Source organism: Sesamum indicum, linkage group LG6 (genome assembly GCF_026168435.1).
Source record: "Sesamum indicum cultivar Baizhima isolate 11 linkage group LG6, ASM2616843v1, whole genome shotgun sequence".
Taxonomy (NCBI): domain Eukaryota; kingdom Viridiplantae; phylum Streptophyta; class Magnoliopsida; order Lamiales; family Pedaliaceae; genus Sesamum; species Sesamum indicum.
Window position 1 is genome coordinate 7,012,473 of NC_142662.1, and position 273,183 is coordinate 7,285,655.

The 273,183-nt window shown below is 35.7% G+C and overlaps 41 protein-coding genes, 1 long non-coding RNA gene, 1 other non-coding gene and 1 pseudogene across 83 annotated transcripts in view; 19 read left to right on the plus strand and 25 right to left on the minus strand.

The window, feature by feature from the left end:
• Positions 1–225: 225 nt before the first annotated feature.
• On the plus strand, positions 226–5,689 carry LOC105164739 (elongation factor Ts (DUF810)). Its single transcript, XM_011083481.3, has 5 exons — positions 226–896; positions 1,831–2,700; positions 3,044–3,499; positions 3,967–4,156; positions 4,236–5,689. Exons 1-5 carry the CDS (start codon positions 336–338, stop codon positions 5,162–5,164), a joined length of 3,006 nt encoding a protein of 1,001 aa, XP_011081783.1. The 5' UTR covers positions 226–335; the 3' UTR covers positions 5,165–5,689.
• A 135-nt stretch (positions 5,690–5,824) lies between these two features.
• LOC105164738 (uncharacterized) lies at positions 5,825–8,014 on the plus strand (annotated as a pseudogene). The gene is made up of 2 exons (XR_016066234.1): positions 5,825–6,827; positions 7,635–8,014. The product of XR_016066234.1 is annotated as an uncharacterized LOC105164738 (transcript).
• A 1,281-nt stretch (positions 8,015–9,295) lies between these two features.
• LOC105165055 (uncharacterized) lies at positions 9,296–11,233 on the plus strand. Its single transcript, XM_011083931.3, has 2 exons — positions 9,296–10,185; positions 10,298–11,233. The coding sequence occupies exons 1-2, from the start codon at positions 9,561–9,563 to the stop codon at positions 11,065–11,067; spliced, it is 1,395 nt and encodes a 464-aa protein (XP_011082233.2). The 5' UTR covers positions 9,296–9,560; the 3' UTR covers positions 11,068–11,233.
• Positions 11,234–11,326: 93 nt separating this feature from the next.
• LOC105164737 (Regulator of chromosome condensation (RCC1) family protein) lies at positions 11,327–14,404 on the minus strand. The gene is made up of 5 exons (XM_011083478.3): positions 14,181–14,404; positions 13,871–14,047; positions 13,181–13,216; positions 12,912–13,036; positions 11,327–12,833 (listed from the first exon to the last, which is right to left on the minus strand). Exons 1-5 carry the CDS (start codon positions 14,278–14,280, stop codon positions 11,529–11,531), a joined length of 1,743 nt encoding a protein of 580 aa, XP_011081780.1. The 5' UTR covers positions 14,281–14,404; the 3' UTR covers positions 11,327–11,528.
• Positions 14,405–15,010: 606 nt separating this feature from the next.
• LOC105164736 (SWIM zinc finger family protein / mitogen-activated protein kinase kinase kinase (MAPKKK)-like protein) lies at positions 15,011–16,001 on the minus strand. The gene has a single exon (XM_011083477.3). It carries the CDS (start codon positions 15,868–15,870, stop codon positions 15,130–15,132), a length of 741 nt encoding a protein of 246 aa, XP_011081779.2. The 5' UTR covers positions 15,871–16,001; the 3' UTR covers positions 15,011–15,129.
• A 4,303-nt stretch (positions 16,002–20,304) lies between these two features.
• LOC105164735 (GATA transcription factor 12) lies at positions 20,305–22,413 on the minus strand. The gene is made up of 2 exons (XM_011083476.3): positions 21,895–22,413; positions 20,305–21,348 (listed from the first exon to the last, which is right to left on the minus strand). Exons 1-2 carry the CDS (start codon positions 22,213–22,215, stop codon positions 20,590–20,592), a joined length of 1,080 nt encoding a protein of 359 aa, XP_011081778.1. The 5' UTR covers positions 22,216–22,413; the 3' UTR covers positions 20,305–20,589.
• A 4,841-nt stretch (positions 22,414–27,254) lies between these two features.
• Positions 27,255–32,066, plus strand: LOC105164734 (Thioredoxin superfamily protein). The gene is made up of 11 exons (XM_011083475.3): positions 27,255–27,455; positions 27,597–27,641; positions 27,976–28,032; positions 28,612–28,681; positions 29,314–29,355; positions 29,552–29,625; positions 30,398–30,468; positions 30,617–30,699; positions 30,854–30,963; positions 31,478–31,540; positions 31,668–32,066. Exons 1-10 carry the CDS (start codon positions 27,291–27,293, stop codon positions 31,538–31,540), a joined length of 780 nt encoding a protein of 259 aa, XP_011081777.2. The 5' UTR covers positions 27,255–27,290; the 3' UTR covers positions 31,668–32,066.
• A 3,483-nt stretch (positions 32,067–35,549) lies between these two features.
• Positions 35,550–41,535, plus strand: LOC105164733 (homeobox-leucine zipper protein ATHB-15). The gene is made up of 19 exons (XM_011083474.3): positions 35,550–35,977; positions 36,674–36,893; positions 37,016–37,175; positions 37,253–37,353; positions 37,451–37,541; positions 37,810–37,905; positions 37,988–38,101; positions 38,181–38,264; positions 38,366–38,521; positions 38,610–38,684; positions 38,830–38,936; positions 39,020–39,212; positions 39,483–39,668; positions 39,813–39,893; positions 40,038–40,172; positions 40,256–40,581; positions 40,686–40,791; positions 40,943–41,092; positions 41,173–41,535. Exons 2-19 carry the CDS (start codon positions 36,676–36,678, stop codon positions 41,317–41,319), a joined length of 2,526 nt encoding a protein of 841 aa, XP_011081776.1. The 5' UTR covers positions 35,550–35,977; positions 36,674–36,675; the 3' UTR covers positions 41,320–41,535.
• A 6,108-nt stretch (positions 41,536–47,643) lies between these two features.
• LOC105164732 (Leucine-rich receptor-like protein kinase family protein) lies at positions 47,644–52,056 on the minus strand. The gene is made up of 3 exons (XM_011083471.3): positions 51,657–52,056; positions 48,559–51,218; positions 47,644–48,253 (listed from the first exon to the last, which is right to left on the minus strand). Exons 2-3 carry the CDS (start codon positions 51,113–51,115, stop codon positions 47,871–47,873), a joined length of 2,940 nt encoding a protein of 979 aa, XP_011081773.1. The 5' UTR covers positions 51,116–51,218; positions 51,657–52,056; the 3' UTR covers positions 47,644–47,870.
• Positions 52,057–62,549: 10,493 nt separating this feature from the next.
• LOC105164731 (uncharacterized) lies at positions 62,550–63,458 on the minus strand. The gene has a single exon (XM_011083470.3). The coding sequence runs from the start codon at positions 63,331–63,333 to the stop codon at positions 62,743–62,745; it is 591 nt and encodes a 196-aa protein (XP_011081772.1). The 5' UTR covers positions 63,334–63,458; the 3' UTR covers positions 62,550–62,742.
• A 6,680-nt stretch (positions 63,459–70,138) lies between these two features.
• Positions 70,139–74,140, plus strand: LOC105164730 (alpha/beta-Hydrolases superfamily protein). Its single transcript, XM_011083469.3, has 7 exons — positions 70,139–70,713; positions 71,908–71,946; positions 72,051–72,121; positions 72,657–72,721; positions 72,844–72,933; positions 73,056–73,148; positions 73,362–74,140. The coding sequence occupies exons 1-7, from the start codon at positions 70,295–70,297 to the stop codon at positions 73,797–73,799; spliced, it is 1,215 nt and encodes a 404-aa protein (XP_011081771.1). The 5' UTR covers positions 70,139–70,294; the 3' UTR covers positions 73,800–74,140.
• Positions 74,141–74,495: 355 nt separating this feature from the next.
• Positions 74,496–85,761, minus strand: LOC105164729 (P-loop containing nucleoside triphosphate hydrolases superfamily protein). 2 transcript variants are annotated; one of them, XR_848051.3, is made up of 19 exons: positions 85,415–85,761; positions 84,633–84,779; positions 84,447–84,537; positions 84,106–84,224; positions 83,403–83,593; positions 83,113–83,323; positions 82,318–82,558; positions 81,461–81,927; positions 80,068–80,182; positions 79,680–79,870; positions 79,227–79,576; positions 78,786–78,873; positions 78,493–78,711; positions 78,147–78,386; positions 77,244–77,453; positions 75,863–76,132; positions 75,521–75,724; positions 74,950–75,179; positions 74,496–74,806 (listed from the first exon to the last, which is right to left on the minus strand). XR_848051.3 is itself a non-coding variant. In XM_011083468.3 (18 exons), exons 1-18 carry the CDS (start codon positions 85,595–85,597, stop codon positions 75,018–75,020), a joined length of 3,699 nt encoding a protein of 1,232 aa, XP_011081770.1. In that variant the 5' UTR covers positions 85,598–85,761; the 3' UTR covers positions 74,496–75,017. The 2 variants fall into 2 exon arrangements, 1 of the variants encoding a protein (XP_011081770.1); XM_011083468.3 differs by having other exon boundaries at positions 74,496–75,179.
• Positions 85,762–86,640: 879 nt separating this feature from the next.
• LOC105164727 (uncharacterized) lies at positions 86,641–87,325 on the minus strand. Its single transcript, XM_011083467.3, has one exon. The coding sequence runs from the start codon at positions 87,237–87,239 to the stop codon at positions 86,751–86,753; it is 489 nt and encodes a 162-aa protein (XP_011081769.1). The 5' UTR covers positions 87,240–87,325; the 3' UTR covers positions 86,641–86,750.
• Positions 87,326–88,849: 1,524 nt separating this feature from the next.
• On the minus strand, positions 88,850–89,811 carry LOC105164725 (lachrymatory-factor synthase). Its single transcript, XM_011083460.3, has one exon. It carries the CDS (start codon positions 89,531–89,533, stop codon positions 89,033–89,035), a length of 501 nt encoding a protein of 166 aa, XP_011081762.1. The 5' UTR covers positions 89,534–89,811; the 3' UTR covers positions 88,850–89,032.
• Positions 89,812–89,944: 133 nt separating this feature from the next.
• LOC105164726 (casein kinase 1-like protein HD16) lies at positions 89,945–97,214 on the minus strand. Of its 17 annotated transcripts, none has more exons than XM_088881724.1 (20): positions 96,539–97,214; positions 95,535–95,666; positions 95,380–95,453; positions 95,215–95,284; positions 95,071–95,126; positions 94,904–94,975; positions 94,107–94,201; positions 93,937–94,003; positions 93,707–93,836; positions 93,412–93,630; positions 93,161–93,303; positions 92,908–93,082; positions 92,714–92,804; positions 92,478–92,635; positions 92,198–92,386; positions 91,905–92,120; positions 91,503–91,578; positions 90,607–90,667; positions 90,408–90,501; positions 89,945–90,254 (listed from the first exon to the last, which is right to left on the minus strand). In XM_088881724.1, exons 1-16 carry the CDS (start codon positions 96,623–96,625, stop codon positions 92,061–92,063), a joined length of 1,818 nt encoding a protein of 605 aa, XP_088737850.1. In that variant the 5' UTR covers positions 96,626–97,214; the 3' UTR covers positions 89,945–90,254; positions 90,408–90,501; positions 90,607–90,667; positions 91,503–91,578; positions 91,905–92,060. The 17 variants fall into 17 exon arrangements, with proteins under 17 accessions (XP_088737850.1, XP_088737849.1, XP_011081768.1 ...); XM_088881723.1 differs by having other exon boundaries at positions 91,657–92,120; XM_011083466.2 differs by lacking the exon at positions 91,503–91,578.
• Positions 97,215–98,979: 1,765 nt separating this feature from the next.
• LOC105164724 (protein SAWADEE HOMEODOMAIN HOMOLOG 1) lies at positions 98,980–102,696 on the minus strand. 3 transcript variants are annotated; one of them, XM_011083459.3, is made up of 9 exons: positions 102,411–102,696; positions 101,507–101,592; positions 101,371–101,416; positions 101,171–101,273; positions 100,606–100,669; positions 100,189–100,240; positions 99,818–99,961; positions 99,444–99,563; positions 98,980–99,362 (listed from the first exon to the last, which is right to left on the minus strand). In XM_011083459.3, the coding sequence occupies exons 1-9, from the start codon at positions 102,462–102,464 to the stop codon at positions 99,297–99,299; spliced, it is 735 nt and encodes a 244-aa protein (XP_011081761.1). In that variant the 5' UTR covers positions 102,465–102,696; the 3' UTR covers positions 98,980–99,296. The 3 variants fall into 3 exon arrangements, with proteins under 3 accessions (XP_011081761.1, XP_011081760.1, XP_088737853.1); XM_011083458.3 differs by having other exon boundaries at positions 101,138–101,273; positions 102,411–102,694; XM_088881727.1 differs by lacking the exon at positions 102,411–102,696 and adding an exon at positions 100,922–100,983 and having other exon boundaries at positions 101,103–101,273.
• A 1,689-nt stretch (positions 102,697–104,385) lies between these two features.
• On the plus strand, positions 104,386–109,976 carry LOC105164723 (NADP-dependent malic enzyme). Its single transcript, XM_088881726.1, has 19 exons — positions 104,386–104,977; positions 105,487–105,607; positions 105,704–105,778; positions 105,998–106,149; positions 106,224–106,329; positions 106,445–106,510; positions 106,594–106,689; positions 106,807–106,878; positions 106,949–107,032; positions 107,123–107,221; positions 107,302–107,349; positions 107,431–107,484; positions 107,582–107,680; positions 107,777–107,866; positions 107,947–108,024; positions 108,156–108,230; positions 108,308–108,398; positions 109,080–109,208; positions 109,283–109,976. Exons 1-19 carry the CDS (start codon positions 104,829–104,831, stop codon positions 109,369–109,371), a joined length of 1,773 nt encoding a protein of 590 aa, XP_088737852.1. The 5' UTR covers positions 104,386–104,828; the 3' UTR covers positions 109,372–109,976.
• Positions 109,977–112,305: 2,329 nt separating this feature from the next.
• On the plus strand, positions 112,306–118,850 carry LOC105164722 (histidine-containing phosphotransfer protein 4). 6 transcript variants are annotated; one of them, XM_088881523.1, is made up of 10 exons: positions 112,306–112,485; positions 112,582–112,742; positions 112,849–114,055; positions 115,345–115,818; positions 116,598–116,667; positions 117,262–117,392; positions 117,480–117,548; positions 118,390–118,461; positions 118,551–118,623; positions 118,719–118,850. In XM_088881523.1, the coding sequence occupies exons 4-10, from the start codon at positions 115,805–115,807 to the stop codon at positions 118,737–118,739; spliced, it is 450 nt and encodes a 149-aa protein (XP_088737649.1). In that variant the 5' UTR covers positions 112,306–112,485; positions 112,582–112,742; positions 112,849–114,055; positions 115,345–115,804; the 3' UTR covers positions 118,740–118,850. The 6 variants fall into 6 exon arrangements, with proteins under 6 accessions (XP_088737649.1, XP_088737650.1, XP_088737651.1 ...); XM_088881524.1 differs by having other exon boundaries at positions 113,694–114,055; XM_088881525.1 differs by having other exon boundaries at positions 113,933–114,055.
• A 1,135-nt stretch (positions 118,851–119,985) lies between these two features.
• Positions 119,986–123,879, minus strand: LOC105164721 (cell division control protein 2 homolog A). Of its 3 annotated transcripts, XM_011083453.3 has the most exons (9): positions 123,763–123,836; positions 122,947–122,979; positions 122,686–122,870; positions 122,282–122,402; positions 121,679–121,852; positions 121,149–121,312; positions 120,932–121,019; positions 120,796–120,849; positions 119,986–120,381 (listed from the first exon to the last, which is right to left on the minus strand). In XM_011083453.3, exons 2-9 carry the CDS (start codon positions 122,953–122,955, stop codon positions 120,292–120,294), a joined length of 885 nt encoding a protein of 294 aa, XP_011081755.1. In that variant the 5' UTR covers positions 122,956–122,979; positions 123,763–123,836; the 3' UTR covers positions 119,986–120,291. The 3 variants fall into 3 exon arrangements, with proteins under 3 accessions (XP_011081755.1, XP_088737646.1, XP_088737647.1); XM_088881520.1 differs by lacking the exon at positions 122,947–122,979 and having other exon boundaries at positions 123,763–123,879; XM_088881521.1 differs by lacking the exon at positions 123,763–123,836 and having other exon boundaries at positions 122,947–122,988.
• A 1,693-nt stretch (positions 123,880–125,572) lies between these two features.
• LOC105164720 (early nodulin-93) lies at positions 125,573–126,635 on the plus strand. Its single transcript, XM_011083449.3, has 4 exons — positions 125,573–125,653; positions 125,760–125,821; positions 125,904–125,979; positions 126,376–126,635. The coding sequence occupies exons 1-4, from the start codon at positions 125,599–125,601 to the stop codon at positions 126,465–126,467; spliced, it is 285 nt and encodes a 94-aa protein (XP_011081751.1). The 5' UTR covers positions 125,573–125,598; the 3' UTR covers positions 126,468–126,635.
• Positions 126,636–127,724: 1,089 nt separating this feature from the next.
• Positions 127,725–131,060, plus strand: LOC105164719 (mitochondrial import inner membrane translocase subunit TIM17-2). 4 transcript variants are annotated; one of them, XM_011083447.3, is made up of 3 exons: positions 127,725–127,827; positions 128,097–128,989; positions 130,679–131,060. In XM_011083447.3, exon 2 carries the CDS (start codon positions 128,261–128,263, stop codon positions 128,966–128,968), a length of 708 nt encoding a protein of 235 aa, XP_011081749.1. In that variant the 5' UTR covers positions 127,725–127,827; positions 128,097–128,260; the 3' UTR covers positions 128,969–128,989; positions 130,679–131,060. The 4 variants fall into 4 exon arrangements, with proteins under 4 accessions (XP_011081749.1, XP_020550436.1, XP_011081747.1 ...); XM_020694777.2 differs by having other exon boundaries at positions 130,725–131,060; XM_011083445.3 differs by having other exon boundaries at positions 127,758–127,827; positions 128,147–128,989.
• Positions 131,061–132,410: 1,350 nt separating this feature from the next.
• LOC105164716 (amino acid permease 8) lies at positions 132,411–135,961 on the plus strand. 2 transcript variants are annotated; one of them, XM_011083441.3, is made up of 8 exons: positions 132,411–132,613; positions 132,930–133,199; positions 133,767–133,994; positions 134,083–134,176; positions 134,284–134,501; positions 134,705–134,844; positions 135,021–135,248; positions 135,339–135,961. In XM_011083441.3, exons 2-8 carry the CDS (start codon positions 133,088–133,090, stop codon positions 135,762–135,764), a joined length of 1,446 nt encoding a protein of 481 aa, XP_011081743.1. In that variant the 5' UTR covers positions 132,411–132,613; positions 132,930–133,087; the 3' UTR covers positions 135,765–135,961. The 2 variants fall into 2 exon arrangements, with proteins under 2 accessions (XP_011081743.1, XP_020550016.1); XM_020694357.2 differs by lacking the exon at positions 132,411–132,613 and having other exon boundaries at positions 132,641–133,199.
• A 350-nt stretch (positions 135,962–136,311) lies between these two features.
• LOC105164718 (Pentatricopeptide repeat (PPR-like) superfamily protein) lies at positions 136,312–141,521 on the minus strand. Of its 2 annotated transcripts, XM_088881022.1 has the most exons (6): positions 140,568–141,521; positions 139,479–140,431; positions 139,199–139,317; positions 137,229–138,134; positions 136,782–136,967; positions 136,312–136,672 (listed from the first exon to the last, which is right to left on the minus strand). In XM_088881022.1, the coding sequence occupies exons 1-3, from the start codon at positions 141,518–141,520 to the stop codon at positions 139,295–139,297; spliced, it is 1,929 nt and encodes a 642-aa protein (XP_088737148.1). In that variant the 5' UTR covers position 141,521; the 3' UTR covers positions 136,312–136,672; positions 136,782–136,967; positions 137,229–138,134; positions 139,199–139,294. The 2 variants fall into 2 exon arrangements, with proteins under 2 accessions (XP_088737148.1, XP_020550096.2); XM_020694437.2 differs by having other exon boundaries at positions 136,782–138,134.
• Positions 136,466–138,797, plus strand: LOC105164717 (receptor protein-tyrosine kinase CEPR1). Its single transcript, XM_011083442.3, has 2 exons — positions 136,466–138,290; positions 138,370–138,797. The coding sequence occupies exons 1-2, from the start codon at positions 136,466–136,468 to the stop codon at positions 138,735–138,737; spliced, it is 2,193 nt and encodes a 730-aa protein (XP_011081744.1). The 3' UTR covers positions 138,738–138,797.
• Positions 141,522–143,043: 1,522 nt separating the features above from the next.
• Positions 143,044–149,929, plus strand: LOC105164715 (endoribonuclease YBEY, chloroplastic). Its single transcript, XM_011083439.3, has 12 exons — positions 143,044–143,571; positions 144,368–144,619; positions 144,696–144,791; positions 145,605–145,782; positions 145,919–145,987; positions 146,118–146,218; positions 146,324–146,416; positions 146,943–147,014; positions 147,488–147,607; positions 147,703–147,753; positions 148,644–148,832; positions 149,345–149,929. The coding sequence occupies exons 1-12, from the start codon at positions 143,176–143,178 to the stop codon at positions 149,510–149,512; spliced, it is 1,785 nt and encodes a 594-aa protein (XP_011081741.1). The 5' UTR covers positions 143,044–143,175; the 3' UTR covers positions 149,513–149,929.
• A 1,457-nt stretch (positions 149,930–151,386) lies between these two features.
• Positions 151,387–153,098, minus strand: LOC105164714 (N-alpha-acetyltransferase MAK3-like). Its single transcript, XM_011083438.3, has 4 exons — positions 152,739–153,098; positions 152,537–152,657; positions 152,291–152,346; positions 151,387–151,824 (listed from the first exon to the last, which is right to left on the minus strand). The coding sequence occupies exons 1-4, from the start codon at positions 152,913–152,915 to the stop codon at positions 151,600–151,602; spliced, it is 579 nt and encodes a 192-aa protein (XP_011081740.1). The 5' UTR covers positions 152,916–153,098; the 3' UTR covers positions 151,387–151,599.
• A 1,009-nt stretch (positions 153,099–154,107) lies between these two features.
• On the minus strand, positions 154,108–156,106 carry LOC105164713 (early nodulin-93). 4 transcript variants are annotated; one of them, XM_088881242.1, is made up of 4 exons: positions 155,850–156,089; positions 155,185–155,285; positions 154,731–154,806; positions 154,108–154,308 (listed from the first exon to the last, which is right to left on the minus strand). In XM_088881242.1, the coding sequence occupies exons 1-4, from the start codon at positions 156,076–156,078 to the stop codon at positions 154,226–154,228; spliced, it is 489 nt and encodes a 162-aa protein (XP_088737368.1). In that variant the 5' UTR covers positions 156,079–156,089; the 3' UTR covers positions 154,108–154,225. The 4 variants fall into 4 exon arrangements, with proteins under 4 accessions (XP_088737368.1, XP_011081738.1, XP_088737369.1 ...); XM_011083436.3 differs by having other exon boundaries at positions 155,224–155,285; positions 155,850–156,079; XM_088881243.1 differs by having other exon boundaries at positions 154,285–154,425; positions 155,850–156,106.
• A 1,050-nt stretch (positions 156,107–157,156) lies between these two features.
• Positions 157,157–158,628, minus strand: LOC105164712 (profilin). Its single transcript, XM_011083434.3, has 3 exons — positions 158,399–158,628; positions 158,008–158,145; positions 157,157–157,518 (listed from the first exon to the last, which is right to left on the minus strand). The coding sequence occupies exons 1-3, from the start codon at positions 158,519–158,521 to the stop codon at positions 157,384–157,386; spliced, it is 396 nt and encodes a 131-aa protein (XP_011081736.1). The 5' UTR covers positions 158,522–158,628; the 3' UTR covers positions 157,157–157,383.
• A 908-nt stretch (positions 158,629–159,536) lies between these two features.
• LOC105164711 (uncharacterized) lies at positions 159,537–162,653 on the minus strand. 2 transcript variants are annotated; one of them, XM_011083433.3, is made up of 4 exons: positions 162,495–162,653; positions 161,553–161,780; positions 161,378–161,479; positions 159,537–160,488 (listed from the first exon to the last, which is right to left on the minus strand). In XM_011083433.3, exons 2-4 carry the CDS (start codon positions 161,767–161,769, stop codon positions 159,743–159,745), a joined length of 1,065 nt encoding a protein of 354 aa, XP_011081735.1. In that variant the 5' UTR covers positions 161,770–161,780; positions 162,495–162,653; the 3' UTR covers positions 159,537–159,742. The 2 variants fall into 2 exon arrangements, with proteins under 2 accessions (XP_011081735.1, XP_011081734.1); XM_011083432.3 differs by having other exon boundaries at positions 162,371–162,647.
• Positions 162,654–163,786: 1,133 nt separating this feature from the next.
• Positions 163,787–167,149, minus strand: LOC105164710 (uncharacterized). 3 transcript variants are annotated; one of them, XM_011083430.3, is made up of 6 exons: positions 167,011–167,149; positions 165,843–165,963; positions 165,191–165,329; positions 164,985–165,113; positions 164,808–164,898; positions 163,787–164,329 (listed from the first exon to the last, which is right to left on the minus strand). In XM_011083430.3, exons 2-6 carry the CDS (start codon positions 165,917–165,919, stop codon positions 164,160–164,162), a joined length of 606 nt encoding a protein of 201 aa, XP_011081732.1. In that variant the 5' UTR covers positions 165,920–165,963; positions 167,011–167,149; the 3' UTR covers positions 163,787–164,159. The 3 variants fall into 3 exon arrangements, with proteins under 3 accessions (XP_011081732.1, XP_020550079.1, XP_020550080.1); XM_020694420.2 differs by lacking the exon at positions 167,011–167,149 and adding an exon at positions 166,869–167,004 and having other exon boundaries at positions 165,847–165,963; XM_020694421.2 differs by lacking the exon at positions 167,011–167,149 and adding an exon at positions 166,869–167,003.
• A 403-nt stretch (positions 167,150–167,552) lies between these two features.
• Positions 167,553–172,668, plus strand: LOC105164709 (ATP-dependent 6-phosphofructokinase 6). 2 transcript variants are annotated; one of them, XM_011083428.3, is made up of 13 exons: positions 167,553–167,796; positions 168,508–168,554; positions 168,664–168,703; positions 168,809–168,871; positions 168,978–169,115; positions 169,443–169,601; positions 169,741–169,794; positions 170,305–170,373; positions 170,747–170,876; positions 171,225–171,478; positions 171,717–171,765; positions 171,836–171,990; positions 172,221–172,668. In XM_011083428.3, the coding sequence occupies exons 1-13, from the start codon at positions 167,695–167,697 to the stop codon at positions 172,449–172,451; spliced, it is 1,491 nt and encodes a 496-aa protein (XP_011081730.1). In that variant the 5' UTR covers positions 167,553–167,694; the 3' UTR covers positions 172,452–172,668. The 2 variants fall into 2 exon arrangements, with proteins under 2 accessions (XP_011081730.1, XP_088737848.1); XM_088881722.1 differs by lacking the exon at positions 167,553–167,796 and adding an exon at positions 167,855–168,274.
• Positions 172,669–173,099: 431 nt separating this feature from the next.
• On the minus strand, positions 173,100–177,061 carry LOC105164708 (serine/threonine-protein kinase Aurora-1). Its single transcript, XM_011083427.3, has 9 exons — positions 176,908–177,061; positions 175,966–176,082; positions 174,949–175,095; positions 174,776–174,871; positions 174,550–174,645; positions 174,382–174,478; positions 174,042–174,159; positions 173,597–173,669; positions 173,100–173,502 (listed from the first exon to the last, which is right to left on the minus strand). Exons 1-9 carry the CDS (start codon positions 176,941–176,943, stop codon positions 173,401–173,403), a joined length of 882 nt encoding a protein of 293 aa, XP_011081729.1. The 5' UTR covers positions 176,944–177,061; the 3' UTR covers positions 173,100–173,400.
• Positions 177,062–179,575: 2,514 nt separating this feature from the next.
• Positions 179,576–190,370, plus strand: LOC105164707 (Tetratricopeptide repeat (TPR)-like superfamily protein). The gene is made up of 19 exons (XM_011083426.3): positions 179,576–179,801; positions 179,918–179,992; positions 180,185–180,304; positions 180,420–180,460; positions 181,122–181,333; positions 181,519–183,365; positions 183,533–183,742; positions 183,859–184,557; positions 184,710–184,945; positions 185,038–185,248; positions 185,360–185,515; positions 185,878–186,035; positions 186,123–186,315; positions 186,613–186,998; positions 187,359–187,539; positions 188,016–188,245; positions 188,397–189,060; positions 189,485–189,563; positions 189,666–190,370. The coding sequence occupies exons 1-19, from the start codon at positions 179,799–179,801 to the stop codon at positions 190,088–190,090; spliced, it is 6,126 nt and encodes a 2,041-aa protein (XP_011081728.1). The 5' UTR covers positions 179,576–179,798; the 3' UTR covers positions 190,091–190,370.
• Positions 190,371–194,406: 4,036 nt separating this feature from the next.
• On the plus strand, positions 194,407–195,746 carry LOC105164706 (uncharacterized). The gene is made up of 3 exons (XR_848049.3): positions 194,407–194,640; positions 194,734–195,077; positions 195,250–195,746. It is a non-coding gene; the product is annotated as an uncharacterized LOC105164706 (long non-coding RNA).
• A 501-nt stretch (positions 195,747–196,247) lies between these two features.
• Positions 196,248–210,073, minus strand: LOC105164705 (uncharacterized). Its single transcript, XM_011083424.3, has 22 exons — positions 208,874–210,073; positions 207,427–207,542; positions 206,379–206,584; positions 206,050–206,169; positions 205,685–205,813; positions 205,483–205,608; positions 204,736–204,791; positions 204,554–204,653; positions 204,325–204,442; positions 203,896–204,105; positions 202,859–203,192; positions 201,778–201,871; positions 201,000–201,108; positions 200,459–200,730; positions 200,217–200,344; positions 199,756–199,990; positions 198,824–199,012; positions 198,413–198,702; positions 197,682–197,883; positions 197,245–197,487; positions 196,808–196,887; positions 196,248–196,711 (listed from the first exon to the last, which is right to left on the minus strand). The coding sequence occupies exons 1-22, from the start codon at positions 209,719–209,721 to the stop codon at positions 196,564–196,566; spliced, it is 4,353 nt and encodes a 1,450-aa protein (XP_011081726.3). The 5' UTR covers positions 209,722–210,073; the 3' UTR covers positions 196,248–196,563.
• Positions 210,074–219,268: 9,195 nt separating this feature from the next.
• On the minus strand, positions 219,269–223,012 carry SIGC (RNApolymerase sigma-subunit C). The gene is made up of 7 exons (XM_011083422.3): positions 222,755–223,012; positions 221,580–221,737; positions 220,846–221,409; positions 220,530–220,760; positions 220,127–220,267; positions 219,790–219,990; positions 219,269–219,660 (listed from the first exon to the last, which is right to left on the minus strand). Exons 1-7 carry the CDS (start codon positions 222,843–222,845, stop codon positions 219,376–219,378), a joined length of 1,671 nt encoding a protein of 556 aa, XP_011081724.1. The 5' UTR covers positions 222,846–223,012; the 3' UTR covers positions 219,269–219,375.
• A 527-nt stretch (positions 223,013–223,539) lies between these two features.
• ALA2 (aminophospholipid ATPase 2) lies at positions 223,540–239,816 on the minus strand. The gene is made up of 25 exons (XM_011083421.3): positions 239,524–239,816; positions 238,722–238,954; positions 237,952–238,165; positions 237,011–237,127; positions 236,004–236,096; positions 235,751–235,925; positions 234,597–234,763; positions 234,031–234,135; positions 233,703–233,800; positions 233,468–233,610; positions 232,177–232,273; positions 231,907–232,016; positions 231,667–231,831; positions 231,024–231,178; positions 230,812–230,892; positions 230,576–230,696; positions 229,460–229,566; positions 228,345–228,476; positions 227,400–227,553; positions 226,681–226,798; positions 226,388–226,561; positions 226,209–226,260; positions 225,416–225,543; positions 224,623–224,773; positions 223,540–224,218 (listed from the first exon to the last, which is right to left on the minus strand). Exons 2-25 carry the CDS (start codon positions 238,844–238,846, stop codon positions 223,883–223,885), a joined length of 3,318 nt encoding a protein of 1,105 aa, XP_011081723.1. The 5' UTR covers positions 238,847–238,954; positions 239,524–239,816; the 3' UTR covers positions 223,540–223,882.
• A 4,763-nt stretch (positions 239,817–244,579) lies between these two features.
• LOC105164701 (zinc finger CCCH domain-containing protein 23) lies at positions 244,580–246,073 on the plus strand. The gene has a single exon (XM_011083420.3). It carries the CDS (start codon positions 244,710–244,712, stop codon positions 245,808–245,810), a length of 1,101 nt encoding a protein of 366 aa, XP_011081722.1. The 5' UTR covers positions 244,580–244,709; the 3' UTR covers positions 245,811–246,073.
• Positions 246,074–251,927: 5,854 nt separating this feature from the next.
• LOC105165053 (uncharacterized) lies at positions 251,928–253,671 on the plus strand. The gene is made up of 3 exons (XM_088882009.1): positions 251,928–252,218; positions 252,509–252,638; positions 252,757–253,671. The coding sequence occupies exons 1-3, from the start codon at positions 252,083–252,085 to the stop codon at positions 253,358–253,360; spliced, it is 870 nt and encodes a 289-aa protein (XP_088738135.1). The 5' UTR covers positions 251,928–252,082; the 3' UTR covers positions 253,361–253,671.
• Positions 253,672–254,352: 681 nt separating this feature from the next.
• LOC105164700 (vacuolar protein sorting-associated protein 32 homolog 1) lies at positions 254,353–259,407 on the minus strand. Its single transcript, XM_011083419.3, has 8 exons — positions 259,247–259,407; positions 258,952–259,093; positions 258,207–258,306; positions 256,271–256,356; positions 256,080–256,171; positions 255,480–255,594; positions 255,216–255,399; positions 254,353–254,620 (listed from the first exon to the last, which is right to left on the minus strand). The coding sequence occupies exons 2-7, from the start codon at positions 259,021–259,023 to the stop codon at positions 255,220–255,222; spliced, it is 645 nt and encodes a 214-aa protein (XP_011081721.1). The 5' UTR covers positions 259,024–259,093; positions 259,247–259,407; the 3' UTR covers positions 254,353–254,620; positions 255,216–255,219.
• Positions 259,408–260,657: 1,250 nt separating this feature from the next.
• Positions 260,658–260,738, minus strand: TRNAL-AAG (transfer RNA leucine (anticodon AAG)). Its single transcript has one exon. It is a non-coding gene; the product is annotated as a tRNA-Leu (tRNA).
• A 288-nt stretch (positions 260,739–261,026) lies between these two features.
• LOC105164699 (plant/protein) lies at positions 261,027–263,941 on the minus strand. The gene is made up of 7 exons (XM_011083418.3): positions 263,674–263,941; positions 263,560–263,600; positions 263,228–263,285; positions 262,725–262,818; positions 262,179–262,263; positions 262,043–262,108; positions 261,027–261,372 (listed from the first exon to the last, which is right to left on the minus strand). Exons 1-7 carry the CDS (start codon positions 263,756–263,758, stop codon positions 261,259–261,261), a joined length of 543 nt encoding a protein of 180 aa, XP_011081720.1. The 5' UTR covers positions 263,759–263,941; the 3' UTR covers positions 261,027–261,258.
• A 1,369-nt stretch (positions 263,942–265,310) lies between these two features.
• LOC105164698 (clathrin interactor EPSIN 1) lies at positions 265,311–270,494 on the plus strand. 2 transcript variants are annotated; one of them, XM_011083416.3, is made up of 12 exons: positions 265,311–265,409; positions 265,516–265,564; positions 265,663–265,714; positions 266,083–266,162; positions 266,290–266,368; positions 266,546–266,629; positions 266,777–266,922; positions 267,011–267,223; positions 267,819–267,973; positions 268,647–268,840; positions 269,384–269,765; positions 270,046–270,494. In XM_011083416.3, exons 2-12 carry the CDS (start codon positions 265,524–265,526, stop codon positions 270,258–270,260), a joined length of 1,641 nt encoding a protein of 546 aa, XP_011081718.1. In that variant the 5' UTR covers positions 265,311–265,409; positions 265,516–265,523; the 3' UTR covers positions 270,261–270,494. The 2 variants fall into 2 exon arrangements, with proteins under 2 accessions (XP_011081718.1, XP_088737663.1); XM_088881537.1 differs by lacking the exons at positions 265,311–265,409; positions 265,516–265,564 and having other exon boundaries at positions 266,279–266,368.
• Positions 270,495–270,733: 239 nt separating this feature from the next.
• Positions 270,734–273,183, minus strand: part of LOC105164697 (3'-5' exonuclease domain-containing protein / K homology domain-containing protein / KH domain-containing protein) — a 6,060-nt gene continuing 3,610 nt past the window's right edge. The window contains exons 7-10 of the mRNA XM_011083415.3: positions 272,808–273,024; positions 272,174–272,303; positions 271,545–271,587; positions 270,734–270,997 (exon numbers count right to left, since the gene is read on the minus strand). Coding sequence (XP_011081717.1) covers positions 270,920–270,997; positions 271,545–271,587; positions 272,174–272,303; positions 272,808–273,024 — 468 coding nt within the window. The 3' untranslated portion in view covers positions 270,734–270,919. The remainder of the gene's footprint in view (positions 270,998–271,544; positions 271,588–272,173; positions 272,304–272,807; positions 273,025–273,183) is intronic.

Sequence of the window (273,183 nt, forward strand, 5' to 3'; positions counted from 1 at the left end):
ATAATTTAAATTGAGTTTGAATATAATTTAAAAAAAATGATTATGTAATTAATTGAATTCGATCAAATTTCATTTGCATCAAAATCTGGAATGTTTTCAATAAATTATACATTTCTAATTTCTGACACTGTTTGTTTGTTGTGTTTTTGGTTTTTGTTTATTTATTTTCTAACAACGTAATAGTAATTTGTATTGTTTCTTGAAAAAAGAGAAATAAATCTATCATAGAACTCTGTCTCCTCTCTCTCTCTCTCCCCTTCTTTTACTTTTTTCTGACTCATCTTCTCTTCACTCTCTCCTCTCTCTCTCTCTCTCTCTCTACACACGGAGTGTCAATGGCGTCTCTCTTCCGAGACCGGACCCTCGGCCACTCCAAGAGAGACTCATTCTCTTCCTCATCCTCCACCACCACCACTGCCGCCACCACTGCCTCTCCTTCCTCCGCCACCTCCCGCTTCACCCCTACCATCACCCCCACCGCTTTATCCCCAGTCCCCTCCCCCTTCGGCGACCTCACCCCCACTCTCTCCGACACCGATCTCCGCTCCTCTGCCTACGAGATCTTCCTATCCGCCAACCGTTCTTCCTCCTCCAGACCCCTCACCTACATTTCCAACACCAATCATAACAGTTCACCTACCAACACTAGTACTAATGGCAATTCTACTGCTACTCTCCAGAAGTCATTGACCTCGGCAGCGGCGTCCAAGATGAAGAAGGCGTTGGGGCTGAGATCCAGTAGTTCTAGACGGAGTTCCGATTCGAATAATCCGGTTGCCGGTGGGAAAACGAAGAGGCCGGTGACCATAGGGGAGCTTATGAGAGTGCAGATGAGGGTCTCGGAGGCCTCAGATTCGAGGATTCGTAGGGGTTTATTGAGGATTTCTGCTGGCCAGGTTACAGAAACTGCTTTAACGAGGGGGAAAAAAGACTTAATTTGTTATGCATTTGGTTGAGTGGATTTATTTCTAGTGGCTGGGTTGTGTTTGAGTTTCTACATTTTTCTGTTTTAACCGACTCTGGGATTTTGATTTGGGTTCTAGGCATTGGAGTTGATGGGGATGAGCTGAGAATATATTTTCTTCGGAGTGAAATTGGGGATTTGAGTTTGTTTAATGTACAGGAAAGTACAACTGTCTGATCTGAAGCTTGAGGTGCTAGTCTAATGAAAGAGGGGATCTTGGTGATGTCTGATTTTGTGTTGCTAAATTCTGTTTTTCAATTTCTTTTTCATTATTATTACTTTCATATGTATTTCATAGTTTGCCATTTTTATCCCTTTTGTTTCCTGGTTTCTTTATTAGTCTTTGTTTAACGTCTCTGGTAGGAAGGAACACCGAATTATATTTTCTGGCGAGCTTACCGTTTTGTTCTTGAAGGACCAATTTTCTTTATTAGAAAATTAAGGTTAACTTTGCTGAATTCAGGATGAGTTTAAGTAGATAAGTTAAAAAGCCAACACTTTGATTTGGGGAACATGTGCGAATGTGTGTTTTTGGGGTTTTCTCGAGTTTGAATTACATGGTGAATGATCCCTTTGGGTTGTGTTTGATTATGCAGCAGGATATTCCTGTGTTTTTGACTTTTTCGCTAGTTAGAAAACTTCTTGCTCTTAACAACAGTAAAGAAAATATTAGAAGATACTTCTGATTGCTTTCTGACGGTGACGTATTTTTTTAATATTCATTCCGGTGAACTGCAGACTTTCCAGTTCTGGGGGCTATTGTTGCTGCGTCGGTATAGATAAAGTGATAGAATGATACTGTTATGCTACTTAGATTATAGATTTATGATATTTTGTGTTTGATCTAATACTTTGACTTGGTGTAGGTTGGCAGAAGAACGGAGTCAATGATTCTTCCGCTAGAGCTATTGCAACAATTCAAAGCTTCAGATTTTACTGATCAAGAAGAATATGAAGCATGGCAGAAGAGAAACCTTAGAATGCTTGAGGCTGGTCTCCTTCTGCACCCTCACATGCCACTGGAAAAGGCTAATACTGCTGCTCAACGATTGCGCCAAATTATTCATGCAGCCTTGGACCGACCAATAGAGACTGGGAGGAATAACGAGTCAATGCAAGTCCTTCGTACTACAGTGATGGCACTTGCAAGCAGGACATCTGATGGAGCTGTGCTTGAATCCTGCCATTGGGCAGATGGTTTTCCGTTGAATCTCCGTCTCTATGAAATGCTTCTGGAAGCATGCTTCGATATTAATGACGAGACATCCATTGTAGAGGAAGTTGATGAGCTTATGGAACTCATAAAGAAAACATGGGGAATCCTTGGACTGAATCAAATGTTACATAATCTATGCTTTACATGGGTTCTGTTCAACCGTTATGTTGCTACGGGGCAAGTTGAGATTGATCTATTATATGCTGCTGACAGTCAACTCTCTGAAGTAGCCAAAGATGTGAAAATGACAAAAGATCCAGCTTATTCCAAGATTTTGAGTTCTACATTGACTGCCATGTTGGGTTGGGCTGAGAAAAGACTCCTGGCTTATCATGAAACATTCGACAGTGGAAATATTGATTCCATGCAAAGCATTGTGTCTGTCGGGGTATTGGCTGCTAAGATCTTAGTCGAAGATATATCAAATGAGTACCGCCGGAGAAGAAAAACTGAAGTTGATGTGGCTCTTAGCAGGATCGACACTTATATTAGGTCATCGCTCCGCACTGCATTTGCTCAGGCAAGTTGAAGATGTGATTAGTAATGAGGTGTAGTTGACATCGAAATAACTAGGACTTCCAATTTTTCTAGTTGAAGAGGTGACTTGCATAGAGTTAATCTATAAAGTAATCATCAGACAAAGTCATCCGACATTTTATCCATGAAATTCTTTTATGTTATAGATCTACCCGTTTCCTTGGCCTAACTGAAATATAAAACCATTTTGGGTACACATGAGGGGAGTTCTCTCGGGTACTTCTTCTCCAACCTATCTATCCATGGAATATGCAGCATGCAAAATTAAAATTTTCATGACACTTAGGAAATGGATTAGTAACATCTTTTTGTACCCTGACTTGCAGAGAATGGAAAAGGCTGATTCAAGCAGAAGAGCATCAAGAAACCAGCCAAATCCCCTTCCCGTCCTTGCCATCCTTGCCAAGGATGTTGGTGAGCTTGCAATCAAGGAGAAGGACATGTTTAGTCCTATCTTGAAGAGATGGCACCCCTTTGCCGCAGGTGTTGCTGTTGCCACTCTACATGCATGCTACGGGAATGAGCTGAAGCAATTTATTTCAGGCATTACAGAGTTGACACCAGATGCTGTGCAAATATTAAGAGCCGCAGATAAGTTGGAAAAAGACCTTGTCCAAATTGCTGTTGAAGATTCAGTGGATAGTGATGATGGTGGGAAGGCCATAATTCGCGAGATGCCTCCTTATGAAGCTGAAGGTGCGATAGCCAACTTGGTAAAAGTATGGATAAAGACAAGACTAGACAGGCTAAAGGAATGGGTTGACAGAAATCTTCAACAAGAGGTACTCTCTATAATTCTTTACTTTCACAACCCAGTAGCCATGTAACTCAAATTTCATATCAAGTGCTTCATGCACACTAAATTAGATGCATGTACTCGTATAAAGATGCATGTGCATTGTGCTTGACCAATTATGTATGTGTAACATATTTAAGTTGTAGCACTTCAATGTTTCTACTCTTAGAAGCTTTATGCAGCATATTTCAGGGGTATGCTGTGCCGTGCTGTAAACATTGTAAATAATCAAGTTTTCAGTTCTTGGTATTCTCCCAAACCAATTTGCATATAGTATATATAGGAATTAATTCTCCTAGGTCTTATCGGGACACGAATTCTTATTAATGATTTTCACTGGTATGGCATTCATATCTTGGTGTTGATTCCAATGAAATATCTTTTACTCCACAAATATCTGTATTTGGATTTCAGTTTTTAGTTTCACATTCTCATCTTTTTTACAATTTATAGGTCTGGAATCCAAGAGCTAATCAAGAGGGATGTGCTCCTTCAGCTGTAGAGGTTTTGCGAATAGTTGATGAGACCTTGGAGGCATTCTTTCTGCTGCCAATACCAATGCATCCCGCGTTGCTTCCGGACTTGGTCGTCGGCCTTGATAAATGTCTCCAATATTATATAACTAAAGCAAAATCTGGCTGTGGTAGTATTGCTTATCTAATAGCTCGTGGCTAAAATTTTCAGTATTTGTAGCAATCAGTTAATGGGTTCTCCTTATGCAGGATCAAGAAACATGTATATTCCCACAATGCCAGCATTAACAAGATGCACCACTGGGACAAAATTTCAGTGGAAGAAGAAAGAGAAGTTGATAACTTCTCAGAGAAGGAACCCTCAGGTTGCAACCGTCAATGGAGATAGCTCTTTTGGGTTGCCACAGCTATGTGTACGTATAAACTCATTGCATAAAATACGGATGGAGTTAGAAGTTCTTGAGAAAAGAATAATTACCCTGCTGCGGAACTCGGAATCTGCCCATGTAGAAGACTTTTCAAATGTTTTGGGGAAAAAGTTCGAACTCACACCAGCTTCCTGCATTGAAGCAGTTCAACAATTGTCCGAAGGGGCTGCGTATAAAATTGTCTTCCATGATCTAAGCCATGTTTTATGGGATTCGCTGTATGTTGGCGATCCTTCATCTTCTAGAATTGAGCCTTTCCTCCAGGAGCTTGAGCATAATCTGACTGTTGTAGCAGATACTGTTCATGAAAGAGTCCGTACTCGTATTATTGCAGACATGATGAGGGCTTCATTTGATGGCTTTTTGTTGGTTTTGCTTGCTGGTGGGCCAACACGTGCCTTTTCTCCACAGGACTCACAGATAATAGAGGATGATTTCAGGTCCCTGAAGGATCTTTTCTGGGCAAATGGAGATGGATTGCCAGATGATGTAATCGATAAATTTTCAACCACGGCAAGAAATGTGCTTCCACTTTTCCGAGCAGATACAGATAGCCTCATCGAGCGGTTTAGACGCTTGACTTTGGAAGCATATGGCTCCTCTGCTAAATCTCGACTTCCCTTACCTCCAACATCTGGACAGTGGAACCCTACAGAACCCAACACGTTGTTGCGAGTTCTGTGTTACAGGAATGATGAAGCTGCTACAAAGTTTCTTAAGAAGACCTATAACTTACCTAAGAAACTGTGACAGACATCATCAAATTTGGTGCTGATTGGTGATGTATTCTCCCATAAGCGAGGAGAGTAACGGGGATGTTCCTGTTTCCCAGCTCATTTATATTCTACTGGCCTCGACCTAGCTAGCTTGCAGCATTTTGTTGTACAGTTGCTCTTGTGAAACATGGTGTTTTTCACACTCCTTGCTGCTTCTCCAGTCAGAGGAATTCAAGGCTCAAGACTTGCAGGCTTGAGAGGGAGTTCCAGAGGGAATCGCATTAGTGTTTGTGTTATTCGTCTATATATCGATTGAATATATTTAGTGTTAGTTTTGTTAGATTGATTGAGATATTGAATTCATAGGAGGCCCAACCATATATTCATTTGTTCTTTTGTTGCTTTTCTTTTCTCCTCTTTTTACGAGAGTTTGGTTTGTCCCTTTGATGTAGAGAGGTTCACTTATCAAGTCCATTACTTTCGTGTGCTCTAAAATTTGTCATTTATTAGTGTATTTGTAATGTTACTACTACATTGAAACAAGCAAAATTCATGTCCATGGAGGCCGAGTTCATCTACGCGTTATACTGTTTCTCCCTTTACCTCATGGCCAGTTCAAGAATCAAGAGAGTCCAAAGATCAAACGCGGAACTCTAGCGAAAGTGCGTTTTTTCGTTGTGATTGCTGCGGTTACCGAAGTCGCGGTTGTTTCTGTATTTCTGAAAATGTAGATAAAAGGAGGAAAAAGGTTTCATTTTCATAAACCCTACTTCCCCTTTTTCCCCCGCTCCTCTCAGAACTCAAAATCCCAGACACAGAAAGAGAGTCTTGCAATCTCTTTTCTCGTCAAAATGTCGATGTCGAAGAGTTCCAAGATGCTTCAGTATATCAATTACCGAATGCGGGTGACAATCCAAGATGGCCGTCAGCTTATCGGCAAATTCATGGCCTTCGATCGACACATGAACCTTGTCCTCGGGGATTGCGAAGAGTTCCGCAAACTTCCGCCCACTAAGGGCTCCAAGGAAGAACGCGAAGACCGCCGCACGCTCGGCCTCGTCCTCCTCAGAGGCGAAGAAGTCATTTCACTCACCGTCGAGGGTCCACCTCCCCCTGACGATTCCCGCCTAAAGCCCACTTCCGCAAACGCTATTCCCGGCCCCGGAATTGGCCGCGCCGCAGGCCGAGGCGTCATTACTGGCCCACTAACCCAGGCCCAGCCGGGCCTTGCGGGGCCCGTTCGGGGAGTCGGTGGGCCTGCTCCAGGTATGATGCAGCCACAGATTTCTCGGCCGCCTCAGATTTCCGGTCCACCGGTTTCTTACCCTCCCCAGCCGCCGGTTGTAAGGCCCCCTGCTATGGCTCCGCCGCCGGGAGGGTTTCCTCCGAGGCCTGGAATGCCGATGCCTCCGCCGCCGCAGTTCAGGCCGGGGATGCCGCCTCCTGGCGGGTTTGCTCCTCCGCCTCAGTTTGCACAGAGGCCGCAGATGGTGCCACCGCCTCAGATGATGAGAGGTCCACCACCGCCTGGTGGACCGCCAAGGCCTGGTATGCCTGGTGCTCCACCACCTGGCCAGCAGCCACCGAGACCTGGCATGCCACCTCCGCCGGGTGGACAGGCTCAGATATTTGGTCCGCCCAGACCAGGGATGCCACCTCCACAGAATCAGCAGTAGTAGTGATAATGCTTTCATTAGGTTAGTTGTTATTAGTTGTTATTGCTATGAGAATCCTACGGCTTATTCTAATTTTCTAATTCGTGTTGCATTTTCTATGTTAGTTTTTCTTCTTGGTCCTCCTAGGATGCTATAAGAGATTAGCATTTCAAGATTTTTATATATAGTTTTGTTAATTTGATTTCTGGCTTCTTGTGTTTAGAGAAAGTTAATAGCCTAGAATGCACAATTTCTAATCACAAATCTGGCGTGAATTTTGTTTAGAAAGTATGCAATTTCAATTTTAAATGTTGTGAGGAAAATTTAGTTCAACAAACTGTTGGTGGGCTTTGAGAGACCATACAACACCCCTCCTTAGCTCTGGCTATGCACATCCCCTACTTGTTCTATTGATCATGTATCATGTACTTATCATGACCACTCTTCACCATACTCTGCATAGTGGGCCATCCACGCCAAGGCATCCCCAAGAAAAGAAATAACACATTTGAGAGATCATAGAGATGGATAAATGTGAAGTATAATAATGAGTGATCTTATAAGTTTCAGCTTAGCCAGAAGTTTGGTGAACATGTTCACTATTTTGTATGGCATTTCTAGTCAGAATCCTTTAGTTGGCATCATGCATGCATAATTGCATTTTATCATGCCTGTAAACTAAGTTTGTGCTGTTGAGATCAAGCTAGTAAGCTGTTGTTCCTGTTCTTTGATTACATTTAGGACTTTCTCTTTGCAGTAAGTTTACTGGATGATTTGAGCGATTAGGCTGGAAGTGGTCTTTCTTGTTAATCCATATCTAAGAATGTGATCTCATGTTGTTTGTGGCAGGGGTTTGTCCAGTTACTCGTCTGGCTGGAGTGAAGATTACCTGAAAATTTGCTTTGGCTGGACTTGGACGCTCCATGCTTTCTAGTCATGAGATGTTCCTGTGAAGATTAGGATTTCATTGTGAAGTTGTCTGGGCATAGTATGACCATGAAAATATATTTTGTCTTAGCAAAGTCTTCCTTATGAATTTGAACTGCACCGTGACTTGAAGATGCTGATTACGTACATTAAACACAACCGCGTATCCCATTCTCATCAACCTCAGTGTCTCTGTTCATTTTATGTGAATTGTTTTGCTAGAGATAATATTACCCTATGTTTTCTTCCATGTAGCTAATGCTTTGTCTTATTTTGATAATTAGAGTTGATGAATTTGACAAGTTGTATCCAAACTAGATCTGGTGATACTCTAGTCTAGACCCTCTGTTTGGGTGGGAAATTGGAATCTTGTCTCCTTATCAAATGCCATGTATTTTCAGCTCAAATTGACAAGTTTAACAAATGAAGAATCCCAATTTCAGATTATGAATGTGCAGCGCGGTGGGTTTCCATTAAACCCTGTGATATGGCGCTTGCAGTTTTTCACTGTAAATGAAAAGGATTGATTATGCCCTTTTGAATATTATTTGGTCAAAGGATAAATACATCTTTCGTCCCTGTACTATACCGACTGATGCACACTCCCATTCGGTAAATGAAGGCTTAAGCTGATTCTATCTCTCAAAGTTGCATTGTCGTCATTAACGGCAACGGCAATGGCAATGACAATGTTCCTCCTCAACTCCATGCCCATTTCATTTCACGACTTTGCTTCCGGTTAACGATTTCACAGCTGCAATTGCAATCAAAGACAGCTTCTTGACCCTTAAAAGTCGTTGACAATTATGCCTTCACTGGATGCCGCCCAACCCCATCTGCTATGGATGATTCAGTCCAAAGGAACTCACCCCTTCGCTTCCAAATCCAACCTCATTTAAATTCAGTCTAACATTCTCCCCATTTTTCTTTTTCAAAATTCACTAATTCATACCATTACTTTTAAACTTTTTATTCCTAATAATAAAAAAATGATTGATGATGTTACATATCCTTCAAATTTTTATATGTACAATTCATACTATGATTTTTTTTTTAAAAAATTTCTATGAAATATTTAATTAAATTAATTGATGTCAACATTAGATATTGCCAAAAGACGATATATTTTGTTAAGATATATTGAAGGTAGGTATACAGAACACATCATTGTTCAAGCTTCCGGCTAAAAGTTCCGCTCCTTTCCACTTTAGTTCCCTTGTTATAATTGGTTTCACCTCATTGGAAAGTGGAACAAGAGTCGTGTTTATTCATAAATTTAACACAGATTGGGGTTGATCGAGTTTGAACTAATTATATGACAAGTGCAATACTCTTAATTTTGTGATTGATGTAAGATCAAGGAAAAATGATTAATTCCATGACAAGTATATTATATTTGTTATGAGATTGATTTGTTTCGCCCAAAATTGTTTTGAGTAAAGAATCTTTGTGTTCTTTTATTTGATGAGTGAAGTCGTTTTATTACTTAATCACAACGTTACATAAACAAAGATACATTAATTCATAAAATGGTAAAAGAACAAAAAACAGAAACAGGCAATTTAGTTTAATATTTCTTACGTACAAATCAAACTTGATGAGGAGGTCTGACCTTGGGATTTCTGAAACCCAACGCCACAAAAACCCCTCAAAAACAACACTTCAAGTCTTCAAACACAAACAAGAACCCTCCCAATACCAATTCCCAACCGGCTAACACCTAGATTTAAGGCCACATTACACCTTTACAACCTCTATAAATGGAGACACCATGCATGCACTTCCACAACACCATCCACAAAACTAATTCATACACATCTGCTACCATCAACATCCCAATCACAACCCATGGCTCGCCTGCTTTTGTCAGCCCTCGTCCTTCTTACGGTGGCCTTGTCTGAGGGGGCACCCAATAAACCTAAGAAGGTCAAGTGCAACGACAAGAATTTCCCTGCCTGTTTCCATAAGGATCTTTATTGCCCCGATGCTTGCCCGCAGCACTGTACAGCCAACTGCACGACGTGCCAGCCAGTCTGCGTCCCACCACCACATCCTCCTAAACCGCGTAAGGTCAAGTGTAAAGATAAGAACTACAAGAAAACATGCAATAAGCAACTCTATTGCCCTGCTGCCTGCCCACAAACATGTATAGCCGATTGTCCTACGTGCCAGGCGGTTTGTCCATCACCGAGTTACAGCCCTCCTCCCCCAGTAGTTACTCCTAGCCCACCAGCCACTGCTCCTACCCCACCTCCACCAACAAATTCCACCCCATCATGGCCTCCTAGCCCGAGTTACACCCCGCCACCAGCTACTCCTAGCCCTCCTCCTGATAGTTCTGAGGCTGCTGGAGGGAAAAGAGTCCGTTGCAAAAACAGGTCATACCCCAGCTGCTACTACAGGGAGCATCGTTGTCCAGCTGCTTGTCCTGATCGTTGTGAGGTTGATTGTGTCACCTGCAGTCCTGTGTGCGGTAAGTTCTCCTTAGCTTTCTTCCTCAAACATAATTCATAAATAAACGCATTAAGATGCAGATGTACAGTTTAATTTCTCAAACATATAACATTCTTAGCTACTCTGAACAGACTGCAATAAGCCTGGAGCAGTATGTCAAGACCCCAGATTCATTGGCGCTGATGGGATCACTTTCTACTTCCACGGCAAAAAGGACAGAGACTTCTGCATAGTTTCTGACACCAACCTGCATATCAATGCTCACTTCATTGGGAGGAGAAATGAAAACATGGGAAGGGACTTTACTTGGGTTCAATCTCTTGGAATCCTGTTCGGCAACCATCAAATCTTTGTTGGTGCCAAGAAGACAGCTACCTGGGACAATGCTGTCGATCGGCTAGAGCTCTCGTTTGATGGACTTCCCATCTACCTTGTTGAGGGAGAAGGAAGAAAGTGGCAACCGACCTCAGAGCCTGGCATAACCATCACAAGGTCCCGTGACACTAATGCAGTGGTGATTGAAGTGGAAGGCAACTTCCAGATCAAAGCAGCAATTGTGCCCATCACAGCAGAAGACTCAAGAATTCACAAGTATGGCATCACAGACGAAGATTGCTTTGCTCACCTTGATTTGGGGTTCAAGTTTTATTCATTGAGTGGTGAAGTGAATGGAGTTTTGGGTCAAACATATGCAAGCAACTACGTCAGTAGGGTGAAGATGGGAGTGGACATGCCGGTTTTGGGCGGACGGAGAGAATTTGCTTCTTCAGGTCTCTTCTCCACAGACTGTGCCGTTGCCAGGTTCAAGGGAACACAATTGAGTTCTGCAAACAATTTCCAGTATTCAAACTTGCACTGTGCAAGTGGTCTTGATGGCCGTGGAGTGGTGTGCAAGAGATAAATCTGTTTTCGCTCAAATGTCTGCAGCATTTGTGCGAGATTATTGCATTGTTCTTGTTTCATAAACATTAATGTAATAAGGGTAAGGTGTTCTAAAGTTGAAACTTCTGCCCAGATAAAGTATTTATTTTATTAATTCTATCACAAAATAAGCTTCTTAGGGATTATGTCTATTTAGTTACGAGTTCATCATTCAGTTAACTCCACCATTGGTTCGAACTAATTTCCACAGCACTGATCTTTCTCCACTTCAGATACCATACATGAAATATTTCTACTTTTCCAACTTGAAAAAATCAAGCCAATAGTATGGCTACATCATTAATTGAATTTTAGAAAAGCAAGATCCTATCTTTCAAACTTCACAAGAAGTTTCTATTCAACTGCTAATAGAGATGCATAAACAAATTTCTTAGTATTTTCTAATTGTTATATGGGCAGAGTCACAAGTGCAGATAATATTTATTCGGCAGTCCTTGAAGAAGTTGATTTTAGGCACTCTTGTACTATCTCTTGTATCTTTCTCTTCATCAGCTTGTCTTTTACACCAGCAAGCATGTCCCGATAGAACATTTCTAGACGAGCGAGTTTTCTTTGATCTGATGAGTCCAGCATATTCTCCCACTCTTTTGCTATATCAAACGTACCAGAGTTCTGGAGAGAGCTTGGAATTTCATGCTCTATGAAAGGCTTCCCAAATATTGCGCCATGCAGTATGCTAACATATCTTTCCATTATGGAAAGTCTTGATTGAAGGAGCTTCATCTCTTCCATTGCTGCAGATAGTCTTTTCTCGATTTCTGCACTTTCTTCAGGATTCTTTTCTTTGCTATACCCATCTGGCCCCCTATTTTGTGACTCCTCTTCCCTGAAATCATCGCTGAGCAGTGGCCATAATACTACTGTTGGGGCATAGCAATCAACTGTCTGACCGTTTCCAAGGACTCCACTTCGTCCCCGGCCCCAAGACCATAGTTTATACCCAGCATCAGCAACAAGAACTGTATGGGCTGCACCACAGGCAACTTGGAGAGGTTCTCGGAATCTGTGGTCATGCAATCCATTACAAGGAATCAGTAAGGGAGAAAGAGCATCCCCAGCATCAGGCCCAATAAACCTAGAATCTGGACATAGACCAAGGCCCTTTTCCATCCCCCAAGACCATACTTCTCCAGCAGACGAAACGACACTTGTGTGAAATAAACCACAGTCAACAGATACAAGGAACGTGCTCTGTGGCAATCCTCTTACAAGTTCTGGGGACAATAAATTTTGGGTCGTTCCATGACCAAGCTGCCCATTATCTCCCAAGCCAAATGTCCAGCAGAAACTTTCTAAAGTGTCACTGGGTCCCTTTCTTTTTGCTAATAAAGCTGTATGGGAAGCACCACATGCTATCTCATAGACCTCCCAAGGGGAATCAGAGTTAAATGTTTCTATGACCTCCGGATGCGACCTGCCTGCATTGTCTCCCATACCTAACTGTCCATGGTTGTTACCGCCCCAAGAGTAGCATACTAGATCACCAACTTCATATGTTTCTCCTGCAGTAACTAACGCAACGACATGGTCATTTCCACATGCCACCTTAACAACGATGTGGCCATGGAAGTTCCAGACTGGAACTGGAGCTACACTGCTGACAAGTGAAAATTCTCCTTCCAATGGCTTGCTTTCAGAAGGATGAGGACAATTTCCCCACATCCACAAAGCGCCAAGATTGTCTATGGCCAGTGACATCATTGCTCCAGCTTTGACAGAGGAAATCTAAACAGAAAGTGAAGCTGCCTGAATGCTGCTTACAACAAGGCTAAGTAATCATTTGAAAAAAAAACTTAGCTATACCTTCAGAGGTTTCCCACTCTTCATTTCATTATCTTGTGTAGAAGGACCGGGTGATCCCAATCCCGAGAAGCCCTCTAACTGGTGCGGAATTAAATAATTTTCTCCAGTAACACCAATTTGGCCATCCGTATTAAAGTCAAGGAATACTTGCATCCTGAGAGAAAATTTGTGAAAAAAGAAAAAAGGAACCAATTGCAAGAGGACTTATTTAGGTTCCATTAACTCATGAAGCATGTTTTTGTTTACAAAAGAGTCGTAATAAAGGATACAGACATTGTAACCCCAGGCCCAGACTGATCCATCATCTGTCATCAAACAAGAAAGCGATTAATACAGCAGTCAAAGTTCGAACTCTCAATGAAGACATGTAATTTCTATTTTCTAACGTTTACGACATATTCTAGCTTAAAATCAGCATATCATATTTTCATACATGTTGAGTTATCACAAACTATCGCTGTACGCTACTTAGAGCTTTTCTGTCAAGTAGGGAACAAAAGCAGAGAAAAAAGAGAAACTGTTCTGCATCAAATAGTGCACTATACCATGTGGACGACAATCTGTATTTATCACCTCATAAGAGGAAACGGTACCTGACAGAGCAAACAAACCAAACGCATTTTCAACTGAAATTCAGAAATATAACATATTTTTCCACCATACAATCTTCGAAATCTTGATTCACGTGTATAGTATACTGAGTTACAAGAATTTATTACCTTCATCATAAACCAAATCCAACAGTAAGTCCACAGAATCAAACTTCATTTTGTTCATTCTTCCTATAATTGTCCAAAATCATTCCCAGGCATTCACAAGCGAAATGGACCGGACCCAAATAACACAGAATAAAAGTTTCCAGTATTTGATCTTTATCCAAATAACAGAATCCCTAATATAAAAACACTAAAGTAGACATCAAAGTAAAACCATAAAACAGGAAAATCATAAAGTTGAACCTGCGAGAGCAAGACTGTGGTAAGCCCCAGCAGCAATCCCAACGATCTTGAGCTTGTCTTCCCTTTCATCATCAGACCCAAAGAAGCTGACACGGACAGGGAAATGCTGGTCTTCCTCCGAACCAGTACCGAGGCGGCCGAATGTTCCTCTCCCCCAAGAATACACTTTTCCATCAGCTATACACGCATTTTCACAATCCCGTTTTAATACATAATATTGTATCAGGCAATCAGGAAAGCAACTCAAAGAAAATAAAACACAGAGATGAGAGAGAGAGAGAGAGAGAGAGAGAGAGAGAGAGAGAGAGACCAGTTAGAGCGAGAGTGTGAGCTTCCCCAGCTGCAATTGAAATGATTTTCCGGGAAAGATTGGAGGGGTATGCAGGATTTACGACGGTGGGTTCCTCCATTTCTTGAGCTACTGCAAGCGCTTTGGTAGTAGTGAATAGTGAGGGATGATGATGATGATTGCCAAGATATAATCTTTTATCATCTTCTCAATCATAATGATCACTTCACAATCAAACCATTATCTTTTACCAGCAACAATCAATTAAACAAGTTTTATTATTTCACAATTATGTTTATTACATTTGTATTTCACAAGTTTTATAATATATTACGATGTCTAATTTATAATTATTTTAAGTTATATACAATACACTCAATTTACTTCAAATTAGAATGCCACTATTTCTTTTAGTACAATTTTGTTGGACACAGACAGAATGTGATAATTGGGGTTTTGATAATTATAATTTTTAAAAAATATTAAAATGACTATTGTAATAATTTTTGAAGAGAAAAAAATAAAATTAAATAAAAAAATTGGGTATTTAAAAATTAAAATAATATTTCTTTTCGTAATAATAGTATAGATGATGATAATTTAACAAATAAATTTTCGGTTTGAGAAACAGAATGGCCCAACTACATCGGCCCAATATATATTGATTGATGCATTGATGATTGTGATTGGGGCTCATTAATTGTAAAGAAAGACCCACTTCCAGCTCCAAATGGGCCTAGTTGTCAAATACACACGCAGATCCTAATTGGGTATCAATATCTTTGAGATTATACTAAAATGAAATTAGCGACTTAATAAAAGTGAAATTACAACTAATTAATTCGTAAATCTTTCTAGAGGATTGAGAAGGATGAAATTCATTAAGCATGTATTTACAAATTAATGAATGTGCAGTACCCTGCCTAAGCTAATTGCACTAAATTAAATTAAATCTTAATTAATTGTCTAATTAAACTACTAATTGATCACTGCTGCATCTCCCCTCTGCCTGTGCCTCCACCTCCGTCATATCATCTTCACTGACATAAGCCGAGAGATTCAAATACTTTTCTTGATCATCACCGCCGTTCCGCCACCGCGCACGGCACAGCACGCAGGTGGCTGACCTTCTCCGGCAGTTCCTTTTCCAAGCCAAGAAACACTCTTCGTGTATCACATTCTTGCAAGTATTGCACGCCACCACCCTCTCATCTCTTCCCATATACTCCAAACAAACGGGGCAGGCGGTGCCACCGTCCGCCACCACATCCGGCCGCCGTGAACCACTTGTGCCCCTTGCCTGGAAGAAAAGCTGGTGAAACATCTCTCTGACGGCGGCGCCGGCAAGTGCTTCGCTGGAAGTGGGGAGGTTAAGCAGGCGGTGAAGCTGGCACGGCCGGAGCGTCCGCCGCCACAGGCAAGAATCATCGAGAGGAACACCAAGTACTCGAATGAACACAAAGAGTATGTGTTTGCAAGGAGTGGTACGGTCGGGGCAGGTGCAGGATGGGGTGGCGGAGATGTTGACGGTGTAGACGTTTCCAGTGGCGCCAAGGATGAAAAAGAGGGAGTCGGAGCGGTGGAGCAGGCGGAGGCGGTGGCGAATGGCGCGGATGACACGGTCGGAGAAGGGTTGAGTGGGGTTGAAGCGGTGGCGGGGGCGGGGGCGGTGGTGGTGGGGAGGGGAGGAGCTGGAGGCGACGGACTCCATGAGGAAAAAGTTAGTTATGGCAGTTGGGGATTAATTGGCGGGGGGAAGAGAGAAGGATAATGGTTTCGGTAATGGTAATGGTAATAGTACTGTTGTTGTGTTGTTGTTTTGGGAAAGTATTGTCGTATATTTGGAAAGAAATGTGGTGGAGATTCGTTGGAGAGGTTTGGGGGACACGTGAGGGATTGTCTGAGGGTGAAAGAAACACACCTCACAAATAATAATTGACGACGGTTGAGTTTAAGGCACGTCATGGGCTCTTCTTGCAACTTCAATCTTAATGGTTAACTTGAAGAAGAAGTGAAAAATAAATCAGCTTTCATTCTACTTAATTTAGTTACATGATAAAAATAAAATACTTTTAATATAATTATTGTATAATTTAAAAAATAATTAATTGTATAATAAATATATTTTATGATCTAAACCTAATTTATGTAAAACGTTTACGCGATCGAAGAAGTCATACAAAATGAGAGACAAGAAAGACTCCAGCACAGGCCTTTTACTTCTTGGGCTGCCCCGTCTGACTTTTAGGGCCTATATAAGGCCCATTTAGCCCCCTTCCCAAACACGATTCACGTAGGTATGTGAGGGGGCACGTGATGATGAGATGGTGGGGGTTTTAATGGTACGTACGGTGTGTCTCTCTGTCTCCCATCCATCTCAACCCTCCCTTCCCCTGCTGCACCCTTGTCCCGTCAAATCAATACATGCTACTCTCCTCTCTCTCAATAATTAGCTACCCTTTCATGTATGTTTCCATAGACATTTGATCACTTGTGGTGTTTGAATGGCAGACCTATTTTTTATATATATATAAAGATTTTTTTTAATTTAATCCCATTTATTATTACTTTCTTAAATTAAAAAATTTTGTTAATGGAATCATAAACTGCTCTAATTAAAAATGGTTGGGTAGTTAGCAGCATGAGATGGTCTAGGTCAAAGCACCCATATTCTCGCGAGGATCATGAGTTGATTCAAGTATATATCACATAAGGGTATACTAATTGTATAGCAGGCTTGCCGCTTCATGTAAAATACATACTAATTGATGTGAATCTACGTTAAAAAGAAAGAGGAAAGAATAGAGGTGAATTGTCAGTAAGGTGATGGAGGATTGGAGACACACCCTCTCAAATGAACATGCAAATATCCCTCATCCTCATGCATGGAATGGGAGCCCATTATATTCAAATACACACTATTTTTCTCCATCATTCAACCCACTTACAATGCACCAATTAGGACCACTCGTGCTCCAAGATTCCTTTTTTTTTTTTTTTTCTTTTTTCTAAAACAAATAATTCAATTGGAGTAACGTTGAAGATATATATATATATATAATAAGATCCGATAAGTATTCGACTAAATTTAGATAATGATTCTTGAGGAAGCATTCAATTTTCAATAGCTTAATTTGGGAGATGACTCTCACTCTCCCATGGGTTGCGGTGCTCACGTGCCTTGGATATGTACCAAACTAGCTACTAGAGTTAGTGGGGACTATCATATCTATTCATTTATTTTATATCATATGCAAAACTAGTTGTTTGTCTGTCGTAATACTAGTTCTTTTTATTAATTATACATTAATTAATAATTAAAATTTATAATAAAGTTGTATTCGATTTCTTAAACATAAAAAAGAACCAATAGAATGGTATTCATATTACGATGAAATAAAACACAATAATTACAAAAATATTCTTGATCAGAAGAAATTCAAGAATATGATATAATAGAGTGTTTGAAAATTTTTAATTCAAATCGGGCTTGATCAGGCATGAATTTATTATATACATGACAAATATAATACACTTATTATGTGATTGATGTACAATTATAAAAAAAAATAAAAATAATCAATTACATGATAAATATATCATGTATTAAAAAAAATAAATGCATGAGAGGTAGAGGTGGAGGTTGAGGCATGTGATCACTGATAAAACGCTGCCCTACACAATTAATGTTAAGTATTGTTTGATCCACCACTCCCCTTTCACCTCTCTCTGTCGCATTAATTAATTAGTTTTATTTAGGCTCATTTGCGACAATCATATATATAGCTTCATGCTATGCTATGCTGCCAAACACATTTTATAAAATAAAACTGGTTGCAGAGAGGAGAATACAGTACATGGGTTCAGGTTTTCTTATTTTTTTTTTTTTTATATTATTTGCAAAGCAACAAATTATGATAATTAAAGATTAAGACACCATTAATTAATTAAAAAGTACAGGGTAGGCCTATGGATCAGCGATGCCTGGGATCGCACATAGGGTACTACTACCTATAGCTACTATCATTTTCCCCAACTATAACTATATTCAATATATTAATTATACATTAATTAAATATTAATATATACACAGCTTCTCACAGCCATCCACCCTCACCCCACACCAAGAAAATCTTTACTTTTAGTTGCGACCAAAATTATAATTTTAATTTTGTAAGTATAGAAATATTTTATTTTTTTAATTTTAAAATGACTGAACAGGTGCACCTACTCCTAATACTAATAGGACTATAAAGCAATTTTTACTAGAGGGATTATCGTCGTCCCAATATATATATATTTGCATGTATTGTAGTGTAAAATCTAATTTTATATTATAGAATTATAAGAAAATGACTCGATACGTATGAAAAAAAATCAATGTTAAAATAAGTGTGAAGCTAATTAATAAAAAATATTCTTATTAAATTTATTGTTAATTAACATTATTTAACACAAAAAAATTTATTTCATAATGAATTTAGCAACAAGTTAAAAAAATTTAATTAGGAGGATTATATTCACATAAAGGAGGAATGGAAGTATATGTAATTGTATGTGGGATTCCAAACAAATTGGTGGTATAGGTAGAAGAATGGGTGATGAGGAAGGGTAATTAATATTGGTGGATGATGGGGGAATTAGGGGGTTAATTGAGGAATGCGAAGCTGTATTGAGAAATGAAAAGAATAAAGAATTGGTGGAGTCCGTGTCTGTCTGGCTCGCTCTCTCTCTCTCGCATCACATCACATGGTGTGCATGAAAGTAGGCACGTCTGCTGAGTTCTGACTCCCGAAAACCCCAACCCCCGCCCTTTTTATTTATATCTATGGACTCTTTCTCGAGAACCGATGAATTTGGGTGGCGGAAATTGAATTCCGTGCGAGAAGATATGATGATATGATTGCCTATATTTAACCAACACCCAACGGATTTCAGGAAACGAGGAGGTAATAACAATACATGAAAATGAAATTCCCACTATAATTTTTACGTACGGTAAAAAACAGATAGAAAAATTAAAGTCGTCTTCCACACAGACTCAGATCATTTTCTCTCTCTCTCTCTCTCTCTCTCTATATATATATATATATACACTGATTACTGACTAACATTCTCTGTTGGTAATTTTGTTTTGAGGAAATTCACCATCAGAAATACAATAGCATTATGCATCTTGTATATATTCTTCACTGAAATTTATGTGCCTCCAGAATTGTCTGGAAATTGTGCCCTCTTCTCTTGTTTTTACCAATCTAAATACATCAACACTACAGACTTCATGAGTATAATTATTCTTTTTCTTTTATTTTTTAAACCCTTTATTGTTTTATTGGGTGGAATGTGCATGATTTTATTTTACTTACTATATTTACATATTTATGAATTATGTGCTCGCAATTTTAATTTGTTAATGTCCAATTTTAACCGGCAATGTTACATGAATCTATGGTAAGGTATGTCCGAACGAAAATGGGCGAGTCAAACATATGTATTGTTAGTGAATCATGGTCCGCACACAAACTAATTCTCACAATTTCAATATATCCGAGAAAATGGGGGGAAAAACAAAAAATGAAAAAGTGACACTCCTGCACGTATTTTCTAGTTATGGACCAATACAAACATCTTTCAACATATATATCCACAAAATCACAATGAATGTGAGTTTTCTTGTCTGTGGAAAAAAAGGCAATATATGTATATATATATGCTACCGACATGTATCTAAATGGATTGGTAGTTTAATTGAAACAAATGCATGCAAAAATGATTGTTTACCACATAATTACCTCGATTAAAATGAAATTCTGTGTAAAATAAATTATTTTCGAGGATGTAGATAAAAAATTCTTACTAAAATTAGATTTGATTGAACTAAATCAATCACAAAGTAAATAAAATATACTTAATTGTCTTGTGATTCATCACTATCCCTTATTGTATCCAAATCACATGACAACTTGATTGTATTAGACATATAATTAGTTCAGATCCAAACTCGAATTGAATTAAAATTTCACGATGTAAACCATTGGGTGCGCAATTATATATGTTTAATCTCTCACTCACTACTCTTGATTATTTTCCGATCAAGCAACAGATAAAAATCAAATTAGAAAGTGAATGATGAAGAATGAGGAGATGTGCAAATTAGGAAAAATTGATTGATCAAGAATTGGCCAGATCATTGTGGCAAAAATACATTTCGAATTAAGGACATTTAGTAGTCCTTGCAGTCCTCTATTGTTACTCCTGATAAAAATTGACAAAGAAAAATACTACAAAATTCGATGAGTTAGGAATCAATTCTCCCAGCAACTAATGAACTAAAGATCAAAATATAAAATCAGCAAACTTGTCTAAATTTAAACTTCAAGGGCCTCCCACATGATTAAACTTACTGATCATACTGATCCCTTACTACCAATTAAATCAGCTGTCGAAAATCGGGCCCGATATGTTGATGAATCAAGTAATCATCACTGTTGGATACATCGAACATCATGCTCTGATGATGATGATGATGATGATGATGGTGCAGAAATTGCTGCTGCTGCTGCTGAGTTCTCAGCATCTCTTTCTGCCTTCTCAGCTCAAGAACTTTCCTGTGTGAATTGGAATGTTTGGTCAGAACAAAAGTCGGGCTAGCAGCGGGCCGGTATTCGGGTACCAGCCGCCCCGACTTGTACCTCACCCCACAGGCATTGCAGAGTGTCTTTGGACCCATGGGCCCGGTCCGCCACTGTGGCGTCTTGTCGGTGGCGCAATGCAGGCACTTCCGCCCCTCGCCACCTGTTGAACTATCAGGCACTTCCTTTTTCTTCTGGCCAGCTGGCTTCGTCGATTTTTTTCCCGCCGTAGTGGCAACATCGGACTCCGATGATGACGACATGGCAGGAACGTCGGGTGCTGCTGGTGTAGGGGACACGACAAGGAGGCGGGATGTCCAGTTGCCGGGGGCGGCGCGTGAGCGCTTGCTACGGGCCTTGGCGGGGACCGACATTTCAGAGCGGAGGATGGGGCCTGGACGAGAGGCTTCGGGCTGGAATTGGTAATGGTGACTCTCGGAATCTTCATTAGTTCGGGCCTTGACTCCTTGTATCAGTTGCATCTTCTGCATATCGTCACTAGAAAATGATTCCTCTACGAAATTGGATAGCCATTCCAGCTCAGCCAAATCGTCATACTGCAAAACGGGGAAAATAAGTTAATATTAAATGACTGAATAATTCACTTCATGTATATATATATATATATATATTTGGTATAATTCATTTTTTTTATAATTATTGCTTAATCACTATAACTCGATTACTCATCCAGAAAGCATACACTTGAGTTTGCAGCCTTCTTTTTCATCCAACATCATTTTTCAGGTTCATTCTCGGAGAAGGTTAGCAAAAGGATATATGCAACTTTAAAGTTCTGAAAATTCCAATTTTCCTTTATGGAAAAACTTATATATTTTTCTCCTCATAAAATATAGGAAAAGCTATATATTAGTATATATCTTAATCATTTATTTGTTCTTTCATATATTAAGGTTTGAAAGGTTAAAAGCAATGAGTTCCCATAGTAATTCTCAAAAACACTCCACTATTAAAAGACATATAAGTTAAACAAGAAAAGGTAATGCGAGAAATTAAATTCACTCATTTACAGAATTCATATTGATTAACTTGTCATGCAATCATATATTGGTTTGCATGAACACTTCAATCCAACGACATACCGGGACACAAAGTTCACTTGAGAAGTGCCCATCCGCCAGGCTGCGGTGCCCAACGATGTCGGCAGCGAGGAAATGTGGTTCAGCGGTAGAGAACGAGGAGTTGCATGAAGTGTCGACCGGCGTGGCAGAGGAGGATTCTGTGGAGGTCCCGGCCATGGCAGCATCAAGACAGCCATCGGCCGCTACCATGGTTTCGTCATTAGGCAAGTCTAGGAGGTCGTCAATGATGAAATGGTCGCCAGTTTTGGGGTCGGGGAGTCGTCTTTCAGGAGTGTGTTGAGCATGATAGTAGTTTGTTTCGAAGAATTCCGGAGTTTCCATGTCTACAAGACTCGGGATGTAAGAGGAAGGAGAAAGTTGAGAGAAATAGAGAGTATTGGTATGTGTGTGTAATTTTGAGGGGGGGGGGGTGGAGGGAGAGAGTTAAGGAGAGGAGTGAAGTTTTGGAGAGAAGTGAGGGGATAGGTTTATTTGCGCTTGAAGGGGACAGGAGGGGGCAGCTAAAAAACTGGATTTTGACGAGGAAAAACTATGGCTTTAAAAAGAGGTGGAGATTAGGTGGTTATAAAACGGGAATTAAAATGGGTAAATATTGATTGAGATTGTGGGTCGGAATTACGAGAATGCCCTCCTTCGTTCTTGATGAAATGACAAGAATGTCCTTATGGGTTCATAGACAAAAGGAGAAATTCTTGGTCATGGGGTGTTATGATCACGACGTAGTATTGGTGGACCACACGTGAGGTGTGGTGTTGGGGATGATTGATATACATTGAATTGCTATGCTAGCTATAGGAATGGTCTTTGCTTAAGAACTAGGTCATTCCACTGCACTCACACCACGTCCCTTTTCTTTCATCAGATAAGAAGGCCAAATTCACTGCAGAAAGTGCAATGGGACCATACAAGTTAGGGCTCCGCCCCTATGTGGATTTCATGCTTTTACCTTTTTTTTTATATATATGTATATATGATAACATACACACAACTACCAACATTTTTCCTGTTCTTGTTAGTGGTCAAACACTTATAAATTCATAGGTATGGGAAATTCACTTGGTTTTGTTTGGATAGTAAAGCATTTGAATTTGGACAACAACTAGAAATTTTAAAGGACTTTAATATTAAATCAAAATTACTCTATTCACCAATGAAAGGGAAAACAATTAGTATACGTTATTACAATTTATTTTATGGATTACAGAAAAATGACACTTTTCTCCCTGAAAGGAAAATTCATGAGTGAAGTTGCTGACAAAATTCATTTGTTCCCATTATATTGTTTATTCAATTTTTTTTTATTTAAATTAGATTTGATCTAATCAAATCAATCATACATACAGTTTGATGCACATGTCACGTGATTGGTCATTTTCTTGAATCTTAAACCAATCATACGACAAGTGTATTACAATTATCATATAATTGATTCAAATTTGACCGAACACTTGCATCATTGTATGCCAATACATCAAATGCGTACTTTTGCATTCTTGATATGTAAATAATATTTTTATACTTGTACTCATTAATTAACTAACGGCTTTTGTCATTCACTGCAAAGAAAAGTTACAGCACTTGTTTTATGCCAAGTTTCAATAAACTACTAAGACCCTGTTGTAAATAATATATATGGGGTCGATCTATTTAATGAGAAGTTTCGTATTCGATCTCCATCGAGTATTAAATTTTTTAGTGTCAACAGCATCTACCAATCGTGAGTGGAGATAGTTTCGAGCTCAATAGCCTTAAAAACATCTTGTGGGGGAAAAATAAATTAGGTTCGTAATTTAACCAAAAAAAATATATTTTTTTTTTCCAAAATTCATTCATTATAAAAGAATAACTTAATAGCTATACAAAAAATCGATACAAAATTTTTTGTTGAGCTAATAATCAATATATAATTATTTTTTTGTTAATTTATATTAGTAAGTAAATTCCTTTACTAAATTTATTAAAAATATTTTATTTGCTACTTAATTCAACGTTATTTTTTTTTATTATTATTATTGAGTCATTTTTTGAGGTGGTTTGTTACGTTATTATTGAGATTCATAAATTAGTTAGAAGTAATGATATGTTGACATCGAATACCTTAGGAATGGATCTAGGCAGGTTTGTCGCTGCGGCTCGTGCATTAGCGTCCAAGTTTTGCAGTTTTGATTCCTCTGCTTTAATTTTTTTTTTCTTTTTCTCTAATAGCATCGATCATTGTGCATTTAAATTATTTTTTTAATTTTAAATATATAGATTACTGATATTTAACCCTTTTTTAATACCGTTAATTTATTTTCTACCTTTTGTTTATTTTCGGACACTCCCACTGCTAAGCACGACGGTTACAGCTGTAATGAACGGTGCCGATTGCGCGAAGTGGTGCTGGACGGCGGGATCGTTCTCGGTGGTAAGCCGGCGGGTTTTATTACCACCACCTTGATTTTGAGCGAGTCGAAGGTTAGAAGGACCCGGGTTGGACTTGGACTTGGAGACACGTAGCTCTCGGGGGCCGGTTTGGAAGTTAATAACGTGGAAAGTGGGGTCCACTTCTTAGGACACAAATCCCTATGTTATATGGGGAGTGGATAATGCTGCGGTCATCAATCGAATTAGAGAGAGAGAGTAAAAAAAGAAGCAAATGTTATTTTTAAAAATATTTATTTATGTTATGTCATCTATATTAATTTTTTTTAAAAAAAGATATATTTTTCACTTATAAAGCCCGCTTATTTACATTACGACACTAATTTTTTAAATTATTAAAAATATCTTTTGTATATTAATATTTTTTAATCCCTAATCAAATTTCTATTCTCATCTATAGATCTATATTATCTATCTATATTAATATAAAAAAAAATTAATTACTCATAAACAATGATTTGCAACATCACAACACTAATTTTTTTATGTCGATAATATTTTTAAGTTCATTTTTTTATTTTTTTTTAAATGTAATATGTTGATCTATATATTTTATTTTTTTTTATGTATAATATATTTTTTAAAAATGTACAAATATTATTTATTAAGTGTACTTAAGAACAACGTGCCATAAACAAATTTTCTTCTCTGTATTTTTATCTAATTCGGTATGAAATTTTAGATAAGTATCGAAAAAGTAAAATATTATCATAATATTACTTGCAATAATAGTTTTGTTTAAAGTAGAGAATTAGTGATCTTGGATTTTTACTTTAATATGAAAGAGTGATGATAAGATAGTAATGTTGATATTAATATAATGTGAGATACATACTAAGACATTGTTCCAAACATATGTTCTTTTCTTGTACCTAATTTCAACCAAAATCCTCATGTTTGATCAGAATTTAGGTTTGATGAGTGATACTAATGGTTGTCGTCGTTATTTCTAAGTCAAGAATAGAGTGAAATCTATTTATATTTTAATATCAATTATAAAGTATGAAAAAATTAAAATCTCGATAACACTTTCCGATTTTGATGGGATCGAACTCAAATTCTCATACTCTTCCGATTTTATAATAACAATTTTAAATTTTTACGAATTATATTCGATTGCTAAAACGATCAAAACTTGTGCTGCTTATTTAAGTACTTAATATGTTTTTAATTAAATATAAAAATTAAAAAATAAGACAATAAGAACGGTAAAAATGCCAATACTGTTTCCCTTATTTTTTTCAATTATAATAAAAAATTAGAAATAAAAACATATGGATGTCGCTTTATTGATATGAGAATTGTGGTACTCCATATGACTTCTTCTTCTTTACAAAAAAGAAAGATCAATAAAGGAAACACGACTACCTAATTATTCCCTTCCCATTTTCTATAATATATATATATAAGCAATTTCTTGCTTCATTTGAAAGATTACTCTTTTTTTCAATTTTTTTCTGTTTTTTTTTTAAGATTTATTTTAGTTAATAATAATAAATAAAGAGAGAAAATTAGGGTGTTCCGTAGTGTCCAAATTGCACGTGAGGAAGGGTGGAGAGTGTGTCAGCTGAGCATGTGGGCGCCTAAGCTTGTATCAAAAGCCAAAAGTAGCGGTGACCCATGCTACGTGGCGACCATCTAATGGGGGTTCGCCTTTTCTTTCCTGCTTCCTCCTGTCTCTCACTCCCAACTCCAATGATATTTTGTAGCTCGCCGTAACGTGTTAGCACGTGCCGCACCCCTGTCACGTGCGTCTATTGCACCGCAGCATCTGTGGTCCCCCCACCCCCCCCCCCCCGTGTCACGTGCAAGGGATGCTCTTTCTCCCCTTTCCTTTTAAAGGCTCTGGGAATGAGATGGGAGTGGGTTGCATCACTTGCATTGCATGCATAACCCCATCCCCATACCATTACCAATATACTCCTTATAATTAAATGTCCCTCATTAGTGGACACACAAAATTGGATCAGACTTTTCCAAAAGAAACATACTAATTTATCACTAAATAACAAACTATATAATTAAAATAAAGCAACAAAGATAGTTCATATATATATATATATATTATTTTGGTTTTATTTTTTCTTTTTTTGTTAGCTTAAAAATTGAGATTCTTGGTTGAAAATACAAATATTTTTAACATTTCAATTCAATATTGAGTATTATGTGCTACAAAAAAAATATTTATAGAAATGAATAACATTAAACAAAAAGGTTTCAAAGTTGAAATTTAGTTTGAGATGATGGATTTTCCATGTCAAAATCAAAATTAAGCCACAAACTCAAGTCAACCTACCTTATCAAAACCACAAAGGCCTTCTCATGTTTGTTATTTCAGTAAAATTGTAGTTTTGATCCCATAAAATTGGTGGTGTTGCACTTTTAGTTTTGTATTTTTACGGAGTTAATATTTTTGATTCCACATAAGTAAAAAAACGTTACAGATATAGTTTTAAAGTTAACAGATTTGGTCCCACAATATTAGTGCATGAAACTACATCTCCAATTTTTTGTTTTTTTGAACTTTGTGGGACAAAAAAATATTAAACTGATAAAGTATAGGATCAAAAGTGCAAACTCTTTTCTCCGATGGGATTAAAAATGCAATTTACCTTATTCCTTCTTACTAGAATAGATCATGCCTTTGATGATAAATGATAATTATTCAATTACGAGATAATTGGAGGACTTGGGCCTTAATAATGTCACTACTATTGGGTTTGATTTTTTTTTTTTTGGATGTGAATCCATTCTAATTGGGCCTTATTAATAAAGTTAACCTCATAAATTTAAGTTCGGGCTATTGATTATTATTATGGAGGATGGGCCAATTTATGTTTACTTATTATGAGAACGGCCTGAACAATTCAGCCCATTAACGGGCCCAATCTCGGGCGTCCAGAACGTTTAAACGGAAAAGAAACAGAAGCAGAAGACGGATTTTCAATTCCAGGGAGATCGCAGATTCAGAAATGTCAACAAACAGCAGGAATGCGAGTCCAGTTCACTGGGTGAACCGTATGATTTCGGAGCCATACTATTTGCTCCACTTCTTAGCTTTCTTCTTCTACATTCCGGTCCGCTGCTCCGCCGCTCACGTCTTCTCTCCTGCCCGCTCAGCTCATCTGCTTCACCGAGTAATTATAAATTTGAATTGTGTTTTCGTTGTTTGTTTGAAGAAAAATCGATGTATTGATCGGTAATTGTTTTCAGTTAATAGTTTCGCATTTTCGTACTCAATTTGGTTAATGTTTGTTCGATTATTATTTTTTCTACAGGAGATTCAAGCGCTGCTCGCCTTTTGTGTTTTAGCTGCTATTAAGGTATGATTTCTATTTCTACTTTTTGCTTTGTGTGGTTATGATTAATTTTTGTATTCTCTTAATTTATAAGATACAAACGATTGTAAAGGAAACGGATAGATTTCTGATTCACTTTTGGTTCATGCTATTGTTAAGGTATAGTTATTGAAAATGTGTAATGTTTTCGAGCTAAGCAGGCATGAATAATTATGGAGGCAGAGAAATGATGTGTTAGTATCCAATCTTTGTATGTAGGATGTTACATTAAACAAGTGTTATTGTTCTAATTGTTTGAAGAGAGTCAGATGCGATAGTTCCTAACAAAATATTCTGTTTTTGTCGGTTTAACTTGCAGGTGGTACGAACAGAATCATGGGAGGCTTTTATAGCAGATACTTTATTCTTTGCAAAGGTGCCATATTCACTCCTTCTGAAATCTTGATTTGATTTCTCATCTGTTGGTATACGTTGTAGACAACAATTTCTCATTCATGAAAAACCACTATATAGATAAATACAAATGCACACATAGTGATAGGGCTATATAGTAAACTGCTGTTCTATGCAGATATTCATGCACTCATACATGCAGACATAGAGTATAAAGTTTGAGATTGTCGGAAAATGGGTGCTTTAGTAAATTGAGTGTTGTCTAGGAAAGAGGATATTAGAGCGTTTACAACACATACAAAAAGAAACAAATCTGTTCAACTTTTAAATGGACTTAGAATTGGTTTTCCTTTGAATCTTCTCCAGATGAGGTTTGTGTATCCTTCATGTGCTTTCTCTTACATATTACCTACACATAGATGTTATTGGATTTTCCAATGATAAAACAATGTTTGCAAGAAAGATTCATCTGAAGAACTCATCATTCTGTAATTAGGAAGAAGTTAGAGTATCATGCTAAACAAGGTTTATATGATACATAACTTTTCAACTCTCGTTATTTTTATGAAAAGTACTATTCCAATTTGAGTTCATCTTCCAGATTTTCCTTGCTGCTATTGCTTTGGTTGTGGATTATCGCTTGGCTTTGTGGTATGCAATAGCATTCCTGGGTATGTCTTTCCCTATTTTCATTTGTGTCCAATCTCTATCCCAAAATCACAATTCGAACCTTGTATTTAAATTTCATAATGTGATCTGAAGTATGATTTTAGCATGAAGTAGTTTCTTGTTCAATATACCTGATATATTGTTATACTGAAGGACTGAACGACATAAATGATCTTCCAAGTGAAAGTTTCATATATGATATAATAAAATGTAAAATATCTTGAAATCATACTGCGCCAAATTGACGTTCGACTTACTTTGGTTCATTAGATTCCACTGATATCATGATGGATGAAGTAGTTGCTATGCAATTGGACATCTACAACCATTAGCTTGAATATGTGAATGTGTAAAGTAGGTTTTAAGTTTGCCATGTTCATCGCTTAGTACAGGTCCTAATCTGGTCAAGTGACTGGATTTCGTCTTACATGAAAATATGAGTTCTTAACGGCCTTGATTTGTGTGGTTGTTGATTGATTGCTTGTTAGATGACTCCTTCTTTTGTTAATGACTATATATTGTTTCGAGTTGTCTATTTGGGTGATTACATATCACCAAAATTTAGTTTTCAACCATATAAAGTTTGTCAAATATTCTCAATTCTGAATTATTTTTTTATGTTTCTGCCCGACAGTTATTTACATTATCTCACAGCAACCTGCATATGGAGGACTAGGTACTACGATTATCACATTGCTTCTATTATATTTCTTCTATTCATTCTGCATCGACCTGGCTTCTTTAATAACAAGTTAATGACATCTTTTGCAAAAGTCAAAGTTGTGAACATGTAAAATGTAAGTTTTCTTATTTTAATTTTTTCTCTTCTCCTTGTCTAATTTTTGTGTTTCTTTGAACATTAACTGATCTAGGTACAAGTAGTCAATTGACACCGCTCCAGTTGGAAACTTTGCTTACTGAAGGGAACACATCAAAATTCTGGATGGTTGGTGTGTAGGCTTTCTCTTGGTACTTAGAACAATATGGTTCTATGCATTAAAAATCACAATGGAAGAGAAAAACGAAAGGACACATATTGATAACAAATTGCCAAATTGTAGATGCACTAGTTTAAAAGGGTAAGAACTCGAACCCTATATGTAAAAAATCAATAAACATGGTTCTGCATTTTGTTATTTTAGGTTCCAAAGGCCTTTCAGTGCTTCAATATCACTGATGGTCACCCTTTCCAGTGTTGTTACTACAACCATTAATAGAATTTCTAGGAATTCATTTCATTTTTTTGCCAGACTAATTTTTAAAACCAATAACTATATCCTTGAAATCTTTTATTATACATTACAACTTAGATTTATATTTATCAATGTTGTTGGAGTCTGGTCAGTTTGTATCATGTAGTTCTTATTAGCTCTTGCGAGATCATATGCATTCTCTGGAACTTAGGCTTGTCTCACGTATGAGTCATTTGATTATCTGTTGAATTGGAAATGGACTAGCTTATGGCTCTCTTCTCACTCTAATTAATTTTCAGAGCGTGTCAAGCAAAGTGCAGTTTCATTTGCTGAGCAACTGACTCTTGTATAAAAGTCAGTTTAACCATCTGCATGAATAATCAAACCATGCTGCACACAGCAAAATGGATTCCATAAATTAATCATTTTCACCTTTCAATAGGCATGGATTATTTTACTGTTGTTTGTTTCTTTTCCTCTGTTACCGGAGGAATTTCATTAGTTAACTTCATACGTTTTTGGCAGGTGGAATTTCGTTCATTGTCTATATCCAGTTGCATACTATCAAGTTCTTTTTTCCCTGACCTCTCAATAACGTGAGTCTTGAGCTTCCCCTATGCTCTCATGTTGATGTTATTTGTATTTTATTGATTCGCATTGTTGTCCTCAAACTGTTTCTTCTTTCATTTGTATCTTGTGTAACCAATTCGAAGCTTTCTGATGCTTGACTTTTTTCTGATACAGATTCTCAACTAAAAGTTTGTCCTTTGGGACAGTTGATCTTGGACTCTTCCCAAATGCTGCTGAGAAGTTTGGTATCAACCTTGGTATGGATTCATTTTAATTAGAGCTCATGGTTGTAACTTTCATTCGCTTCTATTACTTTCTTGAACCCACTTTTGTGGAATAAAATGTTATGCATTGGTTCTGCTGTCAATTTTATGCCATTCATGACTAATTCATTGGTGAACATCAATCCAGAAAGCCTTCACCAACTTCCAACTTACATATTGTTTCATGATGGAGCTGTGATCTCATGCTTACCCGAGGCGGATTCGGAAGCCAAACTTTTTGATTCTCCTGTGTCTAAGGTATGGTTATGAGCCAGACATGCGGTCCTAGGCCTGAACGCTGCTTCGTTGGTATTATTCTAAACAACAATTGGAATGGCGTTTTACCTGTTATTAACTTATTAACATAGAGCTCTCAGTTCCAATTGTACCCTGATTGTCCTGTATAAATTTATGTTGTTCAACTGTTGCATATTGTTAATTTTCCCAAACTTGTGCATGCCATATTTCCTTATACGTTGGACTTGGACAAAATAATTCTAGCACTATAACAAAACAGAAACTGGCTTCGTCTTTGCATGCTTGATATCCACAATTTTCCGGCTGTAGGATAGGACTTTCTGTATTTATTTGTAATTTGCTTCTTCAACTATTGTGAATGGCAAAAAAGTAATCATTGGACCTCTATGTCATTGAGTGCATAATTCTTTTTTCTTTTGCTGGTTGCTCATGAAAATAAATGTAGTAATCGTTGACTTCATTAATTTGGGTGATTGTTTTGTAATAATTAATCCCGCTGTTAATATTACTGCAGAAGCTTCTTTGCCGGCATTTTGAGCTTGACAAAATTCTCCTTGATTATATAAATGGTAAATAGGTAAGGAAGAGCGTTCTATGTCCTACAATCTCAGAGTTTTTAACTTTTGCTCGTACAATCATAGAATCAACTTCTCATTGAGATATTAAACTGAGCATTCAGTCACTTCTGTCTTATTCCCGTGCAGGTCTGAGGGGACGAGAAAATTTTGAAAGAACTTACTCCAGCATCTCGTCAAAGGATGGCAGCATCTCCCTGCTATATTCTCCTCTTTAGTCCCACTCCCATCACCCCGGACATTAGAAAAGTTTCAGTCCATGAAGACCGTGTAAGATTCGGAGGATAGTTGTTTAAAGCTAATCATAGACCCCTGGATATATTGCTCTATAAATAAGTATGGATTCTGTTGTACGGGTGCTCAGTTTGTCTCTCCAGAGGATTCAGCAGGGAATAATGCTTTTGTCCTGAGTGAATCAATAATTTTTGACTTGATCTTTTTTGTGTCTTACTATTAAGAACCTGACTTATTGTTAATTCATAGATAACAGATCATTGTGTGGACGAGTGGACTTCTTTTCCTCCTTTACATACTTGAGCACCACCTTTATATATTCTCTCCTGATTTCTTCTCCTGTCAATGTCTTCTGTACGATAAGTATCTACTTAATTTTGGTTACATGTAAAGCTAAAAATCAAGTTGCAATTTCGCACAACCAACTTCATTTGGTTTTATTGCAGAACTTGAAAGCTGCTGCTATTTGCATTTTGCAGAAGAATACACTGTTATGTTATCCAACACAAAGGATTCTTCTACCATCTCTATAGAAGGCATAGGTAATTCCCTATTCTCTCTATGATATATGATCATGAAATACTAAAGTTTATGAGAGGGAACCCGAATTCAGAAACGTGGTGTAACTGGACCAGGTTCCAGGGATGCATCTCCATTTAATTACCTAGAAAATCATTTTTTATTTTCATTTTAATTCCCTGAAAAAAGAAAAAGAGAGTAGTCGACGCCGAATATTCTTCTGATCAGCCAATGAGTGTGGAGCATCGTACCATTTTTTTGCCTTTAGTGGGGCAGGCATTAGGGCCTGGATCTCTTTCTTCGCGCCGCTTTTGCGGGCCCCGATTACAACCTGTCGGCTCAGGCCCACTCCCAAACGTCTTTTCATGCCTTCCACTTACTACAGTACGCGTGGATCCATCAGGCCCTACCCGTATTTTCTTATCATGGTATGTATTGTACTCGTACATGGGCGGCCCGTATCTCATGTCCCATCCGTTGAAATCGTGTATTGATTGACTTCTGATCGATTGATGTTGAAACTCATTTTTGTCCTTAGTCCTCAAATAATTTAATTATTATTTATCTCATAATCTTTTTATTAAATTAAAAGACTATATATAAACATAGAGCACTAACTAGTAACAAATTTTTTCGTCTTTGAATCTGGAATGTGTCTCACGCGTCACGGCTTCTTTTAAAGACCGCGCGTGGCCGAAATTGTTGGGATGCTTTAGCCTTGACAAAAGTAAGGAGTGGCCCGAGTGGGGGGTATAGCGTTAGCGTGAGAAATAATAAAAGGAAAAGAATGGGATGGGGAGGAGGGGGGGCGTGGAGCACGATATAAAGTTCCCACCCCATCTTCACGCGTGCGGGCCACACTCCCAGAAATGTGGGCCATACGCAGATACGGTCGGTCTCCCGTTAAGCACACGCCAGACATTGTTCAGGACACGTGCTTGCTTCTGCATTTTCTCATTTACCTTTTTCACCTTTTCTTTTCTTTTTTTTTTCCTAGTAATTGAAGTAATTGGTTATTAATTGTCTTCACATGGTTTGCAATTTTGGACAGTCTAGTCTAGTCTACATCATATGAAATTACTAGCAAGTACAAATTTAACATATTTATTAAAGGCACAATCATTAATCAAACTATTGATTGCTTCAAATAAAAATAAACGAGAGATTACAACATCAAAAAAGTCATAATTTGTAATCCAAACAGCTCTATTCTTAAATGATTTAATCTGTCTGCATGTCTTATTGCGACCAATTCGTACTAAAAATACTAATCTTAATTCAAAATTCTGACCATCAAGAAATTTAACAATACATTATTTCTCACAAATTCGTCTATACAACAAATATAGAGTGAAAAAAGTGAAACAAAGATTGAGTTGCATCCATTTGATTCTTGAAAAAGGGAGCAAGGGGAAAAGCTAATCAAACCCTCCATCAAAGGAAGAGTCTATGTGACTCAACTCAAGTGATTAAAATTTACCTAATCTTATCTTATGTTGTTGATATGATCTGCAAAAACACGCTTTTAACCAAGAAAAGTGTTTGACAGAGGTGTAGAAAATAGGAGCCCTTTTTTTCTAAGTCTACATTTGAGTGCTTAGAAATATGGGTAAAAATCAAAGATATGTATATTTAGCCACTTGAATTGGTCTGCCATTTTTAACCAATAAAACCCCAACTAAACTAATGTGTATGTATGTTCAAATTTTCAAAGCAGTGGCAGAACTTAAGGAAGACCACTACCACTGCTCAACCATTCACTACATTTTAAATACTTAGTAACAAAATAATATTATTCTAATTAGATTAAGAATTATCTATTATATTTATTTTTATATTATATATGATTCATTACATTATTTAATATATTCAAATTAAAAATTAATTTTATACATCGATATTCAAGTAAACAAACACTGTAAAAAAAAAACTGGTATGAAGTAGACAAATAATGGTATTCTAGTTTGATTATGAGATTTTAATTTTATGAATCAAGTAATATATCCATAATTTATTTTAATTTAGATTTTGAGGTGTCAGAAGCTAATTAAATGTATAGGGTAGGAGTGCATTTAATGAGGACATGATTGATCCTATGATATTTTGGGGGTATCATATCAGACAAATGGAATGTAGAAATATTTGTTGTTTTTTGATACTTTTGATAAATATAATAATAATAATGAGAGAGGAATATATATATACATATATATATATAATGCAGACATAAAATTGATGAATTTAGAGAGAGAGAGAGAGAGAGAGAGAGAGAGAGAGAGAGAGAGAGAGAGAGAGAGAGAGAGAGAGAGAGAGAGAGAGAGAGAGAGAGAGAGAATGATGAAGAATGAAACAAAAGCATGATTGCTGCCGGCTATCCATACAAAATACACTCTCAGTTTCAGCCTCAGCCTCAGGCGCATGCACTCCTCTCTCATTATTTTGTCCTTCCTTCCGTTTTACCCCATCCCCCCCACCAAACAACCCCTTACCCCTTATTCCCCCCCAACACACACAAAGTTAAAACTATTTTCTTCAAACTTATATTTTAAATATATGATAATATAATAGTAATATATACAGATATAAAACATGTTTAGTTTCTCTAATTTTATTTAAATCTTAAAATTTGAAATTTTGGGATCAATGAAATAATATAATTTACCAGATGCGGAAAAAAAAAATAGGAATTGATTAATTGAGAGTGCAGACAAATTCAGTAGGCATTGGGGAATGTTGAAATGTAATGTACAATGAACAGTTATTGATATCAAATTTATATAACCACATTAGACAATCAATCAAGAACTACTATTAGTAGATTAAAATTTATATTAAATAAAACCCGTATGTACGTATTAACAATATTCGAATTTTTTTAATTTTATGATCATAAAAATTTAATTTCATCAACTAAATTATAATTTATTGGGTTCATTAATAATTCTTTTCAATACGTGTTTTGTTGAGTCTTAGGAATTTAGTTGAATAAGATCAATTTCAATTAGGAAAAAGGTCTGAAGCTACTTTGACGAAAAATTATTATTATTTTCCCATTATTGGAGTCCATAAGAAATAGAATGGGTAAGAAATCCATAAACTATATTGTCAAATTTAATCAATTATATTTAGCAAAATTATTGAAATTATGATTGTGATAGTTTATCAGAAATTGATAGTAAGAAAGAAAAGGGAAAGGAAATAGAGAAAGAAGGGAAGGGAAAGGCTAAAAAAGAAAAGAGAAACAGCGGAAAGCAAAAAGAACATTCAAACTGATTTACTCCCCCAAAAATGGTCTCCACTTCTCACTTCTGTCTCCTCTTTTCCCTTTCTCTATAGACACAAACACATACACACACTTCCAAATCCAAACACACACACTTACATCATATCTTCTTTCTTTCTCCTTCAAAAACACACCAAAACGAACCCATTTACGTATACGTAAATCCTTATATATATATATATCTTCGTGTGAAGTCTTGGATGGTTTTGGAGGCCGTTCAGTTGAACAGTTCAGCACATATACGCAAGAGCCCGAATTTGATTTTCCGGAAAGGGTCGTTCTCTTGAAAAAGAAAAAAGAACGCTAGAAAACGGTGATCATGGAAGATCTGCGTTTAGTGCTTCACGCTGTGTGCCTCTGAAGAAACACGACGATAGCGTTTGCCTTCAAACGAGCCTCACAGGTAAGGCACAAACATCTACATATCTTGTATGAATGTGTGTGTGTCTGTGTGTGAGTTTCTTGAGGTTTCTTGAATTTGAAGAGTAGTGGAAGTTTCAAGACGCTTCAGACACAAGCTTCACCGGGAATTAGATATTTTTCACTTCTTTGAAAAGACACATGCGGGTACTCGGAAAAATATTTTATGTGTATGCCTTCTAAGTATAAATGTTGCGTGCATGTGCATATCTATACGCAGATCCACACTTAGAGACACCTGAAGAGTTACGTTGCTTATGTGGGCTGCCATGGGTTCGTGATTTTATGAGGATCTGAGGGAGAAAGTTATCCACTTTGTGTGATTATAATTCACACACATATAGATGAAGACGATTGCTTAACTCTTTGATTTGAGCTTAAAAAAATTGGGGATAGGGTCAAAGAGTTTGAAGGAAGACAGAAAGTTTCTATCTTTATTTGTTGTATTGTTAACTAGTTAGGAAGGAAGAAAGTCTTAACAATTTGAAGTGGCTTTTCTGGTTTTGGTCTTGGTAGAGAACTTGGCACCATTAAACCCATCCTCTTGAAATTCGTATCTGAAATGTTGCAAAATTGGGTTTTAATCTGAACTCATCATTCATTTCTCGTGCAAGAAAAGGTGGGTTTTTTATTTGTTTCTTGTGGGTAAATTTTGTGAGTGAATCTTGATTTCTTGAAGTTATGATGGCGGTGACGTCGGCCTGCAAAGACAGTAGCAAAATGGGGGTAGATAACGGCAAGTATGTGAGGTACACTCCTGAGCAGGTGGAGGCTTTAGAAAGGTTGTACCATGAGTGTCCTAAGCCCAGTTCACTCCGCCGGCAGCAGCTAATCCGGGAATGCCCTATTCTCTCCAACATTGAGCCTAAGCAGATCAAAGTTTGGTTTCAAAACAGAAGGTCTATATAACTATAATGTATTTCAAGTGTTGATTAGACAAGGATCTGTGCTTTAGTACTTTGCCATGAGATTGCTGATATTTCATGGAATTTTGCTTTATTATTCTGTATTTTCGATACAGATGCAGGGAAAAACAGCGAAAAGAGGCGTCACGCCTTCAAGCTGTAAATAGGAAATTGACGGCAATGAATAAGTTGTTGATGGAGGAAAATGATCGGTTGCAGAAGCAAGTTTCCCAGCTGGTGTACGAGAACAGTTATTTCCGTCAGCAGACTCAAAATGTAAAGGAACATTTTCTTTTGAATATCTGTTCTTAATTCTCCGTGTTTCTGATAATCTTGTATTTCTGGTTCCGCAGACAACACTGGCCACCACCGATAACAGTTGTGAATCGGTGGTAACAAGTGGTCAGCACCACTTGACTCCTCAGCATCCACCTAGGGATGCCAGTCCTGCAGGGTGAGTGAAGAATATTTTTTCTTCTTTTGTGTCCATTACTTTACTGTTCTTCTTCTTGCCTTTGATAACTTATGACTTTTGCTTGTATCTTGTCTAGACTTTTGTCCATTGCGGAGGAGACTTTAACAGAGTTTCTATCAAAGGCCACTGGAACTGCTGTGGAGTGGGTCCAAATGCCTGGGATGAAGGTAATATTGTCCTTCTCTGCTTGTAGGTTGAAATGAGATAATTATTGCTCCACATAGATTTTTATTATAGGATAAGAAAAGAGACTTCGTAAACTAAAGTCGAATACTTTTAACAGTTTTCTAAGTTAAAGCTGCATTCTCTTCTGTTTTTGTATATATACATTCTAATTGTTATAATTTCTTCTGGCCTGATATTTGGAGGTTCCCCTCCAAGATATGTTATATTCCTCCACCATTCTAAAATTTCATGTGCTTCTCTGATTTGCAGCCTGGTCCGGATTCCATTGGAATCATTGCTATTTCTCATGGTTGCACAGGTGTAGCATCACGTGCATGCGGCCTTGTGGGACTAGAACCCACACGAGTAAGTTTTGAACAAGCCTTTGTGGTTATGTTGAGCATTGTGCAGTTCCGTTGAATTAATTCTAAATCCTGAACATAATCAGGTTGCCGAAATCCTAAAAGATCGGCCTTCATGGTACCGTGATTGCCGAGCTGTGGATGTGCTCAATGTGCTGTCTACTGGAAGCGGTGGAACTGTTGAATTGCTGTACATGCAGGTTTGATTCTATCTTTATGTGGCAGTCATTTATGTTGTTATTGTCTAAAAGCTAAATATTTCTTTGAAAATTGATTCAGCTCTATGCACCAACCACACTGGCTCCTGCTCGTGACTTCTGGTTACTTCGCTATACGTCTGTTATGGAGGACGGAAGCCTTGTGGTATCTTCCAAACTCTAAATTTCGTAGTGAAAAATAGAATATGGATCTCTTTACACTTATGTCTGTTTCGTGCATTTACTGAGCAAATCCTCTGCATGTAGGTATGTGAGAGATCACTGAACAACACTCAGAATGGTCCCAGCATGCCTCCGGTGCAGCATTTTGTAAGAGCAGAAATGCTTCCAAGTGGATACCTAATAAGGCCGTGTGAAGGTGGTGGATCCATTATCCATATTGTTGACCATATGGATTTAGAGGTATCTTAGCTGCTCTGTTAATCATATTAATTAATCCCTTGCTTCTTGAGCTGATTGAGTAAGAAATCTATATTATTGTGCTTGGCAGCCTTGGAGTGTTCCTGAAGTGTTGCGTCCTCTATATGAATCATCAACCCTACTTGCTCAGAGGACAACTTTGGCGGTATGCCTATCATTATACAATCCCCTCCCCCCAACCCAGAAAATCAGAACTTCCATTTCTATGTTGTACTCTTGAAATATGTGGTGCTTTCATCTATAACATCCGCGTTGAGGCACATCTGATAAGGTATGATGGATGATTTCAGGCTTTACGCCAGTTGAGGCAGATCTCTCAAGAAGTTTCTCAGCCTAGCGTCACTGGTTGGGGAAGAAGACCTGCAGCTTTGCGTGCTCTTAGTCAAAGATTGAGCAGGTCAGTTTCTTAATATTTGATATTTTCCGCAGAGCCATTTAGCAATCTTAACAAGTATTTTATCCATCTCTTTTAATATGCAGAGGTTTTAATGAGGCTGTAAACGGGTTCACAGATGAGGGTTGGTCCATGATAGAAAGTGATGGCATCGATGATGTTACCGTCCATGTGAACTCTTCCCCGGGAAAGTTGATGGGAACAATTCTAACCTATGCAAATGGATTTCCATCTATGAGTAATGCAGTGCTATGTGCTAAGGCATCCATGTTATTACAGGTGAGGATTTCAACTTTGAATCAATAATTATGGTTCGATTATGAATTCTGTTACTGTAATCATGAGAGAAGAATACAATCAGTTATTGTTGCGGGTTTAATCTAAAAAGGCTACATACTTTGGATGGGTTTTTCATCTTCTTGTTGGGTGGACGACCAAGACGTTATGTACTTTAAGTTAGAATCGGCATTTCCTGGGAAACCACTTACAACTGCATAACATTGTTCAATAACACATTATTTATTATATTTGCATTTTCTTTTCGTGCAGAATGTTCCTCCTGCTATACTGTTAAGGTTTCTACGGGAACACCGATCAGAGTGGGCTGACAGTGGTATTGATGCCTACTCTGCTGCTGCTGTTAAAGCAGGTCCGTGCAGTTTACCTGTGTCTCGAGTTGGATGTTTTGGTGGCCAGGTTATTCTTCCATTGGCTCACACTATTGAGAATGAAGAGGCAAGTAATTTAATTTTAACCTCTATATCTGTTTCTGGCTGAGTATATCTTTATGATGTGTCGTGTAAATTCTATAATTTGTTTCATTTTCTTGGTGCTTTGTCTTATCTTTAAATTTCTCTTTCTCTTGCTGCTGTGGAACAGTTTATGGAAGTTATTAGGCTGGAAAATATGGCACAGTATCGGGACGACATGATTATGCCTAGCGATATCTTCCTCTTGCAAGTGAGTGATTCATCCTTGACTGAAATCATAGGCATGTGGGACTAACGTGTGTTTCTAAAGTTCTTAGCTTTTCATGCGCACGATTCAACGTGAGCATTATAATGCTTGTTTGTATTCACTTATCTTTATACGGTGATTGATCAGGTCTGTAACGGAGTGGATGAGAGCGCTGTCGGCACCTGTGCAGAACTTATATTTGCTCCTATTGATGCCTCTTTCTCTGATGATGCACCCCTTCTTCCATCTGGTTTCCGCATAATTCCGCTTGATTCAAAAACCGTAAGGGTTGCTTGAAACAATATAATTATAAATCTTTCTCAGTTGTATTTGCTCCACGCTCACATACTCTCAAACTATTGTAGGACGCCTCTACTCCAAACCGTACACTGGACCTTGCATCGACACTCGAAGTTGGACCTACAGGAAACAGATCACCTGGTGATCATTCAAGGAACGCTGGGACTGCAAAATCGGTCATGACAATAGCATTTCAATTTGCATTTGAGATTCATCTTCAAGAAAGTGTAACCGCTATGGCTAGACAGTATATTCGAAGCATCATTTCATCTGTTCAAAGGGTGGCTTTGGCGCTCTCCCCTTCTCGTCTCGGTCCTCATGCTAGTTTGCGGCCTCCACCTGGTACGCCAGAAGCACAGACACTTGCACGTTGGATTTGCCAAAGCTATAGGTAACATGATCTGATACTTTTTCTTCACAATCTTTTATTCTCAATTATACTGATTCTATATGATAATTACTATTAACTCTCCAACTCATAATTTTCCTTTGCAGATTTTTCTTAGGTGTTGAACTCCTCAAAACCCCAACTGAAGGAAGCGACTCTGTTCTTAAAACCCTTTGGCATCATTCTGATGCTGTGATGTGTTGCTCACTAAAGGTATATTATAATCTGAAAAGAGTTATTTGAATCTTTTACATATCTTCATGTAAAGCTATTCGGATCATCTTGTTCAGACACATAATTGTCGTAGTTTATGCGAACGTTAATATTTGATGGTTACTCTTAACGTTCTCGAAACCACATGCAGGCGCTGCCGGTGTTCACATTTGCAAATCAGGCAGGACTAGACATGCTGGAGACAACCTTAGTTGCACTCCAAGACATTACGCTCGAGAAAATCTTCAACGACAATGGAAAGAAGACTCTTTTTGCCGAGCTTCCACAGATCATGCAACAGGTACAATTCTTTACATACTTAATGTGCAAACACATAGTTCAGTGAATTTGGTAATAAGAAATTGGATTATTTTCTTGCAGGGTTTTGCTTGTCTTCAAGGTGGGATCTGTTTGTCAAGTATGGGTAGGCCGATATCGTACGAGAGGGCGGTCGCGTGGAAGGTGTTGAATGAAGAAGAAGATGCACACTGCCTCTGCTTCATGTTCATCAACTGGTCCTTTGTTTGATCCACACGCCATCACCATATAATACATATCCAGGAAAACAGCAGTAGATTTAAACCATCACATTTTGACCCCTCTCTTTGATGTTGTTCAGCCATGTCATGTGCACAGCAGCAGGCAACTGGATCATGATCATCTACTTCTCTTTTGTTTTAAGTTTGTAGCGTAACCCTAACTCTAAATTATCCTTAATTTATGTCAAAATACTGTTTCTCTTCCCATCTTGTCTGCTTAATTAACTTATTTAAGTAATAATTAATACTAAAATTAGATAAGTAACTACTACTAAATAGATAAAGACCAAACATATATCCATGAAATTCGTACTTATAATTTTATAGTCGTTAGTTTCGACTTTCTCACTTGTGCCCTTTTGTTGTATTAAGAACATAGGGGAAGTCATGTAGACGAACTCAAAAAATATGATGATCTTTTAGAATGAAAATGCAGCACATTCTCTTTGTTTTCAAATAAATTAATCCATTACCTGATAATAAAATTCAAAAAAGAAAAAAACTTGTCATTTTAAAAATCTGAGAAAAAAACTAATTTTCCTTCGTTGGGAAAAAAAAAAAAAAAAAAGAGGAGAAAAAGTTGATGTCTTGAGCAGTATTTGATGATTAATGGGAGTGGGGTCAGGTTTGTTTGGGCATATAGGCCTCTCAAAATGCTTCCAACATCTACTAAATCTCCACTGACAAGAGATGGGTTTATGAGACAAGAATGTCTAAAATGGTTTGTGATCAAGTTGAAGAGTGTATGATAAATTCATGATGGCCTCCAATCACAAGTTTCCTGAATGCTGTCTGATTTCTATTGCTCAGATTCTCTGTCTGACCCCTCCATTTTGGAAACTATAATAATATTTGCTATCTTCTTTTTCCTTGAATGAGGAGAAACAAGATGCAGTAATTGAACACTGTAAAGTGTATCATGTTTTCACCCTATCTTCACCTATTGTGGCCACACACACTCTCTGAATTCACCCTATACTTTTTCTGAAAATGAACAATTCTACCCAACACAAACACTCGGGAAATTTTATGATGCGTACGTGAATTTGTATCTGCATGAGTTACGAATACTTAGATTAACTTATAGTAATGATGTTATTGGTAATATAACGACTTATAATTGATGTGGGTACAAATTCACATGAACAACATCGTTATGCCCCAAATTCAACAAATTCCTTGTCTTTGCGCTATAGTCTTGTATTTTTCAACATTTTACTATTAGGAAAACTCTTAACTCAGACTGATATTTGATTATATTTGAGTCAATTACATGATAATGTAATACTTATTATGTAAATTGGTGTATAATTAAAATAAAATGATCAATTACATTAAATATGTCAAGTATATTACACTTACTATGTGACTGATTAGGTTTGACCAAACTTGATTTGAGTAAAAAAAATTTGTTGTGCAATATGAAAGTCATTTTATTTTCACTTTAACCTTTATTATATATAATTATATCTTGTCTTGTTTTCGCATGGTGGCTTAGAAAAGTTACTTTGAAGCTGTTAGCATGCTTTATTTGACAATATATATATATATATATATGTATATATTAATTGATAGAGAGGTTTCCAGTTCTCCACTCACATTAATTTAAAAACACTTAGCAAGCTTCTTTTCCACACAGTTTTAAGTGACCAACACACTTAGTCAAATTCTCTTTGCATCTCTCTGACCACATTAATTAATTAATTAAACCTCTTACACCAATTTCAAGAAATCTCAAGACATATCATTATTTCCCATATTTTTTTGTACTTCCACAACACCACTGTTCCAAAATTTGCAATTTCTAAAGACCCTTTATCTCTCTCTCTCTCTCTCTCTCTCTCTCTCTTTATATATATATATATATATATAGAGAGAGAGAGAGAGAGAGAGGAGACACAGAGACACACACAATGGTATCATGTAATGAGAAATGGAAAGTGGATGGAGTTGTACTTTGTGATACAGCCATACTGTCCCCCACAAAATTGACTTATACAGTGATTGGAATTACATAAAACTATGTTTGGAGAGTAGTAGTTTGGCATATGCATTTGTTGTTAAAAGTATAGATAGGTGATAGCATAGGCCTGCTTCTTCCTTCAATCACACCAAAAGGACCATTTTCTCATCATGTTGAGTTATTCCACCAAAATTCTTATTTAAATTAAATTTAGTTTAACCAGATTAATCATAGAACAAATGTAAGATGATTGTCATACGATTGATCATTTTTTCTGAACTGTACACCAATTACATATATTAAATGTATTGCATTTGTCGTATAATTAGTTCAAACTCATATAGATTTTTCATATATATATATATATCGTCATCATCAATTCTTTAAGCTAGCTAGTGGTTCGAAAGTGAAATAATCTGAGTTATAAGTTATGGGATTATAAGATATGGTGGTACAGCTAGCACGTCATAATAATTATTTCAGACAAAAAGCGTACGTACATTAGAAATCAGAAAATTCTCCCAAGAAACAGATTCTCATCAGTAACACTTTCCCCATATACATAGCACGCTTTTGCTCCACCCCATGTCAAATTGTCAATCCCCACTTCCACTTCCATTACATCTCCTACATCAATTCAACCCTACACTCAGAAGTTCAAAGTTTAAGTGGAAAAAAGGAACCAAAAAAAAAAAAAAAAAGAGTATCTATTAGGGTTTAATTTTGTCTTTCCCTCCCAACTTTTTACTAATCAGTTTACCTATTTCTGTAATATAAATTGTTATTTCTAATAATTAATTGATTGTGGTTACATTGGTTATATAGGATAATATATCGATACATGATTATGGACTGAATTTGAATCAACAAAAGATACGTACATAAATTAATTTTAAGATCAATTTAATATTTGACGAGTGCGGCTCAAGTTAATTATATTCACCACAAATATTACCCAAACATGCATAATCAAAATTAAATATACATCACCTAAATGTATAAATCATACTTACATTAATTACTCTTAGATGGAAACACATGCATGGATCCAATATTTTGAATTCTTCAATTGAATCCATTTAGGACCCTACCCATTTTACAACCCGTATATACATATACAGTCAAAACTCAAAGTGCATTGGTCAATTGATATCTCCAAGAAGTTTTTCTTTTTTTTTCAAAAATTAAAAAAAAAAAAGGAGAAGAAAGAAGAATTACTCCTCAAATTGAAGTGGGGTTGGTATACATGCATGGATGAGAATTCCAATAATGGTTCGCACGTGTGTACCCAATCACCCCTTATCATTACATCAAATCTTGACCCCCCCCCCCCCCGGAAAAAAAAAGAAAGAAAAGAAAAGAAAAAGGGGAAAGTTAAAAATGAAAAAATAATTTCTTCCTTCAACTATTGAGTGAATTTGTTTGACCAAATAGTGAGAGGAAAAGGGCCTTTTTCAAGGGAAAGAAGAAAGCTTTAGTGCATGGTCTCCAAGAAGGAAAGCTAGCTAGCTAGCTATCATCATCATCATTTAAATTCTTGAATCTTTTGAGATGAAATTAAAAATTAAAATCCAGCAAATATTCTTAGCTGTTGGGCCTTTTTTCAAAATGTCAGCTGCTAACAAAATCTATGCGTTTAGACTCTTGTTTTTGGACAGAATCTTGTCTACTTCTCATGAATACTGGTTCTTCTTCTTGTTCGGAGTAATCATTAATGTTTGTTGAGTCCGCTGTAGGATATTGCGAAGCTAGCAACCATTCATTATTACAATGCGGAAAGCAAATTGGTCACAGAATTATTATAAAGATAGAATATATATATATACGATTGTGATGAGGATTCTATTAAAATAATGAGGTCGCAAAGATATATATATATATATATATCGTTGATCATTGCGATTAATATCATGTCAGTCGGGTCAGATTTATTCGGGTTCGACCCGTATAACGACTCGAACAGATGACGCACTGAGGAGGTGTTTAGTCATTGCATGGACAATCTTGGAGACAACATGCATTCGGGAGTAGGACCCACAAAAAGCCGTACAAATAGCCCACGTCACGGCAGCAAGAGGTATCTTCACTTCAATCATCTTAATCGCACATTTAGATCGCCTATTTTTCCTTTGACCTCAAACTTACTTAAGTATCGGAGTGTTGTCGTCGGGACGAACCCGACTAGCTTCACAGTTTGTTTTATCCTCAAATTTTATTCGATTCAAAGAGGTAATATGGTAAGATCGCAATCGATAATCTAAATCACACGTAATCGAGCCTGATATCTTATCAAGTTGCATGCTTGGTTGGAAAGAGAATAATTGACTACTCACTCCTTCAAATTAATTTTGACCTTCATCATGTGTACGTGTCTCTCATAGTTCACTTTACCCCAGTTCTAGCTATTCACCTACCTACTCTTTTTTGTTTCAATTTGAACTTGTCTGCTTTCACCAATCATTTCCATTACAGCTCCAAATTTGAATTAAAAGGCGACTGATCATAATACTGCTTGATTTAGTATGCATGGTTGAACTTGTTTTTAGATTCAAAAGTGTTTAGGGACTAAAAATGTAATTTTGCCAAATATATATATATTTTTATGAGTTATTAACCTCTCTGAAAGACCAAATAAATTTTATTAGAATATGTTTATGGGATCCCTCTTTGAGTTTGAGTAAATAAATGTAATAATTTTGAGACCTAATTATGCTTAATCAATGGAGCCTTCTAAGGAAGCATTAACCTTAATTAATTATACTCATTTGTCCTAACAATATATCATCTACTGTACACTTACTAATTATTACACCCATCTGCTCTAATCACATATTGCAATGCATGCAATAATATGATTACCAATTATTAGTGTTGTAATTATAACAATGATCATTAAGAGTATTATATATGTACGTACCTAATTAATTAATTCAAACTCAACCATTAAGCATCTCTAATTTCTTTTTTTAATTAATTAAATGTCTAAATAATTAAAATTCTTCGGCCTCAAAAGAGGCTTTTTAATTAATTAGGCCCATATGATTTGGGCTTTTGGAACAACACATAAGCCCTTTTAGACAAATAACTAATAATTAATTAAGAATATATATTATAATAATTGATCTGATAGTTTTTCTCAACTCCAATTCTCAACAACCATAGTTGTTAGAGTCCAAAAGGAAAGGACAAGTCTTTAGAATGAAGCAGAATCGTGCTCTGACAAAAGGTGTATGGAGGTTTTGGAATGAAGCAAAATCGTTTTTTTTTATTTGGTTTAAAATATATGGGCTATTCCAGAGAATACATACATATATATATATATATGCATGTGAAGGAAGTATGCATTATTATAAGGTAAATTACAACGGGTTTTTTTAAAATTTGATATAATTACAAATATCCTAATGCTGTTTGAAAAATTACAAAAATATTATCCTGATATCATGAAATTTTGTAATTCTTAAATGGAGGTTTGGAATTGCCAATTTTACCTTTACTGTATATATATTTTTTAAATATAAAAAATTGTGCATTTAGCTCATAAAAAAATCTACGAAAATAAATATAGTCCACAAGAGTATTTTGGTCAATTTATCATAAAAAATTGATAAAAATCTAACTAATTGGATGATTAATTGTAAACAATCATTAAAATGATAGAGCATTGATAATTTTTCAAATAATGATTAAGTATTTATGATTATAAATTGAGTCATTATTATAATATAGAGTAGATATGTAGAAGAGAAATTGGTGGATGGGAGAGTGAAAGTTTTGAGATATGTTTGGATCCTAAAGCAGTAAAGTAGTGTTAGACAAAGAGACAAACACTATCACAATCATCATTCTTTCCTTCACCAGACCTTTGAAGAGAAGAGAATAATATATGTATGTATGTATGGATCGGTGATTGGTGATTGGTGATTGGTGATTGGTCCCCTCCAACAGTTTGAAATTTCTTTTGATTTTTAGTTGTTGACCTATATACACATATATATATATATATATCTCACTCTTCTTGATTATGACCCTTCCTTCTCTTCTTTCCTACAATCACATTCTTCTTTTTCCTTCTCCTACCATTGCAACATATAAGACTGATTATTGCAATTTATCTCCCTATCTTCCTCACTTTTCCTCCTTACTCTACTAACAAAGTACAATTCAAAAATTGAGAATTCTAATGATTACGTACCATTGTACAACGGTCATTAATTATTGTTTTTGCAGATAATGTTAAGCATATTGACTGCAACTATATATTCCATGGTTGATATTTTCGTCATAATTAAAATTATTTTTATTAGTGAAATTATCAAATAATTACCAGAAAGAAAAGAAAAGAATAAATTGGGAAGATGGTTTATATATTAATTAGAATTAACTTAATTCATTCTTCTATCTACAATTAATTATACAGTAGCATTGTCATTACAAACAACATCAACCAAAAGACGCATTAACCATCACTTTCTTAACCTTATGCCATAGAGAGACAAAGGGAGAGAGAGAAAAGGCATATGGAGTCCAAGAAAAAGGCATATGGAGTCTGGGGCCAAAACAAAAAGGAAAGGCTATTACAGACCAACAGAGAAAAGCTTTAACCCTGAAGAAACACAAGAACCCGATCTCACAACTGACTCTAAACTCTTCACTATGTCGATCGCGCATGGCCTGGCTGCTGGATTCCCCGCGGTGCATTGCAGCCCAAGATTCATGGTCTCAACAATCTGGTTCACTACTTTATTATTATTATTGATTAATGCTGTATCAACCCACATCTCAAGATGGCAATCTGAGTAGCAGTATCTCGCCCACTCTACAACGCTTCCATGGATCCCCAGCTCTGGATCCGCCGCAGATTTCCCCGTCAGGAGTTCAATCAGGAGAAGCCCGAATCCATATATGTCGCTCTTTTCTGTCGTCAAGCCCTTGGATGATCCTTTGGTTTCTGCAGCTTCTGAAAAAGTGTACGTGCATGCACATGATTACATGGAAAAGAGATGGATTTGTATAATTCAGCTACACAATGATTTTATCACACTCTTTTATGTAGAGGGATACTGATAAAGTGAAACATCTATGCATATTCGTACTTGCAACAAGAAAGTTGAGCCACATTCATGATTGAATTACTTATGCATGAATCAGGGATTTTTATAGGTTTGAAATTTTATCTATGAGTATTGGCCTAAAAGAGCATGAAAAGACTTTGGAGAACATGATAATATGCTTCAAATTAATCAAAAGTCTTAATTAGATTACCTGGAGCAACATAGGCAGAGGAGTTGAAACACTTGCTGTCTGAATTAAGATAATCAATCCCAGGTAGACTTAATCTCAAATGGGCTTCATCCTTTTCATCTACCATGATTTTCTGAGGAGTGATGTCGCCAACTATGATACTAGGTGAACAATAACAATGCAAGTACTTAAGGGCTCTGGCAATTCCAACAGCAACTTTAAGCCGACGTTCCCAGCTCAGGCCTTGAATAACTTCACTCAAATGCTTCCCTTCAATGTACTCATACACCAAAACGGCAGCCTTTCCTGATCTACACGTTGCGAGCAGCTTCACAATATTTGGATGGTTAACTTTATAGAGTTGAGTCCAGTCCATCCAATAGCCTGTTGAAATTGAAGCTATTTTTTTGGCCAAGAATTGCTTGTTGTTTGAGGCGGATTTGCCTTTGTACGACAAACCTGTTTTTCCACTTGCCACGAGATTTTCTTCTCTCAAGGATGAGATGATATCCTTTATCCTTATCGATTTTGAAGCTCTTGAATTCAGGAACTGCAGTTCCCAAGTGCCATCTTGATTACTTTCCACCCTCTTCATCAATTCCGATCCTTTCCTTTGCCTGACGAAAATGGAAAAGGAAACGATAATCGCGAACATCATCAAGAAGGCAAGAAAAAAGATTAACACGAACCAACGAGCGTGGTTTTTAACCCCATCGCATGGTGGTAAACCGCTTGTCTTCTCACCACCACAGAGCTTATTACCAGTCACGGCGCTGGAATTGATGGCAAGAAATGCCCCTGTGGAGGGCAAGCTGCCATGAAAGTGGTTGTGGGAAATATTAACTTGAACAAGTGATTCTACATTCCCTAAATTTGCTGGAATTGTTCCTGTCAGTTCATTGACAGACAAATCAAGCTGACCAAGAACTGGCATGGCAGAGATACTGGTGGGAATTTCTCCCGTGAGATGATTATGGCTGAGGTCCAGAGTCACAAGCTTCTTGCAGTAAGATAATTGATCAGGAATTTGGCCTGAGAGTTCATTCTCACTTAGTTTCAGTTCCATTAGCTCTGATAATTCCCCAAAGCTTTGTGGGATGTTGCCTGAAAAATTGTTCCCGGATAAGTCCAAGTTTTCCACCTTCTTGCTGCCGAAAGAACCTGGAACCGGCCCAAAGAAGCTGTTGCTCGCCAAATTCAGCATTTGAAGTTGTGGCATATCCCATTTGTTGTCGTCAATCCTGCCAGATAGATTGTTGCTTGAGATATCAAGAAAGTAAACCACCGGCAGCGTTGTGAATTCTGGTGAAAGTTCACCAGAGAGCCTGTTTTTCTGAAGTCGAACGCGCTGTAAGCTCTTGCAGAGGCTCAAACTCTTTGGAATTTCACCTTCCAGGGAATTTGAGAAGAGGATGAGCTTAAATAAACGGCCTGATGCACAAAGATTTTCTGGGATTTTTCCGGTGAGATTATTGGTGGAAAGGTCTAATACAGTGAGGTTATTATACTTGCCAAGATCTCTAGGAATTTCACCTGATAATCTATTAGACCACAGTTGAAGGACTTGCAGGTGAGGCAAAGAAGATAAAGCATTTGGGATTTTTCCTGAGAAATTGTTGGAGAATAAGTGGAGAATTTCCAAATTCTGCAGCTGTGAGAACAGTTCAGGAATTTCACCCGACAAGGAATTATCACTTAAATCGAGTGATACCAATTTCTTGAGATTGAAAATGGGTTTTGGAATGGGACCAGTGAGCTTATTGAAGTAGAGAAAAAGGTACTCAAGATTCATGAGATTGCCTAAAGATGAAGGGATTTCACCTGTGAGATTGTTGTAAACCAGATCAAGATGTTTCAAAGCTGTTAATTCACCAATCTCCTTTGGAATCTCGCCTGAGAAGTTGTTGTATCCCAGATATATCCACCGCAAACTCTTCATCAGGCCTAATTTTCTTGGAATTTCACCAGTCAATTGGTTTGATGCCAAGGTCAAGAATTCCAACATTGTCATATTTGTTACTGAGTCTGGAATTCTTCCGGATAGAACGTTGCCCCCAAAATCAAGAACTTTGAGGCCTGAAAACAGTCCAATATCTTCTGGGATTTCTCCTGAGAGCATATTATTTGATAAATCCAGCGTTTCAAGAACTGGAAGGTGGGCGCTGGGGATCAGCCCAGTCAAGTTATTGCTGCTCAGGTTGAGATATCTGAGAGAAAAACAAGATGATAAGTTCCGAGGAATTTCATCAGACAACTGATTGCTGGATAGATCAATGGACTGGATATTCGGCAATCTGAAAATGGATTCCGGAATTCTTCCAGACAAGTTCTTGCCGGGGAGCTCGATTTTCGACACGTGGGACGAGCCGAAACAGGTGATTCCATTCCATTTGCAGAAAGAAACAGATGAGTTCCAGTTGCTGAGGGCATGAGAATGATCATTTATTGAAGCTTTCATGGACAAGAGCAGCTCAAATTCAACTTCAGACCCTCTGCATGCGGACAAGTTGATGATGAACAGAAACAGGAACATAAAGTCCATAATCATTTCGTATCTTTTCAATCCTTTCTTCGCCATTTCAGCTGACCACACTTTGATTACAAGCTCAAAGGACTGAGATCCGAAAGCTGATCAGCAACTTTCAGGCTCCAGCTAATGGAGATAACAACCCTTCATTTTTCTGCAAAGGAAGGCAGCATGAAAAAGAATAGCAATTATCACCATAATTAATCTTGGATCTGATGATGCTATTATTATAAAAACTCCAGTAAAGAAAGAAAATTAAAGAACATAAACACAGACACACACTCACACAGCTTTTTATGAAGAATCTTTCATACATAGACAAATAAAAAAATGGCATTTGTTATCATCATCATACGGACAAGAAAAGCAACAACAAGAACCAGCAACAGCAAGAAAGCACGGCTGCCTGCCTACCATCACCAGAAATTAACAATTCATACAAATAATCAGCGACCCCTCGTACAGTCATCTGAAACTACTTTTGCATGAAACAAATAGTTTCAAGAATCATCATCCAAACATATACATATATTCAGATAATCACACACCATATGCATATATGAATAAATCAAGTGAAGGTCACGTGACGTACCAAAAGAGAAGTTGGAATAAGCAAGAACAAGAATCTTGCAACAGAAAAAAGCAGCTGGTAACTGGGAATTAAGTGAAAGAGAGTAGTTATAGATACAAAAGAGAACTGGAAGAGAGTAGCTAGGGTTTGAGGGGAGGCAAGAAGGTATGAAGAGTATATAAATAGATAGAAGAAGTGAGGATGAAATTATGGGCAGGGAAAATAGTGGGTATATACGAGAATGCAGGTAAGGTGAGGCTGAATTGGGGTTTGGACACACACGAATGGTTTAAAGGAAAGAATTTGGAGCAGGGACAGAAGGGTTAACTTTTGTCGGATGTATTACCAAAATGCTCTTTTGACTGGCACTGGCACTGGCACTGGAAAGTGACAAGGAAATTGAGCAACCGTTTAAGCTCAAAAGTTGGTGACCCATGCTCTTCTTGCTTTTCCCTCTTGTTCTTATTTGCACCATCAACACTGCACAAATCGTGTGACCCTCTTCTTTCCCTTACCACCTCTGATTTACACTTGACCAAAAATCTATCCAATATTTCTCTCCAATTCCTTCCAATCTTTATATATGAATACCTTTATTTTTTTTTTGCATTCTTTTTGTTACAATGAAGATAAATTTAAATTAGTTCTTGAATACGTATATTAAAGTAGACAGTTTTCACTTATTTTTTTGAATACTGTGAGGAGCTTGAAATGTACTATTGGATCATTGAAACACTATAAGAAATATAATATTTAACCATAACTGATTATCATGGTTAAAAATAAATCAACCACGACTTGACAACATTTAATTGTTTAATGTGGTTTTTGCGGCAAATATTTTTGGAATGATTAATTAAAAATTAAAGTTTTGTATTATATAATAGTATGGTTTATCACAACTTTTAATAGTAAATTTTATTTTAATGAAAAATAGAGACAAGCATACATACATATAAATGCAGTAGAAGAGGGAGAAATGGGGAAAAAGCAAAAAGAAAATGTAGATTGTTGGGAGATGGGAATGAAAAAGTGGAATATCTTTTTGCTAAAATGGGTGGGGTTGGTATCACTTGTAATTGGGGGACCCTCCATTTCTCCAAGGAATATACAGTGTCTTGTCTTTGTCAATTTAGCATGCTTTATTGTTTCTTCATTCCATTTTTCTACTATTTTCCATATGCTTTTTCAAAAATAAAAATACGTTTTCGTGATGATTTTAAACTGTTCAAATCATTCATTGAGAATTCTAATCAATTTCGAATTTAAATTAATTTTATAATAAATATTATTTATCGTATAATTGATGTACAATTTAAAAAATATAACAATACATCACACTTATTTTACGATTAATTTGATTCGATTGTACGCAAATATTGTGTTGGCATGCGTTCAGTTCTTCATCATGCATATTTGGTTATATAAAATGAGAAAATTGTGTTGTTATGTTGCCCAATTATGCATTTCACGTTAATTACGTACCATGATTTCTGACACTACTCTCTTCCGGTGTCATTCACGTTCTTTGCACCCCGCTCAAACATTCAACATATATGTCGCACCAAAAGTTGTTGTTGCCGTTTTTCTATAATTAGACATCGTAACACGTTGTTTTGACATGCATATAATAAATAATTTTATATTTTAAAATATATATTATACATAAAAATATTATATTAATTGTACAATTAAGTTAATGTAAAACTCGACAAATTAAGTAAGTTAGTTGGGATCACCAAAAATTAGTGCAGTGTGTTAAAACTACTACTTTATGTCTGTAGCGCCTCTTTTTTTTTTTTTTTATAATAGTTTAGATATAGATAGAAATATAGATATAAATGAGAAGACGAATTTGAGTAGGGGTGATTGAAAAATAAATTAAGAATATTTTTGATAATTTGAAAAATTGGTGCCACAGTGTAAGTAAATCCTATTTGTAAGTAAAAATAAAATTTATTTTTTTTAGCATAGACAATATATATATATATATATACAAAGTGAAGATTCTATAAATATTTATGAGAAATTTAATTATAGTTCGCATATTCCAAATATATAATATACGTTGTATGCACCTCAGACTAAATTGAAAATATTGTATGATATACATATATATATATATATATATATGGGGGTGTGTGTGTGTGTGTGTTCGATCGGTTTTATTTTCCTGTGTAATAATATTAATTATTTTACATGAATTAATTAACTAAGATACATGTTTGCTAGCTGTTCACGTTCTTGGCACCTTGGTCAAAAGATTAATGGTGAATTAAAGTTTATAAAATATTTAATGTAAAATTTAATTATCTACATATTCTTCCCCACCATGCAAATTAATTAGATCAAAATGGGTACGCACTTCATTTTTTCTTTAATTTTATTTAAAAGAAAATTTATACACAACATAACGTTAGTATATGAAATGTAATAAAAATTAGGAAAGGAAAATGAATCCGTAAATCGAGATTTGTAATATTTCACGTAAATCCAAATAGCCAGCCTTGTGTTTTTTTGCCTAAAAATCCAAATATGAATTTGTAAATTGTAGAATTGAAAGGCCGTGCTTGCTACATACTAAATTGGGCTGGGACACGTACGGGCCATGACCATCACCACCAACTCTCGCACCAATACGTCTAATCTTGAAATGACCTATAATTTGTTTGATACAGTGTGAATTACAATACTTTAATTTCACCAATTATTGTATTTTCGTTGGAGAAGATTAAAAGATAATTAAATCTTTGAGAGATTGCATCTGCGTCATGCGCCATTTAAAGCCAATAATAATCAAGAATGCATGTACTTAACTAGTATTAAAATCTATGTTGAATTGGATATGTGTATGCACTATCCACTCCTCATCCCCTTTCATTTTTAATAATAATGGAAAGTTAAGTTATGCCATTATGCTGTAAAGAGGACAATCATACACAATTTAATGCCCCTCTTTCTGTTTCTACTAAAATATCATCTTCCACTTTTTTGCTTCATTAAATCTAAAAGAAAATTATAGCCCAACCCGACTCGATCAAATTTAAATCAATCATATGATAAGTGTATTACATTTATCCCATAATAAGTGTACAATTTGAGAAAAGTGACCAATCACACAGCAATATGATACACACATGCTCTGTGATTAGTTTGGTTCGACTAAAAGTGATTCGAGTAAGATTTTTCCCAAATCACACAGCTCAATCAAATATTTTAACGAGGCTTATGATTACTAATAATGTTTCTAGCTTAATGATTAAAATTAAAATTTCATAAATAAATTTAAAATCACAAATTCGAATCCCGTCATATATATATATGGGTATTAGTCTTATTTTATGTAAATATTTAAATATAATTATAATCCAAAAGGGGGGGGGGGGGGTAATGGTATAATTAATTTGAAATAAAGAAAGGTTGGGTTTTCTAGTTGAGATGGATGAGGTAGGCATGACGAAGCCGAGCAGGCCAATTCCACTAAATAAGGAGGGTTGGTTGCTTTTCAAGATAAGGGTTTGTTATTTATTTATTTATTTATTGGAGTGTGGTCCAATGTGACCATGAGATGAAGTGCAATTAATTTAATTTGAAAGTGTTAATGTGAACAAAGGGAAGGGTATTAGGGCTCCACTCCACTAGGTTGTGTGCGCCCTCCATTAATTAATCTACTTTGATGCAACAAAGTTGTCAATAAAATATAGCACTTCTTTTAAAACAAAAGGGCTGAGAATTTTTTTTCCCAACAAAAAAAAAAAAGAGAAAATCATTGACCATTAAATAATTCCATGCCTTTAAAGTTTATATCATCCAAGACAAATTATAATATTAGTAAAATTTTTTAATACAAGAATAATTTTCACAATGTAACGGTGACATGAGTAGTGTGTAATATGACACTATTAAACATAGTGACTAGAAAATCGTGTTTAATGTCATTTCTATAGATAATTTGATGTCGAATTTTACAGAGAGTGAATTGCATTTAATTTTAATATTCGTGTTTTCTCTCTACTAATATATATATATATATATATATATATATTATATTTTGGGGGAGGTGGAGTGGCGGGCGATGGTTTTTTTATCTACTCTATCGAATTCCATATCCCTTATCAAAGTGAGAAGAAATTCAAGTAAACTAACTATATTACCTGCCTATATATACATCAAAACTCGAAAACAAACATTCTTTATACTTAATTTAATTATTATTTTTATTTTTGTGTTATAACTAATTTGGAGTAATTGGCTACAAAATTGAGTCCTCATGCAACTGTTACCAAACAGCGAAAGCCTATCTATCACAACTCAAATCGGATGGCTTTTTTCCATTTCACTTTTTTTTTTTTTTTCTTTTTTTCGGGAAACTCCGTAATTGAGATAAATTATTGGAAGACATATGAGCTTGAAATGGGGCAGCAACGCATAGATGTAGAGGTGAGGCCCAAATGATCTATCCAACTAGAATTGGGTCAGGCCTGGACCCCAGACCTACTCCAATTACTATAATCATAATTTTAATTAATTAAAAGTCAACCCCAAGTAATATTTGAGTTTGACCACCTATATATTTATTAACAACATATAATATTAATTGGATTGAATGATTATATCTCACTCCAAAGCTAAAAACTCCCAATTGCCCAAATATATGAATATTGGAACATCAAAGACTCATAAATTATAGAGGGCTATATTAATTCATCAATGCAATATGGTTCCTTCTTTTTAAATTAAAAAATAAAATTGATGCGTAATGGAGTACATCAACATCACCATGGCTGAAAGATTTTTTTTAAGTTCAAGAAAAGACTAACTTGCAAAATAGGATTAGCACTCCAATGCTTATATCAGTAATTGAATTAAAAAAAAAAAGAACTGAAAAAATTTGAAAATAATATAAGCTAATGGTGCAATAATTAGTGTGAAGTGATAAAATATCGAGATATAATCTAAAGTACACTTGTGGAGTGCAAAGAGTGAGCACAAAATGACTATTCGTGCTGTTGGCCCAGAGAAAAATGTGTAGAATGTAGATAGCTTATTTTATCAAATTGATTGTACTATGGGCTCTATTTATAAGAGGGTTTAGAGTCGAATCTGATAGTTGGTTACAACATATCATTGGAAAGTTGGATTTATCTTGACGAAGATATGGCCGTTAGAAGGTGCTTTGCCTGTCAACTCGAAACTCTAGGAGACAATTCTTGCTGCTTGACAGGGCGGATTGCAGGGATATAGGAGGAATTGATTGAAGATATTTTAGGGCGACGTGGTCTAAAATATGAAGGGTTTGTCTAAGGTAAAATTTCTATTGTTTGTTGAATCACTTTGTTGAATTGAACATATATATGACTCTGTCAAGTTAGTATAACTGCACAAGTTATAGTCTACCTTACTCATTGGTAAGCAGAATTGGATCTATTGGGCTGACCAGTGGGAGCAACTCCATCATTTCGGCCTTAAAAGAAATAATTGAGGAAGGGATCAAAAAATACAGTGATTAAATTCACATGCAACTTTTTGAAAAATTAAAATGGAGGGTGGTCCAATGCACGTGTGAGAGTCACGTGCTGGGTTAGAAGGTTGCATCAACTTTGGTCTTACCTTCTATAATGGGGTGCAAAAGGTTTTGGGGATTGAGAAATGTTGGGACCATATGTATATATACTTTCTTCACTTATTGCCATTGGGGTTTTCTTGTTCAATTTAGGACCACTTCTCACTAAAAATGCACCCAACGCTTTTGCTTTTGTCTCTTTAAAGGAAAGGGAAAACAAAAAATGGCGTAATTCTTCATTTCATGCATAGCCATAAATGGTGGGGAGTTGATAATATTTTACAACAATTTATTTCTAATATAGTTTTAGAAGAAATAATTGTGACATAATCATTATATCTTTCCATCTTCATATTTATATCTCGACATATCTTCAAAAGATGGAAAAAGAAGTACATAAATTCAATCATATATATGTTGAAGCCAAACTCAAATGTAAGAGAATATAAGATTAAAGTGGTTCTATTTAAGATGTGTCGTTTCTTATATTTGTTACTTATAATGGCCCATGCATATGGAGGGCTTATACGTACTATATTTACCAAATTAATTTCTACAACTTTTCGGACAAATTAGTGTTGAATTGACGATTTCACAAGAAAAACACTACTGAAACTTGAAATATATGTAAATTAAAGTGACAAAATTTTGTGATTTGAAGTATTATTTATAATTTTATTCATTAATAAGTTGTACAAGTTTGTATGATCGAACCTATTTATAATTTTTTATTTGACCCAACTTAATTTAAGTAAGAAACTATAAGTCTCTATTACAAAAAAATAAAAAATATAATTGCCCCATTGCCGCGAATTTTGCAACGACACTATAAGGGAATAGAATATTAGTGACAAAAAACACCAAGTGACAAGACGGTTTATTTGTCACAATAAGAAATTTTATGATTTTAATAATCATTATTATTTTATAAAAATGATTATTAACATGAATTAATGGCAAAAAAAATGTGCATATAGTTGTCGCTAAATACAATTAGTGATTCATGTATAGTAACGATTTAGTGATAACAAATAATATTTGTCACTATAGATGTGTCACTAATTGTATTTAGTGACAACTTTATACATATTTTTTGTTACTAATAATTATATAGTAATAAGATAAAAATTATTATCATTTGATATATATTATTAATAATAACTTTAAAATTATCATTTGATAATTTGTTACTAATATCATATTTTGTTGTAGTGTGAATTGATTTGCTACGGAAAAAATTGTGTGCTAGTGTGCTATAGTCGCCATGGATATCGTGGTAAATTTTGCCCCAAATATTTGGTTGTGGTAAAAATTCATTGAAAATTGTGATATCACTAATTTTAACTTTTGGTATCGACCTTACAACAAACTGCAACGATCTTTGATACAACGATCTTTGGTGCAACGATCTTTGATACAACGATCTTTGGTGCAACGATCTTTGTCAAGATTATTTAAGTTGAACACAGTCGTGATTAATTGATATACAACACACAATTAACAATTACATATATATATATACATATATATGTATAATTAATTCCCTTTAAAAGTGGATTTATTGGTTTATGTTGCAGTAGTAGTAATCCTTGGAACACAGCTAGAACTCCTGGCGATTATGTTCTGCATCCCGCCGGATAAAATCTTCCTTTTCTGCCCACTCCTCTTGGCAATATCCCTCATTGCAAATGTGAATGATAGCTTGGGATTAAGCCTAGTGGTGTTATTGAAGTCTTGGACAAAATTTGTGTGAGTGATCATGGCTTCCTCAATGCCCACTACCTGCCTTAACCTTTCTTTCACTGCTTCCGAGCACAGCCCACAAACCCATTTACCCGAATATGAATTTCGGATTCTGGAAATGTACTCATTCGTGCACTCTTCCTTCAGCCCACAGCACTCGCATTCTGCTTCCAATATTGTCTCATCCAATTCAATAATGCTCTCCAAATCTTTCCCTAGTTTGCTTATTTCGTGTGTTACGTCGGACACTGCCCTTCGCAGCAACGGATGATGATGATGATCAGCACTCTGTCACACAAACGAGAGTAAATTTATTGCTAATTAACACCTGAACTTAGCAAGGGATAAGTAGAATTTCAAGTTAAATGAAATATTTTCTTGTTATGATTAGAAAGGAATTTTAATATTGTAAACCTTCATAGTTAAGCTTGGCAAAAACTTGAAAAGTTTCCCTAAAATTTGAATAACAAATATTTTTGTTAGTAAAAAATTTTCTACACAGAAAAATTATGTGCTAAAATCAATAACGAGCTAATCAACAAGTAAATATTCTTAAATAGCAATGAATTCCACTATTTTTGCAATGAATCTGTATATATTGTTGCTAATGACATTATTTCTTGTAGTGAAGAGGCTATATACGTAGAGAAGTTGGAGTGTACCATGATCGAGAGGAGATTGGTTTCAACTTCGTTGGCTTTGACTGTTATCTCTTTCATGATTTGCAGAAGAATATAAACAAATTTGGCAATATGATATATAGTGTGCATGCATCAGCAGGTTGTGTTGGTCGTAATGGTGAAATAAAGAATTGGGACAGTGAGAAAGTGAATGGATATATTGATATATATATGCATGAGATGGTTGGATCATCGTCAAAGCATTGCTTTCATAATTAATTAAGTTTCTTTTGATGCCAATTGAAACCCTTTAAGGGGTTAAAGGTCTGTATTCTGGGCAGGTAAGAGTTGCTTTCTTGTTACAGCCATAAATGAAGTGATTGCAAGTAGCTAGGGTTTCTACGCTGCCTGCTAGATATTATATATATATGTGCATGTAATTAATGGAACACCAAAGTTGAAAACTATAATATTGGAACTTATAGGATCTATATTCAAGCATGCATGCATTCGTAGGCTCGTGAACATTCACAGGCCCTTCAAATACACTCACACATACGGTTGTGTGTGTTTGTGTGCGCGCGCCCACAGATTCGTATATATATATATAGACACACACAGGAATTGTAAGTTAGATACATAGATATATGCATGAATTTGGTAATTAATCGAGATGGATTGTTTACAATTGTTAGTGCTTTTTGAGTTGGCAAATTGGGTAAGTAATTGGATTGGCATGAGGGTCATGTGACCACTCATAATATTTTCAAGTTCATTAGCTAGCTAACCTAATTTCAAATTGTAAGAGATGGCCACACAAAACCCTACGAGTTAGGGTTTCTTCTGTTAAAGCTAGTTTTCTATTTTCTAGTTCCTTTTTCGTTTTGTTTATTGGGAGTTGGAATGGATTAGGATAATTTAGATAGGGATGACAACGGTTCGATTTTAGAGTCAATTTATCAAAAATATAAGTTTTTGAACTCACGACTCAACTCGTCTTGTACGTATTAGACTTGACAAAATAATCATAACTTCAAAATCCGTTTCAAACAGGACGGATCCGGATCCAAGTCCACGCCTAATCCAACTCCATTACCATCCTTAGTCATTTAGAGATCATGTATTACGGGTGTTATAATCCAACCATATAATTTTCTCTCTTCTATAAATTTACTCCTTCAAATTTAAATAAAAATTCAAACATATCATATATATTGAGTGTTGCCACTATTTTGAGCTGTCACTGAAACCCTACCATATATGAATTCAAGTGACTGAGCCATTAAGCAGACATTCTGCTTACAGACAAATTAAAGCCCAATAGAGCAAAATTTAGATCCCAAAGGGAGGAGCCCAACTACAGCACAGCTTCAGTCAATGCAAACAAGCCGGCCCGGCCCGTCCATCCAAAAGAGGGCCCAACAAGTTTTTCACCTGATTACAATGGGTATATGGATCTATCCGTCCACAGTCCATCGAAAGCTTTTGTTTGCAGTTGAATAATACGACAATTTAATCAATATATTACTTAATTTAAAAATTATAAAATCATGAATTACAATAATTTAAATTTATGAGCGGACATTATAATAATTCTCAATGTCGCTAACTAGCAATTTGAAATGCGGGTGATCTTTTTAATATTTAATTAATGTGAAGAGACAGTTTAAATCAAGTTTTGGCCATAGCGTATTTATTGTATTTGGTTTTTGTTTTAATTTCTGGCTCTGATTATTTTGTTTTTAATAATTTCAACTTCCAATCATATATTGGTTATAAATCAAGGTTTAAATACATTTTTGTGTCCCGTAACTTAGAATATTTGATATTTTCATTTTTTAATTTTTTAGAGTAGTATTTTTTATCATGTATTTTTTAAATTTTCGTGATCTTAGTTCTTTTTTTATTGGAGTTCACCCTTCTCATTGGAAAAACACATTTGCTTCACACGTGATATTTCAATATTCGATTTTTTGTTCTTATAAGCCCATTTCTGCTAATTATTATGTTCTTTTAATTTTTAGGACAACATTTTAGTCCTGCATCTTTTTTATTTTTTCGATTTCAACTTTTTTCTCATTGGAGTTCAACCTTCTTGCCGATGGAGGTGAACTCCGGCAAACAAAATGAATGAAATTGTGAATTAAAAAGACACAATACTGAATATTACTCTAAAAAATTTAAAAGATAAATATATTAAATAATCTAAATTACGAGGCAAAAAATACTTTTAAATTCTATAAATTAATTTCTACCCTCTGGAGAAAACATATTGATGTATTTACCTGTAAGGGTAACAAAGTAATTTAACATACATGATGTACATGTTAAGCACATAAAACCCACCACAGCATATATTTTTCAACACTACTATAAATACTAAAAATATTTTTTTTTAACACTATCTACTCTTCACTGATTTTGACCTCTCATATATACCAAAAAACCCTCTCATAAATTGTGTATTTTCACCTAATGTACAATCGTGTTGTAGGTAAAATTACTTTCATTAAAATTACAACCACATCACATGTGAAGGCTTGTAAATCATATATTTCTATTAAATTATATCACATTTTTTTAATCTTGTGGATGATGGGGCAGTTTTTGCGAGAAACAAAAGGGGCTGTGATGAGAACTGGCGACACTGCAAAAAAGATTTGTGTTAACTTTATAATAATGTAAAGCAGTCGAATGGTTTTCATCTCCTCAGAAATTCATCGAATGTGTCCAAAATCACGAGGAAGTTCAGGTCTTTGTCCCTTTTCTTTTCTGTCTTTCTGCCCCAACACTAATAATTGAATATTTTTGCATTTTATTATACTTGTGATTTACTTTTACATAAATACGATTTGAGCTAATCTTGCGAGACCTTACCAATTAAAAAATTATGATTTCGAATCTCACATCCATGGACACATATATATATATATATATATATGTTATTAATTAAAGGAGTAGCGGATGCATTATAAGTAAATAGGTATATATGAGAAAGAAGGCTGTATGTATCACTTGAGAAAATTATACAATCTACATATATACCAACAACACAATTTAATGAACTGATATAAATTAGAGTCTAAGCAATTAACAATTATGAAAACAACCTGCGTTCATGTATTTATTGATTAATTAACATTATATGTACTTAATTAAGACCATCGTACATGCATGATCCTCAGACCATTTTGGGAGCAGTCATCTCTTTTGTAATGGCGGGAATACAGCTTGAACTCCTGGCAATCCCACCTTTCTTCTGGTTGGTACCCCCCTTGTCCCTAGGGCTAAGTGACTTAGCCCTATTCTTCCTCAAGATCTCCCTCATCGCCTCCGCCTGGCATAGCACCGGGTACGCCCGCCCCACCCTATTGAACCTAGCACAAGCGCTCACGTGCGTTTGCAACGCCTCCTCCCTTTTCCCTCCGTTTTTTTCCATCTCTTCATTTACAGCCTCTGAGCAGAGCCCGCATATCATCTGTCCGCAGAACTTATCGCGCACTTTCTTCACGTATTGTGGGGTGCATTCCTCCGACATCCCACAACACTCGCACTTAGCGTCCTCCACCTCCGAAATGGGAGGCAAAACGTGGTGGTTGTTGTTGCTAATTACTTTATCTGAGACGTCTAGGGCTTCCTGGCTGAGAAGCTCGAACGAGATGTCTGAGATCGTACGTTTTAGGGTTTCCATGGAGAGCCTAGGGGGCTTCTGGTTCACATTGGTGGTGGTGGTGAAGCTTTGAAAAAATGTGGTGTCCCTATTAGGCGCCATGATGATATTGCAAGTGTTAATTTGGGTTGAAAAGGGATTTGTAATTAGGGTGAAGTTGGATGGGATGTTGAAGCATGAAGACTAATAGGAGTGAGTATATAGCTGTTGGAAATTCAAGCAGAGAAGGTGGCGATATGGTGTGCCCCTAAGCTTTATATTTATAGTGTGTTCTTGGAAGATCTTTGATTGAGACTTTTTCAACTGTCTGTGGACATAATTTAGCATCATTCTGTATGTGGTCAATCTTTTATCTTTTATTTTGTCTGTGTGATGATAAAGAGAGATCAAGAATCAGCTGGATTTTTCACCAACATATGCAAATTTATTCTACTAATTTCATTTTTTTTATTTCAGAATTTATCACATGCATCCCTGTTATTTCACTTAATATATACCATGGACGAAAATCATGTTATTTTATTTTATTTAATTAGAAACCTATATATATTATGCGTATATCGATCTTAAATAAAATAGAATAATATACAATAGAATTTGAAATAGTAAATCCAACATGATAAATCAATGTAGGCCAGTAGAAACTATACAGACACACTGTGTATGAGTAAATGGTAGTGTTAATTAGGTACTAAAATTGTTGTGGTTTCTTAACATTGTTGTAGGAAAGAACTTCAGCTACATCAAATTAATAAGAATTAATTATAATTGTCTTGTATATATAACAATTAATAGCAAACACAATTTTCAGTTATTATTATTTTAGTAATATTAATCATACTCTGATTATAATGAATAATTGCCCATTCCGTGAATTCAGGTGTCTTCACGGACGTTGTATTGCAGCCATGCATGTACCCACTGTTTGCTTTTCTTGAACAACACATGATCATAGATGCCATCAAATTTACCCAACTCAAATTTAGTCGAATCAAATCAATTGTACGTACAATTACTGTGATACATCTATCGTATGTTGGTCAATTTTCTTAACACGTGCATTAATTACACGACAAGTGTATTACATTTATCATATAATTGATTATGGACTAACCAAACTTGATTCGAACCAAATCTTTTTTCTTTTTCTTTTAATTTTCTTGGAAGTGCCCAAAAATAGGTAGGTAGGTAGAGATGAGTGAGAGCAAAAGGGACAGCAACCCCATCACGAGAAAGCAAATAAAAACTAACAATACCGGAAACCCCAAAAATAAAAAATATCAAAAGTAGTGGTGAATTGTAAAGAAAATAAAGTTTGCTTTATAGCATCAAATCAAGTCACATGAGTCTTGATGGGATGCTAAAAGTAGTAATCTGGTTTCTTATATCGATTTTCCTTTGGTCATCCAATGAACCTGGTTTTAGGGCTACTTTAATTATTATTATTAATGTCTTTTTTAATTATACAATTCCTTAGTCTTTTATATTAAAATTATTACTTGATTTCTTTTTTGCTAATTTAATCTCTTTTTTAAGTGAATGATGAAGTTAATTAATTTAAAAGAAAAATTGTAAAAAATCGAAATAGAACGATATTACATTTCTTTCAAGTTTCTATGCGTCAATGTTGCTGAGAACTTAGAGCACATGAAGAACTCACGCCCAATTTGTTACAAAAATGCTGGTTTTTTTAATAAGATGTTTTATTTAATTAAAAATATATTTATCTAGTGATGATTTGTATTTTTGTTTTTTTGTTAACGAGCAGACCTAAGTGGCAATTACAAGATTTTCTGTAGAAAATTTTGAGCCCAAATAGTTGCGTTGGATCTTTCTAGAAAACTTGCCGATCGAGTGATTCAGATTAAGGTTTCATGATTTAATGTGAGGTCATGAGTTCGAGTTTCATAGAATATGTAGGTATTTTCTCATTTTATATGAATTTATTATTTTATGGTTCTTAATTATATTGATTTATTGATTGAACGTACTGTAATTATATAATAACAGCATCTATTTTGAAAAGAAAAAAGAAAAGAAGAAAAGAAAATGATGGTTTATTTAGAAAAGTTCTTATACATGTATTATTAGTTTTTAAGAGGGTGTTTTGGTAAAATTATGAATTATTAAATTTATTTTAAAGATATTCTAGAGTTTATAAAATATTGAAACATGTTTGGTAAATTTTTAGAAAAAATGAGCTTATAAAATAAAAATTTAAGATTTGAACCTTATAAGCTCCTTTAAAAAAAAAAAAAAAAAGAAATTCCCATCTTATTTTTAAAATTTTAATTAACAAACTCCTTCAACTTTAATCAAATTAACTTTAAAATTAAGATTACTAACATCTTACAAGTTTCAAATTTCTATTTTATTCAAATATTTAAAAGCAAAATTTTTAAATAATACTTAACGTTTTATAAGGTCTAAAACATCTTACGGGATTATGTAATGTTCTAAATAAACTCAACCAAACACCCTCTAAGTTTAATAGATGGAAAAAAAAATATTTTTTTTGTCCTTATTTAATTATTTTTTTATTTTATTTTAATTTATACTCACAATATAGAATCCTCCATTAAATTTAATTTATTTCTAGTATTTTGTTCCTTTCTTTCTTGAACTAATCCTCCTTCCCCTGTTGTTCATATTAGTGAATGCGATCCAACATTTGGGATTACAGCGGCCCATATAAGAGATAAATGGGCCAGAAGACCACGTTTCTGGGCTGAGCTTAGAATTGAGATTGTGACCGGCCCAGACAACAATTCTGAACCATATTGTGATGGAAACCATTGAAGAAAAAAAAGGCCTTTTTCACTTGGTATGTCTCATATGTAATTCTTACACCGCCATTTTTTTTTTAAAATAGAAACGGTAATTATATTATTATATCAATATTTGAAGAAAAATTAAATAATTGAGTAATATATCAATTTAATCAATATATGAATATAACTAAAAATTTAGATATAACAAATTACAATAAATTCACATAAAATTGAGACACAAACACCTATACATTTGATGGGATTCGAATAATAACATTATAAGTATTATTGCATTTTACTTTTTAATTTTTGTTATTATTTTTAAATTATCTATCAATTAGACGACAAATATAATGCAGTTATTATTCAATACTTACACCAGATTGACTTACTCTTGATTTACTATAAATCAAATAAATCTTCTTCAAATTACCCTTAGACACTTGACACATTAATACATGTAAAAAAGTATATTTTCACCATTATAAGAATAGTTTAATCGAAAAAAATTTGTCAAATCTAAAAAAAGAAAATATTGTTTATCCCTTATTTCTTTTATCTTCTCTTTTTGTTCTTTTGCACAAAATGAAAAGTCAAGTCATAATTAAGTAGCCATAAAAATACTCAAAATGTGCATACTTTAAGCGACAGGACAGTGCTAAATAATTGTGTCCAAGCACTGACTTTTCAAAGGTTATGGTAAAAATTTCCTTTCTTTTCCACATCCTAAATAATGCCCTTCACGTCCACTCATGAATATGCAGAGTGATTGAAAATGAAATGAGCGCATTAAAGTCTAAGTTAAAATGCTACGCAGCTGTGTTTGTTTCTGCCTCGCAACAAAAATAGGAGTTTGAGACGTGGAAGCATTCCTGTGCCTAAAACACTGACATCTCTGATAACTATATGTTGGACGCAGTAAACCTCATCAAATAAGACCAACCCCCACTTACTCAATCTACCTTACCTTCTAAATTGAATTGCTATCAACAATCTTATTTGTATTTCAAAATTTTTTATTTTTTATTTTTTGAATTTAAATATTTAAGTTAGGCGACGAAACAATTTCACTTATAATTAATATGTTGAAGTTTCATTTTCTTTATATTTGTGGAATAATTATTTTTTTTTCAAAACAAACAAACAAACAAAACGGAGAGGGGAGGGGGAGCCACGTCTGTTGGGTCAGACTGCCCTGGTGGGTTTTGTGGTTAGGCAGCAGGGTATAAAAATTATCAGCATAGTAGGTCCTGAGTCCACACCAATCCATCCTAATTATCTATCATTAATCATTTTTCATTACTTATCAACAATTGTTATTGAAAATTAGACAGATATCATCCCACAAACCTCAATTTAACAGTTAAAATAGAGATTTCAGAATTTAAAAAATATGATGTCAAGAACTTAAGTCTTGTTTGGAATTGTGTAAATCTATAATGATTTATTGTTTTATTAATATCTAGATTTTGATAGTTATCAACAGATATAATGATGGTTTCACCCTTTACATGAAAATTGTGATTCAAAAATGAAATGTTGGGTAATTTGGTTGCTCCTCTTTATTAGGAAGCAAAAGTTAAAGTTTATCGAAGAAACAAAAATGAAGTAAAATCCTCTTCTATAAAGAAATATGCATACAAAGATGATGCTGTCTTAAAGTAGCTCAACGGCAAAATCCCGCCCAATCAATGCGTCAAAAAGTAACGCATGTGGGACTACAAAACTCCAAACTTGCTGATTGATTGTTGCCTAATAAATGCAAGCATTCTGGTTGGTTCAACCCTTTAAACATTCTCAAGCAACTCTTCATTTTCCGGTAAGTGCACAAAATATAGTTGATAATGTATACAAATGTTTCCTAGTCATTTTAAATATGAAATTTGAACGTTTCATAAATCTCAAAATTTTCTCATACTAGCGAAATATCTTTTCAAGATAGAATCGTAAAGCTCATATGAAAGCAAAGCAGACAATAGCCCGTGCAATATGTAGTGATCATTCACTTGTCCCAAGTCCCTCATTTGGAGGATTGATGATGAAGGTGAACGTTTCATATTAATTGCAGATGAAGAAACTTGAGAAACTTATTACATTCTCTCTCTAGTGATGTAACTGTAATGTTCATTTAAAATAAAAAATGGATAATATTTTGAATAACGAGGCATCGTCACGTCTATAGTATTAAACTAGCTAGTGGATGAGAATGAATGAGTTTCAAAAGTTGACAACTCAAGTTGTATTATATAAGAAAATAAGAGAGAAGATTGAGAAGCAAGCATAGGAAATACCAATTCAGAGTGGCAGTCCTTCTATTGTGTTTGAAAGACGAATGGAAGTTTCAGAAATAATATATTTTTATCATTATATTATATCATGAAACACACTCTCACATCAAATAAAACCAAACAAGTAACATAGTTTAATTCAATAATATAAAATTTGGAAGCTCCGAGGAACATTGTTCATCACCTAAACCAAACTACATCCACATGCTTCCCCTTGTGAAAAACAAAATTTGGTGACCTCTCTTCCACTGTAATAATATTTCAAGTATTGTGAATGTCAAGAATAAAGAAACTCCATCCAACGCACGTAAAAGCCTCCTGCCCCACTTAAACGCCTGCCTCACAACTAATGGACCCACAACACCTCAAATTCTATCAAATGAGAATAGGACACGTCAGGAACTGCATCCTAAACCTGAATTCCTATCAACAGAAGATCCACTATTTTTCTAACGAGTTGCCATATGCTGATTGGAGCTAATCCGGAATGAATCGATGAAAAGTAATTCCCGGTACACCATATCTTTTCCCTTGACCCTGCGCATCCCTCTCCTGTCCGTTTCTCTGTATTGATACTGCACATTCCATTCTAATGTTCAGGAATGTGAGTTCATCTTTTAAAGGGCGTTTGGCTAAATTGATAAGTCACTCTTAATATTTTATAAGATTTTTGAGAGTTTATAAGTTTTAAATATTTATTTAATTAATTTTTTAAAAAAAAATTATAAGATCTCAAAATTATATATTTTTTAACTTTTTTTTATACATTTTATAAGTTATATAGATTATAAGATAAAAATATTCCCATTGAGACACCTACATCCATCTCTCTCTCTCTCTCACACACACACATATACACTAGGATTTAAAGAATTTTTTTATTATTTAATTTTCTAACATTCAAAAATAAAAAATACTTTATTATTTAATAATAAATTATTATAATTAAATAAAAATAAGATTAGTATTGATATTATATAAAAAATATAAATTCAAGACATTAAAAATTATACGAGTAGAAATAATTATTGTATTAACAAAAAAATATTAATTATATATCTATATTAATATTCGACTAGTATTAATATAAATATATATTATTTTTATTCAAAATATTACGTAATAATTTATTTTTTTATTTTATTGTAAAAAAGATTATTTATTTAGATTTCATTTGGAATTAAACTAATTTGTAATATTTATAAAAGTATTTAAAAATTTAAAATAAAATATATCAAGAAACAACAAGTTATTTGATTCAAATGGTATAATGTCTATACGAAGCAATTTATCCAATATGAGAATGAACAAAGATTTTCTATAAAAAATAAAAATAAATTATTTTGTATATTTTAAAAAATAAAGTAAATTATCCCATATCTAAACCCATTGATAGAAAAATAATTTACATTTATTTTTTGAAATATGAGAAAATAATTTACTAATTTTTTTTTATAAGGGTATATTTTCTAATTTCATATTAGTGGCAAATTTCATTTAACCAAATATATGAAACCTTTTGGATGCATAATAATTAATTATGAATGAAAAGTCCGAATCTCTAAATGACCTCGTCTTATAAAAAATTTTAATTTTAATTTTAATTATTGATGTATTAAATTAAATTTTAGATTTGAATATATATAAATAATATAATAAAATGTATATTATAAAAAATAAGGAAAAAAAACTGGGAATGCATAAATTTGAGCCAAGTATTTACCACTCACAGAGGTTTGACCCCAAAGAAGTCCCACAAAATATTCGCGCTTGCTGATGCGGGGTAGTCGGATATTCGTACTGCAAGTCACTGGAGGAATAAAACCGCAGGCAATTTCCACACCACCATTTTCGTTATAAATTCCCCGCTGACGCGTTAATCTTCCACCTTTTCTCTCCCTCTAGACCTTCGCCCATTTTTCTGTCTGTGCATCCCTTTTTCCGTTTTGGTATAACGTACGTACAGAAGCAATCGTATATTTTACCCCGGAGAGGGCGAGAGGGATGGAGGCAGCGGCGGTGGTGCGGGTGGAGGAGCTAACATCCGGTGCGAGCGGCCGTATAATACCGGTCTTCAGAAATCTCCGCCAGTCAATTCTATCCTACGAGACCTTCCGCAAAAGTCTCGTCTTAATATATTCCTTTTTTGTCTGGATCCTGATAGTCCTTCCCCGCCGCCACCGGTTTTCCTCTACCGCCTCACCGCCTTCGTCCCCCAAAACGCAGTCGTCTTCTGTGAGGCGGCGAAAATTCAGTATCCAGAGAGATGAAGAGGATACGATGAGGCGTAGGGCTTTAGCGGAGGCAATAGAGATGGTGACCGAGGATGACCGCAGGTGCAAGTGGACGACGTCGTTGTTTTTTGGTGTAAAACGGAATGCTCTGTTTTGCCGGTCGTGGTTCCCGGTCTCCGGCGAATTGAAGTATGTTCTGTTCGTTTTCTGTTAACTTGATGCTTTCGTAACGGTGAAATTGAGAATTTTTGGTTTCAGTTGTACCGATGATTGGATTGCCTAATTTCGCTGTTTATTTCCACAATTACGAATGAAATTTGGCGCAGTGTGCAGATATTATGTCGGTTTTTGTGACCTTTAATCTGATGTTTCTTTAATGACTATAAGAAATTTTATTTTATAAATTAAACAGTATAACGATTTAGAACTATATTTGAAAGTTCTGCAGTATCAAAATTGTGGAATCTGTTCCTAAAAAAAAAAAAAATTGTGGCAACTGTTGGTCAAAAGTTAAAAAGTTGCAGTCTCTGTTTACTTGATATTAGTGAGCTGGTTTTAGTTGATTGTTATAGAGTAATATGTGTGTATGTCATGTTTATGAGAAAATCCTTCTCTTACTTTTAGTAATAACCATGTCATTGAGCTTCCAAAAAACGTTGGAGATTTAGCGAGGTTGTTCAAGTAGTGCATTATCAATTTAGTATACAGCTTTTGACATAGTAGTGGAACAAAGTGGTTAGGACATGGTTTATCCACCTACTTGTACTTGATGCAGTATTTTATGTATGTAAGATGATAATACATTGAGATGCATGCATGTGAAACTGTTATTAGTGTACAGAAAAACTTGAGCAGTCAGTGCCTAGTTAGAACCTCATGTTTTTTACCATGAAAGGTGATGAAAGATTTGGTACCGCTGTCAAACTGCAAGTTGTGCTACTGCTTAAGCACTGCTGACTTTCAACAGTCAAGATTCTTTCTGCAATGTGAATATTTGTGATGTCAAGCATGCAACATCGTTCTCTTGATATTCATTTGGTTTCTCTTGTGATTTCTGTGTCATTTTCCTATGCATGTGAACATTTGCTATAATAACCTGCAGTAAAAAGTTCTAGGTTCTTAGATATGCTTCGATCATCAATTGCAATGAATCTTGGGGAAGGTTGCATGCTGTTAACCCTGTCTTACCATTTTAACACTTGTTCTTGTAATATAAATGTAACATCAGGATTCATCTAGAAGAAAGGAATAAGATGTTGGCCTGTCTCTTACTTCTTGCAGTTTATCCTTATATGTAATATGTATACCATGAAGTTTCTCAATCATAAGCAATAGCCTTTCTTTTACATGTAATGTTTTCTCACTAGAGCTCTTCTGTTTCAGGGGTATTCTGATTATCATACATGGGCTTAATGAACACAGGTGTCATATTGACTTAAGTTTTCATTTTTTACATGTTTCTTGTATAAAGGTAACTGTTGCTAATCTATGGTCATAACAATTATCATTCTAATTTTTGCTCCCAGTGGACGTTATTCTCATTTTGCTAAACAACTAATCTCCTGCAACTTTGGGGTATATGCGATGGATTGGATAGGTAAGTGCCTGAGCTATGTTTCTGATGATTTTTTTTTTTGGAATACATTAGCAACTGTGCTCATTGGAACTCATGAAATTAGAATACAGCAAGTCTTGTTTTTCTCTGATTTTTGCTTTATTAATTTACTGGTCCTATGAGAGTCCCTGTAGCATCAAGCAATTAAGGTGCAAGGAATAAGATCAAGGAGTATCATTTTGCAATTACCGGTTTTTGGAAATATTTTCAGCAAAAATGGCTTTAATAAAACCTAGTTGTTGCTGTGTGGTGGTTGCTCTTGTTTTATCTTGCAGTTATCCTGCTTATGGACTTAGCTAGATCTTTGTTTGTCAAAATATTTGGATATACTGAACTACTTGTCACGCAAGATTTTTTAACTCTAATCCCCTTCTCCTATTAGTTGACAATTCAACAATTATTATATTTCTTTTGAAAAAATTATTGGTTCTTAGACTTGAAAGTGCTGATGATTGTTAAATTCTGCCACCATTATAGCTAAAAGTTGCTACTAGTGACTGATGTTTTCCTCCTGTAGGTCATGGCGGAAGTGATGGATTGCATGGATATGTACCTTCACTGGATCATGTTGTTGCAGACACTGTAAGTTTAGCTTATTTTTGGGCTCGTGCTCATCTGGCTTCTTGTGCCATGATTTCCTTTCCCCTACTGTTTTCTCTAGGAAATATATAATGTTTGTTTGATTGATACTGTTATTTTTAAAGGCGGCTTTTCTGGAAAAAGTCAGAGTAGATAATCCAGGTGTACCATGCTTCCTATTTGGTCATTCAACTGGAGGGGCGGTGGTGTTGAAGGTATACTTTTGCAAGAACTATTTCCCAGTCTCGGATGATTTTTCCTTCTACATTCATATGCTTGTCTTTTACATATTTGCACTATCCTTCTTACTATGTTGGAATTGCGGTGATCTGAATAGGCTGCTTCATATCCCCATATAGAAGAAATGTTGGAGGGAATAATATTGACTTCACCTGCTTTGCGCGTCAAACCAGCCCATCCTATTGTTGGTGTAAGTTAACGCTCCTGATTCATATTAAGGTCTTGAAGTAATCCATTCAGTCAGTATTGAACAAATCTGTTGAGCCACTCTGGAGGACTTCTAAATTTTCTACTTAATTTTCCTGGTTCTCATTGTTCTCCTTTCAAAAAAAGAAAAGGTAAAAAAAGATTGCTATTAGTTGTAGGTTTATCTGCTGCATGAAAAACTTACTTCTGTTTGTAGGCTGTGGCCCCAATATTCTCAATGGTGGTTCCAAGGTTCCAATTCAAAGGTGCTAACAAACGGGGTATTCCAGTCTCCAGAGATCCTGCAGCCCTCTTGGCCAAGTACTCGGACCCATTGGTCTACACTGGACCCATAAGAGTCCGAACTGGACATGAAATTCTGCGCATTACCGCGTTTTTGACACGCAAATTCCAGTCCATTACAGTCCCATTTTTTGTCCTTCATGGGACCGCTGATAGAGTAACCGATCCATTGGCTTCTCAGGATTTATACAATGAGGCACCATCCAAGTTTAAGGACATCAAGCTTTATGAGGGTTTTTTGCATGATCTTCTCTTTGAGCCTGAGCGAGAGGAGATTGCTCAGGATATCATTGATTGGATGGAGAAGCGACTAACTGCTCACTGTCATGAAAATGCCAATAGTTATTTCTGAGATGAAGAATTAGGTTGGGCATGATCAAGGTGGGTTTCATCGTGATGGATGATTTTCAGCTGAAAATTCAATTTGCAGGAGGGTAATATGTAATATGTATATAGTGGAAACTTCTGTTTGTTGCAACAAACTAGAGCTCTTGTGATTAGCACATTGAACAGAAAGAAAAAAAAACAAAAAAAAAAAAAGAAGAAAAACTAAACTAGCATAAAATTTTTGCTTCTGGAAAATATCTTCTGAAAGTGAGATATCTCCTATTCGATCATCATTTTTGCTTTATGTCGGGATTTGTGTACGCTACTCTTTAACAATTTATTCTTATTTAGCTTTATGTTGTCTTATGGCGCACTTAGCTTTCTATTGCAATTTTGGCCCTCATGGAAATAGTCACTCTTATTAAGGCATAAACCGAATTTATTTGTGACGACCGAGAATGTTAGTTTCGTATTAACACGGTGAATCCAACATAGATGTAGCTTTTAAATTGAAAACAGAGAAGCAAGGAAAAAAGTATTAAACAATATGACAGAAACCGCTGCTGGTTAAGAAAGTCTTGGCTCTAGGACTTGGAATTCAGAACCCTCTGAGATAAGAATTCATCTTTGCCAGTAAAGATCAGGAAATCATGGATCTTTAATAGAAAATTAAACAAAAATCAGTTATTAACCTTGCAAGCAGAAAAAGAATGCAGTCCCGAAAAACCAAAGCTGTCAGCTGTAGCTTTTCTGAAATCAAATATGCAAATACTCTTACAAGATATTTTGACTTGTATTTGGGAGTGCATTGAATCGCAACTCCATAGGTTTAGACTTTAGAGCCAAACCAAGCAAACCTCAAAACAAAATTTGGGCCCAACCATCCATTACATATCCAGACTCAGAACCTTAGAACAGAGATTTGCACTCTCCGCATGCCGGCTTACCACTATCTGCAACCCACATACAACAAAGAGGCTTGATATGTTTTCAGTGCCTGCTGTTTCCACTTTGGCTGTCGTAACGTGTACTCTGCAGCACAACGAATTTGGATGAGGGGCCACATTAATGTTGCATCTGCCTGTTAGTATGGTGTAGATGGAGGCAGCACTTGCCCAAATTAACATTTGGGAAGCATGGATTTCCACAGGTTGATACGAGGATTTACAACATACCGTATGCTGAATGCAGCAAAAGCCGATATCATATGCCTGGTGCACCACCAAATGCTGGTACAAGAACACTAGTCTGTATTTCTGCGGATTTTCTTCTTTAGTTTTTCCTGTTCTATGTATCTTCCACGCCGTTCCTCTCTCTGTCTCTTTTTGGAAAGTTGCTCTTCCTTTGAACGCTCTGCTTCCTGTGCCTTCCTCTTCGCCTCTTCTTTCAGTTTCCGTTTTTTCATCTACAAAAACAAAATTCCAAGGGTCAGCTGACCACAATTTACTATGGCTGAGAATGATTGGAAAAGCTAAGAGGCTAGAATTGAAGCCGGAGAAACTGGAACTGGAACAATATTTTCTTGATTGACAAATGCCATGCCGCCAGTAAGAAGCACCCAGAGAGCCACAACCAAAAGTTCTTCCAGCAAAATTTTAATAATCCAAAAGAAACAACAATAAATCATATTGCAGAACAATTATGCAATATGTGCACACTATACCACTAGCAACATGGACTATCAAAGTCTATTAACTAGTCACGTGACACAGAAAAATTCTTCTCTGAAATTGTTCCAGTAATTACCTTCTCATTTCTAATGAGTTGAAGGTGTTGAACAAGAGCATGCACTTTTCGTTCATGAGGCTCCATGACTACAGCTCTCCTATTTTCAAGTAATGGTCGTCTTCGATGAGGTATGTTCTTGGGTTTTGATGCAAATGGTAGAGCTGCCTGTAACGACTTGGGGATAACCAATGGATTGAACTTTCTTGGCTTCCTCTCGATAGGCTTTAGGCAAAGAAAAACGAAAATGAATGGTAAGAAGATACACAAATAAGTGAAAAAATCAATTTATTTACTACTTTAAATACTATTTATTTCTTGAGGGGGAAGGGATGGAAAAGAGCTATAGTAGGATGTTCTCACCCTGTAAAGTGAATCCTTGTTGACTGGCACTGGAAGGTTTTGTTCCCTCCTTAGTTCAGAAACTGTTTTCATTCCCAGCCAAGTCTCGTCACGTGGCTGCAAGGCTGTTGTCAGGGGGTTGTAAAAGCAAGGAACATCAACCTGAGTCCAAGCACGCAAGAATACAATGTCGCCCTTCTTAATTTTATCCTCAAAGGTGCATCTAGCAATGCCTTCTTTCGCATGCCCACCCTTCTTCTTTGACTTGTTAGCAACCTCTTCCTTTGCAGCCTAAAGAACAAAATAATTGCTTCTAAAAGAGTGCAATATCAAAGTATAAGGTTAAGAGCATGTGAGCATAAGATAATGCAATAAACAGCCAACATAAACTCCATCTACAGCTATATTCACATTTTTTGAAAAACACAGACATGGTAACTATTTTCCTATTTCTTTTGCTACCCTTCCCATTACCACCATTTCCCTAAACTCAAGTTACTCAACTCCCAGCCACATTCATAACTCATTTCCAACCACAGCTTAATGAATTTAATCAGCAAAAGGAAATACAAATAGACAAAGGTGACAATAACACCTAGACCAATACACCTGCAAGTTTATGTACTCGAAGCATAAAATGAATTGTAACGTCCAACCAGCAGAAGGTAATGGTATAAAGCAGCATGAAATAGATAACCCTGGATTTTGTGTACATTAGCACATGTGTTGCAGAAAGAGAAGGCCTCCATGGTCCAAAACAGAAACTGTTTCATCTGAAGCCTAAGCTATTGAGCACATTGCAGATGCACAATTCTGTATATTTTAATACCATATTCAAGTGAAATACAGCAGACTGGTCCTGCTCCCCCCTGTAGCTCCTGTTCTGAATTATGCTATTCAAGTAGCCAGTATTTTACATAATACCAAACTTCGTTTTCTGGCTAGCACACAAGCAGATTAAATCTAAAAGATAAGCTTGCTAAGTTTTCATGTAAGTTTGATTAATGAGGCACCTACCAGAATGAAAATGTTGGAAAGTCATAATGTAAAAAGATGGAAAGACTATTCATAGAAGTTAGTCAATGGGAAAAAGGAGGGAAAATACTCTTGATCTTTCTTCCTGATTACAACTATAACAACTAAAACTAGCAGGCTACATGCCAAAGCTGTGAACAAACAGCTTAAACAATCAACAAATGCAACTAACATCCGACCAAACAATCACTGTAAACCTCAACAGAAGTTTTAAAGTCAATACAAGTGTGATAACAAGTGACGTGTATAAGAAATTGACACAAAAACAAAGATTATAAAAGAGGAACAAAAACGTGCACCAGAAAGAAAGCTTTAGAACCAGAATGGGGGTTGATTTCTTGGGTTGATGCTCTGGTAAGAAAAGTACCTTTTTCACTTGCCCACGGATTCCACTAACAGTTCGTATAGCTGCGCCTTCAAACCTTGCTATTTCAAGATCTGAAGTGAACATATCCTCAATAAACGCAGTTTTCTTGAAGATTTTACAGGCATAACCAACTAGCTTGATCTTCTTCACTATCCTTGCAGCATGGTTGAACTCGAGGACAGTCGCAGTAGCTGTAATCCTAAATGATGCCTGATACAAATCAAAAGCAATTGGACATGGAAAATGGAATAAGAATTAACATCCCAAACTGAAAGTGTGAACTGAAACCCAACAATCAATAAACTTGTAAATCTTTTACGCCAGCAATTAAAGGATATGTCCTGCTTCTTTTGCGGTGGGGGTGGGGGAATTTGCACTTCCAATGAAGCGTGTAGATTAAGTCTTTTAGAAAAAAGAAAAGAAAAAAGAAAAACATGTCCTCGGGGTGGGGGCATTTGTATTTCCAATGTATTGTGTAGATTTCGATAAAAACATGTCCTATTTTCAAAGAGGACAAAGTAGATATAATGGTAAGGGTAGATCACAATACTCCAACAAAAAGATTAGGAACACCACAGTGACTGGAGAAGTTAAGGACCAAAGCTAGAAATGCTATCCAAAAATTGAATTCACTTAATGTGAAACAGAATCAACATTTGGCTAGCAATAAGAATGACAAATATTTTGACAGCTCTTATCAGTGTTCTTGAAATATAGATAAACTGAAATTCTGCCAAAATTTTATTTTCCTGATTCCTTACTTTCCCATTTATAGTTTGTGGAGAGGAAGTGGAATTAAAATGCTCCAATTTGGCAACACAATACCACAGCTCTAACTGTTCTTTCCAACAATAACAGAGTTCAGTTCTTTCACCATAAGCAGCAAAGGACGATTTGATTTACCTGATTATTTGATAAATTCTGGACAGCAACCACCCCAGTATGAGGAGGAGCAAGTGGCCCCCAAAACATTGCAAGACAATGCATATGTTCAGGAGTGTATTTAAGCATGCGATGTCGCCCATTACGGTCCTCAATGGCATATATCGGAACAGTTTGATAACGTCTCCATCCAATAGAAACAATTATTGGGTCTCTAGTCTTCAGTACTTTCTTGTGCCATCTATGCCGCTTCAGCCGTACCTTCAGAGATAAAAAGGAATGGTTTGTACACGAGCAGTGAACTAGTCATTGAATTTCATATAAATTGAAAAACTTAAACTAAAACCTTATAAGCATAGTTCCTCACCTGCATATATCCAACGTTTTCCTCCCCCAATGCAAGTCCACCAACAAGAAGAGGGTGACAAGGATCAAAATTTTCAACCATTTCAAACGGCACATCATGGATTTCAAGTCTAAGATAAGTCCCAGTTCTGTAACCTTCTACCTCAATGCGAGTGACTTCATCAAGTTCATTAAGTTCAGCAATGTTTACTTGTTTCCGGAGTTCAATCTCCTCCTTTAACTACAGGAATGCAGAGAATAAGTAACTCTTTGGGCTTTGACATAGCTCATAGAAGTTAGGACCAGAGATATTACCTTGGTGAAGAACCCACTTCCATTGCTTTGGCCACGACTTGACTTGGTGTCATCATCATCTTCATCAGGAAATTCTGAACCATCATACGTAAACGAGAATTAAGGACACACAGATTTTCCAGGTTATATCTATTGGATACCATGGAAAGTAGCAATATGGCATATCACTATTATCATCAATACTAATAAATCCAGTGGTAAGCCAGCAAGCTTTCCAGACGAGGCACTCATCTCAGCCAAACTTCGAAAACCAAATCATGCCAGCAAAAAGCAACACATGCTAACAAATCTTTAAGTTCACTCATAATAAGAAGCATTCAAAGTGTGACTGCAAGCAATCTAGGTTTTTGCAGCATGAATGCAACCTAGTTAGTTCACATGCAGTCTCAGAAGGTTATACTACAGAACTAAATGGAAAGTAAGTAGACTGTCAAAGGATATTGAGCATCAAATTTTGCACGAAGAGCCAGTTTTTTCAGTCTTCGGTCCTCTGCAGCCAAGTCATCATTCATGCAGGTATCACCACTATCACCTGCCTGATGGATCTCATACTTCTGACCTGTTTCCAAGTCTTCAAATTCACCAAAGACTGCATCATCGTCATCATTATCAGCAGCCGTAACTTCAGAGAGTTGATTTCTCAAGGATGCCTTTGACCAGTCTCCAGTCACAAAACGATCACGAATACTTGCAATTAAATCTTCATTCCTCCAATCCTTCTGACTTCTCTTTAAGAATTTCGAGCAGTCATCAAGGTCCACATCATTGCCATTTACTCCTTCCTTTGATGTCTGCACTTCACAGTTATGACACAAAAGCTCAGCAACAGATTAATATAGGAAGTCCCCGATTTGATAAAGAGAGAGAGACTCAAGGGGTCATATAAGGGCTAACCTTGCTTCCTTCGCCTTTAGGCTTAAAGAACTCATCATCCTCGCTTTCCTCGTCACTGGACTCATTCATCTCATTGGAAGTCTTTGATGAAGGTTTACCATATACAAGTTGCATAAGGTTAATGTTCTGTCTTGAGGAAGTTCGTTCGGCCAAGGATTCCTTCCATTTCGAAACATTTCCCATCTCATCATCTGCCAGAACAACCTCAACTTATGAGGAACATGGCAATTTTATTTTCTGAAACACTAGGATCATTTTGATAGCAGAGAAAGAAGGGAATGGAGAGACAGAGAAAATAAATGACTCCTTCTCAAATAACATATATTTAAATGCCACAAATCCATCATTTTAGTCATTTAGTAAAATCTGAAGACAAACACACCATTACCTTCTCCATCATCTGTTGAAGAATCAGAACGAGTAGATGCATGTTCATCACCACCATTTTCTGTTTCATCACCATCACTTGAATCCTCATCATTCTCATCATCTTCATCAGAATCCTGCATTTAAAGGTTTAATATCATATTGCAGCTAAGAAATAAAAACTATAGATGATACAAATGGTAGCAATGACCCAAAAAAATACCACAAGACAAGACACGGGGACAGGACAGCACGGAAATTTACAAAATTTAAGATGCACTAGAATCCAACACTTGCTTTACTGTTGATCACTTGCTAGGTGTTAAATTCGAAGATTCACTGCATGCATCTCAGTTCTCCACTCAAGCTAGACATGAAATACATTGGAGAATTTTACAGGAGTGCCCAAAGACAGTCTCATCATGTATGTTAATCTTCTACTACAACCAACTTCCTGGTTTGCTTGAACAAACAAAGCATGCCTCTATTAAGCTTCATCCTGCTATAAAACTGCGCTCAGTGACTTCCAGTTCACTATGTTTGGTTTCATTTTGGGCAATTCCGGAGACAAGACAAAACACACTCAATGTTTGCCTACATTTTTTAACACCTTATCTGTGTGTTTCTTTTTTTTGTTTTTGAACTTTCTATGTATAATATATATACACACACTTATATATATATATAAATATAATATAAAAGAGATTTGACAATGAACATTGATTTTTGTCTCCCAAAATACAACATTAAGCATACAACATTTATATATATACATATTTATATATAAAAGAGATACAATTTGAAAATGAACAGTGATTTTTGTCTCCCAAATCCCAACATCAAACCTACACCACTTATTTTAAAACATTTTAAACTACCTCTAAAAACAAATCCAAACATACACTCTATCTCCAACACATACTTATTTATCTCATTTTTCTCTCTCTCTATCTCCAAAACACTCAGAAAACAAAACCAAACATAACATTTCTACAGTTTGCACATTATTGTTGTACATCAGATTATGCATCATATGATCTTACTTAATTAGAAGACAGATACCACAAATGAAAATGCAGTTAGATGCCATTTGATGAAATGATATCTTTGACTTCATATGTTATTTAGTTCCACATCACCAGTTAACTTAATCTGCTATCAATCCTTTTAGAGCTCCTACATGTACTTGTACGCTAGTGTGCTCTATGCTAAAGAGCAATGCCTGAGTACGTGATGCATTTGAAATACTGTTATGTCTGAAAAAGGAGGCTAAGATTCCATGGAATGCTTCAATCTTTTTATTCTCTCCTTTGGTGCCAACTCCTACGCTTGCCCATTCATCCCATTTCAAAGTTAACAAGAAAAGCAACATGAAAGGAAAGCGTGTATATATGAGATAATTGCAGAAGAATTACCTTCAGATTGTCAATATCCATTTCATTCTCAAAAACAGCTTTCCTCCTCACCCTTCCCTCATGGAAATCAATCTGCTCCTTAAAGTTGGATTGTGTTTGAGGCTGTTGCTCTGATGCATAGTTGGTTTCCTCATCAGAACTATCATCCATAATTCCTGAAGATGATTTTCTTTTAAGAATTTTTTCTCCATCTGAGGATTCCAGACCATCTTCATCCTCAGTATCACTATCTTCATCTGATTCACCATCTTCATCTTTTATCTCAGGTTGATAATGCTCCACAGGCTCTAAAGGTACTTCCTGATTTGCCAGTTCATGAGCATTAACTGAACCAGATGGAGCTTCAGATGATGAATTAGGTTTCTTTCCAAAAAGTGTTATGAAACTCTTTTCCAACTTCTCATCGACGGAATATTTTGTCTTCTGCAATGATTTAACCAATTCGACACCAACATCACGTTGTTTTCCTGCCAGACAAAGGCACCACATTTTAGCGGAGAATAAGAGAAGACAAAAAATGGAAGTAGCTAAGTGCAATTAGATGCTTGACTCTCCACCTTGGCCCATCATTCCATTATAATCTAATCACAATAAGCATAGTTTTCCACAGGATCATCATAGTGCACACACACATGCACACACACGGCGGGGAGGGAGTTCCTGGAATCACATCATTTGACTTGAGGGAGAACTTTCGGAAGCAGATAAATCATTTTAGAAAAAGGGGCATTGTGTTGGTAAGGTATAGTAACAACTGATTCGAGATTGATGGCATAGGCATAAAAGAATAAATTAGAATGATCCAAAATCTGTAAACACTCCAATAATAACAATAATTAAAGCACGGAAAAGATAACCTTTGTGTATCCCCTCTGAATTAGTTCCGTCATCTTTCGAGAACTGCACAAAGTGATCATTTATATTTATATAGACAGCATCCTTATCATAAAGGAGATCCCCTAGTCCGGACATAGGTGCATAAAATAGCTTTTCCTTATCACGCAATCCTTTCTTTTTGGCAGCTGACGGCAAAGGGCAAGGATCAGGCAGAGCCATAATTCCAGACAAAGGATAATCGCCCACTCCAGCAATATGTGCCTGTTTTATGCTGTGACTTAGTAAAATACAGAACTATATAACAACAAAAAAAAAGAAAAAAAGAAAAATAATAGGCTCGGAAACCATACATACCAACAGTCGTAAATTTGGAGGCAGAAAGTTACTTAACAGAGAAGCAATAGAAATGTATAATAAACAATATCAGGAGTATTCCAGTCATCACTAGGCACAAAAATATTGGAACCACAGGAACAATACCTTGACAAATTCAAGATTAACTCTACAACAAATAGTGTTCCATACATGTCAACTGAGAAAATTATAGGTGATAAGGTTTTCTACCCAAACAGCCAGTAATCCAGATAACAAAATGTATAATACACATTTCTTTAGTTATTCAAAGGAATAAATAGAGCATAAAGTGCCCTGCCCTACAACAATCAAGGAAAACTAAACAACATAAATTTTGTCGGCTTTTCTTACTAAGTCATACAAAACATACTACTCCAGCTGGAAGTTAGAGTTAAACTCACCTGCAACCAATAAGCAACATTAAAACATCAATCTGAAAGAAACTGATTCACATTATGTACCTTTGTTCCCTTCTTCAAATTACAGCCGCGCAAATAACCATACAAGGTAACATTTCTGTCACATTTACTATTCATGTGCACCTTCTCCGGGGGTGTAACATCTTCAAATCGATCTACTAAGATATAAGGATGAGAAGTTCTCCAAGATAAAGGGGGGAATTTCATCACAGAAATAAACCTTGCTAGATTATGTACTTCACGCTTTGTGTACCTGTCCACAATCAAGCCAATGCAAAGCTATTTAAGATGCCAGTCATTGAAAAACATTAAAGAAACAGCTACACACTTACTTTCCATGAATAAGGCCAGATAAATAAAATAATTTGGCACCATCATAAATCTCAGTCCAGAATCGGTGCTTGAGTCGTTGTTTTGTTTTCTTGAGTTTCTTTACATCCTTGAATTTGTCTAGATGTGTAAGAACACCCATTACTCTAGGAAATCCATGATTTTGCAATATGTTGAGGAATTCAAACGTTTCCTGCAAACATATTAGAGCACTGATATCAAAATAGCCAAAATTGCTTCAGTGGATTTATAACAAAAAAATGGCATAGTCATAGATCAGAAAAACTTACATAAAGATAGTCAGCAAAACAGTACAAGAAAGATAATGAACACGTGTACTTTACCATGAACATTTTAGATTTAGAAAAAAAGCAAAGAAAATGAGGTATAGTTCAGTGGACGGAATCCTATAAGCTTGTTTATCCTTACATAACAGGAGTTACTGTAGTTAGCCAAGGACAATCCTATTGCTCCAGATGAATAACAGAGTCAGATCACCAACATACATTTTTTTGCATCCTAACAGCATCCTCATAGAGCTCCACTTTCTTTATATGTGCTTTCCTTATCAAGTAATTCATCAGCTTAAGTGATTTCGGTAACTGGACAAATCGAACTCTAACGAATGACAAAACATAATATTCAGATGTCCTGAATGCTCAGGAGGTTGTAACAGAAAGAAAGAGGGTAATGATAGAAGCTCACCATTTCAAAGCCATAGCTTCCATCAATGAGGAGCAAAGCTAAATCAGCAAACTTAGCACAATCTATCATCCCATTGATATCATTTGGACACTCCACAAACTGCAGTCGCCTTTGCTTGCCTGAATCATAAATCAATCAATTACTCATCATAAAACAAGTGCACCCAAACACAAGAAATTCTACAAGTCCACAGTCCCCTTAAGTCTTTTTATAGAGCTATGTCTCAGCAAACATACAACAGAAATGTATGGCTCTCACTTGCACATTGATCTATATCTCCTTTTTCCAAACATATGGCAATAAGAAAAGGTTCTACTGAAGAAATGACAAGCAAACTCAACCTGATACGATAGTAATTGGTCCGCGAACTTCAGGTAAATTGTGCTTCGTGTAATGTTTTACTAAGCACTTAATCAGCAATGACTTTCCCACCTAAAATACAATGGAAAATGTCCAATGTTAGATCAGAAGATCTAATGCAGCATATATACATTTCAGAGGAGTACTAGAACCTCATTTGCACAAACCTGTGGAGGTCCCTGAACTACAACAACAAAAGGAGCAGGTTCTCCTGTAGTGCGATCAATCTTGGGGACATGAAGCCTTTTCTGCTCCTTCTCTGTGGCTCGTGATTGCAGTCGCTTAGCTTTCACAGTGGAAGTGAATGCAAATGCCTAACATAAACAGATAGTCAAGCATATCACTGAAAATATTCACTAATTAACTGAAAGTACAATATATTGCTAGGATGAGCTACAATTGTTGCTAGGTACCAAAGGAAACTTCTCCATAATATACAAAAATAATGAATGAAATCCCAGAAACACAAGTTTCTCTTAAGTTTGTTAAGCATCAAGAGGGGCCGCCTACTTCAGTAAAGCACACTAATATGGAGCAATTCTCATCATGCTAGCGCAGCTGACCTAGCACCTGGTGCATAATACTCAATGTAAAGGATACTGCATGCATGCTACACTAGAACCTTGAGACCTCCACCATCGAAACATAATTGAGTTCACAGAAGCTGTAAGCAGAAAATTCCTATAGAAAACTATAGGCATAAAACAAGCCACAACTTGTATAAATCAGAACTACATCAAATTGATATTCGCGAGCTCTATTTAACATCAAGTTACATAGTCAAACAAAACAAATGCAAACTGAGAAAACCTATACGCGTGACAGCAAACTCCATGCTATGCGCAAATTACTATCCAAAAAATGAAGATATATCCATCCGAAAATAAATACATACAACAATTCATCAAAGTAGAAGCATAGAGCAGAGTACATTCTCTCCAACTAATACCTTAGGATTATTGAGCTTCTTCTGCTCCTGTGTGAGACCTTCGTTCGAATTCGGCTTGGACTTTGATTTCTTCTTCGCCGAAGCTCCGGATTTCCGAGTCCTATGAGACTTGTGCCCCTGCTCGTTGCTCTCGTCGTTCTTCTTCTTATTCTTTTGGTGTGAACCTCCACTCTCTTTCGCCATGCTCCCTACGCTGTGGTGCACTTCAGCGCACCTCGGGTTCTCGGCGATAATGCGCCGACTCTAGGAGGGGAGAAACGGCGGTGCGGCGAGGCAGGAAAAAGGGGGTTTAGTTCAACAAGTAGGAGTTATAAGGGGAGTGGAGGAGGGAGGAAATTCTACGACGCGTGATAAATTTAGTTTTGATGTAAATTAGTTTGGTTAAAAGAGCGCGACGTCGTATGCTAATGGGCCAATACTGCCCAACTCAATGGGAAGCCCAATTCGTTAAAAAGCCTGCAAAAAGAAGCTCCCTAAGAAGCCCAAAGCTTTAGGTCAACAAATTCCTTTTACCCACCTTGCTTTCTCCTTTTCTTCAGCCCCCAAGAATTGTAATTGTTTAAAACATTATAATTAAACTTTACCTTTTTTATATATCAACCCCCCTAATTACTCCAATTACCCCTCAATAATGTGAACTCAATGTATTAGTATAATTTTTTTGCCCTCAAACTTTTATTTCTAAATCCGTCCTTAACTTGGTCTAATCTTTCACCAGTACAAATTTACAACGTGTTTGTATGAATGTATTATGTTATAACCCCATATTTTTCAGTAATTAATAGTCTAAAAAACAGATTAATTAAATTCATACCTATTTATCAGTAAATCAATCATGTTTTGAAAAACTTAGCAAAATATTGTATTGTATTAAGGTCTTATTTAGCATCAGACATTGGGGCTGGATATCCAGCCTAGTGACCCATTTACATTTTTTTGTGTTGTCCGTAAAAAATGTCAAGGGCCCAATATTGATCATCATTATGCCAAGATTTGACGTATTTTCAGTAAAGCTGGAAGTGGGAATGCAGTAAGGTTTAAAAAAATGTCTATATTAAACCAGTATTCAGTTCAATAAAGAGCTAACAGGCAAGGCTAATTTTCTATTATAGTCAACAAGTTATAAAGGATTTTACAAGTATATATGATTTGATATGACCACAATGTTGTAAGATGTAAATACAAACAGCAAAATCAAACCTAACATCAACATTCAAAACAGTCCAAACTCCAACATTATTGGATTTCATTCAACATAGCAAGTACGCATATCATAATTCTAATTGATTGTTGCCTTACAAGATAGATACATAGCCCTCATAACATAGTTTTGCAATCAAGAGGCCTCCAATGCTTTCTCCATATTCTGCGCCATCCCTTGAAGACTGATTTCAAGATAATTGACCAGATCATCGCAACTCAAACCTTCAACTGGATCAGCTAAAAACGACCATTCGATCTGGCAACCATCGCCACCCTCGATTGCCGTTACTTTTATGGTTGACTTGTACGACTTAAACCCCATGTTGTTCTCCAATACTTCATAGCTTAACAACTTATGGGTTGGATCCATAGCTACCAGCTTTTCGTGACACCACTTGACAACCCCATCGCCGCCGTCCGGTGGTGGCGGCAGAGTGGCGGCGCAGTAGCGGACGAGGCCGGCGTGCCCCCCCTCGACTTTGCAACACGTGTCGATGGTTGGGAGCCAGTTGTGGAAGCTGCAGAAATCCTCTAGGAGAGGCCATACCTGTTGGGGTGTGGGCTTGTGTAGCTTGGCTGTGGCTTTGCCTTCCCATTTCGGCTCATCGGCTTCCGCTGCCATTCAGCTGTTCTTGGGAGAGAGAAAACGTAGTGGCTTGGCTTGAATGGGAGAAAGGATATTGAGCTACTCATGACTCATGGCTGATATATTTTGAGGAAAGAGTTCTAAGTAATTAAGTATTAATTAAATCATCTAATTCTTATTAGTATAAAAATTTCCTATTCAAATTCAATTTAATTGCACCAAAAAGTCAACCATATAATTTGATTAGATTATGATAGACAAGATAAATTATGATGAGCTCGTTTGAAATTTATCATAATTATGATTATTTTTTTTGTTGGTTGAAAAATTGCAAATGCCTCCTGATATTAACGATCATTCAACAAATAACTTATCGTGACAACCAATTGTAGGAGCTACTTGTTAGACGGTCGATTATTTCAACGGGGTATTAATGTAATTTTTCAAACAACAAAGAAACATTTGTAATTATGACAAATATCATAATAGTCTGTTGTGATTTACCCTAACAAGTATGATATATTTATCATGTGATTTGATTGGAGAAAATTGAACATAATTCGAATGATTTTTTGTTCAATGATTACGATAACATTCTCGTACCTTATGCTATATGTGGATTAATAAATTTGATTTAAAAAAGTATATAGAGAAATAATTTCAAAGAACTCTGTATTAAAAGAATTTAAAATCCATCCATGTACAAGAAAAAATATAGTTTAAGATTATAATTAAAATTCCTTTAAGTCTAAACTTATCCAAAAAAAATTAAAAATAAATTGTTATTAGGAATTAGATAACGAATAATTTCAAATTCATTAATTGAAATATAATCAAACAAATATTTAATAAGATTATGATGTTCTTAAAGTATTTAAGAACAAGTTTGAGATGTTTCAATTAAGATCTCCTAATATAAAGCATATGAAAGAGCAGTAAATATTAGGATTGGATCGACCCCACAAACACACGCGGAATTGAATGCAAATAGGCAGTAGTGGTAATGGCACAGACCTACAGCAGACATGTGGGCATATTATTTTGTGCAAGTAGATGAGTCTGATTTCGATTCTTAAAAGTGGAATTATTATTATTATTATTATTATTATGCCTTAGCATTTATTCTCTACCCCACACCAGTACTTATCGTGCCCACAAAGCGAGAAAAAGTACACAAGATTCTTTAATCACTCAAAACAATTATTAATTTCTTAAAATCAAGATAGACTAAATATTTTTTCTTCTAATTTTATTTTAATTGTAATGAATAATAAGAATATTTAGAATTTAGATATATTTGAATGATATTTAGCAACTTTGTTTATTATTATTATTTTCCCTTCATTTTCATTGAAGGAAAATGTGGCAAAGGGGTGATGGAGTGGAGGAAAGACTAGTCAAAGTAAAATCAGACTCCATCGTTTGGTTCCTCTATATTATGTGATGACTTTCCACCCGCCGGCTCAAGATGGATTGGATTTTTTATTATAAATTCTATTATATTTTTATTTCATTCGATACACATATATTATGCATAAAAATTACATAATGTATTTTTTATTTTAAAAAATATTTTATACATATAATGTATGTACGTTACATGAAATAAAAGATGCAATAAAAAATTTAGATATGAAATAGAGCAGTTGTAGCCAACAAGCAATTTGTTCATAAGAACACTTACAATTTACAAAAGAGAAATGGGGGGGAGTGGGGGAAGAAAGCTTACTTAGTACACAGGGCTTGGGGCTATGAAATTCACAAAAACAAGGACTTATCGGGATTTTGTCTTCATCCTATCACTTCCCCACAAAGTTTCTTGTTAGAATTCAAGAAGACTCAAAGATGGCAGCCTCCATCTTCTCCACCATAAGCTGCAGCCCCAGTTCATACTTGGCCACCAAATCTCGCAGCTCCCACCCCGCCACCGGATCAAGGCTGATGCACCACTCCACGACGGCTCCACCGTCCCCTGGGATAACTTTAATAGTAGAAACGTAGGACTTGAATCCTATGTTACAATCCACCATCTCATAAGTAAATGTCATTTGGGCACGGTTAAGGGCTACTAGCCTTTCTTTTGACCAGCTCAGGCCCGGGTTTGACTCGTTTGCATTCTGTTCTCGTTTGAGTCCAAAACCGGAGCAGTAACGAATGCAACCAGGTTCACCATTAGCACCATGTATGCCATGACATGTGGCAAGGCTCGGGAACCATCTGTGAAGCCCAAAAAAGTCCTCAAAGAGAGGCCATATTTGGTCTGCCCTGGCTTTCTCTAGCCTTGTGGAGACCTTAGCCTCCCATTTTCGTTGAGAAAGGTTTTGGTCCATCTTCAAGTCTCAGGATGGCAGGGTAAGGAGAGTTGGTGGGTGTATATGTTTTGTGTATTCAGAATAAACTATATGTAACTAGTAAAACCCTAAAGGCCGGCACTCCGACTGCCGTGCACGCAGAAATGCCGTTGTCACTTGCGTTGCTTTATTTTATTGGAGTTTCAAAGTCACTTCAATTTCTTGACCCCGTGATTTTCGAGCGTCCACTGATGCAGACGTAATTGAGTTCTGATTAAATTACGCGCTGGATTTTGTATAATTTCATTACTATCAAATCTAGTGCTGGGAAAATCAATCTGATACAAATATCTAATCAGGCAGATGTGATGTAAACTCATTCTTTTGAGAAGTTGGGAGGTTCAGATTTTGGTATATTTTGAGCAACCTTCCGTTTTCGGATAATCAGGCTATTTAATTCTTGTAGATTTTGATCATTTTGACTGAAAAGATTATCAGAAGCTCCTTAACACCCAATATTCATTTGCATGTCGCACAAACCCTCAGTACTATAAATTTTAAATACCTAAATTATGATGTATATACACTACATTCATTGCTCCCTGCAAAGTTGCGGTGCCACTCGGTGTCCAGCATGAAGGGTATTAAGATCCCTCCAGCCAACCTGAGAAAAGACAACGCAACCAGGAGTACACCAGGACATGGGATACGTGCGACAACTTCCTTGAACTGGCCAAGGAATAATCCTCACTGCCGTTACCTTCAAGAACAAGAAACGCAGACAACATTAGAGTTAAGATTATAGCAATTCTTCTCATTCACAAACGATGAAACTTGAAAGCAAAATACAAGTAACCAGGGCAAGAATCAAAGTAGACGAATAAATCACTTTCATACCATACATGTGACTAACCTGAAAGTACAGGAAAACAGAGTAGTTACTCCCTACAATTGTCTCCACACAACATCAGGAGAAAAAATCGGCTTGCAGGTTCTCTATAAATTCACTGCAAGAATGAGATGAAGCCAGCAAACAGAGTCAAATACAAACTGTGCATTGATGGGAAAACTAAGAGAAACAAACCAAAATTCATTCTCTCTGTAACTCCTACAACTGAGGATGGGGGCATGACAATAGCCTCGCTTCTGCTCTTTGAAGCAACTCCCAGTCTCCTACAATGTTTGTGAGAGGTTAAGGAGATTCAATCAGCTACATAGCAGCATGCAAGTTTTTTCCTACTTCAAGAGGAGACATTTTATCCCCATAATATAACTGTCTTGAACAAGGGCATGCACTTAACTTTGTTTACCATTAAAATTCAACTAATAGTACAAAACGAAGCAGTATGAGTTTCAAACGTCGAATTACTGCAAAAATAACACAATACCCAAACTAGCCAAATAGGCAAGAAAAGTCCAACATGCGTATAGGGTAGTTAATAGAACAAAAGGTGGATGACAAGTAATACACAGCAAACTGCTGCTTGAAAATCATTGATACACATCCAAACTCATTCTATTTGCCAATACAACATTTCAGAACGGATTAGCGTAAGCAGCAGCATATTATGATCTGCTAGATGATCAGAACTGAGAGCACATCAGGAAATTCTACTAATACTGATACATTCAAGTAGAAAAGACCCTACAAATATGGGGTTAAATGCAATTTAACCCCCTGTGATATATTCATATGTGAAATAAGCAAATACCCCCTATGAAAATAGACTTAGCAAATTACCCCCTATGTTTCAAAAAATCAAGCAAATTACTCCCCTATCTATGGTTTAGATAGGGGGGGTAATTTGCTTCTTTTTCCAAAACACAGGGTGTAATTTGCTATTTTATTTTTCACAGGGTTTTTTTGCTCATTTCTCAAATCACAACAGGGTAAATTGCATTTTTCATATGTATTTGGTCACAAAGAGGCATGATTGAATGATTCACTTAATATGGATGATAGTATTTACTCTATAAATTCAGATTCCCAAAGTGCTATAGAACCAACCAATTGAATGATTAATGAATAAACCACAAATTCTTCATTTCAGCATCCAAGTAATGCCAGCTTCCAGGTCAATCTCCTATTTCACAAAATCATGGGTAAAAATTACAGTATATATAAATACACAACAGGGGCAAGGACTGAAAGAGAGATGGACCGTTAATAGACAAGATCCAGCTTCACTGGAAAATCTGACTGCATGCGTCATTATACCATCACCAATGAACATATAGCCTGTGCACTAAACCTTCAGGTAAATATTGTTTGATGCTATACAAGTTTTCAGCAGTGCGTGAACTACACTCACTGGAGATCTAAAACTGCCTAAAGCATTTAGACACAATTGCCTCCCAGTGCACAGGTGTTACATATAATTCTATATGTTGATGGTAAGAGTAAGCATACATCAAAGTTCCAATAGGCACAATGAGTCGGATTGGCAGCAGGAAAAAAGCGATCCTGGTTCTCCAGTGGAGAAAAGTTTGGCATTTGCTTATAACTCCATTAAGAGCTGTCAATCCTCTGTAAGCTCCAAGGAACCCCCGACAAAACTATGATGCCTCATGATACAGTTCTCCCGTAGCACACAGAAGCAATATAAAGATTTTTAGCCCACTTTTCCTGCAAGAACAAGTAACTCTAAGGACCAAGCATGAAAAAAGTTGCCAACAACAGTAAAGAAATATATAACACTCAACCTTGACATGTGTACTGGGAAATGCAGAAGTCCGAAGTGTCTCCTGGGTTTCATCTGAAGGTTTTCTTCTAGGAACACTAAGAACAAAGGCAGCTTGATCCCATGTTGCGGCAGTTGATGTGATACGGTAGCCAGCATCCCACCTCCTGTGAATACCTTCGCTGGGATAAAGAAAGTCCAACTCCACAACCTGAAGCCAAACAAATCATTTTATTTCATTTGTGTAAGATTTGGGCTTGTAAAAGAGGGGCAGCAATCAAATAGCGACCATGATAACATACTTGATCAGAAAACCCAGCTCCACGAGACATAACAATTGCCCATCTAGTTCCTGCAGTAGCCATAGCTGTAACATAGAACCCCTCTCTCCATTTCTTGTTGATCCACTTAAATGGAAAAGATTCACTAACTTTATAAGACTGCTGCAGATATTGAGTACCTGTAATTTTAAGGTATTCATCAGCTGAATCACAAATGCCATAAAAAATATTGTCACGTATTGAACTGAGAAGCTAACCCTTAGACATGACTACTAATGAGCTCCCATTGTTAGCCCCTGCTATTGCACTGATGTAATAGTTCTTCTCCCATTGTTCCATAATCCATTCCTACAGTCAATAAAATGAAAGTAATAACTTCACCTTTGTAGACAACTTAAACCAAATAAAATACTAGCAGCTAAAGGGATGGTAGCACAGAAAAATATTAGACCTTGTGAAGGAAATAAGGTGACAGTTCATAAACTTGATCACTAAAGCCAGTCCCTGCATCCATAATTAGGGCCCACAGGTTTGAACAAGATGCCACACAACTGATGAATAAGCCATCATCATTTCCTTTCTCAATATGCTGAGGAAGTCTCACATCCGCAACATTGTAGTGATATCTACCAGATCAAATATGGGTTGAAGTCTATAGTTCCTGAAAAAACCTTTAAGAAATTTAAAGAGTTAAATCATGATACCTTTGTTTCATTGGCCTACGAGCATTATACACACTAATCCACTGTGTTGCAGGCATCCCCATGCGAATCTTTTTCGTTGGTTGCTCATCATCATCATCGTCCATCATAAGCCGTCCCCTCTTATGTCCTACTTGATATATAAGCTTCACAATGCGGAAAAAAACAAAAGTCTCGTAAGAGGAAAACCAAATCCATAAAGTTCAAAGCCAACAAGAAAACCTAACACAGGCATTGGGGAATTCAAGAAATACCTTCTGAGCACCTTCAGTATTAATTGGCCTGATATCTGGATTTGGACCAACTATTCCATCAAAGAGAGATATATATTTTGCATAATTAGGCTCCTCATCAAACTTCAAATTAACAACATACTCGACAAACTGTCTGAAAGGTGCAGGACAGAAGCAACAAAGAGTTTCTGGAGAAGTTGCCATCTTCTTTTTGCACACAAGGAAGCCTTTATTCTCACCCTAATAAATCATCAGACAAGCATCAAACAGGATTCTTCATAAATAGAGTGTGCATTTCAGACCCACAATTGCTAACCTGGTACCCTTGCCAAGGAAGCCGGCCTCGGAGAAGAAAAATGAGAGTATAAGCAAGGGACTCCAAATCATCCCTACGACTACCCGTTCTTCCAAGATGAGCATGTACACTGGCATAGCGGACAGTTCCTCTGCAACACCAATATTCTCACTTTGTAAGAACAGTGAGTTGAAACAGAATATAATGCCAACAAATACAGGCAGCAACAAAAAGTAGAGAATCATATTTACCGGAACACGTCTGGTCGTTGATCATAATCAACATGAAGGCCCGTAGAAGTGTCACGCCACCGGGTGGCTGCATTGAAAAAGTAGAAAAAATGATAAGGTTCACACTGTGATATTTTACATTGTGAGAATTTTTTCTACATAAATCATCTACAGCATGACAAGTATGTTACCCAATCCAAGATCAACCAGAAAAAGTTTTTTCTCATCAGGTGTTCCAGGTGGACCAAGCAAAAAATTCTCCGGCTTTACATCCCCATGCACATATCTGCAGAACTCGCAGCAATCAACTAATTGCATAGCATATCTTCAAAACACAGTAAAATGGCAGCAACATGTTATGCATAAGGTTCTTTGGAAAAGCAGTAAAGGTGAACTCACTTCTAAAGTTCTACCTACATATAATACAAAACTGACATAGAAAAGATTATTCAACCAGTCAGAATGAGGAGAAGAAAATCAGTTAGGATTTCCCTTGATCAGATAAAGATTTTCCACCTAACTGTCCAAGCAACAACCCATAATCAGAAAGCATTCCAATCTTTGATTGGAATCCTCGACTCATGGGCCAATCAAAGCCCCAACACTGAAACCAATCCTTCCGCATTTCCTTTAACCAAACAAGTCCCACCTTGCTCCAAAGTCAAAACCATAAAGTAGAAGAAGAAGAAACAGATGGAAAAGGATTTATCAGAGATGCCTGGTCATTATAAGAGCAAATCACTCTCCATAGTCCATACTACCAGTAGTACAATGCAAAACTGTGTAAATCTAATAGTAGTAATAGTAGTAGTAGCAGCAGCAACAACAACAGTAATAACAAGAGTGAACGCATAGGTGTACAAACTTCTTTTATAAGCTTCACTTTAACTTCTTTGTGTCATAGCATTACTACTAAAATCAAGTATAATCCGTGCTTAATGTCCAAAATTAGCAATCATTGCAGAAAAGGTACTTTTTAAAGAATTACCCTCTAGAGTGCAACTTCTCTAAAATGGAGATGGCTTCAATAGCAATACACGCCACCATTTCTATGGACATTCTGCAAAAATGATGCTAGGATATTAGAAGCAAGATGTTATACAAGAAATGAGGATTAAGAATGTAAATTCAACTTCTTGAGAAAATGAGACTAACGTGTGGGAATTGTTGTTCCAGACATCCCACAAACTAGGACCAAGCATATCCATCACCTGAAAGATTGTAGAGTTAGCTGCGCATAGCAAAAACAAGCATATGCAAACAGTGCTGAACAAGTGGTTTGCTACAGAGATCATGTACCATAATATAATAGTCACTTTGCCGTCCCTTGAAATGCACACGAGGTATACCATGACTGCCACCGAGAGCGCTACAAAAACACACAAGAAATATTTTAGTTCATTATCTTTTGACAGAAGCAGCATCTAGGATGTTAACAAACTAGTGAAAAGAAAATGCACTCACTTGTACACTTGCCATTCATAAGGTGGTCCATAGTTACAGCCTTTGCTGCTCCTATGCTCAAACTTCAATGCAACCTAAAGAAATAAAGAAGGTTATATCCCCATGGGTACGCCTAACTCCCTGCTGCACATATCATAAACAGATGAATGTTATACCTCTACAGCTCCTGGACCATTCCGTTCATTTGGATTTGGAGGGTTTATTCGACGACCTACATACACTTGCCCAAATCCTCCTTTCCCCAGTTTCCTCTCAATTCGATAAGCAGGAGAACCTCCAACCTGGACCTGTTGCAGATAAATCAAATACTAATTAATACAATGCTCAAATTTCATAGAACAGAGTACGCTGCCATCAAATCTCAGTCAGATACTTTCAGAACCAAAGTTTAAGCACGGCCTAGAATAAAATGAAACACAAATATGAGTAAGATGTGACTTCCTTATACAGAACCGGGTTTTTGTGTATGCTTTTCCACACCATATGTCTGGACTAGCAAGCCAAATGAAGAATTTCTCATCAACAACCCATAAGAACTTGAACCTTCCCTAAATAACCCAATGTAACACAGAATATCATAAATGCAATGAGCTGGAAATGCACAATAAATGCCAAAAAAACATCGAACTACCTAATACTGCATTTACAGTGAAGCATCTACAGCTTCCTCTACAATCCTCAAACAGTAGGTATTAATAAAATCCCTCAAAAGACAACTTAACAGTATGTCGCACAGAGACCGACCGCATGCCATTAACAATGCATAACCTTTACCCTTAATAAATTGTTCCACGCCCTAAAAAATAAGTGTAGAAAATAAAAAAAATAAAAAAAAAGATATTGCTTTTCAGGAAATAACAATCATGTATAAAATTAAAATTTCAAAGAAACAATCAAACTCGGATTAATTTTTGAGCAAATATCATAACAAAGTACCTAAAAGTCAAATATTAGAATTTGATTCCACCACCTGGTCCATCTCTAAAATGGCACAACCTTCTCTACCCAAACATAAACACCTAATTCTAACAACCCAACCCCCCCTCCGTACAATGAGAAGAAAGAGAAAGAAAATCAAAATTATAACATAAACAAAATGAAACACAATCAAATTCCACAAAAAATCCACATTAGATATATGTGTATACATATAACTAACCCTTTCAGGAAGGGGAGCAGTACTCCCCTCATCCTCAGCTCCCAAACCCTTATCGCTGCCGCGCCCACCACTATCGTACTCATCCATCTTCTCTGCCACCTCTGCTTTTACACTACCCTACTCTGCTATAATACCCAGCCTTCTTCAATAAAGTTGTTTCACCCTAAAGCAGCAACAGCACTTCTTCCTACAGTCTCACCACCACCATCACAAACCACCGCACGTCCTTTATCCTTATTCCTGCTGTCGGTTAAAGTACTGCTCACCCCTGCGGTTCGTTTCCTTGCAATTCGTACAGTTGCCTTCTCAGTTCCTAGTTCTTCCCTATTCAGCTTCCGTCGGTCACATCGGAAACGCAGTTGAGGCATAGCGATGTCCGTCCATCAACTCCGCCGTAAACCGCCCCGCTTTTTACTTCATCAACTACCAGATCGCGGCGGCACGGTTGAAATTTAGTAACACAAAGGAAGAAAGAGTGGATACCAAAATCCGGGATCAAAGGATTGAATACAGGGTTTGAAGTAGATAGAAGGGCAGGAAATTAGGGCTGATAATTGGGGGGAAATGAAAATCCAGTGGGTCCAAAAGGTTAAAAACTAGTGTGAGAGAAAGAAAGAAATACCTAGTACCAGAGAGCTGGCTTTTCGTATTGTACTATCAAAAAAAGAAAGAAATTTGAAAATTTATCTTATACGGGCGATTTTGTAGTTGAGTAGCGCAAAAGTGTGGCGTGTCAGTAGACGATTGGTTCTGATAGCAGCAAAATTGATTTTTCTTCCAATTTTTTCTTTTTCTTTTTCTTTTAGGTAAAATAGAACAGCAGTATCTTAACTTAATGGTTACAGCTCAAATTACATAAATCTGAATTCAGATTCCCACTATATATGGCTATTTAAATCAAATGATTTGGAGTTTAATATTTCGATGTCGGGTTTAAAATCTATTTACAGTGTGTGCGACTGAGTTAACAAACAAATTCAATCTATATAAATTTATTATAATTTATTTTATTATACTTAACTATAGTGATGAATTGATCGAATATTCATATATAGCTTAATTTATTAAATTGAAGAAAAGTATCTGTTTTTTGTTTCCTTGGACTGTATTTCTAAATTGAAACTAGGAACATATTTTTTCAATATTAATGTTTAAATATATATCAAATAACAAACAAATTGAATTTATTATAAAAAAAAAAGGGGTGGATAGGAGGTTGAAAGGTCGAGAAAGGGTGGATTTAATTATTTAGTAAATAACATATTACAAACTTGAAAAATAAAATTTTACACCATTAGCTATTAAATTAAACTTACATGTCGTCATTTATTAACGTTGTAAATTGGAACTGATAAGTGCATTTTGAGTTGGTGAAATTAAAATTCAATAAAGCAATTCAATGCGAGTAATTGAGTTGCACATTTTTTCAACTCATCTTCTCATAGATGTGACAAATAACAAAATATTTGAATTTTATTATTCATGTGTCAATTTTGTAGGAAAACTCTAAATAAATATCCTTGATTTTTGGACTATTTTACGTGCAACCAAGTATAAATTTTCATGTGAAATGGAAGATAATACACCTCTTATCAATATTGACGGAGTAAGAAAACGATGTTGAACTAAACAAGTACCTGATTCTGTCTTGTTATATAATTAGTTCAGATTTAAAAATACCAATCTGAATCTAAATATTATCATAATACTCCACTAAATTAGGCTGAATTATGATATCACCTTTTTTGGTAGAAAACTTGATTTGTGGTAAAGGAAGAATTCTCATCCGTCCAGAACTTTCCTCTTATATTCCACATAGAGAAGAAGAAAAAGGAGAAAGAAAAGCATCCATCCATGCAACCCTAATAGCATTTCTTCTCTCTTCTTTTATATCATAAAATTAAAAGCAAAATCAATTTCTATCCTATATTTCATAGAAAATCTTTAATATGCTTAATAAGTAAATAAATATGATCCTCTATACTTAAAAAAATTTAATTATATATATACTTGAACAAGAGAGTACTTGAGTTCCAGCCTTTAGGTCGTCCAGTTGATTATGCAAATATGCCTAACATGAATAGGTCAGGTGTGGGAGGCCTTGAACCATACATCTGAGTTCACCTAACAAATAATCTATGCATGTAAGAGCATCGCTAATCTTCTGTTTTAAGTTCTAAAACTTGTCCTATAACTTAAATTAGTTCGCGAGAGTGTAGCACATATTAGCAACAACACGATGCATGCAATTGATGAAACACAAATCTTGCAAATTTCCTCGGAAAATTATAGATAGATCACAAAATAAAATATATATATATATATATATATTTCTCATTTAGGATGACAATTGAAAAGGGAAAAACTTGTTTTAAAAATTCTGCTTAGACTACGGAACAGCTCACAAAATTCAATATAAACACATTAGCTTCAGAAAACAATAGTAAAAGAGTTTCAGTAAACTGCAGCCCGCTAGTTGGTTAATTCCATGCAATGCAACTTCTGATGGTCACTATATGTAATAGTAATACAATCATAGGATGTATAGCAAATACTAATTAACGTGAAGACTATAAGCATAGGATGCTATCAGATGCAAATTCTACACATGTGGCAGTTCTCACTACAAAGTATAGCTTTCTATCTACCATCACATCATCAAACGGCTATAAAGAAAATAAGAAGGGAATTATATTGAACCCGTTTAAGCAGCAGTCCAAGGCTCTAACCGCTGGATCAGGAGAACATCTTACATCAGTTAATTTTCCCCAAACTTTGCTATTATGTTAGGCCGGCAGCATAGTCTCCTCAAACGCACTTTCTCCTATCACAATTAAAGTTGCAGCATATAAAACAGAGACAAAAGTTTGAGTCAACTATCATCCAAAACAGGATAAGCATTCACCTCTGTGTTATCATGGTCATATCTAATCAAGAAAAGACATCTGCAACCTCTTATGTCATGCCATCTCCTTTGGATCTCTATAACATGAGCATCATAGTATCTTGCTTGATCTTGTCTCTCCTGCGTCAAAGAATATACATTAAGGATTCTGTTGCAGTACTTCTCGAAGTTTATCATGACTTCGTCGTCAAGCTTTAATTATTCACTAGTAACTGGGACTGAGGCAAGATATGGAGTGTCTGCATATGAGCACATGGATTTTATATCACTTGTAGTCATTTTTGCATTCCTTTGACGGAATTGGTTTATCAATCATAGATTGATTTTGTAGTTTCTGCTTAACAAATTTTATAATTTTAATGAAGAAAAAATACCTGGAAGCAAACTACTAGATCTCCAACCTTCACTTTCCGACATTCTGAATGCTCCAAAGCAACAGATCGTTCCCTCACAGAATCCCTTATGTTCACCCATTCATCCTCCTCTGCTCCAAACCCCACATATCTTACACGAACTTCCTGCCATGTACTAAATCTGTCACACATTGATGCATAAACACGGCAATTTTAACTGTAGTCCTTAAATGTTAGCAGATCATTACTAAATTAATTAGAGCATGACCATGATTTGCATTGACTCAATAATTAGTTGAAGAACTTACTTCATTAACCTAAAGCATTGCAAATGAATAAATCTGAAGAAATATCTACATCATAAACTGTAGGAACAAAATATAAGTACTCACAATTTCACCAGTACTGAGAAATCTATGGGAAAGAAATGTATCAACATCATACCTGTAAAAACATTATAAGAATCAAATTAGCACATAAGCATATTAATAATTTACAATTACATGGAAGCAATCAGCAGAAGACCATGTTGTTACTTTCTTTTTCATCACTCAGTTGCTGTTGTATTCATGAACTCCAGTCCTAACTCTTTGTTTAACGACTAACATTTTACACTAGTAAGATTCTACAGAACCATGATTGTTGAATTGTTATTCAGCAAAAGGAGAGGGAAGTTCCAAATATTTTAGAACTTACAGTCCTAGATCATTCATTTTTTGTTCTGAGATAACTCCTGGGCCGCATATGTTAAGTTAAATTCAAAGGTAGAAAGAACAAAGACGTCAATGAAATGCTAAACTTAGGCTTACCATGCACCATCCTTCGATGATCTCGCTTCAAATTCCAACCTGGATAGATCTTCACCCTTCTCGCCTGTCATCAGAAAAATGTTAGTCATGATTATGACTTTTCTATTGTACTCTACCCACCAGAAGTGAAGGAACTTCCCAAGGTTCAAATCAATCATTGGAAAACAAATCTTATACTTGAAAAAAAGTAAAAGTTGTTTAGAAAGTTTATAAATGGTTTAGCAAACAGTTCGCAAAAGGTGTTGTGCTTCTAAAATTAAAAAGTCAACAGTCGAAAGCAGTAAATTATAACACCACAGAATTTGCTCGATATTACCATGTCTCAAATGAAAAACAGTGGAGAAGTTCAGGTGCCTTGCATAGAAGAGAATCGTATGCCTTCAATTATAAAATAGAGAAAGATATTTCCAAGTAGAGATATATCAGTAAATGATGATGCAATCTGTTAAGGAAGCTAGCTTCAAGTATGAATACAAGCACATGAACCCATGACATACAACATCACATAAAATAGACCAGCTAACATGCACACCCTCAGGCATTCGTGGATTTCCAGTTGCTTTACTCTGAGTTGGAGCTTCAGGGGCAACAGGTGACTTCTTGGCTGCATCAACTGAAGTCTCTTTAAAGAGGCCTTCTTGTTGATTCTTCTCAAACCAACTTTGAATCTAAAATACAAAGAGTACTATGTGTCTCAAAGATTCATTCAGAAGTACTCAATCAACTTATGATGTAGCAGTTCAAAGAAAAAGCAGAAGATAAAACCTCAGTCCACTTTACAACAGGTTTTCCGGCTCGACCACTGGAGCGACTGCAAATATGCCAAAACATTGAAATTACACCCAACATATCTTCTAAAGTTTGCAGGCTCTAAGGAAGCACTTAAGAGATAAAAACTCACTTGAAAACTCTTGCCAATTTCTTGCAGAACTCATCCTCCAGAGATTTTTCTTTAAATTCATTAAGTAAATGCTCCATTCTTTGAACCTGATTTCTCCAATGGCACAAAACATGTTTCTCATTAGAACGTCCGAGTTCTTCAAGCAATGCATAATTTATCGTACAATTTAGCTAGCCAATGTTTTCAACAACACCGTGGCACGGTTTGAAGCCATTTAAGTATTAATTGTCTTAAAAACAGTAAGTCACAATTGACAATTTTCTCTGTGAAATTTGATATAAAGCATTGAGACTACAAGCTGATTCAAATTTTACAAGTAGCTATAATCAACTAATTAACCTATAGGCAATTGGTGCCTACATTATCATGTACCACATCCTTCTCCCTGCCTAGGAGAAATGGATATATACAACTCAATAAGAGCTGTATTCCTTGCCTACTTAAGTCTGATCCACAATCATTCACTGTTCACCAACAACAAGTACTAATCAGGTATTCAATTATGATAAAACCAATTTATTAACCATCCATTTAAACTGGAAAAGTATAAGATAAAACCTCGATACAGAACAAATACCATATTTCTCGTCAATTTCTTCTACTCATCCATAGACATTAAGAAACATCACCACAATTCAAGGACTTTTCAGCTAATTCATAGCCGAGGTGGTAAACATCTCACTGCGGACTCGAAACTTGGCTCTCTTCACTTACCCATATACGTATCGCACCGCAACTATCCATTTAAAATTAAGTGTCGCGTAATGTAATCCATCACAAACCCACAAAAAACAAAGGCTTAAAGATTAAAATGAACCCTAGAAATGAGTAGACATTAAATCATAGGAAGATGCGGTTGAATATATTAGCACAAAAAAATATAGAAAAATACTGGAAAGGAGACCTCGGTTATCGTGAACCCAGTAAAGGTTTGCCTCTGCCTCGGCCGGAGGTCCATCTGCCGCTGAAAGCCTCAATTCCGTCAAATTATTTGAGGGAGTGTATGCGAGTAGTACGGCGGGAGAGAGTGATCAAAAGGGTAGCCACCAGCCGGAAACAATGGGGTGTCTGCCGGAATAGGTATGTTAGTGTTACGAAGGAAAGTGGTGGTCTCGTAAAGATTGAAAGATCTACTCATGTGCGCTTTTTCTCTTAACAGGACTCCTTACATTAATATCTCATATTCAATAATTCAATATGTGTATGTTGTTTTTTTTTCAACATGAAGCAGTAGACTGACTTAAAAATATTATTCTACTGTATACTAAATATTGTAATAATATATTTTTTACTTTAAATATATTGTTATATTTAAAAAAAAACAAATTTAATATGACCTTCAAAAACAATTAAAATACAAAAATAATAAAATCATAAATTATAATAAATCCAAATAAAAAATCATATATTTAGAATTATTCAAACTTATAATCTCATATGTGCTAATAGAACCTTAGCCTATTTTCTTTTCCAATAAAAATCTATAATTCGATGATTACGTTGATATTTCATATAATCTCGTATTTGCTAATAGAACTTTTAACCTTAAACATGTCTGGCTTATTAACTTTTTACTTAAAAATAAATTAAATAAGTGTTTGTAATCTATATTTTGAACAACTTAAACTAAGTTCATTTAAACAAAAAAATTATAAACTTTTCTACACCAACTTTTACAGTAAATTGATCCATTTTCAGGCACAACCCACTCCCAATAAATAGAGTGAATGGCAGCTCTCCAAACCGATCAGGGAAGTAGCAGCCCAATGGGCGAAAAAGATCTCTGGGCATCAAAATTCACATTGACTCAATACTTAACAAGAAAAAAACGGGAAAAATGACAAATTGAATTTTTTATTTTAAATCATACGTCTTTTATTATATTAGATATATGTTGACTGTATAAAAATAATATCAAATGCTTTATTTAAAAAAACTACACATACATATATATTAAATGATGCAAAAGATGTAACATAATTGAAATATAATTTTTTTTTGTTGAAATAATTGAAAAAAGTGACAACAATAACGAGTTTTTTTTTTTTTTTTTGCATTATTTTTTCTTGAACTTAGTGAGAAGGCCTCCGTTACGAGTAATTATTTCATGCCATAACAAAAATAACGTAGTACAATAAACATTCAACAATAATGGTGAGTTACACCTAAACAAAATACCATACACTTAATACTGGAGTTTTTTCTTTTTTTCTTTTTGTTTTTTCCACAGAAGAATGGTACCGTTATGTATATTAAATAAAGAATATAAACGAGAAGAATTTATTACGCATTTATTAATATTTTCATTTAGCTGCAGCAAGTTTAAAAGAATGAAAGGTAAATTTACATTTTTTGTTTTGTAACTTTAGGTTATTAGAATTTTTTATCCTGTAATTTATATATTTAATCTTTTTTTTTACGAATTTAATCATGAACATCTCACATCTCACATTTGATCCTTATTTAGCAAATTTAGTCGTGTATTGATAATTTTGGTTCTCATGACTCATAGTTATAATATTAAAAATAAAATCTATTATAATGTGAAGGGAACCTAAATTGTCAATGCGACTAAATTTGTACCAAATGTGAGAGGCTCAAGACTAAGTTCATTAAAAAAAAGAATTAAATATATAGGTAGAGTAAATTACAAAACTAAAAATACTAACGACCTAAAATTACATGATCAAAAATATAATTTTGGCATAATGAAAATAAAAAGTCATGCACACGTCACTAACTGAAAGTACAAAGAAGACAGAGCGATGAGAAGAAGAAGGCAGAGTGCAAGAAGTAAGAAAGATTCAAGGTCCACATTTGGTAACCTCCAACTACCAATATGGCGTTTCTCTCTCTCCTCCTCTCTCTCTCTCTACATGCACGGACAAACAATAGTGCTACGTACTCCATATATACATTGCCTTTCTCTACTCTTAGTTTCATTATGCTCCTTCCAAACAGGCCAATATTCGGGTACACTTCATACCCCTCTCGGTCTCATCTTTTTCAAGAAAAGTTCACTCAAAGATTTGTGATAAAGACCGAAAAGAACTAAGGCAGAATCAGAAGGAAAATAAATAAATAAAGAGAGTTTGATTGATTTGTAGGGTGGTCTTGTACTGTTCTATTCCGTGTTGTTTTGAGTGATCTAAAGGAAAAGTAAAAGAAAGCAAGAGAGTTATTTTTTTGGGAGTTTTGGATTTCTAGGCTGTTGCCATTGTTCTTATTTTTCCTGTTTTCAGTTTGATTCATCAGCATAGACGAGAATTTGGAGGTTTTTGGAACTAAACGAAACACGGATAGACGAAGATAAAGAGCATCGATGGAGAGTACATTCAAGGAGTTGAGCGGTGAATCAGTTCTTGACTTAAAGGATAAAACTGGAATTGGTGGTGGCGTTGAGGATGTTTACGGTGAGGATAGAGCTTCTCAGGATCAGCCTATCACCCCTTGGACTGTTTCTGTTGCTAGGTGACTTCAAAAGTTTCTAATACTCAATTACTTAGAAATTTCAAGTGCACAATGGAGAATGTTGAATTTTCTGATCTAGAGGTTTTCTTGATGTTAATCTGAGTAATGTGGCGATACTGGTCTAAGTGATGCATAATTTCTGAATCATTTGATTTAGCTGGAAATTCTGAGGAATTGGTGATTTGGATTTCTTCATTTCTCAAATTTGGTAAAATAATACTATCTTGAATCCTTTGCATGAATCAGCTTTTGCAGCATATGAATGTAAATCATGTTATATTTAATCTTGTTTGTGAGACTATTTGGCTTTTGTCCTCATTATCTCTTAATAATTATCATGATACTGAATACTATACCGATTTTGAGACAGTCATGAATTTATAATGATTCTGCTCATTGCAAGGCATAGTTCAGAGTACTTATGCTCAGGAATGATCTGCAAACTTGAGAGCTTAAATTTCCAAGTAATATGCTGTTTATAATTTTATAATCCTTTGGTTTGAGTCCAGCGGGTATAGCTTGTTGCGTGATCCACGGCACAACAAAGGACTTGCTTTCACTGAGAAAGAAAGAGATGCCCACTACTTGACGGGCCTTCTACCCCCAGTAGTTCTTTCTCAAGAGCTCCAGGTTAATTACTATATGGACCTTGTACTTAGTTAGAAACTTTAAAACCTATGACACTGTATGAGCTGCTTGTTACAATCTCCCTTTGTTGGCTATCAGGAGAAGCGGTTGATGCACAATCTGCGTCAGTATGAAGTGCCATTGCACAGATATATAGCCATGATGGATCTCCAGGTAAAGTACAACTAACCAGGCTGCTTACTGGATACGGATTTCTAGGGAAAAAGAAAAGGAAACAATCTTGTTTTGAAGAATTTTGCTTATATTCAGTATTGGAGGGTGTTCTATTTCACGAATGAGATAATTCCAGATCCACTAGGATAACCTTTGTGGTGGGTGTTGATACCTTTAAGTCCTACTATGTAGTTTATGATAATTTTGTTTAACATGCAGGAGCGAAATGAGAAGCTGTTTTACAAGCTTCTCATGGATAATGTTGAGGAACTTCTTCCAGTAGTCTATACTCCGACTGTTGGTGAGGCCTGCCAGAAGTATGGTAGCATTTTCAAGCGTCCTCAGGGACTTTATATCAGCTTAAAAGAGAAGTATGGTAGCATTTTCAGACATCTCAGCGTACTAAATACCTTATGTGATGCTAAACGATCTTAATTTTTTCCAGGGGAAAGATTCTTGAAGTGTTGAAAAACTGGCCTGAAAAATCTATTCAAGTTATTGTGGTAACCGATGGTGAGCGTATTTTAGGGCTTGGAGATCTTGGCTGCCAGGTATATAATATTGTTTCCTTCATGTGAAATACATCTTTGTCATACATTCTTGTAGAAACCCTGAACTAGTTCTCTCTCTCTACATAGATCACCAAGATTCTTGAAACTTATGCAGGGAATGGGGATTCCAGTAGGAAAACTCTCTCTATATACAGCTCTTGGAGGAGTTCGTCCTTCAGCTGTAAGCATATCTATGACTTGGTTTTCTCTCTGTATGACTGTAATCCTAATGGACCTTTAACTCTCTGTTTGTGCCTCTAACAGTGCCTGCCTATAACCATTGATGTTGGCACGAATAACAAGAAGCTGCTGGAGGATGAGTTTTACATTGGTCTGAAACAGAACAGAGCAACTGGGCAGGTCTCACTCATTTCCTTTTTCTTCGGTTCGAAAACAAGCACTAAAATTACACATATCTGGAAGTGATCTTTCCTCTTCGTGTTTGAGGTGCCTTTAATCTTCCAGTTTGACTTATAGGAATACGCTGAGCTTCTAGAAGAGTTCATGTCTGCAGTTAAACAAAACTATGGCGAGAAGGTCCTTGTACAGGTATATAGCGAGCACAATCATGGTTTTACCATATTCAATTCTTCAACCTAAAACTCCCATGTTTTCCCAGTTTGAAGATTTTGCCAACCACAACGCCTTTGATCTACTTGCCAAATACCGGACAACTCATCTCGTGTTCAATGATGATATCCAGGTAAAAATGGTCTGAAGACTGAGAGTGTTATGTGGTAAAACATTATTCCCTTTTCAGAAAGAACTTCCATAAACATTTCTCTTATCTCAGGGTACAGCTTCTGTCGTTCTTGCTGGGCTTGTTTCAGCTTTGAAGCTAATGGGGGGAACTTTAGCAGATCACACTTTCTTATTCCTGGGTGCTGGAGAGGTTAGCCTGGATCTATATTTCTGCGCATTCTTGTTTGGGCTTCTTCTCTGAACTTACTTCTACTTTTTGGGTTCTTCAAGGCTGGGACCGGTATAGCTGAACTTATTGCTCTTCAGATATCCAAAGAGGTAGTGCTCGTTTTACCATCAATTCTCTATTGGTTTGCTTGCTAAAGCTTCTTCATTAACTTTTCACTCTTGCATTTGTAGACAAATGTGCCTTTGGAACAGACAAGGAAGAAAATTTGGCTTGTGGACTCTAAGGTATAGGTTTGTTTTCTTATAGGCAGCATTCAGTGAATTTTCCTATTATACCTAGTCTTATTCAGGATCATGATTTGCTCTTGTAATTTCATAATAGGGGCTGATTGTGTGCTCTCGTAAAGAGTCTCTTCAGCATTTCAAAGTGCCTTGGGCTCATGAACATGAACAGGTGAAGGAATTGCTGGATGCAGTTAAGGTAAAGGAAATTCATGTGCTATTGAGCTGATGTTCATATGATTGAGAAAATCTTGATGCAAATTGCTTGATAACAAAAAATTCCAACCAACATTAGGAAATAAAGCCAACAGTTCTAATAGGGACCTCTGGTGTCGGAAGGACATTTACAAAAGAAGTCGTAGAGGCCATGGCATCCATAAACCAGGTCATCTCTACTCACCCAAGCAGCATGTACAATGACTCATTCATGCTCAAGATTCTAATAAAATCATCCTGATGTTTCAGAAACCTCTCATTCTTGCTTTGTCAAACCCAACCTCACAATCAGAGTGTACTGCTGAAGAAGCTTATACATGGAGCGAGGTATATGTTTTTCTTTACCTTCTAATTCTTAGGCTTGATTCTCTTATCGTTATCATTTGATAATTTTCCTTTTTCTCGCTGAACTACTCTTTCAATTGTTCATCGAAGAATTTCTGGAATTGTTGTTGCAGGGACGAGCAATCTTTGCAAGTGGAAGCCCATTCCAACCTGTCGAGTACAATGGGAACATGTTTGTGCCTGGCCAGGTTCTACTCTACCTTTACAAACTACTTTCTAACTGCTCCTTTTTCATAAATTCCTAATATCAATACATCTTTCACAGGCAAATAATGCATATATCTTTCCTGGGTTCGGTTTGGGACTGATCATGTCTGGTACAGTTCGTGTACACGATGATTTGCTTTTGGCAGCCTGTAAGTAGATGTGCAAATAATCCAGTTATCGAAGCTCTATTACTTTTCAATAATTCTTTAGATTCAGTTCTCAAAACAATTATAATCATTTCTATAGTGGATACACATGAGGTCCACTATACGGAAAGATTACAATTTACGTCCCACAACTTACACTGTTCATGATTTTGGTCTCAATGTTTCACCTCTCACCACATTTAGTCCCCATAAGTGTTAAAAAAATTGCAATTTACGTTCCACTCACATTTGCCGTTAGATTCTTAATGGAAGGAGCAATACTTCGTTAACTTAACCAACATTTTGACTATAATAGTGTCGAAATTTACAATTTACGTCCCACAGTTGCAATTTTGGTCCCAAAAGGTGCAAGTTGTGATACGTAAATTACAATTTTCCACACTATTGCAATCAAACGTTGGTTAAGTTAATGGAGCACGTGGTCCTTCCGCCAAGAATCTAACGAAATTTTTTTTGACACTTATGGGACTAAATGTGTTGAAAGGTGAAACAATGGGACCAAAATCACAAACGATGTAAGTTGTGGACCGTAAATTGCAATTTCGCCTCCACTATACAGTTGTGATTTGTCAGGAGTTAAAACCTTGAGATAATTTTCTTTCAAGGCTGTGTTTACATCCAACATTTCAGACATGTCACTTTTGATTGTGTCCCCAATTACAGCGGAAGCATTGGCGAATCAGGCAACAGAGGAGAACTATGAAAAAGGACTCATCTATCCTCCGTTTACTAATATCAGAAAGATTTCAGCCAACATTGCAGCTACTGTAGCTGCTAAGGCATATGAACTTGGTAAGTGCTGCAGTGTTATACAAAGAGGTTAAGAATTTCCAATTATGGAGACATGACATTGGTGCCCTCTCCAGGTCTGGCTTCACGTCTGCCCCGCCCTAAGGATCTTGTCAACTTTGCGGAGAGCTGCATGTACACTCCAGTGTACCGCAACTACCGCTGATAATCAAGGAACTCAATCAATGTGCAGTGAACCCAAATTACTAAATTGACTTGTGATCTCTCTTCATTTCCCTCTTATTGACAATGTGATTACAATCTACATCTTTTGTGCTTTAAAAACTTGTACGGGGAGATGGTGGCATAGATGTGAAGTTTTGGTTAAATGACATTGGATCTTTATATTAGATCTTCTGTTCAGATGTCTGGTTGCTGCCTTCATACTTTTTTTATTTCCAGCAACTGATATTCCTATTGCCTCTGAATCAACATGAAATTCCAATAGAATGAAAGCTTAAAGTTATCGGATTCAGAACAGGGGAAGGAATGAAGACTCATCTGTTTTCTAATCGTGCCCTATGTTCAAACTTGAATTTTATCAAGAACAAAAAGCCCTACTCAGAATGAAATTAGAAGATGATTGTTGAATTAAACTCCAAACATGTTGAATGTTTTGGTGGAATATAGAAGATGAATAACAAAATGATAAAACATTACCAGTGGAGTTGTGCATTCTTGGCAATAAGCTAATTACCTTCCAGATAAAACAGAGAAAAAATCAGCATATAGCACCACCATCCAATCCAAACAAGCCGTTCCCGTCCGAGAGTTTTCAACATCTGATACACAGAGATCAACCATTCGGCTTCTCTTTTCAAGTAAATTCCTTTCAAAGAAAAAAGGTGAAGAATCAAAGTCAACAGAAACCCAGTAAGAAGTTGCCTACACGCCGCGCGAGCTACCGAATTTGCTCAATCAATAACCTTTCACTCTCTGAAATTGCTTCTCTTTCCATTGATTTTCCCTCCCCTGATCTCTAATTTGGGGTGACTCGTTCCAACTTACAAAGCAAAAGGCGGGAAATGAATATGCGCAGATCGGTAATACTGACACGCGCGGTTAATACCTGTTAAAAGTTATTTTCCTTGCCAGCAGAAAATCTATCGGCTATGTTTGGATTCAATTTTTGCATTTTTTGAGACAAGATAAAATACTATCCATATTTGTTTTTTGTATTTTTACACTTTATCTTTGTATTTTTCTATTTTTTAACTTTCTATATATAATATATATATATATATATATTTATATATATACATAATATAAAACAGACGTGATTTAATAATAATTAGTAATTTTTATCTCCAAAAAATACAACATTAGACATAAAATATTTATATATATACATATTTATATATAAAAATATATGATTTGACAATGAAAAGTGATTTTTGTCTCCCAACTTTCAACATCAAATCTACACCACTTATTTTAAAATATTTTAAATTACCCCAAAACACAAATCCAAACATATCATATATTTTCAACACACACTTACTTATCTCTATTTTTAAAACACAAAACAAAACAATTAAAACATAAATCCAAACACAATGACCGTGTCCTGTAACACGTCATTTCTTAATTTCTTCATCATTTTTAATTGTTTCCTTTATATATATATATATATATACTAGCCGTCGTAACACACTATTTATTTGTGGATATAATAAATAATTTTTTATATTTTAAAATATATTAGATATAATAGCAAAATATACAAAAAAAATTAGAATGAGTTAATTACTTTATTAGTTGAATGATATTTTTTACTTTACAAAAAATTGGTGCGATGGTGTTGTTAGCCATTATTTGTGAGTATAGAGCCCCTTTCTTTTTTATTAATATAGATATATTTATCTTTCAAATTTTTTTCGGGACAATGTACAGTTTAGGGATAGAAAAACTAAATAATATAATGAGATAATATATTTCATATTTTATAAATCATTTTAAGATAATAATGTTATTTTTTCAAACTTATGAATTAGTAAATCTGATATTATTTTTAATAATTCCAAAAGTTCACACTTTATCAACCTCACTTTTGCCACTGTGATATTATTAGTCAATAAATACGAAACCTATAATTCTATTAAATTTAATTATGTAAAAGCTGTGATGCCTGTTTTTACATAATTTGTCATTTTAAAGAAGGCACTTATCTAAAAATATCTTATAACATACTTATTGCTTTTATTCAAATATTTAAAATACCACGTATTGATATACTCTCTGATACGATATGTAATGAGATTGATGTATTAGATATTACGTATAACGAGATTCACGATTTATTATGCAATATATTATTTATCTTTTTTTGTATCTGCTTTACGATTTTTATTTATTTTTTTGGATGTACTCTCTGATACAATATATAACGAGATTGATGTATTAGATGTTATGTATGACGAGATTCACGATTTGTTGTGCAATATATTATTTATCTTATCTTGTATCTGCTTCACAATTTTTTTTTTGGATATACTATCTGATACAATATGTAACGAAATTGATGTATTAGATTATATGTATAACGAGATTCACATTTTGTTGTGCAAAATATTATTTATCTTATTTCGTATTTGCTTCACGATATCTTTTTAAATGCATCTTGGGGGGGGGGGGGATTTGACGTTTATAAGCCTCTTAATCTCATCGTTTGTAATCAACCGACATGTATGTCTATATCATTAATCGATAGGTATTGGAATACGTACACAATGGCTTCGTTATCAGAAATAACGTCATAATAATGTGACATGCGACACAATTTTTACCTCATTGCTATGCAACATGTGGCACAATAATGTTATTACACAAGTTATTGTTAATTTTAGTTTCGTATAATCATCATAATTTTGTCATTGAAAATACACATTATTATAAATATGAGAGGCTGATAATAATTATTGAAAATCATCATTTGCAATGGATTAGATATTGATGAAGAGTGAACTCTCATTTAGATATAATTTTGCCAAAAGTATTTTTTTAGGAAAGCATAGCTATTTTTATAATAATAAAACTTTATTAAAATTTTAATTAGAAAAATATAAAAGTTGATGCATTTCATAATTTTAGCAACGGGCAATATATTACTTTTGTCACACCATATCCTCCTTCCCGGGCACTGTTTTCATACTGGGAAATCCCAAATTCCCGGACAGCGGAAAACGACAGCGTAGCAGTAAGCATTATCAACTCTATGCTCTATCATTGGCTGCTCCTCTCGTCTCCTCCCCAACACTGCTCCCCGCTCCATCTCCTCAATGTACATAATCCATTTGATGCTTTTTCCATTTACTCTACAATTTGTGTTTATTTATTCTATTTCACTGTAGTTCTTTTTTTTTTTTTTTTTGAACAGTATAAACCAGGCCATGTGGTGGTCGATGAGCAAATATCTGAACAGAACGGAAGCAATGTTCCAGCAGCGGCGCCGTCGGATCGGCGAATACTGGCGGTGCCTTTACAACGTTTCCGTTTCCGAACCTTCGACTTCTCAGACTTCATTTGGCTCATCGTGAAGTAATTGTTATTGATTTTATCCTTTTTTTCTTTTTGTAGTGTAATTCATTCTTCTTTTTTATGAATTAGATTACGCAAATAGCTCATACTCGTTTGGGAAAATCAGGATGGGGTTGCACTCAATGGACATTGACAAGATATTATTATGCTGCTTAGTTGTGATAAACATCATCGGAATTCCAGTCCAGGAATAAGTTCAATTTGTCTGAAACTAAGAAAATCAGAAAGCAGAAAGAGGAGAGGGGAGAAGAAGAGGTAGAGAAGCGCGAACGGTTTACTGTTGCGATACAGTCTCAAATCAACAAATTGTTTGGATCTGTTAGACTTTACAAGGAGTTAAAAGACTTGGAACACTTACTTCTAGGACAAGAAACACGACTTTAGAACAGGAACCTAGTACTGGACAGACAAACTTTATGGTAATTATGAACTAGATTTCAGAGATGCATCAATATTTTTATGGATGGTATACAATTGTTTACCACCCAAAAAGGGCTTTATACATATGCGGAGTTCAGGTCTTGATATTCAGTTAACCTCTCAAACCCAAAATTTAGGTGTATGCATCCAGGTCTCTTAATTGGTAGAGTAAGATACTGTCCAAATTCAATGAAAATTCAAAAAATGATTTTATATCCAAACCCTACTCGGGCCGTAAAAGTGTCAATGGGTAGAGTAAGATCCTGCCCAAACTCATTACATAATTTAGAGACACAGGCCCAAACTCAATGTATATACCATTGACGGTGAATCCAAATGCAATTTTAGTTTGTTTTGTATGTGTGTACACTGAATCGGGTGGGAAGTTGCGGGTTGGGGGATGAGTTGATGAAACAGGATCATGGCGAGAAAGAAAATCATCTGTAACTTTTTCTAGTCATAAGCCTGAAAAGCCGTTTTGGTTGGATGAAAAGGAATCCTCTGCATATTTACTTTTGTTTGGAATTGAAGCTGAACAGATTGGAGGGTTATCATGTCCTCGTGGGTTCCTTATCAACACAGAAGATAGAGACTTAATAAAAGAGAATCCGTCTGTTTCAAGCAAACAATTCAAATCATATTCTTATACCATTTAACGGGAGTGAAAGCTTTTGTTTTTTCCACAAAGATGGTTTGGTGCCCACATCCGCATAAACCATGGAAGAGAAACCGAGTTAGGTTAATGCTTTCTGAAACATCTCTTCTTCCAGAGGTGGGTGCCTAAGGAATAAAGGTTGCAACTTGTCTTAACTCTGCTTTCACTTTGCACATTCTGGTGGAATTGCTACGATGATGGAGACCCACGATAACGATTGCGGTCTGCTTATCTAAAGGTAATCAACTCTCTTTTAATCATTGGTAAGATTTTTCCTTCTTTTCTCCTGTGGTCAATTCATCTTTGTTTCCTGGATTCCTCAGTTTATTATTTTATTCTCTCTTAATGGATCCAAACTGCATGATTTCATTGTTTAAGCTACAGAAATCTGTGTTTGAGTTTCAAATGTTGTTAGGCAGTTTTATCTGGTGCACTGGTATAGGTGTATGTGATTAGTTGCACAGAAATCTCTAAATGCTGCATATGCCAAAACAAATTCTTTTGGGTAGCTTAATGGGCTGGACAAACTTGGATTTTATCCTCTATTCATTGCATGTTTGCTTTGATAGAAGGCTAGGGTATATTTACATGTTTAAAAGTCAAATTCATCTCTTGTCATCAAGTCAGCAAGAAGTGTGTGTGTGTGTGTGTTTTAAGTGGCTTCGATAATCACCTTTATTTCCATGGTGGCATGAATCTGAATATACAGCTCAAGTAGACGTGGTATACTGGTGCTCATCTTTAGGGCAGAAAAGACTGCATGAATTTCCTGTCCTTGGCACGGGCACACACCTACTAGGCACGTGCCCAAAGGATAAGATAGAAACAGGGTGGACTTACAAGCAAATACACGACATATAAATATACATGTATGGGTGCAGTCAATTGATCAAGCATTCAATATGTAGTGGTGGTTAATCATTTTTTATTAATGGATTAGATATTCTTGCGCTGCCTGGAAAATGTCAGTGTCTTGATGGACTCGTAAGTTTTCTGGGCTAAACAGTCTCTATTGCTGAAATGGGTGTCAAGGGATAATATCTATAGCCGTTTTCATGTATCCGGTTTGGGAAGTATGGAATCGTAGTAGGTGGCACAAAAAGAGGACATAGAAAAAAGGAGAAGACTCGTTATTTTATTGATTCTTTGGGAGTGTCACACAAAGTAACCTATTTGCTGGAAAAAGTTAAAACAATTAAAAGTGGTACTCAAATTATTAAAAAGTGTCAATTCAGAAAATTATTCTGAGGATAAGAACTTCTTGTACCATGGGCATGAATATGAGCGATTTTAAGTCTTTATTCTTTGTTTCATTAGTCTTTTTTTAAAGTATATTCCCTTTGACCCCGCATCTCTTCGTCGCTAGTATTCCACCATTATATGATTGGTTATTTTCTATCTCCAATTTTCTCCAGACAAGTTTAGAACCTACAAGAATCAACAGAAATAATTGAAATCGGTCACCTGCCATTTGAGCTTAGTCCTCCCATTGCTATCCTCTAATTTTTCAGATTTTCTCTTTTCCAGGATTAGTCTTGGCTGCATCACAAAGCATAAGGAAGCAGTTACTTAATTTAGTCATATTTTGAGAAATTCAGATGCTCTGTTGAATATCATACTTTGCAGAAGGAGATCAAAAGCATTAAAAACACGTTTTTTCATTGTATTAAGGATGTATCAATCTCAAATAACAATATATATGTAGCTGAGGTGAAAAATTAATGAAATAAACGTAAAATTAGATTGTATAATCCTGTTTGTACAAACTAAAATTTGAGAGTTCAGTTACTATTATTACCTTTTGCCTTTTCAATTCTGTATTTGCACTTTTTACTAGGAGATTGGTTCATGTGTGCGTGTCTGCATGTTGCGTTGAGGAAGGAGAGGGACCAGGGAATGGATTCTTTAAATTATCAAGTGACAAAAGTTGAAAGCCAAGCACCATCATTCCGAAGACACGTATTGCAGAAATCTCAGTTTAAAGAGAATGGTGGTTTCTGGGTTTGTATCCAAGGAGAGAATCATCTTTCCAGTTTTTCGTTGTCTTTATACTGTCAGACCCATGTAGATATTGTTAGGCTAAATTCATTAGGTTTGTATATGAAGAAGAATATTGATTTAGATATCATTTAGGATATATTTGGGTCAATATCCCAGTTAAATTTTCTTATTGATTCTGCATGGGAAAAATATTCAACGAGTACCAAATTGCTAAAGAAGATGAGAACCCAAAAAAGTAAATACCCGGTGCATTATATATCTGTTTGTAATATCTATTTGATAGCTTTCATTAAACTTCACCATTATGCTGGTTATTAACGATTTAAATGTGAAAGTTATACTTATTTAATGTGTTAAATCTAATATTTCAAATTCATAAGGCATAAAAGATCATGGTTGCATTAATCACAGACGGGTTATAGACAATCCAATTTATTAATTGCATATAAGAAGCAAGATTGTAGTGGCCCCTTTATCCCAGGAAAAACACGTAATTTAGCTTTGAATTCTTTAAAGAAAACTAAAAATACTTTTATAAGCATCGCATTTCCTATATTTTCGTTGTGGGTTTATCTATTTCTACGTAGTACATTTCACTCAGAATACGGAATAGTATACTATATACACATGGAAATGGGGACCTTTTCTACTGATGGTGTCTTATTCTTATGTTCTCCTATATATATGGCATATGCAGCCTCAGGCTTCCCATAGACAAAAATATTCAAAACCAAAACCCAAGTTTCTTTATTTTACTTTCTTTTTACTCATTCTTATAGGTCGCATACAATGGAGGGACATCAACTGCAACATCAGGCTGCCTGCATGAGGAAAGCCCTTTTTGATCAGGTTAAATCTCTCTTCACCATAGTAAAAGATCCACTCTTTACTGAAATTTTCCACACACAGTAACATTTTACACATAGATTTTTAATTACTTCATGTATTTATTTCATGAACTAGGAAATGTTGGGCCGCTCAAGTTCTTAAATTTATCTGATTAACTTAACTTTTAGTTTTTCACTCCATGCACCGAAAGCAAAAGAATAACTATGGGGGAAGGGAAAAAAAAACAATTATTACTATGTTCTTGGAGAAGTGCGGCTGCCCTATCTCAGTTAAGGGCAAACTTCACAATAATCATCAATCTCCTTTAGAAGTTAAGAGCTGTCTCCGTTGATCAATGCCCTATAATAGAAGGAAAATTCTAATCAAGATCGGATTTGGCTAAAACTTGAACTATTTATATGACAAGTGGAATACACTTACCATGAGATCAGTGTACAGTTTAAAAAGAATGATCAATCACATTGCAAGTGATCATATTTACTATGTAATTGGTTCGGTTCAGTCAAACCATAAAATTTCCATCATTGTAGTTCTTTTTTGCCCATTTATGTAACAAAGTCTTTGCTGATTGATCTATTGATGCTTGTCTTCTAGGGATATCTTGATGACCAATTCCTACAGTTGGAGGATTTGGAGGATGAAGCCAACCCTAATTTTGTGGAAGAGGTGGTTAAGCTATATTACAGTGACTCGGCTCGATTTATCCGAAACATAGAACTGACACTGTGAGTTGCTTTCTTGTGATTGTCAAAGTTAGATAATTTTAGCCACATTTTGCGTTATTTATGTATTCCTTTTATGTGGCGGTGCAGGGATAAAAATCCTTTTGACTTTGAGAAACTGGACGATATTATGCATCAGTTCAAGGGCAGCAGCTCAAGGTAAATAATATGGCACTTGATTCTCCAAAATGGTTTGATTTCCGAACAATGGGACAGTGCTACTTTTGGGACACTCGTGCAATTATGAGGAACTTTTGAGTCCAAATCGATAAGATCCGGGACAGCCCATTTTCAGGAGTCTATCACAAAATGCAGTACAAGTGGCAGTGACAAATACTTGTGCCCTGGAGAATCAATGAATTTCCGATATATTCCCACTTCCTCAACTGAGAGAGAAATGAATGAATAAAGGAGACTTGAAAATCCTTGTAAAATTATAGAACTAGGGAAAAAGGGAGGTGATAGAGAGAGTTATTTGCATATCACCCCCTTGTGAAGGTTGGGAGTGGGAAGGAAAAAGAAATATATATATATATACACATATATATATATATATATATATATATAGAGAGAGAGAGAGAGAGAGAGAGAGAGAGAGAGAAAATGTAAGCAAATCTCTTCCCTCCAGGGATTTTAGATGTTTTTAGATAAGAATCACATGCCTTTTTTTTTGTATGTATACAATATAAATATGTATCTAAATATATATATACATGTATTCAACTTTAACGAGGCTTCAAGTTCTCTACTTAGGCATGAAAATAGAATTTTTATTGTTGTACAGCATTTTTCGGAAACTAATGTCAAAATGTTAAACTTAGACATAAATTGTAATTTGGGCATGCATGGCTTTTGCAAGGCCAGGCCACAAAAGATTCGTTCACAACGAAAGTTAACTATTACCTTACTTTTTTTTCACTAACCAAACTGTTATGAAGCAACAAGTCTTTTCTGATATTTGCATGTAATGAACTTGATCGTCGTCCCCCTCTATATGCAGCATTGGCGCCAAGAAGCTCAAAACGGAATGCACACAATTTCAAGAATACTGCAAAATTGGGAACTTTGAGGGGTAATCTTTTTCCATTGTGCAAATTTTGGTGCGACACTCCCATATATTTAACATGCACCCTGTTATCTAAATTTATTGCTATCGTGCAGGTGCATGAGGACATTCCAAGAGGTAAAACAAGAGCATGCAGTCCTGAAAAAGAAGCTCGAGAGTTATTTTCAGGTCTTCCTCCTAGTGCATGTGTACAACTGCGTGTATGTCTGTGTAGACGTACATTTTGTAACCAATTAATTGTTGTTTTCTTGTTGCAATTTCAGCTAGCAAGACAAGCTCGTTAGTTCACCAACGGGCAAGGAGTAAATAAAGATTATGATGCCAAATAAGTGAATGTAACAGTTTAGAATCAAGTAGCTTTTGACTCAATGCATGCCAGTGACCATTTACATGCCTTCGTGTTTTAATTGTTCTTCACACGCACACACCCCAACATTAATTATATCATTAAAGGTAGGGCTGAAAAGGATAATCAAACTACTTAATATTTGATTCAAAATTTATTGATAAAAACTCGTTTGAGAGCGATCCGTTAATTTTACAAACCAAACTTGAACTTAAATTTTTGTTTAATAAATTTTGAGGCTCGATTTGAGCTTGATTCAGTTAGAAAAGAAATAATAAAATATATTTGAAAACATCAAACTATTCTAACTCGACTTATATTGATTTAACTAAAGCTAGTTTTGATATTTAATCAAATAAAGTCAACCACAAATTTTCAAGCTCGATTGTTATTCAAATAAACTCAAACAATAATATATTCAACACAATTCGACTAATTTACAGTTCTAATGAAGAGTCCCATCGGGTCTCTAAGGTTGGATTGATAAGATGGACTAGTGGACTGAAGAAATTCCAATAGGGTAATGTCTAAATGTGAATCTAAGGAATCGTTATAAAGACTAGTAAAGGCCACTGAGTCCAGAAAAAAACAAACCCTAGTCAAGATCCATTTGACTTGATTCGACTCTTCATGGGCTAGGGGTCCCCCTGCATTGTCAAAGACTGAGATTTTTTGCATAAAAATGCCCAATTAACCACACTCCGGGGAGAAGCAAAGTGAAGGCCCTTTAATCATCCACTCGCACCTCCGTAATGAAAAAAGTAGAAAAAGACTGAAACAAAAACTATTCAAAACCCCTTCCCCATGCATATCCTCTCACACCATATCCATGTATGATGTATGTATCCCGCTCCTCAAAAGAAGCTAAGGGAAAAGAAAATTCAGCGTGTGGCAAAAACACACTCATATAAATGCACACATTCAATACATGTGAATAGTACACAACCAAATGCATCCTAGATCTCATTTGTGAGTTTTAAGTTCAAATATTTCCAACTGTCCTTGTAAGCTATAGGAATGCAAACAGCATGAAACCAGTAAAGTGTTCACGCATTCTACAGCATCTGATTTACTTACGTAATGTATAGATGATAGAAATGAAGGTCTCTTGAAGTACTAATAGTCTCAAGGACACAATGTTCTTGAGCAGTCGCATGATCACAAAGAATGTAAGAGCTAACATGTTAACAACTAATGGCACACCATTTATCTATTGAAGAAGAGAAACAAAAGCTAAACATGTCTTACATCAGCATGGGTAAAAGGGAAAGGAAAAAATTGACACAATCACACAAGAAGCCAAAAAACAGCAATTGCGAATTCCAAATTGCTGAGACCACAAACACTTCGATGTAAATTGAATTACATGCAAGCAAGCAGAAACAGATTGATAATATCACCTACATATCACATGTTTCTTATCTGACAATTAGAACCCCAGAGATGCCACATACCAATATACATTTGCACTGGGATGAGAGAACAACATATCACGGGACAAACCCAATATCCTTAAAGTACTCATGCTCAAGAGCACTTCTGGCTGTAATTCTTTTGCTGGGATCTAAGCATAGCATTTTCTGCAAGAGTAAACAGCAAATTAATCATCTTAATCAATACATTTCTTTGGTCAAAACATGCATAAGGTGTCAGGCTTGTGGAAAATTGTCTTCCAGTCAACTACTAATAAAGCTAATGCTTGCAAGGGCCAATCATATGTCAAGCACACATGGTTCTCCAGGCAAAAGAAGGTGAGGAAGGCAGTAAGATTTAGAATAACACTCTCAATAGGTTATAACTGACAAATCTCAGCCCAGCCAACAATCCAATCGGAGCATCTAAGGCAAAAAGAATATGGGGCAAAAACAAAAGGAGCTCAAAAGAGTAATTTAGAGCAATACAATACACATATTTTGAGTTGTAATGCTAGATAGACATCATACAAATTTCAACAGTAATATTCTTCTAAAATACCCATGAGGAAATGAACTTACACCAAGGAGGTCAAGGCCAGCTGAATCAAGATTTGGAACTACAGTTGCCAGCTCCTGCAAAATATAGATGCGATATCTAAATGTTTCATAGGAAAAAAACAAAGAAACAGAAAATATAAAACTTATGCAAGTTAACCTTGGGTGGCCATTTCGGAAATGATGATTTAAAATCAGGCAGAGATGTCACTCCTGACCAGGTATCTTCAGTCGGGGTGCCCATGATTCTTCATTTCATAAGACACAACATGGAATAGGTAATAATGTTATGAATCACATTTTAGCAAATGAAATTGTGTTTTAATGAAAAAGTTGATATTGCATGGAAGAAGTTATTGTTTAGTCATATATATCACCTAAATATCCTAAAGAGTTCATCAATTTCAGAGTCCCCAGGAAACAAGGGTCGCCGGTTTACCATCTCAGCAAATATACAACCAACTGACCATATATCCACCGGAGTAGAATAGTGGCGTGATCCAAGTAGTATTTCTGGGGCTCTGTACCATAGAGTCACAACCTGCAAAAGATATTGATGGTTGAGAGAAGGGAAAATGAAACGAAGGATTTGCCGACTTGAAATTTCTTTACATGGGTTGGTTTTAAAATGACAATACTACTGATTGTCAAGTATAAGTATTTCTTCGGACCTATTTGATTGCGAAGGTAAGGGAGATTAGGATATCTAGTACTTGAATCTAGGAAAAGATTACATCAATATCAGGAAAACAGAAATGATAATTTTAGCATAATTGTTAGGTTTGTCATATACTATAAGATCGGAGACTAGTCTCAGTACAAGAAACAAAGTCAGGCAGGAGATGAAAGTCAGTAAGTTAAGTAAAAATAGCCTGCAAGAGACAGCATCAACTTCTGAAGCATTCACCTCATGTGTAAATGTCCTGACAGGAATACCAAATGCTCTGGCCAATCCAAAGTCTGCAAGTTTTAATGCATTAGTACGTCGATCTATCAGCAAGTTTTGAGGCTTCAAGTCTCGGTGAAGGACACGGTGAGAATGACAATAAGCAATTCCACGTAGTATTTGGTACAAAAATGTCTGCAAAATTGAAGATCGACTCAGTGACAACATTGTTTTGCAAGCAAAGGATTCTAAACTCATCTTCGTCAGGCCTCTGATATATATATATATATATATATAATATTTCTCTAGATGCATTTTTGCAATTGCATGCTTCATATTTGTTTACTCCAAATTTTTGTCATTGTAGTCTTCAATAGAAGAATGCCGCTCAACCTCTCTGCCACGATTGAGGGTGGTTGATAGTAATAACTATGACAAACGCAGTAACTTAACTGAAGCAGCAAGAACAACTCTAGCAAAGCTATTCAATTGTAGTAGAATTATTAATTCTAGCTGATAAGTTAGAAAGGCATAACTCCATGTGTGACAATCTCCTAAGATGCAAATATAATCTCAAAAGCATCAAGTTTTCCAACCTTCACCAGGCAGAAAGAGGCCACTCACTTTAACCAGACGAGGATTCTGAGAGAATTCTGGACAAGATTCCATATGTTTCTTTAAATCCAAGTCCAGATATTCAAATACCAGATACAAGCGCTTCTCACTGTGAACAACATCCTGCAACCTGTTACCCAAATATTCAGAGAAAGTTCAATGGTCATGACCTAGATACAAGACTTGTCTGCAAATGAAAAGGCAAAGAAAATTTTTAATGAAGTCTTCTGAAACGAAAATATCATATAAATTCAGTAATCATTATTAATTACATCTGATGAGGCACCATTATCAATTGGAAATAGCATGTAAAATGTGCACTGAGCAGTCTTTCACAGTCTCTTCTTTGTAATGATACATCTTGGTTCTCTTGGAATTTTTAAGTAGCCTGTTGGTTTTAATTTTTGTTGTACCTTACAATATTCCCATGTTGCATCTCTTTCAAGAGTGAGATCTCTCTGATAGCTGTGCTCGGTACTCCCTCATCTTCCTGCTCGAGCCGGATTTTCTTCAGAGCAATAGTTTCATTAGTTGTGCGATGACGACCCTTGTACACCACTCCATATGTTCCTTCACCAATCTTCTCAACTTTTTCATACTGCACGAGAAATTACAGAACATCACAATTCATTGCAAGCATAAATGAGTGCAGAAGTTAGGCAAAAAATCTTTACCTGCTCCATCTGTCAACAGCAATTATTCACCATCCGTTGGAAAAAACAAAAGGAAAGAAAGAAGAGACCAAGGTTAGGAAACAAAGCACAAGTAACATCAGAAGAGCTGTGAAGTGTGTAAGACAAACAGCATCTATGAACAACAAGCAAACTCAGGGATACTTCACTTTGACACAAAGCTCACAGACCAAATTTATAAGACAGAAGCGATGGCAAAATATTACAAAGTTGTTTTGATAAATTGGAAAAGGTGCTGAAATTAGCACCATGTAAAAAAATTCACCAACCAATATTTTTCCTCCAGTAACCAGAACCACAGATTTACACCATCTGCTCTGGAAACACAATCCACGTCCGCAGTTTATATCTCACACACAATGCCAGAAAAAACACCACAGATTTCACAGTGATCCACTAAAAATGTAAGCATAGCAAAAATCAACTAAACATAAAAACCAAGAAAACCAACACGCATTCTCCTCAACATAAAAAAATTTACGAGGAATAAAAAACAATGAAAGCAACTGCACGAGTAAATGCATACTATTAATACAGTGCATGAGTTCGAATAAATGCACTGTTACATCAACCAATTTTCCAGTAAAAATAGCAGACAAACAAAAAATCAAATAAAACCAATCAATTCACACCAAAGAAATCAACAATTAACAAGCACATACTAGCATCAAAAATCAAAAGATGCACCTACAGAGAAACAGAGTCACCGAGCTCGCATTACAATTAATGTAAATAACGCAACAAAAAACAGAAATAAATAAACAGAACAAGAGGAGAAACGATGGCGTTTTCACGTACCGGAGATCGATGAAATGTGGAGAGAGTGAAAAGAGTGTGAATAAAAAAGAGAGAATGCGCTGTGTTTTCTGCAATTTCCCGAGAGAGAGCTTTCATATAGGGTTGTCCTTTTTGTTATTTTATTTTTTCTTTTTTTCTTTCATTTTATAACTCACTGATTGGTTAAAGGTTTTGACCAAGGCTCATACGGTAAGTCAAGTCACTTTCTTTGCTTTTTCTTTTTCTTTTTTGCCCCAAATTAAAATATTAATTATTTTCTATTTTTTTAGGGTTAAATTCACTTTGCACCCTGAATTATACATAAAATGTGTTTACATCCCTGAATTATAAAATATTATAAAATAACCCCTCATGATATACACTATTTTTTTTTATAATTTCCATTACAATCATTCTTCTAAATATAATCTGAATTATTATTAATTTTTTATTTAAAATAAACACTACTCAAAATTTATAATTTTTCTATTGAGTATAAAATCTATATAAACTCCATAAATTTAAAATTCTTACACAACTAGTAAAAAATTTACATAATATTTGTCTGTGTGGTTATATATATTGATTTTTTTAAAATATAAATTGATAAATTGAAAGTGAAGAAGACATGTATTATTATTCAATCATAGTCCACACATGCATATGTTTACACGTGTTTATATTTGTTTGTTTGCATATTCATGCACATAATAAAATATATAATATTTAATAAATAAATAATAAGTCAATCGATAATTAGTATAAAATTTTATTTATTTTTCTTACAAATTCAATCTATTTTTCAAATCACATAAAATTTATGTACGATTATACTAAATTTTAATAAAATTGTAATGTAACTATCCCTTGAATATAATACATGAGTTATACTTTCAACCAAATATGCCCATATTTATTTATTTTTAAATGGATAATTAATTTAATCAGTTTCACAAAATTTAAAGAATATTTATTAATTTATCTATATAAGTATAAAGAAAAGATATGCTAAAGATATAAAATGATAATTTTGACATTGGTGGATCAATTTTTTATAATTGATAAAATAATTAATTTATTTAATTTTTAAAATTATAAATTTAACATAATTGTTGAATTAATATATTTATTCTTATATATAATATATTTTAAAATTATTTATTATATACACGTAAAATTATATTTTACAATGGTTAATATTTTTAAAATAAAAAAAAAATCACATAGATGTTGTTGGTTGTATATAATCGAGGTAGGTTGTAGGAAAGGCGAGATTCATACTACGTGGCAGAAAATAGAGTGACAATTGGAAGGGGGGCAAAAGACTTATTTATTATTTTCCGAATATATCCAACAAATAAACATTTTTCCCAGTTTCTGACCCCTGACCCTTTTTCCTGCATTTCACTTCTTCTGAAATTTTCTTCAAATAACTAGTTTTCTAGTTACGGTAACGGTAAATCTACCAGATTCCTTCCATCAAAATCGCCCCGAAATGGAACAAACCGTTATCCTAAAATCACGGTCGTTTTGTTTTAACTGGAAGAAGCCCATTTACATTTGGAGCCCGTTTGTGCAGGTCCAATAGCTATGGCCCATATTCGGATCTGGGAGATGACCCGTTTTATTATCATAATTTTCATTTATTCTTATTTATGGGTAAATAACCAATAAATAAATTCCAATTTCATTTATATTTAAATATGGAAAAGGGGGGAAGGCAGGGAGAAATTATCGCTCTTGTAATACTTAGGACCGCTCATGAATTTGTAGCTTTACGTATAAATAAAGGGTAAATTGTTGTGGTTGGATATTTTTCTTATGTTTTGAACTTTTTTATCGAATTGAGTGTGAAGAATGGGACCGTTGACTGCAAATCGTGATACTGTTACAGCTGAAAACTGTGCTCAAGGTATGCATGCAGCTACCGTTGTTTCACAATAGCTAGTGGAAGAAGTCGTATATTGTTATTCTCATGCTCTAGTTACACGACTTTACGGTTCTTGCACCATTTCCAGCTAGTGCTGTTGCTGGATTCAGAGCTGCTTTTATTGCATGTGTGGCCACTGCAATTCCTACAGTATGTGAATACATTGCTTATCATTATAATTCATAATGATTTATGAATTATTTTTTTCATATATATTACCTGTAAATTGCAGTTGGCTGCGGTTCGTACAATTCCTTGGGCAAAAGCAAATTTGAACTACACTGGTCAAGCTCTCATTATATCCGGAGGTATGTCTAATTCTGAGTCCCCACCCCCACCCCCACAGTTGTCTTGGGAAGAAAAATTATGACAAGATCTTGAATTTGTGTCAAAATAGATCATAATTGAAAGGGATAATTACATCTATACTCCATAATTTATGGTTTATTTATACAAATCAGTCTGTTTTTTTTTTTTTTTTAAATTAAACATACCCATACTAAATATCAACATTATGCACATAAACCACTCTTGTTTTTTCCAAAAAAAAAATAAACATACACCCCAAAAACGTCAACAACATTACACAAACTTTTCATACTTTTTTATTGACAGTTAGTTTATATAAATATGCAAAAAATATAAATTAAATAAGCTATAAATTATGAGTTGTATATAAGTGAATTTGGTTTGATTGTCCGCAGCATCAATAGCAGCCTACTTCATTACTGCCGACAAAACTATACTGGAGACAGCAAGGAAAAATGCAGATGCTCGTTATGATAGAAGAACCTGAGCACAAAACAAGTGTTTGATGTTCATATTTTTGAAGCCGTAGGACTATATTTCTATTCTTTTTTCTCTTCTCTATTTTTGTGCTTCTTAATTGAGTTGAGTCCGAATCTTCGCCCAAAATTTATGATCTATTTTAAATTTTATGTATTTAGATATATTTTTTTAAAATTTAATTCTCAACTATAAAAGCATAAATGTTGAGGTATGCATATCAGGAATCAATTGTACTATCCCCTTGGGGAATGCAAGCACGTGTCAGCCTTTCCCATTGACTTGCGTACTTGTAGGCCTGGAAGGACCTCCATCGTAATTGGGCCCACCTTGTTGATTGTGGTAAATGGGCCGTGGCGTACTTCTATTGGGCCTTCGCTATTTTAACCCACATCATTGATTATTCATCTATCAAAATATAGTTTGAATAAAATATTAAAATAAAAATATCGTTCTGTATATATATATATATTAAATTAGGGATGTTAATCAAACACGTAATTTCAAATTTATTATAAAACCTTATATTATAGAATATAGTTCATACCATTAATACATCAAGAGGGTAAAATAATATTCAACATATTTTTTCTTGAGTTATTTCGGGTTTGAGCCTTAAAAGATTTGTGGTTTTTTTTTCATATTCTAATCACATATATGAAGCATGACAAAAAGCACAAACACCTAAAGCCAAATATGAATATGGAAGAAATAAAAACAAGGAAATGTCTTTTTATGGTTTAAATTACGATCAGTTTCTTTAAAGTTTCACATATTTATAAATATTTTTTATTATTAAAAAATTATCAATACCTCTTCATCTTAAGGTTCGTATAACAAATAGCCAAATTCATTAATTTTTGTTAGATTTTCATCCATTTTTTACGGCGAACTAACAAACATACCATCGTTTATGAATTATAATTTTACTTATTTTTAAAAAAAATATTTTTTTTGACTGAATGAATATTTTCTTACAATTTTTAAACTTTTGTCATCCTACCTCATTTCATTTTTTTCAATTTCTTTTTTCTTTAAAGAGTAAAGAAAACACAAAGTTGACAATTTCAAACCTACATAAAAATATTAAATAATTTATGAAATATAAAAAAATATTTATAATTTTTTAAATAATAAAATAATATTTATAATTATGTCGAATATTTATAAAGCTCGTCACAATTTACGAGAATTTATAATTCATACATGGATCAAATTTATTTGTCTTGGCCCAATTAGTGTTTGGGCTAACGGCCCAAGTTAACATTAGCCCTATAATTAGCTTCATTCGTCACTCTCTTCGGCTTTTGCACACCACACCGGCCTTCCTTCTCCAGTCCTCCTCAGCTCACGAAACGCCGCGTTTTGAGGTAAACCCTAATATCTATTTTATGTAACTCGATGTGATTGCTGAAGTTTTGGGAACGTAATGTATCGGTAGTATTCCTGTCTTCTGTGATTTTTTGGATTTATGAGAAATTTGATTTTGAGCTTATTTTGTATATTGAATTGCTATTTTCCCGGCAAACCAAATCGGTAGGCTCTGGATTTTGATTCTAGATGTGAAATATTGGTATTCTTTTTCTTGAATCAATTCTTTGTTATTACCCTCCATTTCTTCAGCACGGGTTTGTTGCAGATGTTCGTTTGTCTTTGGAATTCAAGAATTTAAATATGATTCAATTGCAGCGGCTGTCAAGATCGATTGAAAGACTGATCCGAAGAACTAGCTTGTCTGCCTAGGTTTCTCCCTCAAAAACTGTAAACTCTCCATCTTTTTCCACTTCTTGGTGGTTCTGATCCATGGGTACCCCAGAAACATCACGAGAACCTTGCCCTGACCGTATTCTTGATGATGTCGGCGGAGCCTTTGGCATGGGCGCTGTTGGTGGTGCAGCTTTCCATTTTTTGAAGGGTATCTATAACTCTCCTAAAGGTGAGCGTCTGGTTGGGGGATCTCAAGCTGTCCGCATGAATGCTCCTCGTGTTGGTGGTAGTTTTGCAGTGTGGGGTGGGCTCTTTTCCACGTTTGACTGCACAATGGTATACATCCGACAGAAAGAGGATCCCTGGAATTCCATCATAGCTGGCGCAGCCACTGGAGGTTTTCTGCAAATGCGGCAGGGACTAGGTGCTGCTTCACGATCAGCACTATTTGGTGGTGTGTTACTTGCTTTGATTGAAGGAGCTGGTATTATGTTAAATAAAGTTATGAGTGGACCACAGAGCTTTCCACCTATGGAGGAGCCACTACCGAACGCGCCTGGTGTGCCTGGGTATCCAATGGGGCAAATTCCTGGACAAGCTCCAGTAAATGTTGAGAGTATGGGAGCTGGATCCTCATCATCATCATCATCGCCACAACCTTCATCTTCTTCCTCATCATCTTCGTGGTTTGGAGGCTTTTTTGGTGGTGGGAAGAAGGAGGAGACAAGTGCTAACAATGGAAGCAAGACAAAGGTTTTGGAGAGCTTTGATGCTCCAAGTCCACCATCATTCGAGTACAAATAAGTCCAAGGGGAAATATCTCTGGTAACTGAGATAGTGACTTTCTATCTGATTTTGCAACTGTCATATGGAGATGTAGATTGGTTGATTCTGATATCAAATTATAATCTTTGATTTCGTCTTGGTAGCTCTGGTATTAGATTTATTAGATAAAGTAGGTTCAAGCATACAAGTTGCTTGTTCTCTTTTTCATTTTTCCTTTTTTGTTGGAACTGGTCATTTTACTATTGAGTTATTGCTGTTATTTTGTATGAAAATTGTACACATTGTTCCCACAGGTTTCCTATGTGCTTTGAATTAAAATTAAAGAAGAATCTGAAAGTGAAGTTGTCAATCAAATTCAATATCTCCCGGAATTGAGAGACCCCCCCCCCCCCCCCCAATTTATACTAAAAACATCCTACGAACCTAGACATAGGAGGTGGTTAAGTACATATACATCAGTCAAAAAATCAAGAGATCCTTTCCAAAAATCGCAGTAAATAATTCCTTTTCCTTTCATGCAAATCGCATCTTTTCTTTTTTTTCTTCAGCGTTGACTGGAGCACTGAGCGTGGGCACGTTTAGTTGGCTCAGCAAAATGCAATAAATCCACATGATTAGGAATATTTTAGCTCAAAAAGGAAGGCAAAATCATTATCAATCATGGTAAATTGTGTAGTTATCATGCTGTCTGTATCTTCTGCTAGAATGATGTTATGAAGGATAATAGATGGCGGACCAAAACTTAGTCATGAATCTTTTTGTTCAGTTCATGTAAAAGATCATTGAACTTCTGGTTGTAGCTCATATTGCATGCCAAGCGGCCAACAAATGTTGTATTGCTGGATGGTTTATGGTTTTTGCTGCTTCACTGAACCACTGTAAACTTACTAACCTGGAAATTAGATGTTATGGTCATAGCAGTAAATCTTATGAGTGGCTATTTTAGTTTTGTAGTTGAAGCACTCTGCTTATGGTTCCTGTGGTCCAAAAATTTATGCTGTATTCCGTTTATATGTGGCCTAACTGCTGATTTCCCCATTTTGATCGCCTAACCTTGGGGGTGAATGAATCACCGACCTCTATTCTCTTGTTTTTTGTTTCTGCAACACATAGTTTTTTCTCATTCCTTGCAGTTATATTGTTATTCATTTTCAGAAACTCCAACACTGATAGCTTGATGACTTTGCACTCTAAATTTTGGAGTCTGAAAGTGTCAAATAGCTATGGATGAAGTGTTGGGAATTTTGAACTTCCTCTGTTTCAAAAATCTGTATAATATAATTGTTGTAATATCGATATGTTTTACTCTATGTATCCTACCCGAAAGGAAGAAATGTTGAAAGCTGAGGAGTTTCGTTCATCCTTTTACATTTTTGAAAAGGTATAGGAACACAATTAAGGTCACTTATGAACTGAAGACTGGAGCCTCAGTATAAGGGGCCCAGCCCACTTGTTGCTGCCCCTTGGGGGCCTTTAGCCTCTTCAGATAACTATGCTAAGAAGACTTGTAATAGTTTGCCATATAACAAAATCTTGGTTCCAGTCTTTTGTAGCAAAATATACTGTATTACAATAGTTATTTTTCTTTCTATACTTTATTAGTACTTCTAAGAGGTCTTTGTCATTGATTGTTCCTTTTATACATATTTTGCTCTTCATCATTTGTTGAGTATTGATTTTAAGCATGGAAGGGCTTATGTATATAATTTTGTTGGGATCATTGTGTAGGAGTAGCTGCTGATGGCATTGGATTTCTGTTTGGATCACTGTGTAGGGGCAGCTGCTAAATGGCATCCGATTCTGGTACTGGGATTTACACAAGCTTGGAGATTGATGATCAAGAGAGATGACAATTTGTAATAAACTAGAATCAGTCTCTTTGGTTTTGATCATTTAGTCTGGTTTTTGTACCAGCACTTTATAATGTTATTTTGATGGTCCTAACATGTGCCTTTCAAGTATTGGAACATGAGACTTCCTGCTATAAATTAGATGATTGTAGTGCCTTACATATTGAGTAGTTTGTAATATTGTATTTGCTGGTTCAACATATAATTCCACACCTATTATAAGGAAAAAATGCCAGGGCATTGTGGCCCATTTTTGTTGATGATCGAGGTATTTTTCTCGTTTAAAGCTTCGTTGCAATTGATCTTCTGTATTCTAACCTTTCTCCCGTTTTAGAAGTGATTGATCTGTTACAGACCAGCAAAGTTTTAGGATTCCTCTGGTTTCTGATATAGTTTTGCCAGTTACAGGAACTTGAAGGCAAAGAAGAAAATTGTAGAAGGAACAACTCCACAGATGCTTTGCCTTCTTTGGTAGAGTAAATTACATGGACAATTCCTGAGATTAGGTTTAGATACTCCTGAGATCAAGTTCAAATTCACAATTGTTGCAAACATTTGCTGTTCTTTATGAAATTATAATTATATTCTTTGAAGTTGTAGTTTGTTCAGGATACATTATTGCCCATGTTTCGCGTTTGTGCCGTGTCCATGCCTTGTCCATTTTGCCGGTTCTTTTTGAAGTATCAATGCTTTATAATTTGGTAATGTTAGCAAAAAACCAAAAAATAATTTTATCAACTACCTCAAATATATTTTCATCTTCATACAAAATTTTACAGAACTTAAAACCACACAAATGGGTTTTCATTCTGAAAATTTTCTGTCTATCCAGTTCTGGTGTTTTGGATTTGAAGAGAGAGAGAGATGTTAGAAGTGTCCATCCCTCTCTCTCTCTCTAAGATCTGGAGAACGAATTTCAACAATGAAAGTGTCATGAAAGTGGCTACTCGGGGAAAAAGCTGTAGGCACTGATGAACTGATAATTACGATAGTTATACAAAGTTGAAAATCCTCCTTCCAAAGCTTTTCTTGGGAGGCGAACTTTTTATGGAGTTGTGCTTATCATTGGCTGCTGCTCTCTGATTTTTCTATCATTCACATAAGAAAGCTCGAATTTTTGCCTTTTGGTAGAGGGAATCCGCAACATGTAAATTTATATATAATAAAGGAGAAGACTTAACAGTGAAAGGGAGATTTGTAGTGATCCCATGTCCATCGCTCTACATATTCTCCAATCATGAGAATCAAAATCATTGCATTCTTGCTTTAGTACTACACCCACTTTTGCTCTGCTACTCAATTTTGACCATCCAACTTGAAGCCTCAAGACCCATTTCTGCATAAATTTCTAAAAAACGAGAAGGAATAAAGGTTGGTTCATCATTGACTCTTAGTTGTTAGTAATTACTAATTATTAATGAATAATAAACAACGATAATTCATTACTTTGATATAGAGTTATAAATACAATTTACAATAAAAAAAATAGATATTTGGTGGAAACCCTGCGGTCACCCCAATGCTGGGTCCATTGACCGCTTCGCGAATATCATATAATCAAATCCGAGCATTTATGTATATAAAATACACCGTTTAAAATATGACATGCATATCAAATATTACGACAAACAAATGGTAGTAACGCTTAAAAATGGTTACAGATTTGGTGTAGTCAAGTGCATGGACCTGGTGGTATGATTTCAAGTGTGGAGGACTATGAATGCCATAATGATGGAATGAGATGCAGAGAAGTGAGAGAGAAGAAGGGGTATTTTTGCAGTTTCTTCTTCCAACCTTGGCAGTTGTAAAGGAGGTAGTTGAAGCACATTTAATCACCTTCCACTTCCCACTATTCAAATAAAGAATCAAAACCCCTCTTTGCTAGTAATTTCTCTTGAGTAATAAATTTAACATCTATCTCCAAAGCACAGAAAAAGGGTCAACACCGCTCATGTTAGATATTTCCATTTTCCACCCAATTTCTTTGTATCATATATCACTTTATCAACTTTTTTTTTCACTTTATTCATCATTGCAGATGTGCTGAGAGATCACATCACCATTATAATAACTTCTTTTTTTGTGATAACAATGGAGGGCTATTACATTGATATGTTTGGTGCATGCAGGGGTGCTATAAAATCTGAGTTTTAAGGGCCGAAATATTGGGATATCTAACCTGCATGGACACTTTCTTGGTTTCATTTCCATAGAAAAACCATCAGAGATTCAAGTTTTCTAGTTCAATTTCAGAGGGGAAAGGGGTAGAGAGGATACTAAGTGTATAATGCAGGGATTTGGAGGTGAGATTTTCCAAGTTGAGAGCTGTGAATCCGCCTTGGAGATTCAGAAAGTTGGAAATGCAGAGGTAGATGATGATGGGAAGCCTAGAAGAACAGGTACTTGAAAACCCCAAATTCATGTTTTCTTCAATTCTCTTCATGAAGACTTTGAGGTTATAGACAGTAATAATTGGAAGAAAATTGAGACTGATTGAAGATTTTGCCCTATCTTTCATTTGGGTCTTTTCCATTTGATTTTTTTATTGTTGTTACTCTATTTACTTCTTTAGTTGATACGGTTAAGCTCTGAAGTAGGGGTAATTAACTTCACCTCACTGTTGTTGGGATATTCATGCAGCTGATTGCTTTTGTCAATTTTCCTTAATAGATAGGATCAAAATAATTCTCTACTAGCTGTAAACAAGAAGAATCCAGTTTTTTGCTCTGCCTTAACTTTCTTGAAAATTTAGAGTTTCCAAGAACTATAAGATAAGTTTCGATCCAAGGTAGATACTTTGATACTTCAGTAATATATACGGTTGCACCGATATTGATCATCCTGACCAAAGAAAACAACCGTGTGTTTTTTCCGCACTTTTTTTAATATAAATATTGATTGTTTTCACTTTGTTTTTTTGTGATGCTGCGTGTTTGAAAGAGCAACTTTTCTGATTTCTCACATAGGAAACCTCTGGACTGCAAGTGCACACATAATTACGGCAATCATAGGTTCTGGAGTCCTCTCACTGGCCTGGGGAGTGGCACAGCTTGGATGGATTGCTGGTGTTGCTACTCTTGTAATTTTCTCCGGTATTACATTGTATACTTCTAGTCTCCTTGCAGATTCCTATCGATCCCCTGTTACTGGAAAACGCAACTATACGTACAAGGAAGTAGTCAGGAACAACCTAGGTGAGCCCGTCATTTTTATAACACAAGACTGCCAGTTTTAGTCTTATTTTGAAGCTGATCTAAATCCCATGTCGTCTGAGTCAATCAGGTCGAGCAATGTATTTGGCATGTGCTACAGTTCAGTATGCCAACCTAAGTGGAATGGTGATCGGATACACCATCACAGCATCAATAAGCATGGCGTAAGTATACGAACAATAATTCACGAATATGATGAGTTTATAGTTTTTAACTATTATCAGATTTTGTCGATGGCGACTATAAGATTTCGTCGATGTTGTAATTTCAGTGCCATCCAGAAATCAGATTGCTTCCATGCAAGAGGGCGTCAAGCTCCATGTGCAGTCTCTCACAATCCATATATGATTGGACTGGGAATTCTTGAAATATTTTTGTCTCAAATTCCCAACTTCCATAAGCTATCCATGCTCTCGGTTGTTGCAGCTATTATGTCCTTTGCCTATTCCTCTATAGGAGTGGGCCTTGCCCTTGCAAAAGTTGTTTCAGGTGATTCTGTTTTTCTTATTTTTAGTTTCTAATCGGGTGATTTGGTAAAACAATTCTTGATACTGTGCTTATGCTATCGATTTGTCCATTGTTTTCATCTTAGTATCAATTGCTGTTCTTAAACAAAAAACCACACTTTTATAACTCAAGATGGTTTTTAGTGATGGAGAGCTAGTAGTGACAGAGGTTTCTTGTATGAGCAGGGCAAGGAGGGAGGACGACCCTTACAGGTGTCGAGGTCGGGATAGGTTTATCAGCAGCTGAGAAGACCTGGAGAATGTTCAGAGCATTTGGCGATATTGCTTTCGCATACACTTATTCTCAAATTTTGGTTGAAATTCAGGTAAAGAAACCAACAATTATTACTTGCATACAAATGAAACAGAACAGGATTTCTCTTTAGTGGTCTTAACGGGCTACCTATTGCCGGTTTTTTATTGAATCAACCACTGTGTCCTTCTCCATGACAAGACAACATAAAAGAAGGATCTTTGCTCACCTAATATGTCTTTGTTCAAGGATACGCTAAAAGCAACGCCACCTGAAAACCAAGTGATGAAAAAGGCCAACGTGGTTGCAGTGTCAACTACAACAGCATTCTACCTGATGTGTGGCTGTTTCGGTTATGCTGCGTTCGGGAACAGTGCACCAGGGAACTTACTAACTGGCTTTGGTTTCTACGAGCCATTCTGGTTGGTAGATCTAGCCAACTGCTGCATTGTTTTGCACCTAGTTGGAGCATACCAGGTTGAAAATCATTATATTGAAGACAATTTCAAACTCAAATCCTCTTATTTCAAGAAAACATATTAACATGTATATGGTTTTTGTTTGCAGGTATTCGCACAACCGGTGTTCAGTGCCGTTGAGTCATGGGCCAAGAGGAAGTGGCCAAAATCAAATTTTGTGAATGCAGAGTACAGCATAGGCTTCTGCAGGAGCCAAAGACTTAGTGTTAACTTTCTGAGACTGATATGGAGAAGTTCATTTGTGATTCTTGCAACAGTGGTTGCTCTGGTGATGCCCTTCTTCAACGACATACTTGCCTTCCTTGGGGCTATGGGGTATTGGCCTCTGACAGTATATTTTCCAATAGAAATCTACATTGCCAAGAACAAAATCAGAAGGTGGAGTCGGAGGTGGCTCGGCCTTCAACTCATAAATGCGGTCTGTTTGCTTGTTGCTGTGGCCGCTGCATGTGGCTCCATTCAAGGACTTAATAAGGCTCTCAAAACCTACAAGCCCTTCGAGGTTAAGGAGTAGGATAAGCCCTTAAAAGAAAAAGTTGTATTGATCTCGGTTTGTGGCGTCTATGCAGGCACAAACTTGCATTAGTTCTCTTTTCCAGTAATGAATTAATAACTGAGTGGACAGGCATTTTTTGCTGTAAGAGTCTGTGAATCTGTGGTATGTACAAGTCATTTGGTATTAATTCTCAACTTATTAGGTGTGGAGATCAATCGGTATGACTAACGGACATTTTGATTTTGTCAACCAATGTTGGGATGGGATCCAATTTGGATTGACAGACCCGTGAATTTTGATCGATAGAAACTCAACATATACTTAGACTTAATATATACTTTTTTTATAAGTTTGAGCCTAAAGTTAGATCCAATATTATGCGTTAGATCTAGACATGGGGCTTGGCCTGGGCCATAATAGTGCTTTGCCCTACAACCCCTACCCATTAACGCTCCCAAATCTGTTTCATATATTTGAAGAGTGGGTGGAGTCAAATAGTCAACGTTTCACTTTACATTCACCATTATATCCCTTTTAGCTCAGGTGGTCTTAGAATGTGAAAGGGTTGACAGTCCACAAACTTTGACATATTTAAGTAAAAGCCAAACAAACATACAAAGAATTACACGCATTGACTAGACTTGATTCCGTGTTGATTTGATGTCCTAGAGATTTGAGTTTGTGAGAAATGATCCAAGACAGTCTTTCCTCCTGCAATAATGGCGCCCCTTTTCCTCTTCCTCCTCCTACTTCCTCTCTATCTCCAAGTGCATTCACAAGATTTGTCTGGTTTCTCTTCCGAACAGACAATTCTGCTGAGCTTCAAACAACACTGGGGTAGTCCGCCGTCACTTGATTCATGGAACTCAACATCATCCCCATGCGATTGGCCGGAAATCGAGTGCATTTCTGGTACAGTCACTGCTCTACATTTATCAGGAAAAGATTTAAGTGGAACAATCCCATCCACAATATGTCAGCTCAAGAACCTTGTTTCCATCAACCTGTTTGATAATAACATATCAGGAGACGTACCTGCTGCCCTGTATAACTGCTCGAGTCTAGAAAGGTTGCGCTTGTCCGTGAATGGGCTGTCCGGCACAATCCCAGGTGAGTTGTTTCTTATGAAAAAGCTTCGGGAGTTACACCTCGATGGAAACAGATTGTACGGTAAGATACCAACACCAATACGGGCAAGCAGTTTAGAGAGTCTTGATCTCTCTGATAATCAGTTGAATGGATCAATCCCCGATGATATAGGCAATCTAGACAATCTTATGCACTTAGATCTATCCAATAATTCATTCAGTGGTACAATCCCCATGAGAGTGTTCCATATGCATCAATTGTACTCTATGTTACTAGGTTATAACAACTTGTCTGGTGAACTGCCGACGCAGTTGGATTTTTTCAGTTTACAAGAGCTTAATATTACTCATAACCAATTACACGGCACAATACCGAGAAGTTTAGGGCAATTACCTCAGTTAAGTGTCTTGGATTTGTCTGATAACCATCTAGCTGGAGACATCATAGAAAATATACTTCATTTGAGGTCAATGAGCGTACTTAGGCTGTGCTCCAACAACTTCTCGGGGAAGATTCCTCATGAGTATGTGAATCATGAATTTGCTGAAAATTGCTTTGAATTTTCCAATCTCTGTTCTGACGACAGGACTGAGGGTCTACCAAGTTGCCCTTCTAACTTGTGCTCTGATAATAGAATTCAAGGATTTCTAAAATGCCACTCCAAGCATGATGAATCCAAGAAGCATTTGATCATAATTATACTGGAAGCAGTTGGATGTGGGGTTGTTGGGTTCGCAATACTTCTCTACTTGGCAAGAAAATGCTGGAGTAAGAAGCAGATGATTGCAGCAAGATGCAAGAAAATTTGGCCTTCTGGCCCTCCTCCAAAAGACAAAGAAGAATGGCGAATGATTTCGTTTCAAAGGTTGAACTTCGATAAAGCCGACATCCTGTCAAGTTTGACAGATGAAAACCTGATTGGAAATGGGGGTTCAGGCAAGGTGTACAGGGTTCTCATCAACCAAACAGGCAATGCTGTTGCTGTCAAAAGTATATCAAATGCCAGAAAATCAGACCGCAGGCTTGAGAAGGAATTTCTGGCCGAGATTCAGACGCTGGGAAATATTCGGCATTATAATATAGTAAAGCTTTTCTGCTACATCTCAGGCAAGGATTTGAAGCTTCTTGTGTACCAATATTTGGTGAACAAGAGCCTCGACCAGTGGCTGCACGGTAACAAGAGAGAAGCATCATCAACTGGTAATAGCTCAGTCCCAACATTGGATTGGCCAACGAGGCTGGATATCGCAATTGGGGTAGCACAAGGGCTTAGCTATATGCATCATGACTGCTCTCCACCTATCATTCACCGGGACATCAAATCTAGCAATATATTATTGGACTCAGAATTCAATGCAAAAATAGCAGATTTTGGACTAGCAAAGTTGCTTAGTAGGCATGGAGATACCATAACAGCATCTGCTGTAGCTGGAACTTTTGGCTACATTGCCCCTGGTATGTATTTGACATTTTGTAGCATCTTGAAGTAATTTTTTATTTAGTCGAGCTAAAACTTGCTAACCTTGAAACACAGAGTATGCCTACACAAGAAAAGTGAACACAAAAGGCGATGTTTATAGCTTTGGAGTGGTTCTACTTGAGTTGACTACTAGAAGACAAGCTGTTACTCAAGGAGATCATATGAACCTAGCTGGATGGGCTCAACTACAGTACAGCGCTAAAAATGCCATTGTTGATGCACTGGATGCTGAGATCAAGGAATCAATTCACTTGGATCAAATTATCACAGTTTTTCGACTAGGAGTTATTTGTACTGCCACATCACCTTCAAATAGGCCATCCATGAAGGATTGTTTGCATATTCTTCAGAACTGCAGGAACAACTTTTCTTCATCTAGTCCAATGCCTTTACAGCTCTCTGGTTATCAATCACTTATATGAATCATACTCCTGTGTGACAAAGTTTTTTAAAAAAATGAAAATGGAGAATTTTTTCTTTTACTTTCCTGTTATCTATCCTAAGATTTTGTATATTGACCAGTTGTAGCAGTAGTGGAACTAGGTCGAATTCGTCAAAATTAATTATTGATTCTACAATTGTAGCAGTAGTGGAACTAGATCGAATCCCTAGGGAACTACGAGTTAATTTCTCAGTTTTTGGTGATTTGATGCTCTAGATGAGCACTTCAAAGGAGCATGTTGTTATGGAAGTACAACACTGTTTCCAAGTTGGGGTTCGTATCCACCAGCTCATTACCTGCAAATGGGCCTTACATGAAAGACATTTTGCAGTTTCTGTACAGTGCAGATCACCTGAGCATTATGCGTGTAAAAAGACAGGAAATGAAGTATGATGCAGCCTTTCGTCTTGTAGTCTCATCCCAATAAGAGTGAAATAATACCTGATAGAGCCCTTTACAGTGTTATACCAGTTGTTCTGTCGGTAGTAACTTTAGAGCACCTTCGCTGGAAACTCCAAAATTCCAGTCTTGAGATTCTTATACATCTTCAATTTGGCAGTCTGTCAGGAGAGGTCTATCTTCAGGTGCAAAAACAAGTACTAATACGAGACTCATTACCTACTGTGCTTTCTAAATAATTTGAAGAAATAAGCAAGGACATCTATGGAATAAAGTTCCTATGAATAAGTTTCGTACAATATAAGTAGTTAAAAATCTATACCTATGTACAGAAGATCTTCATCAATGTTATCTTCCACTGTCATGTCCTCGTACAGCATGTCGAGAACTTGGTGAACTTCAGCTGCATCTTCAACTAACAGGTCACCAGCATGAAACTCGCGAAGGTGACCATCCATCTCAATCCAGCTACATCCTGGAGTTTTAGTAACACCCTTCTGTTTCATTAAGACTCTCATCCTAGCACAATCGTCCCACCTCCTCATATCAGCATATATTTTTGATGAGATAACATAGTTGCCAGAATTCAAGGGTTCCATTTCTAAGAGAAGCTGCACGACCCTTTCGCCGATATCTACATTTTTTACCTTCTGGCAGGCACCAAGCAATGCCCCCAGTAATATCTCATCTGGTTTTTGTGGCATCTTTTGAATGAAGTCCCAAGCTTCATATACCCGCCCGGCACGTGATAGAAGATCAACCATGCATGAGTAGTGCTCAACTTTTGGAGTCAGCCCAAAAGTTGAAGTCATCGAATTAAAGAACTGACGGCCTTCCTCCAACAAACCAGCATGGACGCATGCAGAAAGCACCCCAACAAATGTGATATCATCTGGACATGCAGCTTTTTCCTCCACTAACATGCGTTGAAATAGGGCGAGTGCCTCTTCTGCTCGCCCATGTAAAGCATGTGCAGAGATCATTGTGTTCCATGAAACCTCATTTTTCTGAGGCATGTTCTCAAAAACCCTGGATGCATATTCCAAATTCCCGCACTTAGAATACATGTCAACTAAAGCTGTTGCAACATAGATATTATGCTGCAATCCTCTTTTGGTTGCATATTCATCAATCCATTTCCCCAAATCCAGAGCACCAATTGAAGCGCATGCAGAGAGAACTGCAATCAATGTAATTTCATTAGGTTCTGGCCCAGCTTCCTTCATAGCATCAAATAATAAGAGAGTTTCATCAGACTGTCCATTTTGTGCATACCTGTTTCACATCAAACTCACAATCACCATAAAAGCAAAAGAGTTAAAAACCAACACGATCGATTATATTCTGGCAAAATACATCAAGATAATAAGCGAAAACCAGGAAAGAAAAACTGCAAACAGGATTGTCAAACCCAGTAATCATGGCATTCCAAGTGACTACTTCTTTCCTCTTCATGTTATTAAAAACCTTCCTCGCTGACTCCAATTCTCCACACTTCCCATACATATTAATCAAAGCAGAACCAGTATAGGAATTGAGTTCCAGTCCTTTCTCCATTACATAATCTTCAATCCACCTCCCCAAATTCAAGTCCCCCAAATCCCCACATGCTCCAAGAACACTAACGAGTGTCATCTCATCAGGTTCCAGTCCTCCCTCCCTCATTTCCCCGAACATTTCCACTGCCTCTCTAGCAAAGCCCAGCCTTGAATATCCCGAGATTATCGAATTCCATGACACCGAATCCCTCTCACTCATTTCATCAAACGCTCTCCGAGCAAAGCCCATCTCCCTGCACCTCGAGTACATCGTGATCAATGAATGAACAACATGAAAATCCAAAAGCATCCCACTTTTGACAACCTCACAATGGACTAAACTACCTATTCTCGAGGTTAAAAGATTCCCGCAGGATACAAAAACAAATGGATACGTGAAATTGTCTGGCTTTACGCCTAATGATTTCATCTTAACAAAAAATTCCAAAGCAAGATCGAACTTTTGCCATGTCGTGGCAAAACCCCTGATCATTACATTGAAAGCATAACTGTTAATAGGGATTTGGGCAAAGAAAATAGTGGAGTAGCTGAAATCTTTGAGTTCAATAATTTTGGACAGCAAGTAATTGGGCATGGGCATTTGGACTGAGTGAATGAGCATTTGGGTGTGGACTTGCTGCACTGATCTGGTCGACTTGCATTGTTTCAACAGGACTAAAAGCTGACTAATGAAACCTCGCTCCAACCGATTTGTCCTTCTGCTTTGAGCAGCGAAATGGCGGGAAATGCTGGTCCGAAAAATCATTGGTTGTGAGGGGAAATGGAAGAACGATCTGATTGACACTTTACATACGGCCCGTTGCATATAAAAGATGTAAAATAATCAAACGACTTTATATATATGAATCATAGAAAATTAGGTCAATTTTAAGTGAAAGGGCATATAAAGAATACATATTTTAATCATAATTTATATTAATTATTCATGAATTAAGATTATTATGATCAAATGGGATATTAATATCAGAACTAATATTGCAAATAATTATGCATGATAAGTAATTTTATCCTATCCAATCACACGAATCAAAAAAGATACCTCAATATATAATAAGGGACGATATTTTGTTTATTTTAATTTATTATGTATTTCTTTTATTTGAATGTAGCATTTGATGTTTGAACTATTTATAAATTTAATAATTATAGTATTCAACTTTAGTAAATGTAATAAATCGTATACATTAAACAAGTACATAAATAAAACAATAATTAATTTATCTTCACAAAAATTTATATATCTTAATTTCCTTTCCTTTTTTAAAGAAAACGTATAATGATAGAAAATTTAGGCAAAAAATCACAAATAGGCCTATATTAATTTGTCCACCTATGGGTAAAATGTCATTATGAATTATTTATATATGCACCACTTTGTATTTATTTATAAATTATAACAATTATTTTATCTTTATATTATTTAAGATAAATTACATCGACACTTAAGTTTAATTACACAAACACATTATTTCTTTTATAAAATTATATGTATACGTCTGAGAGCTATTTGGGCAAAGTTTGCAATCAAATTTATAGGTATCCCTAAGAAATGTCCATTCAATTTTTAACTTATTATCTCATTTCAATCATATTATAAATATTTTAAAATAAAGTTGAAATTATTTTTAAAAAAATTAAAAACAACTAGAAATGCTTATAATGTTGTTTCTATTGGGCTAGAAAAATATATGTGTATATATTTTTAATTTTTAAAGTAAAACAATGTTTTCCTTTTTAGAGGGTAAAACAATATTTTCAAATACTGAATAAATACTTTTTAAAAACAATAAATAAAAAAACATTGTTCTAAAGTTGGTTCAAATACTCGTAGAAAAATTACACATTTTGTTCCATACGGTAGGGAATTCAACATTTTCTATCATATGTTTTACGAGATTTTCAAAATGGTCATAAAATTAAAAATATTTAACACATTTAATTCCATATTAAATAGATGACGATAACATATAAAGTGTATTCATTAACTTGGTTGCTCACAAGGTTGATAAACAAGCATATTGCACGTGGTCTTATTTTATGTTTTTTTAACTAAAACACAAAAATATGATTGAATATATTAATTTTTTTTTAATTTTGAGATCGTTTAAGAAATTTAATAAAATATAAAATTAAGTGTCGAATTTTTATAAATTTAAAATTATTTTAAATATTTTATAAAATAGAAGATTAGAAGTACTGATTCTCTCTTGTGAAATTTCGCCGCCAATAACTTATTTCTATTGGTTCCAGTGAAGACGCAGGGTAAAATTGTCAAATCTCGCGGGCAGTACTGCCCGCCAGCGTAAACCTCCAAAAGTTGTTTAACCCGCCGTTAAGGACCTAAGGTAGACGTCGCATTCAGCATACAATGTCCCAGTGGCTAATCGCTTGCAGTGATACTCTTTCTACCATTGTATCTGAAAGTTTCGATAAATAAGGTCAGAAAAGATCGTCGACTGAATGCTCTCTCGCCTCTCCCCGTTTCTCCGAGCCCTACCTCCTCCCCCACCCTCCCCAATGGTGGCGCGTGTACTTTCACTTGCACTCCCCTGCGATGTGGCTCTCCCGTCGAAGCTTCTGCCTTCGCCGCCTCCTCAATGCTTTTACCTCACGTCGTCGTGTTTCGAGGTTGCATCTTTCGTCGGAAGGAGGAGATTTAACGGTATTAACAACTCGTACCTCGCTAGTCAATTTGGGGGCAGAAATGGCAATGTTGCAGTGGCGGCAGCACGGCGGGAGTACCGGAAGGTTAGGAGTAGGAAAGTGGCGGCCGCGAAGAAGAGTAAAGAGAAGGAGCTGGAGCTGAGTGTGAAGATTTGCCTCGAAGAACAATTACCTGAAGATCCTGAAATTTTGGTACTATTTCAACACTCTCTCATTTCTGTATATTTTTGTGTCTCTACTTTAGATACTACGCTTTATTGCAGTTGTATTTACATGGATGTTTCATCATGCATTTCAATCTGCATGATGTTGCTGATACTTTTTGTAGCGTCTGCGTTTCCACATGGAATCTTATCAAGCTATTATTAGTAATATTAGTTACAGTTACCCATAGGTTGGTGCTTTCCGATACTTTGAATATGTGGTGCTGCATTTTTATTCTAATCACGCGTTTGACTGCACTTCTGGTCCATGATTTTTGGTGTGTATAGGCGTATGTTTTGCTTATTTCTTTGTGAAAATGTACACGTATTTGTATGAATTTTTGTGGAGATATTTCCTCACCATCCTTAAATTTAGAACATTTTTTTTGTAAAGTTGAATCTGCTATATGAGAAGCTCAGTGTTAGAGATCCTAGAGAAACATCACAAGCTAAAATCTAACCTAGAAAAGAATTTTGTGTCTCTGCAATGGGCTTTCCCATATTCTACTCACCAGACAATGGGAAAGGAGTAGCTGAAATGACTCTTCCTGGGATGCACAGCAACTTCTTTCTGAATATCCATTGATTTTTTTCATTCTCTTTTATTATCTTGTGGCATATATGAAGCTGTGACATTGAAGGGTGTAGTCAATGACTAGTTTTGAGATCAGTGGTTCTGCCCAATCATTTTTATTGTTGAAGCTGAGAGTTTTTTCATAGTATAGCTGTGAGGGCAGATGATTTCCTACAAAGTAAATGATTAAGTTGGTTTTCGCTTATTGCAGGATATTGCTGAGATAATGCATCTTAATGTTCCGATGGCAATGAAATTAGCATTCGAGCGTCTAAATGATTCAGAATATAAAACAAGAGATACTGCAATAAATGATATTGGATGTTTTGATAGTGTAGAGTTATCTGTACTTCTTTGCAATGATGACTTCATTCGGAAACTTAATAAAGAATGGAGAGATGAAGACCACGCTACTGATGTCCTCTCAATGTCCCAACATATCCCTGAGCTCAAGCTTCCCATTGTAAGTAACTCATCACTCAGCCATTTATATGAGGATATGCTTTTGTGACAAAACAATAAGCATCACTCTTTTGCAGCTGATGTTGGGTGACATTGTCATTTCTGTTGAGACGGCTGCACGGCAAGCAGAGGAGAGAGGACATGCCCTTATTGATGAAATACGCATCCTTGTGGTTGGTTTTGACTGTACTCTCCCAGTTTTTCTTACACTAGTGTAGGAACTTATGAAAGAGATAGGAATGACACAACAAGGCCAATTATGCATTAACATTTATCATCATCTGCAGCTGGATCCTCTTCTAGTAATTTACGTTTTATTATTTACACTTGACTGGTTTCAGAGTCCTGCACATCTCGAAGAGTATACAAGTAAATTGCAATTTGAGGTTATTGCTCAATTTTGTAAAGAATGTGGCTAGTATCTTAAGAAAACTTATAAGTTGTGTGGCACTCGATGAGTACCTAATATAGCATCAGAAGAACTCATTTTCATTCTTAGGCATATTGATCGAAATTGTTTTTGTTGTATATTTCTTGCCATTAACAAGCAGCACTTTTGATGTTATTTCTGGAAATTTTATTAAGATTAATTGCAATCTGTTTCATGTTAAACAAGAATACGTATCACTGGAAGGAAGCAGCTAGATGTAATTTATCAAACAAGGAATGTAGATTTTCTATTGGAAATAAAACATAGGGATATCAGTTAAACTCTGTGTAGGGTGTGACTGTGTCGCAGGGTTTCAGTTACTTGTTTGAATTGTGTGCTATTACAGGATGGTTAGTGATGAACTTTTAACATGGGATCAGTTAGTCATGCACTTAAATATCTTATTGGATACTACGAAGATGTATATTTTATAAAATAGGTTGACCTAAGCAGATTGCAAGGTGTTGAAGTTAAAACGACTTCTAAAATTAATACTATGTTGGTGGATATTGATTTGTTAAGATCCTGAATCATAATGGATCTCATATTCCTATAGGTTCATGGGCTGCTGCATCTTTTGGGATTCGATCATGAGTTAAGTGACGAGGCAGAAACAGAAATGGAGAATGAGGAGGAACTTATACTGAAGGGTCTTGGTTGGAAGGGAAAAGGTCTTATTCACAGCGCATATGACTCTGGAGCTAATGGGAGTCCGCATATTGATTGTTCAAATGGTAAAATACCAGATCAATTCTCAGTTCTGAGCATGTCTTGATACAGCTATGATAGTGAATGCTAATGCTATCAATTTATAGCTATATTTCTATTTCTGATATCCCAGAGAAAATCACATTTCTGAATTGTCAAAAGACAGGAAGAGAGAAGGCAGTCTCCGTTTTTACAGACCAAAATTTGGCTACATCTTCTGTGACATGGATGGTAGGATATTACAAGGGGTCTTGGTTTAGTATTTCGCTTATTTTCCTTGTATGTATACATAATATACCACGATGCAGTATTCACCTTTTAAATAGAATATTCATTGATGCAATCGATTTGTTAACACAAGGTACACTACTCAACAGCAAAAGTCAAATTTCCATATCAAATGCAGAAGCTCTAAAAGAAGCCTCGTCAAGGGGTGTAAAAGTGATTATAGCCACAGGAAAAGTAAGAAAGGAACTTTGTTTGGACTTTTGATAGTTGACATCATGTGTTTGATTTAATCCTTGTTTAACACTGATGCTTCTGTCTTTGGCTCGCTCTGTGATACAGACTCGTCCTGCTGTAATTAATATTATGAAGACCGTAAATTTGTCTGGTAGAGACGGCATTATTTCAGAGTTTTCTCCTGGGGTTTTCGTACAGGTCTAGCTTTTGATATGTATATTCTTATTTGCGAATGAGATTTTTGGCTTCGTTTTAATGTTACTTTCTTTTCCAAATTTAAAATTTTGACTAGATTCTCAGCTGTATACCAAGTTTGTCATTAGACAACATTCAGAAAATAGAATAGCCAAGTGTCTTCCATCGTAGAGTGAATGCCTTCTGTTGTATTCCTTCCTGGTTCTACCATTCTCTTCCTCTTATGTGCAGTGATACACATTAGGAACTTCTTAAGTCACGAGTCTGCAAAGCAAATGCTTTTCTCCGATTAAATATTGACATGGTTTGGTTAAATAGATTATTCCAAAGATCATGAGGAGAGAGGACAGAGAGTGGTGGATGAGAGGTTCAAGGGAAAGATCCATATTTTAAATGTATTTAGTTAGAAATGAGGACTATCATGTAAGTTATTGCTAATTATTTGATGGTCTTATGCATGTAAATGAAATGCTTAAATTAATCACTTTGAAATTGTCTGATATCTTCTCTATTCAACTATGAATTCCAGGGATTGCTGGTCTATGGCAGACAAGGTCGGGAAATACTTAGAAAGAATTTGGATCCTAGCGTCTGCAGAGAGGTGCACTGATTTTTTTTTTCTCCTTCTGGTGCAAAAATTGCCATTGTTTTGAAGTTTGGACTACTTTCAGCAATTTCTGAACGAATTTTACGGAACTAGTATATTTTATTGGAGGACACTATTCTTTCATGTTATCTGCATCTTTGCATCAAGCAAGTGTTGTGGTTGAGCACTTCTTCATTATCCATTGGCTCACATCTCCTGCCTAACTTCATGATATGCTAACTTATAGGAGTACTGGGAATGATGATAACAGAAAGGGCATCAACTATATGTCTGTATCTTTGTCAAGAGTTGTTTCCTTGGCCAGTAGCTTCGTTTTTGTTCCACCTGCTTCTTGTTTCTCTTGAATGTGCTATTTAAATGTTTCAGACTGTCAATAACTTAAACACTTGACTAATGACTATCTAGTCTGTGGATATATGCCAGATTTCTACCAAGTAGCTTGAGTATTTATGTTTTCTGTATTACAGGCACTTCTCTACTCTCTGAAGCATGAAATTCCAATTATCGCCTTCAGTGAGGATCGGTGCCTAACATTGTTCGAACACCCACTTGTGGACTCACTTCATACCGTGTATCATGAGCCAAAGGTGCCTGATTTACCTATCACGTTTCCAGACCGTGTCTTTAATTGGACTTTGGTGGGGTTCTCCGAAAAAAGTGTTTGACATAGGTCTTTTCACAGGCTGAGATTATACATTCGGTTGAGCAGTTCCTGGCAGGCGTAGAAATACAGGTTTGTTGCTTGGAATGTCCATCTCTTGGAGCCTAGTAAGCATGCAAAGCTAGTGATCATTGCTGGTCTTGGGTGTAGCCAGTGCTTGAGTTTTGGCCCTTTTGGGCTGACCACGGAGGTCTATTGCTGAATGACCAAATAGTCACTAATCTCCACCTCTGGATACTTAGCCTTCAAATCTTTGTGTTAGCGGATCAGCTAGATTTTCACAGATGCACCTAATATTTCATAGTTGCTTCAGCTCAAGTTCATATTTCATATTATATTTTTCAATTTTCATAGCATAATTATGACCAAAAAATCTTTACAAGATGTTTTATTCTATGGTTTTGATGTTTAATCTCTGTTTTATCTGATATTTGTTATGTTTGGTTTGCGATTATGCTGTTCAAAATTGAATATCGATTATAATCTCAGTCTGCTTAATCATTCTTCTAATTATAATCGTATCTCAAGTGCCATAAATCTTTTCTTCTTGAAAGGACTCCCATGGAGTAGAAGTTTCTTTTCAATCTGCATTTCAATGTTCTGCTTAGAATCAGAAGAGAGACCTTCCTGCACTTAGCTAATGATCCTTTCTCTCAGGAACTTCTTTGATTGTACTATTTATGAGTCTTCCACATAAAAATAAAAATTTTACCCAGGAAAACAACTACTGAATGAATTCTTAGCTACTACTGATGGTTTTTTACCCACATAGCCAAAAGTAATCAACATGAAAAATTCTACTGTGTCTCTCGTACTTTAATTATCACCTTGTCACCCAGAAGTCTCACATGATGGGAGTTATACTTTCTCTTCCAAGTATATGTAGTTTATAATTGTTTTTGTGTAGTATATTTATGTTGCCGAGCTATCATTTTTATGGTGGTGTGCCATTGTAATTGCAGAAGCTGCTCTTCTTAGACACTTCTGAGGGAGTAGCTGGTACTTTGCGGCCTTATTGGGCAGAAGCAACAGAGGGTCGTGCATGTGTTGTTCAAGCAGTACCAGATATGCTTGAAATTGTTCCACCTGGGTCCTCGAAAGGAAGTGGTGTAGGAATACTTCTTGATCATCTGGGTGTTTCTCCAAAAGAGGTATGTTGACTGATCGTGATGTCTTGATCAGTATATACAGTCAGTTGAAAATTTTAGCAAGGGCACCTTTGCCTGAGACCAGTTGAAAGCAATTGATACCCTTGTGTTATATTTTCTTTGAGAATTAGTTCTGTTAGAACTCGATACTGTTGATTGACATGCTTTATTTTGTTGATTACTTGCTTAAGTTCAGCTGTGCCATAATAATATACCTGAACCCTCATTCATGTGGTTGACTCAGCTATAATGGGATCAACTTAATGTGGAAGGTGCTTGAATTACAACAAGTTATTTGATATGCTTGCTAAAATTATGTTGTCCTTCCATTACTTCTGTTTAAGTCAATGATCTAGACATACTTCTAATAGTTTTTGCATTTTATGGGATAAAAACTTGACTTAAACAATTGGGCAGGTTTAATTGTTGGTGCATATATCTTCGTGTAGTTATCTCCTTTGCTGGTGGAATGAGATTTACTGGTATTTATACCCATTCTTGTTTTGTGCTGTTAGGTCATGGCTATTGGTGATGGGGAAAATGATGTGGAGATGCTCAAGTTGGCCTCTCTAGGTGTTGCTTTGAGTAATGGATCGGAGAAGGCTAAAGCTGTAGCAGATGTAATTGGTATTAGCAACAATGAAGATGGGGTTGCTGATGCAATATATCGGTATGCATTCTGAGGGATTATACAATCGCATTGAGGCGACTCAATTCATTGTTGTTTAGTCGCTCCTGAAGAATATACTTTTAAAGGTGCAATTGGAAAAAAAAAATGGATATCTTTTTGCACTCTTTAGCTAAATTTATTGAGGAGCTTCATTATTTTAGATTTTCAGGTTCTGGTTTTGAGTAACCAAATTAGAGTGCTGTTCATGAGACTTTCTGAGGACTTATTAGAGAGGAAAAGAATAATGAAAACTATAAACAAAAAAGAATGCAGTTGCTGTCCTGTCGTACAGGACCAAAAAATTGACTCTGGGTGGAGTGGATGGCGGGCTGTTTATAGCTTCCGAAAATAAAAATACCTGTGCTTGGATTTTTGTTTCCTCATTCAATCACATTTATTTCTAGTAATATTGTCAAACTTTCTTTTCGTTTATGCCTAACTTATATCTTTATTGTCCGCATTATTTACATCTTATTCCATTTTAGTTTAGTTATATTTAAAGTGTAATATCACTATACCTTTTAAACTAGTATCACTAAATTTTCATATGCTGCTTCTTACTTTTTCTTCGTGCTTGGTTTTGCTTTCATCATCAAGTTTTTATTTTCAACTGGAAATGTATATCTTTTATTTTGTATAAATTTTTGTACAAAAATAAACATAAATTTTGGTTAGCTTATAAAATTGTCTTTTCTGTTGTTAGTAATCTCAAATTAATACATTTTTTATTGAATATAATCAATAGTTATAGTTTTATTTGATTTATAATTATTGGTGATGCTATATCAATGTGTTGTGGAAAAAAAAAGTTATTTTATTAAGTAAAAAATTTAAAATTTTGTGTATGCATGTGTGTGTATATATATATGAATAATGATTGAGATGGTAATGCTGGTGAAGGCAGTAATCATGCATATAAACAACATGAATTATTGTTTTGAAATTTGAAAAACTGTAATGAAAATGAAACCAAACAATTACATAATTTTTTTTTCTTTATAAATAAACGAAAGAGACTCAAATTTGTTTGGTTGCGTTTTCATTTCCAGTTTTCTAATTCAGTGATTAAAGTGCAAAACACTGTTAATGTATATTTTTTCTGAAAATGTTTTACTATCATTCTCATATCAATTATGATTTTATTATAAGGTAAATTTTAATGAATTCTTACGAAACTTATCATAAATATAAATACCTCATTTTTGTGTGAAAATTTTGTAAATAACTTTTAAAATTGACAGTCATTTAATAATATTTTTGAATCTGGGCTGTGAAAAAAGATATTTATAATTATAAAAAATTCAAAAGAATTTATCATAATTTATTATAATTATAAAAAATTCAAAAGAATTTATTATTTATCTTTTTTTTTATATTTACATATGTATGATTTTTTAATCATTATTTTATAAATTAATAATATTTATTATATAATACTTTGATATGACATCACTAATAATTATAATCAATTTCATTAAAAAAAAAAACCGTGCTTGATTTATCACAACTAACAATAAAAAAACAAAACTACCATGTTTATCTCGACACATCTACCAACATAAAACACAATATACCAATTGATCAAAAAATAATATAATTTTTACACGTAAACTCGCAGAAAATTGGAAACACAATCTCTCTGAGAACTGGAGAGTGAAAATGAAAACACAAGAAGACAGTTTCGCATATTATCCCAAAAACCAAAGGATCGAGATACTAGGCAATTTAATCAAATTAATAAGTACGTCTTTTATCTTGTTTTCATCATCACTTAGAGTGATTGATCAAATATTGTTCAATCAGTTAACGAGCCACCAGCAAATTACTCACATACAAGAAAGTTTCAGGAAGTCTTGCTATGCTTGGCTACAAGGTGGCAATACAAGGAGCTCAAACAATTCTTTTGAGTTATATATGGATGGCAGTACACCAGCACCAATAATACAATCACCAACTCAAGAAAATCGAGGGTGATGATCTAAATTCAGCATCACTGCAGTTCAGTTTCATCAAAACAAATCCCTAACATGAATATTATTATCGCACATATGCAGCGAAGATGTTGAGCAGTATTTTATATCCCTGATCCCAAGCTGTTTATCATGTCACCACATAATGTTTTCCCTCATCAAGCCCCTGGGCGTCATCCCCCGTGGGTAGCGCAGACCCAGAGTAGTTTGGTTCTGGGCGAGGAAACAACAGCTTCAGCCTGAACGCATCAACTCCATTCAAGTAGTAGCGAAAAAGCCTCTTGGCCCTAATAAACCCCAGGCGACCATATAATGCAAGTGCTCCTTTATTCGTCACTTCTGCTTCCAGAGTCACCTTTAAAAGACTCGGAATGAAAAATATTGAGCTATTAGTCAACATGTCTAAGCAACTGTGATAAAATATTAACACTCATAAAATATGGCAGCCAAAGACATTCTCGTGGATGCTATTTAGGTAAATGACAAGGGCTTTGTATGCGTCTCATAATGAACACATATTATGAGACACACGGCCAAGGAAGTAGGTAAACAACAAAAACGAAGATGATCGACCATGTTTGATGGTGTAAATATATGTTTCATATCATAAAAGAATATGTATAAAGTAGCTGTTAGGATTTGGCTTGGCGGAGATTGAAATGAAATGAAATAAACTGAAATATGCGGATGTCTAGTTCCATCATCCATACGGAACCAAAAAGCAGAGCACTTGGATATAGACTATGACTATTGTTTCCGTGTCAAGTTTAATTAAGAAATGCAATCTAGAATAACATGAGAAAATGAGTGTAGTGTCGTACCTCCTCACAACCTGATTCCATCATCACTTGAATTGACCTACTCACAAGTTCGGTTGCTGCAATCGCAAAAAGATATAGTAGTACTATTTCATTCTGATGGCGTGGGAGTAGTAATTGATCCACATCCACCACAAAAAATAAAAACTTCAACAACCCATTTCACATCAGAATTGTTGGATCTACCACAAATCCGGTATTACTAATTCATTTTCAGCAAGAAAAAGGAGGTAGAGGGGGCGGACTCACCGATGCCTCTACCTCTGTATGGGTTGAGAACAACGAGCATAGCTATATATCCTCTGAAAGTATGGCGATGATCTCCCATCTTGCACACCACCGTCCCTACGCATTTCCCTTTATGAAAGGCCTGTAGTTTAAGTTGAAACAAGGGATGAAACAAACTTTTGGTATTGAGATTCAGTTGTAAGTAGTAGAGAATGCAAATTACGAGGAAGGAGAGGTGGGGCCAGAGGTAGACGAAGTATCTGTAGGTGAAAATGGAATAGGGTTCGCTGAGCTCCTGATCCACCAGCTTCATAATTAGAGGAAGATGATGCTCCCCGCCGTAGCTCACATAATCTATCTCCGATGCCTCGAACTCCGCCTTTCCCTCCTCCGCCTCCATAACAAAACTTAACCTACCCCCTTTGTTCCTCCAACGCCGTTCAAATTGCGAAACCCACACCACCAGGGTATTCTAGCAAAGTCGCGTTGGGCCTATAATTAATTATTCAGCGACTTCAGTTCAGTTCAAATGGATGGATGGGTGGGGGACAAATGACAATAAGTTACAGAAGAGGCCACGTAGCCCGTTTTCTCCTGGTTCTAGCCCGCAGGTGTCTCTCTGCTCTTCCACCGAAGGATGCTTGAAAATATATTTTTTAATTTTCCTTACTCTCGTTAGTAACACTAAATATTTAACAAATTCTCTACAATTTATTATAAAATTAATCATAATATTTTGATTCATTTTTGAAGTATTTTGTTGTATTTTGTAGAGATTGAGAAAAACAATGATAAATAAGTGTGTGTTAAAAATAGTATGTATGCTTGAATTTATTTTTGGAAATAATTTAAAATAAATTTTATATGTTTAATATTGTGTTTTGGGAGACAAAAATTAATATTTATTGTCAAATCATGTGTTTTTTATATATATTTATGTATATGTGTGTGTATATATATGTATGTATTTGTGCTGAAACAATTAAAAACACCTAAATAAAGTGTTTTTGTATGATGACAAATATTGAGTATATTTTAACTTATCTAAAAAATAACTTGAAAATGAAAACAAACATAATGAATATGTTGAAGTTTTTAGATTAAAATTAAAATATAAGAATTGCATTATTTGTTACTAAAATTAAGTCATAACCAAACTTTATTTTTAATATATAAATAGCACCCGTTCTATTATGATTTTTAAGTAATCAGTTTGAGCTGAGTTTTAAAACGCTAACTGTGGTTACAGTTTGGCTTACAAAATTAAGCCCACCTTGATTTTTAATTTTTTATTTTTAGTGAGAAATATTTTGAACCTATTTAATTATGTGTTTGAGAAATAATCTGCATTCAAATTCAAGCATTTGCTTGTGGTTATTGTATACTGTTCAACGTGATCATACGAAAGTATTTAGGACCCATCACAAAATCAAGAAAGTATTGAAATTGAAAGCATTAGCTTCTGGTGAATGATTGTTTGTGCCAGTCAAAAGTCTGAGGTCCAAAACTCCCTCCATCTGCCATTCATACTTTAGGTAGAACCTTAGAAGGGTAACCCTAATGAAACATTGATTAAAAGTTGAAACGCAGTGTAAAATTGGACAAAGATACCATAAAACTTCAGAATGTTCACATCAAAACATAGTAGTTTCAGAATCTAACAAAACATAAATACATATCTCATGGCAAGGCATCTCAAAGTTCTTCATCTTAGGTTGATTTGTAGTGTGCATTTCTCCTTGCGCACTCCAAGATGGTTTTGTCAGCCGTGATGAAATATGCTGCTATTGATGCTGAAGAAGGAAAAAGGCACATCAAAACTCTTCCATTCCCGTCTATTTCATTACTGATGCAGAGGCTAGAGTCTCATATCATGAATGTTTTATTTTCATATGTCTAGTCAGATACCCCTAAATAATTAAAAGTAATGTGAGCAATTTTAGCAGACTTGTTTAATTTATAACAAATAAAATCTTATGCGTTTTGAGTGGTCATATTTGTATACTGTTTCAACTTCATCAAATATTAATGCTTCAGACAGAGTAATAATATATGTAGCCAGGAAACTTTAAATTTTAACTCAAACTCAACTGCTCCAGGAGTCAAACTACCTATGAGAAGCCAAGAAAGTAGAACAATTATCAACAGGGCAGGAAGGAGTTCTGCAGAGTTTTTCATATCATCAACCATTTAATATGAATCAATTCTAACATACCAGCAGATATAATGAGTGCCTGAGCAGTGTAGTTTAGATTTGCCTTGGCCCAAGGAATTGTTCGAACAGCTACCAACTGAAAGATGAGAAGAGGTATTTATTATGCAAATATTGGAAAAATTACAACACTATGGAGCCATCTTGGTTCAAAAGGTATTTAAGAAAATCTTTGACCTTCACACACCACCTCAACAGTTCACCACTCTTAATACTTGCAGAACACACCCAGCTTCATAGGATAAATATGCAAGCAACAGAATATGAATAAAACAAAGAGTGGCAATTTGTGGCTCATCATATGGATAAATTGGGAACCAGAGAACAAAATAACTAGCATCACTATGAATTTTGACAGTATCCATATAGTGTGTGGCACTGATAATTCACAAGTCAATAAGTGATATTTATATGGATGAATGAATAAGGTAAATCCAGAAATTAAATGCTGCATAACCAAGATAAGCAGCTTGGAGAAAAGAGTAATTTCACACACAGTGGGCACCGCGCTAGCAACACATGCAACTGCAGCAGCTTTGGCTCCTGCGCGCACACCCTCTGCAAATCAAAATAGTGAAAACAAAACGTAGTCTAGTTCAGCTCTGCCTGGACCATGATTGCTGAAATTAATTTCAATTTTTTTCAATCACTTCCAAGTATTCACAACAGATAATACCATTGCTTAGTTGCGCCTGGACGAAAATTGCTAAATTAAAATAATTCTCAATCATTTTTCAAATATTTATAATAGAAACATAGGTTCCTTCTACCGAGAGGACAACTGTAGAACGTTAAATTCATTTTCCAACCATTTAAAAATATTAACGACACGATTGAGATCTCTAAACCTTGTAATTATGAGAACGCATGCGATTTAGGAAAAAAAGGTACTAAAACTTAAACATAAATATTTTCATCTATAAACCGCAAAAAAGTTGCAGTAGAAACTCCGAATCAAAGATGATCAACACTGGAACGAATACAGACCTAAAATAGCAGGAAAAAGATGAAGTAAAAAAGCAAAAGAAAAATTCAATCAGCTTCAGTTGTCCTCTCAGGAACAGCATAACACTTACACAGGAGCTTCAAATAGAAAAATAAGAAAACAGGAAATCAATCGACCTTGAGTGCACTGCCTTGTGCGCAGCATTTTTTCATCTTCCATTGGAGACGGGATCACCAAAGCTTTCTTGCGGTTTGCAAATAAGTCCCTCATTTCTGATGGAATCCCCATTTTGCCCCAAGTTCTGATCCGAAATTTTCCTTTTGTTTCTTCTCTTATGTGAATTGATGAGTGGAAAGGTTCGCCGAGTTGGGAATTTGAAGAAAACTGAAAACATAGCATATGCATAAACTTTAGGCTCTGGTCAACATGGCGTCGGGTTGTGTAGGGCCGACATGGGCCGGAAGCTAAGTGCGACTTCGCTTTTATTAGTTGGTCCTCAAAATAGAAAACACGCTATCAAACCAGCACCTCATTTAAAAGAAAAACTCTAAAACTAGGTATTGCGGGTTTGAAATTATTCATATGAAACATTTATTTAAGGAACACCAAAAAGAATTTCTTAATTTATTTTGATTTCAACTGACAATGGAGAGATGTTTTTGACACAAACTATTCTTGAAATTAATATACATTTTACCCAAAATAAATAAATAGATTAATAAGTTTGCTGCTCCAAGATAGTAAATTGGAGTGGAGTTTGGTTCGTGTTAAATTTGAAAATTGAAAGATCTTATAGATAAATCGGTAAATAATTCCAATCGAATCGAGTACATTACTATTCAAAATTATTTGAACTGTTATCAAATTTAAAAAAGTCATGTTTAATTTAATTTGATTATTAATCTAATAAACTCAAATGAGCTTTAATTAAATCAAATATAATTCAAGCTAAAATAATATAATATTTTTAAATATATTTTATTAATTTTACACTAATTGAACCAAATTCACTCAAAAGCTTATGAAACAAAATATTTTGTTCAAATTTGATTCGCAAAATGTAATAATAAAATTTAAACAAACTTTTACAAATAAATTTCAATCAAATATTGAATAATTTAATTTATTTTCAGGTATTAAATTCCAAATCTCGAATCTTGTAATTGTGGGTATATGTCCGTCCTTTCACATAATAGTTAGATTGTAGTTATTATTTTCTTATTGTTAATACTTTATTTTAAAATTATTGTCTAAAATTGTTTATATCTTTAAAAAGAAAAAAAACTCCACGGTCCGTCTCCTGTAACATTTAGATAGAGTTCAAGTACAATCAAATTTTGATACCACTACAATTTATATCATCTCTTTCTCAGGAAAGAAAAGAAGAAAGAATTGAGTACGCTGGTGGTTGACTGTCTTTTCTCCTTCACGACAATAACCTTTTGTTATTTTGTTTTAAGCGTAGTATGTGTTTTACAAAGAGTTGAAAATACAAGAGCATGTATATTGTAGGTTAAGATACATGCATCTTTCACTTTCCATTAGCATTTGGGAAAACACCAGCAAGCCTTCAAACTCATGAAACACCAACACCACTATCTCAACTTATGGCAACTTGAGATTTGCTCCAGATGAAGTAGGATGTTGAACATCAAAATAACACAAAAAGAGAGGGAAAAAAACATTGTGGGCTTCAACAATATGGAGACATCACAGACCCTGTTCGATGAGATAATCACCGATCCTCTCGACGACCATATTGCACTGGCCGGGGGTCATAGGCTCGTCGTATATCCCAATCAGCAAAGCCTGGTTCGTCTTCTTAACAGTAATGCCACCAGGACCCTAACAAAGAAATTAAAATATATATAACTAAATTGTGCAAATAAGAATCAAAAACAAGATTCAAGCAAAAAAGATAATGACAAGGCAAAGCCTCTGCATACTAAACATCAACAGCATAACCTCAACAAATGTGTGAAGATGAACAAGTTTCATAAGAGTGTCACAAAGAGTGGGCCTTGCCAAGGAACAAAAGGGCTCTCTCCAGCACCAAATGCAGTTCAACACAAGCAAATGTATATTACTATAAGATCTCAGCCGACTCTGGCTTCATCAGTTTTAGGGTCCTTTCTTGATTAGAGTTGAATTATATATTTATAAACCATTCCACAACCATGATCAGCAAAGTACGTACTTCGAACAATTACTACAAGAATGGCGTCTGATATAACTATAAAAGCTAGTAATGAAGTCGTCCAAGCCTCTGGCATTCAATTGTAACGACCCACTCAATTCACAAATAAGCAGTAGCACACTATACCAAAACATTACCTTCTTTCCTCTGATTACAGCTCCTGGTTCCCCCTGGATTACCATATACTTAGTTCCACCAAGATGTAAGCCTGTTGGGGCAAGTTTTCCTGGCTCCTCAAAATCATCCATAATTGCTGCTATTTCTTCTGCTTTAAACTGCGATCCCACCAAAGGGAATTCGTAAATTCTTGACACGAAGATAATTTATTTAAATGAAAACACTTGTTAATTGTTTAAGATTTAAGGTTATGGTAACTTTACACTAATAAACTACAGACACATTGATTTTGACTGATCTATTCCTCTTTCCTCCTAAAACAACCGAGCATCCAGTTTTCTGCACTTCAGTTGAGCACAAACTCAAATCACAAACCAAAAATGGAAAAAGCTTAAAAGAAATAAAAAATACCTGGGGAAAATTGGCACTTTGAGCCCAGACGGCGCCGTCGTGTCCGATAATAGCAGCAGAAGTGAGATGATTGCCATCGATCTCACACATCAAGTGATCGTCTACATAACTTTGCCAAGACATTTTGCTTGTTCTACTTCCTCGGGCTCAAAAAAAAAAAAAAGGAAAATTCAAAAAAAGAGAATTCTGCTGCTGCTTGTTCTTCTTCCTTTGATTTTTCCATTTTCCCGGTGAGTTCAGTTCATTTATATGGAAGTTTAGGAAAGTGGCGTGGAATTTAAGCCAAGTTCGTATGTTACACATAGTGGCGCTGGCGGCACAGTGGTTGATGCGTGATACGGTTGGCTGCATTAGCGGTGGTTGATATCAATCCCACGTCACCACATTATTGTAGTGTAGTAATAATAATAATATTCCCTCTACTTTATAGAATCATTAATATGTGCAGTCCACTCCAGCATAAGAATTAAAACTCCACATTGTGTCAGTCTTTCGTCCAACAAAAGAATACGGGGCGATATCAATTGTTCCTTGCGTTTTTACACAAAACCATAAAAATACATTTTTCTTTTGCCTATTAAGGGGAGGGCCCTAGGAATGTTAGCACATCGTCTACGAAAGAGATTCATTTTTCTTAGTCAGATGAGCAAAATAGTCATACTGCATGACCATGTTTTTATATGGACGATAATAACTAATTTTACGACAATTCATTGTGTTTTTACTATTTCTTCAACAATCCATTTTATGCTGTGTTTTTACTATTTCTTCAACAATCCATTTATGCTGTGTTTTTACTATTTCTTCAACAATCCATTTATGCTGTGTTTTTACTATTTCTTCAATCATCCATTTATGCTGTGTTTTTAATGTTTTCTCGAAAATTCATTTATCCAAATTTTGAATTTCAAAACCCCACGAATTAAATTTAATTTAAATTTCAAATCAGTCACTAATTGTGGACATGCACCCTTCCTTTTTTCTTTCTTTCTTTTCCCCTTTATTTGAGTCAAAAAGAATTGGAATTGACAAATCAATTTCAAGAGGCATCCAGAGTACAAAACATAAACTCACTGACGAGGTAAAAGAAGAAAAGGAAAAGGGAAAACAAGGGGTTAAAAAACCCCCCACAAACATAAAACCACTAAGCCCAAAATCATTTTACTCAAACTTATGAACATCACAATCCCCGTCACATTTGCACAGGAAGCACACCCAAAACTGAGTAAAAATGGTAAAACAAGATAATGAGAAGGGCCCAAAATTAACAGCTTCAAATTATAAAAGAAAACTGAGAAAATAAATAGGGAAGCCAGACAAAGATGCACAAGAAGCTAAATCTGCCTACAAAATATTTGGAAGTTGAGAATCCAATCTCTGCTGCAACTCTTTGATCTTCATTGAGAGCTCCGTTTTCTGCTCTCTGTAGCTTTGGAGCAAGTAGTTTTTCCCCTCAATCAATTCCTTCAATTCATTAACTTCCTTCTTCAACATTTCAATCTTTTCCCCATCTCCTCTTCCTTTCTCCAATGACCCCAAATTACTTTCAACTTCGAGATACCCATTAGTATAACCATTCATCCCGTCAGCCTGAGCCGGCCAAACAGGAACTGCAGTGGACTTGTCACCAGAGTTAATATCTCCAACACAATGATCTGCAATTACCTTTCTTAATCTCTGAATTTCTCTTTCTGAATCAAACAAATCCCTATTTGCAGCATCCAGCAGAGACTGCAGATGGGAAGAATGTGAAAGCTGAGCACTTAGAGAATTTTGAAGCTCAGCAATTTGATCCTGCATTTCCAGTATCATGTCATCTCTTCTCTTCAACTGTTGTCTCAACTTCTGTATAACCTCCCGCTTGCTGAAAATGTCAGACCCAGAATCTGAAACGCATGGCGACTCAGAACTGTTTGAATGGTGGAAAGGCTTATGGGGCAGCTCAAGGCAATCAGGAGAAGATGACCACATCACTCCATTTTCTTTCTGAAACTCTGCAGTAGGAACAGTCACAAGAGGAAGAGCCACTTCAGGCTCAGTCATCATTTGGCCATTGTGTTGCGGTTTGATTTCTACCACATTCCTGGATCCTATTCGATCAGCGGAAAAGTTTAAAATTTTTTATATAATGGAAAGAATAATACAACTTAAATACCGTATGCACACTTAAAATGAGAAGAGAAAAAATAAATAAGTAAATAACTTATATCATTGCTACTTGCATGAATACGACTTTGTTATATCTGTCTGATATAGTAAAACAAGTGCTTCATTTCTCATGGAATTGGAACTGCAGTATTATACTTCAGCCACTTGCAGGAACTAGCTCCTTAAAAAGCAAAATAACTTTACAAACTGAAAAATGAACCTTGAAATGATAAGTTTTTTCTTCAGCCACAGGCAGATAGGGGAAAGAAGCAATATAATTTTATACAAGTATGCATTCTCAGAAATACAGATAAGACTCCACATGGATATACCGTCATTTACATTCTAATATACTTAAGGAGAAATATGGCGATTACTACTTCCACATCAGAGGCTGGTCCAGGATTTTGTTCCAGCAGAGCCAAGTTCTGTGCACTTACGACTCTTTGATTGGGACGGGGAACAAAGTGAAGAGAATAATGATTTTTTTTTATATAATTTGCTTAATTAAACCTCGACTGGGAAAACAGTCCTGAAGTTGGTATTAAATATCAATCTTGTTCAAGACAGAACAGAGGAAAGGAAAAAACAGAAAATTCAACAGCTACAATGTTCTAGGATTTCATTTGGAAAGTGAACTATACCAGAATGCATAAGCTGCCCCATCTCCCAGGCAAATCTTCAAAATAACCATTAAGAATAATTTTTGCACATCGTTATAAGCGTCAAGCATAGCCCACTAGCCATATATAAAATGAGTAATCCAAGAAAGAGGATATCATGACTAAAAGAATATGTACAAAGGTAAATGATCCGGACCAAGATGTATACCATTGTAACGACTGTAGCAACCATCATCTTGTTGGGAAAAACAAAAAGAATTTGAATGCAAAGGGCAGCTCTCTGACTTCTTCCAATCATCAGATTTTCCATCTGCATTAGAATCAACTAACAAATAGCATCAAGAAACTTCAGAAAATAAGCCACGTTAATTCGCAATACATACTTTTTAGTCTTTGGCTGCTATTATCCAGTTGCTTAGCATCATGAACCTGCTTAAGCTTATAACCTAGGCGAATTGACAATGTACTCAGCAAAGCACCCCCTGCGATAAGGATCCAGTTTGGGCCCCCCTCCTGAAAATTTCTTCCCCTTGGCACCTCACCAGTTCTTGGCTTCATGATGAGAGTTATCAAGGTGAGAGACCAAATGCTTCTGATCATGCACCAAAGGCCTACATTTGAAAGAGATAAACATATCGCACATTTAAGAAAAAAAATCTTACACTTAATCCATATTACTCACCGATAAGAAAATGCAAGATAAATATGAATGCAAGAGACATTCTTGTGATCAATAAGCCAAAGAAACAGAGCCGAAAATTATTTACACTTACAAACTAACAATTGCTTCATCAGTTCTAGCCATGCTTCACTTCAGACTAAAGTCTCTGCACCTAAATTCATCATTTCTAATTATGCCTTCATAATAAATTACAGCATTCAAACTTTGTCATCCCTAAAGTTCTCCAATGATCAATCACAGCTAATTGACCAAATTTAAAGCAGCAAAAGAGCACAAGAAACATATGCATTCAAAAATTTTCGAAATTTATAAATCCGAATTGACCAGATAAAAGGTAGCAAATAAGGTTCAGGTTACTAATCAGCCTAGATTCTGGCTAACGTAGCTTCAGAAGTGGAATACGTCTTCTGAAAGCTTCTATAAGATCCTCGAACAGAATAAACTGCTGAATGAAGCTAATTATGCGAAAACCCAGGCGAATAATCATCATACACAGAGGAGAGAGAGCCTTTATTCTACCTAGGGTTTGCAAGAGAGACGGATGAAAGCCACTTCCTTTAGCTCATGGAAGAAAAGTTTTAATGGCATCTTCGAGTTCAATTGATGTCTATAATAGAGAAAGAAGTGAGAATAACGACTGTACCATAAATAGAGAGGTGTACCGACGGAGGCGCTGCTGTGGTGGACGGCGGTGCTGGCAGCGGCAATGGAGAACGGGGGTGGAACGGGACAGATGAAAAGGATGTGAGTTAGAAATGGGGGAATGAAGCTTTTTTCTTTTCTCTTTTTTAACTAAAATGAGTAGTGTTTTGTTTTGGTGTAATTACAGAAATTTCCAAGACCCTCCTCCTCCAATAAACATTTTAATTTCATTTATTATAATTTAAAATTAAATTTCAGTAGATTTTAGGAAACAAGTAAAATAGAGGTAAAGTTAAATTGTATTCATATATGTACTTCCTTGCGTGATATTTGCTGCTTTCAATAGGCATTTTTTTTGAAAAATATATCAAATAATTATATTTATACTCCTAATATATTATCTATTTATACAAATAACCCATATTTGTTTGCATACCCAACAAAAAAGAAAAAATTGGGATAATTTTTCTTTAATTGTTGAATTTTTAGCAGTGTATGTGTAATGTTTTAAAAGATATTTAGTGATTTGTGTAAATAATATTAATTTCTTTTGTATATGTATGTATAATTTTTTAAAGACAATGACATTTCAAATAAATATGGCATAAATCAAGAGTGTGTAAATATAATGATACTAAAATATATATATATATATATATATATATATTATATGTAACTAACTTACTTGCAAAGTGGCTGTGGAGCCCTTTGATGAGGAACCTGCATAATTTTTGCACTTGGCTCGAATTTAGTTAGTGTGTTGATCTTTAGGCTCTAATTTTGGTTATACCATGAAAAGTACAAACTATAGAGAATTATTTTGTAACAAATACCAATAAAAATAGTTGACTATTATAAATATGAACAAACTCAATTTCAAAATTTTATTTTTTTATATCTAAATGTTAAACTCTGTTGTCGTCTAGGTTTAATGTTTTTAATTTAGATTGAAATTAAATAAAGAGAATTAAAAGGGATTTAAATAAAATAAAACAACGAAATTTTGAAATAATGCATTTTATTATGTAAACAGAATTTCACACCCTCCACGCACAGTGAATTACTCAGTAAAGTAATTATTACAAAAATATTATATGATTAAAGAAAAAAATTAAATTTAGAAAGAGCAAGAAGATGGGAACAAGAATAAACAGAAAAATAATGGAATGCGTTGGAGAGGTATATTTATAGTAGGAGGATTGATGCAAGTTGGAAAGGTGCATTTATGCTAATCTTTCAGTGAGCGAAGCAGAGGTGGATAAGGATTTTTCATAGAGTTTGCAGAAGTAAATCTAGTAAGAAAAACTTAAAAATCACTTTGAACCAATCCAAAACACAGCCAAAGCTCGTAACTACAAATAGAGCCCGAACAATGTTTCTGAAAGGAGGAGGAGTTGTCTTCGTAGGTAGTGGACAACCTCAGGCGAATCCTAATTGCTTGTTTTATATAAAACTACCTCTATTCTCTCTATAGCCACGCTACCAAAAGTTCAATAACATCGCTCCAATATGAACCTTGAAAGCAGTACAAATTTAACAAAATGCAGCATGACTATTGAATGAGAGAGCGAGGGAGAAAGGGAAGGAGGCCATGTCGAGCTAAATCATTCGGGGCTCAATCAATCTCTTGCAAATATTGCCAGGAACATGTAGAGAAAAAATGACTCTAAGAATCCTTGGTAACAGCCTGATCAGAGAATGGTGAATTTCCATTTTTTGGCAGCAGAAATGGGGGAAGAAATGATGGAACCACGAAAGCCAACACCAAACAACCCAATGCCAAAATTACGACATACCAAGCCTTGTGGGGAATGCCCAGCAACAGTTCATCACAAACTGCATAAGAGATCGAGATAGGTCAGAGAATCACATTTAATTGTGTCAGATTTAACAACAGAATGTGCCTGAAATGTCAAAATGCATTCCGTAAAAACTAAGGCATCCGAAAGGAATATATTAAAAAGAGAGAAGCAGATGATGAGAGCCAAGTAACAGTTGGAAACATGTTAAGCAACAACTGAGAGACTCCTGAAAACATCACAAAAGAACACATGCACATGAAATGTTAGGAAGAGATCATGCGTAATCTATAGAATTAAACAGGGCGAATATGACAAAATATAAGAGAAATATGCCTTCAGTATCTCTTGGAACTCTTCCCTAAAAGATCAACCAAAAGGATTAATGATAATAAGAAGAGATAAAGAAAGTTTTCTTGGTCAGTGCAGCTTCCTAACTACGAATTCAGAATACAAATAACTTCAGAGGAAAGTTATAACGCATGTTATGAACTGGGAAAAGCAGTTTGTATTACCTATATTAAACATAATATAGTCCCTTTCCTGTAATCCTGGTATTGCAACCACCCCTTCAGGTTTCACGTTGACAAGCATAGACATGCCACCCTGCACCAAAATTACAGAACAATAAACCTTCCATAGAGCAGAGAACAAGAACACTCTTTTATAGCCATGACAAAGCATTACAAAACCTGGTCAGTTGACAAGAGCATTCCATCAGTCATGAAAATTATCTTTTCAGTATTAAGCAATTTTCTTCCTAGATTCAGCCCCAAGTCTGCACTACCTCTGTTTAGTTGCAAAGAGAAGCTGGCAGGTATCTGTTTTTCACTTAATCTTATTAGCAAATGTAGTTAACAAATTCTCAAAGACAGAAAGATAGAAATGACGTACATACAGAAGCAGGATATGATATCTTCACTTCATACCACATATGGGGTCTCAATCCTCGCAATTGGTAGAGACGAGCACCATTTTGTAAAGGCAATGTTTCCTTCAACAGCTCCTCACCAACATGCAAATCTTTTTCATCAATCCTGACAGTTTAAGAAAGACTATGACAATACAAACAAAGCCAATTATACTAATGAACTGATCATTTGCTGATAAGATGTTCACCAAATACAAAAAGTTAACTGTTACATGCTATAACAAATTGTATGTTCATAAAAAGAATAATAAGGAAAAAGAAAAGAAAAGTGAAAAGAAACCATAACTATTGAGTACCCTGATTAAGTAGAACCAATCTCCAAATAGGAGTGTTCACAAAAGCTGAAAACAAATAATGCCAAACCAATTTTGTTTCCTCATCAATGTTGGTTAATATCTAAGTTTCTCATCTTCATCAAAGTAACATCTTCATCTAAGTTCCAAGAGAAGTTGACTTCAAAGTCTTCGGGTTACCATAAGAGTAAAAGTTGAAGAACATAAGGAACACTAAAATGCCACATCACCTTCTGACATTTAAGTTTGATCTCAACCAACAACAATGTAAATCTTACGCACAGTTAAAAAAGGAGACACTGCAGTCCTAGGTATCAACCACTTACATACTTCCATAACTGGAGGATGGCCCACTGAGTATAGTGATTAGGAAGCATAAGCACAAATACTTGAAGTATTTCATGTTTTGGGTCAATCCAAGTGTCCCCCTCCAACTTGACTAGATACCTAAAGAACACAAGAAAATTAGAATATAGTGGGCAAAAGATAATATGAAAAGCGGCAAAACAGTTCACTCAATCAGCTTTTCAGATCACGGAAACATTTTCTCAAACATTATGCTGACTGTCAAGATAAACTGACAGAAAACATAAAAGATAAAAGAACAGTTGAATATTTGAGTACAATATCCAGAACCTAAGACCTGATGAAGACAAAGAAAACGAAGATGATTCAAATAGAAATTCTTTATGAAAATTAAAAAAATAAAGTTCAATAATAACCAATTTTATTTTAGTAAGAACTGGCCAAGACCAAGTTGAAAAAATGAATGTTTGTGGTAAATCACAACATTCTTTATTTTCCTGCACATTATCCCAAATCAGCTACTGATTTGTATTACTTTCAACATGATTTCTGATAGTCGGAAGATTACCAGAGAGTACAGACAGTGATAAGACACATTAAACACAAGTTTATCAGCCTACTTATCCACCCTTAATCCTAATTTTTCACTCAACACCACTAACACGATGCTATGATCTTGAATTTTATCTAACAAATGCTAAGGAAACCATTTTTTCCTTGTGTCCGGTTTTAATCCAAAGCATGATCAGTTACTGCCTACATGCCAAGTTCTGTAGTCATCAATCACACCTAATCGACCAAATTTAAAGCAGCAAAAGAGCACAAGAAACATATACATTCGAAAATTTTCCAAATTTCTAAATCCAAATTGACCAGATAAAGGTTAGCAAATAAGGACCAGGTAACTAATAGTTTCAGAAGTGGAATTCGTCTTCTAAAAGCTTCTACACCATCCTCGAACAGAATAAACTGCTGAATGAAGCTCATTATGCGAAAACCCAGGCGAATAATCATCATACACAGAAAAGAGAGAGCCTCGATTCTACCTAGGGTTTGCAAGAAGACGGACGAAAGCCACTTCTTTTAGCTCAGGGAAGAAAAGTTTTAATGGCATCTTCGAGTTTAATTGATGTCAATAATGGAGAAAGAAGTGAGAATAACGATTGTTCCATAAATAAAGAGGTGTACCGGCGGCTGCGGCTGCGGCGCTGCGGTGGACGGCGGCGCTGGCGGGGCAAGGAAGAACGAGGATGGAACGGGAAAGGTGAAAAGATGTGAGTTAGCAATAGGGATATGCCTGTGTAATTTTTAAAAAAGTAAAGGTTATTTATGCTAACTTCTTTAGTGGATGTATATATAATTATTTAAAATACAGTGGTAATTTAAATAGATAAATTATATAATATAGTTATAGTATTTAAAAGCACTTTATTAATGCCTTCAATTATATTTATTTATATTAGTAAATCACTTATAATTATATTTGAATTTGAATTATTAATTAAATAATAAATATTATTACAATACACCAAGAATTAAATATACCAATTAATTTAATATTAATTACAGAAAAGGACGAAATAAATATTTTCGTATACAAGTATTTTTATTTAATTTTTTTCTCCGAAAGTCATATAATTGCCTCGTACTATTTTATATTCATCTCGCCAAATATAGTATAGTAGAAAGGTTGTCCGGGTCAAAATATTAGGAAAATTTTACAATTAATTAACCTCTAGAAAAGTCTCACGAGAAACTCGTAATGATTTCCATCTTTCCAACCCACCATTTATAAAAGTAAAATTTACTATAATAAACTATTTATGAATATTCATAACAGAGAACAAGTAGCAGTAGATTTTGAGAGAGAGTATGGCTTCGATGAGCAATTATCAGATGAAGGTGATCACAGGAGACTCCGGATACGTTCTCCAGGATGTCCCCCATCTCACCGACTACATCCCCAATCTCCCCGTACGTTGTCGCCCGCTCCATCTGTACTTATGTATTCCTGTGTGCATGAGTGATCATTTGTACTGCAAATCTGTATCTTACCGTGTGATTTCATGCCCTGCGTCGTTGCGTGATTCTGTTTTGATGGCTTTTTGTTTGGCGACTTGATCTTATGCATTAATGGAAACTGTATGTTTGTTTACTCTGAGGAAAATGGCGTTGCGGTTAGGCTGCAGAGCTTTTAACTTGCACACAACAATGGAGGATTGGCTTTTCATAAGTGTAGTTCGTAAGATAGTGAAAGTTCCACGGATCCATCTCCCCTGTGCTTTGTCAGCAATAACTGAAATTGGCTGCATCCTTTCATAAAATGAATGTAGTTATTGTGGAGGGGACTAGTGCATGAGTTTTGAGCTTCGTACAATTCATTGGTTTTCTCTGAGCAGGCCCAGAAAATACGGCCATTCACCTCGTGGGCCTGACATGATGCATGATGAAGGTTCATGATCTTCTCGGACCTGCTAAGGATTACATTACCTTCTGTTGATGCAATAGGAAATTGTTTATTGTATGGTTTTTCTATTACAACATTATGGTTTGAGTGTAGCTCATGGTTGGTGAAAATTTAAGAAACTAGTTTCCAAAGCTAGGACCGTGGAGAAGTCTGACATAAGATCCCATGAAATGAAGTAAAATAGTGATTTTGAAATTGGTGCTTTGTATTTTGTGCAGACCTATCCCAATCCGCTGCGCTCCAATCCTGCATATTCAGTCGTCAAGTGAGTTTAACTTGCATTTCTCTCTCTTGGATATGTGTTTCGTGCTCTTATCTGTCTTGTCTTATTACTTGTTCACGATGATAAAATATTCTTTTTATTATGGTTTCAGGCAGTACTTTGTAGACATGGATGATAGTGTTCCTCAAAAGGTGAAAATCCCACTATTTAACTTGTTCTGTTTAATCTGTGTTGTAAATAGGGTGTCATTTCTCCATCGTGGTAGTTTATCTGATTTCATGACCAATTATCTACAGATTGTTGTTCACAAGGACAGTCAACGAGGTGTACATTTTCGACGAGCTGGACCCCGTCAAAGGGTACGTGTTCTTTTTCTTTTTCTTTTTTCTCTTGGTGTGTGTTGAAGCCATAAGAGTTAGGAGATTCAGCAATTTTCCAGTTGTTGAAATGCATAGTGTTGCACAGGTCTATTTTGCTCCGGAGGAAGTGCATGCTTGTATTGTGACTTGTGGAGGTTTGTGTCCTGGGCTAAACACTGTAATCAGGGAAATTGTACATAGCCTGGATTATATGTATGGAGCCACCAGAGTCCTGGGGATTGATGTAAGTCGTCTGGATTCATGTTCATTGATGTTTAAAGTGCATCTGTTAAAATTTATACCTTGATCATTTGATTTCAAAAAAATTGATGTAAAATATGGTGAAATGCATCTAATATATTGTATTTCCTCCTCTGTAATGGATATTTAGCTTTATAAGTTCATGAATATCTCATGTTGAGATTTTATTATTGCCTTCAGCCATCTTGGTTTTAAAGAACATGTAACTTTTTCCATATCTTCTCAGAATGTCATTGCTTTGATATTTGATAAGGTACAGTTCTTATCTCTTTAACATTTTATCATACATAAGAGTTACATCTCTTCTTAGGGAGGCTATAGGGGTTTCTTTGCAAAGAATACCATTCCTTTGACACCGAAGGGTGTGGATCACATACATAAGCGTGGTGGAACCATCCTGGGAACTTCCCGCGGTGGTCATGATACCAAGAAGATTGTTGACAGCATTCAGGACCGTGGAATTAATCAGGCAAGTTTGAGGCTATACTTTTTATTACAAGAATATCTGTACTATTGATTCTGGAGTGCAACTTTCTACTTAGCATTTGTCACTACTGTTTGTCATATACAAATGCAGTTTGGTACTGATGAAAGTATTCCTGGCTCAGGTTTATATCATTGGAGGAGATGGCACTCAAAAAGGAGCTGCTGTAATATATGAGGTAATCTTAGTTAAGGAATGGCTACCTGCTTGATCATATATATTTTTGCGCCACTTAGCTGAAAGTTTTAAATAACAATTCATTTCAGCTCCTTTCTGGAGACAGTTAGAGTGACTCTTTTCTTAGCCATGATTTCATGTATTCCCGTATATCAATATCTGTAGCGATTTCATCACACTATGCTTACATGATTTCGATCATCTTGTTATCATAGTATATCTATTTCGCCAGTTCAATGCAATTATTTCATGATCTTGTGCAATTCATCATTAACCCTTGGCTGTTTTTGGCTACTTTCAAGATATCAAAGTAGAAGATTCAGGTTTTCACAACTACTTCAAATTGAGGATCTTTTTCCTATTTATTACTATGTGGTGTTGAAATTGCTGACTCTTTAATTGGTTAAGTTGCAATTTTCTAGCTTAAACGTGGATTTGGTATTCAGATCTATGGTAACACCTGCCAGGATTTTCAGGGGATGTCCACATTACCTTATTTGTCATTCTGCAGGAAGTTCGAAAGCGAGGTCTAAAGGTTGTTGTAGCTGGAATCCCCAAGACAATTGACAATGACATTCCGGTACCTGCTGACCTTCACTGATTATAGGACCAACTTTTCTTTGGACTGATTCTTCACTTTATTTGATCATATGCTTAATTTGAAGTGACTTTTGTTTCACAAATTAAACTTTGTGTTCACATGAGCAATTTCTTTAAACACCACATATGAGGTTGTGTCCGGTAAAGTCAAACTGTCTATTTCAATTTTGCTGGTGAGTGGATGACCTATCTTGTATCATAAGCAATGTGATCATCGCGTTAATTACAATTTGTGAAACTTTTTCTTTCAAAAAGCAAGTCAGAGTTTATAGAGCCTTTCCATTCTGTTGATGTTATCTTTGTAAGCTTCCATTTCTAATCAGCGCAACTATTGAACTGGTTTCTGTTATCAGGTTATTGATAGGTCATTTGGTTTTGATACTGCTGTAGAGGAAGCCCAACGAGCCATTAATGCTGCACATGTTGAAGCTGAGAGTGCAGAGAATGGAATTGGTGTTGTGAAACTCATGGGTCGCTACAGTGGTAAGATGAATTTACACACTTTGAATGGTAGTGAATCTTAAATGACCATGCCATCTACCAGCTTAAACTATTACACAGGAGAACCATTTAATATTTAATATGTTAACACGGCCCCCTCATGTGCAAACCCTCATGAGACCTTTCTTTTATTAATGGGGGCCAATGAGATTTGTTTGGCGTAGCTTTGGTACAATGTTAAGCGATCACCTCATCTAAAAGCTTAAACTATTAGAAATGATAAACGTTTAATATTTAACAATGATTCTTTACAATTGTTCTTGCAGGGCAGTCTCTCGTGCTGGCATCTTTTGACATCTTTCTCTAACCTTATTGGGATTTCTGGTGCAGGATTTATTGCAATGTATGCTACTCTGGCCAGCCGAGATGTTGATTGTTGTTTGATTCCTGAATCTCCATTTTATCTGGAAGGAGAAGGTGGACTTTTTGAATATATTAACAAAAGGCTAAAAGAAAATGGTCACATGGTCATTGTTATAGCGGAAGGAGCAGGACAGGAGCTTCTTGCTGAAAAAAATGAACAAGATGCTTCAGGGAACAAGCTACTTCAAGACGTGGGGTTGTGGATTTCACAACAAATAAAGGTACATGATATAGAGAGTCCGAGGGCTAACCATATGAATATGTTTCATGAACAGAACCGCAAACAATTAAAAAACTTAGGTACTGTTATATGCCATGTTAACGGTTCAACCATGCCAATTTAGGCATTACATGTGGATGTTTCTGTCCTCTCTTACGGATTAGGAATTAAAGAACTGAGTTACTGGAAGCAACATCATATTGACAGGTTACATTGTTAATCACTTCTCTCTTTTACAGGAACACTTTGCAAAGCGAACTAAATCTCCAATTACTCTAAAATACATAGGTCTGTACACGAATCAGGAAATTATTCGTCCAATTCATTGCAAACAAGAAACTAATTCAGTACTTTGCAGATCCAACTTACATGATCCGTGCTATTCCTAGCAACGCGGCTGACAACGTCTACTGCACACTCCTTGCTCAAAGTGCTGTTCATGGAGCAATGGCAGGTTACACGGGCTTCACCAGTGGACTTGTTAATGGCCGCCAGACATATATTCCTTTCAATGTAAGTTTAATTAATTATACTGTGGATTTCACATTTCTGGGGTTTTAGCTTTCTGATATCCCACCTTAAGGTCTTCTAATATGCTAACAGCCTAATCTTGAATTAAAATGAAAAACAAGTTGAATTAGTACCTTGCCAAATTTTTAAGTGCTTTAGGGACAGATATTGGATCTCTTTTATTTTCCGGACTGGGTGTAATATGAACTTGACAGAGGTGTTTTGGCATGCAGCGTATTACTGAATCGCAAAACAAGGTTGTCATAACTGACCGGATGTGGGCAAGGCTTCTCTCGTCAACTAATCAACCGAGCTTCTTGGGCCCTAAAGAGATTGACGAGTTCAAGAAAGAACAAGGACCTCAAACCCAATTGTTGGATGATGCAAGGGATTCAGGAAAAGGGACTCCAGGTAAAACAGACACCAACACAAATGGAATAAAAGCAAAAGCACTTGGTACTTGAGTTCTTCCTGTTTGCATGAATTGGCTCGGAAAATTAACCTATGTATGAGACATCTACCACAGTATTGGATTAATGGGGTCATTTAGGAAAGAATTTCAATGACATTTTAAGTTAAAAGTTATTTGAATTAGATATATGCAACCGAAAACCGATCCTTCTGTATGTATTTCTTGCATCAATTATTTTTAGATTGTATGGAGGAACGAGAATTTTCACAGGGGATTTCTTTAATTTAGGTTCTGGGGTGTTGATTAACTAGTTTTAGGCTGGATTTAGGTTATCAAACACAAGCAGTGCATTGAATCCAAAACATTAATAATGAATGGGTTCTAATCCAAGTACATTAGGAGATCAGTTGCTCAGTTGATTTACGTAACTGTCAACCGTACAACCAAGTACATTTGGAGATGAATTACTCAGTTGTTGATTTATATAATTGATGATTTTTCTTTGAAGGACTATTAAGTAGAAGTAGTCTAGTGTTTGGTTAACGATTCTCTATTTCCTTCCCCTATTCAAAATTATACTTGTCGACCATACCTGAAAACACCCCAACCCCACTTCCAAAAGAAGAAGGAAGAAATATCATCCGCATCTCCGTTGCTTGACTCCAAACTTCATTTGCTGAAACCAGTGAAAAATAAAAGAGAACAGAAAAACAAATAATACCATTTCCATCGTAATAATTTTTTTTTTCGATGGCTAGCATCCAGGGTAATTTAAGAAGAGGTTGGCTTAGCAGCAGCACAGTAAGTTGTAACAACATGATTCCCTTATAAAGATGGAGTTACGATCCATCCAACTGCAGAAACTACATCCCGTTAACGATGGACATTCGTCTAGCAGACACAACTCAAGCTCATATTTTACATCAATGTGAACACAACAATAAGAATGGCAGGCAGGTTAGAGGACTAAGTTTTTTGATTGACGCAGACCAGAGAAACAATCAACCCCTATAAACGCCAGAGGGATCTGCATATTGCACGATCCATGGATGCTCTAGCAGTTTGTGTAGTGGAAGACGCTTTGATGAATCCTTTACAAGCATCTGGTATAAAATAGGAAGACAGCAATAAATGATGTTAAACCAAGGTCTGAACTTAAAACAGCTTTGGTTGGAAGTAAATGATCAACCAACTTACCTGACTAATAAGATCTTTTGCAGCTGCTGAGACGATAGGTTTGGGAGGGAATTTTAGATCCACCTGAACAATCCTGCAAAAACCATAGCCAAAGCACCTCTAATTAAGTGAAAATAAAATGCAATGTGAAAGCAATGTTTCATGGATATTTGCATCAGTTTGAAATTAAAAAATTATAACTATTAGAGCAATTATGTCACCAGTCATTTCCTTTCTTCTGATTCATTTATGTGGTGAGATTATGTAGAATTAATAAACTAAAATGAAATTGTCAGTCCAGTTGAAGTAATTTAATCTGTTCTTAGATAGGAAATTGTGATAAAGATGACATGTACTTTTGACATTTATGCTTTCGTCCAAGCAGAACACTTGATTAGGCTGGACTGTAGCGGGAGTAACTGATTTTTAGGGAGGAGGTTCATATAGAAATGTGTTTAGAGTTCACCTTCTATATGTGTCTGAATGCTCCTTTGCTTCAAAAGGGGGCACCCCGTAGAGAAATTCATAGCATAAGACACCGAGGCTCCATATGTCCACATTAGCATCATGCTCGACACTCTCCACTATAAAAAGTGACAAGACTAACTTTAATAATCAACAAGAAATACGAAAAAAAGAAGAGATGTGTTATCTTATAGAATAGAATTAGCCTTATACAAGACTAAATTTAATAATCAACAAGAATAGAATTTTACGTAAACCCCCATGAGAATGATTTTCACACCATAATATGCCCTAACTCTGAACCATATACTAATTTCATGTTCTCAGAAAAATAAGCCTACCCATCTCCGGTGGAAGATAATCTAGAGTGCCGCACATAGTCCGTCTACGGTTGAATGTGTGCACAGACCATCCAAAATCTGCAATTTTGAGTTCACCCTGACAATTGGAAACACTAGAGAGTAAGAGACACAACACATGAAACTTCAGAAGCATAAGCTTACAGTTACCTGTGCTCCAACCAAAAGATTCTCTGGTTTAATATCTCTATGTATTACGTGTTTGCCATGACAATATATGAGTGCTCGAGCTAATGATGCAATGTACTGTTCCACGTTCCATGAACACACAGAAAACATTACCACTAGTCAGCAGTAAGGTAAAATGTACAGAATTAACTAATTGTTCCTAGAAGGAATGAATAGAACCCTCAAGACAGTAATAACGAGGACTCACAGTTGCAGCACGTCTCTCACTGAAGTATTTGCACCTCTGTAGCTCTTTATAGAGTTCTCCCTTGGCGGCGTATTCCAGAATCAGATATACTCGTTTCTGGAATTATAATGAAGTGAACACAAGTCTACTATAAATTTATCATCTACTAAGAAATTAAAGAAAAGCCATCATGCCTGATCGTAAAAGTAACCATAGAGCCGTAATATGTTAGGATGTCGAAGATGGCTCTGTATTTCGACTTCACGACGAAGCTGATGCTCAACCTGAGACTGTTTCAGCTGGCTCTTAAACAACACCTTTAATGCTACAATGTGATTGCTCTGCTCAAAAGTGGAAAAACTACATTTTAGTAGCATTTCTACAAGTGGTAGCAAGTTATCCTCACAGTCAATCCCTTTTCCTTCCACTTAGCAAATAAAATCTCAGTAAGATAAATAAAGTTCACATAATCTTTTTAATCCCTTCCAAATACTATATGATGGGGTAGTAGCCCCCTGACAAATAAAAGAACAAAAATGCCCTTCAAATCCCATGGAAATTGCAAAGGAGAATAAGATCCGCGTGTGAACCCACCGGTCGGGTCGCGCAACCCGACCCACTTGATCCGACCCAGATAAGAAGACCCGGCTGACAGGCCGTTGGATCACCTAACACATAAACATCCAGATGCTGCCCACGTGGTGCCATTTTATACGGTATGACAAACTATAAATATCATCAAACATGAACATTTATTGCCAGTGCAATTAATGCTATTTTGACCTTATTAGCCCTCGTAGATCGAATTCAACCCCACTTCTTAACTTAAGCATCGGAGGGCCTTAGCTGGGGGCCACCCAGCAAGCCTAACGTGTTCTATGTTCTCAGGATCCACTCACAAGAAGCTCGAAGAGGGATTTTGCGACCCGACCTACAGGCCATCGAAGGTCACGACCAGACCCGAATCTAGCGACCTGCATCACTATACTTAGTTCTCCAGAAGCCCTTGATAAGCTAAAAGATCAAAGACTAAATTTGATACTATTTTGGTGGATTTACATGAATATAGCAGCTACTACTCTGTAAAGAAAATGGTTAACTTGAGACTGAAAAAAGAAAGGTTGAGCTTTTCACATTAGATTAAGTTATTGTTATCCTGAAAAGCACACATGGACAAGAAGATTACTGATCTAAATCTAAACAGCACTAACCTTCTTTTCCCTTGCGAGATATACATGTCCAAACTTCCCTCTACCAAGAGGCTTTCCTATGTCGAAGTCATTGAGAGTCCACCGCTTTTTCTCTGCTGTTGTGCTCTCTGTAGAAGCCTAAAGGAAAAGCAGAGTGAAAGTTAGATATCCAAGCATATCGAAAGCATGCATCCACATGAAGGGAGCATATTGCACATACAACCAAATTATAGAAACTATTTGACTGTGTAATCAAGCTTATAGTGAAGAAACCAAATATACTACAGAAATTTTCTCTCCTTCCATAAAGATAAACACCAAACAGTAATGTAATAATTTTCAAGATATTAAGAAAATTAAAGCACTAATACACCATTTGATAGCATATAAATAAAGTCAATAGAACAATAAACTCCAAGCTCCAAGATGTGATCTCAACAATTTAACTTACAGTCTTGGTAATGAGAACAATCGAAATTTTCACAAGCACATTCTGTAAACTTAAAAGGATGCTAAACCCTAAAACCAATCATTATCACCCAAATCCCTTAAAACTAAAATCCAATTTCGGGAATTACATGCCAATATTGGAACTACAATCCAAAAGTATCTCCAAATCAAATGCAACGAACAACTAATCAAATAACTGAAAAGCAATCTATCTCATCCCAATTTTTCTCCAATAAACGGAGCCTGTATTTCAAAGATCGTCATAAAAGAAACTACGAGGAGGAAAAGTAGATGAAGAAGACACCTACAGCAAAGAGAACATTAAATTACGAAAAAGAAAAAGAAGAAGAAGAACGTTAATGACCTTGGCAATGGAAATCATATTCCAAAGAGATCATAACAAAGAAAATCACAATAACTCTTTCAAATTTCCAGAACCAAAATCATCAAAAACAAAACCGAAAATTTTCGGAATAAAGTTGAGATACATAACGCGCAGGCTCCTCTTTATACCTTGTGTTCTTGTTCAGACTCCGTCGGGATCCCCATTTTCCCAAGATAGACGCACTCAAACGTGTGTGAGAAAGATAGAGATATGGAGGCGAGAGGTGAGGGAGATTTGCAGGAACGAATGAATTCACATCAATTTGATTTTAAAATAGAAGAAATACAAATAAGGGTGTTTTTGTCTTTATGCGGGCAATGCTCCAACGGTCATATTTCAACAAGAGGGCCTCACACGTGGCATTGCCGCTTAATTATTTCTCAATTATATGTTTTTTTTTATTTTTAAACTTTTTTTAACATGGCAGGTGAGCCTTTTTTTCCAGGAGGAGCGTTCTAAGTGGGGCTCACAGCTTAATTTCCTGATTTGTTTTTTTTTAAAAAAAGTTGCTTCAATCGGATAATGAAAAAACCCAAATACACACATCTTGAGATGTTACCATTAAATTCTTGGAGTATATATATTTATGCATTGGATGTCCGCAAATAGCTCCCAATCTTTGTCTATGTCTATATTAATACAAAAAAACAAAAGCATCTATAATTATTAATTACATCGTAGCACTAATTTTTTATAATATTAAAAATGCTATTTAATAAGATAATTAATTTATATAATTTTTTAAATTTTATATTCATTGATAAATTAATTTTTGTTAATATAATGTATCAATTTATATAGTTTACTTTTATTTATAATATATTTTAAAGTATGAAAATTTATTTATTATATGTACGCAGATTCGACGTACCATAAGAACTAACTAAAAAAGTGACACCACGTCATTGTAATTTTTTTTCCTACAAAAGTGACACCACGTCATTTTAATGTCATTATATCAGTCATTTTATTGTGTCGATAATAACTTAAATTATTTTTTTTATTTTTTAAATATAATTTATTAATTTATATATTTTAATTTTTATTTATAATATATTTTTAAACCTAATATTTTATTTGTTATATGCTAGAAGACATGACACGGCTAGTTCTTCAAAAATCCAATTGCTCCGACCTCAGTGGTCCTTTCCCGGCCACATGATAGTACATCCATGGGATTACCACCAGGGCAGTAGCGAAAGGGAAAATTAGTTTTTAAATGCACGAAAACAGAAAAATTATGAAAATGGTGTTAGTGCAAAATTTTTAAAATTTTAGGCAAAGTTGGGATTACAAATCATAGCTCTAATACGAATTTTGAAAAAAAAAAAAAAAAAAAAAGTACATCTCAAATAAATATGGAATTTGAAATCCCAGATCTGGCAGAAAAAATAAAATAAAATAAAAGCATGCATGCGTCTGCACGATGTGACGCATGCATGCTTTTCTGTGTCAGAATCGGGATTGAAAACCTTAATTCTGACACAAAAACTTAAAAGAAAACTTAATTTCTTAACATGCATGCGTCAATCAATTGGATGCATGGAGCATTGTAGTAAAAATTGATGTTTATTTTGTGTATTGCAAGGTCAAGTCATAGTCTTTATTCTAACTTTACCTATTTCCAATTGCAACTACCCTAAATTAAACCCTAATGCTCAAGATTGCAAATTCACGAGGTGGGAACCTCGTATGAGCTTAGAAAAACAAACAAACATGTAGAGAGAGAGACAAGCTGAAATCATAAAACACTTGCAGTGACCAAATGAAGCTACAACATGTGTTTAACCGTAATTTTTGTGCTTCTCTTTTAATATTTTGGAAAGGGATGAGCAGAATAAGAAAAATTTTGTGTCTATAACTATTTATTTATTATAAACTACTAGCAATTTACGCAAGGCATATCAAGTCTCTTTTCTTTCAACTCCGCTTGGTAATCGCTCATGGCTAATATAAATAGGTTCAGAGCTAGCTAGTGTTCAAAAGTCACTTAAGAGATTGAATATGTGTCATATTAGAATAGGTTGTAGCCGCAAAGAGATAGAGATTCGCATTCAGGAAGGGAACTCTCCGGAGAAGAATTCAGAGGGTTGGAATTTCAGGTGAGTTCTGCAAGAATGTGAAATTTTCAGGCATCTCATAATTAAAAAAATACCACAGTAGAACGATGTGGCAGAGCACATGAACAGAAGCCTTTTGGAGAGAGCACGTTGTATGCTTTCTAAACGCGATGGATGAACAACAAAATTATGATAAAAATATTAATATGCATTAAGTAATATGTTTGAATTGATATATAAATTTACATACAGTTTTCGCGAATATAAAATTTATTTCAAATATAAAATATTTATTTTTATTTAGAATATATTAAGTACATAAAAAATTATTTATTATATACACATAAGATCGATGTATCATGATGACTTGCGTACACAAATGGAATAAATGTATATGATTTAATTTTATCTACTTTTAAACTGTAACAAAAATTACAATTTAGGTATTTTATAAAATTATTTTACGTGGTATATAAAAAATATATTTTTTTAATTATTTATCAGGCAGAAATAGATTTTAAAATTATTAAATATAAGAACTTTTATATTATTCCAAATTTCAAGAAAAAAACAATGTAACTGTCCTTATGGTAAATTATAAGTGGAAACATGGTCGCAATGATAAATAGATTGATGCCTTATTATATGCTTGTTATAATAAAATTAATCTTTAGCTATAATATATATATATATATTTATAATTGATAGAACTTGCAAATAAAAGTGGTCTTAATACTTTAAAAAACGAAGAAATACTCTATGCACAAAAAAGAAGAAAGTAGAGGCCCCTTTTTGAAAACTCGACGCTTGAATCTCCTAAACATGGTGAAAATTATGAAACGGAGAACTGGAATTTTATCAGCAAAGAGCACGAGCCTCAAAACCCCGCCTAAATCTCAAGAATCAGAAGAAATATACATGTAATTTTTTAGCGCTGCTCGTCGCGAGGATCCCACATAATGGTAAGCGTATAATTGGCGCACTTATGCACTTTATTCTATAAAAGTTCTTCAATTCGCGACGATTTTTTTGCCGACCATTGTATCTTACCCTTGTTAATTTTGTTTCTGCTTTGCAGTTCTCGATTGCAGCCATTAACGACACTGACTCTCGAAATCAGTGGCAGCCATTAGCACCGACGAAAGAAGCGCAGGCAAGATTTTTGTACTTTTTTGTACCAATTTTTTTTTTGGTGGGCGCAGTTATTGATGTATCTTTTTGTTAATGTAGTGCATTTCATGTTTAAGAAGTTGGTGTTGTGGCTATGCCTTCTTTCTAATATTCACTGAACAGTTACTGGTTATAAAACATCTATAACTTTAGAATTTGGTTGTGTTCTTCTCAGGAGTTCCATTTATCACAATTATATCATGATGGACTTTTGAAGTTACAAGCTAAGGACTATGAGAAAGCTCGTGAACTTTTAGAGTTGGTGTTAAAAGATCCATTGGTAACAAATGCACAGGTTATGTCTACTCTTAGGATCTGTTAGTTTTTTTTTGGGTTTACCATTTGTTTCTTTATATGTCTTGTTTCAGCTTTGGTTTGTTTTAATTACAATTTTCCTTTTTGGTTTTCAGGTGGAAAATAATGCAAGCGATGGTCATCTTTTACAACTCAGGTTTTGATCATCACATGGCAATCTGTTTCTTTTTAGCTATTTGGCTGTGATAATTTCCTTTGCCTTTGATGTTATTATGTGTATATCAACCATCATTGTTATGTAGTCACAAAACAGTTCAGGAATGTCTCTGATCTCCTCAGATTGTAAGATGCCACTGTCATGTTTCCCTTTTTTAGAGAGAGAGAGAAGGTTTTCAGTTGGCTTAAACGAGCGAACATTTAAGGCGTGATTTTCTTTATTTTCTTCATGGCCTGGGTTGGGTAGAACTGGTGAACAACTTAATCTCATTACTATATTGTTGTGTCATTGTATCTGCTTATTGAGAGTTTAATCCATAAAGGTTAAGTTTCCTCATTCAAAGTATTTGAATCCCATTCCCTCACCAATCCCGTTATGATATTTTGACTGATGTGCTTCCTAGTTTCTTGTACTGAATTAATCTTTGTGGGAAGTTTCCTCAACTGTCATTATTTTGGAAGAGGTTTGGTGGGTGAATGTTTTAATCTTTTAAAGTAAATTTAGGTCATGAGCAAGTTTAGCTCTGTCTTGCTGAAAGTTGACGAAACTTAAACTTCTGCTTGTCTATTAACAGGACTAGTTAGCATGATTGTGTAATTATAAATTGTTCCTTCAATTGAACTGTCTTAGCTTTCTGCAGATTTTTGGCACTAAAAAACCTTGCCACAGTTTTTCTTCAACAAGGCCCTTCCTACTATGAGAGTGCTTTGCATTGCTATCTCCAAGCTGTAGAGATTGATAGCAAAGATTCTGTTATCTGGAACCAATTAGGAACATTATCTTGTTCCATGGGATCATTAAGCATCTCGCGTTGGGCATTTGAGCAGGGACTAGTTTGCAGCCCTAGTAATTGTAAGCATATTTTTATCTTTCTCCCTTCTACTACACCATTACTTGACTTTCAAAACATTACAGTTTACTGTTTCGATGTTTCCTGTCTTTCTTATTACTTATGTACACTATCTTTATAATTTTATTATATCTATCATGTTTCTAGAATTAATTTATTGAAACCAATATCAAATGTTAATATGCAGGGAATTGCATGGAGAAACTCCTGGAGGTTCTAATTGCAATTGGTGATGAGGTGGCTTGTCTTTCTGTTGCAGAACTAATATTAAGGCATTGGCCATCTCATTCTCGCGCTTTGCATGTCAAAAGTACCATCGAGGACTCTGAACCAATTCCATTTACCCCAAGAGGTATAGATAAACTAGAACCAAAACATATAAGGCTGAAGTTTCCAGAGAAGAGAAAAGCTATTAATGAGGATATGGACTTAGATAGGACCACAGCATCTAAAAAGTTGAAGCAAAACATTGAAGTCCAACTTTCGGAAGCCTCCTGGATAGCTCTTGTTGGTGAACTACTGGAGATCTTACGCCCATTTTCTGCATCTGGCTCTGAACTGAAAACTGAGACGTATATATCCAGGGATATTAGACTAACCATAAAGTTGCCTTCATCTGCACCAAAATCAACAGGTGCTGTTGGAGCTAAAGGATTTACATGCATGCCAGCTGGTGCAGGCATGCCTTTTGCCAATTGCAACTCTGCAAATGAGAAGGAAGGAACTGCATTTGAAGAACAGCCTCAAGAGAGACGAAGCAGTCGCCTTGAAAGGCTTAGGAGTCGTAAACCAGGTAAAGAAGAATCGGATTTGCCCCCCAGTAAGGAGCTTGCTAAAGTTGTGAAGCAATTTCTGGTGCCTTATTTGGTGGATGGACCTGGAACTATAAATTGCAATCAAGACTCTGATCCTGCTTTTCATTGTGTTGAAGTATTGGCTAATTCACCTGAGTCAGAATCTACGGATGTTATTGAATTTGTCCAGAATACTTCCAATAATTTTGGTGCTTACCACATGTGTCACTTGCTTTTAGAGAAAATTGCAAATAGAACTATTTTACACCAGAATAGTATTGCCAGAATTTTGGACTTAGAGAAGGAGACAAGACATTGGGGACATGAAAGAACTCCTGAATGTAGTCTTTTTCTTTCAGAACTATACTATGATATGGGATTACAGTCTTTTGAAACATCAACAACATGCAGTTTCATGTCCGAGGCATCCTACCATCTCTGTAAGATTATAGAATCTGTAGCTCTGGAATATCCTTTCCATATTACTGCCATGGATGAGAAAAACAATTGCTCTATCATAGATGTTTCTGGACATAATAAAAAATTGCCAATGGACAACTCATCTTTGTTGAGGGGCAATCATTGCTTCTGGATACGCTTTTTTTGGATTAGTGCACGCTTATCTCTGTTGGAAGGTGACAAAGGAAAGGCTCAAAAAGAACTTTCTATTGTATTAGCCCTTTTCATGGACAAGGATAAGATGAACACTCCTCTTGGTTCTATTTGCCTGCCACACTGCAAAGTAATTAAAAAACTGACAGTGGACAGGGTCCTCCATGAAATAAATTTGATTGAGGTTGATTATTTGTTGAAGAAGTCTGTTACTGAGATGCTTGAGAAAAGCATGCACTCAGAGTGTACTAATGTGCTTGCTCCTCTTTTATTATCAGCGGAGGATGTCCATTTCGATGTGTTATATGACTGGGATAATGAAGGTAAAGGATTTAACTCAGTTGAGCTCTCTGCATTAGATGCTTTGATCAGATCATGTGAACTTGCAGAACAGATGGATGTTGATGTCTATTTGAATTGTCATAGAAGGAAACTCCAAATACTTTTAGCTGGAGCTGGTCTGGAAGGCAGTTCCCTTAATAATACACCTGGTTTAATTTCATCATCAGAAAGTCAATCAAAAGAAAGCTTACGCAAGCATTGGAGTCATTTAGTTGCTGAAGAGGTCGAGGCTATTTCTCAATCTGCATCAAGAATCAAGAGCATCATCAGCTCCAGTGAGAATTCTGTAAGTTTTTGTGGTTGGTTTTCTCTGTTGCATTTGGTTGCTCTAGAATTGCAGATATAGCATAGGCATCCAGTGGTCTATTTGAGGCATGGACCTTTTTATGTAAGAAGATTATTATATATTTGCTTCTTAGGGTTATGTCTGTGGTTTGGTGATATTTTTGGCAGAAAAAAGTTCCTGTGGCGGCTATTGGTGGCATCCAGTCCTTACTGCTAACGTTTTTGTGCGATATTGCTAATTCCTGCTTTGCTAAAAAGTCATTTGGGCTTGGTGGTCTGGAATCAATTGAGCAAGCTGAACAATGCTATTTTGTAGATACTGCTATTGCATTCTGCAAACTACAACACTTGAACTTTAGTGTTCCGATCAAATCTCAAGTAAGCACATGCTCTGACCTCCGTGAACTTTGTTTTTTTCTTTTTTCAATTGGTTAATTGTTGTGTCATATCTTTTCTCTAGCATTTGTGTTCTAACTTTCTGATGTCCCTATCAGGCCGAGTTGATTGTAGCAATCCATGATATGCTTGCGGAGTTTGGGATCTGTTGTGCACGAGGGAACGGTGAAGAACAAGAAGGGACATTCTTGAAGCTTGCAATTAAGCATCTTTTGGCCTTAGATATGAAGCTTAAATCTGATATTCACTCTCTGAATAAGGGAAAAGAAACAAAGTTTGATCAACAGACTTCCAAGGATGATCAGCTCAAAATGTCTGAACTGCATTCCTGCAGTACTCATCCTGGAGGATCTCCAAATGAACCACGCTCCAATGTGCTTGACGTGGAAATAAGCAAAACTGACAAGGATGAAGCCTGTTCATTAGGAAAAGATGCAATTGAAAGTGTAAGTGCAGGCGTTTCTTCTCATTTAGATAAAGAGGCAACAGTGATAAATTCCAACAGTAATGTTGGTTATGGACCTGATTGCGTGTCCAGCAATGGAGAAATGGAGAACAATCAAACTATTGAGTGTGAGAGTGAGCTAACTGAGGATGAGAGGGAGGAACTTGAGCTCATCATTGATAATGCTTTAGATCAATGTTTTTACTGTTTGTATGGTTTAAATCTAAGATCAGATTCATCTTGTGAAGAGGATTTGGTAAAGCATAAAAACACAAGCCAGGGAGATTATCAGACTAAGGAGCAGTGTGCCGATGTTTTCCAATATATACTTCCATATGCGAAAGCTTCATCTGTGAGTAGATTCAATATGCCATTCTTTCTCTCTCTTGTAACACATTGTCCACCATTTCAACTTAGTCTTCATTTATTTTTATTCTTCCATATATATGATGATGCTTGCGATTCTGAAATGTTTTGTTGTACTGCTGTATGCTTTTATTGCAGAGAACTGGACTGATTAAACTTCGGAAAGTTCTAAGAGCCATACGCAAACATTTTCCTCAACCACCTGACACTGTTTTGGCTGGAAATGCAATTGATAAGTTCTTAGATGATCCAGGATTATGTGAAGATAAGCTCTCAGAGGAGGCTGGGTCTGAGGGTTTTCTCGACACCATGATGAAGATTATGTTTTCAGATAATGAACCCACCAAACAGCAGAACTCATCATCACTGGAATGGTAAAGTTGGGGCTTACTTGTGTTTAATTTTCAATTATGTGGATTGTCTACATGTGATTCAGTTAAATACATTATGTGTTTCCTGGTTGCAGCCCTGACCCATACCAGGAAGTTTATCGCAATTTGTATTATCTTCTTGCACAGTCTGAAGAAATGAGTGCAACTGATAAATGGGCTGGTTTTGTTCTAACTAAAGAAGGGGAAGAATTTGTAGAGCATAATGCAAATCTCTTCAAGTATGATTTATTGTACAATCCCATGCGCTTTGAAAGTTGGCAGAGGCTTGCAAATATATATGATGAGGTAAGATCTTGACAACATTCTTTACTCTTTCAAAATGTAAAAAGGAGCAAGGGCTAGCTATACGACCTTAATAAAACCTCTAAGGGTGTATGTTGATTTTCTGGTTTGTAGGAGGTCGACTTGCTGCTGAATGATGGGAGTAAGCAAATTAATGTATTGGGTTGGAGGAAAAATGCTACTCTGCCTCAGAGAGTTGAGACTAGTCGAAGGAGGAGCAGAAGATGTTTACTGATGACTTTGGCCCTGGCAAAGACAGCAACTCAACAGGTTTCCCTCCTCCCTCAGTGATTCTATTGGAAAATGTAATTTGTTTTTGTTAGTATGCGTTCACAACTCAGTAATGTCGCTTCTCTCTGAAACTGTTGTTGAATTTGTGGATTTTATGTTTTCTTCAATATAATTGTCCTAAAGATAGATCAAACTGCATTTTTCTAATGCAATGAAATATTCTGAGTCATTTTTAGATCATCCACCTCCAGGTTGGGCCTGTTTTTTGGTAGAATATGCTCTGCATGAATGTTTCTGTGGAATTGCTTTTAAGCTGAGGTGATTTGTCTGTGGTGTTTGAATTATGATACTACATATTTGCCGGTCATTAATTGTCATATCCCTGTCTTGATTGGTTTCAGGGCGAGATACACGAGCTATTGGCATTAGTATACTATGATGGTCTGCAGAACGTGGTACCATTTTATGATCAAAGATCTGTTGTACCCTTAAAAGATGAAGCATGGAAAATGTTCTGCCAGAACTCGATGAGTCATTTTAAGAAAGCCTTCAAACACAAGTATCTTTCCTTTTCTCAGTTGATATCTGACAAACTTTCTTCACCAATGTTCTGCCAACTTAGCAATTATTTATTTTCCGTTCACAGGGAAGATTGGTCTCATGCATTTTATGTGGGGAAACTCTGTGAGAAACTTGGATACTCTTATGATGCATCATTCTCATATTATGCCCAGGCTATTGCTTTGAATCCATCTGCTGTTGACCCATTCTACAGAATGCATGCATCACGGCTGAAGCTACTCTACAAATGTGGGAAGCGAAATGAAGAGGCTTTAAAGGTTCTTATATGATGTATTTATTGTTTTTTCGTCTTTTTTAAGACTGCATTTGCCTCTTATTCTCCCATTGATATGCCAATGGGTATGTTTATTTGTGCTTTTGGGATTTGGCAGATATGTGATATTTTGCTAAATGAAGTTGATGTCAACATATGTATAAAGAAACTACATAGAATTATTTGCACCTTCCCTATCTATTGATTATTGTCGTATTTGATAGATTAACCGTCATGTTTCATTTGTGATTACTTAACACTGCTAAGATGGTGGGTTTGATTCTTAATGTATGGGTTTCAGGTTGTTGCAGCACATTCCTTTGCTAAATCAGCCAAGGAAACTGTAACAAGTATTTTTGACGGACTTGGCTGTGAAAGTTCGGAGTCAGCAGTTCGTGTCGAGGATGGAAAAGCCAGTAGCAATTCTAAGGTTGTAGACTTCCATAAACTTGAAAATGCGTGGAATCTGCTTTACTGTGATTGCCTTTCTGCCCTTGAAACTTGTGTAGAAGGAGATCTTAAGCACTTCCACAAAGCGAGATATATGCTTGCTCAAGGACTGCACAGGAGAGGTGGGACTGGGGATCTAGAGAAAGCGAAAGAGGAACTTTCTTTCTGCTTTAAGTCATCCCGATCCTCATTTACAATAAATATGTGGGAGATTGACAGTATGGTCAAGAAAGGAAGGTACACAATCCAATTCTACCTTCAATTTTATACAATGTTCAAACCCTTCAACATCTTTTATTGTCCCTAGATAAGTTTTAAGAATCTGAGGAACCTAACTGAGAACCTCAAGATCTGAACGAAGTTATCGTAAAAATAGATGATTTAGATATCTAAATAATAACGCCACTGAAATAATTTAAATGCTCAAACATGCATATAGCATTTCAGAAGCTCACGTAAGTTTCTTCAGTGAAGTCATGGCTAATTCATTGTTTCATCTTAGCAAAAAGTTTCAATCAGCTGTACTGATTTTGAAATTTTATGTTATATCTTCTAACATTAAATAATATATGAAGTCTTTTCGTCTTTGTAATACAGACGCAAGAACCCAGGCCCCTCTGGGAACAAGCGATCTCTTGAAGTTAACCTAGCAGAAAGTTCCCGTAAATTTATAACTTGCATCAGGAAGTACATACTGTTCTATTTGAAGTTGTTGGAGGAGACTGGAGATGTCTCTACCCTTGATCGGGCTTACATCTCTCTTCGGTCAGATAAAAGGGTATGATGCATTAATGCCTACAGCGTATTTGATTTCTTGGGTTTACCTGTAATTTGTAGACATGAGAATGTCTTTTGTTTGGTGACAAGCGGATTTTTACATAATTCACGTGCTTCTTGTTACAGCACTGGTATTTAGTTACATGGTATGCATTAATGATGATGATGCCAAAGGTGCATGGAACCTGTCCTTGGCCAAATAAATATGTATTAAGCTATTAATGATTTCTAACAAAGTTATCCACCATCCTCGAACAGAAAACCTTGGGACTTGAGTTTCTCAAAATTCATAACATGAGTTCAAGTGGAAGTCGATGGAGCTTCAACATTTGAGATGTTTCTGTCAATTATTTTATCCCCTGGAAATTAAGACTGGTTTTTTCTGTGGAATATAATTCTCTTTTAACAACATGCTTTTAGTTTAACCATAATTAGGTGAAAAAGCTAACGTGATGTTTAAATTTTTCATGAGTGCAGTTCTCCTTGTGCCTTGAAGATCTTGTGCCAGTCTCTCTTGGGAGGTTCATTAAGACCTTAATTATGTCCGTATGTCAAGATGGTTCTGGCTCTTGTACTGATCCGGACCATGCTGAACATTTGCTAGAGAAACTATTCAATTTGTTCTTGGAGCAGGTCAACTTGTGGTCAGATATTTGGAGTTTGCCTGAGCTGAAGAGTCTAGAATTGACAGAAAGCAGCCTGTATGGGTAAGCGCATAGAGAACATCTGTTTCCAGAGTAACTAAAACTTCATACTAGAGTGTGTTGATACTATTTATTTTACTCGTAATTCAAGTCCCTGTTTTTGTGAAGTCTTATGTTTTGACGTCTTCTCTGCGTTTTTTCTTGTTCGTTTCAGATATATCTATCAATACATACAGCTACTGGAGAGAAATGTCAAGGTAGAAACACTTGAAGCAATAAATGAGAAGATTCGGAAGCGATTGAAGAATCCAAAATTGTCTAATAGTAACTGTGCCAAAGTATATAGACATGTTTCTGCTGCCTGGTGTAGATCTCTTGTCATTAGTATGGCTCTGATTACACCCTTGCATTCAAGACTCTCGACTGAGATTCGTGGTCTTAATTTATCTGGTGGTGCACTCGAAAGCGAACAACTGCTCTGTGTTGATCTACAAACAGAGGAATTATGGAGTTCGGCATTTGAGGATCCAAATCATCTCAAGAATCTTGAAACTAAATGGAACCCTTCACTCTCTAAGATCAAGAATGTTATCATCAAGAGAGTTTCAGATGAAGATTTGGAAGCTGCAGCCACACTGCTTAGATCTTCATACAATTTCTACAAGGACACCTCGTGTGCGTTGCTTCCATCTGGTATAAACCTTTATATGGTACCAGCACAGTTGGCTGCAGAAACTTATATCCAGCCAGGCATTGATGGAGTTGACATACTTGATATGAATACTTCACGAAAGCTTCTTTTATGGGCTTACTCCCTTCTCCATGGGTACTGCACAAACGTCTCACATGTCATCAAGTACTGTGAAGAGAATGCAAAGGTAAATATTCTTGACCTCATGTAGATATTACTTGATTCATCTTAATGGATGAAAAACTGCAAACTATATATTATTAAATTGCTGCCAGATTTATTGAAATAAGAACATGGGCTTATTAGGATTCATGCTTGTAAATTCACATGTTAGAGTTATCAGTTTGCTGAAGGTTGGTGGGAGTGTGAACCATCTGCCACTCCTTTGCCTGCTTTCTCCACTTGGGCACGTGGCCTTGCTGTCTCACCGCAGTTTCTCTTTCAGCATTCTTCTTCCCTCTTCTGTAGAGAGGCGTTCTGTTTTAGAAAATTCACATGATAGTTAGTGTTAAAGAACAGTCCTCTACTTCACATCTACTCAAACTTCAGAAATAGCACTTTTTCGTTGATCTTCATATTAACGAGTTTCTGTCCTGGTTGTGGCATTGCAGTCAAGGATGAAAAAAGGAGCAGGAGGCTCGTCCACCCCTTCAAATGCCCACATGCAAACTCCCACTGCTTCTCAAGGAGGTCATTTCTCAATCTTTCTTGCAGAGCTTAATATAAGTTATCCCACCATCCCATATACATTATCTCGCTCTTTAACTTTTGACTGGAAAATCTGCTTCACAGGTGGAACTAAAGATGCGATTGGTAAAACAAACGAACAGGAAGTTCACTCATCGCTCCCTCTCACTACTGCTTCATTACCAGAGACCCATAGCAGCCATAAACTAGAGACGGGGAGCACACAGAAGGAACCATCCACTTTGGCACAGAATGAGACAACACAGCATTGCGCAAGAGATTCTCTGGTTGAAAAAGACAGCAAGCGCATGGCGGGTTCTGATCCTAAGCCTGGAACTGGGAACACTTCCAGTGTGCCATCTGCATCAGTAGCGCCCCTTTGTGGGGAATTCAATAACCCGACTGGTGCATCTTCCGACGAGAAAAGAAAAATCTCATCAGCTACACCAAATCTGCTTCAGTGCAGTAACAATCCTTTTGTTGAAAGGAGCAGTTCGGAGCTGCGGAATGATGCAGATAGGAGGAGCTGAGTATGATTTATTCTGAATTTGAATAGCTCTATAAAATCAAGTGCCTGTTCAAATTCAGTCAACTATTAGTACATCGGAATATGCCCTGCGTTCAGTGAGCTTGTTGTACAACACATCTTTTCATAGAAACGTTTAATATAGAGAAATTCCGCAATGAACAGAATACTAAAAATTATGTGAAATTATAGTATAAAGTGTATATGGTCATTGAAATGCTTGTATATCAAACACCATGTCCGACCCGTGAAAATTTAGAATCTATTTTTTTTTCATTTTTCAAGATTCGGATGATTTATTATCTAATCATAAAGGTAAGCAAATAACAATTTTCATTGTGTGCGTGCTCACGTGGGATGGCAACGGTCGATCAGGGTTTGTCTAAACCAGGGACTTAATATTTTTAAAATATTAAAAAAAAAATTAAAAAATTACTACAATTTTCAAATATAACATAATGTTATTGAAAAGTTAACTTTTTGTATGATTTATGTGCATGTGTTTTGCTTTAAAATATTAAAGTATGTATTATTTATATATACCTCAAAACATCTATAAATTACTTCTATTATTATTTTAATTATCTAAAGAATTCAGTTTATGTATTATATGTAAGTTTAAATAATATTTACACAGTTTTTCATACATATTTAGGTATATTTTATATACGCATATACAAAATATATAAATAAATAAAAGCAATTTTATAAAAAAGTAATATAAACATTTTTTATTTAATTTATATATATATATATCCGTTAACTTGTTAGAAGATACAGAGTCCAATAATCAAGGCTCACATTCAACCACTACAACCCGATGATCAGGAGCTATCTAGGCCCAATATTAGATCCAAATAAACTACGTGCAATCTGGAACCCAACAAAATTAATGCCAAATAAATTAGACTGGGCCATAGCCCAATAAATTGAATAAACAAGGCCCAAACATGAGCCGAACACTGGTGTCTTGTAAAACAGGCCCCAAATCAATCCCAATAAACTACAAGTCAAATAAGCGAGACCCAAGATTGAGTCCAATAAATTAAATCTTTAAAGCCGAGCGCAATCTTAAGCCCACTAAACTCTCCAATAAATTGGACCCAATATTGAGCCCACAAAACTATGTCCAAGAAATAAGGCCCAATACATAATCCACTAAACTGACTATTAAATTGCCAGCCCCATTCCAGACCCCAAGTAACTAAATTTAAATTACACCAGGCCCAATTTATAGCCCATTAAACTGGACATCCAATAAATCGGTCCAAACCCGAGCCAACTAACTGAATATCCAGTACGACAGGCCCAATACAGACCCCAACAACTGTATGTCCACTACATCAGGCCCAATCTGTAGCCCAACAAACTGAATACTCATTCAACAGGCCCAATATCGAGTCCATTAAATTGAACGGAGGCCCAATATCTAGGCCGACAAATCAGGCCCAACCTTCAGCCGAAAAAACTAAACATTACATTACCAGGCCCATTCTTGAGCCCAAGAAACCGAATCTAAAAATGAGGCCTAAACTCTAGCCCAACAGACTGCATAAACTGAAAATTCATTTACCGGCCCAATCTATGACCAGACCAGGCCCAACATTGAGCCCAATAAACTAAATATATTATAAATACGCATCTGTACTGAACCCAACAAGCTGATGTTCAATAAGGCAGGCGATTGATGAGCCCAATTTCCAATAATAAGGCCCAATGTCGAGCCCAACAAACTGAATTTTCAATAATCAGGTGGCAATAATGAGCCCAACAAATTTCATAAACTGAATTTTCAATAACAGGCACTAGCTACAGCCCAATAAATAGAATGACCCTTATATTAGGCCTAGTCTCAAGCCTAACGAGTGAATATCTAATAACATGTCCTAACCCTCAGCCGAAAAAACTGTACCCAATTCGTAGCCCAATAACCTCAATGTCCAATGAACCGGGTCGGGCGCCCAGCAACCTTAAAAAGACTTGAAGTAAATTTCATTGCTTGTGAATTACGTAATACTTGGAGTGACGCTTGGAATTTACAACTTCATTGTTGCTATTTTTTTTTTTTTTTTTCTTTACAAATTAAAAAATAATACAAAAAATTGTTCACTTATTTAATTATAAAAAATAGAAACTTTTAAAAGATAAATGGGTTTTATAATTCATTGTCTAAGTAATATGTATTATTTATATATATCTAAAAATATCTATAAATTATTTAATTATTTTAGTTTATAAAAATGTTAAATTTATGTATTATATGTAAGTATAAATATATATACACATTTTTTTCATACAAGTTTAGATATATTTCATATACGTATATGTAAAATATGTCAAAAAATAAAACTAATGTAGATATATTTTTAATTCCTAAAAGTTAATTAAATCTTACATATTTATATGTATATAAATATATTTTAGACTTTTTAGTTATGTTGTTAGAAGATACAGAGTCCAGTAAAGAAGGCGCAAATTCGAACGCTGGAACACAATAAACCAGGACCTATCCAGCTCCAATATTATTTCAGCATGAACTGAATATGTAATAAACTGGAGCAATTTGGATTCCAAGAAATTATATTATGCAGGGCCCAATAAATTGAATAATCCAGGTCCATTGTGTCATGTTAATTGAAGTTGTATACACTAGAACTCAAATATTCCAGGCCGAGATTGAGTACAATAAACTCAATGTTTAAAGGTAGGGCCAATCTTATTCCCACTAAAATATTCAATAACTAGCCCCAAAATTTAGCCCACAAAAATTTATGTCGAATAGTTAGGCCTAATATCAAGCCCACTGAACTATATGCTCAATCCTGGCCCAGTTTGGAGTACAAGAAGATAAATGTCCATTACACCAGTAAGTATATGTAGCCCATTACATAGGCCCATGTTGGAGCCCATGTTGTCCATTACGTTAGGCGCAATCTGTGAGCAACAAACTTAATGTCCATTAAGCAAGGCCCAATAATGGTTCCATTAAATTCAACATCAGGCCCAATCTATAGCCCAACTAACTGAATGTCCAATAAGTAAGGCCTAACCTTGAAGCCATCATAAATTAAGCGTCCGATTACCAGGCCCATTGTTGAGCATAACAAACTGAATTAGGCCCAATATTGAGCCGAATAAGCTGAATATCCAACAAATCAGGCCCTGTATTGAGCCGAAGAAGCTGATGTTCAATATGGGCCTAATCTTGTATCCAAACTCTAAATGTATTTCCCAAAGACCACGAGTGGGCCATAGTCCAGTAAATTGAATCAATAAGGTACAAAATTGAGCCGAACATTAGGGTCTTGTATAACAGGCCCCAACTGAACCCCAATAAACTACAAGTTAAATGAGCCAGGCCCATGATTGAGTTCAATAAATTCAATGCTAAGCCCACTAACTATCCTATAAATTGGGCCCAATATTGAGCCCACAAAACTATGTCTAAGAAATAAGGCGCAATAGATAATCCACTAAACTGACGGTTAAATTTCCGGCCTTATTTTGGAGCCCAAGAAATTAAATATCCATTACAATAGGCCCAATATCTAGCCCATTAAACTGAACATCCAATAAGGCCGAAACTGAGCCCAACGAACTTAATATCCAGTAGGCTAGGCCTCATCTAGAGGCCTATAACTGTATGTCCACTACAATACGCCCAATCTGTAGCCCTACAAACTGAATGCCCATTACACCTGGCCCAATATCGAGTCCATAAATTGAACGTCATGCCCAATATCTCTGCCGATTTAACTAATGCCAACAAATCAGGCCCAAGATTAAGCCCAACAAAAATTAAACATCGCATTACTAGGCTCATTCTATTGCCCAACAAACTGAATCTAATAACGAGGCCCAAAATCTAGCCCAACAGACTGCCTAAACTGAAATTCATTAACACCTTATATATTAGGCTCTTGTTGAGGCCGAAGAAGCTGATGTTCAATAAGGCAGGGAATTGATGAGCCAGACTTCCAATGTTAAGGCCCAATGTTGAGCCCAACAAACTGAATTTTCAATAATAAGGTGCAATAATAAGCCCAACAAATTGCATAAACGGAATTTTCAATAACAGGCCCTATTTTAAAACTTTTGAAGATAAGTAAAATTTATAATTTATAGTTCATAAGTAATATTTTCGTGAATTTAATATAAAAGAATGAATAAAAATTAATGAATTGGATCAATTGTTGGACAATAATTTATAATATTATTAAATTTTAAATAAAAATATTTTTAATTATAATTAACATAGTAAATTACATTTATAAAAAATTGAAAAAATAAATAAATAAAAAAGCTTAAATCGAGTTGTTCATTGGATATTTCTTCGGATAAAACATCAATAACAGAATGGCAGGCAAAGCCGTTCCGCTTCTGCTTAGAGCGACGCCACCTCCACCGCCGTCGCCGCTCTTCAGCTCCGGACCAATCGCTTTTCCGAGAGCGGTTGTGGTGAATAAGCGATTGTACGCCGCGAAATCGAGTCTTGAGCCACCAGATGTTGGGCGATTAGCTGAAACAGCGTGAATTTCTCTCACCTCTCAACAAGTACTTGTTGCGTCTTTTGACCTCTTTATAGGACCGTTTTTTATTTTCCATAATTCTCTTAAATATTGTTTCCCTTTTTGAAATATTTTGTAGGTTGAAGCATTCGCTCCCAAGATTCGACAAGTGATAGACTGATTAGTATCTTCTTCTGTCCATATGCATGCAGATGTGTCTGTGTTTGTAGAGAGCATATTTCTGTGTTGTGTATGGTTTTGGATTTGTAATTCAATCAAATCTTGAGGGTTTTTGTTCAAACAGTCCTTGTGAATATGTTGTCGCTCATTTGGTAATGTAAATGCGCACAGGTCTGAGCAACTTCAGGCTGTTGACCTTTAGAGTATTGAACCAGCCATAAGAGCAGGTGCCTCGACACTCAACTCAAACTTTATCCGTGGGCAGTTAGCACCAACCATATCCGAAATTTCCCGTGTGTGCGTGTATGTTTTGTTCACTGATACTAATGTCTTGTTTATGTACACATCCGAAATTATGTACCTGAAATATTTGATAATAGGTAGCAAAATAGCTCCTTTTATTTATCTGAAATCTTTAATTTAAGTAGGATAAGAATTAGAATGGATAACTGATAAAAATGTGTTTGATCGTTAGGGATGCTATCATAGCAGCTGTGCCATCAAATGATAGGAGTGATTCCTCTCTTCAAACCCATGGGACTGCGGCAGTGCTGCCTTCACTTCTGATGGGAACTGGCTCCCATCAGCCGATCGATATTCATTATCACCAGATTGAGATTAGTTCTGCAATGAAAACGGCAAAGAAGAGCCTAGATCAAGAGTCTTTTGTGATGTAATTCTGCGCATTCTTATGTTCAGCTGGGCTCCCTCCATCATGCAAGAGGTTCAGCCATGTTTTGTATTAATGGCTCCATAGGCATATGTTCAGCTGGGCTCCCTCCATCATGCAAGAGGGTTCAGCCATGTTTTGTATTAATGGCTCCATGGGCATTTGTGTTCTTAGGAATGGAACCGGGTAAGGGAATTAGGATTTGATTGACAACTTGATCAGCATGTTTTAATCTAGATTCTGTAACCCCGACTTTCTTGTCAAAGAGAGAGCAAGAGTATCTCCATGCTCCGTTTCTTGCATTTCACGCCAGTCGACTCCTTGATAATTAGAGAATAATGCATCACACTAGAACTTCGTATTCTGGGCAGAGAGAGTTTGTACTTAGCCCACATATTTGGTGTCAATCATGCAGCTCTATGCGTACGTTCCCAACTGATAAAAATGAAAAAGGAAAGATTTCTTACTTTTAAGTTAAAATGTTATAGGCATCAGTCAGCCCATCTAACTCAGATACCAACAATAAATAATAATATAAATATGCATTTGTGAAACCAGTACAGTTCCTATGGGAATCATGGTGCATGTTTGTTCTCGACATACAACCATAGCATAAACACACGGCTCTGTAAACACCCACACACACGCAAACAATTTGAGCACCTGAAACAGCTCCGTGCAGAATTATCTTGCACTTCACTCGTGAAATGACCTATACAATAGCAGAGGGAAACAAACCGCAAAAAAAAAAAAAAAAAAACCCACAATTGATTTAAATAAGAATTATCAATCTTACTCCACCCTGAATTATGAAGCCAAATGCATTATTATGTAACAGTGTAACAATACCTAATGAGCTAGAGCAAAATTAAAGTATGTCAAAGCACGGGAATATCCCATTTGATATTTACATCGCAAAAGGAATATAACTGCACAACAGAAGGCTACAAAATAAATGCCTCAGCTCTATCTAGTTCTTTTCCCCTTTTTTTATCATTTTCTTTCTCTACTCCTGTGTCAACCCACTCTATTCTCTAAAGGACTAAATAAAACACATTGCAATAAAACCCATGAAAAAAATTGATGGGTGTTAGTGTGGAAATATTTGCTCAGTAAGTTCTATGATTGCCAGAACAAGTTGAAGTCATTACTATACAATGAACGATCCTGAATTTCCAAATTCGCCACATGCCAATTCACAAGCTTCGATTGGATGCATTTACACAAAACAAGTGCAAAAGGAAAAATCCACCATTCACTTTCATCCCTGCGACCATAGTAAACATGGGGGCTACATGAGAAGAACCAGAAGATACAAATGGACAAAAATGTAAGTTCAAACAGCTTAAAAGATACAACTCACACATTCCATGGCTGAAAGTTTGGAATTTTCCTACTGGATTGCGTACGATAGTGAATATACCCACAAATGAATGCAACACCCTGGGCCAACAAGGAGGCAAGCAAAAAGGTTGAGCACATGTACTTGGATTAAAAGGTGAAGGCATCACAACCCATGGCAGGAAATAGAACACGATTCATAAAATAGTAAAAGCAAGTTCTCATGTTTGATTCACACAATCATGGGAATCTTCTCCAAAATCACACGGATCATTTTTTTTCCGTAGATATGTAGATTGATGAGAATACTAGTACAAACAATTATATATCCAAGGAAAACACCTATCACCTGCAACTTCATCCAAGTATTCTCAAAAATCAACCTAGCAACTTTCTGAAGAATGGTATAGGGATTAGTATCATATTCGAATGGAAGTCAAATACAATAGAGCTACTTACAATGTTTATCAAGGATGTGATGTTCCACAAAGCATATACACGTGCAAGACCTGCTGACCGCCTCGGTCCATGACTGAATAAAGCATTGATTCCAGCAGGGAAGGGAAGCAAAACCCCCAGTGGTATAATAAACAACACAAGAAAGACGTCTACTAGGGAGAATGAGTACAACTGGAGCAATGTGAGCAATACTAGACTAAAATCTCCTAGAAGCAGGATAGAGATCACCAAACCAACAAGATCCTGCAGCAGAACATATATGTCATTTTCAGGAAACAATCCTAAAATAACTAAAAATCCATCAGAAAAGGAATTTCATACTTTCAGTTATTTTTTTTTGACAAGTGCATGGATTGAATTGTGAATTGGGGAGACTATGGGATCGCGACAAGGAAAGAAAGAGATGGATGGATAGAGAGCGAGAAAGAGAGAGATACCTGGTGGCCCACAGGTTTGGTGTTGTGAATTAGAAAAGAGAGGATGAAGAATAAATCTCTTTTCTCCTCAAGCACCTTCAAGCTGTTAATATCTAGAATCCCACCATCAATCTTCCTCCTCGAGTTACCATCAAAGCTCCTCTGAGTTTGACCCAAGTAAATCTTATTTGATGGCTCATCTTTCAGATAAACACCTAAGGCACTGCTTCATAAAAAAAAACAATGTATCAAAGAAACATGCTTGCATGGAAAAATAGTTCAAAGTTTATTTTTGTGTTTTCTTACTCCTTACAACCATACTGCTCTAGGAGGAGCCAGGAGTTTTATAAATGAAAATCATTTCATTAAGATTGAGAACAGATAAGATATAGCAACTAAGGAAGATGTCCCCCAGAGCATGAATTATCACCCAGCTAATAACAATAAACATTTGCACTTCCTCAACCAATGAATGCGATGATTAACAAAGAAAACCTTTAAAATAACTGACTAGACGCTCATGAGTACAGAAAAGTTGGCGTTCGCAAGTTTTGATCAGTTTTGGAGACTTGTAAACCCATACACCCACAGAACTAGCAAAAGAACAAGTTAAATCGTATTTCAGTAGTTAACTAAAAATAATGGAGATTTTAACTCTGTCTTGTTTCAAATTATTTTTTCACGACACTATTAAAATATTCAAGTCGACCAGAGAATCACACGTCCGCCTCAAAGTAAATAAAGATGCATACCTTGAACGCTGTTGAATTCCAGTTTCTCCATCAAGACATGTTGGTGATACGTGGCCAATTTCTTCCTCGACAGCATATATCAGGAGTCCATAATGACAATAGCCATCAGTTGTTGCTTGAAACCAAGCAAGATCCACATGCACACCGTAGGCACTTAATGCAGGATTTGCAAACATTTCAAGCCACTGAATCACTGGGCGAAACTTCGATCTAAGGCAACCCCTTCTTACCAAGCGTAACTGTGCATTTAAACCAGCTACAAAGCGATACCATGTTGTTGGTGGCACAGACTGAAAGAAAAGATTGACTAAGTACACTTCTGTGATTTATTCAGATACAAAGAATGCATTTTCCAGAATTTTCTGGGTTCAAGCGAAAATGGTTTTCAGCTCCTGGGGTTAAACAACAAACCTGACTCATGAGACTGGTGATGATATTGTCGTTATGAAGCGAGAAAGGAGCCATGTAGCTTCCATCACCTCCAAATAATAGAGACATTGGAAACCTTTGATGGAGACGAGGAGGAAGATCACTTCTCTTTTCATCACCCCCAAGGAAAAAGTCCACATAAGCAAGCATTAAATCTGGTGTTGCAGCAACCTACATTTACAAGAATATTTAGTCATATAGTATGACAATCTCATGTTTACAGTTAGCAGCTAAAGGAACAGGGATTGAGAGGAGATCAGCACATGGAGAAGCTCAGAGACATAATAATAATAAGTCTCACTACCAATACATTGTGATAGTTTTAGAAAGAATAAAAGGAAACAAACTAATTTGACGGAAAACATCAAGTTGATAGTAGAATGGACATAAATCACCAGAATGGCATCTACTCACTCATGGCCACCACATTCATCCACCTCAACGAAGAAAAGAGCAAAACCAAAAAGAACTCCCCCTCCCCACCAAAAGAAAAGAAGACCAAAGGGAGTTAAAAGAATCAAATAGAATATTTTCTTTGCAATTGCATGCAGGTTCATTGGCATATACCAAGACAAACTCTATGAAATGAATAAGTTGTGAATGCATAAGTTAAGAAATGAAAAAGAAAAGAAATCCTATTCGATAATTATTTTGCTTGGTTCAACAAACTTATATTCATGTTGAAATAGAATCAGCTATTAAGCATATCATAAGCAACAAGGAACCACTCAAACTCCATGTATTTTTTATGCCCAAAGTCCATTGGATCATCAGAAAATGTTTCTTTGGGAAGACCGGCAACTTAGTACCAGACCAAGACATTTGTTACACAAATCTGCACCATTTCAAAACATGGAGGCATCTATGGTCCATTCAATTTCTAACAACATAGAAAATATACGTGAAATATTAACCTTCAGCCCTTCATAAAGAGCACGTGAACGACAAGAACGTAAGCAAGAATGGTCGTATTCAGATCGCACAAACTCTCGTATTTTCTGCAACTTCATTCTCCGGCGCCATTGTTGCCATGACCATGCGAAAGGATAAGCAAGAATGCAAAGAATGCTGTGTACTGACCCTTCCCACCAGTGATATGCGGCAAGCGCATTGATCTCATCCACGAATGCATTAAATGCACCCTCGTAACTGCCGTTTGAAAATAGCATTTAGATTTCTTTCCCAATTAGGCAGTGTTGGCCAACAACTAAATTAGGATAAATCATATTTGGATTAAGTGGAAAAGGAAAATAACAAAGAGGAATAAATCAAATCAGATGAGACATCCTGATAGCAGATGGAGCTTGCATATCTCTATCAATTTGCAGCATAAGAAAATGTCCAGATGGAAAAGGATTAGGGAGGAAACACTTACACTATTTCTTTCACTTGTTCGGGTGGAGTATGAGGAAGATGCCAAGGTTCACTAAATGTATTTGGACCCATAAAGTACATCCTATGCACATGACTCTGTGACTCCTCCACTCTGTTAGTTTCCAAAACCTGATATGTAAACATTCTGTCAATTTTCATTCTTGATCACACAATTGTACCTAGGACGTACAAAATCATCTTATTCTCCATCCCACAATCAGTATATGTTACAGAACTAAATACCTCATTAAGAGACTCCAGGAAAGGAAATGAGTGATCTATTTGAGAACCCTGCTGCGTAGGAGCAGGGCCTGGTAACTCGTCAACCCCAATGAACTTCATTCGGGCGACACTGAGGACCAAAGCCAGCAAAACCAGAAGGCCCAAAAGCAGGAGGCCAAACAACCAGGGTCCTCCAAATGTATATATCAACTCCTCAAGAGCAGTATAACAATGTGGCATGTGATATCTCTCCGAAAGACATTTGTAAGGACATGGTGTTTCAGTAATACCACCTGCCAGAGCAAACAGGAACCTCATTTAAAAATAAGTTACCGTTTACATGCATTGAATTAGATTTAAGGCAACATAAGAGGAACCAGGAACTTGCGACATCGACACTACAAATATTGTAGTTTGCGGACACTGTCTAGCACAATCAAGAATGTGGTATGAATTTTACAATGTAACTTAAGAAAGTGAAACTGGCATGAAAGATGACACCAATATATAGTTATAATGCAAAGTCCCAATAGACACCACATAATCCCCTCAATTCAGATACCTCGGACATGTACATAAACAGCACGGTTGGGAAGCTCATCTCTTGGACAGGAAAAACAGAGGGATCTATCAGACCCAGTGACATTCTTATAAGTGCCAGCCGGACATTCCTGCAGGAATTTTAAGAAAGACGCCATAATCAGAAATCTGATATTGATTGGAGTGATATAGAGGAAAACGTTATGCCTCCATACCTACTATGCTGTAGTTTACAAAGAGGAAAAACATATTCACTTTATATGATTAATCTGGAATAGAAAAAGACACCAGAGTTCATTCATGGAATATTAACGATGATCTAGCAACTCGATCATATTACAGCCAAGTATTATAGTGTATTGAGCTATTCTGACTCGAACTACTAGGTGACCGCAATGCTCATCCCTGCAGTGAATAGCTTCAGTAACCCCCCCCCCCGGGAGAGAGAAAAGAACAAGTTCAATTATTCCCATCTGCTATAACTCCTTGCACCTATTACCTCTTTTAGGATGTCCAAGAATAGGAGTCCATTTCCCAAATGAATTATTTGCCACCCAAAAGCACCCTCTAAGCAATTATTGGATACCACCAACTTTAAAGACCATATTTAGTGGAATAGTATAAAGGTACACAGAGCTTAAGTACTCAGTAATTAGTGTTTTCCATCAAAAACTTTCAGACTTAATTTTACAAAAAGCCCTCTTGGGAAAAGAATTCATCAACTCAAACTTCTAAACAATGAACTGGGGAAGGTGAAGGTAAACTTGAAAAATACTGAGAAGAAATGAATTATAAACTACCTCGCAAAATATTCCATAAAGCCCCTTTGGGCAAGCTTTTCCACTGACTGTTCCATTTTCGCCTGGGCGGCCCTGGTCAGCACCTAATCCACCCCTATCATGAAGGCAGGCAATCCAATGTTACTGGAAATTTGAAACCCACAAAAAACAAGTAGATGGGGATGATGGATGTTCAAAGCATGTCATGCATGTGAAGAGACCCTAAAGATCAATACATTTTATTAAACCAAATGGTCAAAATTAACACAGTACGGAGACGCAGCTGCATGACTGACAATATTGTTTTAAGTTTCTTCCTGCATAGGATGCTTTGGATGTAGACCATATACAAAGCGTAGAGTCAAACTAATCAGCCAATCCTAGTGGCCAGATGACCAAAAATCTAATATTAAATGAAAACAGCAGCTTTTCAACTGCCAAATAAAATAAGTAGAGGATAGGATCTGTTCCTCAGAAAGAGTTTCACTGACTTAATCAAAAGATGTCCAGCAAAACTTAATTTTCTACAAAGCATAGCCAGCCAGGTAAATTCATAACCTGAAGTTACACCTCAGGTATATACTGCTATTTAAATATTCATCCAATCTACTATGAGCGGTTCTACTTTTTTTTTTATTTATTTTAATCTTGTTCTTTTCTTTGTTCACACGCAAGCGATGGTTTCAAGATTCATGGCATTGTCCATAGATTCGCCAAAATTTCTACTAAAGTCAATATTATAGGAAAAGGGAAGACCAAGAGATAACATAAATATTAAGATAAAATGGGTTTGAATAGAACAAAAAGCCGCAGACAAATAAAATTATTTGTTTTCCTAATGATTGTTACATGCATATGATCCCTGCCTAAAATTAAATAAGCATATGAAATGCATGAACCCTGTAGAAGTTCTACTAATAACAATTATTGCAAGAGAAATTAAATGTGCAAAGAATGGAAAGAAAAAACCTTAATGCCGGTGTAACGACTAAGGAGGGTAGTAATATAATTTGGGAATAAAACTAAAGTAACTCCACATGATAAAAGCAAGATTGGCATGCATGATGCTTCAAAATCTGCAGCAGGAAGTATCTGTACTAACCCTGTAAGAATGCTTCCGTTAACTATAGCTAAGGGCCAATATACATCTCCAGTGGGAATGTCCGACCAGTGAAAATGAATCCTTCCACCACCACCACCTCCACCACCACTCAGGCTACCATGACCTCCAACACTAGATAAATTGCCAGACTCACTGAGGGCCAGAGAACGCAAAAACAACAAGATAGTACCACCAGATCCGCCCCCAAGACCAAAATTTGCATTAGCAGCGGAGAGATTCTTCTTTTGGAAGCTCCCTTGAAAGCTGTCTCCATCTGCTCTAATAGAACCTTCAACATATAAACTCAGCAATGGATGCTCCAAGGAACCCATCACTGCATGGGAAGGGGAAAGGAATAAATCCAATCGAACAGAAGGGTTAAGGTGGCCTGATATTAGTTATTATGAAATCAAAGGCATCCAGTAAACTTCTGAAATTATGGTATTACTAAATCATTAGATGTTAAAACAAACACGAAGATAGGTTCAGAAATAGATTTCACTCAAAATCAACCATATCCATGATCGGAGAGCTACTTCGAGACAATATGGAAAATGTTAATCCCAAGAATGACCAAACACCCAAAAACTAACATTACGTTCTTGGTTTCTTATCACTTTCAGAATGCAATATGTAACCAAATTGCCCTAAAATATGCCATAACAGGGGACATGAGGCAAGAAGCAAAGCAGTGAAGGCTGAAGCACAATTGCAATGTAGCATGCAAACCTCAGAGCATAATCATAAAGTGCTGCTCACTGTTCAATCGCCCAAGCAAAGTCTTACAGTAATATTACTCTTAAACATTCCAAAGAATACACAATGATAATAGATGCCATTCATTAACTGCACTTCTATTACATCATCAAAAGGCATGTCAAATAATTCTAGAACAAACAGTTTTGGATGAAACCTAAAACTCAAGATTGGAAAGTAAGCAAGGCCAACATATGTGTGATCTCCTAGAAAATACAGCATTACAAAAACAAATATAGGAAATAAAGCCATAATTAATGAGCTGAAAAACTTTAGCTCACCCAAAATACCGCCACCAGCAGTAGACATGGCCAAGCTATCATTTCCACTTCCACTACCCAGTTCGCAAGGCAAATTAGCATCTCCATATGATATACCACCATCAATGCAGCTGTCATTATAACAGGCCATACCACCTTTACCTCCATGCCCACCACCACTACCAAGACCATTACTTAATACTATTCCTTGACCAACACCGCCATGGCAGCCTGCTCAACAAGCAAATCCTAGATTGTCAAACATAAGGGAAATATAATCCAATAACATCAATCATAACTCCAAACTGAGGAAAGGAATAAGAACTTTTCCAGTTCATCCCAGATTTCTACAAATGGTCGTTGACACTTGACAGAGTTCTTAGCATGCTGACAATTTACAGAGAGAGAAGGGCATCACATGATGCTTCTTTGTGGAGAGCCGAATCTTACCCATCCCAGTTGTGCTTATAATTCCAGAAGGTTGGACAGCAATAGTTCTGGCTCTATGGAAATGAACAACAGAACCTTCAACAAAACCTTCAACTAGGATATCCTCAACTCGACAGATCTGCATTATAATAAAAGAAGTATTTAAAGAATCTAAGCCAACAGATGTAACTGCATATAACAATAGCAAAAGACAAAAGGCTTGGAATTCTTCTTAATTTTTTAACAGCACCTGTAGGGTAAAGGACAGAGAAGAATTCACATTGCAATCTTCAGGTGGATGAAGCAGTTCGGCAGGACAGTCTTGTGAGTCACAATAAAGTTTTGGCGTCCTAACAAGCAAATCAAAAAATAATTTGGGCAAAACAAGAATAGCACACATCTGATGTTATTTTGACAGGAAGTGGAACTTACACAGCATCATCCGAGGAATTTCTTAAAGGACCTCGCAGAACAGATCCAGGTCCAATCTTCATTACAACAAGAGAAAGAAAGCAAAAGTCAACTAATCAAATATAATTTATTGTAACTATACTTATGTGAGTACAGACAACAGTAGTTATTTATATCACCAGGTACCAGGCACAAAATCAGCTCACAATAGTAGAGTCTTGCTAAGTTAGCAGGAAAAAAGAAAGTATTACACTTCATGGATCGCATGCTAATACATATCAACCAAACAAGCAACATTTTCAAGGTTCATAGAAATTTAGAAGCCAATTGATTTCATCAAATGAAGTAAGCAGTTGATAACTTCTTATCAATTTTATTAATATTGAAAGATGCTGGTATATGGAAAATGCCAGAAAACAATAGGATAAATTCAAGAGGCAACAGAAGACCAAAACATGAAGAATAGAGCCTGTGTAAAAGAAAATGTACTGGTTCAACCAGAAGTACATAATGATCAACCGAGCACGATAAGTGGGACATCTACAACAAAGAGGGAAATCATCAAGTGATAAACATCTCAATGGAGAAATAAGGAAAGGGGCCACCAATTTCAGAAGCAAATTGAGAACCATGAAATTGAGGGCAATTCAGCTTGTCAGGCCAAACAAGAATAGACTACTGAAAGACCCATCTAGAAGAAAAGCCTTTTAACAGACACAAATAAAAATAGAAATGGATTCTCAAAAGAAAAAGAAGATAGTTGCTTACATTGATGCTATAGAACAATGACAAAACTAGGCGTTGAGCTTCTATGCAGTCCCCGGGTCCAGACAAATTCAACAAACCTTGCCCGTGAACCCCCAGGTTTGCATTTGAATGGATAAGGGATGACTCCTGAAGAAGAAGAATACACAGGTAAGCCATGTGTGAACGCCAACAGAATATTGTAGGTAGTGAATGGGGTACTCACTCTCAGGACTATCAGATTACTAGCTTCAAGTGATGATGTCTCAACATTTTCATCTCCACCACCATCTATTAACATCCTTGAGTTCCACATTAAGAACATTTTAACAGACATGCGAAGAGCCCCAAAAACCTGGACAACGATTGCAATGAGAAAATTCCATACTTATTAAACATCTAAATGCATTACAGCAAATCAAGAAATGCTGATATAAGCGCAACATCCCTCCACAAAATGCTGGTACAAGCAATTTGTAAATGTAACAATGGTTTATCTAGGTGAATGCACATGAAGAAACCAAAAGGAAGGGCAAGTATGCCAATCACTCTATACAATTTCCCATAAGGCAAAAAAAAACTGTCACTTACTCTAATTACAGAATCACTCATTAACAACTCTTCTGCCAATAGCTCAAACTCTGACATCGAATAATGTGCAAGCCCAAAACTCAACACTCCTCCAGACAAGAGGCTTATTTGTCCTTGAACCTTTATGCATGAAAAAGGCTGTATTAGATTCTTACGTGCAAGAAATGATAAGAACATATATAGCTTTCAAAATTGCCAACAAGTCCAAATTTCAGTAGTTTTAGGATCACAGCATAGGCACAGACTGACTTTATCAACTCAAAACATATACTCCTGAAAATTAGCGCCCAAACATGGTAGATGTGGCTGAAAAGTCCGATTCCACTAACCTGGACGCGACTCCACAGCAAAGGAACAGCAGCCTTTGCCTGATTCCGGATATAGACATTTGTTAAAAATGGTTGAGGAAAGTCCATGAGAAGCGTATCTGTATATGTAGATTTGTGATTGTTGCTGACAGTAAGGCTACGAGGAACAGCATCATAAAATGTTCCCGCAGCACCTGCATTTTCAGGGCAACCAAGACTGCTTCCACCTGCAATATAAAACATGATTGTGAAGCTTGAATGGCTCAATCGTCAGTCTCATAGATGGGTGCTGTAAATTTATGAGCTTTTTCATCAGACCACTTGTATATAGCTTCAGCACATGGACCAACTTATTTGCTTTAGGCATGTAAATCCAAAGACAAGAAAAGAAATTTACCAGTAAGCCTAAACTTATCACATGATAACCATATTCCAAAACCAGGATTATCGGTAATGGGGTATAGGAACTGGCTGAAAATGTAGACTCAACGTGTAAGTTAATTTCCTAGTATCAACATTCTACCCCACATTGAGCAGAAACAACATAATCTGCAGCCACTAATAGAAGATTTAAAAAAAAAATCCTTTTTTAAACTCTTAACTTCTTCATCAAATAACCAAATAATATAATAGTCACACTTTCAGATACAAGGAAATCAGCTCCATCTTACTCCAGGAGAAGGCTCCTAGCGTGGAGACAAGGAGAGTGGTCCACAATTGGTTGGACTAACACATCTACTAGTCAAGCATTACATATCCAAAACTGTCTTTACTCAAAACCAAAACCGAAGAAGAGACCAAAACATGACAATGGATATGATTCATACTCAACAAAATGGTGCCACATTCTCTATCCCTGATTTCCCCTTAAAAGACAAAGGAAAATGAAAAAGATAAAAAGTCGTTGATGGAAAAACCAACAGCAAAACTGTTGCTTGGGTCCTGAAACGTGGTAACATTTGATTAGATTGCATTTTACAGCTAAAGTCCTTGGTAAAACATATGAAAGCTTTACCTCTCTCTGAATTCTAACAAGAATAACAGTATAACACAAATATCCAGGTCATACCATGTACAGCAATGACTGGTTCATCGTGCCTGCTAAAAATATCAACCGAAACTCTACCACCACCACCTCCAGCATAACCACTACCACCACAAGCACTTATATTGCCTATTCCAATCCTGCACTTTACAAGAAGAAATGTAGTTAAAATAAATCCAATGTGTTTCAACACTTTCCATTGACTCCAGATAGAGCAGATATTTCTCCAAACATCAAAAGTAGACAAGAGTACAGGATCAGCGGAAGACTACAAATGAAATGACACAGGAAAACCAAAATGGCCTGTTTATTCATCATTTAGATATGCTAAGAAAATCACAAAAAATATTATTGAGAAAAAGACATTAATATTCGTGCTTTACATCTGAACATGGAACAGCCATCCATGACACAAGGTTTTAACAGTATTCAAAGGTGGAAAAAAACCAAGCTCGTGGATGCCACAATGGACAGACCATTAGTCACAAGAGGATACAAACCAAAATGCTGAAGAAAGCAAATTAAAGCATTTTGATTTCTGAGAATGGATATAAAACCAACATGAAGAAACCATATACTAAAGAAAATATATGGATTCGATGACATTTTGCAAAGAAGTGGATGTTCAGGTTATGCAGATGGTCTTTCCCAAAGTTGACCTCATCAAATAGTACTTCCACAGCTTTTTCTGCGGAAAATGATGAAGAGCAAGGATAGTACACTCTATCCTAACAAGAATATTTTTACAATAAATATTTATAGCATTCACTTCTAATATCAGTTACTTCAACTGTTGAATACATTGTCTGGCCCACAGAAAGGTCAACTTTGAAACAGCTTTCAATGGCATTAACACATTCTGGACAAACAATCCTGAATGAGCTGACAATGAATCATCACCACTCTTCAAATTTTGGTAAGCAGGATCTTAGCAAAGTGTGGTGCTAGAAAGACAAGAAAAGAAACACAAAACAAGCAATCTTACAGTGTTGTATGATTGCTTAGAAAGACGAGACTAGATTAACTTCAAGCAGTATACTGATAGCCAATATCGGTCAACAAAGTATGAAAATTCAAGATATTGTCTAAAATTTTAAATCAACATTTAGTTAGGAGTGTTTAGTATGGTTTTACAGTCACAGACAAACCCACAAGAAGACCACAGAGTGAAGTTGCTAAAATGCAATAATGGCGCCCTCAACAAAAATCATTAGAACGATAACATCATTGGTGGCACACACTAACTCAGACCAGGTATAAGTACAAATTCCAGAGTTAAGTCCCCTCTGAAACTACATCATCCACTTATCATTCAAACCATAACCATAGAACAAGATTCACTAATCAAGCTTACAGTGCCAAGCTACAACCAAAATCAGTTAGTGTTTGGCAGTTAATCCTATGAGTTCACACTTTTAAACATCACATAAAGCAGAATAAACTCCTATTAAGAGAATAACCGGGAATTTACATCTTATAAGCCTTGATGTAGATGCTGCCTCCAGATCCACCTCCACCTTTGACACCCCCATCTCCGCCATCAGCCAAAACACTGCCATTCACCTCCAACAGCTTCGATACAAGAAACATCACCCTCCCTCCTCCTCCACCCCCATAATCAACCTCCCTACTTGTTGTCCCACCTCTACTCCCATAACTCCAGGGCTTCCCCAAACTTGACCACGAATATGCATCCCCACCCCACACATCTTCAGGAAGCTTACTCTTATCCTTCAAACATGCTGCACCCCTGCCCCCATGCCCCCCACCCGCTCCATCCACTCCTTGCGGTGTACCACTAGTCTGAGGGGGGGGTGACCCGGCCAACCCTGTAGTGTTAACAGAAGAACCATTCCCAAAACTGGCGTTATCTGAGACCAACTCAAAAGTGCCACAGATTATCGATGAATTCTCACCCAAAGTAAAGTTTCCAGTAACATTAATCGCAAGCTCGCATCCAGAGAACGATGAGCAATTCACAGTAACATTTGGCGAAATCACAAAATTGCCCTTGCCTTCTACATAGACATCCTTCGATAGGTTCAAGTTGGAGACTATTTGACAAGTGGTGTCTAAGGAACCAATGCCGCCGAGATCGGACTCGCATGAGAGCGACGGCGGATGCGGCGGAGGAGGGGGCGGCGCTGGCGGCGTGTAATCCTGGTGGAATAAAAGAACATCCGAGTCGAAATCCAAGTCAAAGTCCGACTCCGCTAAAGCAAGAATCGAACTAGGGTTTGCGGCGATTGACAGCAATAGGACTACCACCAATCCTATCACGTGATGTGGGAGTGTGAAACGAAGCATGGAAAAAGCCATCGACTGGCGACAATAGTCATCACATCAGACCGCCGGGAGTAGAAGAATGAGAAATGGATTGCATCTCTACAAGTATTTCGAATCAAAACCCTCAACAATTAAATCTCCGCAAAAGAGGCACGCCGGTCGTGATTCTCTACAAACTCACAGTACGCGTGTGAGTGCGTGCTGCGAGATGCATGTGTGTGTACAAGAGCTATAGATACAGAGGTGTGTATGTATAGGTCAGGATGGGGTTTTGGGAAGAAAAAGGGTAGAAAAATGGGTTTAGACAGAGAGTGAGAGAGAGAGAGAAAGTTGAGAGAGAGAGGGTGGTGTTTAATTTTTTGGGGTGGGGGAGAAGGTGGCAACTGGCAACACACCACAGTTATAATTTTCTCATCCATCTCCTAATTAAATTGAAAATTGTTGTGAAAAGTAATTCTACTATTCTAAACTTCACTTTTTCACTACCTAATTCTGTCTTTGACTTTCTTCTTTTCCCTTTGAAGTTTTTAACACCAACAAATGGAAATGGAAGTTGGTTACCTCATAAATCCAACATCGTATTCTTAGAAAATTATCACTATCTTCATTCGCTGCTCACTGTCTTCTTAATTAGATTACATACAGGAGATTACCACTTTTATGCTTCTTATTTATTATTCCTACTAATTTGTAACTATTAATATAAATAAATAAAGGGGATTCCCACCAAACTTTTGAACTCTGACTGTACCCATTATTCACGTGGAGGGTTCTTATTATTATTATTATTTAATTAATTAATTATGCAGTTTTTTAGTAACAAGTTTAATGCAATTTAGAGCTAATTAACCCTCTGTAAAAAAAATATCGATTTATCCCTCTGTATTTTTTAAGGATGTAACTTACTTTAATTTCTATATTTTAAAAAATATAAGACGATAAATTGCTATTTATTTTTTCATTAAAGATAATTTGCTCATTTATAATATCATAAAAATTACTTTCTTTTGATTGCGGGGAATGGTGCACGAGTACCACCAAAAAGTAAACACTAAAATGCCTATACATATTTATCTCCATATTTCCCATAATTTGCATTAATAGAATTTTGTTTTTCAGATCCTTCTATATTTCTAATGAAAATCACTCAAATACAAGCCCAAACTGAACTGATAAAAAATACTTGAGACCTGATATATTACTTTATGGTATAAAATTTCGACCATGTCAGATATTTTATAGTTTAGTGTCTATTTTATAAAATCACACAAATCTTAAAGGATAATTCACTGAAGTATTTCAAATAATAATTTCAAAAGTATTAAACCATTCAAAGATTTGCCAACAAATATAACTCTGTATTAACTTGGAATTTAAAAAGTATTTTCGCCATAAAACACAACTGGGATATAATATTTTCTGGCAAGGAGAAAAAAAGGCATGCACATTTTAAACTTAAAAGGTCCCAATCACACAAACAACTAAACTAGCTAAATAAAAAAAGAAACTATAGGATTAAAGGTGGAAAAGAGTCAAATCATATTGTATATCCTAATATTAGAAAAAAAAAAAAAAAGTGTACTCCACACTCACAAGCGGCAATTGATGATATCACCACGTCTATTTTTTTATGAAGCAAAAATGCTCTTTAACTGATAAGATTTCTAATTTAATTAATTTTTAAATTTTTAATATATTAATTTATATATCTTAATCTTATTTATAATATATTTTAAATATGAAATATTACATATTAAAAGAAATGACGATTGAGACATGGACTATTGTGAATGAAAGGTGGCTCAATTTTGGACGTGGAAGGCAAGAATTGTGTTGAATTATAAGGTGCTTTTTTGAAGTCACAGTTTTGAAGTAGGGACTAGAGAAGGGATAAGCTGCCAAAATGGCTCTCTCAACAAATTAGAACTGAAATTCCTATAAGCGGACACATGTACTAAAAAACGAAGAAACTAACAAAAGCGTGTGACGTGTATTTTGTATGTGGACTGATAAAGTTGTACACCACGACTTTGCTTCACTAGGAAGTAGCTTGTGATTATCACAAAACAGATTATTAAAAGAAATTGCCAAATTAAAATATGCAGTTTTGTCTCTATAATTCTAATCAAAATGAGAAAAGCACTTGCTAATTAAATCCCTTGAAACAAATTATAAACATACAATAGCCTTTGAAATAGAACTGATGTTTTGTACTTTTTTTCTTCTCTAAATGGGTGAATTATCTTACTATTAAGCGACAGCATTGTTTTTATGGTCTGTTACTTTTTATTTTTTTATTAATTTTTTCTCTCATTTTTATATTTTTATGTACCTAATTAAAAATTTTTAAGTAATAATTAGTTTTAAAATTTTAAAATTAATTGTACATGTTGTAGCTGGCATGATAGAGTTGCTAATTTGTAACAATATTTAATTTAAAGGTTGATGAGTATACACGTGTCACCCCTGCCAAAAGACCGAATTACCCTTCATTACGGGCATTACAGTCATTTCGCGATCAGGATTCGCGCCTTTTGTAACGGGCGGGTCGCAGAGGACCCGACCCGGGTCGCACAGACTGATTGAAAACCCGGACAATGACAGTCGCTCGATCAGAACGCGAGCCGGTAGGATAAGGCCCCGTGGCCCAGTACTTGATGTCCAACTGTGCTCTATAAATAGACCCCGATACGCCATAAATGAGGTAACTGTGATGCATTAATTGAGTTCGAACTTTGAGATCGCATACATTTCTCTCGATCAACCTAACTTGAGCGTCGGAGGGTCATTGTCGGGGACGTGCCCGACGAGCTCACAGTTCGTGTTTTATTCTTAGGGAACCCAAAATCTGATCTAGGAAGAGTTAGACCATCTGCAGTGAGATCGTCTCAGGAGATCGCTAATTTCGACCCGGATCAAAGGTAAATGTCAATTCAAATGAAATTCATAGATTATATTTAGTAGAAAAAGAATAAGAATGATGTTGTCCCACATAGAAAGATCGAGGGATTACTTTGAGCAATGAAGAGGATATATAAGGAAAATGTGGGTGTAGAGTTGTTGCTCTCTTATTATTCGTCCCACATGGCAAATTTATTGAAGAACTAAACTGATTATAAGGTTGAAGATTCAAGCATACTTCTAAATGTTCTGAAAGTCAAAGTGAATGTGAGGAAATCCTATACGTGTGTTGTCGTTTTACTTGCATTGACTGTGGGTGTTATGCTGAATGTTTGAATATATACATTTTTGCAGTAGACACATTTGATTTAATCTAGAAAAATATAAACAATTTTAAAATCTTCTTTTTTTCCAGTCAAAAAAGTTTCAAATTTAAAAAACTTGTTTTAAAACATTTTTAATGGCAATTCGAAATAGCAAACTATTTTGAATGTTTGTTAAAACCGATTTATGAGGTTGTATTAATGCTATTGGTGCTGGAGCTTATAAAAAAGCTGAAGCATTCCTCACTTCAACACACAGCTTAAGAATACAAAACACCTGATATGCATTCTCTCTCTGTTTTGCTCAGTTATTCCTCAATCCCATTTCGGGTTTTACTCGTACTTCGGAAGAAGTTGCATAATATATGGTGCACATATATACGAGGCGTATAATTTTTTTAAGACAAGCATAAATTTTATGCGATTCGATTAGTATTTGTATTGAACAAGTAACAACTCTTACCCAACTAAGTTTACTATTTAATTTTCGTTGACAGCATATCTAACTTATTATTATTCTGATTTTGTTCATACGTAGTTGTTTCGCAAAATAATTCTCAAAAAATTGGTTATATTAATTCTGTTAATATTATTATATGATTGTTTTCGAAATGTATTACGATTGCTTAACTTTTCCCAACAATATACAAATATTTAAGTGTACTAGACATTCTAATTTACGTATATCCACCAGCTATCAGTTGGATTTATTTTGTCGGGTTATTGTGTTATTCAATTTTCTAGTACAAAATATGTGATGAGATTTAATATCAATCATATTAAAATCATAAAAAAAGAAGAAACAAATAAAAGTTTATTTAAAATAATGGAAAGTCCACATACCCTTTTGATACCATAAATTATTTTCATAATTTCATTTTTTTAAGAGTCAATTTGGACATTTTGTAAGATTATGATATCAAAGTCCCATGACTAAAAAAATATGCATTATGTTTATTTTCATTTTTAAATTGTTTATGAGACAAATCAAAACATACTCAATATTTGCCACCATTTAAAAACACCTAATTTTAGGTGTTTTTAACTGTTTTAGTATAAATACATACATATATATATACACACACATATACATAAATATATATAAAAAAGACATGATTTGACAGCGAGTAGTAATTTTTGTCTCCCCAAACACAACATTAAACATATAATAATTATTTTAAATTATCTCAAAAAACAAACATACATATTATCTCTAACACGCACTTATGTATCTTTGTTTTTCTCTCTCTGTCTCCATAAAATACAACAAAAGACTTAGAAAACGAATCCAAACATTGTGATGAATTTGCAAAAGGTAATATATTCGGAAAAAAGTTTTGAGTTTGCAACTTTTAGCTCCAAGGAGTTAAAAGAGAAGCAAACCAACTACCCACCCACAATAACAAACTTTAAATAAACAAATGAGAATGAACTGTCAGGCAGTAATTATACACACATTACCATTAATTATTTTTATTTCTATTTTTCAGAAAATAAAAAAGAAAAGAGGGTTTTTTCTCCTTTTTTTTTAAATAAAATATTTGTGCAGAAAATTTAATGAATAGAGCAAGTGGTAAATTTGTAGGTTAGCCAGTTAACCTGATCGTATGAGGTCAAGATTGTGGGGCCCTTTTAATGTTGTGCCCATTTTTCTCCGCTGGAAAAGTCATTTTCTTTCGCTTTCAAACGCTGGTGGGCGCTAAACTGCACTTTTTGAAGACAGCTCCAATCTCAACTACCCTACTACTTCCATTGGTAAAATGAATTGATGGCTGAATTCTACCTTAAATTTAATATAATTATGAATATTTTTTCAACTAAAAATTAATTATACAGTTATTATTTCATCCGTATTGTTTTTTATAAAAAAAAGAAAAATATTTGAAAAATATAAAAGAAAATCCGAGAGTGGATAAAGAAAAGTATTTTAATTTTTTTTAAAATTATAATTTATAATTTAGGCAATTCACCCACAAAAATTAGATGAAAATTCAATGGAGACTAACGAAATGGGGTCGTTGTTAGGCGGACGTCAAAATCAATGAAATATTTATAATTATGATAAATTTTATGAAAAAATTGCAGTAATTTACCTAAATAAATATATTGTAAAAAAGTGAATTACTTATTAATAAATAAAAAAGAATAAGTGATGGGTGAATTGCATTTCACCCCATGTGAAAAAAAGGCTTTTTCAAAAAGCGGATAAATTCAATTGATTATTATTATTCGAATCTTCATCAATAAGTTATATTATTAATTTATGATTAAATGCAGTAGTGGTAATTGGCAATCAAATAACATGATTACTGAATTAATTTTAGCGATAATTACACTTTCCTCCTCTTAAATTTAGTATAATTACACGTAGACTCTCTGTAGTTTGAAAAATTATATTTAGTACTCTGAGGTTTGCTTCGTCTAACAAATAAATTCCATGTTAATTAAAATTTACTCAATTTGTTGATATAACAAAAAATTAAATTATATTGATATTTACCCTTAATTGACTTAAAACCAAGTGCGATTTTTACCCAAGGGTTTGCTACTTCAGGTCTTTTAACTGAAATACACGAATCCACAATATTAGTACCCACTCTTCAATCAGAGTGGCTAATAATGCACGTAAGTATGAACACTAGCCAATAGGCTTTTCTCTCATGCCTTTCTTCGTTCATGGTTCGATATTTTGGTGTCCTAGGCGTAGAGGAACCACACCAATCCATCCCGAACTTGGTGGTTAAGCTCTACTACGGTGACGATACTGTAGGGGAGGTCCTGCGGAAAAATAGCTCGACGCCAGGATGATCAAAAGCTTAACACCTCTCGTTCTTATTACTTTTTCAACGAATAAAATGAAAAATCAAAAGGTCGTCTTATTCAAAACCCCAATTATGACATCCCTTCTCTCCCACTTCATACCTCGGAACGCACCGTTCTTATAGAGATAAACGCGAGTAGAGAAAAATACAGACATGCTGCCACCCTTATAGATAGATAAATACACTAAGACATCCTCCCACCATAATACAAGCAGAGAATAACACATGAAGTCAAGTCGAGCAAGATTTTAAAGGTTTTCGATCTAACTTCCTTTATAATGTGAAGATATACCTCCTCACATGCATTAATGCGTGAAGACGTATGATGGTAATTTGATCATAAAAAAATACATTTGACCTGCTATAAGTCAGTAATAAGTCAATTAAGGGTAAATATATATATTTTTTTCTAATTTTTTTTGTTAATATCATCAAATTCGGTAAATTTTGACTAATGGATGAATTTGTTTATTAAATGAAAACAAATCTCAAAAGTGTTGGATATAATTTTTCAAATTATAGAGAATTTATCTATAATTCCGCCAAACTCGTAACGAAGGAAGTGTAATTATCCCTTAATTTTAAGTTAATCGATCACCTTAAAAATGGGCCTTTAGCCCAGTTGGGGGCATTAGCGTAGAATGAGTGAATGATTACTCTCTCTCTCTCTCTCAGCAATTCCATAACTTTGCAGGTTTACGAGAAAAACTCATGACCAAACTCACTACTGCAGATAAAGTTGCAATTTTGGTCCAAAAAATATAGGATGATTTGTAATATTTAATTTATACTTTTTTAAATAGTCACTGTTAATTCTATATTTTAGAAAAATATTAATCTCATATTTTAAAAAAATATTGCAAAGCTAATTCCGAATGTTGTAAAGTTAGTCTCAAAGTTGTAAATATTTTTATAATGGCATTAACTTTGAAAACTTTTTTCCTAAAATACGAGAGTAATATATATTAATTATTTCAGGAAGCATGTTGTTTAATATTACAAACCAATTATGGGATGAAAATTGCAATTTTCTCCACTACTGCAAGTCTGCAACATTGATTTCTTATTAGTTTTGGTATTGTTCTAGTTTTGAGAAAAACCATTTCAACACTAAAATAGGATGTAATTATTGCAGGGAGAGTTAGTTAATTGGTTTCAACCAACGTTCACTATTTGGCCCCTATGCGGTCTACAATCTGAACGGTGGGTTGTCGCGAGAGGTATTATTTATTTTAATTTTATATGAATCTTAAGAATTTTGTTCCGAGAAAATAATTAGTGATGAGTTAGAAATTTTAGGGTTTATAAGCCGCGCAAATTTGTCATCTTTAATAATATGAAACTCATTATAGTATCATCAATCCTCAAACGAGAGGTTTGGGATGGACACATATTCTAGTTCACATAAATGGCGGCACCACATGATACGTCTCGCAAAACGATCAATGCCCGGGTATTGTTCACTTCGAGATTTTGCCCTAAAAAATATTTAATGTTAGTTAGAGAAGCATTAGAGCTTATAAGCTACTAAAAGACTAAAAATGCTCGTTTGCAATAAACGTTGAACGTGTGTCGGTATTATGTGCCAAATAATATAACGGGGTTTAATTTAGATGTTTCGTAATTATAAAATGACATGTTTGAATTTCACTAATATCTATTATAATACCACTTATTAATCAATTAGAAATTATTATTTAATATTGATAAGCAAAGATTAAGTGAGAGTCTTAATATGAAGGCATATATAACTGATTATCTAAAAAATAATAAAAAAAACCCTATTACTAGAAATTAAATATTTTCATGTCACAATCATCAAAAGAATTGTTTCTTTCTTGCACACTGAGCAATACCCATTATCAATTTGGGGGTAAAAAAAAGAAAGAAAAATGTAATAATGAGTTGTTTGAGTGTAGGAATTTAATAAAAGGTAGCAGAAGGGCCCATCAGCATGTTTTCTTTGTCTAGAAATGTGAAAAATAAATATCATGGGAATCAACAATTTCCATAACTGGTAGAGAAATAAACCATTTTCAAGGCATCAAAGTTAGGAAGGAGTCGAGTAGAACGAGCCATGGAAAGCCTAAAATCGCGGTTTCGGGTAGGGGGATGTGCCCCGCGGCAGGGGTCAAATAGTTGGCAACTCCGGAAACGCGATTATTGCACAGCCAGTTTTCAAGTATTTTTTCACTTACCTCATGTGCGCTTTATGCACTTGTTAGAACATCAAGATATTCATAAGGGTAATTGCACCGTTTTTCTAATAAAATTTTGTGTAATTATATATAAATATTAATATGATTTAAGAAACTACATATAGCATTTGTGATGTTTGTTTTTGTATAATAAATAGATCCATTCCTTAGTTAAAATTCACCGAATTTACTGATATTAACTAAAAGAGTGCATGAAAATTCATATTTACCCCAAACAGGTCAAATAATTATTTTTTTCTGATCAAACTACCCTTCTACGTTTTCACGCACTAATGCATGAAAGAAGGTATATTTTCGTTCTTATAAGTCAATTGTGGGTATAAGATGGAGTAGATCATAAACGAAGACTTTATATGCTGAAATATATATATATATATATGTATATACATGTTTTGTGTGGGTGTGTATGTGCACGAATATTTATAACGTGTAATAAAAGTATTCAAGACTTTAATACCATTTACCCGATTTTTTCTTTTTGTTCTACATATTTATAATTTATTTTAAGTGAAACAAATATCAGATTAATCTTTTCAATGTTAGGCGGGGAGGTGGGGTTGGGGAGTGGTTTGAGCACACACTTAGCCATGGAATTGTGACTTTTAATCAAGAGAAGCAACGTATATTTCAGTAAAGTTGTGTTTTTTTTAAAAAAAAACCTTAAACCAAAGTATAAATTATAACGATATAAATATCACATAATTATTTGAAAAATTACTAACATTCTCATGATTTTAACGACCATCCAACAAGTAGCCAAATTTGTTAGTTTTCGTTAAATTTTCATCCACTTTTTTTATGGTGAACCAACCAAATGCTTTTATGAATTATAATTTTATTTATTTTTTAAAATTTTATGAATTTTTTTTATGAATTAAGTGGATAAATTTTTTCATTTACTTTGTTCGATTTTTTTACAATTTTTTTATTTTATTAAAAAAAAGCACTAGAGTAAAGTTGATAATTTGAACCCTCTAATCAAGAACAACACAATTTCATTAAACATAAAAAAATATTTGTAATTTTTCAAACAATGAGGACGAGCTAGTTTTAATTTTCACCAAATTTAGACATAAAAACTACACTTGTTTTCAAATCAGATTAGATTTTCCATTGCATTTCCTACATGACATTTTTATATTAAATGCAATAAAAAGTAGAAAGGGGATTTGCAATTAAAAAGTTAAATTAGTTGAGTGAGGGTTGGTTGGGGGGTGAGTTGGATGGGAATTGGAGGGTTTTCATAAAATGGCAGCAGAGAGAGATTCCAATTCCTCCTTTACCCATCAGATCATACCAATCCAAACACAGAAGAAAACAAAATGAAATGTTTCTACACCAAAGAACTCATATTTGCAAGTAACAAATCTACATGAAAAGCAGCAATTCTGTAACTCAGTTATACTCAGACCAGCTTCCCACTTATTGCATATATACATAATGGCTCAAAATTTTGAGAGAATCCTCATTCCTCAACTTTGCAAGAGCTGCCCTCTCTATTTTTCTTATCCACTCTTTGCTTACACAAAACAGCCTCCCGATTTCCTCCAGCGATTTGCACTGACGGTTTCCTAGTCCGAATCTTAGTATCAAAACCTGCTTCTCTCTTGGCTCCAACCCATTAAGAAGTCTGTGAACGTCGTTTATCATGTGTTGTCGGATCACCGTTTCTTCTGGGCTCAGTATCGATGTATCAGGTGCAATTTCCTGCAACATAATAGGGAAAGATGTCTTGTCACATGACTACATTCGATCTGAATAATGAATACAAAACTCAATTCAGCTTAGATTAGTAGAACAGTCGAAGGCATCAAGAACGACAAACTTGAGTCTTACCATATACTTTGCACTGATTGCTTCCCCTATTTTCTGATCTATAGATCCCACAACTCTGAGGCATTTGCTAGCCGACATAATTTTAGCTATGGATAGGCCAGTATACTTGGCAATATCAGAGTCATCTGGATATTTCCCGTTGCTGGTGCTAAGGGCCTTGCGTGCTCTTTGTACTTGATTTATAACCTTGCTTAAAGTGCACTGCACCCAGAAAAAAGGTACAATTGTGAATGCTGAAACTCTGTTTCCGTTTTATTTATTTTCGTTCAATTTTTTGAGAAAAAATGTAAGAAGTTTGAATGACAAGCAGTCGATATGGACAAAGAATGAGGAGTACAGGAATTCGGACTCCTCTGGCATGTCTCGCCACCAGTGTTGACATTGACTTCCTAATCCAGTACTGGACGTAGGTTGAGAATTTGTATCCCCTTGACTGATCGAACCTTTCTGCACCTTGCAAGACCCCTATATTTCCTGCCTGTAGAAAATATGACTAAGTTGTCAGAGTTTGGATATGAAATAAAAAACCATTTGAACGACCAAACATTTCTAACTGCATTGTTTGCAACAACTGTTTACGTTCCAACTATGCTCTATGAACAGCACGAATTCCAGTTTAGGTTTTTTGTGTGAACAATATTCAGCCTATCCAACATTACGAGCAAGACAGGCCTTGAAATATTACAATGAAGTGGACGCAAAAGGGGAACTAGAAAAGCAAAGGGAAAAAGAAAGACAACCTGAATAAGGTCTTCAAAGGCTACTCCAAGTCCCCAATAGTTTCTTGCAATAAACAAAACCAAGGAGCGTGTACTTCTTAGAAGCTCGTCCCTGCAATGCCAACCATAATGCAAATTCTGCTGCAATTCCTTCTTTTTAATTCCAGCAGCTTCTGCCCAGCTGCTCAAGCTAGCTACCTGACCAGTTTCTTCTTCCAGTATCGTCCTGACTTTTTCCAGTTCTGCTACCAACTGTCATATAATAATGTTAACTATAAGCTAAGACTTTTCTTGGATAAGCAGAAAACACTGCTTACACAACAGAAACTGAAACAACCTTAACTCCACTCGACATTTCTGCCTCGTTTCTAGCAATTCTCTGTCTTTTATTTCTAGATCTTGAAGCTCTTCTAGCAGAGGCATATTTATGCTGTTTTGAAATGGTTACTGTAGGCAATTCTTGCGTAGTAATACCACTTTCCTTATCCAACATTCTTTTTCTCCTCAATTTTCTGAGTTCTTTTCTTCCAGATCGAACAACTTCGCCTACATGGTTATCCACTGAATCATTTACCTTGGGCTCTTCAACAAGCTCAGTTGTTGCATTAGACAAATCAAAAGAAGTTGAGGATTTCAGGGTCCTGGATAGACATGAATAGAACAATCTTAAAGCTCCAAGTCTTTCTAATTGCTCCAGAATATCTCTTTCCAACCTTACCACATTAGAATCGGAAAACATGTCTTCCAACATATCAAGATTTTTCATTAATAATCTGAACTGCGATAATTGGGTTGCTTGTAAGCTAGTAAGGTACGCCAACTTATCCTCGCTGTTAGATGTTTCAATGTGCTTTTCAAGTAAACTTGATAAACCATCACTCGAGCCCTTCCCAACTGCAACCTGAATAGATAAAAGTATATAAGCAAGTAAATGAACATTGAACCCTGAAAGAGAAAGATAAATCTCTTCTCATGATGTCACTGGTAACACCAAAGTGCCCTGCTAATGCCTGATCAGATTTGTCGACAAATTACTTAATATGCAATCAGAGCAATGGAAAGATAGATGACCTTTGTTTCTCTAGTTCCCAAGTAATAATTCTCCAAAAGCTGAGGGGACGAAGAACAAACATGTACTCTGGAAGCATCATTAAGTGTTTCAGTCTCTCCATATAAAACTGATGAAGCAGACAATCTCGCCAAGATGTAGGAGGTATCTCTGCCTCTACCTGTATAGTTTGAGTACAATAGATAAGAAACCGTATCTTCAAACTTCATGACGAGAAATTCTTTTGTCTGTTTGCATATGTTAGTATGACTCGGAGGAGGGGTGGAACAACCAGCATTAGAGAAAAACGTTTTGCGGGCAGAGTTAAAAAGTTGACCAGGATTATCAAATATGACAAAGGAATTATTGGTTACTATTATTGGCAATACATTACAGGGAACACAGCTGGCCACAATGCATCAATGCTTTCGGTGAAAAATTTCTTTGGAAACCCTTGTTCCCTCTCTCTTATTTCTATTTCTTGAGTAAGATTACACATTCAAGAAACATGAAATGAACTAATCTACTTAGACTTCGTATAACATCAAATATTTAACATGGTAGGGAAATACTCAAAAACGCCGAATCACACAGAGAACCTTGAGTATAAGAGCTCGTTAGAAGCCTGAGAATAAATGCTCACTGACTCGTACACGAAAACAATGATTCAGGATACAAACACAATTTCACCAGGAAACAAGTTCTTTGAGAACCTATAAGGAAAAATGATTCATTCTAGCAGATCGGGATAAATCATTAAAAACTCACAATGTCATAACAGGGAAAGATATTCCACTTCATCTTTAAGATTAATATTCCGGGTTGCAAGTCCGAACGTAGGATGGCAACGCTATGATCTATAATTCATCTTTCACTTTAAGTATTTTCTTAAACTTTGTATATACAATCTAACTTCAGCCCTACTGCAAAACTCACATATTAGCTTGTTGACTTAGTGCGCTCAATCCTCTGTATTCTGGTGTTATACGGAACATGCATGAGTTTGTTTACATAACATTTACCTCAAGAACAATCACTAAGAAAGCTAAAACATAAACAAACGTAAAATTTACCTCAAGAAAGGAAAAAAAAAAGCCAACATAATTAGATCACAGAAATCTTGCAACCAAAAAATATGACTTAAGAAAAAGAGTGCAATAAAACCGTATGATCTCATTTCCAAGAATTGGTGACTCACAAGGGTATGTGTAAGGCAGAGACGATGTACTTGTGGAGAAGGGGGATTGAACTGAAAGACCACTCCATTTGAGGTTTAGCCTAAAACCCATTGACAAAAAATTGTTTCTTGAAGGCAAGAAATGCCCATCAGATGCTCACTGAGTGATGAAAATTGGAAAAGTGGAGGGTCAGAGAGATATGCTGCTCTTGTCAGCTGTCAGCCACTGGTTCCCCATCTCAACCATAGGGTCAATACACCCTGCCTTTCACACGTTTGCTTCTTTTTGGTATGTCGTAAGTGGTTCAAATTCATGTTGCGTAAGTAATGAATTATTGAATATGATTATTCACTTCTGTTCCAGAAGAAATTCCCCCACACGGGCAAGTTTCCATTTATTTTTAAAGTAATCACGATTTTCCATTTTCGTAATTTACCAACACGATTTACTATCAGCTGATTCAGCTAATCTTCTGATTAAATTTTAAATTTAGATGGATTGCTTGCTTCAACGTAGAAATACAGCTTTTCTTTTTTTCCCACCTTCCTTTTTGTGGTAAAAGTTAAATTTGTCAGATGCCTATAGAGAGCAGAGAAGTTGATTCTATTTTGTTAGATGCATGCAGCGATTCCAATGCAAAATCTATTAAATTCAGCTTTAGACCTGGATTTTGTAACGTTTTTACCAATTAAGATTTGATTTTCCGAACTACATAACATAATCTCTGTATTTTCCAGCAAAAATCAAGTTTTAATGCCTCAATATAAAATCAGAGTACCAAATAAATTTCATGAAATGCAAGTAATTTCAAAGAATCGACCTGATTATTTATTCCAAATATAGCAAGGAGGACATCTTTCCGGTTCCAACTACTACGCTTCACTCACTCTCTCCCAAAATTGGATCCCCCCGATGTCTCTGTTATAAACGACAGTGGAATATACAAATACTTTCCATGTAAACCCAAAAAGGTTTAAAATGAAGGAGGAGAAGAAATATTGAGCTAAATAATTACAGGTGTTTGTAAAATTTGCGCAAGTAATTGCAATTAAAGCCGAAGCGAGACAGTCATGCGTTGATTTAAGAAACGTGATGGAAGGTGTATCATAATTCCCGGGTAATTTCTTCTCCTTCAAGAATCATGAACATCAGTTGTCCTTGCAGTTTCTTGTGTAACTGGAGGCCAATCTCGATTGCGGTTGGAAAAAATCAAATGGCGCTCCTGGTCCAAAGGATCGTCTTGTAGCATTGGGTGAGTCTGACAGAAGAGGTTCATATACAGAATTGCGGCCCTTGGGTTGCGATATTGACAAAGGGGAGAGATCTTTTTCCAAAGATCTCGACTGAGGTTCTATGTTCCCCAATGACAGGATTGGCCCTCCCAATCGTTCTGCCTGCTGAAGTATGTTGATTTTGCTCGACCTATACGTGTATCTGAAGTACTTCAGAGCAAGAACAGGACCCATTCCAGCCGCAACAATAAGCTGAAATAGCATAGTGTTTGGTCAGCGGACATATGATTTTAAAAAATGGGGAGGACCTTACAAAATTTTATCTTCTGAGTTTGACGGGCTGAAAAGCAATGTGTCCCAGTGTAGAGATAGAAACTAGAATTAAGAAAGTCGATTTAAATACAAAAACCAACTTTTGCATCTCTATTTGATGGAGGAGATAAATGGCACAAGTTAGGGCATTGGGGCATAATTGATCGCAAAATCAGAAAGAAACATTAAATACACAGGTTTTCTGGACAGTAAGGAGTGGTAGTTCCTCGTATTATGAATTAGGAAGAGAATTCATTTTGATTGAAGGAGTTGCATTAGACAATTTGGTGATTAGCAGAATGGTTCATACATTGAGGAATAACAGAACGAAAAAGAAGACTCACAATCATTGTAATCCAGTATGATGGCTGCTTGCAAAGACGAAACATTATTGTGTACATCCCCGACGACGGGAGAGCACTAACAATCCAGTTGATGACATAAAAAGCTACCAGATTGCCCCATATTGCAATGTGTTGCAATATTGTAAAAGAACTGCAAACACCAAATGGAACGGGGTGAACCAATCCCAAATATATTCAGATGACAGATAATATGAAAAATATGAAGCAAACAGCAACAGTAACAGCCAAGACCCATTTTGCAATAAAATCACGGGTAAATATAACGGGCTCTCCTGAGGTTTGAAGTTTGCCATAGTTACAAATACTCTCTCGTTGTTTGAAAAATTACAAATACCTCTTGTGACAACTCAATGTAGGAGGGTATTTGTAATTTCAGGGGTGTAACGAGGGGGTAATTGTAATTAAGGTGAACCTGAGGGGGAGCCCCTTGTAATATACCTAAAATCAAAGTAAAATATCAGATTTGCATGCCAGTGTGGTGCAATAAAAATGAAATGTCTTGCTAGAAGGCCTTAAACATGGGAAACTGAATTTGACTACTAGTGGTAAATTATATGAAAATGTCTATGATTACTAGTCTGGGAAAATCTTTATGATTATTATTAGTCTGGGAAAATCAAGAATCTGAAACTTTTTCTACACAAGGGGTGAAGTCTATAGAATGGCACTCATAGGATAACATACACATTTTCTCTTCTTTCATATTTCCACATGTTTTTAGTTAAGACGAGAAAGTCAGCATAAGAAATGAAAGAGAAAAACAGCCACTCACTTCGTCTCTAGTGCAACGACAAATGCCTGCAACCAAATGCATCCAGAAAGTGCAACCATCGATACCTCCTCCATCTCACTTTTCTCAAAAGCATAGGAATGTATTGAGATGACAAAAACAACAATTGCCTGAAGAGCAGCACAGATTGACAATCAAAGTAAACCATCAAGTACTTCACAAAGGAAAGAAAAATCTTCTCCATGCTAACACAGAAGCCGCAAAAATGAATTTCATCGAATCAGTTGGTGGTAATTCATTATAGGTCATCGATGTAAATCAAAGTTCATACTTGTCATTTGGTCTGACGTGCATTAGACATGAATCTCATATTTTTTATTTGTTTCAGCTCCGTACAGAATAGCAGCCACCATCCTCTCTCGGAGTACTTTGCCTACACTCCATATATACATATTCTTTTGCCTTTTGGAACAGGTGCACTTATCCAATGAAATACCGTGGTAACTTTTCGCAGCCTTGCAGCCTAAACCCCCTTTGGTGTATCCATTTCTTAAATTAACTAGATTAAATGCTTTAGTCCATCCAAAAGAGAATTTTCTAATTTTCACACAAAGGATAATAGTAGGACCAGTGATGGGTGTTTAAGTCATTTCCATACATCAATTCAACATGCTTTCTAGCACACCTAAACCTAACCTCTATTATGAATCTGTTGACCTCTTACTCTTTGACCCTTCGAAAAAATTGTTTCTTATCTGAAACTTGACTTGTGATCCAGAAAAGCATGTGTTTGGTAAGAAAAAGGATACATAAATAAAAATAAAAAGGCACTCACATGAAATAGAGAACGGCCAAACCATCCAGCAAATGTGCTAGGGTTAAGAAGTCTGTTTCATTGTTTGAAAAAATACCGGAAGTCAACATAAACGAAATTCAGGAACAGTGTTCACCACAAGTGCAACCCTTTGGAAGCAAAAGTGGAATGGAAACAGGAGAAAGAGCACAGGTTTAAACCTTCCCGCTTGGCAGTAAAACAGTATCTGTGGGTGCTGCATTACAGTCCTTTCACTAAGATCTTTGTCTAGAACACTGACTAAAACAGGAACACTAGTGTAGAAAACATTATAAGCCATCAAGCTAACAGAGTTGAAAAGACTTGTCCCTGAGACACCTGAAATAAATGAGAAACTGGAAGCCTATGTGGTTAGTACATGAGTAGAACCTATACTCCTTTTGCCATTCAACATAGCTGCAAACAAATATAAGAAGCCAAATGAGAGTGGCTGCCAGCAAATCAAGGAACTTACAAGATCTGGATAAAACATATTAGCAGGGACTTATAGAAGGAATATTGAGAAAGAAATGCTGTGCGGTTGTATGAATAACGTCCATGCACAAGTATCAGTCTTTTTAAAAATCTGAACTCTGCAAGACAAGGATATTAACATGTGTAAAAGATGCGGTAAATATAGTGTAAATATAAAACTTACTCAAAATTCCAATAAACAAATAATTGCCTCAAGCAAATCAAATCTGAACTTCAGTTCAAGAAAGCAATTAAACATAGATGGAGCGTGCTACAGTGTCGATGGATTCTAAGTGGAAATGAAGAGCAACCGTTATAATAGAACATGCATTGGTGGTTCATCATTTGAGCTTTTAGCCAACTCAAGAATGGAAAAAAGAACAACTTCAAAAACAAAAGGTTAAAAAATAAATGGGCATGGGTGGTTCAAGGTCTCTTGAAGATCCCATTTATAAAGCTCACAAATTCCATATTCAGCAGTAAATCATGTATGGAGGGGGAGGGTACACAAATTCACCATTCTCTCATTAGCCAGGACATTCTTGTTCCACAAAATATGGACCCTACCTACAACAGTTGGTTTTTCACAATTTCTAGCAACTAAAAATTCAATAGTTTACGATGAATCCTTCTTCATATAATAGACAAACATTTCACCAACTGTAGATTTCAAATAAGGTAGAGATGACATTAATTCAGACAGCAAAACAAAGATCTTACTTCCAATGCTATAATCAGCTGCCCTTGCCGCCTGCAGCCCTTCTCTCCCACTAATGCCCACTCCTATGTCAGCTTGTTGAATCATCCTCACATCATTTCCACCATCCCCAATGGCCAAGGTTCTATATTCACATGATTTCAGAAGCTCCACAAGCTAAAAAAGGTTAAAAGGAAAAGAAACTCTTCAGCACATTTTCCTAGATAAATAACAGTAAAAAGGTCAAAGATCTTTAAATACGAGCATTGATGTGCCACTGCTTCTTGGCTGGTATTTTTAATTGCTTGAGATCGCGTGGATTAGAATACCAAAGTGTTGAACATAGAAGGTTTAGTCTAAGATAGAACATCAAATCAGGCATACTATTCTTTTCTTATAATTCCAAAATCTGAAAACCTATTCGTTGTTTTTTTTTAATTATTTTCTCTTGTTCCTCTACTTTCTGGGGTTGGTCTAAATGGAAGCAAATGACTACTTTTTTTTTACAGTCTCTGCAGTGGGGCATAAAGTGGCATGATGATACCAATCCCGTATCAACCCCTTTAGTGATTGCATTTTATTGTTAAATGAAGGCATCTACCCCAGCATGCTTCCTACAGCTTTGCAGTTCGGAATTCTTAAAACTACTATAGATATGGTACTTCCTCAACCAGAAAATGACAGTAGAAAAGAAGGCTGGCAGATTACATTCTAGAAATATTAGTAGTTAAACAAAGAATTGGTTGCAGAATTTTATGCAGAGAGATTCATTGGTTAACATGGTATTCAGGAGAAGTTCAAGGTGCCATGAAAATCATTAGAAAACTTATTGCTAGAAGGATGTGAAATTGAAATATCAATGAAGGGATGAACTTTGTGTTACTTGATTAGTTTAATTCTACATGACAGGCATTAGAGGACCCTAAAAATAGTAAAAACAAGAATGATATCTGGTACAGTTAAGGCACCTGTGCCTTCTGTGATGGAGTAACACGGCAACATATAGCTGTCCTTGACAAAACTGCAAGCTCTGTGAATGCTTTACGGTAATGCTTTAGGGCAATTTCAAGAGCCCAGCCATCAACAACAAAAGCTACATCCTGTGACAAAAAGACATCTGTTACAAGGAACTCCCAAGAGGAAATATGAGTAATAAGTGCATATATTGTTTTCACTTTATTCCACACATTTCTCTGAGGGGGAACAAAAGAAGCCCAGAGAGAACAAATCTTTCCTGAAAAAGTCTAGCAACATCTAATGAGCCTCCTCCATGCCAGGCATATAAAAGATAAGTAAAATATAAAAAAAGGTGCTCAGATGTCATAAGAGACGTCAAGACAACTACATTAGACGCATATAAAACTAATGGGGGACCACAGGTGATAGTTATTATTCTGAAATTTCCACTTCTTTTTGGGTCATGCTGATACCATTCATATATTCTTTCAGTTCTTCAATTACTAGCACGCAAACATGATGATATACTGACTAGTTCAGGAGCCACTAGAGCTTTATCATATCAATTGGAGAACACGGTGAAAATTATAGCCGTTGAGGTATTATTCACTCATAACTAAGAGCCCTCAGGTGGCTCACAGAAAATCACAAAATCTACTAATTCAAGGCCTGGTATTCATATGAGGTATTACGGCATCTCAGAAGGAACTGAGAACAAAAAGTACTATGCTAATGCACAACTAGGATGAGGTTTTTATCCTATGGCTTCTGAGATATAAGAAAGCTCAGTTCTATGCATCCTAATTAAGCTCCATATGACACACCAGCCATAAATCATTAAAGGATAGAAAAAACTGTTCAGGTTCCAGAATTTAAGCAAAGATGGAAAAAGTGAATTTATGACAAGACACAGATACATGATCACATTATTTACTGGCATCTTTCCACCAAATTATTCACTAAGCAACTGGGTAATCTTCTTTCCAATAGCCATATTTTCCTTTCAATTTAACACAGCAACTATGAAGAATGAACTTTTAGTGAGGCACTCTGAGAACCTATTCAATAATAGCAACAAGAAGTTCAGGCTGATAAGAATTGCTTCATAAAAATGGGAAACCCATACCTTCGGTTCAGAATTTGTGATTCTCATAGTAAGCAAAACCCTCTCCAGACTCCTACATACTTCATCCTCAGTTTTCCCATTAATCATCAGAAGTTGACCTTTAGGCTCTGTTAACAGTCAGCAAAACCAGTTTCAAATATGAAAATGATGATAAAAGCTGAAGAGCTAGCAGCATCAGGTGCAGATTTCTAGTAATATAGTTGAGAAGTAACCTAAATGTCAAAGTAAAAGATTGAGAAGAAAATTAAACAGAAATAACTCTCAAGTAAATCAAGTGAGTCCAACAAATATCGAGGGAGCCATTTGTTGCTTGTCAACCACAAGAAGTGTGTTCCAGTATTGAGTTTGGTTTTGTTCTCAATTTATCCTCTAATTTCTCCCCACTATTCTAATCACCTTTCAATCTTCCATAAGGAGAAAGATCCCTTATCACAAAGGTTTTTATATCATTTACTAAATTGCCAAGAAAAGAAATCTTTCTTTACTATTTTGTCTCTTGGTAATTCAGATTGAAATTCCACCATTTCTTTCCTTACTAGTTTTCCATTCACCAAATTACACAACTATAAAAATTCAACATGTTTTTTTCTTCTATCAAGATCTACAGGATATCACATGAGAAGGGATAACGGTTCCTACAAGTTCCACTTCAAAGGTAAATCCACTAATGTATAAGATTCACAATATTAACTTAAGAACGGTGGGGTTAAGTTAACTTCTATTTGAAACTTTTCTAATATATAAAAGGTTTTGATTCTTGACAATTCTGCATTGATCTCTCACAATATCACCAAATTTCTCATTCAACTTCCAGGTAGGATGATATAACTCCCTAGCAAGTTTGCTACAAAACTACAGCAGCAAATTTAACCCAGATTTATGACCAAACTGTTTAGGTTATGCAAATTGCTTCAACAATCATCCTTAACAGAATCATATGCAACTTCACTGATAATATTTGATAATTTTAAATAACAATCTCATTTCTGAGTATACCAAATTCATTAATCATGAATTTACTTTCTCTTTCTGCAACTTCCACTCTTATCAATTCTCCAAAATATTCACATTTAGGCTAATACTAGGCATGAGTATTCCAAGATTGAGTAAAATCACCTGGGGACACAAAATTGCAAGAAAGAGCTATTTGTATAGCAGTGTTCTGCTTGTCTCCAGTCAGCATCCAAAAATTTATTCCTGCTTTCCTGAGAGTTTCGATTGTTTCTGGCACTCCATCCTGGATTTTTACCAAGATGGAAATAGTACAGGTAAAATAACTACTTAGGCAACAGATTAAAAAGGGTGTAACAGATGAACATTAAAATTTGTGTTTTCTAGCCAAAAAGAATCACCTGTAGGCGATCCTCTATGGCAGCAACACCAAGAATCTCAAAATCATGCTCTAATCTTTGGCAGACTTCAGCTACTCTCCACTGCAAAATTTGGAGTAAGTACTTTTTCCACGTTAAACAATATTACAGCTTGACAACATAGGCAGACCGTAGGTGGTCATCCAAGCAAACAAAAAGATGATACAAACAGAGTTGTAGGCTTCAAAGGCTACCTCTCTATCAACTAGTGTACTATTAGCTTCTTTGAACATTGATGCCCATTCCTGATACTCATCATGGTCTAATTCGCGCCAAGCAAGGCATAATGTCCGCAGACCCAGTTGAGCATACTGTTCCACAGCTTCAGCAAAAGTCCGAATCTGTTGCCCTGACATAACACTTCAAGTTTAGATACTCAAATAAGGTAATTATAAGATGCTGCAAAGATGGAGAATTTCTTTATCTACCAAGGATTTAAAACATGCCAGTATTTGGTATATGTTATTAATCTTCTATTTGGTTAAAGCTCATCACCAGGATCAAAATGATCAGTATGGCAAAATAATAGGAAGCAACAGATTTTCAAATTTTGTATGTTTAGAAGGACTGCACATAATAATAGGAAGCAACAGATTTTCAAGTTTTGTATGTTTACAAGGATTGCACATTGTATGCTATTCAGATTTATACTGATAATAACATGTTTCCCTAGCTTGATTGGTAATATCATGTTTCCTGAATAAGATGCAGTTAATTTCAAGCTATAGAACACCTGAAATTCCAGATTACTTGATACCAATTTCCTACCTTCAATTTCTTCAAGGTTGATAAAAAAGAAAAAAGAAAAAGTCATCCAAGAAAGAAGAAGAAAGTTACCCGCATAAGCATGAGGAAGAATCGCTTCATCTGCTCCCTTCGATAAGAGGAAAATTTTCCCGCTTTGGCAATCCTTAACAACTACAGACATCCTTTTCCTGTCAGAAGTAAACTCCAGAATGTCTAGCACTTCATATCGGACTAGTGAAGCATTGAAACTGATGTCTGCAAAGCCAGGAAACATATATTATATATCTAGTACAACAGAGACAAGTTACAACCAATGTTCCTCAATCTTACCAAGAACATTCCCATTTTTATTAACAAAAGCCATATGCAGACGAGCAGCTGCGCGTACAAGAGCTTCTTCATCTTGGGATTGCGCCTTGTATGAAATATCTCCACTTTTACTGGGTAAACCCATATATAGAAACAGTGCAGGATTAGAGGTCAGGAGCATGAGAAAAACCATTCCTTCAAAGACCATATAAAACATGACTCGAACTTTGTGGCTTCTGTGTGTAGTGAATTATCTCTGCAAGCTCTTACAAATAAATATGCTAAAATTACCTTCTGACAGGGATTACAGTATTGCATATCGCCATAATCTTTAGAAACTGAATCACATCGGTAGAGCCACTGGATACAGCATTAAGCAGTTGTGCATCTGTAGACCACAGGGTAAATAACTTCTAATATATCATGAAAAGACTCCTTACTCCAAACAGAACCACATAAAATAATCAAAAGACTTATTACTGAAAACCTATGGCCTTACCAAATTCAGATAATAAACAAAATAAAGACAAATTCACTTAGCAATGGGAGCAAAAAATAAAATCATACTCATATCAGAATATCAACTCATTAGACCATCCATAAAACCCAACTACTTAATGCAGTGAATTGCCTAAGCATCATGCAACTAATATCTTGAGTAGTTACTAGCACTTTCGGTTAGTGGAGAAACAAGATCGTTGATGGGCAAGGAAAAAACAAATATGCTGGATTAAACACACAAAACAAAAGAACAATCCAATTAAACGGAGACCTATATTCAAGCAGCAACAGGATTCCATGTTATTTCAACCAAAACTGTTTTGAAATGCATGAATAATCCACAGATATGCTATTCCATGCAAAATAAGTCTCTTTGCAAGGGTTACACTGAATTAAAGGCTGTAAGATCTCTTCTTTTTCTCTCTTCCCGAAACTCGGATGTAAATAGGCTACATCAATTATCAACTAGGAAAATATTGATTAAAACGCTTTTGTGACAAATGATTAGCAGGAAAAGATTTTCACCTCAGTTCAAACTACAGTATCATGAAACTCAACATGTTTTGTTAGAAATTAAAACTATAGTCACATGCTACAACTGGATGCAGCTTTATTAAGGAGTGCAAGACCTCATCCACCTATTATCCACGTATATTAACTCCACTCCTATTCCAACACATCTTTTACCACATGAAGCATGTGGTTTGAGAAACAAAAGCATGCTAAATCAGGAGACAGGAAAAGCAAAATAAGTTCCTCAATAACAACCTCCGAATGGACACATTTTCACAGTGATAAAAACCTTCCTAGTGTTCTCCAGGACCACTATATCTAGATAAGAGAAACAAATCCAAGCACCTAGTGTTCTATATCATATTTTATCAAAATATTGCAAGCTGAGTTGGTCTGAGAGTCCCTTTTCACTGGATGTTTGCTTTAGTTGTTGTACAAAATGACAAGCAACAGTATCTTGACTTCAAAGGTCACACCCTAACTACAGAAGATGTTTAAGTTCTGACTTTTCAAGACATGGAGCTTAACAGAGAAACCAATATGAAATTCACAGCTACACATGTTTTACCTGTCAAAGCATCCCCATTTTCATTCCCATAAAACCTTCCGCTTATGCAACATCTTTTGAAGATCATTTTGTTCTCAGTAAGGGTTCCTGTCTTATCAGTCAATATATACTCAACTTGTCCCAAGTCCTCACTAATTGCTGTGCTGCCAGGTGCAAGAAACAGAGTAAACTAAAGCAGATATTGCATGTATACTCATTCAACAGGCAATATCATGAGTGCATCTGTATTTCTTACTTGGCTGCGTGGGACCGAGTCCCTGTTTCTACATCAACCATCTGATCATCCCAATCAATAAATTTGGCATATAAGCCTTTAACAAGATCTAAGGATACCTGCAGTGGAGAAGAGCACACCCTTTACAAAGACAAAGTGCATATTAAAGTAACAGCAGAAAACCACTAAACCAGACCAAATTATCCTACTTGCAAGTTCTTCAAGATTATATAAAAATTGAGTGGCTATAAAGACAACTCCTAGTGAAAAATTTAACTACAAATGAGTCAGTACCCAATAGGATAAGTATGACAATTGTCACGATTCTATGAACTACTAAAAAGCTTACCTTTATAGATATAGGAATCATAATGGAGCATAGCAGTTCAAATCGTAGAGGGATGATCAGGAGCTCATACCAAGGACCTTCTGTTGGATACCGAACATACCATAGCTACAATAGACGAATAAAATTGGTATCATTAAATACAAAGAACTAAGTCACATAAAACATGATTCACAGTGTGCCAGGAATTTCATGTCAGAGTCAACATTCAAGTACAGTATCTGCTTTCATCTGTACTTCTATTTGAATTCCTATTTTGTCAACAATGAGAAATGGTGAAAGGAAGAACAAACAAAGTACTCCAAGCCAAATTCCTATTGATAACTTCATGAATTAACCAAAAGGATCATTATCCTTGATCTTCCAATCTGTATTTGGACAAACCTAACCTAATTGAGTTCCACAAAAGCTGCTCAAATTCGACCCAAATAATTTCTACAGGTGTGTGACATTAGAACTTTGCACAAGCTTAATCCATTTCAAGTTTCATTTGTTTGCATACATGTGCTGAATTACATAACTAGAACAAGAGCAAGAAGAAACACAAAATCTTTTTTAGGGGGACACACCTTTCTTGCTTCTGTATCCTTCCAAACATTCCCCGCTATGCCCAGAACAATAACTACAACTATCTGAAAAACAAATATTGCTCCAGTCAATTTGTCGATCATGGCATCTACAGCTGTAAGCTTCGGTTCAGGTACCCCCCTACTCATGCCTAGCTTGGTTTCATTGCCTGTGATTAAAAAGAGATGCAGAAGTAAGACCAGAAGGTATCTTCAAAAGAGGAAAACATTTTTGGAAAAAATTAGAAACAGTGACATTAGGAGATTGTGCCCCAATGATAACAAAGTATGCGTCCAAAATAAGTATGAAAAATAGAATATAAGTTGCCAACACGTACTACACCTTTAACAAATTGTCAACTCATGCTAGTTATCTGTTAAGGATGAAAATAGAACACTGAAAGATGAGCCATCCAGTTGCACCACTAGGAAAGTGACATCATTCCAAATAAGGTGTAATTCAGGGAGAGTAGCTCCATTGTTTACTACACCCATATGTAGAGTCTTGAAAGTTAAAGTTCCAGAAAGATATGTTGGCTGGCAGTTTATATTCAATATAGCGAAAGGACCTCAGAGATATACAAATCTCATGTATAATAGCGCATACCATTATCCTAATGTGGGGAATATTACCTTGTCATAAAAGGGATCAGACAAACTCAAAGGATCCAAAGAAACCCAACTATATGCATGTGTTTTCAATTAGTTTACCGTGATAACTAAAATTTTTTAAGAAAGAAAGATGGAATATGAGGTTAAATAGTATGAATCAAGCAGAAAAAAAAGTAACATAAAAGATAATGTCAATTTTTAAATTATGAAAGAGTTGTGGTATTGGTGCATATTATCCTTAAAACATACTTATGGCATAATAAGGAAACATATTAGGAGTTGAAATCTGTAGAATTCAGCATACAAATTGATGTTTACTACTCAATGACCCTGCTGACCAAGTTTTGGGCTCTTCCCCGATGGGAACTAAATATCCTCCTCTACTTCCTATTAACTCACTAACAATAACTTCTTGGACCAAACAGTTTAAAGAATGAGAAAAGAAAAATTTAACACTTCCTTCTTTTCTAATATCCATCTTCAATAAAAATTGAATTTCCCAATATATAATCAAGACCTTGATATGTAAAATGTCATGCACTTGCCTGTGTATACAGCAACTCCACAGGCCCACTCTGTATTCCTTAAGTAGCACGATTGAAGAAGTGTATTTTTAATTGTCAAGGGGCAGACATCGTTATCAAGAAATGGAGGAAAAAGTCGCATATTCGCATCAAACCTCCTAATATCTTTATCTGGAGTGGGGCACTCAATTACACCCTGGCACAAACGAGAAAAACAAAATGACATTGTCTTCCGTGGAGTGATCTAGCATTTAAAAAGAAATAAACATCATGCCTTGATTTTGTGCAACAACTCAACATCTATTCCCATGCAAGCAGAAGGTATCAACCGTGTCTTCAGGTCAGTTTCACCATCTAGTGCTGCGGTCTACAAACAGAGAGAATCATTATCACTATGTCAGACGAAGATATGTGGTGAAAATGAATTTTTCAGATACATGGGAACATGATCAGGAAGATAAAAAAGCAGTGTGGCTACTTATTCAATTGCCATTGTCAATTTACTAATAAGTTGTAACACTCTGTAGACACATTGTAGAACCTAGAACAGATAATGGTCAGCATGTTGCAGACTGTGCAGTGAAAAGAGAGCGAGAGAGGGAGAGAGAGAAGTTCACAAATTGTCCAGGGGAAAGAATAAAAATAAACCTTTTCAGCCTTAAGCATATCTCTTTAATCATTCAGTCTGTGGGTGCACATAACCCTTGGATAAGTCAAACACAGACTATCTAGGGAACTTTGTGACGGATGTTAACATGAAACAGAAACAGTCAAGAAGCATATCAACTTAATCTCAACTTTATGATCCTTACATTACTCCATCTCCTTCCTTAAACTGGATTAGGAGGCAAGACTCCGAAACTTTAACCGATTCCTCACTTGAGTTAAACCCTATACAGTTTAACTTCTTGATAGTAAAAACTATAGACAGTTCCAGTGATGTGTTTGTCATGGAATACCAGAAGAGGCAGTCAAATCGCTGGACGTAGATCAGAAAGCAAATATGCTTACTGCTCTTAAGTTGAAATCAATCCTATGACACAGTTTATCTTCTTGACATGGTCAACTATCATAGACATGCAAATGAAATGTTTGTACTGGAATATTAGAAGATTTGTAGCAAGTCAAGCCGTAGGACATCAATTGAGTGCATTTTTGCTTTATGTTCTCAGATTGAAGAAACACATTATTTTAACATTTATAAGTAACTTAGGGTAAATAACCAAACACCAGATAGGAAACAAAATGAAAGTTAAAAGTAGAGAGAGGAAGAAAATTTACCTCCACATAACAAATCCCCTGAGGATCTGCGGTACCAAGCAAGACAAGATCACAAGGAACTTCATCATTTTCACGCAGCCACACGATGTTTCCAACATGGATATCTTGGGCTTGAATCTAATTGAAAATAAACACGATAGGCAAATGGTCCAATATGAAAAAGATGGAGGGTCAAAAAGCAAGCAGAAAATAATAATAATAATAGTTGAGAAACAAAAGGAAAATGGGACATAAACCACTGAACATGACAGTGATTTACTTCACAGCACATGAAATTTTTCTGTATTTCAATTGCTTTCAAACACAGCCTTTGGGAACATGATAGTAAGTTTGACAGCAAAGAATTACCACCAGTTAACAGATGAATACATAAATAGAGCACCAAACATATTATTAAAACCATTATGGGACAATCATTGGTGAAGGGAGTATGGAGCCCAACGACAGCACTAAATAGTTTATTGAAACAATCATGCGACAAATCAGTGGTGGAGGGAGTATGGAGCCCAGAGCCAGGACCGCCCTAGATGCTGCATAATGTCGTTATGTGTGTTTGTAAATCAGGATGTTGATTTTAGTATTTAGAACGGAAGTAGAATGGATATCAATAAGTTTGCAAATCACCATATATTTTTATCTATGGCATAATGTACACTTCTAGTGAGATATGGATCTGCAACCAATTGAATTTTTAACATAATGTGGGCCATACTAAACAAAATGTATCCATACATGAGCGACAAAGAAATCTCCTTTGTTCTTTCTTTTCCACTTTAAAATTCGGATAACTATGGAGGTAGAACTAAATGTTATCCAGCATAACCAAATTTGGCAAGCTAGAATAAGTACCCATCCAATCCTATTTATAATATAAGAGAAAACTCAAGAAATCTAAAATAAAATTTAGAAGTATAAGTAAATAGACAAGGGATTTCACATACAAGCTTTCTGATGCCCTGCCTCACAATCCAGACTTCTTTCTCATTTGCTTTCTTGTCTGAGAGATATCTATTGTAATCATCCCATGCCTCTTTTGTAGCAGAGACTGCAAAGATGAATATAAGAGGGCCCCATGTACTTGCAGGATTCACAGGAGTAATCAGAGACCACAGTTGAAGGCAAGCAATCAACAAAAAGTACTGATTCATGAATCGGCTGGAGCAAAAGAGCGAGTTGTTAGATGTAACAAAATGAAAATGAGGAAGGAAAGGAAACACGTCTTACAAAGGTTGTGACAGTGGCATTTGGTTACAGATTCATCATTCAGTATTAAAAGAAAAAAGAAATTGTGTAGGGTGATCTAATAATAGGGAAAAATAAGAGAGAGAGATGGAATGAAAAAAATCAAAATTAAAAGAAGCAAGAAAGGCTGAATATACTGCACACAAGAAGTTGTGTTAAACAGAATTGGTAGGTGAAGAATGTGAAATAAAGTATCGCCATTGTCCAACCAAAGTTGCAAGGAAGCAAAAATCAAATTGTACTACAACTGCATCAAAGGACATAACCTGCTCTTTCGTCCCAGTGCAGGAAATGAATGCAACTACTTAACTTTGCAGGTGCAGAAATGTAATTCTTATGTAAAACTAGGATTGCATAAACTTATAAAGGTGGGTTTGACTTTCCTGCACTAAACCCCCAAAAATAAAGAGAACTCAATACACTAGCCTAAATGAATTTATAGACCACATATAGCAAAACATATGTTTACCTGAATTGCTCCCATAGATTTTTGGGGAGAAAATTCCATATGGTATACTTTCTGTTTGATATACGATTGTCACAGTAGAGATCTTGTGCTAGACTATCATCATTTATATATACATAACGCTTCATGATCAACTTAATTGCATGTGATGAAGTTTATCAAGCTCACTCCACAGCCAACATGGATCTCAGTAGCATTCAGGGTGAGCAATTTCCAAGGAAGTTCACAAAATTCGCCTGCAATATATGAACAAGAATCTTATGATGATAATTACCGTCTAAAACAGATGCTGCTAAAACAAGGAACCAATTTCAAATTATGAGATAAAACCACAACAAATAAACGAAGAAATAATTCAGAAAAGGACTACGCTAACAACTCAAAGGATCCAGATAGAGCCCTCGCCAAGATATTGGATAGTGGAGTATGCACAAAAACGAAAAGGCTAAGTTCACTCTTTTTCAAGCTTAACAGCAAGAAAACTAAGAGGGGAGAAGGAGACACAAGAGTAAATATCATAACCTGGAGATACTTAACACACATTGGCCAAAGAACTTCCTTTCCTCAAACTTATTCTCGATTTCGCATAAAAACTCGGCACTTTCTCCCGTTGTTTTTTATAGAATTCAACAACTACCAGAAATCCTAATGCAAGAAACTAAACAAAATACGTCACAGTTTATGACCGATTCAGCTACACCAAGGAAACAAAAAAGAAATTAAACAAAAATAACAAACCAGAATTGGTTCTTTCTCGACAAAGAAAATCCGATTAAACATGGTAAAGATGAAAGGTGGACATTACCTCTTGATCAATGTTCTTTGAACTTGCGAGTGATTGAATAGTCAGAAAGGTACGTAATATCATAATCCGCCGAGATCCGACGCCAGAGCCGAACTACAGACGACTATTTCCGAAGCTTTCTTTTGCTGCAAAACGCGTAGGTTGTCTGCACTTGTGATCGCATCAGTCAACTCCGCAGCGAACGGTGGGAATTTCGGGAATCGGGAGCAAAGTCGCATAGTGTTAACAGCGATCTCTGTTGTTGTCGATGTGATGAGGCGCCTGGTTTGGCACTAGCATAGAATGATGGGCCCATGTGCTTGGGCCTTCAATACTATGTGCGTGCAGTCTATGTATCCAACCAACAAGTAAATTCTACGTGCAATGCAACCCAATACTGGGCTGAAGTCTTTTGGTGTAATTATATTAGCTAGTAACATGGCCTTAAGAGACAATGACACCGCCCTCTTTTAAAAGTTTTGTGTAATTATACGTAAATTTTATATAATTTGTTAAGTTATATATTGTACTTTTTACGTTGTTTCTATAACAAATAGATTGTTTTATTGATTAAAACTTAATGTATTTGTTAAAAATAACAAAACAATTAAATAAATACATATTTACTCATAATTGAGTTATTGCAAGTCAAATAATTATTTTATTGATCATACTATTCTTATACATCTTCACGCTCTAATGCATGTGAAAAGATACGTTTTTGCTCTTATATGGGCAGTTTTATCATATATATATATTTGTTTGCTTTGCAATAAGTCAATTGGGGAGCAAGTATGAATTTTTTTTCAATTATTTTCTGTAATATCAGCAAATTCGGCAATTTCTAATTAAAAAGATGGAGCTATTGTTAGATAAAAATAAATATCATTAGTAGTAAATGTATTTTTTAAATAACAATGAGTTTACATATAATTATACTAAATTTTAAAGGAAGAGCGGTGTGATTATTTCAATTATTAGTTATCATATATTTACCAAAAACAAAAAAAAAACAAACAATTGCAACCCCGTGGTAGTGATATCTGAGAAATGGCCCGGACCCAATTAGAAATTTGGACCCGACCCGAGCGAGGTAAAAGAATTTGAATTCGGCCCATTAATAGAAATTATGACGCGACAACCCACCAAAATTCTTGGACCACAAACCAAACCACCGGGCAAGAATAAGAATCCGAAAAACTGGTAAATGGGGAACACAAGTTGATGAATACTAGTAGTCGTCCCACAACCAAAATTAAGAATAAGCATAGAAAACCCTAATTTTCCGTAGTTTATAATAGAAAAAGAATATATATATATATATGTATGTATATGTATATCTTTACTTATTTTTATTCCCCTATACATCTCCTTTTAATTACTATCCCCATACATCATTCTCACTGGGAGTGATAAAAAAATCTAAAATCGTCTGAATCGAACTACTCAAATCGTTTTTTAGATTTTAAATTTAGAGTAAAATCACAACGCATTATTGGTTTGGTTTTAATTTGGAACTTAAAAAATTCGCCAAAAATCAAACTGCATAGCTAAACATATAATTAATTTTTTAAATTACATATATAATAATATGATAAAATAATTAATTGTTCAGAAGAATTTCATATTAGAATTATATAATTCCAAAATTCATATTTATGTGTGCAATTTTAGCACGGGTTCAATAGACTTGGACTTTGAGCAATGGACCTGGACTGACCAAAAAAGAGTTTGGATTAAAAGGGCCTGCAAAATAAAATGTTAGCAGTTCGACACCCAAATTAGTATTGAAATTTGAAATGATGAAGCATATTAAGAGGATGAAGAGTAATGATGAAAAACAAAAGTAAAATCGTATTTGATAGTGCACTATGAACGCACCAGAATAATAACCAAATTTCAACCTCTAGGAGGTATCCCCTCGCCTGGGGATAGGATCTTTATTTATAGGGAAGTGCCCTCTTTCCTCAAGAAATTGATCGTGCTTCCTATTCCTGGGTAAATGGATAAAATTACTTGAGATAAGATATAATTCGGCCTTATCTTTTAGTGGTCTTGCTATTAGGATCGTTATTTAGATGAGGAAGAGAGCCCATAACTGAGGATGACTCCTGGTCCGCAAGGAGGTATATGGTACATAATGTAGATCTTTATCACTTGTTACATATAAATGTTTGTTTCATTTCTTGATTTTTTTTAGTTTTAATGTCTTATTTTTGTTATAATTATTAAAACCGTCAAATTGCCCGCAATCGTACAAAACCGCACCTTTGATTTTGATTTTAAAATTGACAATTTAAAAAATTATTTTTTAAAACCGCCAATGATAATTCATTTTTTGTAATAGATTTAAAAAAAATCAAAACCGCACTGTGGGCACCACTAATTCTCACAACTCAAATATAATATTACCATATAAATAAATATGTATATATATGTATATTTTCAGTTAAATTAGTAACATAGATAAGCATTTCACATTGACCGCAAACGAAGAGCATGAGTGACTTATAGTACTAAAAAGCTTTCTTCCCAACGAGACGTCTTTTTGAAAAGAAAAAAGAAAGCATGAAACTCATATAAAACTAAAACAATGAATAAATTGCACAACACGGTACCAATTGAAACGCAAGTTGCGTTATTCGGGGTTGAACAAGATCATGAGTCTATCCCAAGTCTTTTGGCTAGGGCGTAATTATCTAGGCAAACATCCAACAGTTGATGTATATATAAAATAGAAAAATAATAATATTTATATATTTAGTTATAATTTATACTAATGCATTTAAAGTATACACGGGTCTAATGAATTTGGACAATCGTTCAAAACTTGGGTCAAAGCAAATACAAATCCTAAAGGGAGGACCTGCAAAAAAGGCGTTAGTACTCCTACGCCCAAGTTAGTATTAGATGTGAGATGAAATAAAGCCAAAAAGTAAATAAATATAACTAAAATTGAGATATGGTGAATGAATTCGATGAAAAATGTAAGAACACGTGATAACGTACTTGTAGAGTGCTTAAAGAATGTTTAGAGAGGGAAAAAAGTGATTTAGAGAGTAAGAGAAGTGTGAGGGACGTGAGGGGAACGTCTAAAGAGTGAGAAAGGTGTAAGAGACATTAGAGAGTGTGGGAGTCTCCTTTGTATGGAGGAGTAAACCTGTATTTATAGGGGGTTCCCCCCTGCAATGGGCTCACGTTTTCTTCATTTTCGGAAAGAAAAGGATAAGGGTCGTTTGGATAAGTCATAATTTATTTCTATCATCTGTTAATCTTGTTGTTGAGTGCTTATCTCGGGGTTGGAAGAACCCTTCATCCGTGAGGATTCCTAACCGCTACGGTATCCTAACTGCCAAGGAATCCAGGTTTTGGGGGGACATCATTTGTCTGCAAGAAATCCCAACCATCAGAAAGTCCTTCCTTACTAGGGTTGATGTGGTTCCAAGGTCGCTGCTGACACTTAAGGCAACTGGATGCCACGGTGGAGCGTGGGCTGTCACACGGGCTTTTTGGGTCAAAATGTTTTATCGAGCTTTGATCGTGATCCGAATATGAGATGTCTTGGGCCTCCTCCCTTTGCTATTTGTTATGGGGGATACTCGCTAGGCGGCCTGACAAGTTCCTTTGAGCCTTCTAAAATGTTATCATTTTTTTTTTTTTGAATGATTTAGATTTTTTTGAATTGATTAATTTTTTTTTTTTGTGCACATCATATACATTTATGAAAATAATAAAGTAGTAATTAATAAAAAAATTAATGTAGGAGTTGTGGGGTCGAAATGGGAGAGTAGAACAAGTGGTTTGAAGGTAGGTTGTGGATAAGATCTGAGGACGTGGAAAATGAGAGGGTAAAGGGTTTAGAGGAAAGCGAGAAGAGTCAAAATCACGAGGGAGGGATCTGAAACGGGAGGGAGGGAGGGACAAGCACAAGCTAATCCATATCCAAAAACCAAAGGCCACGCATTCACGCGTCGCTTTCCAACGCCGACACCCCACCAGACACGTGTACCTACCTTTGACTGCCTATTCCTCATGTCACGTGACAGATCCGTGCCACCTGGCCTCCCGTACAGATTCTCTTGGATTTGGCAGACAGGATAGGAAACTGGATATTTTTCCCTGCCTGCGACCACACCTCTGCCCACCTACTCACCTGTCCTTTTATTTCAAAGTTGAATCCTTGTGGCTCGGCTTTAGCTCATAGCGCGTGGGCCCCAGCAATAACCCAAGGTGTGGCCGTTGGCGTGATTGTGTGTAGAAATCGTGCAAGTGCAAGCCCACCTGCCTTACTGTGCATTGGTTGTTGCGTAGGGTAACAATCAAGGCACACAAGGTATAAGTGTACCAGAATTTGCTGTAGGGGTAAAATAAAGGCACACAAGGTACAAGTGCACCAGATTTTTGGAATGCCCATCAAAAAATTTTATGTAATTGTTTTCCCTATTTATCATTATTATTTTTTTTATCATATACTTCCACTTTATTCATTCAAAACAAAATTATATGTTGGAGGAGTTTCATATATATCGAGTTTTATTTCAATTTTTTATTTTTCTTCTAACCAAATATAAGATTATCTCTTGTACATCTATTTTTATTTTCACTCCTCTATTTTTCGATCCAACCAAATACACTTTTAGATACAAATTAATTATATAATTATTTATTATATTATAAAAAAACACAATCTATATATGAAATAAACTATATTTGATATCTCCATCTACGGAGCGTCAATATTATAATTTAATCAAATAAAATTAATAATGTAATTCTATATAAATTACGATGAAGTGAAATAGAGGATGTAAAAGAAATTATTAAAAAAAAAAATCAATCGAACGAAACATTGGAATTGGGCCCATAGAAAATCTGTATCTCCCCGTAAAAAACAAGCATTGAAACTGGATAAAGGGTGTGCGGATTTGGAGTGAATGACAAGGTAAGGTTAGTTATCATGCCCTTCTTTCTTTTATTTTCTTTAAACCCAACTTGTTAGACAACTTGATGCAGCCGAGGGGGCTAAAATAAAAATCCATCCAACCCATACATAGCCAGTAGATATTTTAACCTAACCACACTCGAGTTAAAATTCCAGTAACCAGGGTTAAAAAAGCAGTTTATATTGGGTCCTCCTCGTGCCAATCCATGGCGATTATGACAGTGCCACTAGAGTGAGGGGAAAGAATAAAATTGTGGAGTAAAACATGATGATGATCGGAGATCCTCCTCGGTCAAATCCCACCGTCGAAATCCCATCTTGGGATTACCATTACTTTGAAGATCCGACGGCCTACATTCACTCTCCTATTACCCACAATGTTGCCGCGAGCAGCCCTGATGCTTCCCACTACGAGAACGCTTTGGCCGCTCTGCAGCGTTACCTACCGTCCAACAAGGACGACATCGTACAGGCGGGAGACGAAGATTCTGATGATTTCGATGTTCCGGTGGACGCCTTCTCATGCGATAACTTCCGGATGTTTGAGTTTAAAGTGAAGAAGTGCGCACGTGCCAGGTCACATGACTGGACCGAGTGCCCGTTCGCTCATCCTGGCGAGAAGGCTCGCCGGAGGGACCCGCGTAAGTACCACTATTCCGGCAACGCGTGCCCGGACTTTCGGAAGGGTTCGTGCAAGAGGGGCGATGCCTGCGAGTACGCGCACGGCGTATTCGAGTGCTGGCTCCACCCAGCTCGCTATCGTACGCAGCCCTGTAAGGATGGCACCCACTGCCGGCGCCGGGTCTGCTTCTTTGCTCACACACCTGAGCAGCTCCGTGTTCTGCCGTATAGTCCGGAAGCGTCTCCGGGCCGAACTCACGACTCGTTCATGTCGATAGGATCTTCTCCGAAATCGACGCTGTATTCTCCTCCATTGTCTCCAACGTCCGGTTCGCCGCCGCTCTCACCAGGCGGATCACTAAGTCTAGGTCGACTCACCGAGTCAATGCGCGGTCTGCAGCTTAACAAGATGAAAATGGGCCTGGGCATGGGGTTGAGTATGAGTCCACCGTCTTGGGGGCTCGGGTTTGGATCGCCCCGGAGCCCGTCAGGTGTCCGACCCGGATTCATGAGCCTGCCAACAACTCCTATCCGCGCCGTAACTCGTCCAACACTCAATCCGTTCGATTCATGGGAAACTTCTTGCAAAGAGGAGCCGGTGATGGAGAGAGTCGAATCAGGCAGAGCGCTGCGTGAAAAAATCTACGCTAAACTAGGAAGAGAGAATTCATTGGACCGGGTTGGCCGAGTGGAGTCGGCGGGTGCGGTTCCTGATGTCGGGTGGGTCTCGGAGCTCCTTAAATGAGGAATCGGGCAGGGCAGCCTTTTTATTGGATTAAACTCAACTCTACCGATTGTGAATATGTATTTTTTTGTTCTGAGTTCTGACTCATTAAAGATTTCCTGTAAATACAGTTGTCGGGTCGGGTTAAGTTTTGTTCTGATTAATATCTAATATATCTCTATGTTGTTATTCGGATCTATCGAGAGAAAGGAAGGGGAAATTGCAAAGTTTTGTAATATTTGTACATAACAATTTGAAAGTTGTTGGCGCAGGCTGCGTAATTAGTTGTGGTCTCATTTTCAACATGTTGAATGCCATTGCATTTGAGTGTTCTGATTTTGCTTCTCCCTTCAAATCTTAACAATGAGAAAATTCCTGTTCGAATTGTTTGAGAGCCGCCGCCGCCGACGAATGAATTACGAATCCGGTTCATAAACCCTAAAAATAAGCTGAAAGCGCTCAACAGTAATGGCTGCTGCACGCACTGTAGCAACTGTATAAAATATGCTTACAAAATAACTTTATCTGCCTAAATTGGACTAAGTAAAAAAGGTTTGATCTGTTGATAGGGACTTGAACCGATAAAGATGTTCTCTTTGATCTTATCCTAATTACCCATTTATTGCACCAGAACAGCGACTATTTCTATGTTCACCTATGGATAGTAAGTCGTGGGTAATAGCATCAACTTTTAATTTTATGGATAATGTAATTACATTGTTCTTTTTTGATACTTGATGTAATTAAATGTGGATATTTTATTTTTCAAAAAATTACACTCAAATATCACTTACAATAAATCAATCGATGATAAATATTTAAATTTTTTTTGCTAATATCAACAATTTTGATGAATTTATTTAGTAGTTGGGAGATTTATTTATTGGACGTAAACTAACATCAAGAATACTAAATATAATTTTTTAAATAAAAAAAATAACTTGTAACTGCACCAAACATTAGAAAATGCAGTATAATTAGCCTTAATGAATACAGAGGGTGTTAATCTAATTTCTTTTTTAGGTAAAATTCAATTTGCCCTGTATTATGAAATGATATCATAAACACTCATCTGCTATTATTTATTGTTAGAAATTGCACATGATATTTCATAAACTCACAAATAATTAATGATATATTTTAAAGTTTATAAATCCAAATATTTCACAATTATAAAAATCATGTCAAAAAACACAAAATGAAGAATGCCCAAATTGAAGTCATGGTAAAGTAATTATCCCTAATTACACTTTGAAACATTGGAATCTTACTCTTCACAAGCTATGCATGGAATGGAAATGGGATATTTATACGACACGACTTTGTAAACATAATGACGACATTAGAAGTAAGTACGCCAAGAAAATAAATATAGCAACAATTCATAGTCAATACTTCCAACTCTTTACTCCTCACTCTTATCCAATTAATATAAAATAGAAAACTGCGATCGCATTGCACATAAATTTTATCTGATTTGGAAAATTAAATCTAACATTTCTATCATTTACTTTCGTCTAATAAACAAATTTTTTGTTAATCAAAAGCTACTAAATTTGTTGATATTAATAAAAAAAATTGAAAAAAAAATATTTACCCTAATTGATTTATTACTAACTTATAACAGGTCAAATAAATTTTTTTATGATCAAATTATCCTCATACTTATATTCACGCACTAATGTATGCGAGGATGTATATCTTCACCGTTATAAGGGTAGTTTAGACCTACAAAAAATATCTGACCTGCAATAAGTCAGTAATAAGTCAATCGAATATCAATTTTCATGTAATTTTTTTTGTAAATATCAACAAATTCAGTTTAAATGAAAACTAATTTTAGAATTGTTAAATATAATTTCTCAACTACATGGAGTTTACATGTAATTGTACGAACATCATGGAAGGAGAGTGTAATCATCTCCTATTTAAATTTCTTGCCCATAGTTCAGTGGCCGCACATTGATTTAGGCCCACTATATCTATATTGGGCTCTCTCTCTCTCTCTTCAATCGACCATAATCAATAAAGACGAGATACTGAGGATAGAGAAACGCTCAAGGAAGAAACGAATAGTCGCAAGATACATAAAACACTCATAAATTGAAATGGACAAAGATATCTAATTCATCGTATCCCCCCCCCCCCCCCCCCCCACACACACACACACACAAACACCACACACTCGATAACATCTGAAACCGAAAGTCCATACTCATAATTTATTTATACTAATTTATATCACTACTAATATATATATATATATATATAAACTTTTTATACTCACAAATAATGATTTCTGGAAAACACTGTATGATGAGAAAAATTACATAATTACAGAAATACCCCCTATTTTTGGCAAGCTACATGCACCCTATGACTGCGCAGGTGGGGCCCAGTGCACAGTGGCAGCAGCGGCGGTAGTAGGTTATGCAGGGGGTGATGTGGCCTGTTTCCATTGGGGCCACGTGTCGCGCATATAGAGGGTACCGTACAAGTATAAATATCCTAATTTATGATTATTCAAATACGTTTTCAGCACTTATTTTTATCGCCATATTTGTGCTCTCATTCGATCTCATTATCTTATTTTTGACCCCACCTTTTCTAACTTAAGCATCGGAGGGCCATCGCCGAGGGCTTTTCGGTTAGTTTTACGTTTGCTGTGTTCTCAGGATCCACTTCAGGTAACTTAAAAGAGGGATTCAGCGATCTCAACCCAGCATTCGACCTAGCGACCCGATCCGAAAATCCTAATCTTTGGTGTGAAAGTCAAAAATACCATTTAATTAATAGATAACTAACTTATCAATTTTTCAAATTTTTATATCAATTGATAAATTAATTTTCTTTTTTTTCTTTATTATTTATTATTTTTTTAATGTAATGTATTGATTGATATATTTTACTTTTATTTCTAATATATTTTAAAGCATAAATATTAATTATTATATACATGCAGGAACGCGTGTGTCACAACGACTCATTTTTAAGTATAAAATTGTATTTACAATTAGATAATTTAAAAAATGAATTATAATTACTTTTTTTTTTTTCCTTCTTCATAAAAGTGACTCCACATTATTCAACACCCTCACACCAACCTTTTTATTGTGTGGATAATAAATGTGGGTGGCATTGGGGACGCTTCTTTGCATAATTGAGGATAGTGTGCATGTTTAACATTGAGACTGAAATTTGTGTGATGTCTGGAGTGGAAAAGCAATTCTGATTGATTCGGACTTTCAATTATATATTGAGAATTTTTTGAAGTAATGGTAAAATTGAGTTTGTGTTATATCTGTTCCTATAGGGTTTGTTTGGATCCAAAAGAAGGATTACACTTTTAAAAGCGGTGTTGCTTCCTTCATCCTCTCAATTTACGATTCTATCAAACGGATAGATGAAAGTCGCATATTATCAAATCAAATAGATTAGTCAAAACCAATGATATGCTAGTTTAGTGGTTACCACTGTTGTCTCATGACTTAATTCAAAATTATGGATTTAAATTTTTTATGTTTATTTGTCTCACTTTTGTGTGAATTTATTATTATATAATTCCTATTTATATTAATGCCTCGATTAAATTAATGTTTTGTTCAGTTACTTAATTTATTCAAATATTGAATTAATAATGTAATTATCGCTTTTGTCTAAAAAAAAAAGATTATTCAAAAATTGATAAAGAAAAGATTTATGAAAAGTGGAAACAACTAGGGATGGCAATGGGTCCAGATTGAACCCCGACCACCATATCTTTAAACATATCTTAGGACGGGTCTGAATCTTAGTAGTTTGGACCCGAACTCCCCTTAATTATTATTATTTGTATACTTTATACATATTTACATAAAATATATTTGTACGTATATAAAAAAGTATTTCTACTTTATTTATGCTTATTTATAGCACATCAATCTAATATTTTCATAATTTAAAATAATGATATAAATAGTGTATAAAAGTTTTAATATATATATAAGTAACACATATTCTAAAATTTTTAATATCTGAATTCCTAAAACACGCACATATAAATTTACAAAAAAAAAATATTAACTTTTCTATAATATTATCATCTCATATTTATAATGTTATGGTGGTATTATTTTTTAAAAATTCTTTTAATATCTTAAAATATTAACCGGGTCTACCAAATTCAACGGGACGGGTTTGAAGCAAGTCCAAATTCAAAATTTTGCTGGCGGGGTGATTCTCGCGTTGTGGCAAATCTGCCCGTTGCCATCCCTATTGCCTGGGTGGGTTTGGACTCTTGTGTAATTAGATGGGCCATTTGATGGATCAAAATTCACGTAATGGGCTTTACTGGTTTCTTGGCCCCGGCACAATTGAGCCCATCAAGGAAAAGCCACTGCAATAAACTTTTCTTTTAAAAAAAATTATTTTACATTTTTTCATTCAAATCTCAAATCTAATTATTTTACATAGTGATGTAGAAACATAATAAAAAACATTATTAATATATATATATATATATATATATTGTAGAAAAAGGTATGGAGATTTTCTCCTTTGATAGATACATTATTTAAAGTTGAATTATAATGGTTTTTTTAAGATTTAGTATAATTACAAATTTTTTCTTATTTTATAAAAAAATTATAAATATTTTTCCAAAATTAAAATTTGTTTAATAAATACTCCCTACAATAGACTGTCATGAAAGAAGTATTTATTATACGGTTATTAATTCTAAAAAGGTATTCCTATTTTTTTTAAAAAAATAAAAAAATCTCGTTATAGTTTACATATTTACAGTGAAATGACAGCACTGCATTAAATCAAGCACAAGAAGAAGCCTCAAATTGCTAAAATTCAAGAGGCTTGAAGACAAAGCAAGAAAAAAGTTCTCCAACACCAGAAGTTTTTGAGGGGAAAAAATTCAACCCTGAAAAGAGAAAATCTTTTACAAAGTCTTCACACCTTATTTTGCAATTGAAGGAGACTTGTTAATTTTTTTTTTTCATGCAATATTGTGATTCAAATCTATACAAAATATTTTTCAAGAACATGGTGGTACTATGTGTTTTATTTTTTATATAAAATAAATTGATATTAGAGGAAAAAGGGTGATAGAAAATTGAACATGAGTGTATATGTAGGCATTATGATATATACTACATAAGCCAATATTTGAAACACTCAACTGATGATGTGTCTGTCCAAGAAAGCAATGGTAGTGATCAGTCATGCATGTGCCCAACTCCAATTTAGCAATTTTATTCTCATGCTTATAAATCACATCATAAGCCTTTGATAACCAAATAAGGCAACATAAACAGCTGATTTTTTTTATTTTTTTTAAAAAATAAAAATATATTTGGTATATCAAACATCGTATCTCACTCATGCGTGTAATAGATGTTTGCTTTTAATTTGATTTGATTGTCGAGAAGTTGAGTTGAATACTTCATCACATAAATATTGGTTAGCAAGCCTTAAATAATTGTTTGGGTAAATTAAAACAAGCTTCCATGACGTCTGGATATAATCTCTTATTGATTTTAGATACCTCATTTGCATTTGATGAAATTATGTAACTTTGGGATGAAGGTTTAAAATTATCAATTTTGCCCTTGTTGTATTTTTTTTTAAAATTGAAAAAATATAAAAAGATTACATACGTAGACCATAAATGATTTCGAAAAACTAAATAAAATTATAATTCACAGTTCATAGAACATTTTGATCAGTTCACCAGAAAAAAAATAGATGGAAAGCTAACGGAGAGTAACTGATTAAGCTTGTTGTTAGACAAACGTTAAATAAAGGGGATATCGGTAATTTTTCAACTAAAAAGATGGTATGTATAATTGCCTAAAACTCAGGAGAACTCATTTTGCATACAGCCTCTAGCTCGAGGCTCCGGTGGGAAGATATGAGGAAACTTCACCAAGGAAATTGTGTTACTGTCTAGAAGGCAGACTCCAAGTACAAGTCTTAACTTTTGACTATGTGCCTCACATATATCAGTCTTTAATCTGATCATTAAGCAGAAACAAGTTTCATTGAAAATTCTTTGTAATAAATAAGGGGTCATGCAAAGTCAAGATCATAAAAGAGACCAACAATAACAACAGTCTTAGAGCAGGAAAAGACTGGTGCTTTTATATCTTTTGAAACATACTTGGTAATTTCAGTGTCTTGATGTTGATCTTCACTTGTGTGTGTGTGTGTGCGTGTGTATGCAAACTCTATAAATAATACATAGTCCCACAAATCCCTTTTCAGGTTCTTGTGTTTTTTAGTGTTTGTAGTGTGTGAAGATAATGGGAAGAAGTCCTTGCTGTGACAAGAGCAAAGTGAAAAGGGGGAGTTGGTCTCCAGAAGAGGATGCCACTCTCAGGACTTATCTTCACAACCATGGCACTGGGGGGAACTGGATAGCCCTGCCTCACAAGGCTGGTATATACACATACATACATATCAACCCCCCCCCCTGTATGATCAAGTTTGTGTTTGTTGGTACTGGACTTGTAAGTTTGTCTCTCAAACTCTCACTTAAAGGATTCAAGGTTGATTTCTTGCTGCTAGATCATTTGCTTGAGGTCTACATAAGCTTTACTTTCCCTTTGCAGAATTTCCTTCCTAAATACATTTCTTCAAACAATTCACAAACCAGCTTATTGTTATCACTTATCTGGCTAAATTTTTACTGTCCTTATTTGGTTGATTTATAAACTCTTTGGTCTCAGGGCTTCAGCGTTGTGGAAAGAGTTGCCGGCTCAGATGGCTTAATTACCTGAGACCAGATATTAAGCATGGAGCTTTCACACAAGATGAAGAAAATGTAATATGCAATTTATACAGGAAAATAGGAAGCAGGCAAGTTCAAACACACACTGTATAAGTTCATGATGATCATTAAAGTTAGGTGAATTTGCTTAATTATTCTTTCTTATTATAAGTTTTGACTACTTTTGCTTTTGTTTTTGATCCATAGATGGTCTGTGATAGCTTCACACCTGCCAGGAAGAACAGATAATGATGTGAAAAACTACTGGAACACAAAGTTGAAAAAGAAGCTCATGCCAGCAGACTGCAATACTCCTCGGATGAAGACTAACGTGAAAACGGCCACCATTGCCACCTCCGGCACCATCACAACCACCACCATTCCTGACAAGGCCACTACTTTCCATGCCTCAACAACTTCACTGGCGTTTTCTCCAACTTTTCCAACGCCATTTCTAGCTGACAACACTACTGCAGGCCTAGTGAATGCCAATGCCAAAATTACTGTTCCATATGAACCCATAAGTTTTAGCTTCTCAAGATTCATTCTTGAAGGGTCAAGTAATTGTTCAAGTGCTGATAACAGTAACTATTTTTCTCCATCCCACCAAGATTCAAGCCCTTTCATGCCATTCGCTTCAGCAATGGATGAAAACTACGGAGTCAATGGAATACCAAGGGATGAATATTCATATGAAGTTCTAAGTAGCATTTGGCCTCAAGAGGAAGCCCTTGGAGCTGATGGTAATGCAGATCTGTTCAGTATTTTCCATATTGATTCTAATCCACCAGGAGTGAGTCAAAGTCTATAAAGGACAACATAAATTCATATGGCTAACTAGTATTGTGATGTAATTTGCATGAAACAAATGAATGCAAGCAAAGGAACCTAGGAATTGCCAAAGAAAGATGATTTCTTTTTGTTTATTCTTATTTAGTAGTTTCGGCAACTTGGTTGGATCAGAGGACAGAAACATATGATAAAATTGCTTGCAAGAAGTATTACGGCAAGAATACATATATGATTAACTTATACATATATGCATACTTTTGATCATTTATGATGCAAATTTTCTCATACCATGTACATTTTAATCGTGGGGTCTGAATTTTAATGGCAGTCTACTGCCTTTCTAGTGTGCCAGACACAAGAAAAGAAAAGTAGTATAGCATCAATATCTCTCGTCTGTCATGTTGGTCAATGTCATGGAAGTTGCATGAGGTTATGACTATGCACCAAGGATTCTCTCTCTCTCTCTCTCTCTCTCTCTCTCTCTCTCTCTCTCTCACACACACACACACACACACACACACACACACTCACACACTCTAGATGACAGTCAAATGCCAAATTTAATATGGTTTTCAGGAGTCACTGAAGGATGATATCTTTAAAACTAGATAATAGGAGGTAATTAACCTTATACTACTTACTATTCTTCATAAATTTAGCTAATGGAAATTCATGCATTAAAACAAACAGCAAGGAGCGCAAGTATGAGATTCAAAACCTTTCATGTCTAGCTAATAATTATTGTTAATCCTGACGGCAAAGAGAGGCAGTAACATTTGCTAAGCTCAACAGTACCGAGGAACATAATGACTTGAATCGCCACCAGGCCAAAAACTACAATTATATTGTAACAAAAGGGTCTTTTCATTCCTGTACGTGTAGGATACAACTGAAGTTCATGAATATTACTACACGACACAAGATTTTTTGTTTTCATTCATGTAGGGTATGTAAATATATTGGAACAGAAATAACAATTTAATGCTTGAAACCATAAATTGCTTAGTGGAGTAACCAAGAATGCAAAAGATCTAGGGAATATGTTAAAAAAGTGCATTCCATACACTCCCAAATATCCGAATAATGCATGCTAATAACACACTTCTTTCCCAGCAAACAGAAACAGAAAATAAATTATTAATGTCATCTATACATCTTTGTCTGAAAAATGCACATCCATGAAATTTTGATCTGAAAATGGGGGCAGCAGCTCAAGCTATGATCTCAATTATACAGTACAGCCAATTTTTACAGTTTCTTCAGATTTCGGAACTGATATCTGCAAAGCAGCAACCAAAACAACGGTCATTAACTTTGATAAAGTTACTGATCATAGTGGCATCTAAAAGCTACAATGTATGTATTCAGTCCAATGCAACTATGCTGACAACAAGGCAGTCATTCTGTATATATTGACTGGTAAATTACTTTTTTCCAAATAAGACACGCACAATAACCGTTATTGCATCAATTCAAAGAGCTCAAGTTTGGAAAACACTTAGAAAAAAAAATTTGTGCTGCATATTCACTGGAGAAGGCTATTCACTGCACATGCAATAACCACTGCTAAAGCACACATAACAAAATTTCACTTAACAATTTAGCCAAGTTTGCAATATATTCTGTAGAAATCACCAAAAACCCAAAAACCAAATATTTTTAGCTGTTACTGCTTGTTTATTTACCTATTAAATCAATGCAACATTGCTATCCTATAATTCAACACACCTTTCATTTGCTATATCCTTAATCTTCCTCATTCGAAATCTTTAACACAGTTAGACATGCTGGTTTTGTTACAAGTGCCACATAAATATATCAGGATGCAACCAACAAACACAATTAGCAACTAACAGAGTAGGTGAGGAAATGACCTCCTCAAAGGGCCATCTCCCTCTGCAATTCAGCGAGTTCATCATCCTCATCCGCAACTTTCTTTACTGGCTGCCTTCCGGCAGGAACATGAACAGGAGCAGCAGGTGCTGTTGTAGCAGGTTGCAGAAGCTGTTCTTCCAGCTCAGCTCCTTCAAGTTCCTCAAGTTCTGCCTCTAATTCATCCTGCAGAAGGTGAATGAATAACATATACTCTCTTAAAAGGAAAAAATGACAACAAGAAGCTATCAGAAACTACAGCATACCTCATCAAAATCAGCTGCTGCGCCAATTGGTGTTGATAGTGCTTCTTGAATTTGTTTCATATTCTCGGTCTGCTCATTGATCTCATCCATTGTCTTGTCAACATCATCTATGTTACTACAGCAAAAGCCAGGAGAGAATATGAGAAGACAAAATTTAGCATGTCAGACAAGTAGCATGTGGCATTCGTTACACATTTTTCTTCATATTAATGTGAGAAACCACTTTTCCTTATTATCCAAGCATCACGAGGGCAACATATCGATAATTGAGCCATACCATGTTTATGTATATAACATTAAAATGCAGTGGTCTGCTGCAGCCTCCAAAAGTCTATACTAAACGATTACTTGGATGAATAATAAATATGATTACGTGAAACAGTCAAGCTATATTACATACTCTCCACACAGTCTTTCTTCATTTCCAGTCAAAATTTTATAATCTTTTAATTTATTTTTGGGTGGTTCCTTCCCTTGTCTGTTTGAGTTCATTGTATAGGGGACAGCATCAAGTGTGGTGGGGAATTTGTTGGTTAACCGCTCAAAACTGTTTACTCTCAATCATAATTAACAAGGCATACTGGGATCAAAACAACTTACGTTGCCTTCTGCATAGCTTTCATTGCAGCTGCTCCAGATCTCAAAGCATCAACAGTTTCTGTTGTAGCTTTTGCCCCCTCTAGCATTATCATCTGCAACAAAAGTACCAGTTCAAGTTAACATGAGAACCCACCAACAGCAAATACTGTCAGCAGGAAAAATACTTGACACAACAGCATATCAAAGAGGACCTGGTCATGAATGCGCAACTGGAAATTTCCAAGCTGTTCGATTTGTTGTTCATAAAGCCTTTTCCGCTTCAAACATTGTATTGCAGCTACAAAAAAATTCCACGCAAGCTTCATTAAGAAGGTAGCAATCAAGTTTCACAATTTTTTGAGAATGTGGAAGTCACTTAAAAATTAAGCATATGCCCTATCATCCACCTGCAGTATAACTACAAAAGAATACACAAAATAATTTGAAGTGCACTAATTGTAAAACAAAGTATCGCAACCTAGTGTAGGTAACATTCAAAGACCTAGACAGAGAGGGAAGTACCGAGGCAAGGATCAGATAAAGAAATAGTCAGGCCTAACTTTAGCATTATTTCGCATGAAAACTTGCTTTTGCTGAGGAAGGAAACGCAAGTTAACTTAAAAACCTCTCAGTCCCAGCTCACTCTTTCTCCATACACTAGTCCAATTTAATGAATGAATGAAACAATGAGGATAATCATTGAAGATGTGATTGGTTGGTGCTAGTTAGCCAGGCAAGGCCATTTTTATTGATCCCATGAGAATTGGCTTCTAAGAAAATTTCTAAGTAGTAGAAGCTTTGGCAATCAAAAGTACCACTAAAAGTATATCTTGCATCAATCATCAGTTAGGTTGAATATAGAAATAATTTCATTTTTTGTACCCAAAGTATACCTCTTTTTCAGTTTTAGTCCCTAGGTTTCCTAGTCATCAGACTTGATACCCAAAATTTTTAATTTTCATCCGCATGAGTACCCTCCGTCAGGTTGACCATTAAAACAAACGATCAACCCAATTTTGGAGGGAAAATTAGGCGGGATCTTGATCTCTATTTAAGGGCATATTTGGCTGCCATGTTATTCAACACACCAAAAGTTTCTATTTTAATTTTATAATTGAGAACAATAATGTAAAAAAGAAATTGTAACCCAATTTCTATTAGAAAATGCTAATTCCAATAGTTATGGAATAACAGTTCAAATATTTCCTCCCAATTAAAATCATTATGGAAATAAAAATGCATGCTAAATGCGGAGTAATGTAGAGATAATCGCCTAGTACTAATTTAAGAAAACTAACAGAATCCTATGTTCAAGCACCACTAGCATTGTTCACGAAAAATAAACAGAGAAAAATTGACACCCTTTGAGTCAAATAAAATTACATATCCATATTTTGATATATTATACTGCTGTTTGTGTACAGAATAAAAAAAAGAACATTTCAATTGTTTTTGGCTGCTAGAATTTTGTTTATAAATTTATTAAAACTTTCTATTTCACTAGTCACAAAAGAAGCCAAAACAAAAACATTTGTTAAAATAATTAAAAGAAAAGTATGAAAAATTAAAGCATAAACCCCGATAAATAGAGTATTACAACATTTGCGTTGTGGCCAAGTAAAAAGACCAAAGTGTTTTTTTCAATAAAATTGGTATTTTTTGGTAGAAATTAGATTATATATGTATTTTTTTTAAATTATTGTCCTCAATTATGAAATTGAAATCGAAAAGAATTAAAATAGAATTTTTTTTGTGTGTTGAATAAACTGGAAGCCAAACATGCCCTATACACACAAATTCTAGCCTAATTTCCCTCGAAAATCGGGTTGACCATAAGTTTTAACGGTCAACTTAACGGAGGGTAATTAGGTGCATGAAAACTAAAAACTTTGGATACAAGTCTGATGACTTGAAACCTGAGGTATTAAAACTGAAAAAAGGGTATACTTTGGGTATGAAAAATGAAATAATCCCTTGAATATACTTGGAAGATAAAGATAACCAATACATCATCTGTACAAATGTTGCCTGACTTGGAAACTAAATTACCATATCCTGATTACCTAATTCTTAACTTCAATCAAGACTCTTAAAAGCTAAACCAGTGAGTAAGATAAGCTCCCACAATCTGTTATAACTAGATCATACCCCTTTTATTTTTAGCTCTAGTAAACTCCTTGGCCTTTTCAACTTCAGCAGCAGCCTTCTTCAAGAGAACTTTCTCTTTTTTCTCTAGCATCTCAAGAGTCTGCGTGCCATGCCCAAGCAATCATTCAGCATATTAGACAAAATAACGATGATTTAAGCACAATTTATGCAGGGAAAAAAAAATCTTAGCAGACATAATCTGGAAAGAAATAACAGAAGACATTAGAATATAGAACAAGAAATATATGCCTAGATAAGGTCCCAGTTCGATCATCCTTTATCAGCATTTCCTGCACTGCAGTGATCAAACTAAGCAAGCAGGTAGAAGAAAGACAATAAATAACGATTTATGAAATCCAACAACCAACCTTTACAACCAACAGCAATTAACAGAGACTGTATGGGGTGTCCAAGTCTTAACTAATTCACCTAGCATGAACCATATGTGAAGTTCACACACCCTGATAGTTCAATGGTAGCATGCTAATACAAAAAAACCATAGTGACTGCCTTTTGAATTTAGTGCAACACTTGTTGAATACAGTGAAATAGTCACAGATATTCAGTACAAATTTGCGGATTATAGAAGCCCCCCCTCCCAATCGACCCCTCCCCACCCCCACCAAAAAAACAAAGCCTCTCTTCACAAATATATCGCTTACTAAAATAATAATTGGGAGAAAAAAACCTCAATCAACAAAAAGAGCACGAGCTTTTAAAATAATTCACAGATCAAAGGTCATACCTCGTTCAACTTGTCTAGCGTCGCTAGAGCACTAGTCTCTTGCTTGGGCTTTCCGAAAATTCGAGTAAACATCGTCGATAATTTATTTTCCAAAAGAATTATCGCTTAAGTAAAATAAAACAAAAATAAATCTCCTTAAACCCTGCATCAAAAAAGATACCCCCGTTACTTTGATCCATGGATATTAACAATTCGGATTACTGTAATTTCGTACAAACTAACAACAAATATATGTTACATACTAAACTGAACATAACTAAATCGGTACATATCTCTAATTACGCATTAGCAATACCTGTTGATTCAACTGATGAGAAAATCGGCCTGATTATCTCTGTGGAGATTTTAAGGATTAAAATTTAGGGAAATTATACGAAGAATTTATTCAAAAAGTAGAAGTCGCTGATTGGGAGACCCCTTTGAGTATATTAGATCCCGTGGGGGGAGGGGGAGGGGGAGGGGGAGTATCGCGCGACAGGTTGTGCGTTTAGGATTGTGACAGACCAACTGGACCAGAAGCTAGATAGGATTTCGTAGAAATGGGCTGTTCGGCTTTATTTTCAAATGGGCCTTCTCAGATTTAAAAAAAATTGTTTGGTTAGCTCATTGTTTCCCATTTCTATCTTGTTTTAAAAGTTGAAATTTTTTAATTCTAATTAGATTCGGTCGAATTTGTACTGATGAGAAAAAGTGACTAGTTATATTATATTTGTTCTATTATTAGTTTAATTTTACAAACACCTGATAAGAATTCTACAAGATAGCCCGTCACTTGTTCTTCAGTTTTTCAATTTCCACATCTAAAGATGCTCGTCGTAATGCACTTTAATTTGTAGGATATTTCAATTACATGAATGTAATTTGATGACATAACAATTTCATATTTGATTTCGACGTAAAAATTCTTATTTTGTCTTCAAGATTTCAATATTGCTTTAAGTGAATATCAGAAATCTAGGCCAACTTGGTGATGAAATTTTGCCTATTGAGGATTAAAATCATTTTTTAGCACCAGATTGGTCCTATCATGCTACCTGTACTATTTATGGTGTCCTTTCATAGAATGTAATGGAGATCGTGGCACTAAATGCCTGATCCGGTGCTAGGCCTTTGTGATTAATGGGCTATTAAAAGTTTGTCACGAAATTATAATCCATAATCAAATTTACCTCAATCTAAATTATTTGTATAACTAGTACGATATATTTGCAGTGCGATTAGTACATAATTAAAAAAAAAAAAATTAATCGTATTGCAAGTATATTACCCTTACTTTATGGTTGATTTAATTTGACTAAATCTAATTTGGGTAAGAAGTTTTCATTACACTTCTCTCTATTATAATGCTACCTAAGGATGGGCTGAACCAATGGAAAGTCCTTTGAACGGCCCTACCAAATTGAAACTCAAACTTGCAGCCGCCATCATTATCAACAAATGAAATTACCTGACAAAATGAAGCAAAAAAGTTTCGTAAATTTTAATATTTTGATAGGAACAACTTTTTATAATTGATTTTCCATTTCTAGAAGTGAATTTTATGATTCGTGCTTACAGTCGGAAACGTGCAAGTACAAGTGTGGTTACTGGTTAACTTTGTCTGGGAAAAGAAATTAAAACCTTATCCGTCGCATGTGAGCTCATCGCAGCTAATTGTTGCTTCCAAATTAGCCGGAAAAATTTACTCAAAAGGAAAACAATCTAAATGTGGAGAGTGGGATTTGAACCCACGCCCTTTCGGACCAGAACCTTAATCTGGCGCCTTAGACCAACTCGGCCATCTCCACGCCTGTACGTCTATCCCTGCGGAAATTGTATTCCATAATAATTGGCAAGAAACAGACCCATATCAAGTGTTCCAAAACTTCATTCTAGAGCATCGAACAAAAATCCAACTTCTGGGAAAGAAATCTCCAAGTTTACAAGCTCATTTGAGTTATGCTCCCAAACAAACACACTTGGTATCCCGTTTAGATCATGTAGGTAGAACTCTTGGCATATAGGCTTCATTTAGGAAAATAGAACATCTTCATTTTATTTTTGTTAATTCTCAAATGGCAGCTTCACCAATAGAGTTAAAAAGATAACGCGGCACAGCAATACTAATAGAAATCAATAAAAGAAATGACAGAAATATGATCAAGTATCATATGTGCAACAGTTGTTCTGACACCCTTAAGAAATTCGATGAATACTAAAACATGAAGTTGGTAGTGATCGAGCCTCACGAGTTACCAATAACAAAGTGTATTAGAGGCTAGCCTTCCTGATAATGTTTAAAAGCAGATTCATGTACAACTGAAACCACTATCTCGGCTGAAACACTGGTGACACCCTCCTTCTAACAATGTCCTGGATCTGCTCAACCGACAAGACTGATGCCTCGGATTCAAAATTGGCCTCTTCCATCTGTTGGTGGATCTGCAATTGCAAAGACAAAGAGAGACATCATACCCAGAAACTACTCAAAGCTTGACCACACCCATTTTGACCCGTGACTTAGTTAGATAAAGACAAAAGCTAGTTAAGTTTGGATCAGGTTCTGGACTTGTGCTTGCAAAGGATATACCTCAAAGAACCATATGAACAGAAGCTACTTGGCTTGCTGGGTATTTGACATATGCATGGATTTGGATCAACACTATAGATGTGTGCAAAAAGCAACATAGATGAACTATGACTATGGTTGCATCAGTTTCAATTCACACAGCATAAAGAACAACTGGGTTTCTCAAGACATATAGTCCAATAGAATCCATATCTTAATGCTCTAATTATTTGGAACTCCATAACCTATGTTAGGCAACCTGAACTGTTCTAAAATACACCTGGATAACTAAAATTGATCCATGTCTAGCTTTTATATGGTAAAGCTGATACTGATACAAACACCAATTACTCGACAATGATTGCTGGAGATTTTACGGTATGGCGGTTAAATTCTTATTATAGAAATGAAAGATGGCCAACATCATGTGCATCAGATATGTTCATATATTCAAGCAAAATAGAAAAAATTGGAGACGTGACAAATGCAAAGCACCATGATCATAGGTATAAAACCAACACCCAAGTTATACAAAAAGCACACCTTTTCAAGGATTGCAGACTGATCATCCAGGTGAAAGTTGCGCATGTGCTTCAACATCTCCAATTGCTGAAAATATGTTAATCCAAACTATCCATGTTTTGGTACTCAAATAAGTCGCAGGAGTTTGCTTATATACCTGTTCATGTAAATACTGTTGCATTTCCATTCTTTCTGCGAATTTTTCTGCCCCAAGTTCTGCTTCATCACAAGCTATCTCTTCCCTTTCAAGTCAACAAAATGTAACTATGAGATGTACTTTTTCTCAAACTGGTTCAATCTCATTCCTGAGACAGGAAAACATTGCAAGACAGACTAAAGTACTGGGAAAGGTAGGGCTTAGGGAAGGAAGGTAGTTCTCATATGTATATTGATGTTCGAATTAGTTGTGGATATACAGGTCAAACTATTCTAAATTGCATAATAAATAAATCTTGATTGGTAGATGCAAAGAGTAATAGGCCAACAGTAGAGAGATTTTATCCAATTTTAGACAAAAAGATCAAAGTATGCAGCATCTATTTTCAACCAGAAAGACAAACATATTGAACAAAACCATTTCAAAAATTATAACAGATTCCTGATGTTTGACACAAATATAGAATACCTAAACAGCTCTCGAGAAATTTTAAGATAACCTTGTTGGACAGCCACAGCCTCACACAGAAATAGATGTTACACTTACTTCGCTAGAAAACCATAAAACTGAGCCATCAACTCCCGATCATTCTCATAAGTCATGTTTACTTTTCCCAAGCAAGCCAGACCAAACTGTGGATCTGAAAGGTAGAAGTATACTGAATCACATACTACATGAGCATGCTAAAAACCAATGAATAGTCCTCTGGGCTACATGCCAAAAGAACTACATGTTCACCCAATAAGCAGTAAGTTTCAACCACTATAGCAACCAAAATGTATCTTTAGAGACTTTGTATCTACCAGTAATTCAATTTGGCCCCAAACCAATTGTATTTCATGGCATGAAAAGATTCCTCAATTGCATTGTGAATGTGATTTATATTGGAGTAAACAGATGAAGGTAGTTTCTGTATCCAAATAGTTGATGAACACAAGCAGCAGCCTTTAGAACTCTTACAAACATTATCTGCCAGTTTACAAAGGGAAGCTGTAATACATGGAAAAATAATTGTCCGGCAACGCATTGTTTCACCTACAACCACTCACCAACTCCCATCTCCGAAAATATCTCCCCTTGAATTGCAGTAGTTACTGCTACAGCTTCCTGAATGCATTTAAACTTAATTACTAACGATTGAAAAGTATAAGCACATGGAGTTCAAAAGTTCATACTGGTTCTAGCTAATTTCAGCATTTGAGCTTCCATAATAAGAATAACAAAACACCGAAAGTGGTCATTTTATAGCCATCAACTCATTAACTAGAGCCGGAATTGACATTTAAACTTCAGAAATTGAAAATATATACATATCAAGCTGCACATTCCCATCAAAGGAATTCGATCAGCACTGATTTAGGATTAGCAGGAGACGATTTACCTGCTTGTCGTTGACGGCGTCAGCAATCCGTTTCTTCACCTCTGCAAACCACAAACGATTACCAGCAAAGAGAAGAAAACAATGGTGAAAAAGAGAGTCCAAAACTAAAATTACCAGGATGTGAGGTGAGAAAGGCGAACCGATCGAAGAGATAAAGCAGCTGATCTCTTGAAAGCATTCCGCTATTCTGATACTCCATTGTCGAGACTGAAATACCTCTGTCGTTGAGTCGTTTAAACCGAATGGTGCTCCGCTCTCATCAATTATAATTTACAAATGAGAATATCAAATACATAAATAAATCAAAGTGGGTCAAACGACATTGTACAGCGTGTCGACGGGAAAGTTGTCTCAAGATTTTCGCGTGGCAAGTTTGCAATTTCCGTCAACTCTCCCTTGTGGTGAGGAAGCAACCACAACATCAATGGTTTAATGCAATTTAATCCTACATACAATGAGCAAATTATTATGAGAAAAAAAAATAAGAATAATAATTTTTTATACTTTTTTAAAATAAAATAATTTATTTTTTTATCTAAAAAATAAAATACTTTATTTTAAAAAATATATTGAGATAACTTGCTATATTTAAAACACACAAGAAAATAAATTGCTTATTGCTGCTATTTTTTTCATTAAGGAATAATTTGCTCATTTATAATATCATATAGGATTGCTTGCATTTTTATCCAAAAAACAATCAATAGACAAATGTTATTGGCTTTAAATTTCTTCTACTTTCAATTTTTCCCATTTCTTTTTGTCTTTTTTTTTTTTTAATAATTCATGGTGTATGTCAAGATATTACTGAATAAATAAATTAAAAAAAATTGTCTTTTTACAATTAATTACTTTATTTTTCATCGTCTTAAGAAAATAAATTAATAAAACTCGTTGTAAAAAGATTAGAGCATTAAAAATATATTTTTCAAACTCCGGACATCAACATGCCCCTAACATGAAATCTGCCAAATCAAACTAATAAAAAGTATTTTTGCTTACTTTTTATTGGAGAGAAAGTATAAATAATTGTATTATTTAATTGATTTTTTATGATATTTGAATTGAATTTGGATATAGGGATTTTAAATTTACAATAATCAATTTATTAAATTTGTTTTGAATAGATTTGTGTCATGATTAATTTTAAATCTATATATCTTATTTTTGAGCTATTTTTAAAAATAATACGGAATTTTTTAATTTCCAAAACAAAATAATTTTAAAAATTCAAATTATTTGACCAAAATAACCTGTTTGATTGTAATAAAAAAATAAATATGTATAGAGTATTGAAGGGCAAGGGATTTATAATTTAAAAAAATATATGGACGGAGTTAAATAAAATATAGTTAAAATCCACACATTTTTACCAAAAAAATTTATGTTTTTTTTTTAAATAAAAATACATTATTGTGGGAAAAAAGCAAAGAAGAAATAATATAATTAGATAGAACAATATAAATTAAAAAAAAGTTATTAAAATTTTAATAAGTTAAAATGAAATATAAACATAATAATATATTAATGATTAAAAAATAGTGCGACCATTTAAAATAAATAAATAATAATATTGTGACAAATATTCAAAAGCATGCTAAAAATTTTAAAATTTGATGTTACGGTCTCTTAAAATAAAATGAATCATAATATCCCATATTTAACTTATACCAATTGCTAATCGTTTGCTAATTCAATTTTTTCAACATAAATTGGCCGTAAAAATATTAACGTACACAACTTGAAATTAGATAAAAGATTCTCGCCATGCTCTATCGGATGTATTAGATTTACACCCCCTGCGGCCCTACCCGAATCACAAAAGCATCAGCTCTCTCTCGTTCCAAAAGGTGCTCCGCCTTTCGCGAACTTAAATCCAATTCAGTTGATCTAATTGATATAGAGATCTATCTCAAGTTTTGCATTTCGATCTGTTATTTTCCACTTCCGTAGCAGATCCAGCCATGGATTTCATGAAGGTCTTCGATCAAACTGTCCGTGAAATGTATGTGTTTTTCTTCATCGGGTTTCTGATTCTACTGATTATTCATTTTATAATGCTGTAATACTCAGTCGCTTAAAATCATCATCGCGTTAATGCAGAAAGAGGGAGGTGAATCTAAAGGTGCTGAAGGTTCCGGAGATCGAACAAAAGGTCATACTTAAATTTATGTGAATCTGGCGTTCTTTTAGCTCTATGATGCCCCTCAACTAAGGATTATGCTGTTTTAGAATGGATTAGCTCGTTAAGTATTACTACTCACTTTGATTGCTTAATTTTTGTTAGTTTATTAGGATTGTTTCATTTTAAATGACTAATCCACTAGAATACGAGGGAGAAAAGAGGATATTGTGATTCACCATTTCACTAGATTTTTCGGCAGAAATTTAGATTTTCAGTGTGCAAGGTGATGCCTTGTTGATGTGAATTATTCTTAACAATGATGATGTAGGGTCGATTCACTTTTACTTCCCAGAACCAGCATTTTAGATTGATGGTTTTTAACTTGTCCATTGAATTAGGTTTTGGATGCAACGGATGATGAACCTTGGGGTCCTCATGGTACAGTATTGGCAGAGATAGCACAGGCGACCAAGAAATTGTACTTTCTATACTTTTAATGTCGCAAGTTTGTCACAATTTCATTATCTTCCTCTTTGTTATAAATTTGCTGAATGAGAGCTGATTCGCATTCTGTCCCATGGCTGATCTGTTGAGACATTACGCAGCACCGAATGCCAGATGGTTATGAATGTCCTCTGGACAAGATTGACTGAGACCGGCAAGAATTGGCGGTTTGTCTACAAGGTACCAACTGCAGTATTTTGTACAGTGAATGTACTGTATATTTCCTTTGGCTGAATGAGTCTAAATGAACAAACATCTGAGCTCTTTCAGTTTTCTTTCACTTCTATTGTCACTTGTTCTTCCTATTTTGTGACTTTTGACATCACTGGCAAAAATTCTAACATTTTTCTGCTCTAGTCATTGACTGTTATAGAGTATCTGGTGGCTCATGGATCAGAACGTGCTGTTGATGACATAATAGAACATACTTTTCAGATATCTGTACGTACCTTCATTCCTGACTGACTACCATTCATATACTTATGAATAAGCCAAAACTTTTGGAAGATTATCAACTCATAGATGATCATGTTGTATCCTTCTTTGATTCTTTCTGATTATCTCCTCCTCCCATTTTCAATTCTTTAGTCCCTAACAAGTTTTGAGTATGTTGAGCCAAGTGGAAAGGATGTGGGAATCAATGTGAGGAAAAAGGCAGAAAAAATTGTGGCTCTTCTAAATAGCAAAGACAAAATACAAGAAGCGAGGAATAAAGCTGCAGCCAATCGTGAAAAGTAAGCTTGTACTTTGAGATCCAATGCCTTGTTTTATTGCTTCGAGCTTCTAAATGGGTGGTTTATGACTTTTGCTGCCCCTTGTTAGGTATGTTGGTCTGTCATCATCTGGAATAACATACAAATCGAGTGCTGCCTCATTCACTAGTAGTAGCTTTAAGAATAGTGATCGCTATGGAGGTTTTGGTAATACAGGAGACAGCGAAATGTTTAAAGATAGTTATAAGGACAAGGGTCAATATGGTGAAGATAAGTATGAGAAGCCTACAAAACCAAAGAAAGATTCTTCGCGCTATGGCAGGTCCGTGCTGTTACATTCAACCAGCTACCGCTATGTTTGCTGGTGCTTGAATTGGACATTATCATTCCAATATTTCACACTTTATTCTTTTTCACCTCATCTATGTGAATTATTTTGTCTGCGTTATTCGAATTTCATAGTTTATGTGAATGGCAATGGAATATTAACTGATTGGGATAGAACGGGGGTGCTAACTGACAAAAAGGTATTCTCTCTTTTTGTGAATGTATCTTAGCCCCCTTCTGCACATTCTTTAGTATTGTTTATGAATATGCTAAAGAGTTTTACAAGCTTTCTTCTAGGACTCCGAGGCTTTTCAATAGCTTGGCCTCATGGTTGTGAGGCCTTGCATAACAGAAATGGTACCCCCGTGATTCAAAGATGAATGTATATTTTGACTTTCTTGCACAGCAGGATCCAAATCTATTTTATTTAGGATGGGATTTTGGGTTAAGCTCCATATGAGTGATGAATCTGAATTTTTGGACTTTGGGACAAGTTCCGTAAGATATATTGAGTATGGGAATTGGTCACTGCTTATTTTGTCTGATAATGCCTTTGCTTATTCTTTCTGAACTCCAAGAATGTTTTGCAGCATGGATCGGGACTCTCCAGTCACTGGTGCATCAAGAGCATCAACAAATGCGAGCAAGACCGAAAAACATGCTTCAGTTACCTCACAAAATGCATCATCGGACAAATATGATGAAGATTTTGATGATTTTGATCCTAGAGGGACTTCAAGTGCCAGTAAGTAATAGTGCTGAGAGGCCAGATTTTCTTATGCTGCAAAGTCTAGACTTCTTATTTTGCTGATAAAGAAGCGGAAAGGGACAGCTGCACATCAGTTCACATCTCTTTTCTATTGAGACTATGAAACTCAAACCTAAAAATGTTTTATGGAAAGACTCCATGGCATGTGGAGGCAGCTTTAATGATGGTGATCCAATGTATGTGGAAAAAATAAAAGACATGAAATTTAAGAATAGTTGAATCTTGATGAAATAGCTTTTCAGTGGCCAATGGTTCACAGTGATGCAGGACTTATATGAATGCACATGCACAAACATGAAATGACACACTCATACCTAAAACTTCCTATATTGGACGTTTTGACTAAATCAATATATAATTAAGGTCTGATAGCTTGAATTATGCATGTAAAGATGTAGGTATTTCTGTGCACATATTTTGCAGCGGGAACTGCATTGCTAAAATGCCGAACCTTTTTAACCCCTGAAAAAGTTCTTTCTCAGTGCATAGTTTCCATATGAAGATGGGTCCAAAGTTCCATTTTTGAGCAAGTTTCTGCATGAACTGCTGTAGATATTTCTTTTTCTCTAATCTTGTTGCCGAAGACCTATCAATGTCTATTAGAGATGGTTTGAAATTATTATTTGCAAGTTATCTTTGCTTTTAACAGAACCTTCTTCTGGAAGTCAAGTGGATCTTTTTGGGCAAGAGTTTGTTGGTGACCTCTTGGATGCACCAGTATCTGTTCCGACAGATAAGTCTGATTCCTTAGACCATAATCCATCAGAGGTTGACTTATTTGCTGATGCTGCTTTTGTGTCAGCAGCACCCTCACCAGCAGGAGTAGAAAATCATGAGCATCTGGTAAGGCTGCCACCAACATGTTAAAAAGAGTAGGGCACCTTAATACTTGCGCTGAATCAGGCCTAATGATCAATTAACTTCTCTCTAAACTTGACATGCCTTGTGTGTGTCTGTGTTTGTGTGTGGCGTGCCCGCACTCATGCTCATTGATGGGAATTTTTTTAAATTACAGAGACATGCATTTAGTGGTCATATTTAAAATTTAAAACTGGAAGTTTCCTGAAATATTCTGTTGCAGAACCCCATTAGCATTAGGTAAAGGAAAGTGACGTCTAGATCCTAAACTCTATTGATCGCTGATTGGTTTGCGGTTTCTTTCTTCTTCTTTCGTACTCTATTTATGGCTCCTATCATCATAAAATTCTTATTGAGGGAGTTGTTCATCCTGTGTTTTTGTTTCTGATTTTGTTGGGGTTGGGGTTGGGGTCAGGGGTGCAATATTTTTGGCTGACTTCATGTGTAAAATTGTATCTATTCTTTTACATCTCTCAGTGTTTCAATCTTGCCCCTGAGCTAATTAAATATGTGCTGGCCATCCTGCAGACCAACGTTGATCTATTTGCCTCTCAACCTGCCCCTTCTGCTGTTTCTACTACAATGGATTTTTTCGCTGCACCTGATCCACCTTCACAGCTCGACAACAAACCTTCAAAATCTGATGCAACTGTCAATGTCGTTGATCCATTTGCTGATGTTCCACTCAACAATTTCGAGGGGTCTGACCCTTTTGGTGCCTTTACTTCTCATACAGATCCTTTATCAACAATCTCTCACCAAAATTCTCCTAATGATGGAAGCCATGGAAACATTAAAGGATCTTCAACTGAAACCAAGCTCCCATCCAAGAAAGACTCCTTTCAAGTCAAATCCGGAATATGGGCAGATTCTTTGAGCCGTGGATTAATTGACCTAAATATAACTGCACGTAAGTAAACTCTCTGGCTGCAAGCACTATATAGAAATTATACAAAGGAGGTACCATGACTTGTAACCTGCTCAAAAGGCAGGTTGTCCTGCTGCTCAAAAGAATGACAGTGCGATCACACTAGTAGCATGGGAGCATTACTCTACTTTGTATCCTTCAGAAGTTCACAAAAATATGAACATGCCAAACCCCAATTCAATGAAAAGTGGGACTTGAAATTTGAGGAGATTAGTGTTGTGGTTTATGCTGATATTATTTGTATTTCATCTTGTGTTTGCAGCAAAGAAGGTCAACTTAGCAGATGTTGGTATTATCGGTGGATTGACTGATGGATCAGATGAGAAAGACAAGGGACCTATGCCTTCCTTTTACATGGGTAGCACTATGGGTGTCGGATCTCTAGTTGGTAAATCTGGGTTCACATCAGCTTCAAACGACGACTTCTTCTCAGGCCTAAGCAGTCAACAATATCAATTTGGAGGCTTTCAGAAATGAATTATTTTTTCTACTAGACTGCTAATATTTGTTTGTTTAATTTTCACTCGCAAATTTTCAGTCAAGGATTTGACTTCTGGAGCACGTGAAGCTTGTACATCATGTCCTTTACCATTATTTTAACGTTTTGTGCTGTCTGCTATTACGGATTATTCTCGGGACTTGGATGTACCTGCTCGTGTTCATGTAAAATGTTTAAAATTGCAAAGATACGCAGGTCAGTGCTGCTTTAGATGAGCGGGCCTATTCATTTCTTGATATGAAATATACCAACACGAGAAGTCCTTCTGCGGCACAATTTTCTCTCATTCAACGAGTAAAAGAGATGTTAGTGATTGGTTTTTTAATTAACAAAAATACTGATTTTTTTTATGTGATAAGAAGGAACATACATTGAAACTTTTTACCTGCCTTAATAGATATGGTTTAAATAGAAAGATATGAGATGAGGTAAACTTAAAATACTACGAGAATGAGTAACATGTAAATGGTTTTTAAGAGTTACAATCAGAGGGAAAACCCAGATTCATGCCACAAACTGGTCTAATATTTGATACAACCCCTTCAGTACACAACAAAGATGGCAACTGATTGGCTTTGCCACAATTTTTCATAAGCATAAGATCTCATCTATGGATCATTTATTTACATAATAGTTTCTAGTACATTTGTAGCATTCTACCCCTTAGCATGGCTTCTGCTTTCCTAACTTGCTTTACCGGGCCAATTATGAACACCTGCATCACAGCCGCAAAAAATAGCAACTCAAATAGGTTAGTTTGTCGCTATCATCACTTGAAATAGCACTATACTCAAATTGATTCCACAATTTTCATAGCCCGGTCGACAATGTTTATCTACTTTTTGCCATAGGACCAGGTTCCAGCACAAGCCCTTTAAGGTAGAATTTAATTGATTCAGATTTTCAAGCAGTCCACTGAAACTGTTAATCAACAATTAATAAGAAAGCTGGAAGAATAATATCAAGCCAGAAAAATACGGCCCTCTCTATGAAAAGTTGTCAAGCTTGTAAGCACATTATAATAACACTTGCACAACGACAGGGCTAGCAGAACTTTTACTGGTTAGCATTTTACCTCACTGTAGAAAAATTGGAATAAACACTTGCATGATTCCCCTGTTCCATTTTAAGCCCATAATAATGAACTCTTATGTAATTTACTTCAAGATTGAGATTACTACTGTATCACTTTACAAAAAGAAAAAATAGGTGGTCTAGGCTAATAGGGTAGGTTTTATGAACTTGGTAAATGGAAGACTAACCTTGTCTGGGGGGCCCTTATCACCTCCAAAAAATATCTCAGCGCTGCAAAAGCAAATATATCTATCATAAGTAAGGACAAGATGAAAGTGATCCCAAGTCCCAACCAAAGAAAGCATTCATCTAGATGGGATAAGTTGCAGTCACTCTTCACCCAACTGTAACATTTATTGGCCTCTTGCATGGGAAAAACTAAAAGGCACCCCTTGATCTTTTTTATTGGATTCAAAAGTATATAGAGTCCAAAGATATACCAATGTGTCCATGAATAGCTGTCATATTTCTGGTTTTATCCTTTCACATGAAACATACATGAAAGTATATCTCTTAAACCGCTCACATTCAATTCGTTTTAAGTTGCATTTGTACAAGTCGAATCAATTTATTCAGGCAACTTACTATTTATCAAATATTTTCTAGAAGCATGTTACGGTATAATCTGTGCAAATCCACTAGATCCCACCTATATCATGCATCACGGAAACCAAATAGGACTTACCTAATACGGTATACCAGTACTTTGGTTCGTGAGATATAGCAGTTTGTCAACTAGAATTAGATGTTGCCAGTACTCACAATGGAATTAATGAAATGACAGGCTATAACTTGCATATCATGTGAGAAGGTGCACCTGCATGATTGCTTTATTGACAAGATATTAGCTCCTCGCTTTCCAATAACACATCCCATTTTCCCTCGAGGAACATCAAGAACAGACAGGATTTCTTCTTCTGGTGCCGTTTTATCAGCAATCAAATTGTCTGCAGTGATGAAACAACTACATAATCACTGATTTAGCAGACACAGCATACAAAATGTCACAATATGTCAACTTCTGACCACACCTAGGGTAAACACTATGCAACATAGCGTGATATAACCCCATTTTTTTTATTTGCAATACCGAATCTACTTTTCACAAGGAAAGGTATGCATTACACTTAGTTCTGCTCCAGTGCATACTCAATTTTCAGAGTTGAAAAAGTATACTTGGGAAATCTGCAATTACTCTTGCTAATTCTGATATCACATTTCCTATACAAGAACAGTATAATCCACCATGTCTATTGTTTCATAGTAGCTATTTCCAGTCAGACTAAGAACACACAAAACATACACATATGGATATATTTATTTTCTTTAGAAAGCTCGTGGTTACATGATTGAATTGGTAGCTTATGTATTGCGTGCATATAGACATATCTATATGGCACTTGAAATATAAAGAAAAGGGAACAATTAGCTTAGTAGAAGAGAATATAGACCTGGAATTGGAGGCAAAGGTGGCCAATCTGCAAAATTACTATCATCAATGCAGAAACAACGACAATATAGTGCACCACGAACTGCAAGATACCACAAGGATCTCTCGTTTAACTTCTCCACCATCTTGTGATAAATAAATAGAAGAAAGCGAACATCATCTGCAGCTGCACGGACCATTAACTCAGACAACGGTCTATATGTCCAAAAGTTGGGATCCTGGGAAAAAAATAAATTATCAGGATCAAGACACGCAGAGAAACAGCCAATATGTTAAACATTGCAGAGTTAACCACAATAGTGTAGATAATTTAGTGTAATTCTAGCATATTTGAAGTAATTTATGTCATAAAACTTTCGGTTGAGGATTTTGTGTGT

What these genes read in the sequence shown, in the direction of transcription:
- LOC105164739 (XM_011083481.3), top strand. Translation starts at nt 336, where the DNA reads ATGGCGTCTCTCTTCCGAGACCGGACCCTCGGCCACTCCAAGAGAGAC. An exon ending in TCCGCACTGCATTTGCTCAG is followed by an intron (nt 2,701 to 3,043) that starts GCAAGTTGAAGA and finishes CCTGACTTGCAG; the next exon opens with AGAATGGAAAAGGCTGATTC. An exon ending in TAAAGCAAAATCTGGCTGTG is followed by an intron (nt 4,157 to 4,235) that starts GTAGTATTGCTT and finishes CTCCTTATGCAG; the next exon opens with GATCAAGAAACATGTATATT.
- LOC105165055 (XM_011083931.3), top strand. Translation starts at nt 9,561, where the DNA reads ATGGCTCGCCTGCTTTTGTCAGCCCTCGTCCTTCTTACGGTGGCCTTG. An exon ending in CACCTGCAGTCCTGTGTGCG is followed by an intron (nt 10,186 to 10,297) that starts GTAAGTTCTCCT and finishes TACTCTGAACAG; the next exon opens with ACTGCAATAAGCCTGGAGCA.
- LOC105164737 (XM_011083478.3), bottom strand. Translation starts at nt 14,280, where the DNA reads ATGGAGGAACCCACCGTCGTAAATCCTGCATACCCCTCCAATCTTTCC. An exon ending in TCACACTCTCGCTCTAACTG is followed by an intron (nt 14,048 to 14,180) that starts GTCTCTCTCTCT and finishes ATGCGTGTATAG; the next exon opens with CTGATGGAAAAGTGTATTCT. An exon ending in AGAGTGGGAAACCTCTGAAG is followed by an intron (nt 12,834 to 12,911) that starts GTATAGCTAAGT and finishes CTTTCTGTTTAG; the next exon opens with ATTTCCTCTGTCAAAGCTGG.
- LOC105164736 (XM_011083477.3), bottom strand. Translation starts at nt 15,870, where the DNA reads ATGGAGTCCGTCGCCTCCAGCTCCTCCCCTCCCCACCACCACCGCCCC.
- LOC105164735 (XM_011083476.3), bottom strand. Translation starts at nt 22,215, where the DNA reads ATGGAAACTCCGGAATTCTTCGAAACAAACTACTATCATGCTCAACAC. An exon ending in CAAGTGAACTTTGTGTCCCG is followed by an intron (nt 21,349 to 21,894) that starts GTATGTCGTTGG and finishes CCCGTTTTGCAG; the next exon opens with TATGACGATTTGGCTGAGCT.
- LOC105164734 (XM_011083475.3), top strand. Translation starts at nt 27,291, where the DNA reads ATGTCAACAAACAGCAGGAATGCGAGTCCAGTTCACTGGGTGAACCGT. An exon ending in ATACTTTATTCTTTGCAAAG is followed by an intron (nt 28,033 to 28,611) that starts GTGCCATATTCA and finishes TTCATCTTCCAG; the next exon opens with ATTTTCCTTGCTGCTATTGC. An exon ending in GTATGCAATAGCATTCCTGG is followed by an intron (nt 28,682 to 29,313) that starts GTATGTCTTTCC and finishes TCTGCCCGACAG; the next exon opens with TTATTTACATTATCTCACAG.
- LOC105164733 (XM_011083474.3), top strand. Translation starts at nt 36,676, where the DNA reads ATGATGGCGGTGACGTCGGCCTGCAAAGACAGTAGCAAAATGGGGGTA. An exon ending in GTTTGGTTTCAAAACAGAAG is followed by an intron (nt 36,894 to 37,015) that starts GTCTATATAACT and finishes TTTTCGATACAG; the next exon opens with ATGCAGGGAAAAACAGCGAA. An exon ending in TTCCACAGATCATGCAACAG is followed by an intron (nt 41,093 to 41,172) that starts GTACAATTCTTT and finishes ATTTTCTTGCAG; the next exon opens with GGTTTTGCTTGTCTTCAAGG.
- LOC105164732 (XM_011083471.3), bottom strand. Translation starts at nt 51,115, where the DNA reads ATGGCGAAGAAAGGATTGAAAAGATACGAAATGATTATGGACTTTATG. An exon ending in CTCTGCCTATGTTGCTCCAG is followed by an intron (nt 48,254 to 48,558) that starts GTAATCTAATTA and finishes ACACTTTTTCAG; the next exon opens with AAGCTGCAGAAACCAAAGGA.
- LOC105164731 (XM_011083470.3), bottom strand. Translation starts at nt 63,333, where the DNA reads ATGGCGCCTAATAGGGACACCACATTTTTTCAAAGCTTCACCACCACC.
- LOC105164730 (XM_011083469.3), top strand. Translation starts at nt 70,295, where the DNA reads ATGGAGGCAGCGGCGGTGGTGCGGGTGGAGGAGCTAACATCCGGTGCG. An exon ending in ATCATGTTGTTGCAGACACT is followed by an intron (nt 72,722 to 72,843) that starts GTAAGTTTAGCT and finishes TTATTTTTAAAG; the next exon opens with GCGGCTTTTCTGGAAAAAGT. An exon ending in CAGCCCATCCTATTGTTGGT is followed by an intron (nt 73,149 to 73,361) that starts GTAAGTTAACGC and finishes TTCTGTTTGTAG; the next exon opens with GCTGTGGCCCCAATATTCTC.
- LOC105164729 (XM_011083468.3), bottom strand. Translation starts at nt 85,597, where the DNA reads ATGGCGAAAGAGAGTGGAGGTTCACACCAAAAGAATAAGAAGAAGAAC. An exon ending in AGAAGCTCAATAATCCTAAG is followed by an intron (nt 84,780 to 85,414) that starts GTATTAGTTGGA and finishes TGTTTATGTTAG; the next exon opens with GCATTTGCATTCACTTCCAC. An exon ending in TGGATATTGACAATCTGAAG is followed by an intron (nt 80,183 to 81,460) that starts GTAATTCTTCTG and finishes CTTTAAATGCAG; the next exon opens with GATTCTGATGAAGATGATGA.
- LOC105164727 (XM_011083467.3), bottom strand. Translation starts at nt 87,239, where the DNA reads ATGGCAGCGGAAGCCGATGAGCCGAAATGGGAAGGCAAAGCCACAGCC.
- LOC105164725 (XM_011083460.3), bottom strand. Translation starts at nt 89,533, where the DNA reads ATGGACCAAAACCTTTCTCAACGAAAATGGGAGGCTAAGGTCTCCACA.
- LOC105164726 (XM_011083466.2), bottom strand. Translation starts at nt 96,625, where the DNA reads ATGGATGAGTACGATAGTGGTGGGCGCGGCAGCGATAAGGGTTTGGGA. An exon ending in GAGCTGGGTTTTCTGATCAA is followed by an intron (nt 92,387 to 92,477) that starts GTATGTTATCAT and finishes GTTTGGCTTCAG; the next exon opens with GTTGTGGAGTTGGACTTTCT. An exon ending in TTCCCAGTACACATGTCAAG is followed by an intron (nt 92,121 to 92,197) that starts GTTGAGTGTTAT and finishes TTGTTCTTGCAG; the next exon opens with GAAAAGTGGGCTAAAAATCT.
- LOC105164724 (XM_011083458.3), bottom strand. Translation starts at nt 102,464, where the DNA reads ATGGACCTCCGGCCGAGGCAGAGGCAAACCTTTACTGGGTTCACGATA. An exon ending in CTGTTGTAAAGTGGACTGAG is followed by an intron (nt 101,274 to 101,370) that starts GTTTTATCTTCT and finishes TTTGTATTTTAG; the next exon opens with ATTCAAAGTTGGTTTGAGAA. An exon ending in TCATCGAAGGATGGTGCATG is followed by an intron (nt 100,241 to 100,605) that starts GTAAGCCTAAGT and finishes ATGTTTTTACAG; the next exon opens with GTATGATGTTGATACATTTC.
- LOC105164723 (XM_088881726.1), top strand. Translation starts at nt 104,829, where the DNA reads ATGGAGAGTACATTCAAGGAGTTGAGCGGTGAATCAGTTCTTGACTTA. An exon ending in TTGGAGATCTTGGCTGCCAG is followed by an intron (nt 106,330 to 106,444) that starts GTATATAATATT and finishes AAACTTATGCAG; the next exon opens with GGAATGGGGATTCCAGTAGG. An exon ending in AATTGCTGGATGCAGTTAAG is followed by an intron (nt 107,681 to 107,776) that starts GTAAAGGAAATT and finishes AACCAACATTAG; the next exon opens with GAAATAAAGCCAACAGTTCT.
- LOC105164722 (XM_088881522.1), top strand. An exon ending in CGAAACATAGAACTGACACT is followed by an intron (nt 117,393 to 117,479) that starts GTGAGTTGCTTT and finishes GTGGCGGTGCAG; the next exon opens with GGATAAAAATCCTTTTGACT. An exon ending in AGCTCGAGAGTTATTTTCAG is followed by an intron (nt 118,624 to 118,718) that starts GTCTTCCTCCTA and finishes TTGCAATTTCAG; the next exon opens with CTAGCAAGACAAGCTCGTTA.
- LOC105164721 (XM_088881520.1), bottom strand. Translation starts at nt 123,858, where the DNA reads ATGAAAGCTCTCTCTCGGGAAATTGCAGAAAACACAGCGCATTCTCTC. An exon ending in CCACATTTCATCGATCTCCG is followed by an intron (nt 122,871 to 123,762) that starts GTACGTGAAAAC and finishes TTTCTCGTGCAG; the next exon opens with TATGAAAAAGTTGAGAAGAT. An exon ending in GAACTCTTTAGGATATTTAG is followed by an intron (nt 121,020 to 121,148) that starts GTGATATATATG and finishes TATGAAATGAAG; the next exon opens with AATCATGGGCACCCCGACTG.
- LOC105164720 (XM_011083449.3), top strand. Translation starts at nt 125,599, where the DNA reads ATGGGACCGTTGACTGCAAATCGTGATACTGTTACAGCTGAAAACTGT. An exon ending in AGCTGAAAACTGTGCTCAAG is followed by an intron (nt 125,654 to 125,759) that starts GTATGCATGCAG and finishes CACCATTTCCAG; the next exon opens with CTAGTGCTGTTGCTGGATTC. An exon ending in AGCTCTCATTATATCCGGAG is followed by an intron (nt 125,980 to 126,375) that starts GTATGTCTAATT and finishes GATTGTCCGCAG; the next exon opens with CATCAATAGCAGCCTACTTC.
- LOC105164719 (XM_011083447.3), top strand. Translation starts at nt 128,261, where the DNA reads ATGGGTACCCCAGAAACATCACGAGAACCTTGCCCTGACCGTATTCTT.
- LOC105164716 (XM_011083441.3), top strand. Translation starts at nt 133,088, where the DNA reads ATGCAGGGATTTGGAGGTGAGATTTTCCAAGTTGAGAGCTGTGAATCC. An exon ending in AGTAGTCAGGAACAACCTAG is followed by an intron (nt 133,995 to 134,082) that starts GTGAGCCCGTCA and finishes TGAGTCAATCAG; the next exon opens with GTCGAGCAATGTATTTGGCA. An exon ending in CCTTGCAAAAGTTGTTTCAG is followed by an intron (nt 134,502 to 134,704) that starts GTGATTCTGTTT and finishes TTGTATGAGCAG; the next exon opens with GGCAAGGAGGGAGGACGACC.
- LOC105164717 (XM_011083442.3), top strand. Translation starts at nt 136,466, where the DNA reads ATGGCGCCCCTTTTCCTCTTCCTCCTCCTACTTCCTCTCTATCTCCAA. An exon ending in TTTTGGCTACATTGCCCCTG is followed by an intron (nt 138,291 to 138,369) that starts GTATGTATTTGA and finishes CTTGAAACACAG; the next exon opens with AGTATGCCTACACAAGAAAA.
- LOC105164718 (XM_088881022.1), bottom strand. Translation starts at nt 141,520, where the DNA reads ATGCAACGGGCCGTATGTAAAGTGTCAATCAGATCGTTCTTCCATTTC. An exon ending in TGGAATGCCATGATTACTGG is followed by an intron (nt 140,432 to 140,567) that starts GTTTGACAATCC and finishes GATGTGAAACAG; the next exon opens with GTATGCACAAAATGGACAGT. An exon ending in TGAAGATCTTCTGTACATAG is followed by an intron (nt 139,318 to 139,478) that starts GTATAGATTTTT and finishes CTCTCCTGACAG; the next exon opens with ACTGCCAAATTGAAGATGTA.
- LOC105164715 (XM_011083439.3), top strand. Translation starts at nt 143,176, where the DNA reads ATGCTCTCTCGCCTCTCCCCGTTTCTCCGAGCCCTACCTCCTCCCCCA. An exon ending in ATCCTAGCGTCTGCAGAGAG is followed by an intron (nt 147,015 to 147,487) that starts GTGCACTGATTT and finishes TCTGTATTACAG; the next exon opens with GCACTTCTCTACTCTCTGAA. An exon ending in TGGCAGGCGTAGAAATACAG is followed by an intron (nt 147,754 to 148,643) that starts GTTTGTTGCTTG and finishes TTGTAATTGCAG; the next exon opens with AAGCTGCTCTTCTTAGACAC.
- LOC105164714 (XM_011083438.3), bottom strand. Translation starts at nt 152,915, where the DNA reads ATGGAGGCGGAGGAGGGAAAGGCGGAGTTCGAGGCATCGGAGATAGAT. An exon ending in ATACAGAGGTAGAGGCATCG is followed by an intron (nt 152,347 to 152,536) that starts GTGAGTCCGCCC and finishes TTGCGATTGCAG; the next exon opens with CAACCGAACTTGTGAGTAGG. An exon ending in TGGAATCAGGTTGTGAGGAG is followed by an intron (nt 151,825 to 152,290) that starts GTACGACACTAC and finishes AGTCTTTTAAAG; the next exon opens with GTGACTCTGGAAGCAGAAGT.
- LOC105164713 (XM_088881242.1), bottom strand. Translation starts at nt 156,078, where the DNA reads ATGCATATGCTATGTTTTCAGTTTTCTTCAAATTCCCAACTCGGCGAA. An exon ending in CACAAGGCAGTGCACTCAAG is followed by an intron (nt 155,286 to 155,849) that starts GTCGATTGATTT and finishes TTTGATTTGCAG; the next exon opens with AGGGTGTGCGCGCAGGAGCC. An exon ending in GGCACTCATTATATCTGCTG is followed by an intron (nt 154,309 to 154,730) that starts GTATGTTAGAAT and finishes TTCCTTCTTCAG; the next exon opens with CATCAATAGCAGCATATTTC.
- LOC105164712 (XM_011083434.3), bottom strand. Translation starts at nt 158,521, where the DNA reads ATGTCTTGGCAAAGTTATGTAGACGATCACTTGATGTGTGAGATCGAT. An exon ending in AAAGTGCCAATTTTCCCCAG is followed by an intron (nt 158,146 to 158,398) that starts GTATTTTTTATT and finishes GTGGGATCGCAG; the next exon opens with TTTAAAGCAGAAGAAATAGC. An exon ending in CTGTAATCAGAGGAAAGAAG is followed by an intron (nt 157,519 to 158,007) that starts GTAATGTTTTGG and finishes TTTCTTTGTTAG; the next exon opens with GGTCCTGGTGGCATTACTGT.
- LOC105164711 (XM_011083433.3), bottom strand. Translation starts at nt 161,769, where the DNA reads ATGATCAGAAGCATTTGGTCTCTCACCTTGATAACTCTCATCATGAAG. An exon ending in TAGCAGCCAAAGACTAAAAA is followed by an intron (nt 161,480 to 161,552) that starts GTATGTATTGCG and finishes ATTCTAATGCAG; the next exon opens with ATGGAAAATCTGATGATTGG. An exon ending in TTGCTACAGTCGTTACAATG is followed by an intron (nt 160,489 to 161,377) that starts GTATACATCTTG and finishes CTGATCGAATAG; the next exon opens with GATCCAGGAATGTGGTAGAA.
- LOC105164710 (XM_020694420.2), bottom strand. Translation starts at nt 166,936, where the DNA reads ATGCCATTAAAACTTTTCTTCCCTGAGCTAAAAGAAGTGGCTTTCGTC. An exon ending in GCCATCCTCCAGTTATGGAA is followed by an intron (nt 165,330 to 165,846) that starts GTATGTAAGTGG and finishes TTAAACTGTCAG; the next exon opens with GATTGATGAAAAAGATTTGC. An exon ending in AGATATCATATCCTGCTTCT is followed by an intron (nt 165,114 to 165,190) that starts GTATGTACGTCA and finishes AGTGAAAAACAG; the next exon opens with ATACCTGCCAGCTTCTCTTT.
- LOC105164709 (XM_011083428.3), top strand. Translation starts at nt 167,695, where the DNA reads ATGGCTTCGATGAGCAATTATCAGATGAAGGTGATCACAGGAGACTCC. An exon ending in ACTACATCCCCAATCTCCCC is followed by an intron (nt 167,797 to 168,507) that starts GTACGTTGTCGC and finishes TATTTTGTGCAG; the next exon opens with ACCTATCCCAATCCGCTGCG. An exon ending in AGGACCGTGGAATTAATCAG is followed by an intron (nt 169,602 to 169,740) that starts GCAAGTTTGAGG and finishes TTCCTGGCTCAG; the next exon opens with GTTTATATCATTGGAGGAGA.
- LOC105164708 (XM_011083427.3), bottom strand. Translation starts at nt 176,943, where the DNA reads ATGGGGATCCCGACGGAGTCTGAACAAGAACACAAG. An exon ending in ATGGTTACTTTTACGATCAG is followed by an intron (nt 174,872 to 174,948) that starts GCATGATGGCTT and finishes TTATAATTCCAG; the next exon opens with AAACGAGTATATCTGATTCT. An exon ending in CAAAAGATCTTATTAGTCAG is followed by an intron (nt 173,503 to 173,596) that starts GTAAGTTGGTTG and finishes ATTTTATACCAG; the next exon opens with ATGCTTGTAAAGGATTCATC.
- LOC105164707 (XM_011083426.3), top strand. An exon ending in GGTCATCTTTTACAACTCAG is followed by an intron (nt 180,461 to 181,121) that starts GTTTTGATCATC and finishes AGCTTTCTGCAG; the next exon opens with ATTTTTGGCACTAAAAAACC. An exon ending in AGTATGGTCAAGAAAGGAAG is followed by an intron (nt 186,999 to 187,358) that starts GTACACAATCCA and finishes TTTGTAATACAG; the next exon opens with ACGCAAGAACCCAGGCCCCT.
- LOC105164705 (XM_011083424.3), bottom strand. Translation starts at nt 209,721, where the DNA reads ATGGCTTTTTCCATGCTTCGTTTCACACTCCCACATCACGTGATAGGA. An exon ending in ACCAGTCATTGCTGTACATG is followed by an intron (nt 206,585 to 207,426) that starts GTATGACCTGGA and finishes TTTATATTGCAG; the next exon opens with GTGGAAGCAGTCTTGGTTGC. An exon ending in CATTGTTCTATAGCATCAAT is followed by an intron (nt 204,792 to 205,482) that starts GTAAGCAACTAT and finishes GTTGTAATGAAG; the next exon opens with ATTGGACCTGGATCTGTTCT.
- SIGC (XM_011083422.3), bottom strand. Translation starts at nt 222,845, where the DNA reads ATGGGTTTTAGGCTAAACCTCAAATGGAGTGGTCTTTCAGTTCAATCC. An exon ending in TGGGAACTAGAGAAACAAAG is followed by an intron (nt 221,410 to 221,579) that starts GTCATCTATCTT and finishes TTATCTATTCAG; the next exon opens with GTTGCAGTTGGGAAGGGCTC. An exon ending in AAATGTCGAGTGGAGTTAAG is followed by an intron (nt 220,761 to 220,845) that starts GTTGTTTCAGTT and finishes ATTATATGACAG; the next exon opens with TTGGTAGCAGAACTGGAAAA.
- ALA2 (XM_011083421.3), bottom strand. Translation starts at nt 238,846, where the DNA reads ATGAAGCGTTATGTATATATAAATGATGATAGTCTAGCACAAGATCTC. An exon ending in ACTCGGTCCCACGCAGCCAA is followed by an intron (nt 233,611 to 233,702) that starts GTAAGAAATACA and finishes TGCACCTGGCAG; the next exon opens with CACAGCAATTAGTGAGGACT. An exon ending in TCTTCCTCATGCTTATGCGG is followed by an intron (nt 231,179 to 231,666) that starts GTAACTTTCTTC and finishes GTGTTATGTCAG; the next exon opens with GGCAACAGATTCGGACTTTT.
- LOC105164701 (XM_011083420.3), top strand. Translation starts at nt 244,710, where the DNA reads ATGATGATGATCGGAGATCCTCCTCGGTCAAATCCCACCGTCGAAATC.
- LOC105165053 (XM_088882009.1), top strand. Translation starts at nt 252,083, where the DNA reads ATGGGAAGAAGTCCTTGCTGTGACAAGAGCAAAGTGAAAAGGGGGAGT. An exon ending in AGCCCTGCCTCACAAGGCTG is followed by an intron (nt 252,219 to 252,508) that starts GTATATACACAT and finishes CTTTGGTCTCAG; the next exon opens with GGCTTCAGCGTTGTGGAAAG. An exon ending in TACAGGAAAATAGGAAGCAG is followed by an intron (nt 252,639 to 252,756) that starts GCAAGTTCAAAC and finishes TTTGATCCATAG; the next exon opens with ATGGTCTGTGATAGCTTCAC.
- LOC105164700 (XM_011083419.3), bottom strand. Translation starts at nt 259,023, where the DNA reads ATGTTTACTCGAATTTTCGGAAAGCCCAAGCAAGAGACTAGTGCTCTA. An exon ending in CGCTAGACAAGTTGAACGAG is followed by an intron (nt 258,307 to 258,951) that starts GTATGACCTTTG and finishes CATGGCACGCAG; the next exon opens with ACTCTTGAGATGCTAGAGAA. An exon ending in CAGCAGCTGATTTTGATGAG is followed by an intron (nt 255,400 to 255,479) that starts GTATGCTGTAGT and finishes CACCTTCTGCAG; the next exon opens with GATGAATTAGAGGCAGAACT.
- LOC105164699 (XM_011083418.3), bottom strand. Translation starts at nt 263,758, where the DNA reads ATGGAGTATCAGAATAGCGGAATGCTTTCAAGAGATCAGCTGCTTTAT. An exon ending in TTTTATGGTTTTCTAGCGAA is followed by an intron (nt 262,264 to 262,724) that starts GTAAGTGTAACA and finishes TTGACTTGAAAG; the next exon opens with GGAAGAGATAGCTTGTGATG. An exon ending in AGTCTGCAATCCTTGAAAAG is followed by an intron (nt 261,373 to 262,042) that starts GTGTGCTTTTTG and finishes TTGCAATTGCAG; the next exon opens with ATCCACCAACAGATGGAAGA.
- LOC105164698 (XM_011083416.3), top strand. Translation starts at nt 265,524, where the DNA reads ATGGATTTCATGAAGGTCTTCGATCAAACTGTCCGTGAAAT. An exon ending in GCTGCAGCCAATCGTGAAAA is followed by an intron (nt 266,923 to 267,010) that starts GTAAGCTTGTAC and finishes GCCCCTTGTTAG; the next exon opens with GTATGTTGGTCTGTCATCAT. An exon ending in GATTCTTCGCGCTATGGCAG is followed by an intron (nt 267,224 to 267,818) that starts GTCCGTGCTGTT and finishes AATGTTTTGCAG; the next exon opens with CATGGATCGGGACTCTCCAG.